The 282,919-nt window shown below is 42.4% G+C and overlaps 1 protein-coding gene across 1 annotated transcript; it reads left to right on the plus strand.

Annotated features, from left to right (window-relative positions):
- The first annotated feature begins 107,655 nt into the window (after nucleotides 1-107,655).
- LOC124794843 (CLIP domain-containing serine protease HP8-like) lies at nucleotides 107,656-243,583 on the plus strand. Its single transcript, XM_047258511.1, has 7 exons — nucleotides 107,656-107,757; nucleotides 206,348-206,496; nucleotides 222,559-222,796; nucleotides 227,920-228,028; nucleotides 228,105-228,298; nucleotides 239,373-239,468; nucleotides 242,928-243,583. Exons 1-7 carry the CDS (start codon nucleotides 107,703-107,705, stop codon nucleotides 243,242-243,244), a joined length of 1,158 nt encoding a protein of 385 aa, XP_047114467.1. The 5' UTR covers nucleotides 107,656-107,702; the 3' UTR covers nucleotides 243,245-243,583.
- The last annotated feature ends 39,336 nt before the right edge of the window (nucleotides 243,584-282,919 follow it).

A 282,919-nucleotide genomic window follows, 5' to 3' on the forward strand; every position in this document is an offset into this window, starting at 1 on the left:
TACCATTCTTTCCTGTTCTCAACGCCTGAAGTACTTCACTTTCTAAAATCTGGATCTCATCATCTTCATGTCCATTTTCTTCCTCTGTTCCTTCTTCTAGATATTCTTCTCTGTCCTCATTTCATAATTTTTGGAAATACTCTTCCCAATCCTTTTTTGTTATCAGCTGGAGATGGGTTTGCTTTTTGTATCCTGTCGAAGCCCTTTTAATACTGACCATGCTTCTTTTGCCCTCCCAAATTCTAATTTGATATTAACCTTGGCATATGTTCTTTCCCATGCTTCATTTCTTGCCATCCTTACTTTTTTCATCACTTCATTCTTCTCTTCCTTGTGTATTGATCTTGTTTCTTCTGATTTATCATTCAACCACTGAAGAAACACATTTCGTTTTTCTCTAACGAGGACCTTTATTTCCTCTGAGCACCACTCTACTTCACGGTTGCAGTTGCTATCTTTTTTACCCAACGACTCTGTTGCTATGATTTTCACATTAGTTTTTATATAGTCATATATTTCCTCTGCACTTCCTTCAGATGATTCAACCAGTTTCCTTTCCATCCTGGCCGCAAAGAGTGTTCTCATATTTTCGTATTGTAGGCTGTCAATATTAAAAGGTAAATTTTCATCTTTCTCAGTCTGGTTCGTTTTATTTATGTTACTTGTATCATTTCTTGCATTCTTCCATGGCCAGAAAGACTTCATTTTAACTAGATAGTGGTCTGATCCACAATGGGCTCCTCTGTAAGATCTGACGTCTACTGCCTTGAAACTATTTGTTTACCTAATGATAATATAATCTATTATAGAACGAAGTTCTTTAGTATTCTGTTGCCAAGTATATTTTTAAATGTCCTTGTGTTTGAAGAATGTGTTGGTAATTTTTAGATCAAATTGTTCACAAATTGCAATCAATCGTTCCCCATTGTCATTATATTCTTTCTCTCCATATTTCCCTATTCTATATGATTCTCTAATTCCTACTCTACCATTCATGTCTCTCATGATAATCAGTTCCTTTCTTCTTGGGATTTTTTTCAATAGTCTCTCTGAGTGTGGCCCAGAATGTATCTTTCTCCTTGTCTGTTGTCTCTTTCGTGAGTGCATATACGTCAATAATTACAACTTCCCTAGAAAATAATGTCATTTCAACAGTTATAATACGTTGATTGATGAATGTCCAATTTTTTATTCTTTTTTCCATGATTTCTTTATCATAATGGAGACTCCTGCTTTGGATCTTACTGCTTTTGATACCCCACTCCAGATATGTACACAATGATCCAGTCCTTCTTCTCCTTGGTCTTTCTTCTTTGTTTCAGAGAGTACGACAACATCCATGTTGAACATGTCAAGTTCTGCAGGTAGTAAATTTATTTTTGTGGAAATACGTTGCACATTCCAGCATCCAAACATCATTTTCCGTTTCTCGTCGCCAATTCGTCGCCCAAAGTTCCAATTTTTCCGAGGCATATTATCAGGTTTTTTAGCAGTTTTAGGTTTTTATGTGAGTGAGGAGCTAGCCCACTGCACAACCCCCAACCCGGAGGACCAGGTAATTTTTGCTCAAGGTTTTCTTCCTTTAGCCTTTGCTAAGCCAATATCATACCACAAAGCAGTAGTTGCTAGTTTTGGTCCCCCCCTCCCCCCCCCCGGGCATTTTATTTGCCCGGTACCCACCATATCTGGTGAGCATTCCCCTATCCGCCACCTAGGGGGGGGCGCCCGATGGGAGACCAGCAAACTCCACATAGGAAAGACTTTTTATAATTTTATGAAAAGACATGATGTCATAAGGCCGAGGACAACTGGATCAGCAAGTTCGCAGAGAGCAGCAGCTTTCATCAACGAACAAGTTGGCAGATTCTTTGACAAACTATGTGAACTGATTTACAAGTACAATTTTATATTCATTTTCGATTCAATTGAAACGTTTTAGCAACAAAAATGACCTTTTGTACATAAAATTTCATGTCTAATATAGCACCCCAAAAATTTAAACAATCAAAATATGAAGGGTTGAAAAAATTGTAAAAATCAAGGAACTTGTATTCGTGTTACATGCTGTGTTATCTTCTTATTTTTCTTGTGACTTTATCTCGCATCTGCGTAGGGTCGGTGTGGTTATTAACGGATTTGAGGTAGTTAATTTAAGTGGTGGCCGGATGCTCTTCCTGTCGCCACCCTGTTACCCCCCTGCCGAAATGTGTGAACCCCATCTGCCAGCGTGTAGCGTGATTCATTAGTGTGAAACTTTTCGAAATGTTTACGAATGTGTAAGTGAGGCAGGACTTGGGTACGAGCCCCGTATTCACCTAGTCGGAAGTGTAAACTGCCTAAAAACCACAGACAGGCTGAACGTCACACAATTTTTGCTTTCAGCTTTGTGGATTTTGAAAACAAAAATTTTCGATTGGGAATTATAAGAAGGAAAGGAGCATGAACAGAAGGGAAAAAAGAACATGTAGAACAACACCCACGGAACCTGTGAGCAGGACTTTAAATTATTACTGCGTCATAGAAAAGTTAAGCGCCGAAACTGTTTATAGCCTACATATATAACATTCTAAACGTAAACTAAAGAATAAAACAAAAATTTGAACACATTCCAGGCCACTGAGGATGCCTTGGAAAAAATAACGGCGAGATGCGTATGGCACAAAAAACTATGTTTCATTCAGTTGTGATCAGACCGTCCAAAAGTAAAAATTATCAGTATACCACAACCTGCTACCGGAGTTAATGTTCTGCTTTTGTTTGGATCTCCCCTATTCTTCTGTGAATCCCATGTGGCATGCACCACAGACTGACAATATTCAACGAGGTTATTTTAAGCTACCACCTTCGTTGATGGATACACTTCATCCAATGAAACTAAGTCCCGCACCTCTCTTTCGTACAATTAATTTTATGTGGTCGTTTCACTGTAAATCGCTCCTCTCTAATACTCCCAAATGTTTATCAGATGTGACATTTCAGCAATTTTTCGACAATCGTGCAGTTATACAACAACGAGTCTTTCCGCCTATTTATGCTAAGCACGTTACACTTGCTTATGTTCAAGTTCAAGGTCAACTACCAAACCCTCCACTAAGCGCCTATCCTCTATGGATCTTATTCATTTTGCTACAGTTATGTAGCAACAGCATTATCCGCGAACGCCCTCATGAAACTTCCGACTTTCCGTCGTTTACATTTATTATTGTTAACAGCAACATTTCTATAACACTGCTCTGGGGTACGCCTGAAGTTACTTCGACACCTAAAATTTCTCTCCATTAATAAAGCCTTGCTGTGTTCTATTTTGCTAGGAACTCTTCGGCCTAATCACACTGCTGATCTGATCTTCGGTACGCTCTTTTTTCATCGCTATGTGCTAGTATGGAACCGCATCGTATGCCTTCCGAAAGTCAATGAACACAGAATCAATTTAGGCGCCGGCATGTACTGCCTTCTCGATCTCGTGGACGTTCAGAGAGAGCCGGGTTTCACGCAATCGCTGCTTGCGGAATCCTCGTTGGCCCTTACTAAGGAGATTTTCCGTCTCTAAAAATTTCATAATACGAGTATATGAACATTAAATGTGTTCCAAACTTCTGCAGCTGAACGACACAGGCCTCTAGTTTTGTGCTGCCCTTTGACGATCGCGTTTGAAGACAGGAGTGACCTGTACATTTTCACTATCACTGGGAATGCTCCGCTCCTCCAGTGACTTGCGGTACACTGCTGCTAGAAGAGAAGCAAATTCCTTTGTACACTTTCCATGGAATCGTATACTATCATGTACAATCGTCTGTTCTATGTTAAGCGATTTTAGCTGTTTTCTGTCCCGCGGTCACTATCTGCCACTTTCAAGTTCGTGCGCTGATTTAAAGGAGGAATCCCAGTACTGTACAATGTTTCTCAGTGAAACGATTTTGAACGAAGTAATTTAGTAATTCGGCCTTTTCTCTGTTATTCTACGTTTCGATGTCACTGTGTGTCTGAACAAATGATTTTGATCCGTTTACTGTTTTAACATAAGACCAAAATGTCTAAGAATTTCCCCTCACATTATCGAATAAATGGCTAGACGAGCGAAGGAAATCGCCCAAAAACAAAAACAACACAGTCCCGCTGGTGTAACACAGCAGCGGTGTCTGGTCAGGTACGCGGAGTCAGTCAAGCTGTCCCCTCACCTTAACCCTGACCCTGTCTTGAATGCTACTATACGTGGGACTGAAACTAAAAGTTCCCATTTCGTATTTAAATCAGAAAGTTAGTGACGATCTACGCCCTGATGACGAGTTGCATTTGGCCGTTATTATAAAGTATATCTGACAATGATCTGCAACAACAGCTGAGACTGGAAATCTAAATGAACTTAGAAAGTGACCCAGTCGATGTCTGGATTCCTTCATTATTTTAAAAGTGATCACAGTACCTTCGCCGATCTCGTCTTCAAATTTTTATTATTATTATTTTTTTTGTGGTATAGTTTAACATACCATTATTGGCGAAGTTTATGAAAACTGAGCAACACCTCATGCAGAGAAGAATTAGAAGAAGTCACAACGCCGAGTCACGTAACAACCGGATCATTTCCGATGCGAACACTTGACACCCAGAATGAAAATCATCTATAATAGAACACTGTCAAAACTATTCGTACAATGAATTCACGAAGAGCATTCAGCTTATAGTGCAAGTAACTGACTTCCTGCAGCAGGTTTGCAACGTTTCACAGACGAGCAGAACTCTGGAAAAAAAAGAAAACAAATAATATGCTGCAGTGCCTACGGAGTTCACATGGAAGGCGCCAAGACGGAGCAGGTAGAAGCCTTCAGCGGAGTACCGTTTGAACAGAAGCCGTGTTGGGGGACCACCGGCGAGGGCCGACAAAGCGGCTTGGGTCTGCTGACAGTTATCTCTACCTGAGGGCCCTTGTAGCAGGTCCAGGTTCAACACGAACCGCTTACGCTCCCTGACTGAATAGCGAACAAAAGCACCTTCTTGTAGGTAAGAGCCACCGACACTCGGACCTTGAGCTAGAAGGAGTGGCGACGAGGTCATCGACTGAAGACGAAGTTTCAACTGCAAAATATTACACTGTGCAAGCACAATGTCTAGGAAAACGACAGCATCGTATCATGAAACAAGCTTTATTGCAGTGGTTCTTTCTTGTACACAGTGTAATAATTTACCATCGAGACGTAACCACCACAAACGGAAACGAAAAGAACAGTTGTGGTACCTGGCGCTTCGAAAAGGCAGCTATCAGACAGAATTACCGTAGCAGTCTAGCTAAACAATCAAGGCAGTTGGCAAACCGCCGGATGAAAGTATGCAAGCTCTTATCAAGGCTGACCACCATACATAACAGAATGTGGAAACAAGTAATAACGGAACCAAATGATATTGGCATAATAGTTGTGAAATATTACTTTAAATTATCCACTCTTAGTGGTTTACCATGGTTAATTATTATCAGAACTTTATGTGTAAGACATTCAGCACACTTATAAAGTTGTTTAGAATTGTTTGCCACATTTATGTTTTATTCATTTTGCACAACGCATTTCGAAGATTTTGACCTCATCGCCACCTGGAGGTTGCTAGTATAATTTACGCTCACTGCGCTCAACGTTAGCTCCCTCCTTAAAGAAGCACACTGCTTGCTTCAAAGGTAGCGATGGGAAAAACCGACTGGCTGAAAACGATACCGGTATTTCAGCTCTGAATAATTGGTATTTTTCGTGTTTGTTTGTCTCGGTTATAACAGGTGGCTTTTTTATTTTTAACTAATAACCGGGTAAAAATACCGAAATACGAAGCAGCCATGGCAGCGGTGCAAAAATTTTTCGTTTTTAAATAAACCTTTTTTCTAAAACAAGGTGTAATTTTTATTTTTAAGATTTGGATTGATTTAAAATATTTCGTTATTACAGAAAATGGCAAAAACGACCATTACTGTTTTAATAACAGTGGCGACAGAAACGAGCAACAAACACATGGCATAAGAATTGGCGCAGCATTGCTGAGACAATAATGTCCGTTTTGCCGTGTGTCGTGGTTTACGGTACGCGCGTACATGCTGTGTGCAAAACTTGCACCGTGAATGAAGCTGCCGAGAAAGAATGCTACAACGGTACCATTCGCAACCCTGTAGCACGAGGTAAGAACAGTCGTGGAAAAATTCTAAGCAACAGAAACGTCTTGTCATGACGATCGGTTTCAAAGCCGAAAAGAATTCCTGCTGTCAGTGAATACAGGTCCATTTCAATCAGTTTCCTAGCGAATATTGCGAAAGGAACTAGTTGCATGAGGTGGACATTTGGAGCCGAGTACCTCGCAAAAACCATTGCCCACTACCGCACCTCAAGCTTCTCGCTTACGGTGTGCCCAGTAACACAGGAACTGGACAGCAACTGACTGCAGGCGTGTAGCATGGACCAACGAATCGTCCGTCACTTTGCTTCTACATCTACATCCATCCGCAAGCCACCTGACGGTGTGTGGCGGAGGGTACTTTGAGTACCTCTATCGGTTCTCCCTTCTATTCCAGTCTCGTACCGTTCGTGGAAAGAAAGATTGTCGGTATGCCTCTGTGTGGGGTCTACTCTCTCTGATTTTATCCTCATGGTCTCTTCGCGAGATATACGTAGGAGGGAGCAATATACTGCTTGACTCCACGGTGAAGATATGTTCTTGAAACTACAACAAAAGCTCTTACCGAGCTACTGATTGTCCCTTTTCCAGAGTCTGCCACCGGAGTTTATCTTCTTTTCAAATGACGCAAGGCTTTTAACCCACAGCGTGCGAAGGGAGAAGTTCGAGGCGGAGGTAGTTCCCTGATGTTTTGAGGATTTTTTCGTATCGTAATTCAGATTACTGTGAACATGAACTAGGAAGTCTATTTCAACATTCTCGGTGACCAAATGTTGCTCTTTCTTCTATGTCTTTGTTACAAGTAAGCTGTGAACACTCCCCTCTTCCATGATGACAACAGCGGCGTTCACAAGCTTGCATGCGGTATGATGAACCTGCCTGTTAAAACACTCGATATTAATCCCACAGAGAAAATCTGGGACTATTTGGAGCAGCAGGTGAAACGTTGCAGTCAAAATCTCTATTTCGTGGCCCTGAGGAACGTAACCAAGGACGAGCTACATGCCGTGTTACATGTGATTATCTTGATGTCCTAGGCGGTTGGGTGACAAATTTCTTGTTTATCATCCTTATTAGTTCTGCGATGGAGTAATGTGCTTAGGTGAATATTATAAGAGGTTAGAGACATAATACGAGTGAACTGCTCTGAACTCTTCGTAGAGCAGAATTCAGTTTTTAATGAAATTTTGTCCATTAACACTTATTATAAACGTCGTAATGAAAGGTCCGTCACTCACGAGCATAGTAAGGATGTATTCGTGGTAGACATTTGAAAACAAACCAAAGAACTTATTGCACACAAACTAAATATATCAAAACTCTCTAAGATGTGCAGTAGGCCTATACACATAAACAACCATCATTCTAACTTTGCACTGAAGAAATTGTTTTCTCTCTAGAGACGCTAACTGCTGCAAATAATTGTTATGGAGCCAGTCAAAAATATTTCATGGAAATTGTGGAATAGTTGTATATGTGCCTTCGTTCCTTGAGTTCAAGTGTCATTTTGTATACGTATTTTTCCTGTTACTCTTGACTACGTTGTTAGGATTAGGTAGACTACAAAAGGTTTCCTAATCCTTAAATGTATGGCAAATGCTAACTGTTGTCACTTGGCAAGACAGCCAAGCCACTAGGAGAGGAAGCCGAAAGGCACGCGTTTAAGCTCACGCAGGCTGGCGTGAGGTCTGGAACAGGTAAGGGAATTTATAGTACCAAAGAACGTAAGTAACTACTGGAATACTTAACTTTAATTTATAATTGGTGAACATCGGTCTGACGGTACATGCATCACAAGATAAATAGCAAATGATAATGGCGCCTTGCTAGGTCGTAGCAAATGACGTAGCTGAAGGCTATGCTAACTATCGTCTCGGCAAATGAGAGCGTAATTTGTCAGTGAACCATCGCTAGCAAAGTCGGCTGTACAACTGGGGCGAGCGCTAGGACGTCTCTCTAGACCTGCCGTGTGGCGGCGCTCGGTCTGCAATCACTGATAGTGGCAACACGCGGGTCCGACGTATACTACCGGACCGCGGCCGAATTAAAGGCTACCACCTAGCAAGTGTGGTGTCTGGCGGTGACACCACACTAACATATTTCTTTTTCGACATAACTTTCCTTGCTATTGCCAATCTACATTTTACATCCTCTAGTTCCTGCCATTGCCAGTCTATATTTTATATCATCTTTAGTTCCGCCTTCTTCGTTTATTTCACTGGCCAAATAGCTACTCCCAGCGTCTCATTTGCTAATCTAATTCCCTCACCATTACGTATTTTAATTCTATTCTTTAGTCGATTCTCTAGACACCATCCATTCCATTCTACTGACGTTACATGTCTTTACCGTCTCTAAGCGAACTACACGTCAGTGGTAAACCTTAGAGTTCTTATTTTTTTCTTTCTGAACCGTAAACCCCTTTTCATATTTCTCCTTAGTTTCCTTCACTGCTTGCTCAGTGCCCAGAATGAGTAACATGGAGGAAGTGCTACTGTTAGAACGGTGGTGGGGTTTCTGTACAAACAGCAGGTACACATTCGCCCCCTATACTTTAACCCCAACAACTTCAGAATTCCAAAGAGTGCTATATAGCGGTATTTGAGAAACGACTTTATAAGTCATATCTTTGTATATCTTTGTTACCAGTTATCAGTGCAATGAATATCGAAATTACTGCTTCCCTGCTGGCTTGTGTAGGCACAAAATAAATGATAAGTTCACCCAAAACGTCGTTTCCTCGATCGCAAAGGGTGCCGTTTGATTTCGTATCTATGAGGTCTGTAGCGCTGAAGGGAACGCAGAGCAGTGATGTGGAGCCCGCCGTTATGCAGCACGTGAGTCGGGTCAAAAGGCCTGGGTGGGTGCAGCCAGACAAGGGTGGCTTTGTTGGCAGCGGGCAGGCGCCGGCTGGACGCGCCTCTCGCCCCCTGGCGCTACCAACCGCCCCTTTGTCTCGCCGCCAACTGCGGTATGCGTTGCAAAGCTGGCCCGCCGTCCCAGAAGGTACCCTGTCATCACGGAACAAGAATCCGGGTTCTGTCTCGACAGCAAGTAGGACTAGCTGTAGAATTTGCTTACAAGTTGTCGCTTCGTATAAAAACAATGTCTACTTAATTACCTTACTTATTGTGTTGAACATCCGTCATTTTATATTAATCACGTATGATTAACACGTAGAGCCAACAGTCATAACTTTTAAAACTTAGTTCTCAGTCGTGGTATGATATGTTTCGATCACCTACAGCCATCTCCAGATGGCTTTATGGCACGGTGCACAACAACTGCTTGACATCAATGGTTCAAATGGCTCTGAGCACTATGGGACTTAACATCGGAGGTCATAAGTCCCCTACAACTTAGAACCACTTAAGCCTAAGTAACTTAAGGACAGCACACACATCCATGCCCGAGGCAGGATTCGAACCTGCGACCGTAGCGGTCGCGCGGTTCCAGACTGAAGCGCCTAGAACCGCTCGGCCACACCGGCCGCCGCTTGACATCAACTCTGTTCTGTTAGTTACAGGGGGTGGACGAAGATATCGAGACACCAAAACCAGAATACATTACCACGCCTAAAAAGGTATAGGAAAACCATTGGCACTTAAAACAGCTATCAGTCGTCTCGCAATCGTTGAAGTACCGGTCCTGTATGGTTTTCAAGGGAATCTTATACCATTATTCCTGCAAAACAGGGCAAGTTAAGCTAATTTCTGGGATTTTCTAAGTGTGGTCACTTCGCGAGTCGTAGGCTATGTGGAAGGAAGTAATATGTTGTCCGACTCTTCCCGGAAAGTACTCGCTAGAAATTACAGTAGTAAACCCCTGCGTGATGCACAACGCCTCTCTTGTAATGTCTGCAACAGGAGCTTGTTGAGCGTCTCTGTAACGCTCTCACGCCGACTAAACAACCCCGTGACGGAATGCGTCGCTCTTCGTTAGATCTTTTCTACCTCTTCTACCAGTCCTACTCGTTAAGGGTCCCAGATTGGTGAAGAACACCCAAGAATCGGCCGAACAAGCGTCTTATAAGCTACTTCTTTAATGGATTAGTTACATTTCTGTAAGATTCTTCCTATGAATCTCAGTCTGGCATCTGCTTTTACTACTCTTTGTTTAACTGTATGATGTCATTCGATTTATGGTCGCTCTGGATAGTTTCTCCTACATATTTTACGGTAGAACTGTTAACAGCATTTTCTCATCATTAATCTAGTTGTACAGTAGCGGCTTCCTTTTCCTATGTATGTGCAATATGTTACATCAATTTACGTGCAGGATCAACTGTCAGAACCTGCACCATTCATGCATCCTCTTCTATAGATCTTTCTGCAAAGCATTAATGTCTCCTGGCACTGCACCATCTCCGAAGAGCCTTAAAGAGCTTCCGACGAATTCCTCTAAAACATTTGTACACGTTGTAAACAATAACGGTACTGTCACACTTTCTTGGGATACTTCCGAAATTACCTTTACATCTGTCGATTATGTTCTGTTAAGAGCGACTTATTGAGTTCTGTCTCCAACAAAGTGTTGAATCCAGTCGAAAATCTGGTCTGGTGCTCGTTAATCTCGTATTCTTTTTTTTTCATTAAACCGCAGTGTGGGACAGTGTCAAATGCCTTCCTGAAGTCGAGGAATACGGCAGCAACCTGAGCGCCGACGTTTTCAGCGCTATGGATCTCATGGAGGAACAGAGCGAGCTCAGTTTAGCAAGATCTCTGTTTGCAAAATTCGTCTTGATTTTTATAGAGGAGATTTTTGTTCTCCAAAAACGTCACGAAATATACATGAGGGTAAAGCATGTTCCCCAATTCTACAACAGATTGACGTCAACAGTGTAGGTCTATAATTATGTGCATCTCACCAACGGCCCTTCTTGAAAAGGAAAATGACCTGCGTTTTTTTTTTTTTTTTTTCAAGTCGATAGTTACCCATAATTTCTCCAGTGACTTACGATAAACTGCTACTAGAAAGGGAACAAGTTATTTCGTATAAGCTTTGTAGAATCTTACACGTCCAACATTTACACGCAAATTACACAAAGTAATGTAACTATGCCATACACCTCTGGTTAAAATACAGATAATCATACAAAGATCATAATGTGTGATTAGTATAAATAGTAGTGAAACAAGGCACCGCTCTCCTTTTTTGCTCTGCTTGTTTGATCTTTTCTTTTTACCGTCGTGTTTGTCTCTCTCGGTTAGCTTGATTCATGTTAAGCAATTAATTCTGCGGATTCGATGAAAAGATCATTGAAGATGTTTCTTGATCTGTTACTTAATTATTTATACCTGGAACTGTTACTAGAAATCAGAATAGCAAGTGCGTGCATTTGAATGTCGCGCGTTCCATGTAGAGGATCATTCGTTCCAATATTAGGCTATGTGGAATAGTGTAAGTTGACTTTTATTTCTTTAAAATATGCAGTCAAAGTTTGACCATATTTATTTACAAACCTGTCCTTCCTTTACAGATGCATAATTTTGTGTGTTTTCTTAAATACAGAACCATTTCTTTAGCTTATTATAGTTTGCGTGCGCCATTTCACGCGCTGTAATCTTTTGGTTGTGAAATACGATAGAACCTGCAGCCATTTTAATATTACGAAGTCCGATAATCAGTTTAACATCAATTTTCGCAAGGAAACATATTTAAATTTACGGTCAGTAACAAATTTTACCAAAAGACTTGCTCTCGAAACCAAAACTGTGGCCCGTTGCTACTTTCAGAAGAAATTTCATTAATTTTTGTAAAAGTTCATAATTAAGTCTGTCATGTAATGAGAGAGGCCCCTGTTTCGTTTAACGTTGCCGTCATTGTTTTTCATTTTAATATAAAAATAGTTCACAGGCAGTAATTGCCTTCCACATTAATTGCAAGTAAAATAATTAAATCCCAATTAACGGGCGAAGACGTTAAATTGGCGACCTCAGAAGAGGATTGCCACGGAATAAATAATAAATGAAATTTTATTGTGTCTGCAATAGTTACAATTTCGTGGTTGTCTTTATATGTATTTTCTGCTCTTTATATGAGTCACATTAATAATGTCTGCAATTGAGAAACATCAAGAGAGTGAACCAAGAAAAGAAATAACAAAAGCGATAACGCGATAAGAAATGAGAGACCGTGTTAGATCTTCCGCGGGGAAACAGTTTTGCAGGATCGAAGTCAGTACTTCGGCCTTATCTCCGTCATTTTCTGTTTCGTTGCCATTATGGTCACTCAGTGAATTTGTGATTTTGTACCGCTTACTCATTTTACGCAAAACCAAAACCTCATAGGGTTTTTAGTCAGACCGGCTGACAAAATTTTAGTTTCAAGGTCACTGAATGCTTCTCTGGTTGCTTTCCTTACGCTCATTTTCATTTCGTTCTTTTATTTGTTAGCTAGGTTTTGACTTCTCTTGAATCTGTACTGAAGCTCTATTTGTTTACGTAGCAGTTCCTAGCACAGCTATTAAACCACGTGGGTCTTTCTCATTCCGTAAGACCTTCCTCGAAACACACTTGTTCAAGGCATATTGAACGGTGCTTTTGAATTTTTTCCATTTGTGCTCCAAATCTTCGTCCCAACTATGAATATTTAATTTTGACTATTCAGATACTATGCAATTTGCTAAGCAAAAATATTTTCCTGCCTTTCGTGGCATTCCTTGTAATATGCGTAGTCATAGATGCTATCACAGCTTTATGATCACTGATACCCTGCTGTACATTAACTGATTCGAGAAGTCCATGTCTGTTTGTTGCTATGAGATGTGAGACAAGACTCATCCGACCAAGTTACGTTATCCCATTGCTTTGTACTCCTTGTTAAATGGCTTTGGAACCACGTTTTCGTGTTATGGGTATTGAATTGCATCATTATTGTGCGGTTTTGGAATCCTAGCACGTCCTGGAGTCCACTGCTGCTCGAGCTCCTTTCATGTTGCTTTGGTGCTGGCAGGGTTCAGGAGTACGATATTTAGTTCAGCAATGACTTTCGCAGCTGTCGTCGTCTTACTTTTCGTCTCAGTCCTCTTCAATAAGCGCCCATCTCGATCACTTAGCACACACTTTCTTCCGCGTTGTGATTTAGCGGACAATTTATTTATTTATTATTTTTTTTAGACGTCAAGTTCCTTAGGACCAAATTGAGGACCAAACCTCCAGGGACATGGAACATGTCAGTACACGAAATTACAGCATAAAATTAATAACAGATAAAAATAAAATGTTTATGAACCCGAAAAAAGTCAGTACAAAATTTTAAGTAAGCGCAATCAACAATACAATAAGAATCAGCTTACTTTTTCAAGGAACTCCTCGACAGAATAGGTGGAGTCACCCATTAAGAAACTCTTCAGTTTCGATTTGAAAGCACGTGGATTACTGCTAAGATTTTTGAATTCGGGTAGCTTATTGAAAAGGGATGCAGCAGTATACTGCACACCTTTTTGCACCATAGTTGGTTCAAATGGTTCAAATGGTTCTGAGCACTATGCGACTTAACTTCTGAGGTCATCAGTCGCCTAGAACTTAGAACTAATTAAACCTAAGGACATCACACACATCCATGCCCGAGGCAGGATTCGAACCTGTGACCGTAGCGGTCGCTCGGCTCCAGACTGTAGCGCCCAGAACCGCACGGCCACTCCGGCCGGCTGCACCATAGTTAAGGAAGTCCGATCCAAATGCAGGTTTGATTTATGCCGCGTATTAACTGAGTAAAAGCTGATTATTCTTGGGAATAATCTAATATTGTTAACAAGAAATGACAGTAAGGAATGTGTATATTGAGAGGCCAATGTCAAAATACCCAGACTCGTGAACAGGGGTCGACAAGAGGTTCGTGGACTTACACCACTTATTGCCCGAACCGCCCGTTTATGAGCCAAAAATAACCTTTTAGAATGGAAAGAGTTACCCCAAAATATAATACCATATGACATAAGCGAATGAAAATAAGCAAAGTAGACTAATTTTCGTGTGAATGATCACTCACTTCAGATACCGTTCGAATAGTAAAGATTGCAGCATTAAGTCTTTGAACAAGATCCTGAACATGGGCTTTCCACGACAGTTTACTACCTATTTGAACACATAGAAATTTGAACTGATCAATTTCACTAATCATATGCCCATTCTGTGAAATTAAAACGTCAGGTTTTGTTAAATTTTGTGCTAAAAAACTGTAAAAACTGACTCTTACTGTAATTTAGCGTTAGCTTATTTTCTACAAGCCATGAACTTAGGTCATGAACAGCACTATTTGAAACCGAACCAATGTTGCAGACAACATCCTTTACTACCAAGCTAGTGTCATCAGCAAACAGAAATATTTTAGTTACTCGTAATACTAGAGGGCATATGACTTATATAAATAAGGAACAGGGGTGGCCTCAACACTGATCTCTGGGGCAACCCCCACTTTACTATACCCCACTCAGACCTCACATCACAGCCATTCTCAACATTGTGAACGACCGTTTGCCGTCTGTTGCTAAAGTAAGAAGTGAACGAATTGTGAGCTACGCCCCGTATTCCGTAATGGTTCAACTCCTGGAGCAATATTTTGTGATCAACACAATCAAACGCCTTAGTTACATCAATAAATATGCCTAGCATTCGAAACCTTTTGTTTAACCCATTCAGTACCTCACAGAGAGAAGAGAATATAACATTTTCAATTGTTAAGCGAATTCTAAAGCCGAACTGTACATTTGATAGCAAATCGTGTGATATAAAATGATCAATTATCCTTACATACGCAGCCGTTTCAATAACTTTAGCAAACACTGATGGCATATAAATAGGCCTAAAATTGTCTACATTATCCCTTTCTCCATTTTTATAAAGCGGCTTTACTACTGAGCACTTTAATCGTTCAGGAAACTGGCCATTCCTAAAGGAAAAATTACAAATATGGCTAAATATAGGGCTAACATGTGCAGCACAGTACTTTAATATTGTGCTAGGCACTCCATCAAACCATGAGAGTCCTTAGTCTTCAGTGATTTAATTATTGACTCAATCTCCCCCTTGTCTGTATCACAGAGGAGTATTTCAGATACCAACCTCGGAAAGGCATTTGCCAATAAAGTTATATGACTCCCTGTTGAAGCAAAATTTTTATTTAATTCACCAGCAATGCTCAGAAAATGATTGCTAAATACTGCACATATGTCTGATTTATCAGTAACAGAAATATTTCTACTACGAACTAACTGACTTTATATCGTCGACCTTGTGCTGCTGACCAGACACTTCCTTCACAACTGACCATATGGTTTTAATTTCATCCTGTGAATTAGCTATTCTATTTGTACACCACACACTCTTTGCCTTCCTAATAACATTTTAACGTTTTTAATCACCTTACAATACCGAACATTTTGATATAATTCCCGCTCTGTTCTAATGATATCCTTATCCCACTAGTCAGCCACCTGGGCTGCCTATTACTGCTAGTACCCCGTTTTCCCTGTACACTGTATAAATCTTCGATACGGTGCCTCTTGAGAAACACCACAGACTTTGGCTACGTTGGTAACGGAAGCACACACCACCGGGGACCAGCAATTCGCCCAGACCACTATTCACTTTCACCCGACATGACGCACTCACTACTACATAGAACACGGTTCTGACAACGACTGACGCTTTCAATGTACTGAGGACACTGCAGAGATGCCTTTTGCGATCAAACGCAACAGCACTACCTGCAGGCTTGGCTAGCATCTGCATTTATATTCAAGCATGCGTTTCTCGCTATGTTTCCTTATTTTCGTCCAAAGCCGTGCGAAAGGACAAGGCCGATTTGCTTTCCTGTCATCTCCCCGATCGACCGTCTTTAACGACCTTGTCGTCGACGGTACGTTAAACCCTAATTTTGCCTCCTTCTTTCCTACCTTCCTTTGTTAACAAGAAATGACAGTAAGGAATATGTATATTGAGAGGCTAATGTCAAAATACCCAGACTCGCGTAATTAGTATTTTTATCGCTAGAATTGTTGTTAATGCTATTCATATTGGGTTACATAACTTTGTAGACTGTTTTTATTGTGTCTTCAGTCCGTAAACTGGTTTGATGCAGTTCAATTTGTAGACTATTTATTTGTAAATAATACAGTAACAATACGTAATAAATTAATTTGCCTGTTGTGTTTTTAAAAAAATGTATTTATATTTTGATTAAATTATTATTCTCTTGTGAAGATTCAGAAATCTGTTGTGACTTTTGCACCACTTCTTGGCGGGAAGATCAAAGACTTTTCAAAAAACTTAAGTACTGTAAGTGATAGTTTATATTTCACCCGAAATCGTTTGCAGAAGGCGTAGCGTTCTCTAGATTAAGAACAGGGTTCGCATTGCCACTTAATTTATTTGTGTCGTGATCATGTTCGATCATGACCGGATATGAGACATAGCAACTACGAACAGAGAAACCTAAGGGACCAGACAGAGCTGGAAATTTTCTTTGCTATACTACACCACACATTAAAAGAAGTTGGATTTAAATGAAAAACAAGGTAAATAGCAATGCGCCTTCTGCCTTAAGTACGACGTTTCCCGACGTGCAGTCGATCCCTGGTAGCTGTATGAAAATTATAAAAACACCGTTATTTCTGTTGCTATTAATAGGAGATGGATAGCATAGACATACTTTAAGTAATAAGTAGGCACTACAGCATTTGAGAGCACAATAACCAATGTAATTACCTTAGTCAGTATTGCTAACAATAGGCTCCGTACATTTCAATTTTATATCTTACTGGCTGATTCTTTAAATAAAGTCCTTTAACATTTTCGACATTTCATCTTAGCAGCACACATAAATTCTTACATAGCACTGCACAGTAGTAATATTTTATAATAAGTAATTAGTGATTGCGGACCACGCCATATACGCGTCCGCCGTCTGTAAAAGATATCACGACTGTGGTAACAGAAGAGGATTACAATTCTTCAGCTGTCAAAAAATAAGAAACACAAAATATCTCTATCGATACAATTTATGAACAATTCAGATTCTGCACCGTGGCGTGTACGATATTCTTTGAAATATCAGATGGTCGCTGCTCAGCGACGATCTAAGAAATTTTTACACAAATTGTATCGAATGTAAGTTTATTTAAGCTATCGAAACAGATACTAATATCACACCGTTTATTTGGCTCTATCTTCTTGATTTACGCAAGCATTCTTGTGTTAGTTTTCATGCATTAAGGTTGGTCTACTCTAGCGGATGGCGCTAGGACACCTCATAAAACGTATAGGTAAGTTGTAAAGCCTCCGTAGCCGAGATCGCTAACGCACACGTGTTTGGTGGCGCTCTACTCGGAGCTAAGGTGATTCGAATCACTGCCAGTATTTGACCGGCGACGGGAGGAGAACTGATGACGTAAAGTAAGGGTCCTGAATTAAATTAAAAACCTCTCCGCAATGTCTCATGCAGTGAGGACTTGTCACAATGTTCTACATCTACATCTACATTTATACTCCGCAAGCCACCCAACGGTGTGTGGCGGAGGGCACTTTACTTGCCACTGTCATTGCCTCCATTTCCTATTCCAGTCGCGTATGGTTCGCGGGAAGAACGAGCGCCGAAAAGCCTCCATGCGCGCTCGAATCTCTCTAATTTTACATTCGTGATCTCCTCTGGAGGTATAAGTAGGGGGAAGCAATATATTCGATACCTCATCCAGAAACGTACCCTCTCGAAATGTTAATGGTGATCCGTCCGTCTGGGGGACGTTAAAGCTCTGCGGCCCCTGCGGTACTATTCGAGAGGAGTAAACTAGTGCAGGCACCAGATTTCACCCTCTCCCACATCTCGTCAGTATCACGCAACACGACAGTATCCTAAATATACATCCATTACACTCATTTACACTCTACTAATACACGTACGACATAACTCTCATTTAGTCTCAAGGGAAGCGGCCAATGTGCGCGATGGAAGAACATTCTTTCCCACTGGCAGCTAAGTCCACCCTACGGGATATCCCAGCTAACAGTACCGTACGATATCTACATTTTTAAAGCAACAAAATTAGATAAAAATATTACTTGTAAGACTTAACAGTTTTGCATAAATAACTAAAGATTAACAAAGTAATTTTCGGACACCTATTATATGTGAAGATAGTAGACTATGTGTGTTATTTTTGTATAGGTTAGGACAAGTAACGCCAGTACTAGATGCCATTTCTCCGGACATCAATACAGTATATATGGTATTGTGTCATGTTATTTATTATAGTATCTGTAAGGTAAAAGTGAATACCAGTCTTCTTGCATACTGCTTAAAGCGGCACTATGTCTTAAAGATGTGGATCTCAAGCCGTCTCGAGAACGTGCTGAATTTGGTCTGGGATTCACATCCGAGATACAGAGCTGGCAGCGTCACATGATATTTTTGTTCGCTATTGAAGATACACTTCAGTTAGACCATAACTGTGTGGTCGAGCATTGTCATCCTGTAGGAAAAAATCATCACCTTCTGCACTAATACTGTACAGAAGTATAAAATATGTCATCTCTACGGAATTGCACGCCCTAGATACCGTTTGGAAAGACGAAGTGTTTTGTCTATGTACGCAAGTATTAACCACTGCAAAGGTCAACTCAGCTTGGCCCGAGGACATAGACCAACCTTTCAGGGAAATTTACTAGATAACGATGGGTGACGGGTACTCGTCATAAGTTGTAAGTTAAATGGAAGTCACACATAGGCTGCAGCTGAGTACAGACTAGTTTGTCTGCTGCAAACGCTCTCACGTGTGACGTACGTTGATAGCCTCGAACATGGCTTGTGGCGACACGAACACAACACTTCCGTAAGTCATTCTGCACACGGTATTCATATTCAGGAAAAACGGGGTTCAAATCCCTGTCAGGTCATCTAGATTTATTAACTAATAGACACTTACCACCGCTTCGTACGGGTAGCGCTACCTGTGATCGGAGGACTTGTCTAGCCTTGAAACTTCTTGGCAGATTAATACTGTGTGCCGGACCGAGACTCGAACTCGGAACCTTTGCCTTACGCGGGAAGTGCTCTACCGTCTGAACTACCCAAGCACTTCTCACACCCCGTCCTCACAGCTTTTCTGCTGCCAGTAAGCTGTGAGGAAGGAACCTGAGTCGTGCTTGGGTAGCTCAGACGGTAGAACACTTGCCCGCGAAGGTCCCGAGTTTGAGTCTCGGTCCGGCACACAGTTTTAATCTGCCAGGAAGTTTCATATCAGCGCACACTCCGCTGCAGAGTGAAAATATTATTCTTGTCTGGCTTTGTTATTGTGGTCTTCAGTCCGAAGACTGGTTTGATGCAGCTCTCCACGCTACTGTATCCTGCGCAAGCCTCCTCATCCCCAAATAACTACTGCAACCCATATCCCTCTGTATCTGCTTACTGTACACGTCTCATGGTCTCCCTCTATTATTCCCGCCCACACTCATCCCTCCAACACTAAACTGGTGATCCCTTCATGTCTCAGAATTTGTCCTATGTATCGATTCCCTCTTTGCAGCTTGTGCCATAGATTTCTTGTCCCCTAATTCCATTCAATACCTCCACATTAGTTAAGTGATCTACCCACCTAATCCTCAGCGTTCTCTTTTAGCACCACATTTCGAAACCGTCTATTCTCTTCTTGTCTGAACCGATTATTGTCCAAGTTTTACTTCCATACAAGGCTACGCTACAAATACCTTCAGAAAAGCCCTCCTAACACCTAAATCTGCATTCGATGTTAAAAATTTCTCTTTTTCATAAACACTTTTATGCCACTGTCATTCTACATTTTATATCCCCTCTACTTTGGCCATCACAGATTATTTTGCGACCAAATAGTAAAACTCATCTATTATTTTTGATGTTTCATTTCTTAATCTAAGTCCCTCAGCATCGACTGATATAATTCTACTACATTCCAATAACTTTGTTTAGCTTTTGTTAATGTACATCTTATGTTATTCTTTCAAAACACTGTCTACTGCGTTCAACTGCACTTCCATGTCATTTACTGACTCTGACAGAATTGCAATGTCGTCGGCAAACTTCAAAGTTTTTATTTCTTCTCCTTGAATTTTAATTCCCTTTACAAATTTATCCTAGTGTTCGTTCACAGTTTGCTCAATGTAGAGACTGAATTACGTTTGGGTGTATCTGTCTCACTCCACTCTCAGCTATGCTTCCCTTTCATGGCATCTGATTCTTTTAACCTCCGTCTGCTTTTTGTAAGACTTGTAAGTAACCTTTCGATTTCTCTATTTTACCCTTGCTACCTTCAGAAATTTAAAGAGTGTATTCCAGTCAAGCTTGTCAAGGGCTTTCTCCAAATCTACGAATTCTATAAAAGTAGGTTTGCTTTTCCTTAACGCATCTTCTAAGAGAAGTCGTAGGGCCAGTATTGCTTCGCATGTTCCAGTATTTCTCTGGAATCGAGACTGATCTTCCCCGAGGTCGGATTCTATAATTTTTTCAATTTTTCTCTAAATAACTCGTATCAATATTTTTTATTAATCTGTTAGTTCGGTGATATTCATACCTGTCGACGCCTACAGTCTTTGGAATTGGAATTATTTCATTCTTCTTGAAGTCTGAGGGTATTTCCTCTGTCTCATATCTTGCTCACCAGACTGGCTGGCTCAGTAGTTCTGTGGGAAGGTCGTCTACTCCAGGTGCCTTATTTCAGCCCAGGTCTTTTAGCGCTCTGTCAAATTCTTCTTGCAATACCATATCTCGTATCTCATATTTATGAACTTAGTCCTTCATTTCTGTAATACTGTCTTCAAGTACATTTCCCCTTCTGTACCCCCTCTGTACATTTCTTTCCTCTTTCAGCTTTCTCTTCTTCCCGTAGTACTGGCTTCCCGTCCGAGCTCTTGCTATTCACAGAGCTGTTTGACTTTTCTCCTAGAGCGTCTTTAATTTTCCTGTAGTGGTATCTATCTTTCCCCCAGTTATGCATGCTTCTAGCCACTCTTGATTAGCCATTTTGTATGAACACAAACTTTTCTCGTGAATCAGTCTCTTAGTGAAACCCGTATCAAAATCCGTACAGTAGTTCTGAGGTTAGCCTCACATACCGACAGAAAAACACGGCAGGAGACTTTAAGTAATATGTATAGATGTGTTTTTCCATAAATCTCTCGTGGTAACCCTCATGGTGATTCTTCTGAAGGGACGTTAAGCCCTGAAGTTCCTTCTTTTCTCTCTTTCACAACACTGAATACTTCCCGTCTCTGATGCATGAACTTGAGCGTGACATGCAAGTGATGCAAGAGGATTGCAACAACGTTTCCATCTGGGAAGATCTAGTCAACTATCTGCAAATTTTGATTGCACTAATCGTATCAAAGTCCACGTCTGAGTTTTCTGTCAACTTTTCTTGGTCGTTTTGATTGCCGAAGGGTCCGCCGTCAGTGCTGCTGCATACTGTGAAACACTAGAGAAGGAGAGAAAAAAAAATCAAAGACAAAAAGAGGGAAATGATGACTCGAGTTGTGTCACTCGTTCTCGACAAGCTGCGGGTATTTCTTTGGGAGCATAGCTCATCCCGACATCGATGTGCGCAGCTTATTTCGCTTGGGTTATTTTCTGTGTCCTGTACTCTTATCTTTCGTGACGAGATGGGGAGGGAGGTTCACAATGCTCTATCTATCTCTACCACGCCGACATAACTCATCTCTGCCGGCATCTCTCTCCTACTTTCCACACCTTGCTGGACTAGACCTCTTGGCAGAAATGATATTGTGGGCAGATAGCTCTGCCACAGCGTAAAGGTTATTAGAGCTGTGTGTACTTGGAAAGATTATTCTGCAAGACCACTGTCCTCGAAATGCAAGTTCTGCTTTTAATCCCAGTACGGCACCCAGTTTCAATATCCCGTGATGTTTCAAAACAGCGCAGATTCCTCTGGAACATCCCAAAAATCGCTTATAGATCGATGATCCCACTCATTACTGTGTGTCTGACTGTCTAGAAACTATTCATCTGGTCACAATTTTATTTACTCCGGGAGCCATAAGTACTGTTTGATCCTTTGTGATGAGTTTTTCGTGGCAAGCTTGTGGCTCTCACCACTGTGGACGGCGGTCAGTACCATATTAGACTTTTACAGTTAATATCACAGTGTTCAAATTATTCAGAAGCGACTTCTGCCCTAAACTGTTTGCAAAGGTTCAAAATAATGAAATGTTCAATTTCTACTATTTTGCATTTTAAAAATTTACAGACTTTTCTCTTTCGATTGATTTATAATTTATTCAGTTCAGAAGACGACAACTATTTCTAAAACATTTTTGAAATATGTTCTGCATGGGAGTGACCCACTGTGGCGCTTTTATACTGCTGTCAAATGTTGTACTCATGAATCTACATGCTTATCATGTACATTTTAGTGATATGAGAGAAAATAAGTGTTACGAAATAAGTGTTGTGGCTAATGCGTGATAGTTCGATATTTATCGCTCGCTCGATTGTAGTGTTTTTCATGTTTATTTACTCTTTTGTAACCCAGAAAATATTCGTAGTAGATTCTGTTCATTGAAGTCTCGGTTTTATTGATGGAAAATCACGGGTAAATGCAATGCGACCAGAAATCTTCTGATGGCTTTTCAGGAAAGGAGAAATGTTGGAAAGCTAAAGGTAGGTGTTATTACTGTAACCAATGAAAACGATAACCATGTATGTGAACCAAACCTTGCTGGTGCCCCGACTCGTTGCAATGAAAGTGAGAAAGAAAGTACTTCACAAAGGAAGCTAGGTTTAGCTAGTGAAAAGTATGAATGTCTTACGGGAGAATCGGATGTGAATAAAATATTTGATATGCCAGTTCTCAACGGAATTTTTGCAGACTGTGTAAGATGTATTCAGTGTAGTGAAGTCTGCCTGGAACTCTCTATAAAAAAATTACAAAGGACTTGCCAGTGAAATCGAACAGAACTGTGGTAAGTGTTCATACATGACCACCTTTTGGAACAGTGTCGCAGTAACTCAAAATGAAGAAAACGGTAGCAAAATCTATGAACACAACATTAGATTTGTTTATGCCTTGCGTAGAGTTGGTAAGGGTGGTACTGCAGGTGCAGTTTTCTATGGCATGATGAACCTTCCAAATCCCCCAACCAAGTTTGCGAAATATAGTAGATTTATAGGGCGTAACGTAGAAGATGTCTGTATAGAATCTATGAAGAAAGCTGTGGAAGAGGCAGTGATAGAAAACAGTGTTAATAGAGATTTGACTGCAGCTTTCGATGGTACCTGGCACAAATAGGGACACACGCCTCTTCATGGTGTAGTATCTGCCACCAGCATGTATAAGAGGAAAGTTTTAGATATAGCACTAATTTCTACATATTGTAGGCGTCAACAAAAAAAAAGGGTATACATAAAAATAATTACACAGCTAACTATAGTGGCAGTAGCGAAAGAATGGAAGTGCCTAGTGCTGCTAGTATATTGCTACGTTTTCAAACATATTCAAGAACTGAAGCACCACAGTGATGATGTTGTAGTGCAGAAACTTGAGTGTACGAATAGGATCAAGACTTTGTCGACTGAAAGCTTCTACAAAAAACAAAAACTCTGTGATGGTAAAGGGTTGGATGAGAAGGGAAGGTTAACTGACAATATAATTCACAAAATACGGAACTATTATGGAATAGCTATTAGGCAAAACGACTTAGCAGCACCTGAACTGTTGAAAAAGTGTATTCATGGAAAACTCAAAACCCCAATGAAAGTGTAAAAAGTGTTATATGGTCAGAATCCGCAAGACTGACTTTGTTGGAATAGAAACACTTTGAAACGTCCCCTTGGAAAAATTATACATGACTGTGCTTAAACTGATACACAATACTTTTAGCGCAACGCAGTCTGACTTTTAATAATCCCTACAAAAGAATGGCCCTGACTAACATTAAACTATACCTTTCACAAATCACTTACCTCACAAAAATCTTCGTTACTCGAATTACTGCAATACAGCGAGCGCCACTACTGCCAGCTAAATAAAAGATTCAAACTACTGAAGGCACTAACTACTGATAGGCATAGTTAGCAAATGAAAGATTTTGATAGAGAACAAACAATGTATTTACCTTAATAGTGTTCAAAAGTCATAATATACATAGCAGTTCATGAGACCCAGTCTTACAAATGTACTGTCTCTGATGGACACACGTCCAGATCATCCGCTCTCAAAATTGCGCCATTTCTCTCCTCACATCCACCACTGCTGGCGGCTCACCTCCAACTGCGCAACGCTACGCGCTGTTAACATCCAGCTGCCCAACACTACAATAGCCAACAACAATGCAAACCAGTCACAGACTGCACGCAGCACAGCCAGTGATTTTCATACAGAGCGCTACGTGGCAGTGGCGTTACCAATATAAGAACCTAAACAGCCTACTTACAACTTCACTTTGGTATGTAAGATGCTGCTGCTACTTTCAGTGATGGCAACGTTGTAAGGTGCAAAGTATTTCGAAATATGGGAATGAAGATATGTTTCAACATGGTACGAACGAGGCTTGCTTTAGACAAGGAACGACTTCGGGTAGCTGACAGCGCTGTAAGTAGCCTAAATAGAAGCCAGAGTTAAACAGGAGGTACACAAAGATGAATCTCGAGGAGGAGTTTGCAGAAGATGAAGATAATCTATCCTGTGGACCTGGAATGTACTAAAAAGGTAATGCAAATTTTGTCGCTCTTTTCCCAAAAGTTTTGTTTTTTCATACAAATTACATGTTTTCTCAGGATCTATCAAATTAATTTACTTCAAAATTTCAGGAAAGTTTCTGCGTAACTTAACACAGCCTTTTTCCAAAAACCTGTATATTGTTGAATTTATAAACAAAACATGGCACAAAAAGTAGTGAATTTTCATTACAATAGAAAAAATTAAACTCTAACAACTGAATTCAAATTTTTAAAAATCCCTGCGTTAACTCGTAACCAATATTCCAATAAATAACCCGTAAAAATTTCAACTTCCTATCTCAAATACTTTCTGAGGAAACATTTAATTTACACTCCTGGAAATGGAAAAAAGAACACATTGACACCGGTGTGTCAGACCCACCATACTTGCTCCAGACACTGCGAGAGGGCTGTACAAGCAATGATCACACGCACGGCACAGCGGACACACCAGGAACCGCGGTGTTGGCCGTCGAATGGCGCTAGCTGCGCAGCATTTGTGCACCGCCGCCGTCAGTGTCAGCCAGTTTGCCGTGGCATACGGCGCTCCATCGCAGTCTTTAACACTGGTAGCATGCCGCGACAGCGTGGACGTGAACCGTATGTGCAGTTGACGGACTTTGAGCGAGGGCGTATAGTGGGCATGCGGGAGGCCGGGTGGACGTACCACCGAATTGCTCAACACGTGGGGCGTGAGGTCTCCACAGTACATCGATGTTGTCGCCAGTGGTCGGCGGAAGGTGCCCGTGCCCGTCGATCTGGGACCGGACCGCAGCGACGCACGGATGCACGCCAAGACCGTAGGATCCTACGCAGTGCCGTAGGGGACCGCACCGCCACTTCCCAGCAAATTAGGGACACTGTTGCTCCTGGGGTATCGGCGAGGACCATTCGCAACCGTCTCCATGAAGCTGGGCTACGGTCCCGTACACCGTTAGGCCGTCTTCCGCTCACGCCCCAACATCGTGCAGCCCGCCTCCAGTGGTGTCGCGATAGGCGTGAATGGAGGGACGAATGGAGATGTGTCGTCTTCAGCGATGAGAGTCGCTTCTGCCTTGGTGCCAATGATGGTCGTATGCGTGTTTGGCGCCGTGCAGGTGAGCGCCACAATCAGGACTGCATACGACCGAGGCACACAGGGCCAACACCCGGCATCATGGTGTGGGGAGCGATCTCCTACACTGGCCGTACACCACTGGTGATCGTCGAGGGGACACTGAATAGTGCACGGTACATCCAAACCGTCATCGAACCCATCGTTCTACCATTCCTAGACCGGCAAGGGAACTTGCTGTTCCAACAGGACAATGCACGTCCGCATGTATCCCGTGCCACCCAACGTGCTCTAGAAGGTGTAAGTCAACTACCCTGGCCAGCAAGATCTCCGGATCTGTCCCCCATTGAGCATGTTTGGGACTGGATGAAGCGTCGTCTCACGCGGTCTGCACGTCCAGCACGAACGCTGGTCCAACTGAGGCGCCAGGTGGAAATGGCATGGCAAGCCGTTCCACAGGACTACATCCAGCATCTCTGTGATCGTCTCCATGGGAGAATAGCAGCCTGCATTGCTGCGAAAGGTGGATATACACTGTACTAGTGCCGACATTGTGCATGCTCTGTTGCCTGTGTCTATGTGCCTGTGGTTCTGTCAGTGTGATCATGTGATGTATCTGACCCCAGGAATGTGTCAATAAAGTTTCCCCTTCCTGGGACAATGAATTCACGGTGTTCTTATTTCAATTTCCAGGAGTGTATAATCGCTATTTTAACGTTGGAAAGATAGGCCTTTGCGGAGCCTTTAAAGCATATTCATTTGATACAATTTAGGAAGAATGCAAAGAGTCCGGCCCATATTTCACTGGCAAATCTTACTCTAGTATATGAGATTTCTCCTATTTGTCTGTATGATACTGAACTAGCAATGATCGAGGAAATCGCTTTCGAGCTCGACTAAATCGTCCGTTTATCCTCTTTTCCATTTCCATAGAAAATACCGCGCCTCCTGGTGGCTCTTCACGTACCCGTCCTTTTCGACGTTCATCCCATGTCACGGGAAGGCCTCCATCAAACTGCACTATAAGGGCTGGATTGTGTTAAGTCTCGCCTATTCCTGAAGCTGTGTAAAACGTACGTGTTCATGTAAAGCTCTTCCCGGTGTCTGAATGCTCCTGGATGGGCGGATATTGGCAGCTGTTTCACACGCGCCCTCACTTTCTGTCTCCGCGTTTACTTAATTACTGCACCCCCTCTCGCCCGTTCCTGTGTACTTGGGACTGTTTTTCTGTAAAATTTCAAATCGCGCTTTATTGCGATTTTATTCGCCTTTCTGTGGATTACGATCGTTGTTTTCATTTCGTAGTTTCGTGGGCAACTGCATTTTCCAACTACACAGCCTGTCTCAAACCGAGATCGCACCTGTCTCTCACCACCGTCTCGCAGATGTGTTCAACATTATTGTCGGAGTGAGCTTCGAACTTGCGGTTCAACGACTATCGATACTATTCGAATTTGTCCACTTAGTCCTCACAATCTTTGTTTACTATTGCTCATGATCTTCTAGGATCTCCATCGTCTCTTCATATTTTTTCCATTTTTTACTTTGTGTGTCAATAAAAACTGCTGCACCATCTACATTTCCTTCAGATTTACATACAAAATCCCCCTCTGCTCTCCTGATATCCACTCCATCCTTCCTTTACTCCTTCCCTGTCGTTTAGCAGCACTACCAAGTAGTCTTCCCCTTATCATACCCTAATCCTGTTCGATTCTTTGCCTACCAGAGAATGTAGAATCCATAATTTTCCGAAGGTGTGGACTGTGCAACCTCAATCAGACACAACAACATCAACCAACTGAGCCAGAAAATGACTATGATCCTTTGTCTCATACACAAGCAATAGTTAGCACATCAAAGTTCAACACAGTTTTACACTGACGTAATCTTCTTTAATACTAAGAAGTAAAACATTTACCAAAGTTCTGCAAAATTATATTCATTTGGCCACGAACCGGATTTCGGCTTCAGGGCGATCTTCGGGTAACAATTGAATGTCGCAAATGTAGATCAAAATGATGTGCGACTTACAAAGATATTATTTGTACAGAAGATACAACAATAAATTGTTTATATAGGAAAACATTACAAAGATTACATTAACTAAAAATGGGTAAACAAAGTTTGTATGTAGAGATACATTTCACAAATGACGATCAACAATATGAATTTACAGTCTGACTCTAGTATTTCTAACGAAAACTTAATTTAATAAAGGAGAAAATGGAAATTGAGTCTGATCATTTAATACTATGCTGGCATTTTGCGTCATGTTTGTGATTTTCAGTGTTTTCAGTAGGGCGATCTTTCTGTTTTTCTGGACAGAATGTAAAACTTTACATTCTGCATCATGCAAATGGTTTTCTACTAAAAGATGATCGGCAAAGATCGAATCTTTCTTCCTGAATCACCAGCTTCTCTCATGATCACGTAGCCTAGTTGTACAACTCTGTCTAATTGACCAATATACATTTTTGACACTACTTGCAAGTAATTTTACATACATCACTATGCGGCAAGGATTGTAAATTAGTCTTCACTTTTCAATAAAAAATTTTGTATGTTACTGGTATTACAGCACTTCTGTACGCTAGCCAACAGCAGTCACTCAGCAGATACAAATCCTGGTACAAAATACCAGATATTGGTAACATTTCAGACAATCTTGCAAAAAAAATAAAAGTCTCGCAACTACAGATCAGCATTTTATAATACCACTAACGTATCAAAATTTTTATTCAATAGTTAAGACAAATTCCACTCCTTGGCACAGGTTGGTGTATATAAAATCACTTTCAAGAAATGTGAAAAAGTGTATATTGGTCATTCAGGCAGAGATGTGACAATTAGGCTACGTGAACATGCGAGAAGCTTGCAGTTAAGGAAAAACGAGTCTACATTTGCTGGTTATCTTTTAGTACAAAACGATTGAAATGATGTATGGGCTGAAGTTTTACAGTGTGTCAAGAAAAGCAGGAAGATGACCCTTATGGAAACACTGAAAATCAGCAAAGATATTACACAAACTGCCAGCTTAGTATTAAATGTTCAGACTCCGTTTCTATTTTCTCCATTATTAAAATAAGTTTTCGTTGTAAATTCATCTTGTTTATCATATTTGTGAAATGCATCTGTCCTCTTTTTAGTTAATATAATTATTGTAATGTTTTGCTATGCAAACACTTCGTCATTTTTTATCTTCTACAAATAATATTTGTGTAAGTAGTGTATCATTTTTATCTGTGTTTCCAACATTCATTGCGCACTTGAAGATCGCCTGAGAAGCCCTTTATCTGGTTAATGACAAAGTAAATATAACTTTGCAGAACATTAGGAAATGTTTTCTTTTTCAGTATTATTATCATGTTCTGTCAAGCACTGATGGAAAATTCAGTTAATGTTATAATGTCTTCTTTATTAGTTTCATGGTGCCTCCTGCAGACCACTATGGATTTCCAGATCTGCAGCTGCAAGTACTTCACTCCTAATCAACTAGTAGGTAATACTTATTGGTGCTGCACTACTACATTTGGACTATCAGCAGTCCAACATATTGAAATTAATAAAAATCATTGAATTATGAAGTAAACAATAGTTTTGTATTGTCACATTTTGTTCGGCTTTTTTAACTACAATATTCATTGCGAATCCCAAAAAATTGTTATCTAGGTAGAAGTACAAGCATTATGGAAGGCAAATGGAAGATTTATATTTGATGGGAGTAGTAAGTTAATGGATCTCTGAGCACACTTTTGATATGAAACTGATGTGTAAATTAATTAAACTTATCAATAATTTACTCCAAACCTACCCCCCAGATGACATCAAGGGTTTTCCGCAGCCGACACGTGGGTCACTGCCCCCTCCCCTTTCCCCGAGCCCTCCCCTCCTGTCCCCCTTTACATCTCCTTCCTACCCCATCGGCGGGAATTTCGAATTTCGGTTGAAAATTTTAAAAAAATAGTGGGAATTTCAAAAATGGTAGGAATTTCTTTGTCCCAAGGCTGTGCTGACATCCGATCCCCACTTCCTCCCACAGAAATTGGCGTGAAGTTCAGATGAGGAGGAATATTTTTTTTCTCTGCTCACATGACCAAAACTGGTGGGAGAGGTTCAGTCTATGCTGAGCTGTCGTTGTGAAAGCATCACAATGTGTTCGATAAACAAGGTGAATGTGAAGGATAAAGCAGCTTTCAATGGCTGTATTACATGTATTCATTTGATGGAGGACTGCAGCCGCAGATCACTACACGGAGGATGGAAGACTGTCACAATGCAAGAGCATGGTAGAAAGAAGTAGAAGTATTCAGTTCAGTAGATTGTGGAAATGCAGGGAGATGGAGCCAAGAGTCGTGTAGCAACTGATATGCACTCATGTGCACCCAAAAACTGCAGAAATATTCCACATGAAGCATTCACTCTTCCAGGGTGGACAATTAATACTAAATCTCATCAGTGGAAGTATATTTATATATGTAATATAAACCATTGAAGAGCATCAATTGCTCATCGCCATCCACTTCCCCCTCCACAAACCTATAACCTATCATCTGATCCCAACATCACTCGTATGTCACTCTCGATGCTGTGCAGAACGTGTTCTGTCGAAGTGCTGTTGGTGTCTGATTGGAGGAGTTTAACAGCCATGTTGCCTGTTAGCATACAGCTGAGGACTGCAGCCATAGTCTCCTAAGTGCAAAATGGAACAGATTGTATTGGATGAATGGCTGAAGAAGAAGAGGAATACTTCCCAGCATAGAATGGCTATGCAGAAAATGGTATCAAGAATCATTGTGCATGTCATGCAGACTGATGCTGTTGTTATAACTGACCCCATTTTTTAAATTTACAGTCAGTTTTCCACCTCACAAGAGACGTCTGCCTCTGTTCCAGAGGATCAATCAACAGGTCTAGTTCACAATTATGCCATTAGAGGTTTCCAAAATTGGCAGTAGCCAATAGGAAAACAGCATCCCATCAGACTGGGGATTTAAGGTGGGCCCAGCAGCTCTGCAGCCTCAGTTGTACTCAGCAGCATGAAGTGCCAGCAGAGATCGTCCAGCCCTGCCTAGCCACAGCAGCAAAATATGAATAAGCCACGGAAGAGTAAGTACACTTTGCTTAATACCTGTGTTTACTGTCGTTGTGAGAAAATGAAGTCTTTGTGGTGCTATTATAGCTTGTAATTTTTCTTCTTTACTAATCAGTGGAAGCAGTGTCATTCAGCATGTCAGGACCTGCAGCAGCGACATGTCCCAGCCCGTCACGACCTGCAGCAGTGGCACCAGCCAGCGTGTCGGCACTCACAGTGGCTGTGGCAGTGGCAGGACAATGAGCTGTTATTGTCAGTTCAAGACACGCAGCCAGCCCCTGGCTCACAAGAGTGCACCAGGGTTCCTAGCCAGAATAAAGCAGGTCGGTAGTGGACCCCATCATACCCGTCATTGCAGAATATTCCAGTGATAATGCATGGACAAAATGAGGATACAGTGGATGAGAAGATACCAATTACGGCCTGTGCACTACAGCTGCTCGCTTCAGTGTATAATTTAACGGCTAGTGGTTCGAAGCGTTTAGCATATTGGTGTAGAAGCATCTGCAGACAAAGACCGCCTTGTTGTGATAGAGATCGAGAAGCAGCTAAAAGCGCAATTTATGGAGGTGGAATGGAATGAGCTGTGTCATGCAAAAGCCTTCGTGAAGCAGCAGTTGACCGCCGAGTATCATCCGAGCTGTCTTCCTCCAGACATTTACTGTGCTGCTCTAATTCCATCCATTACAACAATGTATCATGACTCAGAAGTCCGTCTAAAATCGGGCAACACATTCATTTATCTACAGCACTTCACAGTGGCAAACTTGTTCGGTCTACAGATAGTGCTATCCACTGTGTTGGAAAGACAGTGTGTTAAAGTTGTGTATAAGGACATTGCAGAGTATCTCCATATGAACAGTGTGCCCATAGACGACTTTAAACAATGGGTCAATATGGCGACAACAGAAACTAATGTACTGCCACTAAGTTTGACAGAAATATATGCAGAATTTCTGTGCTTAGAAGAAGGCTTTAATTTTCATAGTCTGCACTAGTGTTAAGATAAGGAAAGAAACTGTTGATGTAGTGCACCCTATGTATGATTACAGATTAAAAATGTATACAACCATGTATGTGTATTGTTTCTTACCTCTCATTATATGGCAAGTACTGATGCTATTGAAAGAGTATTTTCACTGCAGTCACGCAACAGCAGAGAATTATGTCATTTAACTACATTCTCTGTCAAACCCCACTGCATGACATAGTCGGTATCATGGCGAAGCGTAGTGTTCATTATTTTCTATAAAGGCTCACTGCTCACCAGTGCTGACATAGTCAGTATCATGCCAGAGTGAGTGAAGCATCAAGACTTTGAAACTTCCTGGCAGATTAAAACTGTGTGCACCGACCGAGACTCGAACTCGCGACCTTTGCCTTTCGCGGGCAAGTGCTCTACCATCTGAGCTACCGAAGCACGACTGACGCCCGGCCCTCACAGCTTTACTTCTGCCAGTATCTCGTCTCCTACCTTCCAAACTTTACAGAAGCTCTCCTGCGAACCTTGCAGAACTAGCACTCATGAAAGAAAGGATACTGCGGAGACATGGCTTAGCCACAGCCTGGGGGATGTTTCCAGAATGAGATTTTCACTCTGCAGCGGAGTGTGCGCTGATATGAAGCTTCCTGGCAGATTAAAACTGTGTGCACCGACCGAGACTCGAACTCGGGACCTTTGCCTTTCGCGGGCAAGTGCTCTACCATCTGAGGGAGTTCGAGTCTCGGTCGGTGCACACAGTTTTAATCTGCCAGGAAGTTTCATATCAGCGCACACTCCGCTGCAGAGTGAAAATCTCATTCTGGAAACATCAAGACTTTGTTGTAACCGACTGGAGCTGTGACAGCATGCAAGAAGACCAGAAGCTGATTGGCATACTCCTTCCCGACAACATAGGTTCAACAATTGTAGGTCCATCCAACTGCGGCAAGGGAGAAGTTCTCATGTCGCTGCTAACACACCTAGCTTTGCGCATATACGTGCGTTTCCAGAAATACTGTTTCTGCCCAAATACCAACTATTAAAGAAGATATAGAAGGGTGGAGATGGTGTGACATACACGACGTTCAGTGAGAGCAGTGGTATACCTCCATCACAAAAAGTAAAGCCAGTGTTCATATTTGGCGACGTTGCTGTGGAAAGCGATATTTCTGGTTTGGTTGCCATAAGGCTGTTGATGTATTTTATATGAGTCAGACATATTCCAGAATCCCAAAACAGCTGGTGAAGGACAATGCAAACCTAATTATAGCATTCAAACAGGACAATACGAATGTAAAGCACATTTACCAGGCTCATGCAGGAACCAATATGTCGTTCAATGATTTTGTAAAGATATGTGCAGATTGCTGGGATCACTCACAGTATGGGTTTCTCGTTTTGGTAAAACAAAAAAACTTAATGCTTGCAAGTATAGACAGAACTTCCAGGAGTTCCTATACATATATCGTCACGGCAAGATATGAGTATATCAGTACACGCATCACCGTGGATAAATTCTCACGAATTCCAGAAGGTCAGTCTGATAGGATAGGTGTGCATAGACAAAACGTTCGCTTGTACATGGACGCAAAGATTCACTCTCGAACATAAAGTTGGAGGCGTGCACAGAGGGAAAGCCTTACACCAGCTGCTGAATTTCTCGATGAACTCTCAGTGAAATTAAACTATGATGATGACGCTATTGTCAAGTTCATTAACCGTCACAGCGACACTAGGACAGATAAAACGTTCAGTGTCAGCAGAGTAAAACCATACATACTGGGCACGCAGCCTGTATGTTTAACTGAGAACACAATACACATCGATGATAGACAGTTTCAGAGAACACCTGGTTGCTGAACTTTATTTTCTTAAGACCCGCATAAACTGTAAATTACTCGCCTAAATATGTATCGTGAAATATTGCATTTGACTGATCTCCGTAAGAATGCGAAAAGGCAAAGCAATGTGAAATACAAAGCCATTATTAAACCTATATTGAGTGGTGAAAAAAATAGCAGCGGTGATGGTATTGGCATTCATCATAAAAGAGTAAGCAACTGCTCCCGCAGTATATATAGGGTAATTATAATTAAAGTTTCAAAATGCTGTAGATATAACACCACTGGTCAGAATGATGTCAAATTGCAACTGAATATTATCGGAGAAGGGGGAAAACGTATGGCAGAAGAAAAAAAATAGTGCGAAAACTGATCAATAGATAGCGCTGTATGTGTCAGAATAGTACATCAAAACACCTGTGATGCTCACGCCCCTTTGAAATTGGTATTAACACGCCGGGTACGCGGCTTTTCCTCCTTTCGCGTCTGCGACATTCACCATGTCTGTCTCAATGCAGGATCGCGCTCTGCGTGTAAATCTGTATTAAAAGAATAATGACTGTGCACACGTCGCTCTGCAGAAATTCCGGACACTGAAGTGTTTGAAAAAAGGAGTTGGTCCGATGACTGCCGTGGGTCTGGAGAAAATGATTCGGAAATTCAGAAAGATCTGTTCTTTTGGTGTGCAACCTGATAGAGGGAGGAAACGAACTGATTCGACGTCAGTGGAAGCAGTGGCCATGGCAGTGCAGGAGGCGAGTGATGGTGTGCAAACGTGCAGTGCACGGAGAATTGCTCGAACATTGGACATACCCGTGAGCACGGTGCGTAAAATTTTACGAAACATCCTTCATTGCTTTCCATTCAAAATTACCCATGTTGACTTGCCAGCAAGAGTGACCTTTGCTTTAGACTTTCTTGCTCTCATGGAAGTGGACAAGGATTGGCTGTGGAAGATTTCGTGGAGAGACGAAGCCCACTTCCATCTGACAGGATATGTCAATACACAGAATTGTCAAGTACGGGCAACGGAAAATCCAAACGCAAATCAAACAGTACCATTTCATCCTGAAAAGGTCACTGTGTGGTGCAGGTTTATCAAATCATTTATCACAGGGCCATATTTTTTCGAAGAGACAGGTCTTCTGATCCTATTACCTTACAGTCACTGGCAAGCGCTATGAGTCTTTTGTGCAACCACGTCATTCCAGCTCTCCAACGGCGTGGATGTATGAATAGGATCATTTTTATGCAAGACGGCGCATCTTCGCACATTCTAAATCCAGTTAAGCAGCTGCTGAAGCGCCATTTCGGAAATGCTAGAATTATCAGCCGCCATTTCCCTACAGCCTGGCCGTCCCGATCATCTGATCTTAATCCGTGTGACTTTTGGCTGTGGGGCTATCTGAAAGATGTGTTCAGTGTTCCGATTGCAAACTTAGCTGCACCAAAGGCACGTATTGTGCAACACATTCTGAACATGACACCAGAAACACTTCAATCAGTTATGAAACATGCTGTTTCTCGATTTCAGATTGTTGCAGAAGACGGTGGACAGCATATTGAACACATTTTCCGCCAGTCACACGGAAATTAATAATTCGATTTATTTTGACTGATGCTTTTTATGCGGTTTTTGGCCTCAAGACTGTTAAAAACCGACGTGATTGATGCTTTTTATACGGTTTTTGGCCTCAGGACAATTAAAAACCGATGTGAGTGATGCTTTTTATGCTGTTTTGGCCTCAGGACACTTAAAAACCGATTTTTCCCATCTGATGTGATATGACCTTGCCGTGGTGGATGGGCTTACGTAACTATCAGTATCACAACTGTACACCCATGCACACTGAGTTATACAGTCTGTTTAACGTCAAACGTACACCTTAGGCATTGTTGTGTCATTCATTTCTCATTTGTAGCCGAGCAATATTAAATTATAATGCTTAACGTCAAACGTACGCCTTAGGCATTGTTGCGTGCTTTATTTCTCATTTGTAGCCGAGCAATATTAAATTATAATGCTTATAGCGCCATCTATTGCTACATTTTTCTTCTGCCACACGTTTTTCCCCGTCTCCGATAATATTCCGTTGCAAAATGACGTCATTCCGACCAGTGGTGTTAATTCTACAGCGGTTTGAAAGTTAAACTTTAATTATAACCACCCTGTATTTACGATGACGCCAGTGAGCAAATAGATCGACTACGACTGCTCATTGCATCAGCTGCCCCTTGTAATACACACTGGTGTACAAAATTAAAGCAACAAAAGGAAATTTTGCAAGATTGTGTTTATTTTACCTCAAAACACTATAAAGTGGTGATAGTAAAGTAGAAAACATTGTAAATAATACAGAACGTAAACAACTGCAACATGCATAATGGTAGGCAAAAATGTTCTTCGTTTTTTCCATCTTAACGGATTTGCACACACATTCCAACACCTGGTTAATGTGCACAGTACGGGGTGTGACCACCTCTGGCAGCAATACAGGCCTGACAACGATAGGGCATGCTGTGACTGATGTCATGAATCTCTCGTTGAGGCAATAACGCCCCTTTTTTCTGCAGACCTGCTTGCAAATCATGAAGAGTGGTTGGTGGATGCTGACGTGATACAACCTATTCCTTAGTGCATCCTAGACATGTTCTATGTGATTCAAATCGAGAGAGCGTGCAGGCTCCGCTTTGTGTGGAAAATGTTCCGTTTCCAAGGAAATATCGACCATCTGTGCTCTTTGAGCTCGAGCATTATCGCCCGTCAGTATGATGTCTGTATCCAAAGCACCTCGCAACAACTGCACATGAGGTCCCAAGATCTCATCACGCTACCTGACCGCAGCTAAACCTTGCCAGTTCACCCATACAATTTAATGAAGAGGTGCCGAGCGCTCAACATAATCTGTACCCACACCATTAGGGATCCTCCTCGATACAGGCCTCTTTCCATAATGTTTGGGTCCCGAAGTAGTGTACCACGTTCCCTCCAGATGCGAATCCGTCCAGAATCACCTTCCAGACCAAATCAGGATTCATCTATGAAAAGAACATTGGCTCACTGTTCGACTGTCCAGGAGGCATATTGACGACTCCACTCTAGACGTCCCCTTCTGTGGAGACGTGCCAGAGGTGTACATAAAGTGGGTCTCTAATAATAATGGCAGCTCTGCCGAAGCCTTCTGTACACCCTTTGCCTCGGTACAACACATCCAGTGGATGTTGCGAGCCAGTTGCTGTGCAGTACTAAGGCCGTACCGTCGGTCCTTACAGCAAATTAACGGTCTTCTCTTTCTGGTGTCACACGTAGTCGGCCCTGACCTGGTCTTCAGGGTACAGTTTCAATCCTTATAAACTTCTGCCACATTCAAGAAACAACAGAAAGATTCACATTAAGCCATTTGGCCTCATCAGTTTGCGACTCTTCTTCTTCCATTCTTCCTACGGCCCTCCACCACAGAGAGTCTGACAGGCTCTGCTCTGTGCCATACTCCACCATCTGTGTCTGTATACACAGCGATTGTGGATGTGAGACTAGTTGGCAGACACTACCCCATTTGATACGTGCCCTGACGTCAGCATTGGTGTGTTTGTCCATGGACCAGAATGCCATCTTCCATGCAGAACAGATTATATGATTGCATCTTGAATTAAACACAGGATGCGGAGACAACGGTTTGTAGCTTCAATTTAGGCCGCCATTGCATTTCATACAAATAAAGTTGTTTCAATCATTCTTGAGCTTAGAGAGAGAGGTCTCATCAAATAAGTAGGGGGACTATTGTTCAATAACTACACAAACGAGTATTCAGAACATACCCTCATAGATATGTTATGATAAGAGGCCTGGCTGACCTGTGGCTTGGGGATCTTGTTGACATCAGGGAATATTCACGTGTGAATAATGGCTTCAAACATATTTTAATGGTCTTTGATACTTACTCTAAACTTGCTTCTGCGTTTTCGTGAAAGCAAAAAGAGGGAAGGATGTCGCACGTGTGGTTGAGTGATTGCTCCAGATGGGAATAAACTGAAGCCTAGACAACCTACAAATCTATCATGGCAGTGAGTTTTACAATAGATATTACAAGACTGATGGAGCGGTATGGAATACATCACTAGTCGACGCTCATCCATCTGAAGGCGCAAGCCCAAATATGTATGTATCTCAATCTTCGTGGCTCACACAAATGAACCGATACCATCCTGCAAAGAATTCCACACTATAACCGAACCAAATATCACACAATAAAAATGAGACCAATCGATGTACATGATAATAGACTTCTAGATACAGTATACAATCGTATTAAAATGCTAGATCATTGCAAACAACAATTTAATATATGTGATTTGGTACGTATTTCAAAATACAAGACAGCATTTGAGAAGTCATACATGTCAAACTGATCAACCGAGATATTCAGTTTCCAAAATGCAGAGAAGAAATCCTAGGACCCACCTCTTAAAGGACTACAGTGGTATTGAATCTGCAGGATGCTTTTACACAGGAGAGTTACAGAAGAGCTCAGAAGCACATGTGTGCCGGCCGGGGTGGCCGCGCGGTTCTAGCCGCTACAGTCTGGAACCACGCGACCGCTACGATCGCAGGTTCGAATCCTACTTCGGGCATGGATGTGTGTGATGTCCTTAGGTTAGTTAGGTTTCAGTAGTTCTAAGATCTAGGGGACTGATGACCTCAGTAGTTAAGTCCCATAGTGCTCAGAGCCATTTGAACCCCCCCCCCTTTTTTTTTTTTTACCACATGTGTATCTTGTAGAGAGGGTCATGCGGCGTCGAAGGAATAGAGCGTCATTTAAATGGCTTTGTTTTCCTGCATCAAAAAACAGCTGGATCGACGTTGGCGATTTGCTGTATTACAGGTTGCGCAGACGACAACCACCTCAGACCTCAGTAGCATAAAATGCGTGACAGGGGATGCATTAGAGGAGGGGGTGGTATTCTCGACAAACTACCAATCAAACTACAGACTACACATTCCTGGACATAACTACTGTGGACCTGGAACAGAACTTCAAAAACGACTGGCAAGCGATGATAATGGGATAAATCTGCTCGGAGAAGCATGTATGGAACACAACACAGCATACGTGGCAAATGAAGATCGTCATATTGCTGATCGAATTTTATCTGGTAAGGCTAAGGCAATACATGCGAGAAGGGTATTGCTATAGGTCAATGCATTGCATCATTTGCTGTTAAAAAAACCATGTGTGATAAAGTGAAGTTGTGCTTGGGTGTGAAGTTCAGCCAAGTTATGAGAGGTGCATGACGGGCTCTTAGGAATAAGATGACAACCAAAGGGTGCATGAAAAACTGCTTCCTGACAGCAATGTATGCACCTAAAAGGGCCCTGAAGCAGAAAGGAGCGAGAAATAGAAGATCGATTAAACCACCCACGGTTCTACCTATACCCTCATTCCTGCCCTAGCTGGTCTCTCGCAGGGAAGGAAGAGGGATCCAGAGACAAGAGAAGAGATTGAACTTAAAGCAGACCTGTTAACTATGAATGATGGCAGCAGGTTTCCTGTTAAGCGACGATAAATCGGGAGACAGGATAGTAGTTTTTTGTGGAAGAGCTGGGAGAGAGGCTCTAAGAAGTAAACGAGACTTTTTTATGGATGGTACGTTCAAGTGCAGTAGCAAACAGTTTTCACAGATATATACAATTCGTGCAGATATTGGAAGTAATAAAAATGAGACTAATATCTACCCAGTTGCATTTGCATTATTACCAAAGAAAAGGAAAGACATACATCTGACTTTTCAGAAATAAGCTGGAAAATATTCCAGAATGAAACCCTGCAAGTGTGACTGTAGATTTTGAGTCAGCAGAGATTTCTGCAATTATACATATGTTACCAACTTCATCCGTACATGGATGCTACTTCCACGTGAGAAAGTCTCTCTGGAGGAAAGTACAGGATCTTGGACTCACTCGCGAATGTAAAGAAAATGATGAAGTGATACAACAAATTCGCATGTCTGCTGCGCTGGCGTTTCTACGGCCTGAAGATGTATGTGATGGCTGGATGGAGATACATTCACAGGCACCGGATGCTCCTAGCCTTTCTGACTTTTTCGACTATTTTGTAGAGGGATGATTGGAAAATGAAGAAAACCCTATCAGCCTTTGGAGCTGCTACAAACTGCTCCATCGAACAACTAACTCCTTAGAGGGCTGGCGTAACAAAATTAATAATATGCTTTCCAAACCAAATCCTAAAATTGGTGATGTAATTACTTGCATGAAAACAGAAGCATAAAATTCAGAGTGCGCGTTAATGAGAACAGAGCTGAGTATGGAAGGTAAAAGAAAGAAATCAGTGTACATGAAACGGGATGAAAGGCTGGAAAAAATATTGAAAAAGTATGAGGAGAATGGTGAGATAAGGGCTTGCTTGAAGGCTATCTTCTACCTTCAAAAACTAGACTAAATAAGAAACTTTCTGGCAGATTCTGGATTCATCTCATTCTAGACTAAATAATGTATCAGAATATGTATATAATTAAAAAAACTTGTGTTGTAAATAGCAATCTTTAAAAAAAATAAAAAAATAAGACAGATAAAAAAATTGATAAAGCTTATAAGCTGATTTCAAACACACCTAAATGGCAATAAAATTACTTTTGCCATTTAGCCAGTCCAAATTGGCCTGGATAAAGTGCGATGGGAATCAGATTATTTTTAAAAGTGTAGGAATGTGATTTCTAACGCATCTAAATCCAAAGAACCACTAGTCCCCTGCCTCAGTAGTGTTTACAAATTAACAGTTAAAATTAAGCTACACTACACATGTGTGAACATAATGCCACTTAATATTTCCGTGTATTTAATAAGTGCACCTTTATTAAAATACATCTATTGAAAATGACTGCTGTCTGGTGCTGCAAAAGAACCGAATCTTCTTTATGTACTGAAATATCCTAAAGTCCCTGCGAAGTCTTATTGTGTTCTATCTACTGTCTGTTTGTTGTTTATCGTACCAAGGGAGGTTAGCGCAGTGGCTAACCAGGGGCCAATCATCTGGCCGTCCGTAGTCTACTGTATTTAGCTTTCATTGTTTAAGCAAACACTGTGAAGGTTCCTTAAAGAGGTCATGGTTTCTTCCTCCGCCACCCCCCCCCCCCCCTCCCCTCACCGCCACCTCTCCCGTAACCAACAATCCGAGCGAAATCTTAATCTCTAAAGACCACAACTGTGGACGTGACGTGAAACTCCAAACGCAAAATTGGCTTTCTCTAGGTTGTAATGATGAATGATCATATACTGCGCTAAAATTAAGGATATCTTTATAATGTAAACTTGCTTTTTGTGAGTTCCCATTCACTTTAGAAAGACGCGCTCTAACGATGCAAATATGAGACTCCTGAGCTAATTAAATATTAAGTTATTGATTGACTTGGCGATATTTGCCGTGATCAATTTCGAGTTCACACAGATCTGTATTAATTTCCTATTTTGTTACCTACACGTCGCATATTTTGTTCTACTTCAGACTGACGTTTATGCAGTGGTTTAGCTATGTATTTTGGAACCCAACGCGGACTTCTGTCGTCCTCACCAATTACCATCCTCACAAAATCATTTATTTATTTACTAATTCCGATAGGACCATTCTCCCGTTTGAGGTGCTGTCTGGGTATTTCTATTTACAGTTAGACTTGTTCCTAAGGTTTTAAGGTTTAAAAATTCAACTACGCTTGAAAACTTTTAACAAATTTATATGCGTTGTTCAAACTAGTGGCTGTGGTAAAGAGACTACAACAAGAATAGTACAAACTGTGATTTTTAGTTGAATGTGCCATCCAAGTTCTAAAAACATTCTCACGCTGTGGCTGATATAGAAGGAATCAGACGTTAACTGTTAGTTAACGCTTTTTTTTTATCTCATTGTCTGTTAAACAAAAACGAATAAGTAGTGTTTGTTTTTAAATTTTTTGTGACTTACTATTTTGATGATTCAACTGTTAGATTTCCAAGACAGTCAAAGTTCACTAACAGATGTCAGGAGAGAAAATATTACTACTACTTTCATTGGATTCTCCTTCATTTGCTCTTTCTTCCAATAATACACTGTCTTCTTTTGCATGCCAGTTATATGCAAGATTTTCTAAGTTTTCTTTAAGTCCTTCAGTTTTATCAAGAACCACCCCCTTAATAGGTTCTTAATTTTTGTTAGTCTCGTCAATTTTTTGACCATGTACAAATGCACTCTTGAACTATAATACTTTTGCGCCTTCTTTCATGTCCTTTAGGTCGAGTGCCTCTCTGACGTAAGTTTGACAAATTTCAACATTGAACCAGCCAACAAATGGCCCTTCAAAAACCTGACCGCAATTTACCTGTTTATTTATTTATTTACTTATTTTGTGCTTCACTTTTGCAACGTCGCTGTGTATGTGTTCTAAACCAAATTTCTGTTACATTAATAGAATCATTTTTTTTTACATTTAATCAGTATGAACTCTCTACATAAAAATATATACATATCAGAACTAATAATACTGAAGTTGTTACATGCAACATGTAGTATGGCTAGTACCGTACGGCTTGAGCATGATAGATCGCGTCTCCAGGGGATTAGTGGGCCCTTCCTCGACCTTTTCTGGGCGGAAATTTAACACGGTGGAAAATTCACAGGGCGGAGAATACACGACACCGTACCAGACAGGGCGCTTCAGTTTGTTAAGAAGAAATTCAACATTCCGAGATCCGAGGCGTGTTTATGCGGAATACTTTACCGTAAACGATGTGGAAATCAAGAGTATGCGGAATTGTGAATCTAGATGCAGCAAGAGGACCTGGGACTCTCTGGGTAGCGTATGTTAAAAAAAGAAATACAAATAACGTCTACTATTTCGACTCGTTTGGCGACCTGCAAACAAACTGAAAACAAGCACAATTCAGGACAAATCAAATACAGCAATAATGACATGGTTATTAATTCAGATTTGTGGTTGATTTCTGTTGGCAGCTACAGTGCACACGTAATGTAAAAGAAACACAGTAAAAGGGAAAAAACCACTGAGGATGCCCCAACTGTGTTGAAACATGTTTGCGGATTAAGCAAAACATAAATTGTTTTCTCGAAAGAAAGCGGACACGCTTTGATTTTATATTATTCTGTTCTTTGCCGAGGTGAAACTTCACTCTGTTTCGATCTGAGAACGCCGGGGCGTAGGAGCGTCTGCGTTCCTGAATGCCTTGAAGCACTGCGACTGACGGCGACCGCAGGCGAACAGAAGTCGTTAATGGTGGCAGTTAGCGCCTGCTCGCTCCAAACACGTTATCGATCCACTTGCTAGGTTGCGGAAAGATCGTCCACTTTACGCCATCTCCGACTTAACAGTTTTCTAATGATAATTATAACCTTTTGTAGACATCGTCCTGCAAGAACTCTACAAATAGGAAAATCCTTGTGGTAGGTTATTTCCATAGCCGGAAAAGCTCAAACATTTACCTAAGTCGACGAGACGCGTCTTCCAAACATTAATTTCTTGTACGTTTTCTCATGTGTCTTTCATTCGTCTACATCTACATGGATACTCCGCAAATCACATCTAAGTGTCTGGCACAGGGTTCATCGAACCACCATCATCATATTTCTCGATTATTCAAATCTCGGACTGCAAGCTGATAAAACGAACTTCTATATATTTGCGTGCGAGTTCTGATTCCCTTATTTTATTATGATGGTCGTTTTTCCCTATGTAGGTATGTAGGTCGCCGCCAACAAAATATTTTCGCATTCGGAGGAGAAAGTTAGTGATTGAAATTTCATGAGAAGATTCCGCCTCAACGAAAAGCACCTTTTTTTTTTTTTTTAATGATGTCCACCACGAATCCTGTAGCATATCAGTGACATTCTCTCCCCAATTTCGTGATAACGCAAAACGTGCTGCTCTTCTTTGAACTTTCTCGATGTACTCCATTAATCCTATCTGGTAACGATCTCAGACCGCGCAGCAGTACTCCAAAACAGGACGGACAAGCGTAGTGTAGGCAGTCTCTTTAGGAGATCTGTTACATTTCTTAAGTGTTCTACCAATATAATCCAGTCTTTGGTTTGCCTTCCCCACAATATTTTCTGTGTGTTCTTTCCAATTTAGATTGTTGGTAATTGTAATTCCTAGGTATTTAGTTGAATTTACGGCCTTTAGATGTGACTGATTCATCGTGTAACCGAAGTTTAGCGGATTGCTTTTAGAACTCTCACGGATGACCTCACACTTTTCATTATGTAGGGTCATTTGCCAATTTTCGCACCATAGAGATACCTTTTCTAAACCGTTTTGCAATTTATTCTGAACTTCTGACGACTTTACTAGACGATAAACGACAGGATCATATGCAAAGAACCTAAGACGACTGCTCAGATTGTCTCCTAAATCGTTTATATAGATAAGGAACAGCAGAGGCCCTATAACACTAACGTCTGTTTCACTCGATGTCTCCATGACTTTCCGTCAATTACTACGAATTGTGATCTCCCTGACAGGAAATCACGGATCCAGACACATAACTGAGACGATATTCCACAAGCACGCAGTTGCGCTACAAGCCACTTCTGTGGTAGAGTGTCAAAAGCGTTCTGAAAATCTAGAAATACGGGATCAATTGGACTCAACACTTCGCGTGTGTAAAGAGCTAGTTGAGTTTCACAAGAACGATGTTTTCTAAATCCGTGCTGACTATGTGTCAATAGACCGTTCTCTTCGAGATAATTCATAATGTCCGAACATAATATACGCTCCAGAATCCTGCTACATATCGACGTTCATGATATGGGTCTGTAATTTAGTGGATTATTCCTGCTACCTATCTTGAATATTGGTGTGACTTGTGCAACTTTCAGTATGTGGGTACGGATCTTTCGTCGAGCGAGCATTTGTATATGATTGATAAGTATGAAGCTGTTGCATCAGCATGCTCTGAAAGGAACCTAATTGGTGTACAGTCTGAACCGAAAGATTTGCATGTATTAAGTGATTTAAGTTGCTTCACTACCCCGAGGATATCTACTTCTACGTTACTCATGTTGGCAGCTGTTCTTGATTCGAATACTGGAATGTTTATTTCGTCTTCTTTGCAGAAGGAATTTCGGAAGGCTGTGTTTAGTAACTCTGCTTTGGCAGCACTGTCGGCGCTGTTGTACATGGTCCAGTATTTATATACTGCATTCCTCTGCTTCTGCTGGTGTAATCCGCACTTCGGCTTCGATCGTCAGTCGTCCTACATAACATGGTAACAATCTCAAGTATTGGGATCAAAGAAGTACAAAGAACATAATTTATTAGTACATAATGATAAAAACATTAGAAACTAAATAAAGGACTGTAAAAGAAAACGAATAGTATAGAAGCAAGAACATGGAATGTGTGAGCTTGGTTAGTTAGCTACTTTTATCTTCCACAGACCATTCGTACAAATAACCGAAATAATGGGGAATGAGGTATGTTACATTCATATTACACATTCTTAAATAAATATGTCTGCGTGATGACCATTAACAAGGATTTTTTTTAAACAGATGTGAATTAGTTAATTCCTACTCACTGCCTTTTATGTACAACACAACAGAAATTTTTCTACTGAACAGAATCAGTTGTCAAAAGAAACTTTTTCTAGTGGTTTCCAAATTGAGCTTTGCTGTCTGTCAGACATTTTATATAATTCGGTAAGCAAGAACTTTACTGGCAGCATAACGCCTCCCTTTTTATGCCAAAGACAAACTTAATATGGAACAACGAATGTTTTTTTTTTTTTTTATCGGTTCTGTAATTAGGTGCATCATTGCCCCTTTTCAACAGTAGTGGGTTGTTTATAAAAGACTTCATGAGGGCATAAATACACTGTTTATTAGTAGTCGAAATCCCTCATTCCTGTAATAGATATCTACAAAATGATTGTGAGCTCGTCGTACTATTCTTACTTCACGTTTTTGAGCAATGAAAACTTTCTTTATTAAAAGTGAGTTACTCCAGAATATTATTCCACTGAATGAAAATATGTCAAACAAGTTAACTTAGTGATTTCTCTCTCCTCAACATGTGAAGTATCGAAATGCAAATGTCGTTGAACTGAGTTATTGTAGGAGTTCAATAACGTGTTTTCTCCAGTTTGAATTCTCATCAATACAGACACCCATAAATTTTGAAGTCTTCGCCCTACTTATTATTTCCTCAGCACATATTACAGTTGGCACTGGTGCAATACTTCTAGATGTGCAGAAGTAAATATTTTGTGTCTTGTCGAAACTGAGAAACCATTTGCAGAAAAACCCTGAATAATACTTTTAAGAATATTATTTACCATTTCTCCTTTCGCTGCATGTATATTTATATTGAACATACTAATAGTGCCACCTGCAAAACAAAAGCTAATTCTGCTTATTTTGTATTAGACAGAAACTGTAGCGGACTGAGGACTGAACCTTGTGGAACCCCATGCATAATTTCTCCCCAACCAGAAACATCTCCCCAGTTTACAGTATTTGAATTATTAAGTATATTTTTCTGCATGTTTTTTTGTTAGATACGGTATTATGAGTTGGCTATACCAACAATTTGTTTCTTTTAACAGCGTAATATGCGAGATTTGTACATGAGTGTGACCCAAAATGGTTGGCATAATGTAGAACCAACGGAATATAGTAACCTTCAAAATGTGACACTACAAACATCAGTCTTCATGGTTACGTCCTGAATACAGAATTTCTTTTTTTTTCTGCTTTGCAAATACTTAAGTAAAAAAAGACAGTACAGCAAACTGCACAAGGTGAGTTTGCTAAACAGGAAAAAACTACAGGTAACGATCCCTGAGACGATAAGCAAAAAACGTCTTACAGTCACTTGCCTGGAAATATGTCAAGTATAGAGGTGTGGGGTGAACAGTGGCAGGGTTGAGTTGATATAGTGGGATGACACCAGAATGTTGTCTGATTGTGGCCCAGAAAACATTAATAATAGTCAAACATTTTATTAGATGTTATAAAACTAGCTACAGCATCCATATCGTCGAAGCAAAGCCCTCTCGACACGTGCTGACAGCACAAAGCTGGTGGCGGTGAGGCAACAGGTGGCCATTGGTGTGCTAGTGGATGGGCCAGAATGCTGACGTGGGATTCTTACAGTAGCTCATACACCGTCCTGTCACGACTCTGCATCTCAGAACAGATGCACCTGAAGTCATGATTCTTACAGAGAAATATAGCCCTCAGAGACGTGTGTGGCCTTGCAAGAGGGGGCATAAAATTTAAAATTTAAAATTTAATGCACAGCAAAATTAACTTCAAGCACAAACCGAAATCATTATATTTGCTTGACAACCACTTCTACTCTATAGACTTTTTAAAAATGTCTATAAGGTGTGTGTGTCGATGGGTCTGACTGTAGTTAAGTGTAATCACTGCGCATAAAGAAGAATTACTGGTAGAAAAGACTAATGAAAAGACTATCGTAAAAATGGTCATTAAGTTGTCATATTTTTCGCGGTTAACGGGGATTTTGAGTGTAAACCAACTAGTTCGACATTACATTGAGAGACCGCGTTTGTAAGTCATCGAAAAGCAAACAATTAACCATCATCTGCGAATAACTCCAAAGAATGGTGACCGATAACATCGAAAACCACCGATATCCCGACAACTAACCATGTAGTGGCAGATTGCAAACATCTCTCATCCCATCATCTGGTGTGGACTTCCCCTCATAGCTGATGCTGACGGACTATGATTCTTTTGGCTAACAATGGTGAGTTTTACACCGGCCAGTACCTACACCGTTTTGAACCGCGCACCAAGGTGGTGGCCAGAAGTGGCAACTGGCCTGCTGTTGCCGTGGTTAGCCTGCATTGCTGCTATGTCATCCGTACTGTGAGCACTGGCCCCTGGCCTGCTATTTGGAAACAGATATTGCAGTATTTGATGCAACAATGTTTTGGCTCGCTCTACAATTACTGGTGTCCGTGGCCCATTACAGCTCGCGTCACGTGACGGCGCTTCTGCGTATAGAGGCGGAGCAGCGAAGGGGTGAGAACTGCACATGCGCGGCAGCAGAGAGAGGGCAAACAAAGTCCACGTTGCCGAACTGTGTTGCTGCGGACAACCGTCAGGCTCATTTGCCTACGGTACATCATATTGCACGTTCAAATCTATGAGGGGAGTAGTAAATATTAAAACCAATATCTATCAGTCGTCATGAGAGAAATATTAATTCACGTCTTGACAATGCTGCACAGATTTACTTCGCGTGACATCGGCAGGCGAGAACAGCTGACACAGCTTTCTGAAGACGTGAAGTGCAATTTATCTGAACATGACAATTGTCTAACGACAAGATCACTGAAACTGCTGGCAATAATTATCATTTATTGCGATTGGAATTGCATTATAAGTAGAAATTTGATGCACAGCAAAATTAACTTCAAGCACAAACCGAAATCATTATATTTGCTTGACAACTACTTCTACTCTATAGAATTTTTAAAAATGTTTATAAGGTGTGTGTGTTGATGGGTTTGACTGTAGTTACGTGTAATCACTGCGCATAAAGAAGAATTAGTGGTAGAAAAGACTAATGAAAAGACTATCGTAAAAATGGTCAGTAAATTGTCATATTTTTCGCGGTTAACGGTGATTATGAGTGTAAACTAACTAGTTCGACATTACATTGAGAGACCGCGTTTGTAAGTCATCGAAAAGCAAACAATTAACCATCATCTGCGAATAACTCCAAAGAATGGTGACCGATAACATTGAAAACCATCGATATCCCGACAACTAACAGTTACTGTCATTTTAGGGCCTTATTCAATTCGTGCCTTGAAAATGGTTGGGGTTTACATGTGGAAATATCGGATTTCTGACGAATTTATCCAGCTGCATTCTCACGTGCTATTAGAGCATGCTGCATGGTGGGAGAAGCTTAACTTCTTCTTGGGCAATATGTTGAACATTATAGCCTGCATAATTCAAAGATACAAAGCCCTAATCAAAAAGGCTAGGAAGTTCTCATTATTATGCACGCAACTGATATGTTGACAAACACATTTTTTAAACCACGAGTCTTTGAAACTAAGAAACATTATTGCTTTGTTCCAAAGTCTACATCGCAATACCACCATCACTTTTGTTCGAATCGGTTTCCGAACAACCTGATTGTAACTTTACAATGATAGGTTCAAGGCTCATATCCATCATGACATCCCTGTCAAATTATTCTTTCTGAAGCTATTCAGCATGCCGCACAGACTGTGCCCACGCTACAGGTGGGGTGTTGTCTATTGCCCCAAGCACAAACGATTCAGTGAATGTCACCTTGAATGTTTTTTTTCTTCTCCCACATAGCCTTATCCTTTGGCCAAATTAATTCCATAGGGCTACATTGACAGTGACACGTGGGTAAACGCAAAACTGTGTGACTCCATTCACGTGCAAGGAAGTCACGTTTGTACGTTCTGTCACGTGACTTGCATAAATGAACGAGCTGCAGGAGATCGGCACCAGTCTGGTTTATACTGTGCTTAATATTTTTATTATTAAGCCAGGGAAAAATGTCCGCTTTTCTGGTGATTATACTTGGTGTTTCCTCTGTAACAGCTGAATTATAACTGACAATGGCTGACTTCGAAGCAAGGTATGACAAGAATTGTGAATCATGTCACGAAACTGACACGGTTCATTTCCGAATGGTAGTCACTGCTGTTTTTCTTACACGTAAATACAAGTTTACTCTCATCAGAAACAAAACCAGAATAAGAGTCAGCATGTAGAACAATTATCTGAGAATCTATTCCTATGAAAACTTTAAAACCGCTAGTTCCATCATTCATTTTCCAGCAGATCTTCCTGGAATGGTTCTAATTGATCCCTGTTTCATCAAGGTAACTCACTGTTGAATTACCTCCTTCTCTTGTATCGTGAATCTTTGTATGGGATGTAGTTCGTGCTGCATCTATGTCCCTTCTTTGAACTAAAAACTCTCTTCTAAGCATATCGGGAACCAATGTCTTTTAAAATTCTTTACACTGATGAAGCGCTTACCATTGAAGCTAATTTTCTCCCACATAACTGTAACACGGTTTTGTGATAACGGGTATTCATCGTTCACATGGAGCACTGAAAAACATCGTTGTTAAAACCATCCATTTGTGTTGCAGGTCCCTTGCGACTTCGATGCTTTCCAGTGGACAGAAACCATCTTTTTCTACGGTTCCTACAGTTCTGACACTTTCGTTTGCAATTCTCTTTACAGTTCTCTTGCCGACACCACGTGGTTCTGGAGTCCGTTCTTGTGTCTTCAGATGTCAACAATAGGACACCAGCTTTCAAATTCACGTTTGACAAAGCTATAAATGCGGTAAATAACCCCCCTCGCCTGCTTGTGAAGCACTTCACATTTATTGCCGTCACCTGGCTCTTTTTTTAAACGCACTTAAACATGTGCAGATACACATTCACACCTATACTGTTACACGAATGAGAGGAATACAAAAAAAAAAGAAAACTGATAGCTGAAAGAATAATTCGGTTGTCGCGAAGTACGACAACAATGCAGGAGCAAGATTCTCGACGTCTAGCTGTAACTCGCTGCTAGCCGCTCGGAAAGAATGAATATTATTGCCGCGCGGAGTGGCCGCACGGTTTGAGGCACCATGCACAGACTGCACAGCCCCTCCGGCCGGAGGTTCGAGACCTCCCTTTGGTATGGGTGTGTGTGTTGTTCTTAGCATAAGTTAGTTTAAGGGGACCACACCCTGCCTATCAAACACATGTGAATTTGGGCAAGTATTTGACCCATTTCTGAAAAAACTATTTGATGCAGGAGCTTAATATTTTTCCTGTATATTACATGATGCTAATAGAGTCAAGTGTACTAAAATCTACTTTATCCAATGTATAGTTTTTAAGAAGTATTTTTTTAAATTTATTAACAAAAAATATTAAGTTTTTTCTGCAGAAAATACTTTTTGTGAGCTTCCTAATGGGGGAATATTAATGAATGTAGTACAAGACGTGAATTTTTATACTATGCATAGTCTCTGAAAATTTCATTCATTTATCTATGATAGTTTCTGATATAATGGGGCATATTACTGAAAATTTTAGTTTGCGGGAAATTAACTTTAAAGTACAAAACTTTTGAAATTTGTTATAGTTAATTAAAACTATCCTGCTGCATATTATAGCCCTTCTTTGGCCTCTAGCAGGTCTTCCACCTTCTTTTTCACCTTCCTGGATGTCTGTCTTGTTTTCTTGGCCTTATTAGATGCAGACCTGTCTGCATTGGCTATCCTCATTTTATCACAATGTTGCAGCTCACTGATCATATTTTCACCAAGATTAATTCCCAGCTTCTTCAGTACCCAACACTTCCCAATATTACCACAATTGAATGTAATAACAGCATCATGAACTGCTAGTTTCAGTGTATGCATGCCTAGAAATACAGTTTTAGGAAGGCGGTTCCAAATTATACTGTTGAAACATTCATTTGGGTTCTGTGTTTCCCCATGCAGACATTTGCTTAGAAGGTCAGGGTGAGCCAAGTCTCTGAAAATAGGTTTAATTGCTGTAACAACAGCAGCAGGAAGAGAATGCTGGTGAGAATAAGATTCTCCAGTTGCCTGAGCCCTATTGTATTTGCATCACGAATTTTCTCCTGATGGACACAATCCATGACATAGCTTACCATCAGCAGAAGACTTATGGAAAAATATGGCCCAAACATCTCTCTTAATTGCCTTCAGATTTTTTTTTATTTCTCCTAATTTCCTGCCCATAGTATACCTGCAAGTTTTCTATTTCAGTTTGAAAGGGTACAGTACCGCCCGACATTGAAAATAGGTACAACATACTTCATTATTTTTGTCAGAGCAACACATTCTTTTTGTAAAATAACTCAATTTCAATTAATACAGCGAAGCCGGATACCAGTGTGGGAAAGAATGACAATTTATTCATTTAATTGATCACATGTGCACTCCCACAAAGTAAATCCCTACATCCAGTTTGGAGAGATCTGTGAAATGAATGAATGTATGGTCGTCTGCTAACTGCAGATAGTGAATGTGAATATATGATCATCTTTGAGAAGATCCTTTGGCCACCTTTGGTGGGACCAAAGAGATGAAATTTACCAGAGCTTTGAGCGCCTGAAATGTGGCTGACCAATACGATAGCAAGGTGCTTCCCCCACCTCGACAGAGATGGGAGAGGACCTCGAGAACGGCCATGTTTCAGCACTCTGCCGCTGGATCTTGTGCTGTTAAGACCTGTTTTAGTTGTGCTCCGTAATGACGAAAGAGTGGAGACATGGTATGTATGTGGAATATTTAAGAGTAGTTTGAAATATTAATTTCTCTATTTCAGGAACTTTTGTGGGGAGAATTAAATGTCAGGCAGATAATATTAAAGGGATTGTAGTAATCTTCGGAAGTGACCAACGGTCACAATGAAACCACGTGTAGCAATAAGTTGAAATACTTCCGTGTGCTTAAGTTAAGCTGAATTACTAGCATGTGTACAATAAGTTGAAATATTTAAGAAATAGCGTGTGTACCATAAGTTGAAATATTTAAGAAATGGCGTGTGCAGGACTTGAAATTAGAGACGAGTACTTCCACATGGTGAGTACTGTGTGAGTCTCAATCTGTGTATGAGACAAAGGATAAAGAGAAATACTCGTCCATCGTATCAGTTGAGGACTCGCGTGTGTGATGTTCTTAATATTACTTTGCGTGATATGATTCCGTGTGACGCTTGATTCAAACTCTGAGAGAGAAGCAAGGTGAGTCGGCCGTCGATCCAGCAACGCCACTTGGCTTGCATTGCACAGGAAGACGTGCAAATATCTCCAGAGTTCATAGTAGGAAAGTAGAATTACAAAGTGGGGCAGTGTCGTGTGAAACTGGGATAAATATTAATTGAAGTGGGAAAGCTGAAAGTGATAGTGTTGTGACTATTTAGTGTTTTATATTTCTTATTGCAGTGTGATGTATGTCATGTAATTTGGGTATGTGTGGTTTGCATGGGAGAGTAGCAAGGTAGTTTCAAAAGATTAGTGGGTTATGCTTGTTCCTTCTGTACCGCTCGGTCTGGAGGAAAGTTTAGTGATGATGATTGTGAGAGTCGAAGTGTGAGGTACAATAAAAGATCCACCATCCTATCCAGAAAGTGCACTGTAGCGGTAAAAATAATTACGAGACCATAATATAGAGATTCACCATTGTAAAGCCAGGCCCACTGGGCGGAATTTCTTATGTGTTATTGTTGTAGGTTGTAGAATTTGTGTGATTAGGTTAGAGAATTTATCGGAATAAATAAGATAGTGAAAAGAAAAAGATTGGTGGACTTTTACTTCGAATTGTATGTTGTCATAATGTCCCGAATTTATAATGTGTGCGGTGGCCACGTGTTGACAAAAGCCGTTAAATAAAAGACAAAAAAGAAAATGTGGTATTGCCAGTGCGTAGTGAACAGTCAGAGTTCTGTAAATCACTGATAGTCAGATATGCGCTTCCGTTGCGTATTAATTATATAGGAGGATAATTTGTAACTAAATTGTGAGTACGAGAGTTCATGTTACTCGATAAATTAAGAACGAATCCACTCGCTTGGCAGACCACTCATCTTGCAGGCCTGACTGCTTGATGCCACAGTATGAGCAAGGCATGTGGGTGCCTCTCAAGTTTTAGTTAACCGACCCTGTCCGGTCAACAATTTTCCATCTTCTAATTTTTTTCCTCTCATATCAACAGTTAGTTTTCTCAGCCTTGTTCCCAAACGTTTTTGAACATGGCCTACACATTCTATTTTGCTAATAATGGCATCTCCATATTGCTTAGAGTTCACCACATTGTTATATGCCTTATTGTCACCATCGCCCAAATATTTGGTGTACTGTACGCCTCTTGTTTCTACGGAGCGATGAAATATTTTGTTGTACTCCATGAACTTCCATACCACCACTTGTTCCTCTAAAATTGGCCACACAGCTGTGTTCTTTATGTTCATTGACTTTACAACATTTGCAATATTTAGACATTATCTCCACATCTAACACCTTATCGGTGTCTACACTCGTGGCAGCCACTACTCCATTCAGAGAAGTATGTTCTCCTTTCTGTCAACTTCCATCAAGTGCAAGTGCAATATCCGAACATCCATCATTTTCTTCCACTGCTTCCCTAGCAGCCAGTTTCATGCTTTCCTCACTGACCTCACGTACAGCTTCCTCTAATACTGCAGTAAGTTTTTCAAATTTATTCGGTGGTTGATGTAAGTTCATCACTGAACAAAATGTTCTCCCTGCAGCCATGCCCTTACCGGTGGATCGTAAGGCATAAACTAATCTAGTTTTGATTTCATGAGGGCCACTTGCATCTGGTTTTGAAGAACTCATAAATGAAATCACAGCTGAGCATTTAGTGCAAATTAAATCCAAAGCAGTTGCTAGGCCTTTTCTCCCACTGGCACTCTCACAAATTTTCAGACTCTGACTCACAACACTGTCTACATTGTACAAATTTAGAAATTACATCTGATAATATACTCAAATTTATAATAATGTTACTGCACCCCTTGTCACTTACAGTACATTCGTTGTAACTCTCTTGAAATGGTGAGAGCTTCTTTGATGATGCACTTGTTGAAGAATTACAATTAGAAACATCGTTGCCAGGCGACATACCCTCTTTTACAGAAAGGTTTCTAAACTTGTTTCCTCTAAATTGTTGTTTCTTGAAAATGCCTTTACCTTTCCTTATCTTCAATAAACACAACAAAACACACGTAAACAAGCACTGCAAACGTAAGTATAACAATTACTCGCAACCACACTTGAACAAAACTAATTGCGTGTTTGAAAGCGTGTTGTTTACAAACAGCAGAAACAAAAGAATACCGACCGTTGCACTCCAAGGAAAGGCAACACACTCGGGAGTAAAAAACAAATCCCTAACGTGCAATGTAGGGGATATAAAGACCTAAAATGCATGCATAAAAGTGGGTGACAGAAAAGTGGGCGTGGCACATAAACACACGTGGTAGGAAAATGCTCTTTAAATGTTCGAAAAAAAATTTTTTGGGCAAAATCCTTTTCATATTACTTAAATAAAACCATAATCTATCGAAATATGATGAAAACCGAAAATCGATTTTTTTCGACGTGAACCACAGTGTGGTCCCCTTAAGTTAGTTTAAGTAGTGAGTAAGCCTAGGAACCGATGACCTCAGCAGTTTGGTCCCTTAAGAATTTACACACATTTGAATATTTGAACATTACTGGCTGCCAGTGGCTAGTGGAAGGGGATGCGCAGAACGGCTGAAAACTGGGCCGTCTTCCGACGTGACGTGGACTTTAGTAACACCTGAGGCAGTGCTACTGACTAACGCCGAAAAAAAGCGGCAGTGCTACAATATCTCCCTCCTCTGATAGACGGAGTCCCGGATCTCAGCTCAACGTAATTCTAAAAAGACTCTGCATTTATTTTGAGTGTACAGTACATTTTCCTTAGTCCACTCAGTTTGAACCACAACATTCATTTACTGCATACTAAACCTAAGACATTAGACCACCAGATTTTAATTTAAACCATGATATGCTATTTCCTTAAGAGACTATTTATCAAGCAACACGGCAGTGCTGCCCGCATCTCGTGGTCGTGCGGTAGCGTTCTCGCTTCCCGCGCCCGGGTTCCCGGGTTCGATTCCTGGCGGGGTCAGTGATTTTCTCTGCCTCGTGATGGCTGGGTGTTGTGTGTTGTCCTTAGGTTAGTTAGGTTTAAGTAGTTCTAAGTTCTATGGGACTGATGACCATAGATGTTAAGTCCCATAGTGCTCAGAGCCATTTGAACCATGACAGTGCTCCCGAATTTTTCTCTTCTGTTGGATATCCCTTAACAGTAAAGTTGCCTGACAGGTTCCCTACAGTTTTACACAAATCACAATACAAAAGTTTCACTGACTCCTAACAATCCACACACCACTGGCAACTCCTCGATATGTCATAAACTGTTTGCATCTCTCATTAATTATTACACAAAAATCATTTAGAGCAGTACATCATTAAGACTGTAGGTGTATTTTAGTACAATAAAGGAGTCTGCAATGTCATTGAGTGAATAATTTTAATCATGTATCCACACATCCATATCATTCGTCATAATAAATTTAGAACAAACTAAAAGTAATGCTGTTACCCTTTTTGTCTCTTTCAAATTCCTGTAACACATCGTTTCTCGGTTTATCGTATTCTGCACCCAACAAATGCTGCAATGCGCTGTTCTATACCAATATCCTTTCTTGCACGTATCCTCATGGCTTCGTCAGCTAAAATTTTATCTGTAGTGTGACGTTCTGGGAGATCTTTCTGTTTTGCGTATGCGATGTCGTGTTCCAAACACGACTCGTGAAGCAGGTTAATTCCCTATCACCACCACTAGTATCTTGTGTACTGGGGTGTCACATATGTGGGTAGCTCTTAACCTAAGATAGATGAAGGCAGCACAGAACAGAGTCAGAGCTATTATGGTGCCGGATATCATGATGACTGTGGTCGCGAGCCTATGACGTTGGTTACTCTGGTATTGCTGTATGTACTGGAGCATCTGTTCTGCTGAAATACGTCCTTCCTGGGTTGCTATGAGGTGGTTCAAGGTAAGATGAGGTTAAGTTCCAGGTCACTATTGAGATGGGTCAAATTCCAGGCTCAGTGTACCCCTAACTGTTTATCCATTCAGTATAACAGTGGTTGAGTTGTGTTCAACCTGGTGATACCTTTAACAGTGGTTGTTGAATGGAATGTTTGTCCCACTATGTCACAAGTTGTCCCATTGACGAGCAACCTACTGCCATGCAGTTCCGATCACATCACCCCTCTAAGTCTCCCTTTATTACTGCTACTATGGCATCCTACATGGAGTAGATCCAATGTAGCACAGTTGTTAGAAACAGGGTTTATCTTGAGAGTGTCACCTTAAGCATCCCTGGTCACCCATCTCACTTAAGAGCAATTGAATCTTGCATGTGCCTTTGCCAGTGTGGATCACCTGGGTTGGGCATATGGCCACTCATTCCCTCTGACAGTTACAGAATGAACGCATTGACATTACTGCATCTCTTCGCCCATCCTGTGAGATTAATATTATCTCCTCAGTCTTTACTTCCCTTAGGTTTCCACATATCTCTGAGTAAGGGTGGATGGTAGAAGGCTTATACCAGGTGTGATCAGCTGCAACTGGCTTCCAAACCAGCACACAAAGTCATGTTTCTCCAACCTGACTTCTACAGTTGCTACATTACAGTATGACAGCAGATTTTTAGCTTTTGTGTCCCTTTTAAGACACCGCTGACAGCCATCCTCTGATGCGCAGCAACCTGGGGAAAGAAAGCCGTCATTACACCCGTTTCCCCTTTTGAAAGACCCAATATCCCCTCAGCCAACTCCTCTTGTCATTAAATAACACAAATACTAATATAAAGTGATAGCAATTCCAGTGGTTCAAATGGCTCTGAGCACTATGAGACTTAACTTCAGAGGTCATCAGTCCCCTAGAACTTATAACTACTTAAACCTAACTAAACTAAGGACATCACACACATCCATGCCCGAGGCAGGATTCGAACCTGCGACCGTAGCGGTCGCGCGGTTCCAGACTGTAGCGCCTAGAACCGCTCGGCCACTCTGGCCGGCAGCGATTCCAGTAACAACAAGTATTTCACCGTTGTTTTCTGTCAAAAAAGTTACACTACACAGCATTTACACGCTAGCTGTCTTACCTCTTCGAAAAGACTACCTTAGTTGTTACAACCCTCCAAAATAATCCTTCATGCTACATACACTAAAGAAAATTTCATGGTAGTACGCATCCTCCTTTCCTACGTCTGGAATCTCAAGACATATGGTATCTTGGATATAGGTGGTACAAGGCCCTTTTTGGTCTTCATTCTCCCTATCGTTCCTTGCTCTTTCCTTAATGGTCATTGCTAACACTTGTGGCGATGAATCCAGAACACCTTGAAATGATGGTAGGTGTCCAACATAAAATATTGTCATTCGAGTTGGCAACTGCAGCTTTACCTTCAGTGGTGACGTCATTTCAATCATTTGGTAGGACCCCTTGTGTTGGATAGTAAACTTCTTGGTCTTACCCTTTGGAATGTATGGGCTTGATAACCTCACCAATTGTCCTAATCAATACTGTGTTTATTTTCCTTCATGTTTCCCTACAATATCCTGATGCTCCAGCACCCTAGTGATTGCTCTCAGCAGATGTTTCTAAATTTCCCATAACACTGTGGAACATTATGGTGGCTGTTGACATAATAGGTAAACATCCTGCAAATAATATGAGATATGTATTCAGTATTACCATTATCTTATGGCTGTACTGGTCTAGTTCTTAGTTTTTGAAACTGTAATAAGTGACATAACAGTTTCATTAAGTCCAACATAATTACCATTTCAATGACACCAAACTTAAACAAACAATTATTCATCAAGGCCTATGCCAGTCCAGTTGCTTGCTGGTTTGGAATGGCAATCACTGCAATATATCATGAGAAATGATCAGTGATAATCAGAACATAGTGATTTTCTACTGGAACCAGGTTAAAAGGTTCTAAAATAGCCATTCCTATCATTTCAAAAGTTCAGTTTCTCTGGGAACCTTTGTTGTAATACTTGCTGATGGCTCAGATCTGCTCACTGTGCACATGGTACACAATTCTTTATATACTGATCTTAATTTCTTTTCCTTGTTCTCCATCAGTAACGCTCTGTCGTTGAGCTGTTGCCCTATGACCCCCACACCCATATGTGTTGCCACGTGCCTCCTTTAATACTTCTTCCTTTATCTTAACAGGTACTACTGTGTGTGGTCCCAGTCTTGTTGACATACATAACAACCCATTGTGCACAAAGAACTGCGACTGTGTTGTAAACAGCCTGCAGTCAACATCAGCAGCCTGTGCTGTCTACCACTTTGCATGGTTGTGACTCAGTGCCTGTCTGCTCTAACCTTCCTGCTCAGTCTGTCGATGTTTCCAAGCTTGCTGCCTGGTTTACGGACTACCTAAATATCAAACTCACCTAGTCTCAATGCCCAGCTCATGAGTCTCATTCAGAGATCTTTCAACCCCAACAACTAGTTAAACCCTGAAGCAGGTGCGCCTATGCATAAAGAATGCCAACCACAAATAAAGATGTTTTGCATTGTCCCACTGTTGTTTCACAATTGCAAGCACATACCTATACCTTCAGTATTACTTCAGCTAATATAGTGATAAATTGCGTTGTCATGTGTTCGAGTGAGCAGCAGTAATATAAAATAAACTGCAAGGTAGGTGATAAAACATTTACGGTCAGTGCAAGGAAATGACACATTTACGAGCTACCAGCACAATCTCACAATGAGGCTATTGTCTACAAGATAATCAGTAATCAAGTAAGACATTGGCTGTAATCTGATGCAGCTGCACTGTTTAATGCTTTGAGTGAGTCATTGCTGTGAGGTAACAATTGTCCATGGTAACAGAGTAATATAATGAAAGATGATTTCATTATTGTTTAGTTAAACAATGCTTTGACTCATATAATGTAAGTTTCATCTATCGTTGTTTCATTAAACTGAGAATAAACTGTCATTTTGCTCATACATGTTTACCTTGGTAACATAATGAAGCTACTCCTTGCACATGTACAAGGTATGCCATGTGCCCACTTGTCATGAAAAATGGTGCACCCACTGGAGCATTAACATTGCATGAATGGTTACCATTTTGAATTTTTGGCTATATAAATAACATCTAAATATGGAATCCCATATATGAGGCTTAACATCTACTTCCCTGTTGAGGAGTAATTCCTTTCAGCTTTGATCAACTGCCAAGAGGCTTAAGCCACAGGTTGTTCCTCACCGAGCATCACTTGACTCAGACTGCACCACAGTGCTTGGCTGGAAGTGTCACATGATAGTACAAACTGGGAAAGTCAATACCAGACTCAGCATTAACGCCTCCTTTAGCTTTTCAGATGTGGATACTCCATAGACCACTGAAATTTTACACCCTTTTTTAGAAATTGCGAAAGCGGCTGTGCAGTATCTGCAAATCATTTCACGAAGTTTTTGTGTTAATTGGACAAGCCCAAAAATGATTGTAACTCCTTACATGTCTGAGGAACAGGAAAATCCCTAACTGCATGCACCAACTTTCGGTCTGTTTTTACGCCTTCCCGATTAATCCTATCTCCAATTCCTTCAGCTTCATAATTACTTCTCTTAAGTTATGATGACAATAATGCCTAGAACCATTTCTCTGCACACGTAAGTAGGAGAAGAAAGAGCAGTTTGCCCACTCATCGTGCTGGAACTCTCGATGCTAATTGCTGTGGCTGCTACGTGATGCAGGGTCTGGCTGCAGGTGTTCATTCAGAGGTGCTTCTGACACCAAAATGTAGAAGGTAGAGGAGGGTGGCCTGTAGAATAGCAGGGTTCACATCGGATGGCAGTGGGTTGACATCGGGGTTTGCCTGATGGTGATTCGAGAAAACATCATTAACATACGCACATTTTATTACAAAACAGTTACAGCATCTATAGCATCGTCCCGTAGTAGCAATGCCTACCCAGCACATTATGAGAACGTGAGGCCAGTGGCACTGAAGCAACAGGTGGAAAGCACCTGGCTGGCAGCTGGGCCAGTATACTGACATGGGGTGCCTGCAGCAGCATGTGCACTAACCCATGATGACACCATAACTCAGGGCAGGGCACACCTGCAGACGTGGAAACTTGTCGCAATTCTTGGATATGAAGGCAGACCCCAATGGTGGTGTCCATTCTTGCAAGCAGAGGTGTAAATTGTCAATCTTCCGGCACAAGTACGGGCAGGTGGACCGTTGCACTGCCCTGGTCACAAATGACAACGTTCAAAGACAGGAATCCAGTTGTAGCTGAAGTGAGCCCGAAGGTAGTCTGCCGAGTGGAAGGTGACAAGTCCACTTGCAGAGACAAAGTCTTGTGGTGGCAGCCTGCAAACCCATGTCGCCGTGGTGGACCTCCTCTGATAACTGGTGCTGCTGGACTGCAATCCTCTTCATTAAAAGTGATAGGTATTTATACAGGTCCAGGGTCTATTTGTTATACCGATGCCCCCTTTGAGCCAGGTACTTCAAAAGAAAGTTTGATTCAGAAAGTGTGGCAACTGGCCTGTCAATGTCATGTTTGGCCCGCTGCATCTTCGATACTGAGAGCACTGGCCCCTGTCTCGCAATGTGGAAATGGGCTGGTGGTATTGCTGCGTGTGATGCAACGATGTTTTGACCCCATCTGTGCCTGTTGGCGACTACAGGCCGTTTGCGACACTTGCAGCAATGCTACTATTTTACTTTGTAGCGCCGAAAAACAGTGGCTGCGCTGTGGAATGGAGGTGCACGCACTTGAAAGTAGAACTTGAGATTGGAACGCTAGAGCTCTGTGATCACGAGCTCACGTCGAACAATTTTGTATCCGTTTCTTTACTAAAAGCGTCATTCTTCCGAAGTCAATATATCAAGCATTGGGCTTGAAGTTAGATATGTCGTATCCACAATTACAGAACCAATTCTCATCATCAAAGTTTGGCCGTAAATACGGTCAGTCAGGAAAGTGGAAATATTCTGTCTGTATTAGCCTTTTAGCTCCACACTCTATTGGGCAGTAATGTTGTCCATAACAGTGGCGTGCTCACACATCACTATGAGGAGGGGCTGGAGGGTTTACTTTGTCGTTTTAAGGAAGTCTCCTTCATTCACTTGTTATGTATTTCTTTGTTTTTCCAGTTTAAGGGGCTGAAAACCTGATTCCTGAGAATAATTTTGCGAAGACAGAATCTCCTTTCCTGACTCCAACTTCAAATCTAAGTATCTGACAATCTAGTTGACGAAAGCTGTACCACGGATAATCACATGGGCTGAATCAGTGCACTGTTTATCCACAGCTGTTGGTCCAGACTACTTTGAAATCGTTTTAAAAACTGTCCTGAAATATATGAATCTCAGATAAAATGGTAATTCATGATCTATGAAACAGAAAGCGTAACGTTAAACGAACGATAAGATGCGCACAGAGTGCATATTGCAACACTCGCAGAGATATACGTAAATAATAGATAACCAAAGAAAAAAATTGGACATCTAATAAATTAAAGAGAGCGGTGAACAACCTAAGAAACAGCAGTCAGTCTGTGTATGGAACTATTGATAGTAGTTGAAGGATTTTCTCTTTCGTCTATCTCATTTCATAAGACTGCTAGGCGAATATTCTACGAGTCTACGTGTACTGCAATATCAATTTGCTATTGCCTCATTTTCACAAATCACAGTTTTATTAACTTTTTTTTTTAACTGCGAACAATAAAGATACGAGTACATTTATACTTGGGAATAGAACGCTAGAGCTCTTTGATACAAGCTCACGTCAAGCAATTTTGTATCCATTTCTTCACAAAAAGCGCCATTCTTCCGAAATCAATACATCAAGCATTGGGCTTGAAGTTGGATTTGTCGTATCCACAATTACAGAGCCAATTCTCATCGTCAAAGTTTGGCCGTAAATACAATTTCTGCCCTCAGAATGTTGTAAGCGGCCCTTACCTACTGGCTGCGTGCTTGAGGAGACGTCGAACCTAGGTACTATTATGGCGTAATAATAGTTCATTGTGTCAAAATCGCCTAATTACTACAAATATTAACATTACTGGTTTCACAAAATTATTTCAATCTTCAGATAATATAATTCATAAACAGGTTTATCCTGATGTGTAAACTCTAGTTATATCAAGAAAATGGTGTGGTTCGTGATGTTCAATATCATTTAACTAGAGTTTATGACGAAAATGTTTGTGGGTTAATTATCACAGCTGAAGGTGGGAAATATTCGTTGGAACCGGTAATATTGGTGTAATTAGGCGATCTAGACATCATAAATTATTATATGAACATTTATAATGTCTCAGGTTTCCGTTTGAGAATATGTCAGTTCTTAAAAACAACTACGGCGACAGGTGCAGGTTTGTGCTCGTTAGCTCTGTTGTGCGCTCACAGCCTGCACGGTGTTACGCTTTGTCTTTCAGGAGTTCCACTACTCTTTCAGTACAAAACAATTGCAGCGGCACTATGAGACGCAATGACATACGATGGACATTTCGAAAAGAAGCGCGATAAAAACAGGTTGACGTGAGGCAAGGTAATCGGCATTTGTCAGGGACCTCGTGCAGCAGAGAAAGCCGATTTTTCTCCTGTAATTTACGGAGCTCACTGTGAATGGAACCACATGGGAGAACCAAAGAGAAGAAGGAAGGCAGCTACGTTTTCGCAGAATCGCTTTTGTGTAGCCTGTCCTGACCTTCAGACTTTCACCTTCAGCGTCTCCTTGTTTTGCTAAGAGGACACAGCATAGCTACTTGCGTCAAGAAGTAAAGACGAATCTTGTTTCAGCTGATACGAAACCAATACTTTGAGGATATAAGATTGTTATTAATTAGAAAGATCACACCCACCGATGAAACGGTCTGCGCAATTTTGTGTAATGGACTTCCACTTTTTAATTAAATTCCAGCTATGATCGATGTGGTTTCAGGAGGAACCAGTAACCGACCGTCTCCGTTCTTTAAAGACTCAGACTTTCATGGACGAAACTGCTTCAAACGTCTGATTACAAATGAGTTAATTGTTAAATATTCGAAGATTAAGCATGCAAAATCTTTTATGTTGAAGATGCAAAACCTCAGTCATGTTGGTTTTACTAGTTCTAGTTTCGTATTATTCACACGTAGTCACCGTGGTGTAGTGGATATGATACTAGACTTTCGCATGGAGGGTCTTGAGTTCAAAACTCACCTCAACTGAGAAATTTTGTGTTCATTAGAAAATGCTAGGCTGTTAATGGAAGAGGCCATACCTTTGCAACTTGATACAATTGAAATCTCACCCACTTCTCCCTCTGAAATTAGGAAAATAATAAACTTGCTTAAAAGCAAAAACTCACATGGAACTGATGGCATTTCCAGCAAAATACTAAAAGCTTGTTCTCAACAGATAAGTAAGATTCTCAGCCACCTGTGTAATAGCTTTCTGGAACAGGGCATTTTCCCTGATAGACTGAAATATGCTATTGTTATACTTTTGCATAAAAAGGGGGATAGATCTGATGTCAACAATTACCGTCCAATCTCCCTTCTAACAGCTTTATCCAAAATTTTTGAGAAAGTAATGTATTCAAGAGTAGCTTCACATATCTGTAAAAATGAAGTACTAACAAAATGTCAGTTTGGTTTCCAGAAAGGTTTTTCAACAGAAAATGCCATATATGCTTTCACCAATCAAATTTTTAATGATCTGAATAACCGAACACCACCCATTGGGATTTTTTGTGATATCTCAAAGGCTTTTGATTGCGTAAATCATGAAATTCTGCTAGACAAGTTCAAGTATTGTGGCATGAGTGGGACAGTGCACAAATGGTTTAATTCGTACCTAACTGGAAGAGTGCAGAAAGTTGAAATAAGCAGTTCTCATAATATGCAAAGATCAGCACATTCCTCAAACTGGGGAACTATCAAGAATGGGGTTCCACAAGTGTCAGTCTTGGGTCCTTTGTTGTTCTTAATATATATTAATGACTTGCCATTCTATATTCATGAAGAGGAAAGAGAACTAACTTTGCCTCAAATCGTTTATTTTAGGTTTGGTCGTAACAAACTTTTTCCACATGAGCAACGAACATTCAATACTTGTCACTGGTTTAATATCCGATGCTGCTCGCCACGAATTCCTCTCCTATGCTGCTCGCCACGAATTCCTCTCCTGTGTCAAACTCTTCATCTCACAGTAACACTTGCGCCATTGATATTCAATTGTTTTGGATGTATTCCACGTATTTCAGTCTCTCTGTCTTCCGGTACAGTTTTTACCTTCTACAAAAAAAAAAAAAATGGCTCTGAGCAGTATGGGACTTAACTTCTGAGGTCATCAGTCCCCTAGAACTTAGAACTACTTACACCTAACAAACCTAAGAACATCACACACATCTACGCCCGATGCAGGATTCGAACCTGCGACCGAAGTGGTCGCGCGGTTCCAGACTGTAGCGCCTAGAACCGCTCGGCCACTCCGGCCGGCTTACCTTCTACAGCTACCTCTATCATTCCCTCATATCTCACCCCATGTCCCACCATCCTGTCGCTTCTTCTTGTCAGTGTTTTCCATACGTTCCTTTCCTCCCCGATCCTCGAAGAACCTCCTAATTCCTTATCTCATCAGTCCACCTAATTTTCGACTTTCTTCTTTATCAGCAAATCTTAAAGGCTTCGATTCTCTTTTGTTCCGATTTCCCCACAGTCGATGATGTACTACCACACAATGCACGTTCCAAACGTACATTCTCAGAAATTTCTTCCTCAAATTAATGTCTGATACTAGCAGATTTCTTTTGGCCAAGAATTCCACCTTCGTCTGTGCTAGTCTGCTTTTTACGTTCTCCTTGCTTCGTCCGTCATGGATTATTTTGCTTCCAAAGTAGCAGAATTCCTTAACTTCGTCTGCTTCCTACCCACCAGTTTTCATGTCACGCTTTTCACTGTTTTAATTTCTACTACCTTTACTTTCGTCTTTCTTCGGCTTACTCTCAATCAGTATTCTGTACTCATTAGACTGTCAATTCCATTCAACACATCTTGTAATTCTCTTTTATCTCAACTGAAGATAGCAATGTCAGCAGCGAATCTTATCATTGATACCCTTTCACCCTCAATTTTAATAACACTGTCGTTGAGTATAGTCTGGGTCACTTGCGCTCCATTTCAAGGAAAAACTAGTTTTCCACGAATGTCAGTGTTCATGACGTCGTATCTTCTGAACCATAGGTCGCACAATGATATATTTTTGCAGGTCCTTTCAGTGGTATATGTGGATACTGTATGCAGCAATGTGTTGCGAATAGAATCTTCAGTAAAGAACTAATCAATTAAAACGAAACGCCTGCTGCTAAAGTTTTACTGCATGAACAGCGAAAATGTAGTAAGCGATACTTGTTTTTGCTGTTAATAACTTGTGGAGGGCGTCAGCGAGAAAAAGTTTCGAAAAGGCTTGAAATTATGTGTGAAGGTTGTTGGAAGTCGCTAAGCGCTCTCATTATGAAATACTGTATGAATATAGTCTGGTTATATTGCGTGCAGTGAGTCAACACTCTCTCGAGACATACACTGAGGTGACAAAAGTCAGCGATAGCGATATGCACATAGACTGGTGGTGGCTACAGTATCCGCACGACGAGAATTAACATACTTTGAACGCGGAATGGTAGGTGGAGCTAGGCGCCTGTGACATTCCATTTCGGATATCGTTAGGAAATCCAGTATTCCGAGATCCAGATTGTCAAGAGTGCGCCGAGAATACCAAATTTCAGGCATTAGTCCTAACTCACTACGGACGACACAGTAGTCGACGGCCTCCGCTACGGCGTTTGCGTAGATTTGTCAGTGCTAACAGAGACGTAACACTGCGTGAAGTAACCGTACATTGGTGGGACGTACGACGAACGTATCCGTTAGGACAGCGCAACAAAAACTGTCGTCTTTGGGCTATGATACCAAACGAACGAGGCGAGTCCCTTTGCTTACAGCACGACATCGCCTGCAGCGCCTCTCCTGGGCTGGTGACCATAACAGTTGGACTAAGTCGACTGGAAAACCGTAGCCTGGTCAGATGACTCCCGATCTCAGTTGGTATGAGCCGATACTAGAATCTGAGTTAGGTGCAGACCACGCAGACCTATAGTCTCACTCTGGTCCAGCCGAACCGATCACTGACTGGAAATGGTAGTGTTCAGGCTACTTGGAGACCATTTGCAGCCATTCATAGACTTCACGTTCCCAAACAACGGTGGAATTTTTACGGATGACAATGCGCCACAATTGTTCGCTACTGCTTTGAAGAACATTCTGGACAATTCAAGCGAATGATTCGGCTACCCATCGAAAATTTATTGGACACAATCGAGAGATCTGCTCGTGCACAAAATTCTGCACCGGCAACACTTTCGCAATTACGGACGACTGTAGAGGCAGTGCGGCTCAATATTTTTGCAGGGACTTCTAACGACATGCTGCACTATGCCGGGGAGAAGCAAGCCCGACTCGATTTTAGAAGGTAGCCCATGACTTTTGTCATCTCAGTATCCACACTGTTTATAACTTCAATACATGACTTATAGCGTTTAAACTGTTAACGTAAGATTATACTCTTAATGAGTGGATTATGACAGTCTTGTAATTTTTTTAAATGCAGTCTGTGATTATACGAAATATTGGAAATCAAATTTTCGTTGTTTTTGGAAGGCGTTAGATAGGCAGCGTGTAACTGGAAACTGGTGACCGTTTCAGCCTTTGTGTATTAGACACTGGACGGTGTAGTCTGGTGATCATCAGCAAGGCATTCGTCGCCGGTCACCGCTGCCCGCCAGGTGCGTGCAGCTGCTTCTTTGGGCGCCGTCCTCTCTGAAGGCGACCTTGGCGCCGACCATGAGCAAGGCGCCGCACAGAACGGCACTCCGCCCCACTCCGTTTTCATTATCTACTCCGCCTCTCCGCCCGGTACCATTTCATTCAGCAGTGCTACCAAGGAGGTTCGAATAAAGGGAGATGGCGTTAACGATTCTGAGAAGAGGCGTTGTTTGAAGCCAGGATGTAGGGCAGTCCGTCATCCAGTTGAGACCAAAACAAGTGCTTCTCCCCTACATTCGTATGTGACATTTACTGTTTCTACTGCAAAATGAATTCACAGTCTATCAGAGTGTGTACGTAGATACGACATACTTTCGTGGAGGAATACACATGATCAGACGGCTGAGAATTTAATTTTTTGATGCGAAAATTCATTTGTTAGGTATTGACTAAATCGCGGCAAAACAGCCGATCGTTTTAATTTAAATCGAACTATCAACTGTAACAGTTAACAATACGATAGGCCCATGTTCTTTTCGATCATTTCTTTACCAAAATGTACGGTTTTTTGAATGTAAGTTCTGAAATGGCGCTTTTTAATCTTAGGAACGCAACGACATTGTATGAAAATTATTGACTGAGCTTAGGTGCCATTAAGCATTGCCACTAAAACCAAACGCTTACCATGAATGCCAGTTAAAGCTAATTTTGTCTTTCCTAAACATTTTTCCCCTTACAAGAATATTTTCGTCGTTCTACAAGCAATCAATTTCGTTTGACAATATTGCACGGTCGGGATATGTATTTATAATGATTTTAACTTATTATTACAATCGATAATGGACATATATTCAGTTAAAAAGTCTGTAAAACGGAATTTAATAACAAATCGGTTATGCATTTACGTGATTTTATATGCAAGAAACAATACTCCAGTGCTTGGGGAAATTAAATTTTTATTTCACTTTCACAAACAAAATAAACTTGCAGCTTCTTAACCAGTGTACTTTATCACAAATCTAGTTTATTATCTTTAGAAGATAATGAGATTATTGTATTTGTTTTCACTTTTATTTTGTGAGAAAAATTCTTTTAGTACTCTCACTGCGTGAGCCATACTAGGCTGTAATAACAAGTGATCATCAAGTGACCATTGATGTTTCATGTGGACTCGCAACACTTACTCATTATTTCAGCAATCATTAAATAAATGGAATTCTGTGGACATATACATTGCATCACTTATGAAACCAGATGCGCCACTTTGCTACCACTGATTATTCCAGTATGTGCCAAATAATTATCAAACATAACAGTGAAATTGTTATATGACCTTATAGAATGAAAAGTTAAGCGCTGAGGCAAAGGCCTAAAAGCTCGGCCTCAGTCTGAAGGCCGATAAAACCTGTTTTCTTGGCAGACTGACATGACAACTCTTCATTTACAGTGGATACACTGTTATGACAACGCTTCACAGTTTAGACAAGAAGAGAACAGAGGCTTTTGAAATGTGATTCTGCAGAAGAGTGCTGAAAATTAGACGGGTGGATCACGTAAGTAACTGAGAGGTACTGAACAGTACTGGGGCGAAACGAAATTTGTAGCACAATTTGACTAAAAGAAGGGATCGATTGATAGGACACATGTGAGACATTAAAGGATCACCAGTTTAGTGCTGGAGAGAAGTGTGGGGGTGAAAATCGCACAGGGAACCAAGAGATAAACACAGTAAGCAAATTCAGAAGGATGTGGACTGCAGCAGTAATTTGGAGATGAAAAGGCTTGCACAGGATGAGCATCATGGAGAGGTGCAACAAAGCAGTCTTCGTACTGAAGACTAACAACAACACATCACTGTTAAGCACTGAAATACTCTTCACATTTGTATTTCTCACAGAAGGAGACGCTTATCACATGATTCAAATGACCATTTCACTGCTTGAGGCGGCAGCCTAGTTGCTGAAGAATGGTGATTTGTTTCTGTTTCGCATGTTTACTCCACACACCAGCGTACACCTTTTTATTGATGCAAACGACAATTTCATGTGGTGGTGTATCTTCCAGGAAAATGTCTTTTGGCAACAACAGAAAACAAATAGATGCATAAAATGAGCTTTATATGACAAATTTTTTGATGCACATAAATTATTATTACTTTTTGGAGCAGCAGTTCCCAAAATAAAGGAAACTACCAACGTAACATTTAGCACAGAGCAGAATAACCGTGTATGCACAAAAAAGAATTAATATGACGAAAGTTTCAAAAGAATAATTTATTGCCTACTTACACACGTTCACTCACTGGATTATCTCAGATATAAACACTTAAGTAAATTACACAACGAATACACAGCTGCTGTGACACCAGCTGCCTACAGCGAAGGAAAACAAGTTCAATATAAAATTCTGTCAAATAAATGGGTGTCGTATTCTGAAACATTACAATCATTTATGACAATTCTAGTCCCAGTTACGTTCTGCACGTATGAGAGAAACGATGAAAACATGCTAGGCTCTGCTGTGGATACGCGACTTTGAAATTCGATCAAATTGAGCTTCGTGGGAACGTTTTAGACGTACTATGCTGCACATGACTGATGTGCTACATTTCATCTCAAAGCCTTTACCCACAAGCTTTTACTTGCACTGTCGTTTGTGAATCTGCCTATTGTAAACTTAAAACATAGTGAGTGAAAACGTCGAAAGGAATAATTCATCCAGAATGAGATTTTCACTGTGCAGGCGGAGTGTGCGCTGATATGAAACTTCCTGGTAGATTAAAACTGTGTGCCCGACCGAGACTCGAACTCGGGACCTTTGCCTTTCGCGGGCAAGTGCTCTACCATCTGAGCCACCGAAGCACGACTCACGCCCGGTACTCACAGCTTTACTTCTACCAGTATCTCGTCTCCTACCTTCCAAGCTATCCTGCGAACCTTGCAGAACTAGCACTCCTGAAAGAAAGGATACTGCGGAGACATGGCTTAGCCACAGCCTGGGGGATGTTTCCAGAATGATATTTTCACTCTGCAGCGGAGTTTGCGCTGATATGAAACTTCCTGGTAGATTAAAACTGTGTGCCCGACCGAGACTCGAACTCGGGACCTTTGCCTTCCGCGGGCAAGTGCTCTACCATCTGAGTTACCGAAGCACGACTCACGCCCGGTACTCACAGCTTTACTTCTGCCAGTATCTCGTCTCCTACCTTCCAAACTTTACAGAAGCTCCCCTGCGAACCTTGCAGAATAAAGTAACGGTATTATTTTAGCTAATGCATTCAGCTGCAGAATTCAGAAGCAGACTTTCCACTTCCGTTTTTGCGTCTGTAGGTCACACGAGTAACCATTTTCACACAAATTAACTTTGGTATTCCGACGAATATCATTATAATAACACATACGAAACTCACAATATTTTTTGTCAAACACATGTTAGAGTGCATAAGTCGCTGGCTTCACTCTTATGGCGTTAGGACATCTCCACAGATAGAGAGCCACCATAAAGATCCCAACATGCATTAACAATGTATATGCTTCCATCAGTGCCTGCTCACGTTGATAACTTCCTGTCATCTCACGAAAGTGATGTCTAGAGTGTAATAACAACTTTAAAGAGTAGCCTTGAATATGAAAATAAGTGAGAGAGTGACTTGTCCTCTCTCAGAACAAAGAACCGATCTGCCCATCTGTGAGTCATTCAGCTTGGGAATATGGCACGTATTCCACCATTCCAGGATAGTACTGCTGGGAACACCTCGTGGGCTGTTCTCCATGTCATTGTTTGGTCTTCTGCCTACACACCATCATGGCAAATGTCAAAAGGGCCATGCAGATTTCTGGGGCCATGCCTAAGTACAGCTGCACTCAATGAAAATGCTGAGGGTCCGACAGATGTCCACAGCTAAGCCAGGCTGCAGAGATACGCCGCTGTCACATTCTGCTAGGGTAGTACCGCGGCACTGACCTCAGACAGTGCCAGTAGCAGATTGCAGCCATATCTGCACATCAGGATCTATCATTAGGTAATGCAGGGAGTAAACAATTTTGGTTTTCCTGCTTACTTTTTTATTTGATTTTGGGGCTATGTTGTGTTGGAAGGTTCTGCAAAGAAACCTGAAAGAGACTTTATTTAGAGCAGCAAAACCTCCAGACCTATCACCGTTGCTGGTTAACTGTAGGGCAGTGTAGTTATGGCCAAATAGGTGACAGTTTATAATTTATCAGGCCACAAATGATCATGTACTGAGGCAGTGCCAGTAACGTTTGAAACTTGTAGAACGCTGGGCCATGATACCTGTAATTGTTTTCGCTTATTGATACTGTGTCAGTATACTACATTACCACTTATTCTGCACTATATAATTAAAAATTGAAGTTGCATAACCACCAAAAACGCGCGGAGCAACGTTAAATGAAGCTACTGAAGTTTTGAAGAGTCAGGTATCCTGTTTACTCCAGGGTAAAGTAAAAAAACCAGGGAGGGGAAAACAAGATCTTAGTGAACGTATCTGTCCTATCCATTGATCTTCCGGCAGCTAATCTCATTATGCCTTTTTGTGGGAAATCATCTAAGGATGTATCAGCCTTTCTGGGTGACTTGAGAGAGGCAGATCAATCAGGGCATTGGTCTGATCCGACATGTCTGTCTATGGCTAAATTCTGGATAATGGATGATGCTAAATCGTACTTCACATGCTACGAACCCTTTAGTAATACACAGACATTTGACCAGCTGGCTAAAGGGCTGTTGTAAGCAAAGTAGTGTCAGATTTTTCAGGGAAAAGCTCGTGGGATTAACACAGAGGTACAATGAGTCAGTAGAAGCATTCTCTGAGAGATTCGTACCATGAACTAGCAGTCTTATGAGTTGACATACAATGCAGAGATGGATAGAATCCTCTTGCAGGAAGCAGAGACTAGAGCGCTGGACGTTTTCGTAAGGCATAGTACAGCGGATATGTCGCGATTGGTGAGGATGGAAAACACTAGTGATTTGTCCTCAGCTATCAGGATAGCCATGCAATTCGAAGAGATAGGTACTACGATTCAGAAACGGAGTGGCATTGGTTCTACTCCTCTGACATCATATGTTACAGATGTGGATAAGGGAGCCACGTGAAGAATCGAAGTGTGCTTTGAAAGTGAAATGTGGCATACGGCGTGTGACTGAAAAAGTATAAAGCAGGATAAGGGCAATTAAAGGAACCATTCATTAAAACTGAATGGGGATGCTTTAACTAGCACAATTGATTCCCAGTAAAGAAGTATACTGCAAGGACTTATGCAGAGACAGACTGTTTCTTTCTTGGTACAGGGAATAATAAAGAAAATAAATTCTTGGTAGACATGGATGCACGTGTGACAGTTGGTGGCCTGGACGTCTTAGGTAGGAAGAGATTTCAGTCTTTACAGTACAGGTTACGTGGAGTGGGTAGCAAAGAAGTGGAATAATTGGGGACGATACTGCTCAGCTATACCATTGTGGCTGAAAGGTTTAAGAAGCATATGGGGATATTCCCATATGTTGGTGAGAAAATGTGTCCAATTCTCAGACTCGATTTGCTGTATAAACATCACACTATAATTGATCTTTTACAGTGTATGATCGAAGTTGATGGAGCTTTGTTTCCACAAGGGGACAGAGCTGCTAGTTGAACAATGTCACAAGGTGCACTTGTTATGAAGGTCAGCTCAAATGTTTACACATACACTGAAGGTTAATTTATGGGACAATGCACCGGCAGGTACAGGAAAATTCGTCTGTGTTAGAGTAGGTATGGACTTAGCAAGGTAATCGTTGTGCACAGTAGAATCATTGACCTGCAATGAAGAATTGGATAAGTCACACTGTATAGCGCAAAGGAGTGTAGTAAGCACTACAGAATACATGAACAATTTATGGTTCCTCTGAGTTTGAAAAATTTTGGCATGGACAAGATTAGCCTGCCAAAGGGCCGAATGATTGCCAGTTTGAGTGTCTCAGAGAAAGACATTATCGATAGGTTGGGTGACAACCACAGCCACAAGCCCGTGTTACCATTTCTGCAATAAGCAATGAAGCTAAACACATGCAAGGAAAAGGAAGAAAAGACATGGAAGCGTAATCGCTTCGGTTCACAGATTTGTTCAATCCAGCGGGTCCATTACCAGCAATACCTATAACACAGCATGGGATACCAACAGGAAGCAACACTCACAAGTATAAGAAGCCACACTGGGTCCCAAAGCATTTATATTGATGAAGGAATTTACTGACCAGCAGCTGGCTGATGGAATCATAAAGGATAGTGACAGCCCCTGGACTGCAAACATTGTTATTTCGCCCAAAAAGCCGTCGGATGGTATCAGGAAATACAGGTCATGTTGCACTTATCACTACCTAAACTGACGCGTATCCCATCCCAAACATTACGGGAACATTGGATAAGATGGGTCTTCTTGATCATGGATTCGAAGAGTGGCTACCACCAGCTTAAAATAGTTCCAGAAGACCGGCTGGAGACAGGTTTTTCCACACCAGAGGGACATTACCAGTACTGTAGGATGAAGTTTGGACTCAAAAATGCAATACCTATATTTCAGACTCTTGGGTAGAGTGTTTCAGGGACTGGAACCTAAAAAATGCATGGTTTATCTTGATGACATAATATCATTTTCAAAACAATATGAAAGAACACATGAAATGATTGGAAGACTTTTAAATGACTACATGCAGCATGTCTAATACCCTGTGCCACGAAACTTCCTAGCAGATCCAAATTTGGCGCCGGACCGAGACTCGAACTCGGGACCTTTGCCTTTCGCGGGAAAGTGCTCTACCATCTCAACTACCCAAGCACGACTCACGACGCTGATATGAAACTTGCTGGCAGTCGTGCTTGGGTAGCTCAGGTAGTAGAGCACTTGCCTGCGAAAGGCAAAGGTCCCGAGTTCGAGTCTCGGTCTGGCACACAGTTTTGATCTGCCAGGAAGTTTCATATCAGCGCACACTCCGCTGCAGAGCGAAAATTTCATTCTGGAAACATCCCCCAGGCTGTGACTAAGCCATGTCTCCGCAATGTCCTTTCTTTCGGGAGTGCTAGTTCTGCAAGGTCTGCAGGAGAGCTTCTGTTAAGCGTAGGCTTCCGCGGCCGTTGTCTTCTTCAATAAAATTCTTCAGGGTATCAGACCGCATCGTCATAATTTAAAATGCGCCAACGTTTCGGCCAACGTTGCAGCTAGCCTTCATCAGGGCCTTACGTTAACTGCTAAATGAACACACTTGGTTCCTTAAATAGCTGCACGAGAAAACCGTGTCGTTACTTGATTGGCTGTAAAAGGAGGAGGAGGAGGGGTGAAAGGTATGCTTTATTGGTGTTTCCTTTATTATCTGTCATTGGCTGAGATAGCTGTTTTCTATTGGTCTTTATATTAATCCACCCCATTGTAGGAGACGGACGAATAGCGAACAGGTGATGGCTGTGACGTCACACTGTTTCCATGCTGTCCAGAAACCGGCTGCAGCGTGCCATTGCTTTGTGTGTTCGCGACCACTACTGCGCACCATTACGCCCAAATTGTTGGCTTCGCTATGTCGATGATACTTTCGTCATCTGGCCCCACGGAGAAGAGGAGTTACAGAACTTCCACAAGCACCTTAACCAACAGCATAGGAAAATTCAGTTTACAATGGAAACAGAGAAGAATGGGGTGCTGCCTTTTCTCGACGTGGAAGTTTACCGAAAACCTGATGGTAAACTTGGCCACAAAGTGTACAGGAAACCAACCAATACGGACAGGTACCTTCACGCCTCCTCCCACCATCACCCCACGCAGAAGAAGTCCGCCCTGCACACGCTAACGAAGAGAGCGTACAGGATAAGCGACGAAGAACATCTGAAGACAGAACTTGAACGCCTCAGGTCCATCTTCGGAACTAATGGCTATGGGAAGCAGATGATAGACAGCACCACGTCGACAAGGGAGAAGACTAATAGGGAAGAGGAGAAGGAGGCACAGAGCATTGCTGTGTTACCATATGTACAAGGGGTCACCGAGCGTATTGGCAAAATTCTACGAAAAGCCGACAACAAACCAATTTTCCGAAGCATACCTTTCACCCCTCCTCCTCCTCCTTTTACAGCCAATCAAGTAACGACACGGTTTTCTCGTGCAGCTATTTAAGGAACCAAGTGTGTTCATTTAGCAGTTAACGTAAGGCCCTGATGAAGGCTAGCTGCAACGCTGGCCGAAACGTTGGCGCATTTTAAATTATGACGATGCGGTCTGATACCCTGAAGAATTTTATTGAAGGAGCTTCTGTTAAGTTTGGAAGGTAGGAGACGAGGTACTGGTGGAATTAAAGCTGTTAGGACGGATCTTGAGTCGTGCTTGGGTAGCTCAGATGGTAGAGCACTTGCCCACGAAAGGCAAAGGTCCTGAGTTCAAGTCTCGGTCCGGCACACAGTTTTGATCTCCCAGGAAGTTTCATATCAGCGCATACTCCGCTGCTTCGTTAAAATTTCATTCTGGAAACACCCTGTGCCATTTTGCTCAAACATAAGTAAACTATCAGGGGCACGTAATTAGTCAGGAAGAAGAGAAACCCGATCAATGGCTAAACTTACTGGTTCATCGTTTTTATCACTGTAGACTACAAAGCAGTTACTGTCGTTTTTAGGCCTATGTAATTATTATAGGGAGTTTGTGAGGGATTTTGCACACACTGCCAAGCCCTTGAATCATCTATTAAGAGAAGGAGTGAAATTTGAATGGTCAGCAGAGCATCAAGCTCCACATGAGAAATTAAAACATGATTTGGTATTGAGTCCTGTGTTGTATTTCCTAACTTTGATCAGGAGTTCATCCTACTGTGTGATGCAAGTGATAGAGCAGTTGGTGAGGAATAGGTAACATCCCGTCGCTTATGTATCAATGCAATTGAACAAGGCAGAATGCAACTAAATGTTAGCTGTTATTTAAGGTATAACCTACTTTCTTCGTTATTTATTTGAAGTGGTTACTAATCACGCTTCTCTTGAGTGGCAATTGGAATTGAAAGACTCTTTCAAAGACTCTTTCAGTAAATTGACATAATGGGCAAGAAAAGTGTCAAAGCAGAATTCCTTGACTCTTTTCATTCCAGCGATACGTTATTATGCAAACTGACCACATTTTATATGCAAATTAGAGTCAATTTGACATAAAAATCAATTATATTTAAAATTAAATCCAGTTGCAATCAGGGAGACTGCAGAAACGCACCTTTATTTTCAACTGTAATACAACAACAGTGATTTCGTCGGCGATTTCTTTCTTTTTCTTCCGTCTAGATACTTCTAGATATTCCATCGCATGTACTAGGTATAGACTAAGGCGATTTCTGCGGGCTGCGCCAGCCAAGAACAGCAAGGGCAGTCCAACAGAAGATCCATTTCAGCCCCTACTGGTCTGCATCAGCTCTGGTGCGAGACTCAGCAAGGGGGAGGAGGGGAAGGCAGATGCTACAGATAGCCATACATTAGAGAGACTTTGTCGGCCAAGGACACTCTGCACGTTTTTCCGCTAAGAATTTTCACGCAAATTTCCACTTGCGGAAAAAGGATTGGGTATATCACATGGACAATGTTTTGAACCACTTTCTAGGGGAGATACTAATCTCTAAAACTTTCTAACGGACAGAGGCAGACCCTGGGAATGAGGACCACATCCTTCTGCCATCTGTTTGACATCTAGACTAACATTTTTCAGTTTATTTTCTTTTTCTATGTTTATATGTTCCCACGGTAGAAAACAGCATGCAAAAGGCGCCAAAAGGCTTGCTGAAGTATCGTGATGTAAAATTTTTAGATACAAGTTTCTGAAAGAGGGGTTTTAGTACACTTCATTGGAATAGCTACATTTTTTCTATGGTAATGGGAGTAAAGCGGCGTCTTTTTTATTTTTTCTCCGGTGGAACAAAAGTATTACTTTCTGACTGGCAATTGCTGCTTGATGTGTCGGAAATGCCCATAGAAATGGCTCGCTCTGTGCTTTTAATTTCACTTTGGATTTTGCTGTAAGTAGAGCGATTTCAGGCTCTACTTGCAAAAGGCATACTATGGCCTCTGTTTGCAGCAGAGTCATTTCATGTCTTGCACTTGGGAGAGACACTTTTGGTTCCACACACAGCTGGGAGACTCTGCAGTCACAATGCTCTAAGCGGAGACTTCACCAGCAAGCAGGGTCAGACCTCATCTGAGGGTGATGCAGCAACGGCACTGACACAGCCATGTTTAGCGAGCCACCGGCACCTCCCATAGCCAGCACATCCACACTCCAACAACGATGAGATTCACAGGCAGTGCCAGTAGTATTGGTCATGATGTATTTAATAACCGTCAAGAATTTCACAGTTACGTTCTATCTGGCCACTGGGGCTGAAACAGTTGCAGAACAATATTTCCCAAGTAATCACTATTGCCAAGCTGTGTATTTGACTCAGTAAAAATTTAATATGTTAGAGAGCTGAAATTAACATCACATGCATCCATTTCTGAAATTTGCGAACCAAAAGTCACTTCAGTTTTATCTTGTTTTGTGTTTATCATTATTGTCGTTGGATCTGTAGCAGCTTTGTAACTAGTCATCTCTGTTCATAACGAAGGAAACCATGTGATTACCCTCAACCATTGATCCATTGCTGGACCGAAAATCAGTTTTCATGCACTCTGTTGTTCACAGTTTAATTAACATGGTCCATTGGGGGAGACGAAAAAAATGGTCAAATGGCTCTGAGCCCTATGGGACTTAACATCTGAGGTCATCAGTCCCCTAGAACTTAGAACTACTTGAACCTAACTAACCTAAGAACATGACACACATCCATGCCCGAGGCAGGATTCGAACCTGCGACCGTAGCGGTCGCGCGGTTCCAGACTGAAGCGCCTAGAACCGCTCGGCCGGCTTGGGGGAGACATCAAGATGGATAAATAATTAGCATTATTTCTAACTCTCTTTAATAGGGAGGAGGTTTTTGCAGGCATTGAAGCTAAGCAGTTTTAATTATGAAGTGGTTTATAAACCAGGGAATAAGCACACCGCCGGCCGGAGTGGCCGTGCGGTTCTAGGCGCTACAGTCTGGAACCGAGCGACCACTATGGTCGCAGGTTCGAATCCTGCCTCGGGCATGGATGTGTGTGATGATCTTAGGTTAGTTAGTTTTAATTAGTTCTAAGTTCTAGGCGACTGATGACCTCAGAAGTCAAGTCGCATAGTGCTCAGAGCCATTTGAACCATTTAGCCAACAAGCACACCAACAGTCATGGTAAGCAGGAAAATTGGAGCTCTGCAAGCACTAGGCAAAAGCTTGTCAGAGTGGCAAAAGGCACAACCAGCACACAAACTGTCTGGCTTCCAGTTCACAACCACGGTTTGTGACACACGACAACTTGCTGTGCAGAAATATGAAGTGCAGAACACGCATAGTAGTTCACATATCATTCAAAAGCAAAGTATTGCAACAGGTACATACCATATGTTGATGGCCCATGAGGGACATAAAATGACAGACACGAGAGTAACCAAAAAGTTTTGGTGCAGAAACAAAAAGCAAGACGTTGAACAGTATGTGTACCTTGTACACGAAGAGCAGTCCTTACGCTATTACAAAGATTGCCTGAAGCAGCAAAATCCATTGAAATGCTTGGTTTAGATATTCTAGAACCATTTAATAAGAGGACATCTGGCAGCAGGTATATTCTGATGGCAAAAGACTACATTTCCTGGTTCATAGCAATGACAGGGATTCCTGACCAGCAAGCAGGCAGTCACAAACACGAGGTTGATAATTGAATACTAACATTTAGTATGCCTGGTACTACAATTACATACAAATTCAATGGCAGACCTCTTGAAGCAGTTGTGTCACCTGCTACGTATGAAAACTTTGCAACAGTCATTTCCACCCACAACCAGATGAACATTCTGAGAGGGTTCATCACACAGTTACGAAAATGTTGAGTGACTATCTAACTGTCAGCATGATAACAGGGACATGTATCGTCTCAGCATATAATTCTAAAGTACACCCTAGTACTGGTCTTTCACCATACGAGGTGGTATATAGTAGAAAGATGCCATCTTCTTTCGAAGTTATGAAACCTAAAATAGGTGCTAATGAGGAGGCCCCTTAAAAAATGGTTCAAATGGCTCTGAGCACTATGCGACTTAACTTCTGAGGTCATCAGTCCCCTAGAACTTAGAACTACTTAAACCTAACTAACCAAAGGACATCAGACACATCCATGCCCGAGGCAGTATTCGAACCTGCGAGCGTAGTGGTCGCGCGTTTCGCCCCTTAAAAGTTCATGAAACAGTTAAGAGAAGTTTGGCAGTAGGTCAAAGGAGCGAATACAAAGAACTGGAACATTAGGAACAAATGAGATAACGTACAGGGAAGTTGCCACAATTTTGAATAGGTAATTGGGCTTTGGTAACAAACCCTTATTTAGCAAAAGGAAGAACAAAGGATTTTTAACTAAGTGCAATGGTTCATACCAAGTGATACAGATGTCATCATCAGTAAATATGCAGCTTCCAACAGCAGTGTCGATTATTCATGTAATCTGAGTCAAACCCTTTCGTGGAGCAGGGAACAATTTTCTACATGTTCCAACACAGCAGGTGATACGGAATGAAAACCTATGAAGTGTTAAGTCTTGCCCAAACGTCGCTTATAGGGTGCCTAAAGGATGCTACATACTCGGACGGCTATACAACAATTCAAATAAATAACATTATTAGTTTTATTTCAAGTAAGCAGATTGACAATACTTTGAGATTTACAAGTAGTAGTCACAAATATAATTTAGAGTCCTTGGCTATTTGTAATGTTCGTGGACTTTGACATACGTCACTAACACTGCTCGGCGAATTCTGTCCACTATTGTCTGCATACGGGGGTGATCTGAGCGACCGAGGTTGACAGAAACAGCGCTTATATTCACTTCATGCAGGGGGTGCTCCTGGCGCGGCTCGATCATTGTCAGAGGCTACTGGCTGACATTTCCTCAACGCCTTCTCTGGTTTTCCGTTCCTCGTTTCCGTTCTAGCGCTTGTGGTTACGCCAGAACATGCCTCTCTCTCCCTCCCCCCCCCCCCCCCCAAAGCGACGAATTGTCGTCCTGTTTGGAGTGCGACCACTGCGGGCGGGGTATGCAGGAGTTGGGCACCTCGACGGGCCGGAAGCTGTGGCTGCAGGGGATGTCGAGCTTCCGGCCGTTCCCAGCCATCCGGCCTGTGCTCTGACAGAAACGTCCCCAGCAAAACGACCAGAAGGGTACGCGTCCACCTCCTGCTGCCATGAACCAGATGAAGAAGGCGGCGATTGCTGCGGTGTGGGCGGGTCCAGCTCCATCGGGAGGACGAGAGGAGGAGGCGGAGGAGGCGAAGGTTCAGTCTCCGTCGGGCTGTCCCGCGGCGTCGTGTTGACACTCTCTAGACTCTCTGGCGGCTGCTGTGGCCGCGCTGTCCTCCGGACCCGTGAATCTGGGGGGAAGAGAGACTGAAAGATCATCGTGTACATGACAGAGGCGAAGCTCATTTTTGATGGCGGCGCTGCAAGCTATCTGGACCTGAAAGAAAATACTTGCAAGCGCCATGTCGACGGACGATCTCTCCTCGCTCCCATCGTCTGCTGCCGTTAAAATCCAGTAAAAGATAATATCACGCGGCGCGAAGCGATACTTGCGGCCTTTCTTCAGCGCCGGATGCTGAGGAGGGTGGAGCAGGATGCGATGGCGGCGGCCGTGAAGCAATTCCGCCGGCGATGGTCCATCTCGTGGGTGCGAACGATGTGAGGCGAGAAACGGTTGCAATGCTTGATCCCTGGTGTGTGTGGAGCGAAGTTTGCCCATCTGCTACTTGAATGTTCTGACGAAACGTTCCGCTTCGCCGTTTAAATGTGGATGGAACGGTGCACTAGTCCAATGCTGTATGCCATTGCGTTCACAGAATGGTTCAAATTCATCTGAGGCGAACTGAGATCCGTTGTCTGACACAAGTACTTCAGAAAAACCTTAAAGGCAAAAAATAGATGACAACACCTTAATTGTGCTACGTGACTTCGTCGAGCTCATTGACACAGCAAAAGGGAACCTGCTATACGAGACAACCACAATCAACCAAAGGGTGCTCCAAAAAGATCCTGCAGATTCTATGTCCACCCGCTGCCACGGCGATTGCGACTTAGGTCAAGCAGAGAACTGTTGCAGTGGAGCGGAATGATTTTCCGTACAAGCGTGACACTGTGACGTCATCTGTTGTATTTGGGCATCCATACTCTGCCAAGTACAGTGTCGATGAGCTAACTGTTTCGTACGAACAATCCCCCCGCGTCCTCGGTGAAATAACTGCAACACTTCTTTTTGCAAAGCTTTAGGGATCAACACACGTGACTGCCCAGCGTCATCACACCTTTCTGTACAGCGAGGCTATGCCGATGTGCCAAGTATCGGCGTACTACAGAGTTCTTTATGCTATGCAAGGAACGAGGCCAAAATATGCTTCTGTACGTTAGCAAAATGTTCTAATCCGGATCAGCTTCCGTAGCCTGTGCATTTTTCCTATAGTTCAACGGAAAAGGCTGAAGCGTTTTAGAATCCTGAGCATCAATGTTGAAAAACGATGTAGCAGAAGCGTCAAAGTCGGTATCGGGTCCAGTCGGAAGACGTGAAAGAGCCTCCGCATTACCACGTTGAGCTGTCGGACGATAAACAATCTCGTACTGGTTTTGAGACAACAACAAAGCCCATCTTTGCAATTTTTGGGCAGTTCCTACAGGAACCAGTTTCGTCGAATGAAACAAGGACCACAAAGGCTTGTGATCCATTACTAAGTAGAATTTTCTGCCATACAAATAATGGTGGAATTTGGTGACACCATACGCAATAGTCAAAGTCTCTTTTTCAAAATGTGAATAGTTACATCGAGCTTTGGACAACACTTTTGATACGAAGGAAATAGGTCTGCCTTTATCGCTAATTCTGTGCGAAAGCACTGAAGCGATTCTGTAAGAGGAAGCGTCAACTTGCAATATAACTAGTTTTTCAGGATCAAAGTGAACTAAGCATCGATCACTGGTCAATGCATCTTTAAGTTTTTGAAAACCTACTTGGCACTCATCTGTCCAAATAAAGAGGATATTCTTGCGACGCAAGCGTTAAACGGAGCTACGATTTGTGCAGCATTTGGTATGAATGTAATATAATAGTTCATTTTCCATAAAACTAATTGCAAATCTGTGATATTGCGAGAAACTGGCAAACCACATATGGCTAACAAATGCAACTGAAGAGGATGGGTACCTTCACTGTTTATGATATAACCAAGATACTGCAACCTACGTTTAAAAAAATCACACTTGTCCAGTCTAAACTTTAGTCCTTCATCAGATAACACACGAAACAAAGCACGTAAATTTGAAATATGTTCTTCAGATGTACGACTGCTACGACAATGTCGTCCAAATAGTTTAAACAGTTTGGCACTTGTGTAGTCAGCTGTTCCAAATACCATTGTAAAATGGCGGGTGCGGAAACACTGCCAAAAGTCAAACGTAAATATTTAAACAAGCCCAAGCGAGTATTTACTACAGACACTTTTTGAGACTCTTCATCGAGCAGTAGTTCTAGTCGCTTCAGTCTGGAACCGCACTGCTGCTGTGATCTCAGGTTCGAATTCTGTCTCGGGCATGGATGTGTGTGGTGACCTTAGGTTAGTTAGGTTGAAAGGGTACAGTACCGCCCGACATTGAAAATAGGTACAACATACTTCATTATTTTTGTCAGAACAACATATTTTCTTTGTAAAGCTAACTCAATTTCTATTAATACAGCGAAGCCAGATACCAGTGTGGGAAAGAATGACAATTTATTTATTTAATTGATCACATGTGCACTCCCACAAAGTAAATCCCTACATCCAGTTTGGTGAGATCTGTGAAATGAATGAATGTATGGTCGTCTGCTAACCGCAGATAGTGAATGTGAATATATGATCATCTTTGAGTCGATCCTTTGGCCACCTTTGGTGGGACCAAAGAGATGAAATTTACCAGAGCTTTGAGCGCCTGAAATGTGGCTGACCAATACGATAGCAAGGTGCTTCCCCCACCTCGACAGAGATGGGAGAGAACCTCAAGAACGGCCATGCTTCAGCACTCTGCCGCTGGATCTTGTGCTGTTAAGACCTGTTTAGTTGTGCTCCGTAATGACGAAAGAGTGGAGACATGGTATGCATGTGGAATATTTAAGAGTAGTTTGAAATATTAATCTCTCTATTTCAGGAACTTTTGTGGGGAGAATTAAATGTCAGGCAGGTAATATTAATGGGATTGTAGGAATGTTCGGAAGTGACCAACGGTCACAATGAAACCACGTGTAGCATTAAGTTGAAATACTCCCGTGTGCTTAAGTTAAGCTGAATTACTAGCGTGTGTACAATAAGTTGAAATATTTAAGAAATAGTGTGTGTACCATAAGTTGAAATATTTAAGAAATGGCGTGTGCAGGACTTGAAATTAGAGACGAGTACTTCCACGTGGTGAGTACTGTGTGAGTCTCAATCTGTGTATGAGACAAAGGATAAAGAGAAGTACTCGTCCATGGTATCAGTTGAGGACTCGCGTGTGTGATGTTCTTAATATTACTTTGCGTGATATGATTCCGTGTGACGCTTGATTCAAACTCTGAGAGAGAAACAAGGTGAGTCGGCCGTCTATCCAGCAACGCCACTTGGCTTGCATTGCACAGGAAGACGTGCAAATATCTCCAGAGTGCATAGTAGGAAAGTAGAATTATGAAGTGGGGCAGTGTCGTGTGAAACTGGGATAAATATTAATTGAAGTGGGAAAGCTGAAAGTGATAATGTTGTGACCATTCCCTGTGTAGTATTTCATGTTGTAGTGTGGTGTATGTCATGTAATTTGGGTATGTGTGGTTTGCATGGGAGAGTAGCGAGGTAGTTTCAAAAGATTAGTGGGTTATGCTTGTTCCTTCGGTACCGCTCGGTCTGGAGGAAAGTTTAATGATGATGATTGTGAGAGTCGAAGCGTGAGGTATAATAAAAGATCCACCATCCTATCCAGAAAGTGCACTGTAGCGATAAAAGTAATTACGAGACCATAATATAGAGATTCACCATTGTAAAGCCATGCCCACTGGGCGGAATTTCTTATGTGTTATTGTTGTAGGTTGTAGAATTTATTGGAATAAATAAGATAGTGAAAAGAAAAAGATTGGTAGACTATTCCTTCGAATTGTGTGTTGTCATAATGTCCCGAATTTATAATGTGTGCGCCATTCATATTCAGTGCGGTGGCCACGTGTTGACAAAAGCCGTTAAATAAAAGACAAAAAGAAAATGTGGTATTGCCAGTGCGTAGTGTACAGTCAGAGTTCTGTAAATTATTGACAATCAGATGCGTGTTTCCGTTGCGTATTAATCATATAGGAGGATAACTTGTAACTTTAATTGTGAGTACGAGAGTTCATGTTACTCGATAAATTAAGAATGAATCCACTCGCTTGGCAGACCACTCATCTTGCAGGCCTGACTGCTTGATGCCACAGTATGAGCAAGGCATGTGGGTGCCTCTCAAGGTTTACGTAGCTCTAAGTCTAGGGGGCTGATGACCTCAGATGTTATGTCCCATAGTGCTTAGAGCCATTTGAGCCATTTTTGATATGTGTCGCACAAATCAGTTTTTGCAAAGTAGCATCCAGAGCCTAATTTGTCCTTGAGATCCTCTGGGCGTGGCAATGGATAAGTATCAACGACAGTTTGTGGGTTGACTGCAGACTTAACGTGACTTGCAAGTGAACAGCTGCAAAAACAGTAAGAATTTTCATAAAGTTTATGGGGGTCTTAACTACATAATTTGAACTCTGAATACAAAGAAATTTAAGGACCATGAAAGTGTTTTAACGATGAAGATTTTGGTATAAGAATAATCAGAATAGCTCTGATATAAACTTTATTACAAAAACATTTATGTCAGTCAGTAATTTTAAATTTTTCCTGCCAGTCTGTGTTTGAGGTCTATAGACTTATGTACTACTTTTCTTGGATGCTTAAAGCTTTGTGTACACATTTATGACATTGTTATCTAAAAAGTAGAATACACTCAAATGATTTCAATCAATAGTTTTTATACTATAAATACATAAATTAGACAATCAAAATTAAGGTAATTCTTTTATAATTAATAAGGGTATATTTTTCCTCCTGGTGATAGTAAGCTGGTGTCTGTAGTCAACGTATCTTCAAATAGTAGCCTGAAATATCACAAAAAATTTCAGACCTCTGGCTCAAATAGTATTTATTTTTACATAAAATAAACATGTCAGAAAATTTGATTCTTGGAAAATTCAGTTTAAAGGTACATTTCATCTGTTACTCACCTCTGTTGTTCTTAAAACCCTCCAGTTGCATAATATTCTTGGTTTGTGTGTTCCTCATCTTCTCTCTTCCTTTTCTTGCTCCTCTTTGCTATTCTGGCCTCTTTAGTTTCCTCAAGAGCCCATTTTTCGCATTCGGCCACTCTCAAGGAATCAATTGTCATCAGTGCTTGTCTCATATTGAAACCAGGAGTTAGTCCCAATAACTCTTAAACATCACATTTGCTAACTGCTCCATCACTAAAGCAAATAACTGCATCTAATACACCCAATGTCATGGCATTGAAACCAACAAACACAGTTTTAGGTAGGTGTTCCCATATCAGATGGTTGAAACATTCATTAACATTTTGTGTCTTTCCATGTAAGCACCATGACAATAATTTAGCGTCACTTAGGTCCCTGTATATGGGCTTAATTGTTTCCAATACCTCAAATGGCAGGGAGTGATGGTGTGCATAAGTCTCACCATTTGCTATTGCTTTTTTGTATCCACACCATGTGCCTACACCACTGTTGCAGAGAGCATGCTGTGTATGGTCATACGTAGAAGTTTTATGGAAAAAGGTAGCCCATACTGCTTTCTTCATAGCCTCAATATTGTCTCGATTCCCTCTTATGGCTAAACCACAACGGAGCTGCAGTTTGCCCACCTCTTCCTTAGTAAGACGACCCTGACCACCAATTGATTTGCCATCACTCAGCTTTTTCCCCTTCATATCTTTTATTAGCTTACGTAAATGTGTGCCCATCCTCTTTTGGACATGACCAACAAACTCTAACTTTTCAGTTTTTACAGTTCTTCCATAAGGCATATCTTCCAACACATTTGCAAACCCTTTGGAGTCTCCATCTCCAAGGTACTTCACATACCGCACACCATAATTCTCTTCTGACCTTTGAAATATTCTGAGAACTCCCTCTGATTCCATTCCACCACTCTACCCAGAAAAATTCTGAACACAAGCATAATCCTGGTTATTTCCTTTTCAACCATGGCAGTACTTTGTCATACATTCTATGTCAATCACCTTTCCATTTTCTAGGGATGTTGCGGTGACAGCACCATTCAATCATAGGTGACCACACTTCTGCCATGTCCCATCAAAGGCTGCAGCTATATCAGTGTCACCTTCATTGGATAACACAGTTTCTTCTACTGCTTTCTTCATTGGCACATCACTCACTTGACTAAGACTTTCAAGAAGTACTTCTCAAATCTTGTAGGTAGGGGCAAATTCATCATAGCACAAAATATTTGAGCTGCCTTTCTACCCTTCCCTCATTCCATACGCAAGTGTTATAAACTCTTCCTTTGCACAATCCAGAAGAATACCCAGTTTTAGTTACCCCACAGAAATCACTAAACACTTGTAACTTACTAGCCACACCTTTCCAGCCTTCAAAATCTACGAAGATTTTAATACCACCTTTTCCACAAACCACAAACACAGCAGCATTCTTTAGAAGCGAACATAAAGCACACAATTCAGCAATTACGAAAACACATTCCGATACAGTGTTTTAATCATATTTTATAGAAATGTCAATCTGGGTACTCAAATATTTTAGCTTCTGTCTTGAGGCACTAACATCCAGTTAGTTTGTGGATGTAATTACACAGTCTCTACTTTCCAACGAAGTAAACCGATTATCATAAAACTTACGTTTTCCCATTCCAAAACACTATTTTGGAGGCATAGCTACTTCCAAGAATAACACAACACCAACAACTCAACAACGTACAGAAGTTTAAACACAAGCAACTCTCGAAAACCATAGCTATACAAAGGAAAACAAAGGAGCATCGAGAAGCGTGTGTGCTAACAGGGCTGCCAACTCAAAAAACGATTATGCAGTGTATCTTTTCGAAGTGGCAAAATAATAATGACGCCATTTGACGTCCGACCGCAGCGGAAACACGGTCGTTCCCGCATACCGACATATATTTAAAATTGTTTTTCAAGATGTTCCCGATGCCCGAATCGATTCATTTGATTACCATTTTGTTCACAAAACTCTAAATATTGATTTAAGAAGGAAAAAAATTCGAGTTTTTGAGGCAGATTCACTAGCAAGTGACCTAAAGTCAACACAGAGTCGAATGCGACGTGAAGGTTTGGAGAGCAAACCAGTGGACTTGCCCATTGACTAGCTGACATGGGCGCAATACCTCCGTTATCTTGCAATTCTTTAAGTTCAGCAGCGACTTTTTCCCGTAATGCAATGGGATCAGTTCTGGCTCAGCAGAACTGTTACAGCGCCATCTATCACAAAGCGAAAAAAGTAGTCCAACAAAAACATTACTATTTCTTTACGTTTTACACGAATATGTAATAAAAATGGGGGTTCCTATTAAAAAAAAAAGCAGTTGATATCCGTTTGACCTATGGCAGCGCCATCTAGCGGGCCAACCATAGCGCCATTTGGTTTCCCCCTTCAAGATAGACAAGTTTCATTCTTTGTAGTTTTTTCGTTTGATGCTAATTTCGTGAGATATTTGGCCCGATCACTAGCAATGGACCACCCCTATATATATATATATATATATATATATATGTGTGTGTGTGTGTGTGTGTGTGTGTGTGTGTGTGTCTTCTACATCATTATCAGTATTTCTCTTTTCTCAAAAAATACTATAAAGCTGTGAAGTTTTAATTTATCATTAGATCCTAAAATAATCTCCAAGAACTCTTTAAGTGGCAAATGTTAGTACAGAAAAGGTCAGATACGCATGTATTCAGCAAGCTACCAGAGCACGTTAACGCCATGTGATGTTGTGGAATTTACAACTGAGTTAGAGAACTTTCATTTAGATGACTTCTTTTATCATACTTTACAGAAGAATATTTTCACAGAAACTCTCAAATATAATATTTTAAGTAAGTTTATAATTATAATTAGCACTTTTACATTAGTGTATTACGTCATTTCACTGTATTGCACCTAAACTAAATTAAATGTACGTCTTTGTCTTCTTTCCCCAGCCCAGAGACTGATTTCGATGGAATATGACAAATGTAATGTAAGCATGTAATAACAGCAGGGGAATCTCGTGAGCTTCAAGCAAACAGGTACTGACAGACGTGGTTTTCATAGCATTCAAGCACATCAGGTGCAGGTCTAGGATCTGGTTCTCATGGAATGAAGGAGGAAGGGGGGGGGGGGGAGGGGGGGGAGGGTCACAGTTTGTTATGTACTGTCACTCTCACCTTCAATTAGCAGTATATTATTATCACTGTTTTGAAAAAGTAATGTAATTTGTTCACATAAGTGCTTAGTGCATTGCTTTAGCACATCTTCAACGAAATTGCAGTTAAGATAAATACATTTGTCCAAAAATTTGACAAGTTCCTATGCCATGCAGCTATCTCAAGAACTGGAACGAACTTCCACAAGTTCAATAACTTTATAATTTACACGAGATAAAATCGAAATTTGCGCTCACCATGATCAGTGTTTCACTTACCTATAAGACCGCTGAACATAGATGTGCAGACTATGGCTATACAAGCATATAAACCGGGGGTGGGGAATGCCTTATATTTCCATTGTTTCCTCCTATGTTTGGGTACCTCAGTCATTCTGTTATTTTTCTCAGTGGAACCTACTTCCCCTTCTGTGTTGCCTTCCCTGTAAACTATTGGTTTGCCTGTACCGCCAGTGGATTCACGAGACGTGTCAGATGACAGCAAGTGCGGTTGTTCTGTGAGTAGCTTTCTGCAAGCAGTCAGGTTTCGAACCAGTTCGAGTGGGTAAGTCCTCAGGAACGCAACTAAAACAGTATTCTGTGCTAGACGAAGCTTAAATTTTTTTTCTAGAATATCTCGTCATTTTTGGGACTCTTACTTTTCAAATGAAAAGAAATCTAGAAGTTCGAATCCATAGAAATGTAAATGTGTTAAAAGTATGATGTCTTCAAGAAGATAAAGAGCATTATGCGAGAGTTCAAACTGCACACATGGGTGACAGAAGATGAACACATTTTTACTCGTAACAATAAAGAAGCAATAGTTAGGTGGAAACGAAGGAAACAACACCGAGAATACGTCAAGTATCTGTGTGAAATCTTATGGGACTTAACTGCTATGGTCATCAGTCCCTAAGCTTACACACTACTTAACCTAAATTATCCTAAGGATAAAAACACACACACCCATGCCCGAGGGAGGACTCGAACCTCTGCCGGGACCAGCCGCACAGTCCATGACTGCAGCGCTTCAGACCGCTCGGCTAATCCTGCGCGGCCGTCAAGTATCTGCGAAACAACAAAGCCGCTGGCGCAGGTGGTATGTCCAAAGAAATACTAACTACTATGAGAGAGAAAGGCATGTGGGGCTTTACATTTAATACGTAATTTGGTGTGGAAAGCTGATGAATGGTCTAAACCCTGGACTGCATCTGTTCTAGCTCCTACTCACAAAAACGAATCAGCTAGGGACTGCTCCAATAAGCAGCCTGCAGCATTAATACCACATGCTAGAAAAGTCCTCCTTACATAGTGAATCAATGCCTGAGGAAATTCCTGCTGTTTCAGATTTCTGAAGAACAAGTATTCTTTGCGACAGGTGAAAGTATTCGAGAACTAATCATGATTTCTTTTGTTCAGGATAAAACATGAAGCAGTGAATTAAAATTTGTGCATGACTGGGACTTTCACAGAAGTCTCCTGTTTATTATGCGGATGTGCTAACCACTACGACAGCACAGCACTGTAGCTAACACAGGTGTTAATACTACCCTGGTGCAATGCTCTCTCTAACACAAACTTTAATTCATATCTTCAGCCCGTGTTCCACTTCTTAAATAGTCGGAGAGCCTCGACATTACTGATGATTTAAGAAGCGGAAAAATAGGCTGACGGTGTGAAATGAAGTTTCCGTTAGGGAGGACACTGGAATAAGGTAGTCTCTGCAGGTATGGTAGCCACAATGCTACGATGGTGTAGTGGTTGACAAATTTGCCTAGTAAGGAAGAGGACTGGGTTCAACACCTGCCTGTAGCACAAATTTTAATTTTAAAATGTAATTCCATCAAGTCATGAGTTTGAAATAGATCCTGAAAAATGCTGTGAGTTCTGCGTACCTGCCTTCATTTGTTTACTAGATTATAAAAAGGCCTTTGTATGTGTCATGTGGGATACCGGTAAGTTGTGACGTGTGCTCGGTAAGCTTTCCATTCTACAACACCTAGTACCATTAGTAAAAGGTCTTATAACAGTCATACTACAGCCACGAAGATGGATGGTGAATGTTGTTCATGTTGTGGTCTTCAGTCTGAGGACTGGTTTGATGCCACTCCCCATGTTACGCTAACCTGTGCAAGCCTCTTCGTTTCCGAATAACTACTGCAACTTAAATTCTTCTGATTCTACTTACTATACTCATCTCTTGGTCTCCCTCTAAAGTTTTAAGCCCCAAACTTCCCTCCCATACTAAATTGATGATTCTTTGATGTTTCAGAATGCATCCTATCTATCGATCACTTTTTCTAGTCAGGTTGTTTTATAAATTTCTTTTCTCCTTTGCCCGTCTAATCCTCAGCATTTATTATACATGACTACACACTATATAAATACCTTCAGAAATGGCTTCCTAGCACTTACATCTGTATTAGATGTTACCAAATTGCTGATGTTCAGAAATGCTTTTCTAGCCATTTCCATCTACATTTTATATCTTCTCTGCTTCGTCCATCATACGTTATTTTGCTGCCCAAATAGCAAAACTCATCTACTACTTCAAGTTTCTTATTTGATAATCTAATTCCATCCGTTATCGGCGTTATTCTGTCGCTGATATTCATCTTATGTCCTCCTTGCAAGACTCTGCCCATTCCGTTCAAATGCTCTTCCAATTATTTACTAGATGTATTCATATCTCTGTCTTCCTCTACAGTTCTCTCTAGTACCATGGAAGTTATTCCCTGGTGTCTTAACAGATATCCTATCATACTGTCCCTGTCAGTGTTTTCCACATAGTCCTTTCCTCTCGGATTCTGCGCAGAACCTCTTCACACTTTTCTTTATCAGTCCACCTATTTTCAACATCCGTCTGTAGCAACACATCTCAAATGCTTCGATTCTCTTCTGTTCCGGTTTTACCACAGTCCATGTTTCACTACCACACAATGCTGTGCTCCAGACGTACATTCTCAGGAATCTCTTTCTCAAATTAAGGCCTATATTTGATACTAGTAGACTTATCTTGGCCAGGAATGCCCTTTCTGCCGATGCTAGTCTGCTTTTGATGCCCTTCTCGCTCCGCCCATCATTGTCTGTTTTCACGCCTAGGCAGCAGAATTCCATAACTTCATGTACTTTGTGACCATCAGTCCTGATGTTAAGTTTTTCGCTGTTCTCATTTCTGCTACTTCTCATTACTTTCATCCATCTTCGATTTACTTTTCAATATATAATCTGTCCTCATTATTCATTTCGGTCAGCAGATCATGTATTTCTTCTTCACTTTTATTGAGGATAGCAATTTCATCAGCGAATCTAATCACTGATATCCTTTCACCATGAATTTTAATTCCACTCCTGAACCTTTCTTTCATTTGCATCATTACTTCTTCGACGTATAGATTGAACAGTAAGGGCGAAAGACTGAATCCCTGTCTTACACCCTTTTTAATCCGAGAACTTCGTTCTTGGTCTTCCGCTCTTGGTTCTTCTACATGTTGTACGTTACCCGTCTCCCTATAACTTAGCCTTATTTTCCTCAGAATTTCGAACATCATGCACCATCTGGCATGGTCAACTACTTTTTCCATGTGGACAAATCCTACGAACGTGTCTTGACTTTTCTTTAGTTTTGCTTCCTTATCAACCGCAACGTCAGAATTGCCTCCCTGGTGCCTATACCATTCCTGTAGGCAAACGGATCGTCATTCAACATATTCCCAATTTTCTTTTCCATTCTTCTGTATATTATTCTTGTCAGCAGCTTAGATGAATGAGCTATTAAGGTGATTGTGCGATAATGCTCGCACTTGTCGGCTCTTGGAGTCTTCGGAATTGTGTGGACAATATTTTTCCGAAAGTCAGATGGTATATCGTCAGACTCACGCATTCTACATACCAACGTGAATAGTCGTTTCGTTGCCACTTCCCCAATGATTTTAGAAATTAAGATGGAATGTTGTCCATCCCTTTTGCCTTATTTGATCTAGATTCTAATACTGAATCCCCTTCTAAATCGATTTCTGTTTCTTCTTCTGTCACATCAGACGAATCTGCCCCCTCACAGAGGTCTTCAGTGTACTTTTCCAACCAACCTGCTCTTTCCTTCGCATTTAACAGTGGACTTCAAGTTGCACTCTAAGTATTACCTACCAACCTTCTTTTTAATTTCACAGAACGTTGTTTTGACTTTCCTATATGTAGAATCAGTCCTTCGGACAATCATTTCTTTTTCAATTTCTTCACATATTTCATGCAGTCGTTTCGTCTTCCAAACCGCTCCTGTAGTGGTTGGGAAACCAAATTGAAAAAGCTGCTTGAGAGTTAGAGAAGAGTTGTTGGGGAAAATAAATTGGTCTGTAAACATAACTATACATTTTTAATGAGGTCAATTCTTGGAGTAGTACATAATCAAAAAAGAAAAGAAAATTCAAGTTTAAAAGTAATTCTTGAAATAAAGTGTTGTTTATAGTAAGTAGGTAGCCTGTATGTGTTTTTTTTACTTATACTATGCTGCTGCAAAAAAATTAAGTAAAAAGTTTATCCTAATGATTTTAATTAGGGATGAGTCATGTGCCGATTCCTATCTCACGAGTTCAAGAATCGTCGATCCTCGGGGAATCGACTAATATCGAAATCGAACGATTCCAGCATCTTGGGCATCGATTCTTCGTTGTTGAATCTGTTTGATGTTAGTGTTCTCATTTTATCTTCGCAGCAGTACAATCATACGAAAGTAGATATAATAGGAGCAGAACAGAAAACTATAGTCTATCTCAAATGTCGCTACATTTGACAATAAACCTATTTTTTTCATTGAAAATAGTTAAACACTTAAGAATACATTTATTATCAAGAAACACATACCAGCTGTTTGAAACATTCAATAATAATTTTGTTATCAATAATTATTCTTCAGTAATGTTCAGAGATTTGACGCGGATTATAAAGTGTGTTACATTACAATGCGATGACATAAGGACAATATAATTTTTATACCGGCTTATCACTACACAGCTGTTCAACACGGTGTGTGTGTGGAGTGGGGGGTGGGAGGGGTGGAGGAGCGCATGTGAATGAAGAGTAGAACTGGTAAAACTAAAAAGGACATAGTATATGACAAGCAACTGTCAGTAACACGTGCCCTTCCTTGGTACAGCAAGTTCAATTACTAGTACAAAAAAAAGAGCTTCTCTCTTCTTTCCTTTCGTTCTTAGTAATAAAGGAAATGAACGACATACTATTTTTTAAATATAACATTTACTAGCTTTTAACATCGCGAGTATCGTCCCGACCCTTATTTTAATTGGTAAATTATTCATTCTAGCGGTAAAAACTTTAAAAAGGTACTTTTGTTTTATAAATGCCCAGGTTTATGGCATTTAAAACTGCTTTGGGCAAATTCTTGGGCAAACCCAATTGTAAATGTCCTGCCCACTGTGCATTTGCCCGACCCACGTCGCTATCCCGGTCTTTTCCAAGTACATCTCAAGTCTAGAACACAGTATTTGCTATTACTAGCTGAAATTTATTACAAAACTCAATTAGTTTTTCTCCTCTCTCATTCCTAGAACCAAGCCCATTCTTCCCATAACCCTTTCTTCTGCTCCTTCCCCTCCAACCGCATTCCAGTCCCCCATGACTATTAGATTTTCGTCTACGTACTGCATTACCCATTCAGTATCCTCATATACTTTCCCTGTCTCTTCATCTTCAGCTTGCGACGTCGGCATGTATACCTGCATATCGTTGTCGGTTTGGCTTCCTGTCGATTCTGATGAGAACAACCTTCTCATTGAACCGTTCACAGTATCACACTCTCTGCCCCACCTTCCTATTCTGAACGAATCCTACTCCCATTATACCATTTGTTGCTGCTGTTGATATTGCCCTGTACTTATTTGGCCAGAAATCCTTGTCTTCTTTCAATTTCACTTCATTGACCTCCACTATTATCTAGGTTGAGCCTTTGCATTTCCCTTTTCACATTTTCTAACTTCCTTAACACATTCAAACTTTTCACATTCCATGCCCAAACTCGTAGAACATAATCCTTTCGTTGGTTATTAAATATTTTTGTCGTGGTCACATCGCCCTTGACAGCCCCTCCCAGAGAACAGAGTAGGGGACTATTCCGGAATCTTTTGTCAATGGAGTTACAGGCCACATGTCCTGTGGATACACATTATGTGCCTTTAATGCAGTGGTTTCCATTGCTTTCTGCCTCCTCATGCCTTTGGTCATTGCTGATTCTTTCGCCTTTAGGGGCAGCTTCCCACCCCAAGGGCAAGAGAGTGAACGTCTGCCCTCTCCTATGCCCTCTTTGACAAGGCCGCTGGCGAATGAGGGTGACTTCTTATGCCGGAAGTCTTCGGCCGCCAAGCTGATTTTTATTCAAAATTTAAGCGATGGAGAGGTTCGAACCCGGGACTGAGGATGGTTTGATTCCTAATGAAAGACGCTACCCCTTTTTTAATCTCATTTTGTCCGTTATAGCTCGTTGCATTTGTTCGGGGTGGGCGACCCATGACACCCGTTCAAGTTCTTCGTTGAGTCATTTATTTTCCTTACTCATTTAGTTTCCTTACTCTGACCGAACACGCTGAGCTACCGTGCCGGCAACTCCTAGCCCACTGCTGACGGTCCGATGTTATCAGCAGACTTGAAAGATTTTATTTATTTTCCCTATACTTTAATTCCTAATCCAATTTTTTTCTTTGGTTTCCTTCACTGCTACAAATTGAATACGCCGGGGACAGGCTACAGCCCTGTCTGACTCCCTTCAAAACGACTGCTTTACGATCATACCCGTCGACTCTTATAACTGCCGCCTGGTTTCTGTAAGAGTTGCAAATAACCTTTTGCTAAATGTATCTTACCTCTCCTACCTTCAAAATTTCAAAAGGAATATTCCAGTCAATATTGTCAAAAGCTTTCTCTAGGTCTACAAATGGTATACACGTAGATTTGTCTTTCCTTAAACTATCTTCTAAGAGAAGTCGTAGTATCAATATTCCCTCTCGTGTTCCCACATTTCTCCAGAATCCAAGCGCACCGTGCCTGAGATTTTCATTCTTTTGTAAGGAATTCGTGCTAATATTTTGCAACCACGACTTATTAAATTGATAGTTCTGTAATATTCATATATGTCAGCATCTGCTTCCTTTGGAATTGGAATTATTTCGTTCTTCTTGAAGTGTAGGATGAAATGCCCTATTTTTTGAGCCGGTTTAAAAATAGTACATCTTTCTTTGTTCCAGGTCTGACTTGTCCGTTTCATGCAGAAAGATGGAAAGTTGCTGTCTAGTTTGGTGCGTCTTCATTGTTTCCTTGTTGTTTGTCTAAGCGAAAATGGTGTCAGTTCAGGAGAAGGTACAGGCTTGGTTTCGTACGCAGAGTTTAAATCCATTGTCATGGTACAAAGGCATTTTCGTTGTGTCTACAGGAAATTAGCACCACTCGCCAAGAGGAATAAAGAGCGGCACAGGCAGCTTCTGGACACTGGCAGTGTGCTGGAGCAGCATGCAGGGTGTCGGCCCTATCTTCGAAGAACAAGTTGAGAACGTCTGCCAGGTGTTCCCACGAAGTGCACGCAGATGTGTTTGCCAGGCTTCCGTGGAACTTCAGATACCACGTGCAACTATTCATAACGTCCACAAAAAGCGGTTGCATCAGCATTCGCACGAGGTGCACATACTGCAGGCTGTAAAGCCTGATGGCGAGCAACGACGACATGAATTTGGGTGTGAAATGCTTAAACCGAATCGACCAGAAGGCTGCTTTCTTGTCAATTGTAATGTTTCCTAACGAGGCCACATTTCCTGTCTGCAGATCTGTGAATAACTATACAGTTTGCATTTGGGGGTCGCAGAATTCACACATTATCAGGAAAAAGGTACAAGATAGCGCGAAAGAGAACGTTTGGTGTGGCCTCATGTGCGACAAGATAATTGGGCCTTTTTTTTGCTGAGGAGACTGTCACGGGAACGACGTACTTAGGCATGTTTGAGATGTTTGCTTTTCCCAAGGTTGAGGATCTGCAACCGAACCTTTGGTTTCAATAAGATCCAATAAGATCGTCGTCGGATGGGAAAACTCTGAATCGAACATTTCCAGGAAGTGGCCATGACGGACCCGTAAATTGGTCTCTACGTTCTCCTGAAGTCACGCCATTGGTCTTTTTTCTCTGAGGCTGTGTGAAGGACAAGATGTTGTCCTCTGTAAACTGGGTCTTCAAGAAGTCCGTACTCGGACTGTGGAAGCTATTAATACCAAGTCTCCCTACGTACTGCAGCGGTCCTGGATGGAAATCGAATACAGACTAGACATTCTTCCAGTGTAGGAGTTCGTATAAAAGTGTTTCGATTTAATGTATCTTTTTTTAAAAAAAAACTTAACTTGACATGCAACTTACAGTAAGGCTAAAAAATTTCATGTATAGCTTTTAAAAAAATAAGTTCGTGACACGTGCAAAGAAGAACATACAAAATCTGAAGAGCCAATCCTGTGGAAAATACCTCAATAAATCATTTTTTTTGAAAAACAACGAATAAAATATATTCATCGCAATAACGAGATTAACAAAATTGAAAATTTATATAAAACCTACTCCTTGAAGTATTCCTCCTCCGTCTGAATACGCCTAAAATTCATGTCCAGGGACGAAACTTTAAGGCTGACTCGCAGGGCAGTCTAGCATCAACCGCAGGTTGCAACATCGGCTAACTAGAAGAAAAGTTATTTTACGGTTGCATAATTAGTGCACATCCGCTTGCGAGATTGAGAAAGTAGTCGGCACATCTATATCGACGGTTCAGTCGATAACAGTTCGCTTTTGGGTATCGAAACATCGAACAACCAGCCACGGACTGGTCACCTTCACTTACTGACGGATGCAGATATGAGTTTTATCGTGAAGAAAACCAAGAAAAATCCGAAGATCAGTCCTCCTACGTAGGGTGGGAGTTGGAGTCGAGGAGCAAGAAGGTATGTGCAAGTACAGTCCTAAATACCTGCAATAAGCACGAAAATAATTGCCAGGTAACTCGCAAGAAATGTTGGGTCAGTGAACGGAATCAGAAGAAACGTCTTTATTTTGCCCAGTAACACAGATCGAAGAGGGAAGACTTCTGCAATTGAGTTATATTTCATGTCGAAAGTGAATATAACATATTCGGGTCATATTCGGGTCGGATAGTAGGCGAATGGTGTGGCGTAAAAAAAACACTGAGATATTGCTGCAGAACATTGTCGGGTTCCCTGCCGGTGTCGGCATGTTGGGAAACTACTGCACTTTTTACAGAGAGTACTATTGATCACAAAATGTATGTTAATATATTAAAGGAGAATCTGAATGCCAGTGCCGAAAAATTATGTCTCCAGGGAAATTACTTCTTTCAACAGGACAACGACCTGAAGAATACGGCTAGAAATGCGACGATGTGCTTGTGCAATAATATTGTAGTTAGGAATGTTTGCGATAAAGACACTGCTGCTGTGATAATTGCTCTATCTTGCTGCAAGCAGAAAAAAAGGGAATGAAAAATTGGGCAAAGGAGCGTCAAACATCATTTATGAAAACTTGTTGATCGAATTGTGGTTGACTTTTTGCGTGTTGATGATCCAACATCTAATACATTACTGGGCATGGTTGTCAACATACATATCACCACCAAACCTCTCGTTTAGCCAAGCATCACGTGACTGGTCGCAGTGAGACAATTATCTGGAGGGAACAATTGCTGTATAATTGTTTGTTTGTTGTTTTAAATACGTAATCGAAGTAATGTACGTGTAACAAATATGGAGTGATTATCAGTTCTCTGAGATACCATGTTTTTTGTGTCACCTATAAAAGTCAGGCGTGGTATGTCTCAAAATTGACCAGTTCATTTATATTAAAAATACAGATTTTAGTGTGTTGCACTCCTCCCCCCCCCCCCCCCCACCCACCCTGGTTAAACTTCTGTGGACTCTCAAATCCCCATGATCAAAGAAACCAAATTCTACAATGAGAGGTGTAATTCAGCAAAGTCAGTGTTTACATATTGTGCTACATTACCTTGCAACTGGCAGTTGTTTCTAATATTTGACATTACAAGTGCAGTTTCATCTTAAAAGTATTTAATATATACACTCCTGGAAATGGAAAAAGGAACACATTGACACCGGTGTGTCAGACCCACCATACTTGCTCCGGACACTGCGAGAGGGCTGTACAAGCAATGATCACACGCACGGCACAGCGGACACACCAGGAACCGTGGTGTTGGCCGTCGAATGGCGCTAGCTGCGCAGCATTTGTGCACCGTCGCCGTCAGTGTCAGCCAGTTTGCCGTGGCATACGGAGCTCCATCGCAGTCTTTAACACTGGTAGCATGCCACAACAGTGTGGACGTGAACCGTATGTGCAGTTGACGGACTTTGAGCGAGGGCATATAGTGGGCATGCGGGAGGCCGGGTGGACGTACCGCCGAATTGCTCAACACGTGGGGCGTGAGGTCCCCACAGTACATCGATGTTGTCGCCAGTGGTCGGCGGAAGGTGCACGTGCCCGTCGACCTGGGACCGGACCGCAGCGACGCACGGATGCACGCCAAGACCGTAGGATCCTACGCAGTGCCGTAGGGGACCGCACCGCCACTTCCCAGCAAATTAGGGACACTGTTGCTCCTGGGGTATCGGCGAGGACCATTCGCAACCGTCTCCATGAAGCTGGGCTACGGTCCCGCACACCGTTAGGCCGTCTTCCGCTCACGCCCCAACATCGTGCAGCCCGCCTCCAGTGGTGTCGCGACAGACGTGAATGGAGGGACGAATGGAGACGTGTCGTCTTCAGCGATGAGAGTCGCTTCTGCCTTGGTGCCAATGATGGTCGTATGCGTGTTTGGCGCCGTGCAGGTGAGCGCCACAATCAGGACTGCATACGACCGAGGCACACAGGGCCAACACCCGGCATCATGGTGTGGGGAGCGATCTCCTACACTGGCCGTACACCACTGGTGATCGTCGAGGGGACACTGAATAGTGCACGGTACATCCAAACCGTCATCGAACCCATCGTTCTACCATTCCTAGACCGGCAAGGGAACTTGCTGTTCCAACAGGACAATGCACGTCCGCATGTATCCCGTGCCACCCAACGTGCTCTGGAAGGTGTAAGTCAACTACCCTGGCCAGCAAGATCTCCGGATCTGTCCCCCATTGAGCATGTTTGGGACTGGATGAAGCGTCGTCTCACGCAGTCTGCACGTCCAGCACGAACGCTAGTCCAACTGAGGCGCCAAGTGGAAATGGCATGGCAAGCCGTTCCACAGGACTACATCCAGCATCTCTACGATCGTCTCCATGGGAGAATAGCAGCCTGCATTGCTGCGAAAGGTGGATATACACTGTACTAGTGCCGACATTGTGCATGCTCTGTTGCCTGTGTCTATGTGCCTGTGGTTCTGTCAGTGTGATCATGTGATGTATCTGACCCCAGGAATGTGTCAATAAAGTTTCCCCTTCCTGGGACAATGAATTCACGGTGTTCTTATTTCAATTTCCAGGAGTGTAGTTATGAAAACGTGTTATTCAATAATATGAGCACTAAACGATTATATTCCGCCAGGTAACGTATATACACACATAGATACCCATATATACTTTTATTCATAATTCTGCATTAACTGTTTTTTTAAAAAAAAGTCATTCACCGTGGACTTTCCCCGAATTTGCTGAGCAATTCTTAGTATTTCAGGTTTTGTATTCATCTGACCTAATATCCCACTATGCCGGCAATTATTTATATATTTCGGTGCACCGCCCTAACGATAATGCTCTGTCGTCTTGTGGAGAACACGGTACTGTGTAGCTAATCTAACCTGTCACAGCGTCTGATGTAGGGATGGCGGTTACAGCTGGAACAACCGGTCTTGGTTGTATTGGTGTTATTCCACGCCTGTTTAATCTGACTGTTAAAACAGCACAGAATAACCGGATTCTGAAATAACCGTTTTTCGGTTTTTATTGCCATTATTTGCTATAATATACGTAGAAATCAAACAAAGATTTTTTGGAGTTTCCCGATTTCAAGATAAGTGGAATCAAACTATTAAATTAAATACGCAAATAAAAGAAAACTTAGTCTTTGCACCGTTCGCTGCTTTTCCCGAAAAGTGATAAGTGGGCGAATACTGCAAAAAGTCTCCTACGTCCTATTGATCCTAATTTTTTGAAACTGAGCTCAAAAATCATGTAATTGGGAATCGTACCACTATTTGGACATTACATATAGTTCGTTCTAAAGGGTGAAAACTGAGGTTGAAGAACTCTGTGTTTCGTGGCAGTTTGTGCATTTTCAAGGGCTACAAGAAGATAAAACCACATTATGTAGACACGGGCAGCAGGTTAGCTACCTTCCATTGTCATTGTATACTTTCAGTGAAACTGAAGAAGAATTACAGGATCTGTTGAATGGAATGAGCAGTCTAATGACTAAAGAATATGTATTGAGAGTAAATCGAAGAAAGACAAAAGGAGTGAGAAGTAGCAGAAATGAGAACAGTGACAAACTTAACATCGTAACTGGTGATCGCGATGTAGATAAAGTTAAGTAATTCTTCTACCTAGGCAGCAAAATAACTCATGACAGACGGAGCAAGGAGTACACAAAAAGCAGAGTAGCACTGGCACAAAGGGCTTTCGGGGCCAGGAGAAGTCTACTAGATTCAAAAATAGGTCTTCATTTCAGAAAGAAATTTGTGAGAATGCACGTTTGGAGTACAGCATTGTACGGCAGTGGGACAGGGACTACAAGAAAACCAGGAAAGAAGAGAACAGAAGTATTTGCGATGTGGTGCTGCAGAAGACTGTTGAAAATTAGGCAGACTGATAAGATAAGGAATAAAGAAGTTCTCCGCGGTATCGGCGTGAAAGTAATGTATGGAAGACACTGACAAGAGGAAAGGACAGGACGATAGGATATATGTTAAGACATATGAGAATAACCTTCATGGTACCAAAGGAAGCTGTAGAGGGTGGCTTCGTGATGGCCGCATCAAGTTAATCAGAAGAACGATGACTAAAAAAAAGTTTTTAATTTTTTACTGTACCTTAATTTCCTACCTCTTTCATTATTTCATATAAAAGGCGAACAAATCTTTAATCTTTTAAAGCAAATAAAGCATTGTACTTCATTGCTACATCGCATGATAAAAATATTTCCAAACTAAAGTTGATGCCATTCTGCAACACGATGGACGCCCGTCGACGACAGCGAGAAACTACCGCATAGACCAGGTGGCGGAAAACCTTGCATATTGCACTTAGGGCGTACCTTAAACCACGTCACACGGCGACTGTGACATCCGATCTGCTGATGACACCGTGCTTTCAGCCAGCAGCAAAGACGAACTTCCTGGGCTGTTAACAAAAGTAAAGGGCATTGGTGTTTCATATTGACTGTACCTCAATTTCAGGAAGTCCCGGCTGGTCCCGGCGGAGGTTCGAGTCCTCCCTCGCGCATGGGTGTGTGTGTGTTTGTCCTTAGGATAATTTAGGTTAAGTAATGTGTAAGCTTAGGGACTGATGACCTTAGCAGTTAAGTCCCATAAGATTTCACACACATTTGAATATTTCAGGAAGTCTAAACCCGTGATAATTGATCGAGGAATCAATTCACAGGTCGATTACAGCAACTGGAAGTCGTGCATTCTTTCACCTGTTTTGGCTCAACCATCTGTGACATAGGAAGCTATGAAGATAAGAAGACGGATTACGCTAGGGCGAGTGGCTATGAAGAAGCTCACCAGGATGTGGCAGCACAGAGCAATAACAAACTCCACAAAATTCCATCTTCGTTTATGGTTACGGAACCTGGACCCTTAAAGCCGGAGACAAACAGCGCATCGATGGATTTGAGCTTTGTTACTGGCACAGGATGCTGTGCATAAAATGGACAGAAAGAAGAAGAAATGTGTCCATTATTGAGCATGGAGCCGCGCTGCTGCTACGGTCGCAGGTTCGAATCCTGCCTCGGGCATGGGTGTGTGTGATGTCCTTAGGTTAGTTAGGTTTAAGTAGTTCTAAGTTCTAGGGGACTGATGACCACAGTAGTTGAGTCCCATAGTGCTCAGAGCCATTTGAACCATTTGAACCATTATTGAGCAGCTCACTATCTCCACGCGCTTTTCTTCTCGTGTCAGCTAAAAAATTCTCCAGTTCTTTGGCCATATTGTGAGAAAGGGCGGAGAAAATCTGTAGAAAATAACCATGGAAGGGAAGATGGAGGGTAAGAGATTGAGAGGAAGAGCAGAGGACAGGTGGACTCATCAAATCAAAAAGATCGTGGGACTACCTCTTCGGTAGGTTCTAAGAGAAGCTGGTAAACCGTCCAGGATGGAGACTCTTGGATCATGGGCTCACGACACTCAGCAATGTGCACAACGCTTTTGAAGATCATGAATGCCATACCAATTCTTATGCCATATATTTGTTGCTTGTTTCTGTCGGCATTGTTACTGAAATAGTAGTGATCGCTTTTGTTTTTTGCTATAATTACGTAATATTTCAAACCAATCCAAATTTCACGAACAAAAATTACTCCTCTTTTTAGAAAAAAGGTGTATTTAAAAAAGAAAAATTTTAGCGCTGCTCCTACGGCTAACTGATATTTCAGCTTCTTACTCTACGAAAGTTTCCTTTACTAATTTAATTTCGTTTGTTTTGTCTTCGTACTGGCTTGATTGGTTGTTGTAACTTTCCTTTTGTTTAGCATTGGGTGACTCAGTGCATATGCGAGAGAAACCAAATATATCTGCCTGCGAGAATGCAATATGAATTTGGCCTGTGGAAACTGATCAAATACTGAACTTTACTACTAATCTCTGTAGTTAAACAAAGTGGTCCCTGTGCGTTAATGATCCGCCTAATAATGCTGTGCGTTGAGTAATTTTCGTAGCAAACAGATCCTGAACTGAAAAATCTTACCTCGTAAAGTAATTGCTTGGAAACGCGGCGCTTGCTGCTCTCTGTTCGCGAGTTGCAAATTTCTAACTGCAGTAGCTGATAGCTTAGTGCGATGCCCCGGACAAGAAGTAAACTATATACACCACTTCAAATAAAAAAGGACTTGGATCGAATATGCGAACAATGCTCTTTGGTGAAATATTCCTTTAACGAACTGTTTCTAAATTATATGATATATTATTACTTGTACGCAATTCATATTACAAAACTCACTAACGTTGGCAAAGGGCAACGTTGGCAATAAATTCTTACTCTCACTAATGTTGGACAAATCGTTAAAAAACATGAAAAAATACCTTGCAGTGAAAATTACTCAATCTTTAATGAAAATTGTAAAGTTCACTGATAAGGATGTCTTATTCAACAATGAGTCGTAACTACGCGACTGCATTGCCAATAAATAAAAAATATTACCCTCATTCCTCTTCATACTGTTTTAATTCTGAATCACTCATCAAATCCTTCTCGTCTGGTTCACAATATTCAAATACAAATCATTCTACTTAAACACAGATGCTTACATCTGCAATCCCACGAGTCTGCTCTGCGTCCATCTCTCTACCGCTCTAACGATAGAACTCTGGCGCTCCTCGCTGCCCAGAGCACCGATGACAAAAACAATCACGTCTTCCAGCGACGCAGCTATTCTGACCAACAGCCCCGGATCTACGGTATTTCCGAACCGGGGCGTCCCCCCCACCACCACCGCCACCCGACGCGAGTTTGAAATTGGGCGCCAAAAACTTTTCAAAAAATGATATTTCAAAAATATGTTCATAGCTTATATCATTCCGAAGAGTTTAATGTATAAAACATATATGTTCGAGGAAGTGTAAGACATTTTATTCGGTGTTAAGTCTGTTAAAGCGCAGTGCTACGCCTCTTCACACAGCATTCTTCTACCGCACGTCTCTGTATTTCGGTCTGTGGAATTCAAACGTGTATATTTTGTAATGGAAGCCATCAAACCTATATTCAGGACAGTGGAAATCAAAGTCTCTTGTAGTGCCCCTCCTGGTCCCAGTCGGCCGGTTTGCCATTCCGCTTAAAAAAGGACTCACAATTAATAGTGAGAGGAATTATCTGTGAAAAAATGATTAAGAACTCTTCAGAAAATTTGCACTCTTTATTGCCTAGTAGCTAATTAAATATAGAAAACATAAAACCACTAAAGATAAGAGACAAGCAAGAGGATGCATATTTCTTCAATCTTTAGGCCCCAACATTTTTTTCTCTCTAGTCTTGCTACAGTTTTACACGGCGTGATTTGCTTTCTGCGAAATTATCTATTACCTCGACGTTCGTCAAACATTTAGCTACAAGAAAAATCAAAATGTCGTTGCCTAGTGCTGAAAACGCTGTTAATACGAATAGTACCCAAGACTGGTGTGGCTTCTCGATTTGATTACGTCTATTTTGTCACTATCACCTAGATAAAATGAGATAGGCCTTTCTAATATTGCAGCAATTGTAACACACGCCAAATAAGCGAGACTGTTTCGGCACAAATGGTCATTTTTATGTAACTCATTCACATAAATAACACGACAGAACATAATTCGCAAAATACCAATATCAAACGCCTATTAGGGCTACTACAAGCAGAAACTTTTATGTTAGGAAATAGTTTCAAATTTCATTCACACTCTACAGTTTCTCAAGCATGAGATCGAAAAGTAGTAATACGAAATTTTTATATAAATTTGGAATCGTCTTATTCTTCCATATAATTTGTGTGATGTCCCCGTTTCTTCTCCTTCCTCGTTCTAACAAACAATCTTTGTCATCACTAATTCTGTAACTATTCCCGGCACTGTCAAAACTGATTCTCCAGGTAACTTCACTAAACGTGCCAGAATCAGGTTGAGTTATCCCGCGTTTATTCTCCGGTTAGGCGTTCTTACGTGTTCATACTACGCATCTTCCGCGCTGTTCCTAGGGTAGAATTTAAAGCGGCTGCTAACCTGAGACTGTACAACTGGTAGTGTAGCGACATGGCAAAAATTTTCTGTCAAAATTTCAAGAAGGGAATATGTAATATTTCTTACTCGTTATTCCTGCCAGTCGTTTATTTCCACTGTGGTAATCTAAATCTATGGGTTCCGCTGGTATTTATAACAACCCTGATCATTCGCTCATCTAGTGAACTACATAAACAAACAGCAATTGGCAAGCAGCTGTTACGGTTTATTCGGCTCAGCTCCTATAGCCCCGTCCCTTTTGTCCGCGGGCAAGCTCTTTACTTCTAGATGCGACGGGGATTCCCCTGGCAGAGAAATCACGTACACTATGCACGCATCCAAAAATCATCTTACGATTCGGTCAGAAATCAACTTAGAATGTGTTCAAAATGTTCATAAACCAACTGGGATGCGTGACGAAATTATATGAATAATCGATGGAGCAATGTGCGCTGCATGATACGCGCTTTCTAAATCAAGGCCTTTTTTTTCTTCAAGAAAATGAATTTGGCACTCCCCGAAATTGCCGCCCGGGGCAGATACTACGGTTCGCCCCCCCCCCCCCCCCACCCCTCTCTCCTCCTCACCCATATCCGAGCCTGCTGACCAAAGACTGCGCGCGAATAATAAGAAATTCAGAAATTGTTGCCTAGAGCCTGAGACATCCATAGAACGTATAAATTCCAGAAATGCAAATAACAAACTCCCAATAGACCTGTTTCATCGGTTATTCGTAAAAAAATAAAAAATATGTTATAACCGAGACCAAACAAATGCTGAAAAATGTTGATGGTGTTACGACAGCAACCAGCCACAAATTTAATTTCAGTTCCTTTATTCAAAGGAAACCGTTACTGGTTTCGAATCATTGTGATTCATCCTCAGACGGTTTACATGCTTTCTTCATGACATTTAGTGTGTTTTTACAGATTAATTGTCGTGAAACGTCTGTTTCGAGTGTTTGTTTTCATAACATTCGTCCAACAGATGTAAATGCATTCCCACTGCATCCTCGTTGTTGCACACGTAAATTGTTCGCACTGTACACTTTAGATTTGACGCAGAGATCATATCAACCACGCACCACATGTTTTGATACATACAAAGAGCTTACAAACATATGTATGTATTAAAACATGTGGTGCGTGGTTGAAATGATCTCAGCGACAAATCTAAAGTGTACAGTGAGAACTATTTACGTGTGCAACAACGAGGATGCAGTGGGAATGCATTTACATCTGTTGGACGAATGTTATGAAAACAAACACTCGAAACAGACGTTTCACGACAATTAATCTATAAAAACACACTAAATGTCATGAAGAAAGCATGTAAACTGTCTGAGGATGAATCACAACGATTCGAAACCAGTAACGGTTTCCTTTGTATAAAGGAACTGAAATTAAATTTGTGGCTGGTTGCTGTCCTAACACCATCAACATTTGTCTTCAAACAACAGCCACGGTCTCCATCAAGTCATCATATGATAAAATTGCATTAATACTGAAAAATACCGGTCATTCAGAACTGAAATACCGGTATCGGTTTCAACCGGTCGGTTTTTCCCATCCCTAGACTCCGATGTTGGAAAACGCGACAGCCATAACCTAGCCTCAATCACGTGCCTGCCGAGGTCGGAGCAACCTGCCGTGCAGCTGCGGAGCTTTGGGAGAGCAGTCGTGTGCGGCGCTGTGCTGTTAACCCGTGCCACCTGTTTGGCTCAGCAGGGGCGCGCGGCGCGCCTTGGTGGGAGGTCGGTGGGGCCCAGCCGCTCTCGCCCGCCGCCGCCAGTCAGCCACAGCCTGCCCCATGGCGCACTCGCTGCTACCTGTCCTGCTGCTGCTGCCTCTGCTGGTCGCCGCGCGTAAGTACTGCTGCCGCTGCAGGCAAGCATCTCGCTCGCGTAACGTAGCTGCGCGTTCCTCTCCTTTGTGTGTGTGTGTGTGTGTGTGTGTGTGTGTGTGTGTGTGTGTGTGTGTTTTCAAGCTGAATGTTCACCGCTGAACATGCCAGCGTTGTTTCGAAGTGAAGTGAAACTAACGAACGTGCACCCCAAGTCCAGCCGTGTTACGGATACAAAATTTACCTCTGCGTCTTATGTGCAACAGTTAAGAAGCTTGGTAACTTACGTAAACGATATCGATGATTTCTACAGCAGTTTGTATGTTACGTCATACGAAGCGTTTGTGACAGCCGCGGTAAACAAATACTTCTACCGCAACTTTCATTCTCATCAAAAATGGTTGAAATGGCTCTGAGCACTATGGGACTTAACTTCTGAGGTCATCAGTCCCCTAGAACTTAGAACTACTTAAACCTAACTAACCTAAGGACATCACAAACATCCACGCCCGAGGCAGGATTCGAACCTGCGACCGTAGCGGTCTTGCGGTTCCAGACTGCAGCGCCTTTAACCGCACGGCCACTTCGGCCGGCTTTCATTCTCGTCGAAACACTTTGGTCTGTGATAGTGCGTCTAGTAAATAATACAGTAAATTTGCTTGAAGCAGGCATTTTTCAGTTTGGCCTAATGTCACCGTGTAACGACAACAAAATGGTTTAAATGGCTCTGAGCACTATGGGACTCAACTGCTGAGGTCATAAGTCCCCTAGAACTTAGAACTAGTTAAACCTAACTAACCTAAGGACATCACAAACATCCATGCCCGAGGCAGGATTCGAACCTGCGACCGTAGCGGTCACGCGGTTCCAGACTGTATCGCCTTTAACCGCACGGCGTAACAACAGCTTCTGTTGTGTAACTAGTAGCAATCTTCGTGCAACGCTTTTCGCGTCTTTAATAACTCGTTTTTAGGTATGTGCCTTATTTTTTAATTTTTTCTTTTCACAGTTTCATTTTATCTTAGGTTTTTACTGGACTACGGTACTGTTTGGTTGACGAAACCGTACGTGAGCAGAAACAGTCTCGCCTGTCCGTTGTCATTTCATTGTCAGCTGTATACTTATTAAATTTCAAATGAAATGCCATAGTCACTGCGATAGATTTTACTTGATGCATATTTCGTAAAGAACACACCAAACATTACTGAAGCACCTAAGTCATGTATCATAATAATATGATGCGCCATCCAATCTCGAAACAGTGTATGAGGATCTCTCATTCAATTGTGAGTGGCCAAGGTGTTCATTTTGTCGTCTAAGATAATTTTCTTACATATTGACGCTAACTGTCCACAACACTTAAGCTGATCAAACTTGATGTGGAATCTGACTCGGGATGACTGCAGGACTGTGCCATGTTGTGCTTTGGAAACAAAGAATGACACCATCCGCGTGTTTGGAATAAATAAGAAATGGAATACTAAGAACTGTTATTCTCCCTCTCGGCTGAGAATATAAAATGAAACATGTCTCCAGCATTTCCAAATAGTGGCCTTCTCTTCACCTCGATTGTTCGCTTTATCTGGTTGCAACTGCATATGAGTATAGCTAGTGGTACATGCAAACAGCACCTCCTTTCCGAACAATGACACTGTTTATACAGTAGTGCACATCAGTAGGGCAATTGCACTTGCATCACTCTTTTAGAGGAGCCAAGAGTGCGTAGTTCATCGGAATTTCACGGGTGGTTAGCACACTGGACGCTCATTCGGAAGGACGACGTTCAAACTCGTGTCCGGCCATCCTGATTTAGATTTTTCTTGATTTCCCAAAATCGCTTCAGGAAAATTCCAAGATGGTTCCTTTGAAAGGGCACGGCCGATTTCCTTCTCCATCCTTCCTAATCCGAGCACGTGCTCCGTCTCTAATGGTCTCGTTGTCGACGGAACGTTAAATACCTATCTCCTACTCATTTGATTGGTACCGATTCTTCTCACGTAGAGCTGCTGCTGCTATCGTCTTCCGCAGTACTAGGAGAGATTCACGAAAAATTGAAGGTATCTTAAGCGAGCACGGAGAAAACTAGTTATAGCGTCCACCGTCACGCCAGACAGGATACGAAGAAGTAAGCCCAAAGGCAGGCGAACCGGAGAAACTTGCACTTCTGATGTCCTCGGCGAGCTGCGACCAGATAAATAAAAAGAGTGCAGCTGGCGTCCTGGGGCCGCCTCAGAAACACACTCAGTTGGTCGGCAGCTGCAGTACTTTCCTGAATTTGTAGGGTAAAGCTAAACAGTACGACTAAAAGGAAACTCATTTAGCAGTCATGATTTCTTTTCGAACGTTTTTCCTGCTTGATCTGCATGATTCCTGTAGAGCCCGCCCACCTCGGTGTGTTATACAGGAACGTCTTTGGTGTTTGATCTACGTAATTCGCAATCTAATATACACTGTACTGGAGGACGCTACTTCACATCATTCCTTTCCTGTTGGGTTTGCAAATTGAGGAAGGGAAAAACCATTGCCTGTGTGCCACTGTATGAGCCCTAATTTCCCCTATTTTCTCCTTACGGTCCTCATGCTGGATAAACGTTGGAGGTAATAAAAGCGTTCTGCAGCCTGTCAGAAAGGCAGGTTCTTAGACTTCAACATATTTTCACGAAAAGATAGTCCTCTTACCTCCGAATTCCAAGGATATCCATAAAGAACTCATATACAAACATCATTGAAAAGTGATTGCAAAAATGGTTACCTTAAAACAAAAAGTAGGAGCTTACGGGGAAGTAAATTTTAAATACTGTTTCATGAGATTCGAACCAAAAAGGGAGAACATGGCCAAAAAAATTTACAAAGTTGCAAAAATCTGTCTTAAGTAAAATGCTGTAGCTCCGGTCGAAAATTGTTAAATGAAAAAGTTGTAGAGCATAAAAAGATCTGTCGATTGCTTTTTTTAATAAGTATCGATTGCTTTCTTACATTTCGAGATACACCGGAAAATTGGTTAAAAGTTGGGTTCTCTGGCACTCGTAAACATTCGCGTTCCCTTGCCCGCATCTACCGTAAGTGTAACCAACAGTAAATAAATTGAGTACTTGTATGAAAAATTGAAAAATATTCATTATTTTGCGAGATACAACGTTCCTTTTTTTTTAAAAAAAAGCGCTCTCAACAATTGGCTGGATCTTCTCAATGGATGGCCCTACAACAACGGTTTTAGGTTTATTTCCTTCACAAAGTGTTGTGCTACCATCCTATTAAACAATTTTTACGATTTAATTGTAAGGATCAAAAAATTACTTCGGAAAACTTGCTCTTTCGTTGGGCGTGATTTTTTTTTAATGTAGTAGTTGCAATTACCGTTTCACAGCGATGCCCTTAATAGAGGTTACTAGTGAAAACTTGTATTTCTAATAACATTTTTCGATTGGATCTATAGCTTTTTACTTATTTAAGAACAACAGTTTTGTGCAACTTTGAGGACTTTTTTTGGCACATTCGCTGTCTTCGATTGAGTTTCATGAAAAAGAAATTCTATCAAAAATACAGTTTCTTACACGCTCATTTTTTTCAGGTAATAATTTTTGCAAATTTAGCATTAGGCCACCACAGAATGCTTGGACTAGCACAGATGATCGAACTGACCGATAAGAGATCTAGCAGCACTTCTTTGAATTGTTTCGACGACATAAAACGAATTATAATGAGAGATGCGATTGACTATTTAACAGTAATTTTTTACGTGCAGTATGATAAATTTTTCTCCGGCATCATAACATCGATCACTTCGCCCGTGATTGCTCGCAGTTACCTTTTATTCGTCGAAAGGAGTTTTGTCGTTCTTTCGAAATGTGGAACAGATCTAGAGTGTGACAGTGTTGTCCCTGGAATGTTGGTTGTGGGGTAGACTGAACTTCAGCGTAGGTTAGACTGTAAAGTGACGGTTGGCTTTGGAACGGCGAAACCAAGGAATATGAATGCGAAATAAAGGCTATGGTAACAGAATGGTGCGTAGTGCAGCCTGATATCTACGTTCGCGCCATATTTAACGTACTTCTCGTTACAAAACAAACTGCGTAATAACTTCATAATGCCTATATTAGACAATGGAGCAGTCTGCGAAGAACACTTTGCATATGGAGCAGTCTGCGAAGAACACTTTGCATATATCGTACATGAGTTACGAAAAATGGAAGGGAAGAGGGGAGTCCATTACGCAGTTTTTACCCAAAACTGATGTTCTCTAAAAATCGTGCAAAGAAAAAGATGGTAAATGAGACGACGGCCCTTAAAAATGGCACGAATGACAATATTTCCTGGGAGGAGTCAGTACCAGGTGAGAGAAGTAACATTTTCAAGATTTTCGTTTCCACGTTAGCCGCACGCCGCGTGCAGAGTCTCGAACGACGGCAGCTGAGGTTTGCTTGTCAGTGCTAATGTGTGTGTGCGTAAAAGCGCTGTGCTCGAGGGCCCGCGATCACAGGGAAGTGTTTGCCGCCAGAGCAGTGGTGGGGGGAGGGGGGTCAAGGACAGCAGCCGTAAACACTGCCGGCTCTGCGTGGATTGACGACTGTCTGTCCCCTCCCCACCTCCATTCTGAGCACGGGCTGTACACAACAAGCAAATTATAACAACCTTTATCATCAGCCTCTACAATCCACTGCCATTTTATTTTCGTTGCATCTATTTCTTTCTCCAAAGCATTATTACACACGCTTCAACGTTGGAAACTACCTGCGTTTACATACATGTTCCGTAATCGGCTGTACATGGCACTGTGCTTCGTACCATTATCACTCACACCCTTTCGTGCCCCGTCTGCATACCGCGCGATGGAGTGACGTAATAACTGTCTCATCTGCTTTTTAAGTTGGTAAATTTCTGCGAAGTACCTGAAAATTGCGTTAAACGGTAGGGCTGTTGGCGAGAGTGATTCCCACAAGTTTCTTCAAACATATAATAGACATCTATACTCCGTAAGCCAGCGTATGGTGTATGCCGGAGAGAATTTTGTGTATCGCTGCCAATTCCTGCCTGTGCAGTTCCAGTCGCCAATGATGCGTGGGAAAAACTGTCGTTAATAACTCTCCATCTGAGCTGGAATCTCTCTTATTTTACGAAATAGCAATGTCTGTGTTATTAAGAAGTACCAACGTTGCATCGTACTTCATAATGACACAGACACTGTATTTCGTATTTGTTCGCAAATACCAGGCCCTCGACTCTCAATAAATATGCCCTTCCTGGATGGGAATACACGTAACGTACGAGTGCAGGTCGTGATACATGGACGACGACTTAAGGAAGTTTGCGTCTGGCCGCGATTCCTGCTCGGATGGCCGAAGTGGTTAAAGCGACTGCTCACGTAAAGCGGGAAATCTGGGTTGGAGTACTTGTCCACCACAAATTTTCATTGTCTTGCTTCCAACATGCAGCCGGAGGTGGTTCATACTCGCAACTGCGAATACGTTTCCTGTATCTCTTATGTTGCCTCCACGGTCTTTCCGCGAATTTACAGGAGAAAGTAATACACTGATCAGCCAAAACATTATGATCACCAACCTGCTGTAAACCCGTCCAGGGGAGGAATGACTGCTAGTCACACACGCACGGTGCATGTAGTACCAGTGAGCGAGCTGTCCATTTGTAGAAGGGGGAACGCACGCGAACTATCAGAGTTTGACCTGAGGCAGGTTGTGATGGCCAGGAGGCTCGGCGCAAGTATTTCGTAACCTGCTCGACCTGGTTGTTCGAGGAGCGATGTGGTGTCTTCAACACGTGGCGAAACCAAGGTGAAAGCACGTCCAGTAGAGATGGGCAAACTCGTTCATCCTTGGGAACTAGTTCACTGCTGATAGTTCTTTTTTGGGAACCGTTCATTTTTACTCGTTCACCGTTCATTTGTGCTTCGTATATGGTTCTTATGAAAAACTGTAAACTTGTAGTGTAGGTGACTGAAGGATGGAGGGCACCAAGAGGGGGCATTTGCCTCCCCCCTGGAGTATAGAGTTTTTATTCATTACAGAATTATTACACACTTTTAGAAGTAATTTCTGTGATTTTGCAGAACCTCTCGTTTAGCCAACTGTAGCGTTCTGCGGCTGATCACAGGGAAATAATATAGGGTGGCGCACGGAAAACCGGCCCCGAGTACAGACTGCTCGCCAATTACGGACGATGTGTTGCCCGTAACGAGCAGATACAACAAACAGACAAACATGTAATAATTAGGCAGTGAAGAAATAACAAGCTAATGCAAGCAACAATGGCGAAACAATCGATGACGATGTGTAGAGAGCTGGAGAAGAGAACATGAAAATCTCACTCGACGCGCATGGGCTATAGCACATGTAGTCTTGTAAACCTGTTGGTGGCTGTTTCCCAACTTAATAGACCACAAGTGTCTTGTATAAAATTCTTCGTTTCGATTTCCACTACATAGCTATGCTACGTTGTAAACAATCGTTTACACCCTATATATGCTTCACGTTGTCTCTGAGTTCGTAGGCGACGTAGACTTTATGGAAGCATAAAATAAAATGTGGTTTTCTCATCATACTTGCGTCACATGCTTAGTAAAAATTAGGTTTTTATGTCGCATTATTAAAGTTAATGCAGCAATAATAAAAATTATGTTCGCAGTAATAAAGTTTTTGGTTTGAAAGCTCCTTCTGAACAAATGTTTTTGAGATAATAAGTAAATACGATTTTATGGCAATCTATGTCTTTTCAAATGGAGAGGCACCGCTTTTCCTACTGAGCCAAAATGACCCACAACCCACCTTTTTTTTTTTTTTTTTCAAAGAAATCAAACTAGCAGGTAATGCAAATTAGAAACAACCAAACTTAAAAATAATTAGAGCCTTCCTAAATGTAATGTTTTGTATATGAAAGATACACGAAAATCGTTTTATATGAATTTTCTTACACTAAAAATTAAGCAAATTATTGAAAGTTAGTTGCTAAATCAAGTCGATGAAACCAAAAAACATATGAATAACAAAAAACTTGCCTTGTTATAAGTATGTCTTCTGCTGTTCATCGATATAATGAAGTGAGCTGATATGCCCTTTTGTTACCTGAAAAGACGTACCTATTACATACCAATGTAATTTACATAACTATAAAATACTTTTTGATTACCGGTCGTGGACGCTGAATAGCCAGACCCAAGTGCAAGAACAGTTTGAAACACATGTAAAATGGTCGAGCGCAGTGAACGAAACGAACAACTGGATACTGAACTAACTAGGAGGAGCAGTCGGCAGTGGAACTGAGACAGGTGGTCGTGCGAAGGACGACGAGTGCGGCCGAGGGAGACCGAGACTGACGCGAGCACGCGACCGAGGCTGCAACGAGAACTGCCGAAGTGACCGCCGCGACCAAAGTGAACTAGTGAACTATGAACCGATCGTTCCTCGTTCCCGGGAACTATTAGTAGACCGCCGTGACCGAAGTGAACTATGAACCGATCGTTCCTTGGAATTCGTTCCTCGGTCCTGTCGTTAATCTTGGTGAACCGTTCCTTTGCACCCGTTCGTTCGCGAACTACCCATCTCTAACGTCCAGACGTCGTGGGGTTGGGCGGCCAGCCCCATTACAAATGCCGGACTTCGTAGGCTGGGTAGACAGGAAAGGCGGCGAATTGTGGTGGAACTAACATCACACTTTAATGCTAGGCAGAGTAAAAGTGTGTCTGAACACACAGTGCACCGAATACTCCTAGCGATGTGCCTCCGTAGCCGACGATGCATGCATGTGCCAATGTTAACACAACGACATCAGCAATTAAGACTGAAATAGGCACGTGACCGTTGGCACTGGACGTTGGCGCAGTGGCAGAGCGTTGCGTGGTCTGATGAATCGAGGTACCTTCTTCACCGTGTTGGTGGGAGAGCGCGAAATCTGTCGTCCTCTAGCTAGGAAAGCAGCTCATTGACACGTGTACTGCGGGACAGAGACAAGCTGGTGGCAATTAGCTTATGCTCTTGGGAAATACATGGGTCCAGTAGAGCTGGTGTAAGGCACCATGACGGCCAAGGAGTACCATACGACGGTTGCAGACCCCGTACACTCCATGACGATCACGTTTCCTGACGGCAGTGGCATTTTCAACACGATAATGTCCTATGTCATAAGGACAAGAGTGTGATGGAGTGGTTAGATGACCGCAGTAGCAAGTTGCGGTTGATTTTCTGCCCCCCTCCCCTCTCCCCCCCAACTCGCAAGATCTCTGAACGCGATCGAACACATCTGGGATGAGACTGAACGTGGCGACAGAGCTCATCGCCCCCCTACCCTGGAATTTACGGGAATCAAGTGGTGTGTGTGTGTGTGTGTGTGTGTGTGTGTGTGTGTGTGTGTGTGTGTGTGTATACAGATGTGGTGCCAAATCCCCCCAGCAACCTACCAAGGCCTCATTGCTTCCATGCCACGACGCGTTGCCGCTGTTATTCGTGTCAGAGGTGGACATTCCGGCGGTTAGACAGGTAGTCATAATGTACTGGCTGATCAATAAGTTGACTCTTTAAGGTACTCACGAAATTTTTACAATAAACCACATTGTGATGCTCAACATCTCTGTTGTAGCTAATGCCTTTGGCGTTGGGTGAGCGTCTTACTAAATGAGCCCGTGACAAAACGTGCTGCTCTTCTTCGAATCTTCTCTGTTTCCTCTATCAGTCCTACTCTGTAATGGTACCAGACTGAAGATCAACACTCAGGTGTCTGTCGAACGAGTGCTTTGCTGGGTATCTTCTTCGTGGGAGCATCACCTGAGGATTCTTCAACTGAGTCTGTCTGGCACCTGCTGCTCCTGCGATTACACTATATGATAGTGGCACTCCCGGTCGCATACTCGCCGATATTTATTGGATGTGACTGCTTCCAGTAATTGTCAAGCAATCGTGTAATCATGCAATAACGAGTCTTTCCACATTTGCGGTGCACTGTGTATGGTAATGTGTGTTTCGTACCATTTCATGTTCTATTCGCAAAGCCACGTTCGGTTAACGCAGTCAGCTCCTTAACTGTTATTTAAGTGGATGTATTGATACCTCTTGCGAATCTCTACAAAATATGGGAAATTTTAGTAAGCAATAGAGCTGTTGGGAAGCGTGATTCTGGTAACAGGTTTCTTCGAACATACTTATATTCCATTGTCTGTTCATAGGCATCCTAAGAGAGCTTTAATAAGTTTTATAAAAGTGGGCAGAGACGAGCAGCACGTAGTAATAAAACTGTTTTCAGGTAGACTGTTCCCCAAACTGTTGAGGGAAGTTCCAGGCTTTTGCATGAGCAATCAGTACCTTGGATAACTTTAGGCTATAAATGAAGAAGTGTTCTAGAAATTTCGCTGAGCCGCGATGCAAGATCGTGGCTTTAAGATTTGAGAGATTACAAGTGTAGGGATTCAATATGAATAGCTATATGTTATCCTGAATGTACTTCTGAACAGAAAAAACGTATACATAATTGATGTCTGACAAACTCTCGACGAAGGAAGGATTCTTCAAAATATTTGCGAACGTTGAAGTATAATTCGAAGGACTTCGAACTTTTAAGTGAATAGGTGAAACATGTATGCTCCGTTGCGCTTCGAAGACGAAGCTGAAGTCAAAGTAATAGTTTAGCAAAGGTAGAAGTGCACCAAAAATGGTGCAATTACTTTCGTCGTCAGAAAGAGTAGTGACGACTGTCTGTGGCATCACAGGGTACCATCGATATTGGAAAAGGGTAAGACAATAGCTGCCTCTGTTTTCTAGCTTTATTGAGCAGCTTTATGTAGTGTGCGTAAGCAGAACAACAACGGGCACTAAGCACTTTTGCGCCATCGCTGTTTACCTGTCCATCAAATTCGGCTTTTTTTGAATATTCAGTTCAATAACTAAAAAAAGCAGTAAAAGAAGAAATTTTTGTTATGTTAAGAGTATGTCTGAGGTGTAAAAGTTTTACGTAGAACCGGAAAAATTAATTTCCTGAGAGAATAAAATTGGCATCTCGCAGCACCAAAGATATTGAACTAACTGGAGAGCGAAGATTGTCAATAACTTTTTGGCACGAAAAGTTGTTTTCTATTTTTTGTGAAAATTGACGTATCGTTATAGAAAGTGTATCATTGAATCAGTAACACGTTTCGAAGTCCAAGCTACTGCTCGTCGAAATAATCCAGAAGAACTTCGCAAGAATGTCTTTCTCCGAACGGTTCCCACATTTAAGTCCCTCGATTATCTCTGTACCATGAAGTGCACTGGTTTTTTCTTTTGGTTTTTCTTTTGTTTTTTCTGGAACAGATTTGTTTTTAACATTTGACTGCGCCGTTTTTCATTTTCAGAGTATCATTGTTGTTTTACCTCGTGCTGAGAACTAACCAGCAACTGCAGTTAATGGGGCTGCCCTTCCAAATAAAGGAAGGCTCTTACTGATGTTTCTTCTTTTCCTATTTCATAACTGCGTCTCTCAGTGGTGATAATCTTAAAATACCCATCATATTTAGTCTGATTTTTCACGTGCTGCTCCAGCCATTCTGTTCTGTGTAAATATGGAGAAGCATAGGAAGGTACAAATTTAAAATCTCGGGGCTCAGGCTGACAATGCTTGTGGAAAATAACTCTTTACTCATTTAGCGACTCCGTAGAACATGTATACAGGGTGGGTGGATGGATACTTGAACCATGCATCTCCTGCTTAGAACATACCCCGTTTTTTTTAGTGACAAGCCTGGAATTCATAACTGAATTTATACAAGTGAAACACAATATCAATACGTGTAGTTAACGGTGTATCCAGTTTGGAAGCGCAGCATGTCATGGGCACCGGACGGCTTGTGCATGGTTTAAAGTTCTAACGCGTGTTGAGAAAGCGCTCTTGCTCTGGAATGTGATGGCAACGAACGAGAGGGGGAGAGGGGATGGGAGGAGGAGGAGGAGGAGGAGGAGGAGGAGGAGGAGGAAAGGAACGGCACTGCTTGTATCCAGTGCCAACTGTTGCTGTTGAACGGAAGCTGACTGAGACACATCTAAGATGTAATGAAACATGTGAACGAGGTACGTTTGTTTGTGTGTGTGTGTGTGTGTGTGTGTGTGTGTGTGTGTGTGTTACCAGTGAGACTGAGCAGTGTATCAGTTCAGTTAGGTCCCCCCAGGGGATCCACAACTCTTTTGTGGATACGTGCGTAGCGAGCACGGGACCCCGAGCTAATGTGGCCTTCCTTCCTTTCCGGGCTGCATACCTTCCCTTTCCGCATCCTTCCCCATCCCCCATCTTCGCGCCCCCCCCCCCCCTCATCTCTGGCTCTTTCCTTCCCTTTCTCCCCCTCTGGGAGTATGGTTTGTGCCTACGTCCAGAGACGGACACTTGTAAATGTACCGCATTCTTCGCCTTCCTTGCTTGTATGTCTTCATCCTTCCATTGTCCTTCTCTTTTCCTTACCTCTTCTCTTTACCCTTTTCTCCGCTGCGGCGTTTGAGACCTCTCTTCTTTCCTTTCCCTTTCTCTTTCTTCCTCCCTGTGCGTGTCTGAAGGCCGACCCACGCACTTCCATGCGTAGCCGGTGACGGGGTAACGCGTAATTCCCCGCCCCAGGTAGACAGGTAGGACACATACGTACCCCCTGGTAACGGCCAGGCCCAGGGAGGGGTGATTACCCGAGCTGATACGTTCCGAAAGTGCCGATTGGTCCCTCCGTCCATTTGTTGGGAGGTGTGACCTGAGGTGTGAACAATCACCTAAGGCGGGAGTGCCCTCAGAGAGGGCCCCAACAAGGGAGGAGCGCGCCATCGGAGACGCCGGTAATCATGGGGGATTCTTCCGCAATGGTTTCCTCACCTTCCACTATGTCTGCTCACAAGCGTAAGTTCACTGAGTCTCAGCCACAGACAGTTCTTCCATCGTTGCCACAGTTCCTTGTTGTTTCTCGGTCTGACGAAGGTCACGACTTCTCCACGGTCAACCCTTTCATTATTCAGAAAGGTGTCGACGCAATTGCAGGTCCTGTAAAGTCTTGTTCCAGATTACGGAATGGCACCCTGTTGTTAGAAGCAGTCAGTGCCCTCCAGGCACAAAACTTGCTGCGTACCTCACTACTACACACCTTCCCTGTCCGGGTGGAACTGCACCGTACTTTAAATTCCTCGCATGGAGTCGTTTATACACGCTCCCTCGATGGATTGTCTGACGAAGAACTTCAGCACTACCTGTCTGGCCAGGGCGTAACGGCTGTTCATAGGGTTATGAAAAGGGTTGACACGAACATCATTCCAACCCGCACTGTCTTCTTGACATTTGATAAAGTTCAACTCCCATCGAAAATCAAAGCAGGCTGTGAGATAATTTCCGTTCGCCCTTACGTCCCAAACCCTACGCGTTGCTATCGGTGTCAGCGGTTCAATCACACCAGCCAGTCCTGTTCCAATCTGGCCAAATGTGTTACGTGTGGCAAGGATGCCCATGAGGGTGCTTTTCCACCTCCATCCCCTCGCTGCATCAACTGTATGGGTGACCACGCTGCTTCCTCTCGAGATTGTCCCGATTTTAAGGACGAAAAGCTCATCCAGGAAATTAGAATAAAGGAAAAGGTGTCGACCTTTGCTGCTCGAAAATTATTCGCCAGTCGACAGCCCACCGTGCCTCAGAAAGGAAAATACAACACTGTCCTTGCTTCTCCTCGGCCAACAAAGGAGGCGGCCACGCAGACTTGCGACCTCACCTTTAGTGCCACGGTCGTCAGATCGGCCAGCGCAAAGATCGCCCGTTCAACCTCACCACTTTCGCCTGCCCACTCTCTGGCTCACCCTTCGTCGGGTTCTGCAAAATCTAGAGCCCAAAAGTCAGACACCAAGACTTCGAAAAAAGAGCATACTCGTGAAGAGTTTCTACGTACGGCAACTTCCCAACCATCGGTTCCTCCTTTCTCTAAACATCATACTTCCAAGAAGGCTACAAAGAAACCCAGTTCCTCTCCTTCTCCGCCAAGGCGTGTCCCATCTACAGCACCACCTGGCGGAAATCGCCCTCGGCCGTCCTCTGTGTCGCCGAGGCGCACTGCTGCCGGCCGATCAACCGGCCGATCGGTGGTGGCAGGAGCTGCTCCTGACCAACCTATGGATCAGGATCTTCTGCCTTCGGCTGAATGCCATTCCATGCTGTCGGTCGCAAGCTCAGAGCAGTCGTTGAGTTGACAGCGACCTTGGTCACATTCCTCCATTTTCTGTTCACCCTATGTCCATTATCCACTGGAATATCCGCGGTATTCGAGCCAGTCGGGATGAATTGTCGATCCTCTTACGATCCTACTCGCCGGTCATCTTCTGTCTTCAGGAAACAAAGCTGCGTCTCCATGACCACTTTGTTCTCCCTCATTTTCAGTCCGTCCGATATGATCTCCCCTCTTGAAAGCACTCCAGCACATGGAGGACTCATGATTCTTCTCCATGAAACTCCCCATTATCACCAAATCCATTTAAACACTTCCTTCCAAGCTGTCGCCGTCCGTCTTTCCCTTTCCGGATACGCGTTCTCTCTTTGTACTGTATACATTCCATCGTCCACACCAATGGCACGAGCTGATCTCCTTCATCTTCTTGGTCAGCTTCCACCCCCCTATTTGCTGGTTGGGGACTTCAATGCCCACCACCCGCTTTGAGGATCTCCACATCCTTGTCCACGTGGCTCACTATTGCTAGACGTATTCCACCAAGCAGATCTAGTTTGCCTCAACACTGGGGTCCCTACATTTTTGTCTGCCTCCACGACAAATTTATCTCATTTGGACCTTGCGGTCGGTACTGTTCCGCTAGCTCGGCGCTTCGAATGGTTCGCCCTTGATGATACACACTCGAGTGACCACTTTCCATGTGTCCTTAGACTGCAGCTTCAACTGCCCTACATGCGCCCGCGACGCTGGAAGTTTGCCCAAGCCGATTGGACACTTTTTTCGTCTCTAGCGACATTCGATGACCGTCGCTTTCCCAGCGTCGACGATGAGGTCACACATATTACCTCCTTCGCCTTTATAATCGAATTTGGACCGACAGTACTTTTCCCAGACGATGGCGGGAAGCTATCGTCGTTCCTGTTCCGAAACCTGGAAAGGACAAACATCTCCCCTCTAGATATCGCCCCATTTCTCTCACGAGTAGTGTCTGTAAGGTTTTAGAGCGTATGGTGAATTACCGTTTAGCGTGGTGGCTGGAATCCCGCAGTCTTTTAACACCTGCCCAATGCGGATTCCGAAAGCATCGTTCTGCAGTTGACCGTCTTGTTGTTCTCTCCACTTATATCATGAACAATTTTCTCCGGAAACACCAAACAGTAGCAATATTTTTTGATCTGGAGAGAGCACACGATACCTGTTGGAGGACAGGCATCCTCCGCACACTGTTCTCTTGGGGATTTCGAGGTCGGCTGCCCCTTTTCCTTCGCGAATTTATGGCAGAGCGCGCATTTAGAGTGCGGGTGAATACTACTCTCTCCCGTACTTTCTCCCAAGAAAACGGGGTACCCCAGGGCTCCGTGCTGAGTGTTGTACTGTTTGCCATTGCCATCAATCCAATTATGGATTGTCTCCTTTCTGATGCCTCGGGCTCCCTCTTTGTGGACGATTTTGCGATCTACTACAGCTCTCAACGGACCAGCCTTCTTGAACGACGTCTTCAAGGATGTCTCGATCGCCTCCACTCTTGGAGCATCGAAACCGGCTTCCGTTTTTCACCCAGTAAGACCATTTGTTTTAATTTTTGGCGACGTAAGGAGTTTCTTCTGCCCTCCTTACATCTAGGTCCTGTCAACCTTCCGTTTTCAAACGTCGCTAAATTCTTGGGTCTTACGTTTGACAGAAAACTGTGCTGGTCCTCCCACGTTTCCTATCTTTCGGCTCGCTGTCTGCGATCCCTCAACACCCTCCGTGTCCTGAATGGTACCTCCTGGGGAGCGGACCGAGTGGTCCTTCTCCGCCTCTATAGCGCCTTAGTGCGCTAGAAATTGGACTATGGAAGCATAGATTACTCCTCTGCTCGCCCGTCTATTCTTCGGCGTCTCGACTCTATCCACCACCATGGATTACGTTTAGTGTCTGGAGCTTTATACATCATCCCTGTGGAAAGCGTTTATGCTGAGACTGCTGAACCTCCGCTGTCCAATCGGCGAGCAGTCCTTCTGAGTCGTTATGCTAGCCATCTGTCTTCCCTGCCTGCTAATCCAGCCCATGACATTTTTTTCGACGCCTCCTTTGATGTAGGGTATGCAGGCCGCCCCTCCTCCCTACTACCACGGGGAGTCCGCTTCCGTCAACTGCTCCATTCTCTTTCCTTCCGCTTTCCTAAAACCTTCTTGACAACTTGGGGTACAGCACCGCCTTGGCTCTGTCCCCGGATCTGCCTGCTCCGTGACCTTTGTCGATTTCCCAAGGATGGTACCCCTTCACTTGTTTATCGTCGGGCATTTGCTGCTCTATGTGCACAAATGACGGACGCCACATTTATTTACACCGACGGCTCGAAAACATCGTTAGGAGTAGGGAGTGCCTATATCGTTGGCGACACCCCAAATCACTTTCGGCTTCCCGACCAGTGTTCGGTTTATACTGCGGAGCTTTACGCTGTTCTCCAGGCTGTCCACTACATCCGCCGCCATCAGCGGATACAATACGTTATCTGCTCAGATTCTCTCAGCTCTCTCCTCAGTCTACAAGCTCTTTATCCTGTGCACGCTCTGGTCCACCGGATTCAGGACTGTCTGCGCTTGCTCCACCTGGGGGGCGTCTCGGTGGCGTTCCTTTGGCTCCCGGGACACGTTGGTATCTGTGGAAATGAGGCGGCCGATATTGCAGCCAAGGCTGCAGTCTCTCTTCCTCGGCCAGCTATTCAATCGATTCCCTTCGCCGATCTACGGAGCGTTCTATGTCGACGTGTTGTTCATTTATGGCACACGCATTGGTCGACACCCATAATAATTTGCGGGACATAAAAGCTCTTCCTTATGCTTGGACCTCTTCCTCCCGAATGCGTCGTCGGGAGGAGGTAAATTTTAACTAGACTCCGGATAGGGCACTGTCTTTTTAGCCATCGACATCTTTTAAGCGGCGATCCTCCCCCACTCTGTCCCCACTGCTCTCAGCTGTGGACGGTAAGACATTTTTTAATTGAGTGCCCTTATTTTAATCCGTTACGCTCCCATCTACAGCTATCGCCTGATATATCGTCGATTTTAGCAGATGACACGCGCTCAGCCGACCGCGTTCTCAAGTTTATTAGTGCCAGTGAAATGACGTCAGTCATTTGAAGCTTTTTTTGGCGACAACCAACCCCTTTCTGATTTTAGTTCTCCAATTTTATGACTTTCGTTCCCATTGCTGCTGGTTTTCAATTTCGGTTTTTTACTGTTTCCTAAGTCACGGACCGGGCGCTAATGACCATAGAAGTTTTGCGCCCTAAAACCAAAACAAAAAAAAACTTCAGTTAGTTACAGATATAATTGACAGAGCCACTGCAGGTTATTACAATAGTTCTATTACTCATCAGGCGTGACAGAGCTGCTCAGCAATTTTATTTCCAATGTCACGGACAGCCGGCCGTTGTGGCCGAGCGGTTCTAGGCGCTTCAGTTTGGAACCGCGCTGCTGCTACGGTCGTAGGTTCGAATCCTGCCTCGGGCACGGGTGTGTGTGTTTAAGGTTTAAGAAGTTCTCGGTCTAGGGGACTGATGACCTCAGATGTTAAGTCCCATAGTGCTTAGAGCCACTTGATTTTTTATCGCGGACACAGGTGGTCACCAGACACTTGTTCTTTAGGTTGACTGAACCTGCCGATACCAAACATCGGCTTTGACTCGTGATTCATTGTTGCTGTCGTTGTCCATATGACATAAGAAGTGTACAGTACTTGATTTGTTACGGTATGCGCCAGTATTCCATACCGATACCTCCGACGAAAGAAACAACAGAACCGCAGATTTTGAGTGGGGTACGATAGAACTTACTTTTTAGCAGCATAAATGTTTTGTACTTTTAAATTGCACACAAAAGTGTTAAAATAACGTTTTATGAAGTTCCTAAAGGTCACAGTACTGTATGTGATGTTAAGAGAGTAACTAAAATTCTTGCTATGGTACGTATTTTACTCTTATTGGAATTAGACGGATTTTCACGCCATTCTGATAATTTCATGCGCCATGCAGACGATAAATTCAATATTTACGTAATTTCATAAGACACTGCAGGCTGGGGTGTCTTCTAGACAATTTTCTGCGTAAATAGAATTCTCGTTTTATTCGCAACTATTAGCACATTTCCATTTTAAACAGTTGCCTTAAGTGTAATTTTTTTTATATAGGTACCTGTACGAAGTAGTATCATTACGATGGGAAAGCGAAGGAGGACGCAACGCGAGTTAGTGACCATTAGCTATACGGCCAGGTAGCACAGGTGTAGGACAATAAGCTGCGGTTGTGGCAGGCACAGCTGCGAACTTGGATCACTGTGCAGTATATGAGTTATTAACTATGGCTGCTGGACGGCAGGGTACATACACCGTGACTGTCGAAACTATGGACTGTAGGCTTCTCAGCACAAGGTATGCGGAGATTCGATGGAACCGATACTTTAAGGTTCTATCTATTTTTTAAACATGTTAGGGAAAATACAAGCGGTACTATCATTCAGCAGACTGATAGATTGTACAAAACTATTCGGCGTGAATGAATCGCAGTTTGGGTTCAGAAAGATAAAGTAATAGGTCGCTGAATCTGACCAAACACAAACGGGGTATCCTGGTCAATAACGCCATAAGCCATTTTATTTCATTTCATATCTGAATCAGGCCCGAAAACTGATAAAAACTGCTGACGAAAAGTACACAAATGGGGTAACAATAGACCAATCGAAACATTTTGTAGCCGTAGAAAAAGTGTTTTATGTTCCAAAAAGAGGCAGATGGGATCCATACACGTGTATATTTGAAACTATGGTAGAGAAAGGAAGACCAACCACTATTTGAGAGGGTCCCCCGATGATCGTAGGACACTTTGTGGAAATATTTGTAAAGACATGCGGAAAAGACATAACGAATAAACCATTGAAAGAAACACATTTCCACTTGAGGGGGTAACGTTTGTAATTGTATACTATGTTTACGTTCCACGTTACCAACGATGCTCAATGTGACGCTCATCTGCATCAACGACAGCCTAGAACCGCGTTCGAGATACCTATTCACAATTGTTCGCAGCACTTTCAGAAAGGTAGACCATGAAATGTTCAGTGGCCGTGACACAACACGTGCACATTGCGTCCAACATTCTCAGCCATGGCAACTAACTTGTTCAATATTTGTGGCACAGTCTGTCCTCGGCCTATCCCAGGAGAAATTCCCAAACCGCCAGTTCATTCGAACTTCCGAATCATGTTCTGCAGTCCCGATTTGTAAAGAAGACCTCTCCGTATTACTTTAAGCGTCGATACTCGCGTAGAGAAAGCAGTACTACTGCTGCTGTTTTGATAAAACAGCTTTACGAGTAAAGCTATGCTCATCTTGTCCAGACCCGTGTTGACTGTCGGCAACTGTAACGCTTACTGATGCTTCTGTTTCACCCTACGTCGCCGTACTAGAGTCGGCGCCAAACGACAAGTCATGACACTGACACTACTGGCAACGCGAATCCTGCAGCACCTCGTTAGAAAATCATTCGTATGAACTTGGGTACCCATACGCTAAATATTTTCCGTATACACTGGCTCAAGTAGCGAAAGTTTAATTATAAACACACTGTAATTAACTAGAGGATGTCCACGACAGACTAGAACCGCATTCGAGATACCTATTCACAACTGTTCGCAGCACTTTCAGAAAGATAGCCCATGAAATGTTCAGTGGCCGTGACACAAATCATGCACATTGCGTCCAGCATTCTGTCATGGCAACTAACTTCTTCAAAATTTGTGGCGCAGTGGGTCAAAGTCCAGAGTTATTGGCTTGGAAACACTTTTACAGAAAATAGGGACACTAACCCACACAAAAGGATGCATCGGATATATATTTGGGATGATGTGGTAGCGATTAGCGTGATGGTCAGAGAGAACTGTTATGGTTAAGGAACTTGAATATAAGAAAAAACTAGTAGTGCAATTAACTGACATGCGCCACAACAAATTAGTTACTGAAAATTGACAAAATTCTAAATTGTATGCAAACGAGTTCTATCTCATGAAGGAAACTGCAACAGTTGGCCAAGAGAAGTTTTTCACTTCTAGACGAATCTAGACTGTGTCACAAAACTACGTACACTTGCTTAGTAAGTTAGCTGTCAGATTGTTGGCATGCAGTCCAAGATTAGTTAAACGTAAACAAGCCGTGTGGGTAATGCATGGAATTGCATTACTGAAACTTACGGATGCATACAGGATCTCTTCTGTGAAAACTGTTTTCGAAATTTTAGGAATGCGCCACGCACATCTTTACAAAGAAGGAAGTGTAATGGTGGTTACGAAGAGGACACTAGCTCTTAGGCCGGCTGAGGTGATGGCATAGCAGAAGATGTGTTTGAGTATTTCCAGTGTGTGTGTGTGTGTGTGTGTGTGTGTGTGTGGGGGGGGGGGGGGGGGGGAAGAAGAGAACATATGAATCAGTGTCCATGTATCAACGAAGTAACTACGAATGTTTACGCGATGGAGATGGATACATTTTCAAAGGAAGAGAGAGAGGAGGAAGGAAACACCATAGACAATTAAATGTTTTTATTTACACGGTATATATATATATATATATATATATATATATATATATATATATAAAAGGCTCACCGGCCACTTGACCATCTTCTTCTGTGCGAATGCACAAACAGTGCCCGAACTCTTACGGGAATCGGCAACGCTCCGCGAGTAAAGAGTATAATGGGCTGGGTTCAAAATGGTTCAAATGGCTCTGAGCACTATGGGACTCAACTGCAGAGGTCATAAGTCCCCTAGAACTTAGAACTACTTAAACCTAACTAACCTAAGGACAACACACACATCCATGACCGAGGCAGGATGCGAACCTGCGACCGTAGCGGTCGCGCGGTTCCAGACTGTAGCGCCAGAACCGCTCGACCACCAGCGGCCGGCTAATGGGCTAGGGCACTACGAATGTAGTGCGGGGCAATACGTTGAGAATGTGGGTTTCGCGGGAGGCGTGCCAGAGATAAATCCCTGCAGTCGCGCTATCCTCTGTGTTATTTCACTGGATTCCTTCAATTAATCTCACTGAATATTTTAACATAATTTCTTCCGCTCCGGCTATCAGACATTGTGCTGTGAAAAAATATTTTTAAATGTACCGCGTAATGGCGGCTAATTGTTAACAATCAGAGATCACTGTTACTCGCTCCGCAGCAGCTGGAAACATGCTAAATAATTTTCATTAAATATTCTTTTCATAAGATAAATGTGGCGTGGCGTAGGTTCTTGAAATAACACACGGAGATCACTTTACACTAATATATTCTTACTAGGACACAGTTTACACCATTAAATATTTGCAATTACGTTACGACAGAAACAAATGCTAGCGCAGCACAATAGCTTGCGTACCTTATTCCAGCTAACACCAGAACGAGCAGAACAAAACAGACTAGACAGAAGAATGAGCATTGCATTGTATTTTATACTCTTACAAATATAATCACATTATAATCTCATACAATAAAAATGTCTTTTCTACATTTATCGATCTATATTGTACTATTTTTACAGTTAGTGTTATTACCTTTCGCAGATAAATCAATGTTTGTAATTCATTTTGAGTCACATACAGTCATTTTTATTTATGTTTCACCTCGATAAGGGTGAATATTGCAAAAGGTACACTACATGGCCCCCTGGGCTACAAGGAACACACTACTTAATGTTTGGTCCTTGTAGACCACGAGTGTCACTTTTCTTTCGTTCGTTGGTCACTTTCAGTTCACTTTACCGTGTATTAGATCATGGGTACACATTCATTTTCAGTCTTTTTACATAACATGGCTGGGGACAGTTGCAATATAACAAGCTCTTCCATTTGGACGAGGGCCGCAGGGAAACCCCAGAAAAACCTCGGCAGAGCTAATAGATTTAACCCTTTGTGTTACTTACATAAGTTGGTTCTACATGTTTCGGTATTACAAGTATTTACATCAAATATAAAATTTTCTGAAAAAGAAACAAACATGTAGTTTTTATATGAAAGTGTTCATCAAATTTTTTTATATTGTGTTGGTAATATTTTAGTTTTTTATTTTTGTCGGCGCTTTTCTCGTCGTGTGGTGTGGATGATGCTGTACGTCGCTACCGCGATGCCTCGTGCCGGTTGCCATGGAGCGTCGGCTGGAAACTGTCTTCTTTCTTGTCCGCAGCCGGCGGTCAGGATGTGGAGTACGGAACGACGATATTTTGTCTGCGTGGCGCGTCTGCATTGTTGCGCACCGCTCGTTAAAGTTTTCAGCACGGGAGAGGTTGTTGACTCGTGCAAATCATGAAACAAATGCACATATGTTATAGAACGGATTTTGTAAGATGTTATGGCTGTGGGTAAGAATTGATTAGGCAACATTATTGCATCATCGAGGCACAGGCTCCGTTACTTGGTATTTTCGTGTTCGTTTGCACGTACTGGTGCTGAATGATGCAGGAGATATGATGCTGAAGTAAGCACTGCACATCCCTGTTGTCATCACTTCGTATGGAATATTTATGTTTCACTATTTTTGTTTGACGGCGTTCCATGGTAGTTGCCGTTGCAGTAACGACATACTACGTGGTCCGTGGCGTTATATTAATTGTTGGCGCACAGGAAGTAGCGTCCAAACTAAAAATTTTGTCTGTACAGTTTCGAACACACACTGATCACAGTTTTGTGTTTTCGGTCACTGCACACAGATATGTTTAGTTAATGTTTGTACCTCGCGTTTTTTCAGTTGTACATCACATAAGTGTTCACTGTCCAAGTTGATCATTAATACGGTTCTCAAAGCTCACACTTCCTCCGCGAATGCCAACACACTATTATAGTTCCTGTTAGTATTGCTTACAGCATGACTTTGATACAATTGTATTACATGATTACTGGTTTTTTTTTTATATCACATAGTGACACAGAGGTCTGTTCGTTTACACAATATGTTACAATGAAATTTCACAGATCAAAAGCACTTTTGTTCTGTTATTGCATACAATTAAGTGTTACATCATACATGCAACGGATTCTGGCCTGACTTGCAATACTTTTATATTTGAGCATTAATAAATTTGTCATAGGGTATATTCATTTGGGGATTAGGACCGCTGCGCATGTGCTTGCTCCATAAACTGGCTGTTAGCGTAATCGCGTATCCTATAAAAGGTTTGCAACTGTCAAAAACAGGCTCTAAAGTGGAGTTCTCATTTAATCTCAAGTATTGTGGCTTGATGCTTATACTTTCTCTTTTAAGGTCAAAGCACAGCATCACAGATGTCACATGGTATGTGCATAGTCTTTTGCATACACCATTCTGTTCATTTTTCATGTGACAGATTAGAATATTTAGTGCATTCTTTAAATAAACATTTATCACACAGCATAATAAAATTTATAGTTACTAACTCTAGTAACCACTGAAAAACATCTTACATTTACTGATTATGTTTCTAAACAAATACTGTCATTGGACTGATGGTCCTTTAGCTTCTTTTTACTCATTTTTGAAGGCTGATGTGTAATTCATTCCTTGACATAAAGACAAAACATCTTACATACTAAGCACAAACAAAACATCAAATTCTTACAACTACACAAAAATATATATTGAAGTCTGTGCAAAACCTACATATTACACAAAAATACGGTAAACCATTCATGTCCTATTGTCAGTTACCACAAATTTCTTTAAGTCCTTATAGGGATACAATCCTTTGATCTTAGTCTTGCAGCTGTCCTACATTCTTGCACAGGTGCAAATATTCGCGACGGTATGGTTGCGACATCATTAATAAAACTTTATATTCTGACGCTCGCTCGATCATTTCACCTAGCTGTGACATGCCTACTGGTAGACGTTATAAAGCGTCCGCAATGACATTATCTTTCCCTTTTATGTACATAATTTTTAAATTGTATTCCTGTAGTACTAATGCCCAACGGGCTAGTCTGGCATGTAATAGTTTGCAGGTTAATAGGGAGCTTAAGGCTTGGTGATCACAGAACAATTTAATTGATTTGCCATAAACACAATGAAATTTTTGCAGAGCCCTTACAACACTGAGTGCTTTCATTTCGGTCCCCGAATATGCTCTTTCACATTGAGTAAGCACTCGGCTGGCAAAAGCTGTAACTCTTATTTCCCTGTTCCCACTGGTTTCTTCTACTTGAAACAGACATGCTCCTAAACCATAGGATGAAGAGTCAGTGGCTATACAAAAATCCCGGGTCATATCCGGATGGTAGAGCATTTGTGCATTCACTAAGGCTCCTTTGATCTCTTCATAAACTTACTGACACTCTGCGGACCAGTTCCATGTGACATTTTTTCGCAGTAAGGTGAGCAAGGCTTCATTGTTGAGGAGCTGATTCGGCACAAAACGTCGGAAAAAGGAGACTAGTCCGATAAATGATTTTAACTGTTTTTTGTTTGTGGGCTGTGGGAATTCTTTGATCGCTTGTATCTTCTTGGTATCAGGCATTATTCCGGAAGGTGATATGATGTGTCCAAGGAATTTAAGCTGATCCCTCCCAAATTTTGATTTTTCAAGATTTGCAGTTATTCCTGCTTCTGCGAGATTATTTAACACTCTATCCAGGATTTCTATACGTTCTTCCCATGTGCTTGTGGCCACTAGAAGGTCATCCACGTAAAGAGTAACTTTTTCTAGCAAGTCTGCGCCTAGCGCTTGGTCCAATGCCGTAATGAATACGCCTGTGCTTACGTAGAGTCCAAAAGGTAACACTTTGAATTGATAACTCCTTCCATTGAAAATGAAGGCGGTGAATTTTCTAGATTCCTTGGTTAGCGGGATTTTCCAGTAACTACTTCGCATATCTATCGAGGTGAGATATTTGACTTCATAGAATTTCTGTATTTGTTCTTCTAAATTCACCGGTCTCGTCCTAACGGGTACTATAACTTTATTAATGCTCCTGGCGTCTAGGACAAGTCTGATTTTTCCATCTGGCTTGGCTACAACTACCAGCCGACTGCTGTACGGCGAAAGGGATGGTTCTATTATACCCCATTGCAGCATTTTTTGTATTTCTTTGTTAACTGCCTCCCTTTTCGTCCACGGTACTGAATATGATGCTTGGCAGAATATCGCATGGGGAAACACATGGGTTAAGTATCAAAGGTGGGTCAGATATGATAGTCGGATGCTTCTATAGACCACCTGCATCAGCAACCTTAGTAGTTGAGCGCCTCAGAGAGAACCTGCAGAACGTCGTGAAGAAGTTTCGTGATCATACTATTGTAATAGGGGGAGACTTCAATCTACCAGGTATAGAATGGGATAGTCACACAATCAGAACTGGAGCCAGGGACAGAGACTCTTGTGACATTATCCTGACTGCCTTGTCCGAGAATTACTTCGAGCAGATAGTTAGAGAACCAACTCGTGAAGCTAACGTTTTAGACCTCATAGCAACAAATAGACGGGAACTTTTCGACTCCGTGAATGTAGAAGAGGGTATCAGTGATCATAAGTCAGTGGTTGCATCAATGACAAGTGTAATAAGAAATGCCAAGAAAGGAAGGAAAATATATTTGCTTAACAAGAGTGATAGGGCACAAATCGCAGAATATCTGAGTGATCACCATCAAACGTTCATTTCTGAGGAAGAGGATGTGGAACAAAAATGGAAAAAATTCAGAAACATCGTCCAGTACGCCTTAGATAAGTTCGTACCGACTAAGGTCCAAAGCGAGGGGAAAGATCCACCGTGGTATAACAATCATGTACGAAAGGTACTACGGAAACAAAGAAAGCTTCATCATAGGTTTAAGAGTAGTCGAATCATAGCTGATAAGGAAAAGCTGAACGAAGCGAAAAAGAGCGTAAAGAGAGCAATGAGAGAAGCATTCAACGAATTCGAACATAAAACATTGGCAAACAATCTAAACAAGAACCCTAAAAAGTTTTGGTCATATGTAAAATCGGTAAGCGGATCTAAATCCCCTATTCAGTCACTCGTTGACCACGATGGCACCGAAACAGAGGACGACCGAAGAAAGGCAGAAATGCTGAATTCAGTGTTCCGAAACTGTTTCACTGCGGAAAATCGTAACACGGTCCCTGACTTCAGCCGTCGCACGGACGCCAAAATGGAAAATATTGAAATAAACGATATCGGAATTGAAAAACAACTGCTATCACTTAGTAGCGGAAAAGCATCCGGACCAGACGAGATACCCTTAAGATTCTACAGTGATTATGCTAAAGAACTTGCCCCCTTTCTATCAGCAATTTATCGTAGATCGCTGGAAGAACGTGAAGTACCTAGCGACTGGAAGAAAGCGCAGGTCGTTCCCATTTTCAAGAAGGGTCATAAATCAGATGCGAATAATTATAGGCCTATTTCGCTTACGTCAATCTGTTGTAGAATAATGGAACATGTTTTGTGTTCTCGTATTATGACGTTCTTAGATAATACAAATCTCCTTCATCATAAACAACATGGATTCCGCAAACAGAGATCATGTGAAACTCAGCTCGCCCTATTTGCCCAAGAAATTCACAGTGCCGTAGACACTGGCGAGCAGATTGATGCCGTATTCCTGGACTTCAGGAAGGCATTTGATACGGTTCCGCACTTACGTTTAGTGAAAAAAATACGAGCTTACGGAATATCGGACCAGGTTTGTGATTGGATTCAGGATTTCCTAGAAGAAAGAACACATGATGTCATTCTTAACGGTTCAAAATCTGCAGATGTAGAGGTAATTTCGGGAGTACCGCAGGGAAGCGTGATAGGACCTTTATTGTTTACAATATACATAAATGACTTAGTTGACAACATCGGTAGCTCCGTGAGGCTATTTGCAGATGACACGGTTGTCTACAAGAAAGTAGCAACATTAGAAGACTCGTACGTACTCCAGGAGGACCTGCAGAGGATTAATGCATGGTGCGACAGCTGGCAGCTTTCCCTACACGTAGATAAATGTAATATAATGCGCATACATAGGGGCAGAAATCCATTCCAGTAAGATTATGCCATAGGTGGTAAATCATTGGAAGCGGTAACGACCGTAAAATACTTAGGAGTTACTATCCGGAGCGATCTGAAGTGGAATGATCACATAAAACAAATAGTGGGAAAAGCAGGCGCCAGGTTGAGATTCATAGGAAGAATTCTAAGAAAATGTGACTCATCGACGAAAGAAGTAGCTTACAAAACGCTTGTTCGTCCGATTCTTGAGTATTGCTCATCAGTATGGGACCCTTACCAGGTTGGATTAATAGAAGAGATAGACATGATCCAGCGAAAAGCAGCGCGATTCGTCATGGGGACATTTAGTCAGCGCGAGAGCGTTACGGAGATGCTGAACAAGCTCCAGTGGCGGACACTTCAAGAAAGGCGTTACGCAATACGGAGAGGTTTATTATCGAAATTACGAGAGCACATTCCGGGAAGAGATGGGCAACATATTACTACCGCCCACATATATCTCGCGTAATGATCACAACGAAAAGATCCGAGAAATTAGAGCAAATACGGAGACTTACAAGCAGTCGTTCTTCCCACGCACAATTCGTGAATGGAACAGGGAAGGGGGGATCAGATAGTGGTACAATAAGTACCCTCCGCCACACACCGTAAGGTGGCTCGCGGAGTATAGATGTAGATGTAGGTTATACATATACCCTTTGATGATTCCAGGTTTTTCAGAGAAAATATCACTGTAGTTATTCAATGACTGTGCGAGCTGCTTTCGTTGGGATTCAGTTAGATAACATGATTCTTGTGCTTTGTTTTTAAGGGTTTCGGTCCAGCGAAGCGTTTCGTTGTGAGCTACGCCCGAATAATATTCTCGCTGCCCCCTTAAATTGCTGCTTAATTGAAATATGGGCATCTCTTCGATTTTTACTCGTACGCTCGGGTAATCTTTACCGAGTGTACTTACTGTTCGTGTTAAATCCAGTACAATCTGCTTATTTTCATTCAGTAGGGAGATCTTCCCGCTGGAGAAATCAATTTTTGCTTTCTTCTCGCTCAGGAAACCTCCCCCCAGGATGCAGGTTACTCTCAATCCTTTGACTACGAGAAAGATGCATTTTACGATATCTTCTCCTAGGCATAAATCTACCAGCACCTGATACTGAACGTTTTGTGCTTGTGCTCCCATGGCTCCAATGACACAGCAGTTTTGTACAGGTTATGTCGGTAAGTTGCGGTTTTGGCTCAAGGTTTTGAATAGATCATAGCTCATAACATTAGTAGTGGCACCTGTATATATGTATATTTCTACTGGCAATTCATTAATTCTAGCTTTTATGATGGTTTGTACTTCAGTTATTTCTTTTTTTTTACATTGGTTTGATTCCATAAGTAAATCATGTTGTGTACTGTTTCCATCTTGGTATCTCAGTAATAATATATTATCTTGTGTATTGTTTCTAGGTGTGCCCCCTGTTTTTTCGCCGACCATCAATTGGGAGATTATTGTGGCCGTTGTTCGTTTGACGGTCTTGAACTATGGTGGTTCCCGTCAGTGGGCATTTCTACTATCCTTACGCTGCTATTCGAGTTGTCCATGTTTGTGGTATTGCGTTAGTATTCTGCATAGAATTCCTATTGTCACACTGGTACTGGTTACCGTTAGGAGGCGGTGGTGGCATAGAAGTTTGCATCCACTGCACCGGGTAAGTGCGGTTGTTGGCACTACTGCTTTGTTGTGGCTATTAACCATCATTTCGACGTTTGTTATTGTAATTATTATTACTGTTACTGTAGCCGGAATGTCCTCTATCGTCCCACCTACGTTTTTGATTGTAAGATGGTTGACCGTTTCCGTTCTTCCTGTTTTGTTCTGCGGATTGATCTTCCTTTCCATTCCCGTGGCTTCCAAAATTGGAATTGTTGTTGCCATTTTTAAACTTGCGTGGTGAACCATTACTGTTCTCCCGGTCTTTATTTATCCTATTTTCTTCCTGGGAGAGATCGATTTCGTCCAGGTCATTTTCGGGTACATTTATTAATTTGTCTCGTATATAACCGGGCAATCGTAATTTTAAGATTCTGATCGCATCACGGGCTGATATAGGGTCATCCCAATACCTAGTTTGGTTGATATATTTTTCAAAATATTTACGGAGTGTACTCTGTTTGTGATTATACATTTGCGGGCTGTATACTTCAGTCCTCAGGCGTTCTTGAATAGCCTTAGACCAGTATCTGTCTAGAAAAGATTTTTCAAATTGTGCCAGGCTATGGCAATTTTCTATGACTTCATTTGCCCATAAGGCAGCGTCGTCTTGTATATGTGCGATTATGAACTGAATTTTTTGGCGTTCATACCAGGCACTCGGTAATACATTTCGGAATCCTTTTATGAAGATTACCGGATGCACTGTCTTCTTTTCCGCGTTAAATACTTGGAATTGTCTGCGTTTTATTAAGCTTTCATCAATGTTATTGCTTGTGGAAGTGGAAGCTGCCCCCACGGGGTTATCAAAACAATGCTTCCTGTAAATTGTATGTTTTCTCTTTCCGAATCGCTTTTTTGTTGGTATGAAGTGTACGTAATGTTCTCATTACCGTTAGACGTTCCTAACAGGCGTGCCACCGTTAGCATTTGCTAATTTGCACGTTCAAGTTCAGCAATTCTTTGTACCATTATCCTACCGCGACAGCGGTACTGGCAATTTGTATCTCACTTCGCTTTTTTCACCTGCGAGTGGTAGCGTGTCTACTGTGAGTTGTTTACATACAGCTGCTCCGTTAGTTAATTTTTGCAGAGCAGACTGTATTTTTCTTTCTACACGTTCTGTGATCTGGCTTTCTTTTTCAGTGAGCCAGTCATGGAACTCTTTTTCTACTTTCTGGGCTTGATCATTTAACTGTGTTTCTATGGTTTCTTTTTCTGTCATTTCTAAATTGTCCATTCGGTTCGCAAGCTGTTCTACTTCGTCCCGGATGACTGTGTGTGCCGTCTGAAGCGTTTGCACATCTTGTGCTATGTTACTTACAATGTTCGGCAGTTCGGCATGGGCTTTCTTTATTTCTGTCATTTCTGAATATATCTTTTCGAACATTGTACCTGTACTTTCTATTAAGACCTTTTTTTTTTCTTCTTTTCTCTTATGTGCTGTTGATTCCTCTCTTCCCTCAATCTCTCTCTTCGTTTTGTTCCCTTAATCTGATTGACTAGCTGTTCGTTCTTTTTCTCTAATTTCCGTAAAAATTCAGCAAATGGATCCGGTATTGGTGAGCATACCGGTGTGGTAGTTCTTCTAATCATTGGAAAATTATCACTAGCCCTACTAGTAGCACCTATCGGTTTTACTGTTTTCGTCTGCTGGCTACTTCCTGACATATCACCGGACACTACATTGTTTACATTTTCTCCCCCCCATCACTATTAATATTTAGTAAGTCAGTGTCACTATCCATATCGCTCCATAATTGCACATTATTTGTAACATTGGACACATTATCTGGTTGCAAATCTAACACACGTCCAACTTTTCCCATAATGACGATAACTTCCACTGGGCTAACTACAAAAATTGTTTCAAACTACAAATGCGGACTAAGTTCACAAGTCAAACTGCTTATTGTTTCCAAAATCACACAATATTAATATCTACACCACTGTACACCATGTACCATCTATGATACTATACTTTGATGATACGGGCCTATGTAGCAAGCTTTTATGCATAGTGGTCCTTACCTTGATTTCTTTTTTCTTTTCTTTTCTTTCCTTTTCTTTTCTTTTCTTTTCTTTTCTTTTCTTTTTGCTATCTCGTCCTCTCAGGGTCTATACAGTTCTTCTCCGCTTTCCTCGTTCAAGTTTATACATGAAATGAAATTTGATAGACATTAGAATACATACAATACATTTTAACAATTACACACAAACCCTAAAAAAATATTTTATCTATTCGGGCCCCACGTTGGGCGCCATTTATTATATCTCTTAAAAGAAATAATGTAACTATTTATTTAGAGGAAACTCTCCTAGTAAATTTGTTTGTCCTTTGACTTATCGTGATCTGTTGCTGATTTTTAGTGAAGTTAGTTTTTACGTTTAGCTTTCAAAAAAATACAAAAGAGATATAATAAACAAAATAATGAATTTCGTAGGTTGCCAATTACGTATTGTATCTGGTTTTACCGAGCGCCAGGCTCCCTACAAATTACTGTAAATGCAATAGCGTAGTATTACTCAGCTCTGAAATTATTACTATCACAGAAAATAGACAAGTTTTAATAAAATTATTTCACTGGATTCCTTCAATTAATCTCACTGAATATTTTAACATAATTTCTTCCGCTCCGGCTATCAGACATTGTGCTGTGAAAAAATATTTTTAAATGTACCGCGTAATGGCGGCTAATTGTTAACAATCAGAGATCACTGTTACTCGCTCCGCAGCAGCTGGAAACATGCTAAATAATTTTCATTAAATATTCTTTTCATAAGATAAATGTGGCGTGGCGTAGGTTCTTGAAATAACACACGGAGATCACTTTACACTAATATATTCTTACTAGGACACAGTTTACACCATTAAATATTTGCAATTACGTTACGACAGAAACAAATGCTAGCGCAGCACAATAGCTTGCGTACCTTATTCCAGCTAACACCAGAACGAGCAGAACAAAACAGACTAGACAGAAGAATGAGCATTGCATTGTATTTTATACTCTTACAAATATAATCACATTATAATCTCATACAATAAAAATGTCTTTTCTGCATTTATCGATCTATATTGTACTATTTTTACAGTTAGTGTTATTACCTTTCGCAGATAAATCAATGTTTGTAATTCATTTTGAGTCACATACAGTCATTTTTATTTATGTTTCACCTCGATAAGGGTGAATATTGCAAAAGGGACACTACATATGGCAAAGTAGGGTTTAAACACAACCACCAGTAAATCTGTTATATGAAACCAACAGCAATAGTGCTGCTGCTCTTCGCAATTCTTCTGTCCACACCGGGGTTGAAGAACATGATTGGGAAGTTCGAATTAACTGGCGATTTGAGAATTGCCTCTGGGAGTGGCTGACAGCCTATACCGCCGCAAATTGTTGAACAAGTAACTGTTGCTATGGAGAATGCTGGACGCAATGTGCTCTCTTCAAGCAGTGCACGAGCTCCGTCACGCAGCTGAATCTGGATCGCAAAACTGGTGCGCAAATACCAAAAGTTACTTTCTCATGTGGAAATTGTTTCTTTCAATGGTTTATTCGTTATTTCTCTTCCGCGCGTCCTTACAAATGTTTCCACAAAGTTTCCTTGTTCTGTGATCACTCCTTTGTCATGGGGGTTCTTTCTAATACAGAAAGTTTAATTATAACCACCATATAATTTTTAAAAATTTGTCTATTTTACATTAAAGGTAACTAACAAGTATTCCTATTAAGGAGATGATTAGTAAATAAAAGACTGTTGTTATGATGAAGTAGGTTCGACAGCTTCACTTGTTGTCATGGTGTTGAAGGAGGCGCATATACTCAAATAGAGAGACTCATAGGAAGCACCTCAGAGACGGTGTCTGCTTTGATAAGGACACCAGTCAAAATATTCGTTACCCTCAGGAGGCATCATGGTGGTAATACAAACGCCGTCTCTGACCTTCAGGTGTGCCATGTCCAGCTGAAGCCACTCATTGATCATCAGATCCCATTGAATTACCAAACTGTGGTGATGTCTATTACTACGTTTCACCCGCTGTTCCAAATGGTCGCAGAGACTTTCTATGGGAGTAAGATTGGATGATTTAGCGAACCTGTCGATGTGCAGTAGGGTGGCTGCTCAGTTCAAGCAATCAGGATCACGTGCGTGCAGTTCTTGAACGCTGCTGTCGTTATCTTGAAAGATACGAGTGTCAACAGGATTCTTACCATGAAGATTTAGCAGAAGATAGCACCGAGAATTTTGAAGCACATGTCCTGGTTCGCGTTCTCGGAAAAGTGAATGGGTGGGCCCAATTCATTGTATAAATGCAGTTTCCTTTACTACAAAATGATTGAGATGTACCTGCTTTCGCTGACAACAGCAATTCCTGTCGGGTTTGAAACCGGCTGTAGTTCGCAAGGCATGTCTATTAGGATCTTTCCTCGGCTACATCTGCATCCACATGAACATACGTACTCCGCAAGCTGCCATATGCAGAGGGAGAAACGACTGTCTATATTCCTCCGTACGATCCCTAATGTCTCTAATCTTATCTTCGTGTTCCTTACGCGAAATATACTTTGGCGGTAGTAGAATCGTTCTGTAGTCAGTCCCAAATACCTGTTCCTAAAACCTTCTCAATAGTGAACCTCGAAAAGAACGTCGCCTTTCCGCCAGCGATTCCGATTTTAGTTCCCGAAGCATCCCTGTAATACCTGCATGTTGTTCGAACCAACGGTAACCAGTCTAGCAGCCCGCCTCTGAATTGTTTCGATGTCTTCCTTTAATCTGACTTGGTGCGGATCCCAAACACTCGAGTAGTACTCACCAGTACGTGGCACTATCGTCTTACATGTGTCTCCTTTACAGATGAACCGCACTTTCCAATAATTCTCCTAGTAAACCAAAGTCGACGATTCGCCATCCCTACTACAGTCCTTATCTTATCCTCATTCCATTTCATATGCTTGTATCAAGCAGCATGCTTTACTCGAACATTATAGGTTGTTCTTCCTACTCATCCGCATTAATTTAAATTTTTATACATTTAGAGCTAGATACTATTCATCATCAACTAGAAATTTTGTGTAAGTCATTCATCTTGCACTCTCCTAAAGTTATGCAACGACGACGCCTTCCAATATACACAGAATCGTCAGCAAACAGCCTCAGACTGCTGCTTACCCTGTCCGCCAGATCATTTATGTTTGTGGAAAATAACACTTGCCCGTGGCACTCCTGACGATACCCTTGTCCCTGATGAACACTCGCCGTCAAAGACAACATACTGGGTTCTACTACTTAAGAAGACTTCTATTCGTATGCTCGCACCTTCGTTAACAATCAGCATTGTGGCACCGTGTCAAATTATCGAGGAATATGAAAACCACCTATTGCCCTTCATCCACGCATAGTCTCATGTGAGAAAAGTGCAAGCTGAATTTCCCATGAGCAATGCTTTCTATGTTGATTTGTGGACAAAAGCTTTTCCCCCTCAGGGAAATTTATTATATTCGAGCTGAGAATATGTTCAAGGAGCTTGCAGTAAACCGATGTTAAAGATATTGGCTCGGTTCTATTACCCTTCTTACAGCTGTTCTTTCACCATGTTACATTGCTGCGAATGGTATATCGTTCCTTGTGGTCACATTGAGCAGCCAGTATTGATACAGTAATAAATCTTCAACTTAATGCATGGTGCGGTCATGAGCACATTCAAACATTACAGCTAATTACAGCTACTCTGCAACGTCTCCATGTAGATCCATCGTTGCGTCGGTTCCGGCTGCCGATTGCCGGTACCGGCGCAGGATCCCATGACACCCAGTAACAGTACCATGACGGTCGTTCAATAACTAATGCAACACTTTTTTTCTCGGTCAGTTTTGGTTGAAGAAAGCAGGATTTGTTTTGCGACATCGTGGAATATTCCCGCTATCATTAAGTTACGATAGGTGGCAGCCTTTATAATAGGGGCTGTAACGGAGCTGCGTTCCAAGCAGAGAGCTGTCGTTGAGTTTCTTTCGGTGGAAAACCAGAGCTTCGCAGATATTCATATGCGTTTGAAGAATGTCTACCGAGACCTGGCAGTGAGTCGTTGGGGAAGGCATCTGTCATCATTCCAACAAGGTCATGCAAACCTATCCGATCTCCCGCATGCCGGCTGACCGCACAATGCTGCGACTCCAGTGTTGGAGCGTACAGACGTTCTCATTCCAGCTGATCGACAAATCACAATATAACACCTCACTGCACAACTGGACGTCCGTTGGTAGTGCTAACACACGCGTCCACCAGTTGGGTACTCAAAGGCGTGTGGCCGCTGCGTTCCACGCCGCCTAACATAATAAGACATGAAGAGCAACAAGTTTGGCCCAATGGCGGATGCATTCCGCGGAAGTAGTACGTGGACTATGGGGAGGCTATTGATGCAGCAAGACGATGGCTCTGACGTCAACCAGCAGAGTGGTGCCATGTGGGCACGCAGGCCCTGACAGTAAGTCTGGCGCAAGACTGTTGCATTGAACGGCGATTATGCTGAAAATAGGGCTTTGTAGCCAAAAGCGTGGTTATAATAAGGTGATGGGAATCCTGAATAAAACCAACTTGTTTTCAGAAAAAATGTCTTGTATTACTTATTGAACACCGTCTACAGTGCTCCAAAGCAACCAGTGTGATGTTTAAAGGGATGGCGTTTCTTCTTGGTGAGATTAGTTATGTCACAAAGAAATGCTCTCAGGTCTGGTACTCGTGACTCGTTAATCGTATGTATCGTCTTGGTGGCCACTGCAACGTGCGATACCGCTGTAAAGCGGCCTACAGACGATCTGATTCAGTCAGGTGATCGGGCAGGTTTGGTCAGGTCAGACGCATTGCCAGGTCGTGTGTGCGTAGCTGTGTCGGCTGACAATTTCTTGTCGGATGGTTATTAGGTGGCCAGCCCACGCGATCACCAAACTGCCTAACTACGTCAGAATGTCTGTAGCGCTGACGTATGATAACGCTCGTCAGGTATGCTTTGGACTTAACCGCGAGAAGGTCGTGCGTACGTGCACCATAATGGTCGCTGTTGATATTAAGCGACAAGCCATTACGGAGTTCTTAGAACTCTAGAGGGACTTTAAATGTGTGTAGGGAAACTTCTAACAAGCGGTATTGCAACAAGGATTCCAGAAATCAGGCGCTACAAATGGTTGCAGGGATACAGAACAGTTGCTGGTATATGAAACACAGGTGAAGGAAACACGCTGCGTTACATGCAAAAGACGTGCAATAGAAAACCATAAGAAAACAGAAAGGGTTAATCGATATGGCACCTTCATTACTTTCAGCTGAGGAAAGAAAAAAAACTGAGACATATGGGAGTGCTGTCGACCTACAGCTACGATAATATGCGATATTTTTATGTAAAATTAGGGAAGCTCATCATACAGTCATCGATTGCGAATTTATGTGATACCATCCCGTGCCCTCACTGTAGCCTTCGTCGTCGTCATTGGGCAAGCACAGATTCAGTTGTACTAGCTGTACGTGCAACTTTGCAGTTTCCCCGAATTATTCCAAATATACGCAATTGTGCTGCCCAACATGAAATAGAAGAACAAGAGTGCGAAAACCGGAAACAGTGCTTTCACTGTGAACGAGTTCTGTATATTTGAGAACACTGGTGCACAATTAAAACGTCTTTCCACATCAAATAAATTATCAGTTATTTACATCCTCAAAAAGTGATTTCTTTACATCCTCAAAAAGTGATTTCTTTACGTTTATGTAGTTCCTCGGAATTCTGCATACTGATTCGCACCTTTCAGTGATTAATTCTGAAAGTAAGTGTTGAGAGATTGCAGTAATGTGTGTAAGATCTGCATAGTCTCTTGCAGCAGCCGAAAATCTTAAAGGTGGCAACCAGCTTTCTTGAGCATGACATAGTTCTGCTTCAGAATCAATGGAGTCATCAAGCGCAGCAGTGTAATGAAACGGCCTTAGTTCAATCTCAGATAATTGCGAAACTCGTCACTATCCAGCGTCACATGACTAAAATATTTTCGTTTCAGTAACTATTTTTTGGTCCACATCGCTCGTTCTTACGCGAGGAGTTTCTAGCAACGCCACCAAAGCAAAGCCAACTTCGTTTTGTTTCGATAGAACAAGAGGCATGGCGCGCGCACTTGTATTCTCGACAGAAGCCAAGAACCGACTACGCTAAGTCAGGTCGTGTGGATGCCGCACCTGACCTCGCCCGTTCCGCTGCCATGCCGACAGGTCAGGTCGCCTGTAGCCGATTCCATTTCATTAGTCTGTCTCGTTGACGTCGCGGCCATTTGAGAATCAGCAATGACTCGAGTAGAAGGACCAAACTACTTTAAATCAGTGTTAGGCAACGTCTTTACTAACAGCACAGAGTTTCTCATACGCCAAATGGTTTAGAGGCTAGGAAAATGTCTTCCAATTCTCCTGCAGGTGGCATGAACGATGCTGGTACTGTTGAAATGGGAATTCAGAGAGACACGCCGTCTGAGCGCACTTGCTCGAACTGACGTTAAATCGTTAATGGCGGCGCCGTGAAAATATGGTAAAGAGGAAATTCCTTGCAACTTACTGTTTCTGTGTGTGGGTATGTGGGTGCGTGAAAAGAGCAGTCATTACAGGAACTGAATTATCTCTACTCAGGCTGCCATTGGTTACGGATATGTCTTCTTCTGTCCGAAACATAGGCTATAAGAAAGATTCGCCTTTTTCTGTTGGTTTTAGACCAGATACACGGGGCGTTCGCGGGCATTTCTGTCAAAATTAATTGTCTAGTCCGCACCATGTTGATTACTTCCGTGCTCCTCGCTTATCCTCACCTAGCCACAACCCAACAACGCAAACGTAGGATAAATCATTTTCCATGCCTCCCCCTGCGGGTTCGGGGTAAGAATAGGCCCGAGGTATTCCTGCCTGTCGTACGAGGCGACTAAAAGGAGTTTCAACCGTTTCGGCCTTCCATGTGATGGTCCCCCTTGGGGTTTGGCCTCCATTTTTCAAAATTCTACAGAAGTACGAGCCTTTTGGGGAAGGACACCTTACGTGGTGTACCACTGGTCCTAAGTGCACTAAGACCTTGGCACTCAGCATTGCACCGGCGTTGTAACCATACCCACAATTCCTCAAATTGGGCCTAAACGCCTGATGGGATGTCCAAGTTACGCCCATAGTGCATCTCCATCTGCACCAGCGATCATGATGGACTTTCCATGGCACCAGAAATCCAGCACGGTAGCCAGCCCGTTGTGGTGGGGTCGTCATGTACCCTCTAGGTTGTAGCCCCCTGACAACACAGGGATCGTACTGCCGATACCTGAGCTGCACCCTCCCCATGTCGGCCAAGGAGTAGATGCCCGTCTCCTTGGGGCATCAGGACTCCCGGCAATGGTCATCCAGCCAGGTGGCCCTTGCTGCGGCTGGGTGGCGCCCGTGGAGAGAGCCCCTGGTCGGAGTGGGTGGTATCGGGGCGGACGTTTCGCAGATGAAACGTCAACACGCATCAGGTCGCTCTGCGGCCGAGTCTTTCAAAAGAAAAGGTACCGTTTCTAGTTCTGGTTCTCCTGCCCTTCCCCTCTTGGCCACTCCATGGGAGGAGGGACAGGCCCGCCGGCTTGGGGCGAAGCACTTCCCCTGCTATTTGGTCTGTTCTCGAACCGATGGGGGGACATTCGCCACCTCCAAGCCCATGTTCTTTGTTCAGCACATTGAGGATATCTTCGGGGAAATCGAGGCTCTCAGCAAGATGCGTTCAGGGTCCGTGCTTATCAAGACCACCTCCGCCACACAGTCGGCGGCGCTCCAGGCGTGCGACCGCCTAGGGGACATCCCAGTATCCATTGTCCCACATCTGGCACTAAATAGGACGCAGGGGGTTATTTTTCATCGTGACCTCCTGCTACAATCTGATGAGGAGCTCAGGGCCAACCTGGAGCGCCGAGGCGTGCATTTCGTCCGGCGAGTCCAGCGCGGCTTCAAAGACCGTCGCATCGACACCGGGGCCTTTATCCTCGCCTTCGAGGGGGACGTTCTCCCGGAGAAGGTAAAGGTGATGTGCTACCGGTGTGACGTGCGACCTTACGTCCCGCCTCCTATGCGCTGTTTTAGGTGTTTGCGCTTTGGGCACACGTCGTCACGGTGTGAGGCTGAGACCCTTTGTGGCGATTGTGGACGTTCTCTTCGTGAGGAACAAACATGCACCCCACCACCTCGGTGCATTAATTGTCCTGGCGTTCACTCGCCTAGATCCTCAGACTGCCCCGCATATCAGGAGGAGAAGAAGATACAAGAAATAAAAACTTTGGATCGGCTCTCTTATTCTGAGGCCAGGAAGAAATATGACCGCCTCCATCCCGTGCCATTGACCACTTCGTTTGCCTCAGTTGTGTCCACTCCTTCCGCGGTATCCTCATCCCTATCCTGTCCCCCCTCTGCCTCCTCCGCCCATCAGGGGGCTCTGCCTCCTCCTCCCAAATCCCTCCCTTCCAAATCCTCCTCCCCCGTGGCCCCCACCCCCTCTGCCCCAGGGGCCACCCTTCCTCCTCCTCCTCCCCCCCACGCCACCTGAGAAGCGATCCTCTTCTCAGGCATCCATCGGGGAAACGTTCCGGACCCCAGCTTCCGAGGTCCGGCGTTCCAAAACAGACCCCGCGCGTGAGGACCTGCTTCGGGTCCAGCCCACCATCCCTGTGCCTCCTCGGCCTTCCAAGAAGGCCTCCAAGAAGAAGTCTCTATCCCCCTCTCCTCCCCGGCGCGTTTCGTTTGACGCTCCATCCGTGAGTCGCTGCTCCCGGCCGTCCTCAGTTTCGCCGGGACGCTCTGCTGCCAGGCACTCAGCTGGCCTTTCGTCGGCGAATGATGCTGCCCCTCCTACACAACCAGGGACAGCGGCCGCAGCTGGCGACGAGTCGATGGAACCGGATCCGCCTCCCGTCGGTTGTAGCGTTGTTCCCTCACAACCTGGCCCTCCGCGGCTGTCGAGGTGACCAGCTCTTCCCCCATCTCGTTCCCCCAACTTTTTGACTAGCGATGGCGTTGTTTCATTGGAACATAAGAGGTATTCGATCTAATCGGGAGGAATTACAACTGCTCCTCCGCCTACACTGTCCGATCGTCCTTGGTCTCCAGGAAACCAAGTTGCACCCGACTGATCGTATTGCCTTCACCCACTATACCTCGGAGCGGTATGACCTCACCCCTGTGGACGGTATCCCAGCTCATGGTGGGGTCATGTTGCTCGTTCGGGACGATGTCTATTACCATCCCATCCCATTGACCACCCCACTCCGAGCAATAGCTGTCCGCATTACTCTTTCTGCTTTTAATTTTTCAATTTGTACCATCTACACTCCACCGTCATCTGCTGTTAGTTGGGCTGACATGATGCACCTGATCGTTCAGCTTCACCCGCCGTTTTTATTGTTTGGCGACTTCAATGCCCATCATCCCCTTTGGGGCTCTCCTGCATCCTGTCAAAGAGGCTCACTCTTGGCGGATGTCTTCAACCATCTCAATCTTGTCTGCCTCAATACCGGCGCCCCGACTTTCCTCTCGGACTCTACTCATACCTACTCCCACTTGGACCTCTCGATCTGTTCTACCACTCTTGCCCGTCGGTTCGAGTGGTATGTCCTTTCTGACACCTATTCGAGCGGCCACTTCCCCTGTGTCGTTCGTCTCCTGCACCACACCCCATCCCCACGTCCTTCGAGCTGGAACATACTGAAAGCTGACTGGGGACTTTACTCCTCCCTGGCGACCTTTCCGGACCACGATTTTCCCAGTTGTGACAGTCAGGTCGAATACCTCACGGCTGTTATCATCAATGCTGCCGAACGTTCCATTCCTCGTACTACTTCTTCTTCACGTCGCGTTTCCGTCCCCAGGTGGAACGAGGCTAGTAGGGACGCTATCCGTGCTCGACGACGTGCTTTACGCACCTTTCGCCGCCATCCTACGTTGGCGAATTGTATTGAATACAAACGACTCCGAGCGCAATGCCGTAGAGTCATCAAAGACAGCAAAAAAGCTTGTTGGGCCTCTTTCACCAGCTCCTTTAACAGTTTTACTCCCTCTTCCGTCGTTTGGGGTAGCCTGCGCCGGCTGTCGGGCGTTAAGGCCCACTCCTCGGTACCTGGCCTGACCTCAGGTAATGAGGTCCTTGTTGATCCTGTGGCTGTCTCCAACGCCTTTGGCCGCTTTTTCGCGGAGGTTTCAAGCTCCGCCCATTACCATCCTGCCTTCCTTCCCAGGAAAGAGGCAGAAGCGGCTCGGCGACCTTCCTTCCACTCGCTGAATCTGGAAACTTATAATGCCCCCTTTACTATGCGGGAACTCGAACGTGCGCTTGCACTGTCCCGGTCCTCTGCTCCGGGGCCAGATGCCATTCACGTTCAGATGCTGGCACACCTTTCTCCGGCGGGCAAAAGCTTCCTTCCTCGTACCTACAATCGCGTCTGGACCGAAGGTCAAGTTCCCATGCGTTGGCGTGACGCCGTTGTTGTTCCTATACCCAAACCCGGGAAGGATAGACACCTTCCTTCTAGTTACCGCCCATTTCTCTTACAAGCTGTGTCTGTAAGGTGATGGAGGGCATGGTTAATGCTCGGTTAGTCTGGATTCTTGAATCTCGACGGCTACTTACTAATGTCCAATGCGGCTTTCGTCGCCGCCGCTCCGCTGTTGACCACCTTGTGACCTTGTCGACATTCATCATGAACAACTTTTTTCGAAGGCGCCAAACGGTAGCCGTGTTCTTCGACTTGGAGAAGGCTTATGATACCTGTTGGAGAGAAGGTATCCTCCGCACTATGCACAGGTGGGGCCTACGCGGTCGCCTGTCCCTTTTTATTGATTCCTTTTTAACGGATCGAAAGTTTAGGGTACGTGTGGGTTCCGTATTGTCCGACGTCTTCCTCCAGGAGAACGGAGTGCCTCAGGGCTCCGTCTTGAGCGTAGCCCTTTTTGCCATCGCGATCAATCCAATTATGGATTGCATTCCACCTAATGTCTCAGGCTCTCTCTTTGTCGATGACTTCGCGATCTACTGCAGTGCCCAGAGAACATGCCTCCTGGAGCGCTGCCTTCAGCGTTGTCTAGACAGCCTCTACTCATGGAGCGTGGCAAATGGCTTTCGGTTCTCTGAAGAGAAGACGGTTTGTATCAACTTTTGGCGATATAAAGCGTTCCTTCCGCCATCCTTACATCTCGGTCCCGTTGTTCTCCCATTCGTGGACACAACTAAGTTTCTAGGGCTCACGTTGGACAGGAAACTGTGTTGGTCTCCACATCTCTTATTTGGCGGCCCGTTGTACACGTTCCCTTAATGTCCTCAGAGTTCTTAGCGGTTCATCTTGGGGAGCGGATCGCACTGTCCTGCTTCGCTTGTATCGGTCCATAGACCGATCGAAGCTGGATTATGGGAGCTTCGTCTACTCGTCCGCTCGGCCATCCCTCTTACGCCGGCTCAACTCCATCCACCATCGGGGGATACGTCTTGCGACCGGAGCCTTCTACACTAGTCCTGTCGAGAGCCTTTATGCTGAAGCTGCCGAGTTACCATTGACCTACCGGCGCGACGTACTGCTGTGTCGGTATGCGTGCCGGCTGTTGTCTATGCCCGACCACCCCTCTTACAAGTCCTTCTTCGCCGATTCTCTCGACCGTCAGTACGGGTTGTATGTGTCTGCCCTGCTGCCCCCCGGAATCCGCTTCCGTCGCCTGCTTCAACAATTGGATTTTGCCCTCCCTACCACCTTCAGAGAGGGTGAGAGCCCGACACCACCTTGGCTCCAGGCTCCGGTTCATATTTATCTCGACCTCAGCTCACTCCCGAAGGAGGGTACTCCGGCTGCAGTGTATTGCTCACGGTTTGTCGAACTTCGTGCTCGACTTGCCGGTCACACCTTTATTTACACCGATGGCTCCAAAACTGACGATGGTGTCGGCTGTGCCTTTGTCGTCGGGGCCGCCACCTTTAAATACCGGCTCCTCGACCAATGTTCCAGCTTTACGGCCGAGCTTTTTGCTCTCCATCAGGCCGTTCAGTATGCCCGCCGCCACCGCCATTCATCGTATGTACTCTGCTCTGACTCACTCAGTGCTCTTCAGAGCCTTGGAGCTCCCTATCCGGTCCATCCCTTGATTCAACGGATACAGCAGTCCCTCCATTCTTTCGCTGATAATGGTGGTTCTGTTAGCTTTCTGTGGGTTCCCGGACATGTAGGAGTGCCTGGGAATGAGGCTGCGGATGCTGCAGTGAAGGCTGCAGTCCTCCTGCCTCGGCCAGCCTCCCATTGTGTCCCGTCATCTGACGTTCGTGGGGATGTATGTAAGAGGCTTGTGTCGTTGTGGTGGGATGCTTGGTCATACCTCCAAGGAAACAAGCTCCGGGCAGTAAAACCGCTCCCAACTGCTTGGACAACATCCTCCCGACCATCTCGGCGCGAGGAGGTCCTTCTGACCAGGTTGCGGATTGGGCATTGCCGGTTTAGCCACCGCTACCTGCTCTCCGGTGACCCAGCCCCGCAGTGCCCTTGTGGTCAGGCATTAACAGTGCGCCATGTTTTATTGTCGTGTCCCCGTTTTAGTCAATTTCGTGTTGTCCTGTCCCTGCCATCTACTTTACCGGATGTTTTAGCTGATGACGCTCGAGCAGCTGCTCGTATTCTGCGTTTTATAACTTTAACTGGCTTGTCCAAAGACATTTAACCTTTTTACTTATTTTATCTGCATCTTTGTCAGGTCCTTCTGGTGTCCGCTCCCCCCCATCCCCTTGAGTTTTACCAGATTCCATGTGCTCTACCAACAGTGAGTGGGCGCTAATGACCTCAGCAGTTGAGCGCCCTTAAACCCAACCAAAAAAAAAAAAAATTCCATGCCGGATATTTAACTTCTCTCCCCCTTTCTTTTAGGTAAATCGCAAATGTATATTAACAGTGCACAGAGACGTTTAACAATAATATTAATACCATAATAATTGTGTAATACCGTCGAGAATAAGCTGTTGTGAGTTAATCGTTTTTAAGAAAAACCATTAACATAAAAAATCTTACTAAGTCTGTAAACACAGAAACGATCACATGAGTTTAAAAATATATGGGGCTTGTAGTGACACTTACGCAGTGTGTACAGCATTTAAACGCGGCAGAAGGATAAGCGAAGCACGACTGCAGACAAATATGTTTATGTTATAGCTTACAAAATAATTGAAATATGCGATATCAATGTATCAGGTTTGCCACAGGACGAGTGCCGCCATATGTAGAGTGTGATTATCCTTTGCAAGAATACAGCGATGTTGGCGAAGATGTGTATGAGCACCATACGAACTGAATATCAACCCAGTACAACCCCACTGCATATGCGCCCTTAGCAGGGCTGTGGTTTGGAGAGCACTGCGACTAAAAACACGCCTCACAATAATACTCTGAAGAGACAAGTCATGGGATAGTGAAATGCAGATGGCAGTAGAATCGCGCACACAAGACATAAAAAAAGGGCAGTGCAGTTGCACAGCCGTCATTCGTACTCAGGTGACTCAGATGAAAAAGTTTACGACGTGACTATCGCCCCCCCCCCCCCCCCCCCGGCGGGAATTAACATACTCCCGCCACGCGGAATAGTAACAGGAGCTAGATGCATGGGACATTCTGTATTGGAAATCGTTAGGGAATTCAATATTCCAAGCTCCACCGTGTCAGGAGTATCCCGAGAATACCAAATTTAAACGTTACCTCTCACCACAAGCAACGCAGTAGTCGACGGCTTTCACTTGGTGACTGAGAGCACCGGCGTTTGCACAGAGTTGTCAGCGCTAATAGATAAGCAACTTTGCGTGAAAAAACCGCAGAAATCAATGTGGGACGTAGGACGAACGTATACGTTATGACAGTACGGCGAAATTAAGCGTTAATGGGCTATGGTACCAAATCACCGATGAGCGTGCCTTCGCTAAGAGCACGACACTGCCTGCAGCGGCTTTGCCCAGCTCGTGACTATATCGGTTAGAACTGTGGCCTGGTCAGACGAGTCTCGATAAAGCTGGTAAGAGCTGATGGTTGGATTCGAGTCTGGCGCAGACCCCACGAAGCCATGGATCCAAGCTGTCAACAAGACACTGTGCAAGCTGGTGGTGGCTCCATGAAGGTGTGGGCTGTGTTTACATGGAATGGACAGGGTCGTCTGGTCCACGTTCGGCTACTTGTAGACCATTTGCAGCCATTCATGAACTTCATGTTCCCAAACATCGATGGAATTTTTATGAATGACAATGCGCCTATCACCGGGCCACCATTGTTTGCGATTGGTTTGATTCTGGACAGTTCGAGCGGACGATCTGGCCACCCAACGAACATTTTTGGTACGTAACTAAGAGGTCAGTTCTTTCACAAATTCTTCTACCGGCAACACTTCGCAATTATGGACGGCTACAGATGCAGCATGGCTCAATATTTTTGCAGGGACTCCCAACTACTTGTGAGGCCCATGCCGCGTCGAGTTGCTGCACTACGCTAGGCAAAAAGAAGTCTGATACGATATTAGGAGTTACCTCGTGACCTTTGTCACCTCAAGTATTTCACATGTGTTGTACGATATTGAGGTCAGGAGACTGAGGTGGAAACTTCATGCGCTGGACTGTTTGCTGTTGAAGTAGGAGCTCTCGCGAAAACCTGTCGGATAAATTTAGATATTCAGAGAAGACGGTGCGACAACTCTGCTGTCGCCATGTTATACGTCGCCTAGGATCACGTTAACAAGAAAAGAGAGATTAGGGCGCGGACACAAGCATATTTTAGACTGTCATTTTTCTCTCAACCAGTACGCTAATAAATAAGGACAGAACACAGGTAATACTGGTGCGCAGTACATTCCACTATCACCTGTACTGTGGATTGCGGGGAACCTACACTTATGAAGCAAAACACTATGACTACGTGCTTAACGGTGTGTTGGTCCACGTTTGGAACGCAATATAGCAGCGATTGTGCGTGGAACCGAATCGACAACTCCTTATGCGGCACCAGATATCTGCGCGCAGGCTTCGCATTTTCCTAAAATAACGGGCCAGTGGTTTGTGGCGTTGAGCCGGCGCCCGAAAGCGTCTAAAACGTGTTCCATCGGGTTCAGATCAGGCGAATTTGATGGCCAAGACATCAGCGTAAGTTCACTATCATGTTCCTCACGTCATTGTAGCGTGATTCTGGCCTTGTGAAATGGACATTTATCCTGCCAGAAGCTGCTATCAAAGAGTGGAGGGTGCAGGTGTTTCACAGTAATGTTCACGTAGTCCATGGCGGTCATGATGGTTTAGATTAACACCGCAGGTCCCGTGGAAGCACACGTGAATGTCCCGCTTAGCGAAATGCTGCCCGCACCAGTCTGCTGTCCGTGGTGTGGTGCATGTCTCGTGCAGGCATATGTCTGAATGACGGTAGATAGGGACACGATCGTTGACCTAGGATAACAAGAAACGTCGTTCATCCGACCAGCCGACAAGTCTACATTGATCCACGGTCCAATCTAGATGATCCCGTGTCCACTGCATTTACAATTGAATGTAGAGTGTGTCCGGAAAGTAAGTTGAATGATTTTTTTTTTTTTCCTGCCAACCTAGAAGGTTGCAGTGTTGTGACTGGTGGAGGAAAATTTGGAGAAGGTGACGGGAAAGCAATGCGTTTCTCGCTAGTTGCTTGCTGGTCATTGCCCAGTGTAGATTGTGCCTATGTTCCAGTGACTCGTCGGGAGACCAAAATGCCATGATTTACTGAATAGTGGCATGCCATCAAATCAAAACGACAATGAGTAGAGTGGCACACGAAGGCCTTCCCGAAGGCAAAAAAGGCAAGAATGACGAAGTACTGGGTGAAGCAGATGCTCATCGTCTTTTTTTATTACAAATGCATTGTCCGCTCGGAGTCTGTGCCACAGGGACAAAATGTCATCAGCAAGTTTCGCTTAAAAGTCCTTGAAAGGCTCCAAAACCGGTTGTTTCGCATCACGAAGATCTGTAGAAACTGGCGATTCCATCACGAAAACGCGCCGCCCCATACTGCCTCCATTGTTAGGGAGTTCCTGGCCAGAAACGGTGTGGCAACGCTGCCGCAGGCACCAGCGGACTTCTTTCTCTTTCCTCGAATAAAAAGAAACTTAAAGGGCCATCATTTTGGGACGGTCGATCCCGTGAAAGCCGCTGAGAGGAGATGCCTGAAGGAGGATCCTGTCAATGTGGTCCAGGAAGCCAAGCAAACTTGGAAGAATCGCTGGAAAAAGTTTAATGACGTCCAAGTGTGCTATATCGAAGAATACTAAACATTTGTATTTTATTGTCGAGTTTATTCAACTTATTTTTAAGACACAAACTGTACATGGGAACACGTAGGTGTTGTCTGCTTTGGAATCCTATTTTCAACAATGTTCCCTGAACGATGTGCTCTGTAACATTTACACCTGCACCCGCACTGTACTCTCTCGTCAGTATGTGCCACAGATCGCCGCTTCTCCTGCTTTGCAGAGCGGGCGACCCTCCGATCTCCATGTTCTGTGGTGAGGCGTGGACTCCACATCGTGGTTCCACCGTTCTTCAACCGCTTTCCATACACACACACACGGTACTAGCACACGAACAGCAAACCATATTTGCCGTTTCCGAGTTGCTCGTTCCCATGCGTTTCGTCATAACACTCTGGCTTTTGTCAAAATCTGTTACTCAGTATATTTCCCTCGCTTGGGGCTCGTGTCATCAATGAAATGATTCCCCATTTGTCTCTGTTCCCCTTACATAATTTCCTTACCACGTCACTTACCCACAACCCTACGAGGCAGTATTTAGCTTTGCAGTGGTCAGAGCTCATTGGTTTTTGGTCGTCGTGTATGTAGATATGTGGATGCAGAAAATGTTGGTACAGGAGAAAGCCTCGTACAACTAAGCAATGCCATCTCATAGGGTGAAGTCATCCGCTATTGCACTCTAGGACTACATAAATATCAGCAAAACTACATACCTAAGCGTGCACAACTCACATGAAAGGTTATTGGGCTCTGCGCGTATATGTGAAAGTATATCCACTTCGTTCGAATAACTTACGGGAATGCATCTGGGTGACGTCGTCGACAACCGCCGTTATGTCGACAAGTGATTACGAAGTGATTTTCAAAGCAAAACTTCAGCAAGTAAGCACCGTTCAATTGCGTTTAAAACTTCGATTTGCAGTGCAATTCAGGAAAAATAGCACACATACATTCGGCTATAAACGTTAGCGCCACCACACAACGAAAGATGACCGACGCCAAAAGTTATCGATCGTCAAAATTAGTAAAGGACGGGTGAAGTGGCATTAACTTTGTCCGTCTGTTTTTGACAAGGGAGAGAGAGCAACATTCCACGCAGAATCTACGCAAAAATCTCCATCTGTATTTACAAGGTTACTTGCTAATTTGATTTCAGCAGCTTCCTTAATAACACAGTCCCAATAGCAAGAAGCGCGTGCCATGCTGCTATATGCTATAGGGTAACCGATGCCAAGACAATGTTCTGCAGGAGCCGATTTGCTCGGCTGTTGGAAGCGTGTGTAACGCTTTTGCTCAGTACAAAGGTCGTCTACGGTCCTGATAGCCAGACTAATGACACGCCACAACAGCAAGGAATGCGGTAGGTACCCACGTTACGCAAACCAAGATCATCCTTAACGGAATCTAAAAGGACCCTAATCTTGGTTGGAGGTCACAAAACACGTTTCACATCATATTTCCGCAAAATACGACGAATCTTATTGGAAATGCTTCCTGCGTAAGACCGGTATATATTATAAACGTCACCCGATGTACGGATGGTCAGTACCAAAACGCACGTTTAATTCGTCTTTCAGTACATTCATTCTAATGAAAGGTGACCGCAAGATGGGTTAACTCAGCTGACAAACTCTCAGGGTCTGAAATGACGTGGGCCCTGTGAACCAAGATACGAAGTACTCCTTCACGCTGAGCCGCATGAGGACAAGTATCAGCCTGTAGATACGACTCTGTGTAGGTTTCCTATAAACAGCATATCCCAGCGTACCATCAACCTTTCTCCTGACCAGTACATCAACGAAGGGAAGGCAGCCACCTTTCCCATCTCCATCGTGAAACGAATATTGGGGTGGATTGAATTCAAGTGTTATAAAAAGTCGTTCAAATTCTCACAGTCATGAGACCAAACGACACAAGTATGGTCTACATAACTGCAAAAAAGACCCAAGTTTCAAAGCTGCCGATTCCAAGGCACGTGCCTCGAAGTATTCCAGAAATAAACTTGCAGTAACAGATAACAGGCTTCCCATCGTAACTCCGTCTGTCTGCCCATAACAGCGGTCATTGAATAATCAGTAAGTGGATGTCAACACATGTCGAAATAGGATCGTTACTTCAACACCAAACCTAAATTCAAACAGAGGAACACTCCGGAGAGAGAGACCACATCGAAACTTACTGGAATATCAGAGTAACTCCAACGCATTCCCTTTGATCGACGTGACTTAGGAATCCGCCAAGTTCTTAATGTGGTGTTGTTTGGAAAGCCGTATAACCTAGTCTCCTGCGACAAGTAACTTTTCTTCAGGAGGCTGTTGGTCTTTGTCGCAACATTTTTGTAGGGTCAGCACCGGTCTTGTGACATTCTGAATCTGACAGTAAACACGGCACCTTGTGAACGTAATCCTGCTTGTGCAGAACAGCTGTAGCAATGCCCTTGTCTGTACTTAAAATAACAATATCTGGATCAACTCTTAAGTGAACGTAAAACAGCTCTCTCTGTTGCTGCTATATTACTCTTGGGTGACCGTATTCCAGTTAGTACACGACGTGACTCCCTCCTAGCCACCTCTGCAGCCTCAGGAGGTAGTTTAAAACAGCCTGTTCAACAGAACTAAAATTAACCTTTTCCCTAGTACGGATAAATCTCTTTCGACTATGTTTAATGACTGCTTCAAAAATGCCCGCTTTTTCTTGGGATTGGCTGCACGATGCTTCATGCTTGCAGCCTTAATGTAAATATTCTGTGACTACCCGGCATTTAGAATGTTTCCGCGACTCGTAGTCTAACTCTACATCTCGCTTGGCGTACTGTGCTAAATCTCACGGAGAAAGCATGTGACGACGCAGCTAGGGAAACGTGCTAAAGAAAGATGTTAGGGAAATGTTTAAATTTTGCGAAGACACCCAAGCGTTTGCTAGTGGTAGATTTTATTTGTTCTCTTGAACAGGCTGTTTTTAATTACCTTTTGCGGCTGTGGAGAAGACTAGGACGGAGGCATGTCGTGTGCTGACTGGGGACGTCCACCCAAGACTAATATAACAGCAGCAGAGAGGGCTATTTTATGTTCACTTAGAATAGATCCGGATATTGTTATTTCACCTGCGGACAAGGGCGATGTTGCAGTTGTTCTGGACAAGTATGATTACGTTCAGAACGTGCAGAGTTTCCTGTCTGATCCAGCGTATCACGGGATCGGTGCTGGCCGCTCAAAAGAGTTGAGACAAGGACTAACAGCCTCCTGAAGAAAAGTTCCTTGTCGCAGGAGACTATCGAGAGAAGTAATACTTATTGTGCTGTTCCGCCTAGGTTATATGGCCTTCAAAGTATCCACAAAGAAGAGGTTCCTCTTCGTCAGATTGCAACACTGGTGCTCCGACGTCTCGTGTAGCAGAAACCATGTTACTCTGTTGAGCCCACTAATTGGTCAGTGTGAGCGTGGCATTAAGACCTCGGCGGATTTCTTCCTCGATTAGAGGAAATGCGTTGGAGTTACTCCGATATTCTAGTAAGTTGTCTCTTTACAGTGTTCCTCTGTTTGAATTAGGTTTGGTATTGAATTAACGACTTGTGTTGACTTCCACTTATCGTTTATTCAATGACCGCTGCTATGAGCAGACAGATGCAGTTACGATGGGAAGCCCGTTATCATGTGCTACTGCAAATTTGCTTCTGGAACATTTCGAGGCACGTGCCTTGGAGTCGGCGGCTACGAAACCTACTTTTTTTTCAGCTAGGTAGACGATACTTGGGTTGTAGGATGTGAGGTCCGCCAGTTATGCAAAAGACCGTTTTTTTTTTTTTTTTTTTTTTTCTCAAAGTACCCAAACATGTTTCAGCACCACTGTGCCATCATCAGTGGGTTTCCGTTTTATTAAATGTGTAATGTGAACATTTTTACTAAATGATTACAAAATTATGTGGATATTTAGTTCAAACAATAGTTAGTTTCTTTTTGTTAATATCTTTACACTTGTCGTGCATGATTTTTCAGGACGACTTGTGTGTTATTTGTTACAGGTAGCTTGCCATCTGCAACCGAACGATGTTGATGAAAGTTTGTTGAGAGTTAACCTATCATCTAAAAGTAATTTAGTTTGTCGCGATACTTGTGTCGTTTAACGTCATGGCAGTAAGAAGTTTGAACAACTGAATTCAGTCCACCCGAATATTCGTTACACGATGGAAGTCGAGAAGAACTGTTGCTTTCCCTTTCTTGGTGTGTTGGTCTGGAGGAAGGTAGATGCAACGTTTATAGGAAGCATATGGAAAGTGACTCGTATCTACAGACTGATAGCTGTCACTATCCGACTCAGCGTGAAGGAGTACTTCATACCTTGGTTCACAGGGCCCACCGTCATTTCAGAAACTGAGACTTTGTCAGCTAACACATCTTGAGTTCACCATTCGTCAGAACGGCTATAGTAGAAGATCAGAAGTGCATTGTGCTATGGATCACCCGTGCATCGGGTGAGTGATGCTAATGCCGAGTTGGCGCCAAAGTCTTCAGCCTTTCGCAGGAAGCATTTCTAATACGGTTGATCATATTTTGCAGAAATATTAATGGGAAACGTGTTCTCTGACCTCCATATAAGGTTAGAGTCGTTTTAGGTTTCGTTAAATTTGGTTTGCATAAAGGCGGATGTCTATCGTATTCCTTGCAATTGTGGCTGGCTAGCAGGACCGTGGAGGACAGGTGTTTTGAGTATGAGGCACACAGGGAAATACTGGCATGCAATTGTAGCTATTACGGTAGTTGTCGAAATTAAATTAACAAATGACCTTGTAAATAGAGATGGAGGTTTTTGCTTAAATTCTGCGTTTAATCCTGCTCCTTCCCTTGTCAGAAAAGAGAGGGACAGAATTAATCCTACCTCACCCGTTGTTTAGTAGTTTTCAATATCGATAGATTCTAACGTGGGTCATCTTTTATGTGGGGGCGCTGCAGTTTGAGCGCGCGCCCGTGTGTGTGTGTGTGTGTGTGTGTGTGTGTGTGTGTGTGAGAGAGAGAGAGAGAGAGAGAGAGAGAGAGAGAGAGAGAGAGAGTTATCTTTCCGGAATTGCTCTGCTATCCGTTGTCGAAATATTGGCGGTTGGCGGCAACAGTACCCGGATGCCTTTCCGTAAGTTATTTGAAGACTGTATATGCCGGGAGAAACGTAGGTCTCATATATCAACCTCGTTCGAAGAAAACACTGTCGCAAATGTTTTTAGATAACAACGTAAACCTGCTTTGAAAACTTCGGTCTTTTTTTTCCAAACTAAATCCCGATCTGCTTAGCTACGTCTTGGGCGTCCAACGCAGACGCCTGCAGTGGAGACCGGCGAGCGGTACACGTGTAGCGGGTAAAGTCGTTAACCACCAACACGAAGACAGTGACTATCATTGATGAAATTAGAGGATTTAAAGGGCAGAGTGTCAATAACAAGGAAAGTATTTCTGAAAAATGAGAATTTTTTTAACATCGAATACAAATTTAAGTATTTGGAAGTCTTTTCTGAAGACATTGGCCCGAATGCAGGCAAGTACAGAAGCGAAACGTGGACGGTAATCATTTCAGATGCGGCGCTATAGAAGAATGCTGAAGATTAGATGGCCAGAGCGCACAACTAATGATGTACTGAATTGAATCCAGGAGCAAAGAAATTCGTGGGACAAGTTGACTAAAAGAAGGGAATGAATGATGGCAGACATTCTGAGGTAGTTCATACCGAAACTGGCGATTTGCTATCGGAGAGAAGCGTGGGGTATAATAATTGTTGAGGGAGACCAAGACATTTGAATACATTAAGCAGGATCTACATCTACACAGATACCCCGCAAGCCACCATACGGTTCGTGGCGAAAAATACCCTGTACCGCTACTAGCCATTTCCTTTCCTGTTCCACTTGCAAATAGAACGAGGGAAAAACGACAGTTATATGCCTCCGCATGACCCCTTATTTCTCGTGGTTCTTACGCGCAATATATGTTGGCGGCAGTAGAATTGTTCGGCACTTTGCTTCAAACACCGGTTCTCTAAAGTTTCTCAACAGTGTTTCTCGAAAAGAACGTCGCCTTCCCTCCAGGGATTTCAATTTGAGTTCCTGAAGCATCTCCGTAACACTTACGTGTTGTTCGAAACTACCTGTAACAAATAAACCAGCGCGCCTCTGAATTGCTTAGATTTCTTCCTTCAACCCGACTTGGTACGGATCCCAAACACTCGAGCAGTACTCAAATGCAGTCTCCTTTACAAGATGACCACTCTTTCCCAAAATACTCCCAATAAACCGAACGTTGACCATTTGCTTTCCCTACCATAGTTCTCACATGCTTGTTCCATCTCATATCGCTTTGCAGTGGTACGCCCAAATATTTAAACGACTTTACTATGTCAAGCAGAACACTAGTAATACTGTATCCGAAAATTACAGGTTTATTCTTCCTACTCATCCATATTAACTTACATTTTTCCACATTTAGGGTAAGCTGTCAGTCATCACAACAACTGGACATTTTGTCTAAGTCGTCTTGTATCTTCCAACAGTCACTCAACTTCTACAGCTTACCGTACACCAGAGCATCATCAGCAAACACTGTCCTCCAAATCATTTACATATACAGAGAACAGCAGCAGTCCTACCGCACCTCCCTGGGTCGTTCCTGACGATACCTTGTCTCTGATGAACGATTATGCACACCGCCGTCGAGGACAACGTACTGAGTTCTATTATTTAAGAAGTCTTCGAGCCATTCGCATATCTGTGAACTCATTCAATTTGCTCGTATCTTCCTTAAAATTCTGCAATGGGGTCTCGGGTCAAATGCGTTCCGGAAGTCTAGAAATATAGAATCTGTCTGTTGCCCTTCATCCATAGTTCGCAGTATGTCATGTGACAAAAGGACAAGCTGAGTTTTGCACGAGCGATGCTTTCTAAAATCATGCTGCTTCGTGGACATAAGCTTCTCACTCTCAAGAAAGTTCGTTGTATTCGAATGAGGAACATGTTCAAGGTTCAAATGGCTCTGAGCACTATGCGACTAAACTTCTGAGGTCATCAGTCGCCTAGAACTTAGAACTAATTAAACCTAACTAACCTAAGGACATCACACACATCCATGCCCGAGGCAGGATTCGAACCTGCGACCGTAGCGGTCACGCGGTTCCAGACTGAAGCGCCTTTAACCGCACGGCCACACCGACCGGCCATGTTTAAGGATTCTGCAGCAAACAGAAGTTAGGGATTTTGGTCTGTAATTTTGCGGGTCCGTTCCTTTACCCTTCTTAAATACTGGACTCACCTGCGCCTTTTTCCATTCGCTTGGGAATTTGCACTGCCGCGCGGGGTAGCCGTGTGGTGTGAGGCGCCTTGTCACGGTTCATTCGGCTCCCCCCGTCGGAGGTTAGAGTCCTCTCTCGGGCATGGGAGTGTGTTGTCCTTAGCGTAAGCTAGCTTAACTTAGATTAAGTAGTGTGTAAGCTTAGGGACCGAAGACCTCAGCAGTCTGATCCCATAAGATCTTACCACAAATTTCCAAAACTTTGCGCAGGGCGAGAGATTCGCAACAAATACAAGCTAGGTAAGTGGCCAGTGCCGTGGAGTACTCTTTGTAATGTCGAACTGGGATTCCATTTGGACCTGGTGATTTATTTGCTTTCAGATTTTTCCGTAGCTTCTCTGCGCCAGGGATGCTTATTAGTATGTCTCTGCTATTGTCAAATGAGGGCATGTTTGTACGATTCTCCTGTGTGAACGATTTCTTGAACGTGAAATTTAAAGCTTCGGCTTTCATTTTGCTATTTGAACTGCCACACCAGACTGGTCAACAAGAGAGTGAAAGTAAGACAAAAATTTCCTCCGGTTCTCTGCCAGATCTTTTGCTAAGGTGTGACGGTGGTAGTTGGTGTGCGCTTCGCGTATAGATCTTTTCGCAGACGCCCTAATCTGTACTAATTTTCGCTTGTCATTTGTGCGTACCCTTTAGAACCGAGAGTGCGAAAGCCTCTGTGCTTCCTCAGCATCCTCCAACATTCGTTATTAAACAGTGGTGAGTCTTTTCAATCCTTTATCGACATACTAGGCACATAAATCTCCATACCACGATTTACTATCCCCTTAAACTTCGCCCATAATTAAAAATTGGTAAGGCTTTCGTGGCCAGTTGTTGACAAACTGCCTATTTGCTTATGTCTCGGGTTCTTCGGCCGACGTTCGTCTGATGATTTTACTGACGTTTCGCCAGCACGAGTGGCTGGCATTGTCAAAGCTTTACCCTCCATTGCCGGTGGTGAACTGGAACCGAGCTCGCGGCCGCAGACTATATGTACCTGGCGCGCCAACGTCCGAGGGCTTCTCCGCTGTCGTTTCCGGTGCGGTTCTCCTCTTGCTACCTGCGACGGTCGTTCGCTGCAATACGAGAAGCCAGGATCCGTTTACCTTAAGGCTTTCGTCTTTCTTGTTGAAGCTGTTCCCGTGTTTGTGTATTTCTACAGCTTCTCTAAACAAGCGAGTGTGATAGTGCTTCTCTACAGCCAGAACTTCCGTGTTGGGGAATTTTATTACATGGTCGGTCTCACTCAGCGCGTGCTCTGCCACGGCCGATTTTTCCACCTGCCCCAACCTGCAATGTCCCTTTTGTTCTTTGATCCTGGTGTTGATTGATCGTCCAGTCATTCCGACGTAAACTTTTCCGCATGTGCGTGGTAAGCGGTATATTCCCGACATTGCAGGTGGGTTCCTTTTTCCTTTGCCGATCTAATAATTCCCATAATTCCTCTACATCCATCTTACTGGAACTAAGTGGTGCCAATTCACTGTCTAAATGAGATGCTAATAACTGCTTATATGCTCAGTCTAGTAGAAATAGGCTACCGAAGTTCTCTCCCCGACCGGAGAAAACCTCCAACTCGGCCGGGAACCGGACAATCAAAAAAATATTGTTTTTTAAATTTGATTTTTCATCTGTATTTAAAGTCTAAGACGCAGGCCAAGTTTAAAGTTGCCAACCGCACTTGAAGTTCCTTAAGATTTGAACTGTGCTGCAGCGGTGTGAAGCGCGGCGTCACTACCATGGCCATATGAGAAACTGGAGGCGACTGAGGAGACGAGGGTGAGGCTTCGGGTACGCGGCCCACATTCGGCTCCAGCTTTCGCAGCAGAGTTCCGGAATGACGGCTGTGCGTGCTCTCACCTACGTGAACCTGGAAACGCGGACTCGGCCGCGCGTTAGTCCCAGAGGAGGTCACGCCCGTTTCCTGCTCGCCGCTAAATGCCTAATAAATATCTGTTCTTTCGGACACGCCCGAAAGAACAAGATTCCATTGGTGATCTTGCACCTCTCGAAGAATGAAATTACAATGAAATCCACACCTTTAGCTGCTTACAGGCGTTGATAAATATCAACGGGGACAGTTGAAAAATGTGTGCCCCAACCGGGGCTCGAACCCGGGATCTCCTGCTTACATGTCAGACGCTCTATCCGTCTGAGCCACCGAGGACACAGAGGATAGTGCAACTGCAAGGGACTTACCTCTGGCACGCTCCCCGTGACACCCACATTTCCAACTTACTGTCCACACACTACATTTATAGTGCCCCTGCCCACTATACTCATTACTTGCGGCAGATAATCTACCGATTCCCGTAAGAGTTCCGGCAATGTGAGTGCATCCGCAGTGAAGATCGTTGGCCGGTAAGCCTTATGTATATGAAGATGGTATCTGTGCGGATGCACTCATATTGCCCGAACTCTTACGGGAATCGGTAGGCTGACTGCCGCGATTAATGAGTATAGTGGACAGGGTCGTAACAAATGTAGTGTGTGGACAGTAAGTTGGAAATGTGGGTCTCACGGGGAGCGTGCCAGAGATAAGTCCCTGCAGTTGCACTATCCTCTGTGTCCTCGGTGGTTCAGACTGATAGAGCGTCTGCCATGTAAGCAGGAGATCCCGGGTTCGAGTCCGGGTCGGGGCACATATTTTTCAACTGTCCCCGTTGATATTTATCAACGCCTGTAAGCAGCTATAGGTCTAGATTACATTGTAATGTCATTCAAATATCTAATCTGTCGTTGGAAGTGGTAGGTGCAGAGTGTCGTAATAACAAACGTACCGTGTCCCCGCATACATCACGTCTGTACTGTCAGTTTGTGGCACTGGAAACGTGTAGGGAAGATCGTGTAGCTCGTAATCGGTAGATTTAATTGCATCGATGTGTAATCAGAAATATGAGATAGTTGGTCTAGATTCTCTGCCATCAGTGAATTGAAAAATGAGAATATTTAATTTTATTTTCATTCTTGCCAATTTTACTTTTGTCATCCAAACATGGAACATACTCAAATCTGTCGGTAGGTGATTACTTAGGATCTAAGATGCTATGCGCTTTCATGAGCTAATGTTCGTGTGCACACTTTTCTAAAAATGGTATTTTTTTCCATTGTTACACGGAGGCCCGTAAAGTCCATTAAAAGATCTTTGTCAGTGTACTGCGGTATTTTATCATTTTTTTTGTAAAACTTAGTGTTCTCTTAGTTTTTTTATAAACAGTTTGTTAAAAAGCGTGGACTTTGTAATATTGACCTTTGCACTGCGAAACGCGTAGAAGTGAATCATCGCTTTATCTGACGTTAAAAAATCGTATTTTGGTTGGTACTTGCTTCGCTGTACGAGATGGAGTCAGAAAGTTTTAATTATCACTTCAATAAACTACGAACCGCGACTGTGAAAATTGATGGTGTTACCATTCTCTACGTTTTCACCCTTCAACATGACACATTTTTCCAGACGATGGATGACGTAGTGAAGACCTTGGTTGTAGAAATCTGCATTTTGGCTGTTTGGGAAAAGTCACACCTCGAAAAATCACCTCTTCGCCATTCTGAAAATGCCTGTCACCCAACTGTTTCCCGCTCCCCCGGCGAAAGAGTAAGTGGTAATTGCGTGCTTTGTCAGGAATTTCGGATGGGCGAGAGGCAGGAGGTAAGATCGGACGACTCAAAGAAATATCACGTGTAACTGTCATGTGTAGAATGACTTGCGGCGTTGTGGTGGCGCAAAACCGTTTACACAGCTTCCGCTAAACTTCATCTTGACGGCCCTCCTTAATTTCGCCTGGTTTTGGTACTTACAGTGGTATGCTACTGTTCCTTTAGTATGGGCGTAGCTTTTTAGCACTATACCCTGGCAATCTAAAAAAGATATTGTAACACTGCCCTGGCCGATGTTGGTTGGGTCTCCGACTTATCCGGCCTTGATGAACCCACATGCTTCCAATGCGTATTTTGCTCCCATGCCGCAGGGTCATAGTACATATCCAGCACTTGTCCAAGATGATGACAGTGATTAAGCGGTTTGAGACATTACCTGGATTGGCCTGAGAATGCCACAACATTCCTTCTGTTATCTCAATTTCGCTGGTTTTTTGAATAGGTGTGAGCGGTCGCGGAATCCGGAGGACGATGACATTTGCCATGTTCAAAATGTCGTGCAACAGGCTGAGAAGTGATGCACGACTGATTTTCATTTTTTACACAGTCGTCTCGATGGAGATCCGTAGGTCTTTGAGCGCAAGGCTTTCATTTCTCTTAGGATCCCTGTTCTTCGTAGTTAGTCTGTCGTATCGAACTTTTCCATTCAGACTTCTTTGGCCACACTGGAAGTTTCTGCCGCGCTGTCGTATGTTGTGAAAAAATAAAACACCTACAGCCGTCCGTATCATATATATATATATATCACATCAGTTGCCAGCATAACTGGATACGCAGATAATGTGTCAGCGCTCCAACAATCAACTTCGCAGTTGATGGTTGGAGTGCTGACACATTATCTGCGTATCCAGTTATGCTGGCAACTGATGTGATATATATAGGGATCATATCAACCCATACCGCATCAACAACAGCCTGAAGATGGCGCAATGAAGCGTTGAAACTGGTCGCAACAAAATAAAATAAAATCATAAGGACGGCTGTAGGTGTTTCATTTTGCCACAATAGGAAACGGGCGTCGTCGCAAAGACCTCCTGCCAAAAGGATGGACATACAAAAAGTAATTTGTTGTGCTTTGTTGCCATACACTTTCACCATTTCGGCATGGATTGTTGAGGTGTTGTTTCCCTCAAAATGCGTTTACAAATGTGCTGCGCAGTGTTATTTTCGCTCTTCTTGCGGCGTGCTACGCCAATGCGACGCGGGTATTTTAGTGTGCACCACTGCTTCAGACGTGTAGCTGGAAAAAGTACTTCAGTTTATTTTATCGAGATGATAATTAAAACTTTGTGGCCACCCTTCGTACCTCTTAATATAAGTTTGCAATTTTCACTTCGTCCACCGATAAGGCCGTCATCCAGTTGAAACGACTTAGTGGTCAAATGCACACAAGATGATCGTTCTTAATATTTCATTATTTTTTGTGCATATGTTTTTCCATATCCACACATTACCAGTTCGTATACTTTCGTCTTACGCCATAGCTGTCTTCACTGCCGCAATCTTTGGTTGTCTACTGTTCCTTTTGTCCCAGACATAGAGATTACTCGTTCATGGAGTGGGACAAACAAATAGTATAGCTCATGAAACCTTACATGGTAAGCCGTTCACTCTTTGGTTTGATAACAAGTGTAATATGCAGGGTGTATCAAAAAGTGTCAGCCCATTTAGCACGTTTACATTTCTGAAAGTAATAAACATATACAATTAATTTTGTTTTTTGATGAATGGGAAACTCAGTTTTTTTTTCATACCTTATCATAGGTGTTCAATATGCCCTCGTGAGAACACGGTATTCAAATTGTTCAAGGTCTTGAGTTACAGCTTTCGCAGCTGCTGTTACGCGATATCTCAGTACATTCATTGTTGTTGGTAACTGAGGCACATACACAGACTCCTTTATAAATCCACACAAGAAATAATCACATCGAGTCGGGTCCGGGGACTTTGGAGGCTAGTGATGTACGGCTGAATCATTCGATCAAGTGCGACCGATACATCGTTCGGTAATCCTTTGATTTAAACATTCCAGCACTTTCAGATTCCAGTGTGGCTGTTTCCCATCCTGTTGATAAACGAAGTCGTTCGAATCAGTCTCCAACTCTGGGAAAAGAGAGCTCTGAAGCATATCGAAGTATGTGCTTCCTGTAACAGTGTTCTCGGCAAAGAAAAATGGACCGTACACCTTTTCCTGTGAAATTGGACAAAACACATTAAATTTTGGAGAGTCCCTCTCATGTTGTACAATTTCATGTTTTTCTTCCATACCCCATATTCTCACATTATGACGCTTCACCTTTCCATTTAAATAGAATGCTGCCTCGTCACTAAGTACAAAGTGTGGAAGAAGACTGCCATCCTTCATCTTGCCAAGAACGAAATTACAGAACACCACACGGTATTGTTTGTCACCTTCACGAAGAGCTTGCAGTAGCTGAATTCTGTATGGTTTCACGTGTAAACGTCGACGGAACGCATGCCAGACGGACATCGGGAGCATGTTGAGCTGTCGAACAACACGGCGAACGGATTTCTGGGACGGTCCGGCGATTTGCCTTTACTCAAACAATCTGTTTCTCGGAATTGTACATGCCATCGTCTAATGCTCTTTGCTGTACGAGGATCGGAGCTTATGGGGCTTATGGGCTGTACGAGGATCCACACCATACTTAGTACGAAAGTCACGCTGGAAAGTTATTACTGACCCGCATTGCGCAAGAAGTAAAACACAAAACACTTTGTGTTGTTCCGACACCATTTTTACTAGAAGTGAAGTGGACGCACATTGTAAAACTCGAGGGTTTTCTCTTTCCACCAATACGTCGTTCGCGCGTCTCAAATAACATAATAGCTATGATTTTCTTAGAAATCGGATGACCCTGTATCACCTAAAACTTGCACCACAAATATTGCGGAAACGGAAAGGGCTATTGATGTGCGGTTTTCACAAAATGGGTTCGTAGTCATGGGCTCGTATTGTTAGCCAATCAGCAGACTATAATAATACACAGAAAGTGCATTTTTTGTGCATACTTTTTAAATGGAACAATGCCTATTGACATCAACAAACTAAAAGTGGGGTAAATTAGAATGTCAGTGGTTTACCATTCTCTACGTTTTCACCTTTAGTTGCAGGATTCTAGTGCGAGTCGTTTACAAGATATGGTATTTTGAAAAGTTTCCCAGACACTTTTTCAATACCTTTGGTAGCACACAAAAAAACAACACAAATGCATACACTAGATTTGTGGATTCTGGCCAGTAACGAGACAGATGACCATCACAGGTTGTGTTCAAAATGACCACTGGCAGCGGCAATACACGCTTCCAGTCTGGTATGGAACGACTGCTGCACACGTGCTAGCATTTCAGCGGAGATGTCCGAACAGGCTGCAGTAATACGTTGATTCATATCAGCGGATGTAGCTCGTATGTCCTTTTAGACAACATCTTTTAGTTTTCCCCACAGGATAAAGTCTACTGGCGTCAAATCCTGGGAACAGGCTGTCCATGGGAAAGAGGTCCTCTGCGTGCAATCCAACGATTTGGAAACAATATCTGAAGACGTGCTGCAGTACTTCGTGCACTATGGCTGGACAGCAAACATGCTGGTAGCACAGGTTCCTAGAGTGCAGAGGAACGTCTTCTAGAATCCGTGGAAGACACTTGGCGTTTAGTGTTCTGTCTATAAAGGCGGGCTTATGAGGTAATGGTCCACTATCCCACACCACACGTTTACACCTCATGGGCGCCGACGTTCCACCTAATGAAACCAATGGGGATTGTCAACAGACCAACAATGCATGTTTCGGCGATGACTGGTAAATATGGCTTCATCTCTAAACAAGATACGTGATTAATCTGAAGTATCCTGACTTAATGACCATGTACAGAAGCTAATACACTTCTCAGAATAGTTTCCATGCAGCTTTTGATGGAGAGAGATGTGATAGGGAAGGAACCTGTATCGATGGAGAATGGCGTGGGACACTTGGGTGTCTCACGGCACTTCCTTGTGCGATTGCGCGGGAGCTGACTTGCGGATCAGTTGCAGCAGCAGCAGCAAGAACGTTAATTTTCCCGTCTTCAGTTGTCACGTGTTTCCTTCTGTTACGTTGTCTAGATGTTACACTACTACTTTAACGTTTTTAAGAGGTCGACATTTGAGAAACTTCCCCCAAAAGGTCACAGTACTTTTTATTTTTTGTTTGTTTTGCAAATCACGTTAATGCTATCCATCAGCTAATTCTGACAAAATTTTCCTAGTGCCTGTATCTGTTTGTTGTTTCTCATAGAACTTAAATTAACATATGTTCAAAACTCGTATGACTGCACGATTGTAGTGCGAGTGGGCTTTAAATAGTTATTCATTATTATGACAGGCGAAGTAACTTTTGTTGAATGCTGCACTACACTTCACAGTGACACAGATTCAACAAATTGAGAAAATCTAGTAATCAATGGTTACATTGTACCAGTCATTCAATTCCTTGTCGATGGGAATGCGCTCCCTGGCCACAGAGCATTTCCAGAACAGCTGCGTGGAGGTCCTCATCGTTGGAAAATCTGCGATTACTGCGAATCAGCTCCTCGGCAGCCTGGACAACCCCGTCTGTGGTCGATATCGATGGCCTCCCTTCCCAATCAGCGCCACTCACGCCTGTGCGGCCTCGGTCAAGTGTTGCCTACACGAGACATTGCATTTTGTCCGTATACCGCCAGGATTTCACGGTGACTCTGTGAGAGATTTAGACGTTTTGTCCACAAGAGTCGTTCTGTTCTACGTACTTCAGATTTGGAGAACGACTCCTATTGCCCAGCCATTTCACTCCCACACTTTCATGCACCTATTTTCCATACCGCAGTAGAACTGTGACTGCAGGAACCCCGGAACATGTATTCTCTTCTGATATTGTGCCGCTCTTGTTGCGCCGTTGTCTTAGTGCGGAACGATATGTGTAACTTACTCTTTGAAGAGTACTATTGCGTTAACGCTCGGGTTATCAGGGAGAAAACATTATGAGGGAGTATCAGTAGGTGTCGATTACAAGGTGAGGCGACAGGCTGCGACTAGGTTAGGCGTGCTACAACTCGGTCATAATAACAAAATTAAGACATTCGATCTTGGGAGGGGGGCGATGTTGTCGCTTCACGTTTGTCTGTTCACACAATATGTCTGCGGTAGCAGCAACTGAATACATTTACACGCTGCCCCTTAACATGCAGTGCTGGATTGGCTTAGCATCGTGGTTACAGTCTTTATGCGCACTTCCGCAGTTACTTTTGAGTAAAATAAACACGCCGTATACAGAAGCATTGCAGACATCTGCAACTGACTGGCAACTGGCATCTGAGGAAGGAGAACGATATGACAGACAGAATAGAACTTTCATTGATTGTTGCAATGGTAACTGTCCTGTAAATGAATAGCTGCCAATCTCTTTGTTAGTCTGATCCTGGTCACAATAGGGGGGCCATTCGAAAGCAACTCCTTTGGAAGGGTTTCCGCTTTCTAAAATAACTGAGGTCAAGGGTCATGACACAGAACCTGTCTCGGACCATGTTAGGTTGTTAGAACAATCGAAAATAATGAAATTTTACCAGTACACACAAAGCCCAGAACGAAATAGATTCCTAGAAATCTAAGAATGAGCTATTTCGTGAAAACGTTAGGAATTACAGTGCAGCACAGAATTTTAACAAGAACACTTCCAGTCCATTTGATACAATTGCAGTCATCCGCAAAGTGCTCCTGACAGCAGAGATGGCACTCGTTTTCTATCAGACAGAGTGACAGAGCCAAGCCAAATAGTTTGTTTGTTGATACCAAATGAATCAGCTGGAAGCCTAGTCAATCTTGACAGTGCACGTTAGATATTAAGTGGATGGGACATTGTAGACGTCCACACCGGTTGACTGACAATTTGTTTAGATCTTTGGTAATGTAACCTGGCGCAGAGAAACGTCTTCTGGACGTCCAACAAACTTATTCACTGCTGATGCTGCTACCGTGTACTTAATTGACTAGTAACTTACAATAGCTGAAGCTAACAGATAACGATTCTCAAAAACATTGCAGTGCAAATTTACGATCAGTTCATCTCTGATAGTAATTTGGCACCGAGAGGAAGAAATGACGAAAACAGTTTAGATAACGTGCGACTTTACACGGCTGGTACTTCTCAAATAACACTGCAAGAATCAAATAACAACCTGGATTAAGAATTGCGTACCATAGAGTCGGTTTTGACCTTAAAATTACGATACAAGATCAAAACATTCGGCTGTTACGTCATTCCGTTAAATATTGGATAGCGCGCTGGAATTAGGCGGAACAGGAAATCCTGTGGCTCACCACAACGTCCATACCTCGCTCGCACTTCTAGGTTTATTTGCTTCCTTTGCGTCCACGAAAATAACTGTACTTCACTCTGGTCTACGAACATACATTAACATCTTTGTAAATTACAATAAGGATGTTTGTGAATGAAGCGTACTTTGCATCACAGATTGGGTGCATGGCAGCACCCAAATGATTAGGCTTGAGGAACTGTAACTGATCTACGATTTTGAGAAATCATAATTTGAGAACTCCCACATATTCCAGTCGGCTCTGAAACGTCTGACGTAGGAACTTGAAGATATTCCTAAGGCATTATTCCCCCTCCCTCCAGTTGGTATGTGTTTCCATGAAGTGTCAGCAGCAGTTACTACTGTGTAAGCACAAGTTTCCTAAAGTTGGCCAGAGATGTTTCATGGAAGACATGTCAGGCAAACGTCAGATCAGGGAAGCAGTGGTGCATGTCAACCTTTAGAGAAGTCTTGCTCATTGCTCACCACATGTGACCGAGCATTCGCCTCCTGACAAGTGGAAAACTGAGTTACGTGAATTAGTGTTGATATCTAGGGCCCCAAAAACTCCGATGTTGAAGTTGCTCGCAAAGATAGGATTAGAGATCGCATATCGTATTCATTGGCGCCCCATAACCACACTGTTCTGTTTTGTCAGCTATGTCGTTCAACAACGCAGTCCTCCAGTTTGCAACGCCTAGATGCAGTGGGGCGCGCGCAACACCTGCCCAGCAGCAGCAGGGGGCGCCGAACCGTCGACGCAGAGAGCTGCACTCCCACTGCAGTGCTCCACTGTCAAGCCCGCACTATCGATGAAGCAGTAGGCGCCTTACAGACGTTACACATAACTCATTACGAAAGAAACCTGCATAGGACTCCGGGCAACCGTTTACTGGCCAGGTAACCGTTGCTGTGGCTGGGTGGTGCCCAGGGGGAGAGCCTCCGTTCAGAGTGGATGGTACTGTGGTAGAAGATTCCACATGAAGCGAATTATACTTTCTACAGCTGGCAGCCACAAGGCCCCAGCAGCCTCTTTAGATGCAAAAGATTACCGTAATGCAGAGAGATACGATGTTTCCTTCCCTGGTTACGCCAAATTTGGGGAATTTGAATCTCTGGGGAAAATTCGAAGTGGTTCGTTATTAATTAAAACTTCCTCTGCTACCCAATCTACAGATCTTCAAGCATGTGATGATCTAGATAAACATATTTGTAACCATTGCCCGACACAAAAAAAAAGACCACGGATAATTACACGGCTACATGCGGCTTTGTCTTGAAGGGAATGTCTTCCCAGAGAACTCCCTCAGGGGGCTCAGCATTCGTTTGCTGGGTACGGGCTTGGCGAACCCGGGGTTCTCGAGCTGTGGATTGGTGTGCGCCGCCAGTCTGCTGATACCGTAAGCTCTGGGCATGCTTCAACGACGACCGTGTGGCGCAACGGTGGAACGTTGCATGTCGTAGGGACCGGGGATCTTGGCTTGATTGCCTGGATCGCGAGGACGTTACATACCTCTATAAAAAAACCTTCAATCTTAAGGTGTGCTGCGCGCCGATAAGATGCGTGGCTGTTGAGGTGGAACAGTCGCTAACGGGCAACCTCTGGGGAACCTGCCGCACCTCAGTTGTACAAGGCTTATCCAGGCATGCGGGGCTCTGTCTAGATGGACATAAGTTTCCCTAGCTGCTCGTGGGACGACCATGGATACCACGAATTCTTCCTCTTTTCCTCCTCCTAATTTTTCGCTGGCCAGTGGGATGGGTGGACCGCTGGTAGGCACTACCGCCCAATCCAACAAGAGGGTTAGGTTAGCCAGTCCTCCTGACTTAGGCGTCAGCAAACGTACAGCAGTTCAGAGTAACAGAGCACATACTGACAACCAGAATGTGTTTTTAATAACAAAAAGGAAAGAGGGTTCCTTTGAAAAGGTTTCGCCGTTCTATATCCAAAAGGGTCTAGAAGGAGTAGCTGGAACTTTAAAATCAGTGAAGCGTTTACGGAATGGGACACTGCTTGTTGAAACATAAACTTCTCAGCAAGCAGTTAACCTTCAAACAGCTAAAAGCTTGGGGGAATACACAATCGATACAGAGCTTCACAGCACCCTGAACTCCAGTAAGGGTGTTATTACCTGTAGGGATCTCGTTGACATTCCGGTAGAAGAATTAAAGAGTGAGTGGGCTCAGGAGGGAATTGTTGACGTTCAGAACATCATGAAAGGGTGGATGGGAACCTGGTGAAATCTGGCTCCTTCATTCTTACTTTCAATACCCCCAAACTCCCAGTACACGTCAAGGCCGGATTTCTTCGCCTAAACGTACGGTCGTATGTCCCAAACCCGATGCGCTGTTTTAAGTGCCAGCGTTTTGGGCATACAACTCTAGGGTGTAAAGGAGAAGCGATGTGTGGCAACTGTAGTAAGGCTGCCCATGACGGAATTGACTGTTCGTCGCCTGTCAGATGTATAAACTGTTCTGAAAGCCACCCTGTTTGGAGTAGGGACTGTAGAATCTTCCTAGAGGAACGTAAAATACAAGAAATAAAAACAATTAAGCGTATCCCCTACAGTGAAGCCAAAAAGATGTTTAAGGCCATGCAGCCCCCCACATTCGTTACGTATTTTGCTTCCATTGTTCAGAAGCCGCCTCCAAAAGTCGATGTATCTACACAGACGGAGGTTGTTAGTGTTGGCACAAACACCTGCACATGTCAGTGCACTTGCAAGGCAGCAAGTGTATCAGAGCCCATAGCCCCTCCTCGAACAGCAGAGAAAGGTACAGTAGCTAACATTGAAGAGCCCCAGGCATCTCCGATTGCTGAGGCTGTTCCAAAGCCCAGCATGGTCATAAACACCCCAGCTCCAGTTCCAGCAAAGCCCCCTAAACAAAGGAAAGCACACGTCAAGCAGCACCAACAGATTCCCCCCAGGGGATCCACAACTCTTTTGTGGATACGTGCGTAGCGAGCACGGGGCCCCAAACTAATGTGGCCTTCCTTCCTTTCCGGGCTGCATACCTTCCATTTCCGCATCCTTCCCCATCCCCTGTCTTCGCCCCCCCCCCCTCACCACTGGCTCTTTCCTTCCCTTTCTCCCCCTCTGGGAGTATGGTTTGTGCCTACGTCCGGAGACGGACGCTTGTAAATGTACCGCATTCTTCGCCTTCCTTGCTTGTATGTCTTCTTCCTTCCTTTGTCCTTCTCTTTTCCTTACCTCTTCTCTTTACCCTTTTCTCCGCTGCGGCGTTTGAGACCCCCTCTTCTTTCCTTTCCCTTTCTCTTTCTTCCTCCCTGTGCGTGTCTGAAGGCCGACCCACGCACTTCCATGCGTAGCCGGTGACGGGGTAACGCGTAATTCCCCGCCCCGGGTAGACGGGTAGGACACGTACGTACCCCCTGGTAACGGCCAGGCCCAGGGAGGGGTGATTACCCGAGCTGATACGTTCCGAAAGTGCCGATTGGTCCCTCCGTCCATTTGTTGGGAGGTGTGACCTGAGGTGTGAACAATCACCTAAGGCGGGAGTGCCCTCAGAGAGGGCCCCCACAAGGGAGGAGCGCGCCATCGGAGACGCCGGTAATCATGGGGGATTCTTCCGCAATGGTTTCCTCACCTTCCACTTTGTCTGCTCACAAACGTAAGTTCACTGAGTCTCAGCCACAGTCAGTTCTTCCATCGTTGCCACAGTTCCTTGTTGTTTCTCGGTCTGACGAAGGTCACGACTTCTCCACGGTCAACCCTTTCATTATTCAAAAAGGTGTCGACGCAATTGCAGGTCCTGTAAATTCTTGTTCCAGATTACGGAATGGCACCCTGTTGTTAGAAACAGTCAGTGCCCTCCAGGCACAAAAATTGCTGCGTACCTCACTACTACACACCTTCCCTGTCCGGGTGGAACCGCACCGTACTTTAAATTCCTCGCGTGGAGTCGTTTATACACGCTCCCTTGATGGATTGTCTGACGAAGAACTTCAGCACTACCTGTCTGACCAGGGCGTAACGGCTGTTCGTAGGGTTATGAAGAGGGTTGACACAAACATCATTCCAACCCGCACTGTCTTCTTGACATTTGACAAAGTTCAACTCCCATCAAAAATCAAAGCAGGCTATGAGATAATTTCCGTTCGCCCTTACGTCCCAAACCCTACGCGTTGCTATCGGCGTCAGCGGTTCAATCACACCAGCCAGTCCTGTTCCAATCCGGCCAAATGTGTTACGTGTGGCAAGGATGCCCATGAGGGTGCTTGTCCACCTCCATCCCCTCGCTGCATCAACTGTATGGGTGACCACGCTGCTCCCTCTCGAGATTGTCCCGATTTTAAGGACGAAAAGCTCATCCAGGAAATTAGAGTAAAGGAAAAGGTGTCGACCTTTGCTGCTCGAAAATTATTCGCCAGTCGACAGCCCACCGTGCCTCAGAAAGGAAAATACAGCACTGTCCTTGCTTCTCCTCGGCCAACAAAGGAGGCGGCCACGCAGACTTGCGACCTCACTTTTAGTGCCACGGTCGTCAGATCGGCCAGCGCAAAGATCGCCCGTTCAACCTCCCCACAAGTCAGACACGAAGTCTTCGAAAACAGAGCATACTCGTGAAGAGTTTTTACGTACCGCAACTTCACAACCATCGGTTCCTCTTTCATCTAAACATCATACTTCCAAGAAGGCTACAAAGAAACCCAGTTCCTCTCCTTCTCCGCCAAGGTGTGTCCCATCTACAGCACCACCTGGCGGAAATCGCCCTCGGCCGTCCTCTGTGTCGCCGAGGCGCACTGCTGGTGGCCGGTCAACCGGCCGATCGCTGGTGGCAGGAGCTGCTCCTGACCAACCTATGGATCAGGATCTTCTGCCTTCGGCTGAATGACATTCCATGCTGTCGGTCGCAAGCTCTGAGCAGTCGTTGAGTTGACAGCCACCTTGGTCACGGTCCTCAATTTTCTGTTCACCCTATGTCCATTATCCACTGGAATATCCGCGGCATTCGAGCCAATCGGGATGAATTGTCGATCCTCTTACGATCCTACTCGCCAGTCATCTTCTGTCTTCAGGAAACAAAGCTGCGTCCCCATGACCGCTTTGTTCTCCCTCATTTTCAGTCCGTCCGATATGACCTCCCCTCTGTTGAAGGCACCCCAGCACATGGAGGAATCATGATTCTTCTCCATGAAACTCTCCATTATCACCCAATCCCCTTAAACAGTTCCTTCCAAGCTGTCGCCGTCCGTCTTTCTCTTTCTGGATGCACGTTCTCTCTTTGTACTGTATACATTCCATCGTCCACACCAATGGCACGAGCTGATCTCCTTCATCTTCTTGGTCAGCTTCCACCCCCCTATTTGCTGGTTGGGGACTTCAATGCCCACCACCCGCTTTGGGGATCTCCACATCCTTGTCCACGTGGCTCCCTATTGCTAGACGTCTTCCACCAAGCGGATCTAGTTTGCCTCAACACTGGGGTCCCCCACATTTTTGTCTGCCTCCACGACACATTTATCTCATTTGGACCTTGCGGTCGGTACTTTTCCGCTAGCTCGGCGCTTCGAATGGTTCGCCCTTGATGATACACACTCGAGTGACCACTTTCCATGTGTCCTTAGACTGCAGCCTCAACTGCCATATATGCGCCCGCGACGCTGGAAGTTTGCCCAAGCCGATTGGACACTTTTTTCGTCTCTAGCGACATTCGATGACCGTCGCTTTCCCAGCGTCGACGATGAGGTCACACATATTACCGCTGTTATTCTTACAGCTGCGGAACGTTCAATACCACGCACCTCCGAATTGCCCCGGCGCCCCCCAGTTCCTTGGTGGAACGAGGCATGCCGTGACGCAATACGTGAGCGGCGACGTGCTCTTCGCATTTTCCGTCACCATCCTACTTTGGCCAACTGTATCCGCTGTAAGCAGCTCCGTGTGCGATGCCGTCGCGTCATCCGCGATAGCAAGAAGGCAAGCTGGAAATTCTTTATTAGCTCATTTAACACCTTCACTCCCTCCTCGGAAGTTTGGAGTCGGCTTCGACGATTCTCAGGCGCGCCTAGTTTCTCCCCGGTCTCTGGGCTCACTGTCGCGCATGATACCTTAGTGGACCCCGTCGCAATTTCTAACTCATTGGGTCAGCACTTTGCTGAGATTTCGAGCTCTTCCAATTACCCGCCAGCATTTCTCCCGAAGAAACGTGCAGCGGAAGTGCGACATCTTGCTTTCTCCTCTCAAAATCACGAAAGCTACAATACTGTTTTCTCCATGCGGGAACTCCAACATGCCCTCTCTTCTTCTCGCTCCTCCGCCCCAGGACCGGATGGTATCCATGTCTAAATGTTACTGCATTTATCAACCCATAGTCTGCGTTACTTCCTTCGCCTTTATAATCGAATTTGGACCGACAGTACTTTTCCCAGACGATGGCGGGAAGCTATCGTCGTTCCCGTTCCGAAACCTGGAAAGGACAAACATCTCCCCTCTAGATATCGCCCCATTTCTCTCACGAGTAGTGTCTGTAAGGTTTTAGAGCGTATGGTGAATTACCGTTTAGCGTGGTGGCTGGAATCCCGCAGTCTTTTAACACCTGCCCAATGCGGATTCCGAAAGCATCGTTCTGCAGTTGACCATCTTGTTGCTCTCTCCACTTATATCATGAACAATTTTCTCCGGAAACGCCAAACGGTAGCAATATTTTTTGATCTGGAGAGAGCATACGATACCTGTTGGAGGACAGGCATCCTCCGCACACTGTTCTCTTGGGGCTTTCGAGGCCGGCTGCCCCTTTTTCTTCGCGAATTTATGGCAGAGCGCACATTTAGGGTGCGGGTGAACACTACTCTCTCCCGTACTTTCTCCCAAGAAAACGGGGTACCCCAGGGCTCCGTGCTAAGTGTTGTACTTTTTGCCATCGCCATAAATCCAATTATGGATTGTCTCCTTCCTGATGTCTCGGGCTCCATCTTTGTGGACGATTTTGCGATCTACTACAGCTCTCAACGGACAAGCCTTATTGAACGACGTCTTCAAGGATGTCTCGATCGCCTCCACTCGTGGAGCATCGAAACCGGCTTCCGTTTCTCACCCAGTAAGACCGTTTGTGCTAATTTTTGGCGACGTAAGGAGTTTCTTTCGCCCTCCTTACATCTAGGTCCTGTCAACCTTCCGTTTTCCGACGTCGCTAAATTCTTGGGTCTTATGTTTGACAGAAAAAAGTGCTGGTCCTCCCACGTTTCCTATCTTTCGGCTCGCTGTCTGCGTTCCCTTAACACCCTCCGTGTCCTGGGGAGCGGACCGAGTGGTCCTTCTCCGCCTCTATCGCGCCTTGGATTATGGAAGCATAGTCTACTCCACTGCTCGGCCGTCTATTCTTCGGCGTCTCGACTCTATCCACCACCGTGGATTACGTTTAGTGTCTGGAGCTTTTTACACCAGCCCTGTGGAAAGCCTTTATGCTGAGACTGCTGAACCTCCGCTGCCCAATCGGCGGGCAGTCCTTCTGAGTCGTTATGCTAGCCATCTGTCTTCCATGCCTGCTAATCCAGCCCATGACCTTTTTTTCGACGCCTCCTTTGATGTAGGGTGTGCAGGCCGCTCCTCCTCCCTACTACCCCCGGGAGTCCGCTGCCGTCAACTGCTCCATTCTCTTTCCTTCCGCTTTCCTAAAACCTTCTTGACAACTTGGGGTACAGCACCGCCTTGGCTCCGTCCCCGGATCTAGTTGCTCCGTGACCTATGTCAATTTCCCAAGGATGGTACCCCTACACTTGTTTACCGTCGGGCATTTGCTGCTCTATGTGCACAAATGACTGACGCCACATTTATTTACACCGACGGCTCGAAAACATCGTTAGGTGTAGGGAGTGCCTATATTGTTGGCGACACCCCAAATCACTTTCGGCTTCCCGACCAGTATTCGGTTTATACTGCGGAGCTTTACGCTGTTCTCCAGGCTGTCCACTACATCCGCCGCCATCAGCGGATACAATACGTTATCTGCTCAGATTCTCTCAGCTCTCTCCTCAGTCTCCAAGCTCTTTATCCTGTGCACGCTCTGGTCCACCGGATTCAGGACTGTCTGCGCTTGCTCCACCTGGGGGGCGTCTCGGTGGCGTTCCTTTGGCTCCCGGGACACGTTGGTATCTGTGGAAATGAGGCGGCCGATATTGCAGCCAAGGCTGCAGTCTCTCTTCCTCGGCCAGCTATTCAATCGATTCCCTTCGCCGATCTACGGAGCGTTCTATGTCGACGTGTTGTTCATTTATGGCACACGCATTGGTCGACACCCATAATAATTTGCGGGACATAAAAGCTCTTCCTTATGCTTGGACCTCTTCCTCCCGAATGCGTCGTCGGGAGGAGATAAATTTTAACTAGACTCCGGATAGGGCACTGTCTTTTTAGCCATCGACATCTTTTAAGCGGCGATCCTCCCCCACTCTGTCCCCACTGCTCTCAGCTGTGGACGGCAAGACATTTTTTAATTGAGTGCCCCTATTTTAATCCGTTACGCTCCCATCTACAGCTATCGCCTGATATATCGTCGATTTTAGCAGATGACACGCGCTCAGCCGACCGCGTTCTCCAGTTTATTAGTGACAGTGAAATGACTTCAGTCATTTGAAGCTTTTTTTGGGGACAACCAACCCCTTTCTGTAGTGGATTTTTAAGCATTCCTTCTGCTTTTAGTTTCTCAAATTTTATGACTTTGTTCCCATTGCTGCTGGTTTTAAATTTCGGTTTTTTCCTGTTTCCTAAGTCACGGGCTGGGCGCTAATGACCATAGAAGTTTTGCGCCCTAAAACCACAAACAAAAAAAAAAGCACCAACAGATTAAATCGGCTGGTAAACCCTCGGATCATGTTAATGTGGTCCCACTAGACGCTTCATCAGACTCTTCTCCAGAGCTGATGGAGTCTGAGAATATGGGGCAATCATCTCGCCCCAAGACTGAGCCTACACCCGCTGCAGTCTCCCCACCTCGGCGGAAAGAGAGGCAGAAAATACAACCACCGTGATGGCTCCCATATTACAATGGAACCTGCAAGGGTTCAGGACACATGTGGAGGAACTACGTCTATTGATTGAGGATAGACCTGTGTGTGTATGTCTGCAAGAGACAAATTTCGGTGAAACATACACCCCTGAGCGACGTGGTTATGTCCTCCACAAAAAGGACGACCTGAGTGGACAGAGAGCTCGAGGAGAAATAGGTATCTTCGTCAACACCGACTACCACTCCTCGCCTCTCTCCCTCACGACGAATTTACAGCCAGTTGCAATATTAGTACATGTGCGTCATATGCTAACAGTATGTTCGCTTTACCTGCCCCCATACGATGTGCTCGACGAAGAGACTCTCAGTGATCTTCTTACACAGCTCCCCCACCCCTTCATCCTCTGTGATAATTTTAATGCACACAATATGCTTTGGGGCTCTGTGAGTACTTGCCCCAGGGGTAGAGCAATCGAGAGGCTTCTTCTGTCTTCCAGTGTCTACTCGTATTTGCTAAATACAGGTCAAAGCACGTATTTTTGCATTGCAACTGGGTCGTTCTCTGCCATTGATCTACCGCTTTGCTCTCCAGCCATCGCCCACACTGCTGCATGGGAAGTGGTTGATGATTTACACAGCAGCGATCACTTCCCCATCTGGATTCACCTGCCACATGCGGTGGAACCGGAAAGGAAACCACCTCGATGGGTGCTCGGTAGAGCCAACTGGGCACTATATAGTCAACTAGCCCAGTTTAAACATCGGGTCAGTGTCCAGGAATGGGTGGATCATATTACTGAAGTGATCCACCGCGCCAGTGAAGCGTCCATCCCACAGTCCATGGGACAACCGAAGCGGCAGCCTGTCCCTTGGTGGAGCGACGAATGCCGCTCTGCAGTCAGGGCTAGGTGGGCAGCTCTGCGTAGGTTCAAATGCTGGCCAACTGTAGAGAAGCTTGCAGCCTTTCGGGTGGCGAGGGCAAAGTGTCGTCGGATTATACGAGAGAGCAAGAAGAGGTCGTGGCAGTAGTTCCTGAACACCATTAATCGTTCTACTCGAAGTTCCATTGTATTGGAGACCATAAGGAGGATTTCTGGGAGAGGTGGGAGGTGCCCTATGGCTGCTATAATGTGGAATGGTACTCTCCAAACGACCCCAAAAGATATTGCCCAGTCTATGGTGGCTCATTTTGCAGCTATTACTGCAACCGCCAGTCAGAATCCAGCTTTCCAGTCCCACAGAGTGGCTGCTGAGAGGAGCAGTTTTGACTTCCGCTCACCCAATACAGAAGAGTACAACTGCCCATTTTCCATGTGGGAACTGGATTCTGCATTGTGTGGGGCTCGTGATACATCCCCTGGTCAGGATAGAATCCACTATAGCATGCTGCGGCACCTCACAGGGAGAAATAAAGAAATCCTCTTCCGACTTTTTAATCTAGTTTGGATGTCCGGTCACTTCCCCGACTCGTGGCGTGAAGCAATTTTAATTCCTCTTTTAAAACCTGGGAAAGACCGCACGTGCCCGGGTGAGAAAGACCTTGGAGTGGATGGTCAACCGCCGCCTTGTCTGGATGTTAGAATCCAGACAACTCCTTAGTCGCTTTCAGTGTGGGTTCAGGAGGTATCGCTCCACCTTTGATAACCTGGCCCTCCTGGAGGCGGCTATACAACAGGCTTTCCTGCGCCAGCATCACCTGTTGGGAATATTTTTTGACATTGAAAAGGCATACGACACTACTTGGAGGCATCTTATCATCAGGCAGCTCCACGAATGGGGTTTTCGTGGATGTCTTCCCAATTTTATTCGGTCCTTCCTGTCGCCACGTTATTTTCGGTAGCGAGTCGGAGACGTACTGTCTAGTCGCTTTGAACAAGAGAACGGTGTCCCTCAAGGTAGTGTTTTAAGTGTGACGGTCTTTGCTATTGCTATTAATAGTATTACGTCTGTTGTGAAAAGTCCTGTGCAGTGTTCCTTGTTTGTGGACGATTTCTCTGTATTTTGCTCTTCTTCAAGCCTTGCAACGACGACTCGTCAGTTGCAACTCACTCTGCGACGTTTGGATGAATGGGCACAGAAGAGTGGTTTTAAGTTTTCAACTCATAAGTCGGTGTGTGTTCTTTTTAACCGTTCTCGTTACATTTTTGACTTGCCTGAGTTGAGGATGAGGGACACCGTTCTGAATTTTAAAGACACGGTGAAGTTTCTGGGCCTCACTTTTGATTCTAAGCTTACGTGGCTGCCACACATTAAGGAACTGAAAAAACGGTCTCTTAAGGCGCTGTCTATTTTAAAATGTCTTAGTCACCACACATGGGGAGCAGACAGGACTTGTCTGTTCCGGTTTTACAGAGCCTTCGTGCGGTCCCAGCTTGATTATGGATGCACGGTGTATGGGTCTGCAAGACCCACTTATTTGAAGCTGTTGGATGTGGTGCACCATGAGGGGATTCGGTTGGCCACTGGGGCGTTCAGAACGAGCCCCATACCGAGCCTCTGTGCAGAGGCAGGTGAACCGCCACTTCAACTCCGGCGGTGTCTACTAATGGTGCGCCAGGCCTATCAAACATTATCCACACCATACACACCTGCATACCACACTGTTGCTCAGCCTCCACTGGAAAGGCTTTTTCGCAACCGGCAGCGAGCAACAAGGCCCTATGGGATTCGTGCAAAGGATTTCATTTTAGAGATGGGTGTGGCCGGTTTTAATGTTTCACGTCGAGGTTGGAGCAGATATCCACCTTGGCTCCTCCAGAGGCCCAGACTGATTTTAGATTTGGCAAATTTTAAGAAAGACAGTACATCAGATTTTACTTTCAAATCTTTGTTTTTTAACATTTTAGATAGGCATCATGATTTTACAGTAGTCTACACTGATGGATCCCAACAGGGGGATTTTCTTGGATGCTCAGTAGTGTTCCCCGAACGTGTCATCAAGATTCGCATTCCCCAGGAATACACTGTTTTTTCCGCAGAACTTCACGCGATCCTGAAGGCATTGGAGCAGATACGGTGTACTCAGGGCAAACACTTCCTAATTTGCTCTGACTCACTGCAGAACCTGTACCCAGCGGAGAAGTTGGAACAGCTGATTTACGACCAACTGTACATCCTCCAACGACAGGGCAAGCAAGTGTCCTTTTGCTGGGTGCCAGGGCATGTGGGCATACGGGGAAATGAACAAGCTGATAGAGCTGCCAAGGACGCCTGCAGATTACCGGAGGTGACACAATGTTCTATTCCTTTGCAAGGTGTCGTTTCTGTGCTGTGGCGGAAGTATATGCAATTGTGGGAGGAGGAATGGCTGGCGGTGAGGGAAAATAATGTTCCTCCTGCCGGTCAGCTAGGCGTGACGAAGTGACCCTTACACGCCTCCGCATAGGGCACTGTCCTCTTACGCATGCCTTCTTACTACGGCGAGAGGAACCCCCGCTGTGTGATGCTTGTGGCGTACGAATCACTGTACGCCACATTTTAGTTGAGTGGATTTATATCGTTCTGTCAGGGTGGAAGTTAATATTAGTGGGGATCTGCCCTCGATTTTAGCCGATGACGAGGCGAGTGTCAAGAAAGTTCTAAGGTACTGTCATGTTTCTGGGCTTAAGCCTAAAATTTTAGGTTGGAATTTTTAGTGTGTTGCCGTGTGGCTGACCACTCCTTTTTCTTCTTGTAATAGGCCGGTTCCAAACATGTGCTATGTGTTTCATTTTAACCCCTTCCCCTACGTTCTCTTGCAGTTCTTCTCTTTATGTGCTGCTTTCCACTTGGCTACTGTTGACGTGCACACTGCCTATGTAGACTGTCACCTTTAATTTTAGTCCTATTTTTGCACTTGCTGCATTTTAGTGACACTCGTCCGTTGTTGTTTCCGTTCGGGCGCTAAAGACTACACTGTTGAGCGCCCATAACACCACATCCATCCATCCATCCATCTTCCCAGAGAACATTAAGGTCATTGTGTACAGGTTTGATGTGAAACCATATGTCCCACCGCCTATGGGATGCTTCAATTTTTTACAATTTGGTCGTATGTCACCCCAATGCACGGCAGATCCCAAATGCAGCAACTGTGTATGATCACTCAACGAAGGTAGTCCTTGTGAACACCCAGCTTGTGGGTCAACAGGCAGAACATCACCCTCCATGTTCGTCAGTTTGCCCAGTTTTTGAGAACGAACAGAAGATACAAAAATACAGACCTATTGACTACTATCTGTCATATGCTGAGGCACGGAAGAACTATGATTCGCCAGTTTGCTCAGTTTTTAAGAACCAACAGAAGATACAAAAATACAGATCTGTTGACTACTATCTGTAATATGCTGAGGCACGGAAGAATTATGAGTGTCTACATCCTATGGATATCACTCAGTTATGCTAACATCATGACGATCCCCCTCCCCCCTTCATCAACGTTCCTCAAACCAGATGTCTGCCGTGGTTCCTGCTGCACCTTCCCACACCTAGCACGAGAAGCGTCCCGCTTCTCAGCGTCCACTGGTGACAGGACTTCCTCTCGGGATTGCTCTCCTGTGGGTCCCAGAACTTTCCACACTTCATCTGTCCCTGCACTCCGCACTCCATGCGGATAGCCCCTTAAACGAACCTTGCTCACCAAGAAGAGAAAGACGAAGAAGATTGTACCCTGTAGACAATATCAGTGGTTTATCAGGTGGACACTTGATAGAAATACAGATTTATGTAAGCTTAATGTAAAGCCCGAAACAAAAAGGTGATCAGACTTCGTTACTGTGCACCGTGAGTGGTGTACAATCGGATCAATTAATCGTTTATGCTCCGCCTCTGCTTGCTTATCGTCCAGGTTATTCACCAACTTAGGTATAAAGTCTGATCGCCCCGGACTTTTTAACCAAGATGATCAAACTCTTACCACACATTATGTTGCCAACTCAACATGAACAAAGGCAGTAATTTCCACTTAAGGTACCCGAATCGGCTAAGCTGGAATCGCCCACGAATACCGATCCCTAAGTTCGGAAGTGCGCCCACATTGAAAATAGAATTGTACGTATTACAATATAAAAGAAATAGTATCGACAGTTTCACATGTAATGGATGTATATACTCTACTTTTTATACAGATACGCAGACGTTATCACGCGCCCCTTACAGTTCAAATTACTAATATCTTATTCTCTAGCATTTGTTTTCAGCAAGGTCGTAGTTCCTGCAAAATGACTGATTACTGATAACAATATGTTTTTCAAAAAATAAAAACGAAACATAAATGTCGTCTTTAACTCTTGTGTCTCCGATGTTTTGACTCTGGGAAAAATAGTTTCAATCTGTAAAACATACCAGTTTGTAGTAAGCTGTCAACATAAGGTAATAGATAACCAAACTGGAGTACCATTTAGACTGACGAGGTTATATACATTTAGGTGAAATAGAGGATGGGGACGTAAAGGGAAAGGATGTGTTGGAAATTGTGACTTCCAGCCGCACAGGGCATTGTGTTAATGCAAACGCGAAAGTTGAAAATTTGTACCTTACCGAGACTCGATGGCGGATGTTTTGCTTCTGTAGAACGGTTGCCTTAGCGTCTCGGCCATCCGGACACACTGTTCGTCAAATTTCTGAACTTACCGCAAGCTGCAGCGCAGCGTCCCTCGTCCATTAACCCGCTACTCGTAGATTATTGACTCCCGTAAGAGTTCGGACGATACTAATGCATCCGCACTGAAACAAATGTTTCCTGAAAGTTTGGCCGTACCTTTTTGTAACACCCTATATATATATATATATATATATATATATATATATATATATATATATATATAGGGTGTTACAAAAAGGTGCGGCCAAACTCTCAGGAAACATTCCTCACACACACACAAATAAAGAAAAGATGTTATGTGGAGATGTGTCCGGAAACGCTTAATTTCCATGTTAGAGCTGATATTAGTTCCGTCAGTATGTACTGTACTTCCTCGATTCACCGCCAGTTGGCCCAATTGAAGGAAGGTAATGTTGACTTCGGTGCTTGTGTTGATATGCGACTTATTGCTCTACAGTACTAGCATCAAGCACATCAGTACGTAGCATCAACACGTTAGTGTTCATCACGAACGTGGTTTTGCAGTCAGTGCAATGTTTACAAATGCGGAGTTGGCAGATTCCCATTTGATGTATGGATTAGCACGGGGCAATAGCCGTGGCGCGGTACGTTTGTATCGAGACAGATTTCCAGAGCGAAGGTGTCCCGACAGGAAGACGTTCGAAGCAATTGATCGGCGTCTTAGGGAGCACGGAACATTCCAGCCTATGGTTCGCGACTGGGGAAGACCTAGAACGACGAGGACACCTGCAATGGACGAGGCAATTCCTCGTGCAGTTGAAGATAGCCTTAATGTCAGCGTCAGAGAAGTTGCTGCTGTACAAGGTAAAGTTGACCACGTCACTGTATGGAGAGTGCTACGGGAGAACCAGTTGTTTCCGTACCATGAGCAGCGTGTGCAGGCACTATCAGCAGCTGATTGGCCTCCACGGGTACACTTCTGCGAATGGTTCATCCAACAATGTGTCAATCCTCATTTCAGTGCAAATGTTCTCTTTACGGGTGAGGCTTCATTCCAACGTGATCAAATTGTAAATTTTCACAATCAACATGTGTGGGGCGACGCGAATCCGCACGCTATAATGCAATCACGTCATCAACACAGATTTTCTGTGAACGTTTGGGCAGGCATTGTTGGTGATGTCTTGATTGGGCCCCACGTTCTTCCACCTACGCTCAATGGAGCACGTTATCGTGATTTCATACGGGATACTCTACCTGTGCTGCTAGAACATATGCCTTTACAAGTACGACACAACATGTGGTTCATGCACGATGGAGCTCCAGCACATTTCAGTCGAATTGTTCGTACGCTTCTCAACAACAGATTCGGTGACCGATGGATTGGTAGAGGTGGACCAATTTCATGGCCTCCACGCTCTCCTGACCTCAACCCTCTTGACTTTCATTTATGGGGGCATTTGAAAGCTCTTGTCAACGGAACCCCGGTATCAAATGTAGAGATTCTTCGTGCTCGTATTGTGGACGACTGTGATACAATACGCCATTCTCCAGGGCTGCATCAGCGCATCAGGGATTCCATGCGACGGAGGGTGGACGCATGTATCCTCGCTAACGGAGGACATTTTGAACATTTCCTGTAACAAAGTGTTTGAAGTCACGCTGGTACGTTCTGTTGCTGTGTGTTTCCATTCCATGATTAATGTGATTTGAAGAGAAGTAATAAAATGAGCTCTAACACGGAAAGTAAGCGTTTCCGGACACATGTCCACATAACATATTTTCTTTCTTTGTGAGTGAGGAATGTTTCCTGAAAGTTTGGCCGTACCTTTTTGTAACACCCTGTATATATACCGATCCTAGCACCTGCGCTTCGTTCCTCCAGTAATGCTGTTCATACTTATCCCATAGGAGGACGTCTGGTTTGGAAATCACAGGCGGGAACGTCGGTGACCATGAGAATTGAAGTCACACCAGGAGGCGTGCTGAGAAAGCCAAATTGTCGAGAAAAGGGTCCCGATCTACCATAAACTTCATTACACCCAACATACAGGGAGGGAGTAGTGTAGTATTCTAATTACCAATTCGGATTAATAAAGTTACGGAACTAGATACGTAATTTTTTTTTCGAGGTTATAAATAAAACTTAATGACTGCCCCTCACACTTAACGCAATTTTTTGTCATATGATATTTGAGATCAAAACAACAGTAAAAGCTGTAAAACACAAAAGACAGATATTTAAAGAGAGAAGTCTTGTCGATATAGAATTGCTTAAAATTTGTTATCGATTAAGTCAATGACAGGGCACTACGTAAACGTTTAAGAGAAACAAACAGCTGTGCACATGATTGGATTTAGACCGAAATGAGTGAAGACTGTTTCGAGGCTGATTAGATACAAACGAGAAGAAACATGTAAGTGAATCTCAACGCAGCAGTAACAGACTGAGTCAGAATAGCGTCTGTAGATGTTAGCAGCTGTGACGTAGCAGACGGCGCACGTGGCGGCCATCTGCGTGACGCAAGCGGGAAGCACAGTCGCCCGGGGTCATTGCAGCCGCTTCGTAGACGACGAGAGCGGAGAGAGGCTACATGTTGGCTCGTATCAGGAAGTTTCCCACCGGCATCCGTACGAGGCCTTCAGTACGTTTGCCCTGTCCTTATTGTTGTCGCCTTCCGGACATCTACTCTCTCTCTCTCTCTCTCTCTCTCTCTCTCTCTCTCTCTCTGACGTTTCAGACATAGAGCTCAAAGAATACCCATAGCTATTTTATTCAAAAACTTTTAATCGTATAACCTATGTTATTATAATTGATACAAACTGACAGTTTCAGACTTGGTACACGAACCTGCTAAGAATGACATCCCATGAAATGGGCAATACGTTAACCAGGTACAACTGAAGTATTACGCAAGAGTACATTTTTTCCCCCTGCTCTACACCAGGCAGACCACTGTGACGTGCATGGCACAGACTACGTGGTGTACCTAAAAAGTTCGGTGAAAGCTATCAGAGAATAAACAAAAGAAAAGATACAAACAGATGTTGTTTATTGACCTTCAAAATTGTCGCCACCCGCTACAACACACTTTTGACAGCGTTACTACAACGTCTGGAAACTATCAGCAAAGGCCTCCTGCGGAAGCAATCGCAGGACGGCTGTCACACGATCTTTGAAGACATTCACGTCCGCAAAATGTTCACCATTCGTGGCCGCCTTCAAGCAGGGAAACGGGAAGAAAACCGCAGGTGCCAGATCAGGGGAGTACGAAGGGTGTTGAAGAACAGTTAGCACCTTCTGCGGCAGGAATTGGCTCACACGGATCGCACAGCGTGCAGGGGCATTGGCATGGAGCAGCATCCATCTTCCAGTCCTGTGCAACTCGGGCCGAACACGCCGGATACGTTGTGGCAATCGGTTCAAAATGCAGCATTAATGGTTTGACCTGCAAGAACAAATTCCTTGTGGATGATCCCGTTGTTGTCGAAGAATGCGATCAACAGTGTTTTCACCTCGGATTTTTGCAGACGGATTCTTTTTTTCTTGTCGCGGGGAAGACTGTGAACACCGTTACATCCATTGCCGTTTTGATCCCGGATCGAACTGCTGGCACCACGTCTCATCTCCCGTGACGATGGTGAGAAGCAATGGATCCTGGTCACACATGGAAATGAAATCACCAGCAGTTTACATCCGTTGTGCTTTCTGCTCGTCTGTGAGCTTGTGCGACGCAAATCGGGAGCAGATCTTCCGCGTACCCAGATCATCGCGGACGATGGTGTGCACCGTGTCCTTGCTAATGCCCAATTCCTCCGTAATCAATCTGAGAGTCCGCAGCCGATCTTGTGCCAGTATTTGTTGCACTTTCTCAATCTTCTCTGGGGTTCTGCTTGTCGATGACCGACCTGAACGTGGCTCATCCTCGGTTGTTTTCTTCCCTTCACGGAAGCGTTTAAACCATTCATAAACACATTTTCTGCTCACGGCTTCCTTCCCGTACACCTGCACCAACATTCCATGTGTCTCCATTCCAGTCTTTCCCAATTTGTAGCAGAACATGATGTTAACACGTTGCTCGATTGCGTTATGACACTTCCTCTCACACTACGTTCAACTGGTCGCAGTCTGTTTACACAGCCAGTTACGTGCAGTGCATGCCGTGCACAGACTCTCCTCTAGTATCTGAAGACCTATACGCATGCACGCAAACATGCGATAAGTTGCTGTTCAGGTATGACACCACTCACCGAACTTTTTAGACACACCACGTATTTTCCATTGCATCACATATTAGGTTTCTTCACTTTCCGTTCAAATATTGAGTGCGGGAAGAATAATTGCTTCAATCTGCCTTTGCCCACAGTGATTACTCCAGAATTGTCTTTACAGGCCACCAGCTATACGTTGGAGGCTATAGTATATTCCCAGATTCTTCATTTAATATTGGTTATCGAACCTTTGTAAGTAGGCTTGTGCGAGATGATTGGCATTTGTCTTCAAGCTCTGGTAGTTTGGGTTTTTTCAGAATCTCCATGGCCATCCATTCATGCTCCATAGATCCCATCATGATTGAGGACCCTTAGAGGTGTGGAACAAGTGGAAGTTTACACTAAGGGAAGACAAATCACTGAAACTTAATCATGAAGTGTGAAAAAGACGTTATTTCATTATGTGTTGTGAAGTTATCACTGAGTCCTGGCTATTCGCTGACCTCATATCTTTTCTTTTAATGTTCTTGTCACGGGGGTTAAACTTCGAGTAACACCACCTGGGCTGAAGTCTAGACCAGGGCCATAATTTAAATTCTTCCATATTTATTTTTATTTCGTAGTGAACAAAAGCAGGTTATATTTAATTTTGTTTCTGATTACGATTTCTTGCGTATATTTCACTCTTTGAATTGCATTGTAAATATGTTGCTCGTATTCTGCTTTATTTCTGCTTACATCAGTAGTGTTGGGTGGCGTCAATGATTCTATGTTTGTTTTGTGGTTAAAGTGCACTTAAATGGTTTCGTTGACTCTTCCTGCGTGCTGCTGTCGGCAGTTCGTTTCTCTCGCTCGTAGCCAATCGGATGATAGCATAGAACAGCCAGTGAGATTCTCTGGATCTAATGACTTGTTTCAGCAGAAAATACCGAGATCGACGATTATTGATCTGGCTACTGTGGATCATCAAGCTAGTTGCTGGTTTTCGTATGTATTTCTTGTATTCTTGTTTCTGTGTATATGACAGGACGTCTTCGGATACTGTTCCATATTTCAGTGTTAAAGTTTGGTTGTGAGTTGGCTGAGCCAATGAATGTGACTGGACAAAAACCGGTATTACTGATGAGTGGGATACAACCCGTCGGCTTTGATCAATGACGTCAGAAGGTACCAGAGATGATGCGTTGCACAGATTTAACAGCAAAGACGAAAGTTGAGAAACAAAGGAACGCAGGACAGAGAAAACAGATAGTAGACATATAGCACGTACATTTAGATTTCGAACATAATGTTAAATGTATCGTTTCTTTGAGTCCTAATACCCTATTCCTCAGCAGACATATATAGCTCAACAGAAGAATGGGATACTGCTATAAAATCCCTCTGCGGGTGCAGGGGTTGGAATAGGCCCGAGGTATCCCTGCCTGTCGGGCGACTAAAAGGAGTCTCACACTTTTCGGACATGCAAGTTCAGGTCCCATTTTATGCTTTGACCTGCCACTTTTCAAATTCTACAGAAGTGGGGGCCATATGGGGAAAGACACCTTACGTGGTGCACGAGTTATCCATAGTGCCCTTAGATTCGATCTCCTGAACCTCTTCTCATGGCTTTGCATCTCCACCTGCAATTCAACTGTTTGGGCGAGGACACTTTTTCGGGGTATGTCATCTTCTTCCATTGTCTCCTGTCCTCTTTCACCCCAATGATAGTATTTGATTTCTCTGCGCCCAATATCCAGCACAGTAGCAAGTCGGTTGCGGTGGGGCCGTCATGTACCTATTTGGTGATAGGCCCCTGACAACACACGGATCGCACTGCTGATGCCTGAGCTGTAAACTCCCCACGTATGCCAAGGAGTAGATGGCTGTCTTCCTGGGGCATCAGGACTCCCGGCAACAGCCATCATGCCAGGTGGCCTATGCTCTGGCTGGATGGCGCCCGTGGGGAGAGCCCCTGATTGGAGTGGGGGGCATCAGGGCAGATGACCCACAATGAAGCAGACTAAGTCGTCTCTTGCTGGTGACCGTACGGCGCCAGCAGTCTCTAAGAAAGGCAAGATCGAGTACAGTGCTGACAGATACGACGCTAAATCGTTTCCCTCCCTCTCGCTATACCGTGGGAGGAACGTAGGGCTACAGAAAGAAGAGAGCCATATTCGCCTCACTATTTAGTCTGGAGCGGAATGGGTGGGGACTCCTTTCTACCTATGAAGCCTCAATTTTTTGTTGAACAGCTTGAGGATAAGTTTGGGGAAGTGACAGTGCTCTCCAAGATGAGAAGCGGTGCAGTCTTGAATCGGACAGCATCGCCAGCCCAATCCCGGGCGTTACTCGCTTGCAACTGGCTGGGTGATATTCCTGTTTCCGCCACTCTCCATAAAAGCCTCAATATTGTACAGGGTATTATTTTTCATCGCGACCTCGTCTTGCAGTCTGACGACGAGCTCCACACTAACCTAGAACGGCGGGGCGTTCATTTCAACCAGCGCGTTTACAGGGGACCGAAAGACAACAGGGTTGCTACAGGTACCTTCATCTTGGCCTCTGAGGGTGATTCATTACCTGAAAAGGTCAAGGTGATGGTTTACTGCTGTGATGTTAAACCATACGTCCTTCCCCCTATGCTTTAAGTGCTGGAAATTTGGGTGCATGTCTTCCTGCTGCATATACAACGCCACATGTCGAGACTGTGGACATCCACTGCATCCAGGTACTCCTTGTGCACCTCCTCCAACTTGTATCAAATGCAGAGAGCAGCACTCCTCCTGTTCACCAGACTGCGCAGTACTCCAAAAGGAGCAGAAAATCATGGAGTACAAAACCCTGGACCGATTGACTTACCAAGAGGCTAAACATAAATTGGAACGATAACCCCCCCTTCGGTTGACGTCCACATATGCTGCAACTACAGTACCACTGCCATCACAAGTACCAGTCGTACCACACTCTGTGCCACAAACAGTGGGCCCTCTGGGCCTTCAGAATAAATCTGCCCCCATGGTGGTAGGGGGAAAATCTCCTTCCATTGCTCCCAAAGTACCTACTTCGGGAGAGCTGGAGAAGCAACAGCCTCCTCCAGCTCCTCTCTCCCAAGGTCTCCACTAATGCCACAGAGGACACTCGCCAGTGGCTAAAGGAGCCAAAAGCTGCTGGACAAAGAGCTTCACGGTGTTCCTCTGTGCCTGAGGCTATTTCAGAGAAGATCTTTTAGCAAGCCCCTAAAGAGAAGTCTGCTAAGAAAAGGACCCTCTGGTGGTCCCAACACTCCCCCCCCCCCCCCATACCATTTCTGCACCTGCACATGAGATGGAGATCTCAGCTCTCCCTGAGGACCTGGGTCTCACTGATGCCTCATCCACCATAGGAATGGATACAAATACACAATCGGTGGCAGCAGGTGACCCTGAGGCATAACTTGCCTCCTTGCATGCTTCATGCCTTCCGAGCTTCATGCCTGGCTGAGCTATGGCAACTGTTAAGCTTTACACCTGTTTTCTGCATTGCCCTCCAGGAAACCTGTTTCCCGGCAATGCAGACCCCTGCCCTTCGCGTCGATAGGGGATGTTACAAGAACTGTAGCAACTATAATAGTGTGTCAGGTGAAGTTTGTGTGTGGCCTGAACTCAGTATGCAGTGAACCTGTGCCCCTTCAAACCCCTTTTGAAGCTGTGGCCGTCAGGATAAGGACAACGCAGGAAATAATTGTCTGCAACGTATATCTTCCTCCAGATGGTGCAGTACCCCTGAATGCATTTTCTGCACTGATTCATCCACTCCCTAAACCTTTCCCACTTGGGAGATTTTAGCGCTCATAACCCCATGTGGAGTAGCACTGTGATTACTGGCCGATGTAGAGATGTCCAAACTTTCCTGTCTCAACTCGAACTCTGCTTCTTAAATACTGTGGGCCCCACAAATTTCAGTGTGGCTCTTGGCAGTTACTCAGGCACTTATTTATCCCTCTGCAGCCCAGGACTTCTCCCATCTGTCCACTGGAGAGCCCACGATGATTGGTGTAGTAGTGGCCACTTTCCCGTCTTCCTGTCACTCCCCCAGCGCTATTCCCCCGAATGCCTACCAAGATGGGCTTTAAACAAGGCAGACTGGGTGGGAAGCTTTCACCTCTGCTGTCACCGTTGAATCTCCCCCACACGGTGCCATCGATGTGCTAGTTGAGCAGGTCACTAGAACGATATTTTCTGCGGCGGAAAACACGATCCCTTGTTCTTTACGGTGCCCCCAGCGAAAGTCAGTACCTTGGTGGTCACCGGAAGTCGCTGAGGCCCTTAAAGAGCGTCGGCGAACTCTACAGCGACATAAACGGCACCCTTCCCTAGAGCACCTAATAGCTTTTAAACGGCTCAGTGCCCGTGTTCGTCAGCTTATAAAACGACGGAAACAAGTGTGTTGTGAGAGGTACGTCTCGACCATTGGGTGCCATAAGTCATCTCCCAAGTCTGGACAAAGATCAGGCGTGTTTGTGCGTACCAGACATTCACAGGTGTTCCTGGCATTAACATCAATGGCGTGCTATCTACCGACGCAAATACAGTTGCCGAACACTTTGCTGAGCACTACACTCGAGCCTCTGCGTCAGAGAATTATCCCCCAGCATTTCACACCCTCAAATGGCAGATGAAAAGGAAAGACCTCTCGTTCACTGAACGTCGCAGTGAACCCTATAATGCTCCATTTACAGAGTGGGAGCTCCTCGGCGTTCTTGCACATTGCCCCGACACAGCTCCTGGGCCAGATTGGATCCAGTCAGATAATCAAACATCTCTCGTCCGACTACAAGTGACATCTCCTCATCATCTTCAACCGGATCTGGTGCGATGGCGTGTTTCCATTGCAATGGCGGGAGAGCACCATCATTCCAGTGCTCAAACCCGGTAAACACACGCTTGATGTGGATAGCTATCGGCCTCACCAATGTTCTTTGTACGCTGTTAGAATGTATGGTAAGTCAGCGGTTGTGTTGGGTCCTGGAGTTACGTGGCCTACTGGCTCCATGCCAGGGCGGTTTCCACCAGGGTCACTCTACCATTGATAATCTAGTTTCCCTCGAGTCTGCCACCTGAACAGCCTTTTCCAAATGCCAACACCTGGTTGCCGTCTTTTCTTTTTATTTACAAAAAGCTTAAGACACGACCTGGCGACATCATATCCTAGCCACATTATATGTGTGGGGTCTCCGGAACCTGCTCCCGATTTTTATCCAAAATTTCCTATCGCTTAGTACTTTCTGTGTCCACGTTGGCGCCTCCCATAGTTACCCCATATCCAGGAGAATGGCGTCCCGCAGGGCTCTGTATTGAGTGTATATTTTTAGTGACCATTAACGGTCTAGCAGCAGCTGTTGAGCCGTCAGTCTCACCTTCTCTGTATGCAAACGACTTCTGCATGTCGTTCTGCTCCTCCAGTACTGGAGCGGCGCCTACAGGAGCCATCCACAAGGCGCTGCCGTGGGCTCTAGTCCACGGCTTCCAGTTTTCAGCCATGAGGTCGTGTGTCGTGCACTTCTGTTGGTGATGTACCGTTCATCGAGAACCAGAAATTTATCTCAGTGATGATCCACTCACTGTATTGGAGACATGTTGATTCTTAGGACTGGTGTTTGACGCCCGGTTGACTTGGCTTCCTCACCTTCGTCAGCTTAAGCGGAAGTGCTGGCAGCAGCTCAATGCTCTCCACAGCCTGATCAACACTAACTGGGGTGCGGATCGCTCTATGCTGCTGCAGCTCTACAGCGCACTTGTTCAATCTCGCCTTGACTATGAGAGTCTGGTTTATGGTTCGGCGGTGCCCTCAGCATTGCGTTTACTTGACCCACTGCAGCACTGTGATGTTTGCCCTGTGACAGTAGCTTTTTAGGACGAGTCTGGTGACCAGCGTCCTTGGTGGAGGCCAGAGTCCCTCCATTACAGGTTAGACATGCACAACTGCTGGCCAGTTATGTTGTACACATTCATAGCTCTTCTGAGCATCTGAATTACCATCTCCTTTTCCCATCCACAGCAGTTCATCTCCCGCATTGGAGGCCCAGGTCAGCGCTTAGGATTGCAGTTCCCATCCGATCTTTTCTGTCTGATGTGGACTCTTTGCCTTTACCGCCTATACTCAAGGTCCATTCACGTACACATCCATGGTGTTCACCCAGGCCGAAGCTTTGCCTGGACCTTTCACATGATCCTAAGGACTCTTTGAAATGTTCGAAACACATTTTGGAACAACTCAAATAAAACAGAATTTTGGAGCAAGATAGAATGTACCGGTTCTTCTGTTAGATGTTTAGCAGTAAAACGAAGACAAATAGTACATGAAAACATTTATATAAAACTTACTTGCAGTGTGGACCAGACAGTTTTGCTGGCACAACTAATCCTTTAGAGGTTATGTATTCCAGTCCCAGTGATCTAGCTCCCTTCCAACTTCGTTTGTCATAGGCTTCTACATTTCTTACACCTTTTCTTCTCCCATGCACTTTTTCAATTTCAGAGTCACTTTCACTCATTATGCTACGAGTCTACGAACGGCAACTTACGTAAACACACTGACAATGTGCGACAGTAAAATTGAAACAATGTTTTTAAATACCGCTTAGGGGCAATGTTGTAATATTCTTTGCCTCACATCTGGTGATGCTCCTTGCACTAGCGAGTGGAAAACAGAAGAATATCCGGACATTCTTCTCTACTCCACTAATTACAAACTTTAAAATGCTGTACTTTCCCTGTTATTACTGGTTTTTTCTTCCTGTTTCCACTCTTTGATGAGTGGAAAGCTCCAAAATTATATTTATATCTCAGCTTATTTTCGAAAAAAAAAGTACTTTCTTCCTTTTTCCAATCAGTGATTCAATTAATGTCTTATAATTTGTAATTAGCTTCTAAAAACGAGCAGTTTATGTACTGGACAACTTTTTTATGCACGTAATGTGAACTGTCCAATGCCATTTTTTGCCTTTACCATATGTTGAAATAGTGTCAATGAGAAATTATCCGTTCTGATAGAGAGCATGTTGATGGAAAAGTAATGATAAAAAATGTAGGTCAAATTTGCATGAAGAACATGGTTAGCGACAGCATGAAGGTGTGCACCATCTCATCAGTTATCATCTCGTTAAACAAGCGTTTTATTTTACTGCGCTGTGTACAATGATGTATCAATAGCAAGTATAATTTTCTCCAGCATGCTAAGCAAGTAGTTAACTCAGAACAGTAATAATAGGAAACAAAAGAACAAGAGATAGTTGCATACCTCTTTTCAAAAAATATAAGATTCTAACGTTCTACAGCTTGTATATATGTAAAATTCTGCTCCTTGCTTGGTATCATAAAAATAAATTCAACAAAAGTGAAGATGTACACAACCATCAACACCAGAAATACCAAGAAATTAAGAATTCCGCAGCATAAAACAGCTCAATATGAGAGAAACAGTGGTTACATGGCAGTAACGTTGTACAACTCTTTACCAACTAACATCACTAAGCCAAATCGAAGGATAAGTTTAAACAGTCTATCAAACAACTGCTATTAGAATTCCCTTTATATTCAATCAGAGAGTTTCTTTCAAACGAAAATAACTGAGACAAACAGGCATAGTACACTAAAAGAAAAATGTCCACAGGTATAGAGAAAAAGAAAAATGTGTTAACTTCTTAACAGCAGTGTTTTATCTAAAGAATTTGTTTTTCTACAGCATTATTGCTGTTAAATTCTTTTAATAAATGTAAACAAAACGGGATTTAGAATATGTATGTGCTATGTGGCTGTATGATACCGTATATATAAAATGATGGACCCATAGCATAGAATTATTGCAATTAAATGTTCTGTAATTTAGGTATATAGATTATGTATGCCTCATAAAATCCGTTCAGTTTACTGTATCTAAAATTTTCTATGATGTCAATTTTCAGAAATATTGTGGCTAAAATTTATTACCAAAACTATAGTCAGAATCAGTAAAAGTAATATATTTTATTGGAAAACTGACAGAGCAAATATCGTCGCTAGGCAATGAAAACCTCGTAACTCAAATTGGTCAAATTTTACAGGAGAAACAAAAAACTAATTATAGAAATCACATGAGGACCTGATTAGTTAAATGTAGTGGTTTCTGCTACACCATATGGATCCGGTCATTGGTACATAAGACTTTATTATGCACTTCAAATTGTCTGCTGGTTTTTGGAGTTACGAGGTTTTCGCAGTTATTTTTTTGGTAGTGATGGAGATAAGAGGCATGTAACGAGTGCACGGTTAAGAATTGAAATGACCTTGTTTTAAAAAAAACTTACTTAAATTTTACATTATTTGTGTATTATGAAACGTCTGTAACGATACATTGTTACAGATATAAAGTGAAATGAATAATTTCACTTTGATCAAAATATTGGAATCTGGATGTTAATAAATTGCAGTGTTTAAAAAACATAGAAACAATGTTGTTAGCTTTAATTAACCTTTTCTTACTGTAAACATTTGTGCAGTTTATTAACATTTATTATTGTTACTATTGCTACTACACTGACAGTCGTAGGTGGCTGTAAACAAGTTTAATTTCGGCTGCATTTTTTTATGCACGGACATGTTCTCTCATTACAAATGTGAGGCAGTGTGTCATAAAATGAATGCACGTCCTTAGGAAGGACCAGCTTTAGTTGTTGCAAATGCGTAAACTTTTCTGCGCTGATCTTTAGTGGTGAACTGTAGAGAGGGGGCACTGTGAGTGAGTTGGGTATGTTTGACATCCTTCTTGGAAGTGGTTCCCATGTATCGCTGAATTTCAATTTATATTCCATTTTTCCGGAGGGATCATCCTTGAGACACCGGATATCAGTCACTGTTGGATCCCCAATTTTGGATCCTGGCCGAATAGATGAATACAACGAGAGTTTATCATAGGACTTGAAAAACGTGTGGTCCAAATAATTGACAACATAAGGTCTAGGACTTTGTCTTGCGGTAGCACAAACTTCTACATAGCCAGCAGGAGTATAAATGTGTCTGTTTTTTAATTTCCTTTCTATGGTGGAGTGCATAGAATCACACTCCATTTGAGTGTGACCTTTCTCCAGAAATTTTTGCACTATTGTAATGCCTTTCTGATTGGCGAGATAAGCCAGTGCATTACTCATGACTGAGTTTCGATTCTGGTACGTGCATCTGTCGCTATAGAAAATAGCTTCTGAATCATTTTGGACGTACGTTTCTATAAAATGCACGAGTATACTGGCAAATTCCGAAGCTGTTAGTCCACCTTCACTCTCTTGCCAAAGGTAACAATAGCCATCGTTACTTTTTAAATCATAGATGGTAAAGTTGTGGACCTTCAGTTTGCTTTTATAGTACAGTGCAGATGCTTTTAGTCTGGGAAAAAGGAGAAGTGCTTGAAGGTCCATTGTAAACACTCTAGCTGATCCTAATTTATCACTGTTTTTTCGCTTCCCTTGCCTCAGTTTTTCGGGCCATATGCAAAGAGTATTCATTGTCTGAGAGATTGCCTGTCTGGTGAGAACAACAAAGATCGCACTGGTCCTTTTTAGGCGAAAATAAGTTAAGATTATTTTCATCGAATACCTCGCAGAACTGTTCGTAAGCAGCTGGGATTTGTCCTCTTTTCTTGCAAAATTGTATATATTCCCTATGTAGTTCTGATTTACTCTGCCAGTTAGGTTCCAAGTAGAGTTTTGTGGAAGAACGACGGCAGTAATGCGATTCCAGTTTCGGCAACTCTGCAAAAAATTCTGATGCTGATTGTCGTCCACCTGAAACTTTCGTTGGTCTCTCCTGCATTTGAGGCCCTTCTGCAAGCGTTCTTCCTGATGCACTAGATGCCCATGTTCTGACACTCCATTCGCCTAAGTACAAAGTATTCAGAAACATAGTCTTGCAGACAGTTTTTCTCTGTCCTTCTACTACAAAATTGTAATATAGTGTGTTAGAACGGTGAGATTTATTAGATTCTGAATTATTTCTGCGTCTTTTAACTGGAACGTAGTAGACATGGCTTCTAACAAAAAATTTTCTTTCACCCCAAGACATATCCTGCCAGAAATGATTAAATATTCGCTGTCTCTGCTCTTCTGTAATATCCTTGCAATTCCTGTTCCGATTTAAGGAAGAATGTTCACAAGTACATCGTGGTTTCATTTCCCTCCTGCTCCTGCTCATTGTTGGTCTCTTTTTGCCAAACTCATCTTTTTGCATTCCTAAATAATCCTGTCCCCTCATACGTTTTTCTTTCTGCAAACTTTGAAGTGATTGATTGCTTTTCCTTTTACGGCGCTGCTTAGTACTCTTCACTCCCACATCAACTTCGTCATCGTCGTCTTCCTTGCTCTTGTTACTGCTATGGTCATTTTCGTTTTTATCTGGATCGTACGCATCACTACTGCCACTGGAGATATCGTCCTCGCTGCTGTGTTCGAAAAGACTTTCAAACTCAGAAGTGGAATTCGCCTCTGTATTGGCTTCTTTTTCCGCATTATCTGTAGTGTAAACCATAACGTCATCAATAACATTTAAATAATTTAATCACCCCAACTTCCAAACAAGGATCTTACTTCCAGTTACAACAATATAAACTACGGTTTACCTTCATTTTGTAGGTCTACCCTTTCTTTTGGTGTAGGACAAGGAGGAACCTGACTAGAATCTTCTTCCGGTGATTTTATACGATATGATCCGTCGGCTTGTTTCACAAGGTGAAGAGGGAATTTACTCTTTTTACCCATAGCTGAAAACAAAGTAGTTACTGTAGAATGTATAGGATTCTGTTCAGTTCTAAAATTAGAACCTCCTATGTACCGAGCGCATCCTGCTTTACGCGCGATGAAAAACTCGTAAGTCAACATTGTATTTAACGAGGCCATTATTAATTCTGTATATTAAAATACAATACATAAATACCTAGAAATACTAACACGTACCTGTAGCAATAAAGCAGTGTTGGGTCTGTCAGTCAAAAAACGTTAATATCACGTCAAAAAACGTTTAAATCTCGGAGTATGTGTTCGCCCTGCACACTAACAATGGCGATTATCGGAAATACGAGGTTTACAGCACAAACTACATATCGCTGGAGATGTGAGGTTTTCATTATTGCCGCTAGATGGCAACACCGTTCAACTCGAAGATGGACGGTTTCAACAGCCTATGTGGCATTTGGTAATGCAGTTACGTGGATTTCATTGTCAGGTGGAGTTACGAGGTTTTCATTGCCTAGCGACGATATGTACTTGGACTTACTCCATAGACGTACATCATAAGCTGCTAAATAAAGAAATAAAAAGTCGACAATTCGTTGCAGCGCTCCCCAGTCTCCACTGAAACGGCCATTGCTAAAGCCGCAAATAACTTTTTAGTACTGTAATGTCTTGCCGTCATTTTTTTCAAAACATTTAATTCTTCCTTCAGGCGCTGCATTAAAGAAAAAAAGGAAAATTTAAGGGAAACAATCACAAAAGAATCGAAAGAAATACCGAAGCATCGTTCTAGAGCTGACACAGACAGCGAACCGGTATACACAAGCACGTTGCAATACTTTGATTCCACGTTGTTTTTAAAAGGTATTTTAACAAAGCGAAGAATAGAACATTCAGCAGAGAGCAAGTCTTCTTATTTTTCTGGACTCTAAATGTTCTACTCTGGGCGACGGATTTGATGTGGGGGGGGACCCAGAAAAATGGCATTGAAAGAGCTACTGTCCGTGTCAGTTACGAGACTCACTGGCACCAGTGTTTGTCAACGACGGACCTTACCTTATGGCTTCTGACGTTGAACAACCAGAGCAGGCCTTGCTGCTGATTTCCCGAGTAACGGGAAAACCCAGAAGGGTAGCCTCCCTTCAGGCTTGATAAAACCAACAGTTGCATCGAAGCTGAAACGTAAACAAAAGGTCGACTACATGCTTTCTCGAATTAGAGATACAGAAGATTAAAATTATGCGCCAGGATCACAAGATAACAATGACAAAAACCTCCTTTGGTCGAAGTACATATTGTGATTTATGAAGCAGTTCCAGTCATTAAATACATAACATTTTGGAACGCAGATGCAGGAGTTATTAAGGAGATATCGATCGCCTCCAAGTGCCACTACTTGATCATTCACATCTTAATAAACATTGAGAGAGGTGAAAGAGTAATTGCATATATTGTTATGGGTGTAAAGAAATAAAAGAGCTGGTTTTTCTTTACTCGTTTTCTTACCCCGGCCACCACCAACCTTTCTTCAACCAAAAGAGGTCACTGGAAGTAAGTGAATTCACTTGCAGAACAGGTTTTATAGCGTCCATAACACAATCAAACATTGAAGGTAGCTTCGACGATACTTCTTGAACAGCAGAAGTTGGCATTTAAGTTTTTCATACAAATGGTAAAATTCTCCATGAATCTCCTTTCACGAATATATTCACTGAGGTGACAAAAGTCATGGGATAGCGATATGAACACACAGAGATGGAAATGGTATCACAAACACAATGTATAAAAGCACAGTACATTGTCAGAGCTGTCATTTGTTCTCAGGTCACTCACGTGAAATGGTTTCCAACATGATTATGCCTGCATGACGAGAATTAACAGACTTTGAATGCAGAAAGTTAGTTTGAACTAGACGCATGATTGTATCTGCCCTCCTTATTCTGCTATATTCACTTAACTGGCTATTAACTGTTGTCAGTTCCTTACTATATGCTCTTGTAAAAGAGAGTTTATTGCAACATGTCTTACAAGCTAATGAAAATACTTGTCTCACTTCCTTTGGATTTCTGCCACAGCCCCTCTCCTGCTGAATGCTTATCCTCATTTGACAGACAGTGTTATAATGTGTCGACGACCTGACCCATTTGCGACATACTGGGTTGTTTGCTGCTTCCGCCCCTGTCTCTGGCATTAACTTTTCATGTGATGTTATGAATGAGTTTTAATAAAATTTTTGAATTTCTACCATTACTACTGTTGCTGTAACAATGTATAAAACGAACAGCAACAATCCCTATACACTTCCCTGAGGCATGCCTGAAGTTACTTCCGACTCTCCATCCAATACAATAGATGCGTTCTCTCTATCAAAAAATCCTCAGTCCAGTCAAAACATTGGACTTTTATTACTAAATTTTGGTGTGGTACTGAATCAAATGGTTTTTGGGAGTCAAGAAATACTGCTCCTATCTGATTACCTCGATCTATGGCTTTCAGGATGTCATGTAAGAAATTTCTTAACTACTGATGTAGCACGTACATTTTGTAACAGGGGATTAATGGAACTACAGATAAATGATTCTTCTTAAAAGTCACATTATTAGCAGACATTATTTGTAGAAACCTGCCATATATTGTGTCTAAAAGCAGTTGGAAACATGCCAAAAACTAGCATTACTCTGTAGATCAGAAACTATAAAGTGTGTTTGGGTGCACACAACTATTTTACATAAAGCATTATTGCAGTTCACCCTCTTTTTTTCTCTCATGTCTTTACCATTTTCAAATGTGAGTAAATGTCGTAAAACTTTGGTCAATATACAACCGATGTCTGAAAAGTTTGGTGAACAGTCTCGGAAAATAAATGAAATGAATTACAAATAAAATGTTGTCATTGGCTTTCAAAGTAATCACCATTAGCTACAACATGCTTCTGACATTTGGTGTAAAGCTGTTGAAATCTGTTAGAAGTGTTTTTCTTGTGGGATCATTTGAAGCACGTGGGCATGTGTTTTTGGATATCTGCAGCACGTGCCTTCTGAACTTTCTCACTAAACACAAGGTAACTGTTTTCCAGCACCCTCCTTATTCTCCAGATTTGATATCACAAACTTCTTTTTGTGATCCCACAAGAAGCTACTAATGTCTTTATATCCAATGTCAGAAGTGTATGGTTGCTAATGATGATTACTTTAAAGCCTAGTAAAAATATTTTGTCAGCATTTCTTGTTTCCTTTATTTTTTAATATCATTCACCAAACTTTTCAGGCTTCTATACTATATTTCCTGTTACCAGACTGAACTGAAATTTTATAAGTATGAAACTAATAACAGTGAAATTTTGCACTATCTGTATGACATACATTTAGGGGGAACTCATTTTTATGAGAAATTCACTTGGTTACCACAGCTAAAGCATCTGTAGCTAGGTTAGAGCAAATTTCTTACCTATGGTAGTTGTCAGTGAGGCTTAGACTGTTTTTACAATGGTATCTGAACCATAATGCCTCCGAACTTTTCATATAAAAACTCTTAAAAGCTTTTTAAATGAAACAGTGTAATTAACAGTTTACATCTTATTCTTCACCTTTACATATTTATTTCACAATGTTGTCACACTGGCGACTAGCACATTTCTCCCGACAAGAGACAACTTTGCTGATACCATCAGTGTGTATTGTTTGCCCTTCATGACGAATCCGCAGTGTCGTCTCTGCTTACAGTGCTTCATTACTATCAGAGTAAAGTCCTTGAAGATGTTCTTTAAATTTTAAAAACAGAGGAAAATCAGATGGGGCCAAGTTGGGACTATATGGAGGATGATCGAAGACAGTGATCCGAATGCATTGGATGGTTGCAGACATAACAGCACTTGTGTGTGGTCTGGCATTGTCATGCTGAAGGAGAGAGTGCCCGTGAAGCATAGACAAACTCTTCCAATTGAGATCTCGATTACAGCATGCTATTCCTCACTTGCCAGCACAGTTATGTTACACACCAGCGTGTTACATGTTACATGCTACAGTGTGGCAGAGGGACGGACATATGTAGAAATTAAGAATAGAGATGTAGAATGGTAACAACATTTGTTTCATATGAAAATCTTTGAGTTTTCACATAAAAAATTTGGAGCAATTACTTTTCAGCATGGCCTGTAAATTTAACAAAGTCAAAACCTTTTTACTCTATATTTTGTCTTTAAACAAATACTTCATACTTTTTAAATAATCATTGGTGTGTCTAAATGAGAAGGTGTCAGCAACTAAGCACTCTTCCCTTACAATTGGTGTAGGACGGGGCTCCCAAGTGAAAATACAGTATGTGATGTAGAACTCTGTGATCCTTAGAGCGAGCATTGCAGCAGACAACATGCTGCAAATCGTGTAATGTACCAATTTTCTTCGATTTGCGTAAATGTATTTCAGAGTATTAAGTTATCATGTAGGTGTACGTAACAGTCAAAATGCATCGAACATCAAACATCCGTTACATACTGATATGTCAAGGTAATAATGTGTAATTCTTCTGGAGATGAGCTCACTGACACAGCAGCAAGGAAAAGAAAGCGTATTCTGAAACCAATTTGCCCTATCCCCTTGGGTGCTGTTGTATCTCTTTGTTGACTTGAAAAATCTTCGATAATGTTGGAAGCTGAAGAAGTGAATTAACATTTGTACTGCGGCTGGGACTCAAACCTGGGTTACTAGGCAGATATGCTGACCGTTACATCACCACAGCATTAGGGTCAACATAGCTGCATGAACTACCCAAGTCAAATACCTTCCCCAACACAAACTCCAATTCACATTTCCCCTTATATTGTCACTAACACCAGGGCTCTCCGACATTGGAATAGCACCCCAGCATTCGATGTAATGGGGAAACCCTGTACTATATGTGATTGTATAGATCTTAAATTAAATTTTCCTTGAGACATTCAAGTCACTAATTTATCTATGATAACGTTGGAAGCTGAAGAAGTTAATTAAAATTTGTGCTGCAGCCATGACTCGAACCCGGGTCGTCTTGCTTACTAGGCAGATATGCTGACCATTATACCACCATAGCATTATGGTCAACATAGTTGCACGAACTACCCAAGTCAAATACACTCCCCAACCTGGAAATAAGAGGAGGAGACTGAAGATACGAAATAATAAGCTACTGCAGATTATGCCAACCATGACAGACATCACTTCTGTTTGAAAATGGAAATAACACCTGAAATTCAAACAGATACATTGACCTGAATCATAGTTTTATAATTTTGACTATTTAAATGTTGTTCTTTTTAAGTATTAGCAAAGATACAAGTTACTTACACAACCCATGTGCTGAACTGCAGATTGTTTTAAACTGACTGCTTTTTTCCTACTTTTTCAAAAGTATTTTGTTTCAACTATCCTCATCACATATTAATATAAGTAAGACCATTAAGGACAATTTTGTTGTGTGCCCTAAACATATAACATCCATCCACAATCTAATATTTGCTACCTGATTTTACATAAAGCTGACATTCTGTTAATTGTTATTTGAAATGATTACAAATATTCTTTTTGAAAATGTTAAAACAAGTTTTCTTTATCCTTTTAATTGGACTAATGTTTTAAAAATTTTATGAATTGGAGAAAAACTAGGAAGTAACATGTATATAAAACACAAATAAATGTTTAACATTCTTTTATCTTAATTGCATTGTCTGCAGAATCCGATGGTGACGACTGCTTGTTTGTTGATGGGCGAGATGGCACTTGCAAGCCACTGCCACGCTGCACAGAGCTATTTCAGCTGCTGCAGGCATCACCCTCACGACAGACCATAGAACTGCTTTCACGCTCGAACTGTGGATACCAGGTACGTCTCACATGTGTAAACTTGGCAAATGCAAGCTACTCACTTAATTTTTATTTGAGTCTTATGAAAGAGGTAACATTTGTTAGATATTGTTTTTAGATACTGCCACAGTCCTGTATATCATAGGCCATCTGCACACAATATATCATAGGCAATCTGTACATGTATCATTATGAACAGTAAAAATTGCAAAAATCAAGGGTCATGAAAAAGTTTCAGTATTTGGTTTTGCAGATTACTGCATCAATTCTTGTTACAGTAGTACTAAAAATTATCCCAAAATAGGCAACAAAAGAGAGAGATTTTCTAGCAAAGCCAGACTCAAAAACTGAAATGGCCTAATGAAATTAATGGTCGCCTATTATTCTCTAATATTACCTACATGGTAGGAACTAACACTAAACAATCAAATGTAGCAACATTAGAATACAGTAGAGACTCTATACACAACCAACAAACATTTGAAACTTCCTGCCAGATCAATTAAATTTCAGCACACATCTTACTGCAGAGTTCAATTCATTCTTCAACAAGCATCTCTTTCAAACTTACAGCTAGTTCACTGAAAATGAATAATTTTTTTAGAAATGATATATTGTGACACATGAAGCTGCTGTATAATTTATTTTTAATTCCACGACCAGTCTGTCAGAGCAATTTTTCAGTTCCTCTTGCACAATGTTATAAATAATGGACAGTTTACATGCAAAAAGGATACCTGAACAGTGTAGTAAAATATACATAATACTTACAAATGTTTGTTAAAAGCAGGTGTTAAATATATATCATAAAACAAATTTCAAAATATAACATTTGTAAATGATACCTGGTGTTGCAAAATTAATGTTAGTGTTTAAGGCTTTGTGGCATGTACTACAATCGGCTTACAAATACAAATTAACAGTATATGAAAGAGGAAATCAAACAGTTTTCTCGCAAGTGTTCAATGTGAGCACCATTCAGGGTGCTTTTCTTTCAAGAAACTTATTTAAGTCAGTATTATGTGGGTTTTTAACACAGTCAGAACTGGAATATTTTTGTGGATAGTTAAGTCACCATTCATCTTCTAAAATGTTAAAAGCACTCCATACCCCAGGTCTAGCCCCTCCCCCTCAAACCATCATATGGATGCCCTTGCATATATATGATCCTTTATGAAACCACCAGGGTAAAAACTACATGGCTTGAGATCAAGTGAGATTAGAGGCCATGTGAAACAAGTTCTGTCATCCAGCCTTTTGCAGCCAATGCAGCAGTCAGCTGCAACATTGAGTAATCAGCCACATACTGAGTTATGCCAGTGAGACAGCACATCATCTTGCTGTCAAACAAAAGTTCTTTGGTTCAGCTCCTTCCAATTGAGGAAAGAGCCTTAGTTGTAGTGCACAAGATAAGAAATCCCAGTTACAGTTGATTCACCAAAAAAGAAAGGACCATAAACTTTCTGCCGCTATACGTTATGAAAAACATTAAATTTAGTGGAGTCTATTGCAACAATACCACAGTGATTTGGTGATCCCCAGATGGACATGTGTTTCACATTTCCACTTGGGTGAAATGTTGATAAGTTACTGAAGACAAAACTATCCAGAAAATCATCACGGTCATATAGCAACATTTTGTTAGCAAAGTAGTCTATAGGCTTTACAGCTCGTAACAACTTCAAATGGGGTAGGATGTAGTTGTAAGCATCTCTACACAGATATCACTGGAACTGCTACTTCAAACCCAGCCTTATGGACTGATTTCTTGGTGCTATGCATGGAAAAACTTTCACTTGTTCAACACTTTCTTCACTCGATCTTGGTCCTCCCATACTTTACCCTTTATAAAGACAGCTGGTATCTTCAAATTGATGATTCCATCAGTCAGTGTTATAATCACTTGCAGGATTACAATGGAACCTAATACAGAACATGTGTTGCACTGTAAAAACAGTTTTAGTCCTTGCAAACTGTTAAACACAAACTTTCTTTTCTAATATCATTTTTTTTTTCCTACTGGAAGATGCAGGAATCACTGCATGCACACAGGTATACAAACAAAACAGATTTATTTTCTCTTTCATATGATGTATTGAATATAATTTATGCTACACACTCTTAAAATCCTGATACTAATTTTGAAACTCTTGATATTTTGTTACATGACGGTAGAAGTGTGAAGGTCAATTACACAACTATCCAAAGAATATAAGCAATGTAATGGCAAAGAACTGGTATTAAGACCAATATTGTCCTTCTAATAAAGTATCATGAGAATTTCCAATAAAGTTCTTGCTTTTCAATTCAAGTTACCCATTCCACAGGAATTTTGGATCTTCAACATAATCTGAAAAAAATTCTCTCTTGCATGAGATTCATTTATCTACCTTTCTCTGCTTTGTGTAGAATAGTAACACTGTTTTCATTATTTTCTTACATGCTTAGTGTTCCTTAAATGTATAACCAATGTTGATAAGTTGCTTTTGTTAGTGTTACAATGGTACTTATATCTTGTACATTTTTTTCTACCTGTTTGTCCAATGTAAAACTTACTGCAATCATTGCACTTTATCTCATATACTTACCTGGTATGGTAATGGTGTACTGGATCAGATTTGCATTCAAGTGCCAAAGAAACTGGTATAGGCAAGGATATTCAAATACAGAGATTTGTAAACAGGTAGAATATGGCACTGCAGTCAGCAACGCCTATATAAGACAAGTGTCTGGCGCAGTTGTTAGATCGGTTACTACTGCTACAATGGCAGCGATTTAAGTGAATCTGAATGTCATGTTACAGTTGGCAAACAAGTGATGGGATGCAGCATCTGCAAGGTAGGGATGAAATGGGGATTTTCCTGTACGAACATTTCACGAGGGTACCATAAATATCAGGAATCTGGTAAAACTACAAACCTCGCACATCATAGTGGCCAGAAAAAGATACTGGAAGAATGGGACCAATGACAACTGGAGACTGTCGCTCAATGTGTGACAGAAGTGCAACTCTTCCACACAAATTGCTGCAGATTTCAGTGCTGGGCCATCAACAGGTGTTAGAGTGCAAACCATTTGAGGAAACATCAACATGGGCTTTTGGAGCTGAAGGCCCACTTGTTTATCTTTGGTGACTGCGTTTGGTGAATGCACAACACAAAACTATATGCCTCACCTGAGCCCATCAACACCAACACTGGGCTGTTGATGACTGGAAACATGTTTCCTGGTCTGGCAGGTCTCATGTCAAATTTTATTGAGCAGATGGATGTTTGTGGGTATGGAGACAACCTTGTGAATCCATGGACACTGCATGTCAGCAGGGAACTGTTCAAGCTAGTGGAGGCTCTGTAATGGTGTGAGGCAGATGCAGTTGGAATGATATGGGACCTCTGATACATCTAGATAAGACTCTGACAGGTGACATGTACGTAAGCAATCTATCTGATTGTCTGAATCCATTCATGTCCAATGTGCATTCTGATGGACTTGGAAAGTTCCACCAGGACAATGTGAGACCCCACACGTCCAGAATTGCCACAGAGTGGCTCCAGGAACACTCTTCTGAGTTTAAACACTTCTGCTGGCCACCAAATACCCCAGACATCAACATTATTGAGCATATGTGGGATGCCATGCAACATGCTGTTCAGAAGAGTCCACCACCTCATCCTCTTACGGATTTATGGAGAGCTCTGCAAGACTCCCTCCAGCACTGCTTCAGACATTAGTCAAGCCGGTGCCACAACGTGTTGCGGCACTTCTTCATGCTCGTGGGGGGCCCTACACAATATTAGGCAACTGTACTAGGTTCTTTGGCTCTTCATTGTATATCCTATATTGAAATACATTGTATTATCAGTTTTAAAATCAATTTTTATTCCTGTTTTACAAAATGTGTAGCTAATTTTGCAAGACATTTGTCTGCTATGTGGTAAGACTGTGTATTTTGGTGTTTTATGTCTTTTCATTTATTATGGTTATTCTTCTTTTACTTATAGTTTTTATCTACATAGATTTTATTCACTAAATCAGGATTGTATCCATTTTCTGTGCCTGTCTCTCTCAATAGATATAGCTTTGTTTTAGCGTTCTTATCAGGCAGTGGTAAATGGATTATTCTGTCTACCATGGCGTGTAAAAATGCTTTTCTACCTGTAGTCAGATGACACGAGATGTTGTGATTATCCCATCAGAAGCGTTTCATTTTCAGAAAACATTAAATGTATGAGTTCCATTTTCATTGTTCTTCTCATTTTCATATTCAGTGGTACAGTGTGTGGTTTTGTGGAATTCATTGAATTTCTGATAAACTATGGGTGTCTCTTTATTTGTTCCACTGAACATAATAATAGTGTCCTTAACATGACATCAGTTTGTCAACTGGGATTGCTTGCTCTTCAAAGAGCTTATTTTCCGTATGATTGGTCTAATGTTCCTGCCAGGTTACAATGAATAGCAAAGCCTCTATTTTGCATGAAGGTTTCACTTTTAAAATGAAGTAGTTGTAGCAAAGATTAGTTGTCAAAGTTCAGCAAGCTCAACAATTTCTGCCTGGCTAAGTTTCCCATATTTCAGATTTTTTTTTTAAGAATATTAACTGTTTCATCTACAGGGACATTAGTATATAATTCCAACACATCTAATGAAAGAAATTTACTCCCTGGTGGAATGTTAATACTTTTAATCTCATAAATTGATTCAGAGGAGTTCTTCAAAAAATATGAATTATAAAAAAGTAATTCTTTTATTTTTGACTCCACAGATAAGAAGGGCTTCCTCTGTAGTTTATGATTGGTCTTACAGTGACGCTTCCCTTATGTGGATTTGGGTGTGCTCTTAATGTAGGATCTCTTAGATTCACATATTTTCTCTAAGAAGAAATGGTTATTATTAAGTGCATTTTTAAGCAAGTTGTCATTTTTCTGCAGTGTCTTTATCCGAGTAATATTATCACCTTGAAAATAGTTTAATAAATATTTCAATGTGTAGCCAGAATTATATATGACAGTTGAATTACTTTAAAAGTCAGCTGTAACTGTTACAGCATTGTGAGCTGTTAATTTGTTTTAAATTTTCATTACAAATGCCTTTCAGATGAACTCATTTCATATACACTCCTGGAAATTGAAATAAGAACACCGTGAATTCATTGTCCCAGGAAGGGGAAACTTTATTGACACATTCCTGGGGTCAGATACATCACATGATCACACTGACAGAACCACAGGCACATAGACACAGGCAACAGAGCATGCACAATGTCGGCACTAGTACAGTGTATATCCACCTTTCGCAGCAATGCAGGCTGCTATTCTCCCATGGAGACGATCGTAGAGATGCTGGATGTAGTCCTGTGGAACGGCTTGCCATGCCATTTCCACCTGGCGCCTCAGTTGGACCAGCGTTCGTGCTGGACGTGCAGACCGCGTGAGACGACGCTTCATCCAGTCCCAAACATGCTCAATGGGGGACAGATCCGGAGATCTTGCTGGCCAGGGTAGTTGACTTACACCTTCTAGAGCACGTTGGGTGGCACGGGATACATGCGGACGTGCATTGTCCTGTTGGAACAGCAAGTTCCCTTGCCGGTCTAGGAATGGTAGAACGACGGGTTCGATGACGGTTTGGCTGTACCGTGCACTATTCAGTGTCCCCTCGACGATCACCAGTGGTGTACGGCCAGTGTAGGAGATCGCTCCCCACACCATGATGCCTGGTGTTGGCCCTGTGTGCTTCGGTCGTATGCAGTCCTGATTGTGGCGCTCACCTGCACGGCGCCAAACACGCATACGACCATCATTGGCACCAAGGCAGAAGCGACTCTCAACGCTGAAGACGACACGTCTCCATTCGTCCCTCCATTCACGCCCCCCCAGGGGGTCCACAACTCTTTCGTGGATACGTGCGTGGCGAGCATGGGGCCCCGAGCCATTGCAGCCTTCTTTCTCTCCCGGGCTGCATTTCCTTTCCCTTCCCCTCCTTTCCCCTCCATACCCCTTTCCCCTCGCCCTCTCCTCTCCCTCTATTGGTGTCCTTGCTTATGTTGGCCCCCGCTATCCTCCTGGTTCTGTTGGTTTTACACTCTGGCTTTGTTGCGTAATCATCTCCTCCTTTTGGCATTCCTTGGTCCCCCTCTGGGGTTTGACCTCCATTCCAAAATTTCTCTTCCGTAGTGTGAGCCATTTGGGGAAGAGCACCTTACCTAGTGTCTCCGACGTGTGCCCTCCTAGTATATTCCACCTTTTCTTCTACGTCGTTGTCTGATGCTAGGGTGCATAGCCAGCACGGTAGCCAGCCCGTGTGGTGGGGTCGCTATGTACCCTTTTGGTTGAGCCCCCTGAACACACAGGGATCACACTTCTGATACCTGAGCTGTGACCTCCTCATGCATGCCTTGGAGTGGTTGCTCGTCATCCTGGAGCATCGGAACTCCCGGCAATGGCCGCCGTGCCAGACGGCACTTGCTGTGGCTGGGTGGCGCCCGTGAGGAGAGCCCCTGATCGGAGTGGGTGGTATCAGGGCGGACGCTATGCAGATGAAACGCATAAGGGTCCAAACCTCTGGCCGCTCTTCTGCGGCCGTCTCTCTGCGTGGTACTGATTCCTCAAGTGCTGCTTCTCTTGCCCCTTCGGCCTTCCCTTCCGTGGCTACCCCCTGGGAGGAGGGTCAGGCCCGTCGTCTAGGGGCAAAACCTTTCCCCCGTTATCTAGTTTGCACCAGGACTGATGGAGATACTTTCACCAGTGTCAAACCTTTATTCTTTGTGGAACACATTGAAGACAAGTTCGGCGAAGTGGATTCCCTGAGCAAGATGCGGTCGGGTTCGTTACTGATAAAAACTGCTTCGGCTGCCCAATCTGCGGCCCTTCGTGCCTGTACCCATCTTGGCACAATTCCCGTGTCCATTACCCCTCACCAGTCTCTAAATATGGTACAAGGTGTGATTTTTCACAGAGACCTCATCCTTCAAACTGATGAGGAACTTCGGGACAATCTCGGACGGCGGGGTGTTCACTTTGTTCGGCGTGTTCAGAAGGGTCCTAAAGATAATCGTATTGATACTGGTGCCTTTATCCTGGCCTTTGAAGGGGATACCCTTCCTGAGAAAGTTAAGATTATGGTCTATCGCTGTGATGTGAAGCCGTACATCCCACCTCCTATGCGGTGTTTTAAGTGCTTGCGTTTTGGCCACATGTCTTCTCGCTGTACCCAGGACCCTCTCTGTGGTGACTGTGGACGTCCACTCCATGAGGGGAGTCCCTGTGTTCCCCCTCCTGTATGTGTAAATTGTCATGGTAGTCATTCTCCACGTTCAGCAGATTGCCCAGTCTATAAGAAAGAAAAAAAGATACAGGAGTATAAGTCTCTTGATCGTTTAAGCTACACAGAGGCCCATAAGAAATATGCACGATTGCACCCTGTGTCCATGACATCTAGTTACGCCTTGGTTACATCTTCATCCCTTCCTCCCCCTTCCTTACCCCCGTCCCGGACCCCTCTCCTTCCCCCCTCCCCTGCGGCTCCCACACCTTCTCCTCTGGGCGCCGCTCCCCCTCCCCAGCCGGAGAAGTGTCCCACTCCTTCGGCGTCTGCCGGTCAAGGGCGCCTCTCAAGGGATGCCCCTTCCCGGCACCTTCCAGGTCAAAGGTCTGCTGCAGCGCGGCGACCGCGAGAGCCGCGGTCTATCGGCCCCCAGGTCGCCCGGTCTCTTTCTGTTCCTGATCTTGCTGCAGCTGGCTCCATTATGCCACACAGCCCTCCTCGATCTCAGCCTGAAAAGAAGAAGAAACATAAGTCCCGGGACAAAGAGCCTCTGGTGTCACCGGAGGTCCCTTCCCCGGCTTCACAACCGGATTCTGACCTGTCGTTTATGGATGTCGCCCCCTCCTTGTCGGTGACGGGTGGGGACCCGGCGGTATGACTGGATTTAGCGTGTTCAGCCCTCATTTAAACCATCGTTCTGTGGTTCTCCAATGGAATTGTAATGGCTACTATCGTCACCTTCCGGAATTGAAATCCCTTCTTTCGTCCTACTCAGCAGCTTGTGTGGTTCTCCAGGAATCTCATTTTACTGATGCTCACTCACCGACCCTCCGTGGGTTCCGTGTTTTCTGTCGAAATCGGGTCGGACCCTTGCGGGCTTCTGGTGGCGTTTGTACGTTGGTCCGTACAGACATTGCTAGCACGTGGATTCCTCTCCAAACTACATTGGAAGCAGTTGCTGTTAGGGTCCACTTAGACTCTGCAGTCACAGTATGCAATCTTTATCTCCCTCCTGACAGGACTCTAACACCTGCTGCCTTAACCACCCTTCTTCAGCAACTTCCTCCTCCCTTCCTCCTCCTTGGGGATTTTAATGCACATCATCCTTTGTGGGGCAGTGCCTTTCCATCTAGACGAGGTCTTCTTATCGACCAATTTATTGCAGACCACGACCTGTGCCTTCTTAATGATGGCTCCCCTACTCATTTCAGTGCTGGTCATGGTACCTTTTCTGCCATTGATCTTTCTCTTTCTTCTCCCTCTCTCCTCCCTTCATTACACTGGTCGCCACACGACCACCTTTGTGATAGTGACCATTTCCCGTTGATTATCACGCTCCCTTCCCGCTCCCCGATGGAGAGGTTACCTCGTTGGTCTTTCCACCGCGCCGATTGGCCTCTATATACTGCACAGGTCGAGTTTTCTCCCTCTTTGTCGGGTTGTATTGATGACGTCCTACGTGACGTGTCTGACGCGATTGTTCGCGCTGCTAACCTTGCTGTCCCGCGCTCATCTGGACAATTTCGTCGTCGGCAAGTCCCGTGGTGGAGTACGGCCATTGCCATTGCCATCCGTGATCGCCGTTGAGCTTTGCAACACTTTAAGAGGCACCCATCTGTAGCCAGCCTTTCTACCTTTAAGCGCCTTCGCGCTAAAGCCCGTTATTTAATCAAACAGAGCAAGCGGATATGTTGGGAACGATTCGTTTCTTCCCTTGGTTCCACTGTCCCTCTGTCACGGGTATGGGCTACACTTCGCTCTCTCCAAGGTTGCCATCGGCAGTCCACCCTCCCAGGCCTTCACCTCCCAGATGGCATTTGTACGGACCCATTAGTTCTTGCAGAACATCTTGCGACCCATTTTGCAGTGGCATCAGCGTCGGCCTCCTATCCAGCTGCTTTCCTTCATCAAAAACAGCAGGCTGAAGCTGTCACCTTATGTTTCACCACTTGTGAGTCAGAATCTTACAACGAACCTTTCACTGAATGGGAATTTCTTTCTGCTCTATCTGCTTCTCATGATACGGCTCCTGGCCCAGATTCCATTCATAACCAGCTGCTTCAACATCTCAGTGCTCCACAACGGCACCATCTTCTTCGGGTGTTTAACCGTATCTGGCTCCAGGGTGACTTCCCTTCTCAGTGGAGGGATAGCATTGTGGTTCCTGTCCTTAAGCCTGGTCAGAACCCCCTATCTGTTGACAGCTATCGGCCAATTAGTTTGACCAATGTTGGTTGTAAGTTACTTGAACGGCTGGTAGCCCGTCGGCTCACTTGGGTCCTCGAATCTCGGGATCTATTGTCCCCTTACCAGTGTGGCTTTCGAGAGGGACGATCTCCAATCGATCATTTGCTTCGCTTGGAATCCGCAGTTCGGCAGGCTTTTTCCCAGCGCCGCCATTTGGTTGCAGTGTTTTTTGACCTTCGCAAGGCCTATGACACGGCCTGGCGCCATCACATCTTACTAACCCTTCATCAGTGGGGTCTTCGGGGCCCACTCCCGATTTTTATCCGCCAGTTCCTGATCCATCGGTCATTCAGAGTTCGAGTTGGTACTGCTTTTAGTTCTCCACGGACCCAGGAGACGGGCATCCCACAGGGTTCTGTCTTGAGTGTCCTTCTTTTCCTCATTGCTATCGATGGACTTGTGGCCTCTGTCGGTCCCTTGGTCGCCCCTGCCCTGTATGTGGATAATTTCTGCATTTGGGTTAGTTCCTCCTCGATGCCATCTGCAGAACGGCAGCTCCAGGTGGCTATACGGCGTGCCTCTGCATGGACGCTCTCCCACGGGTTTCAATTCTCTCCTTTAAAATCGCGGGTGGTCCACTTCTGTCGCCGTACTACGGTCCACCCTGATCCAGAGCTCTATCTCGCTGCACAAAGATTGCCTGTGGTTCCACAGTTTCGTTTCCTAGGTCTTCTTTTCGACAACAAGCTCACTTGGCTGCCCCATATCAGACTCCTGAAGGTAGGATGTTTCCGTAAACTCAATGTCCTTCGCTTCCTTGCCCACTCCTCCTGGGGTGCGGACCGTTCCCTCCTCCTCCGTCTTTATCGTGCTCTAGTTCTGTCACGTTTGGACTATGGTTGTCAAGTTTATGGTTCAGCTGCTCCTTCCACGCTGCACGTGCTGGATCCAGTCCACCATCGTTGTATCCGTTTGGCCACCGGTGCCTTCCCTACTAGCCCTGTTGATAGTCTCCTGGTTGAAGCTGGGATCCCCCCCCTTTCTGTTCGGCGGTCCCAGCTTCTGGTGTCTTATGCCCTTACTATCCGTTCTTCTCCCGCTCATCCTTCCTATTCTATCCTATTCCCAGACCATGGACGTCGCCCGCCTGACTCCCGCCCTCGGGCGGGTTTACCGGTTGGGCTGCGCCTTGCGTCTCTTACCCGTGATTTTCGGCTTCCTTCTTTGTCCTGTCTTCCTCGCTCCCTCCCCTCCACCCCTCCTTGGTTAGTTCCTCGGCCTCGACTTCGGATGGATCTCCGCCGCGGTCCGAAAGATTCCATCCCCCCGGTGGTGTTCCGTTCCTTTTTCCGCCAAATTTTATGGGAGTTTCGGGATGCTGTTGTTTTTTACACTGATGGCTCTAATTCTGCTGATCATGTTGGGTATGCCTTCACGTCCTTCGTTGGAACGGAAAATCATCTACTGCCACCCTCATGTGGGGTGTTTACTGCGGAATTGATGGCAATTTCCCGGGCCCTTACCTTTATTAAACAATCCCAACACAACCGCGTTTTGTTATGTACGGACTCGATGAGTGGCCTTCTTGCTATTGACCGGTGTTTTTCGCGCCATCCCTTGGTCTCTGCCATCCATGACCATCTCGCTGATCTTCACCGTGCTGCTTGTTCCATTGACTTCTTATGGGTCCCGGGCCATGTGGGTATCCCGGGTAATGAGCTCGCTGATCGTTTGGCTGGGGGAGCAGTTACTTACCCCCCATTTTCTGTAACCCCTCCTGCAGCGGATTTACGGCTTCACATCAAATCCCACTTTGCACAGTCATGGGCCAATTCTTGGGAGGCTACTCCACTGTCTAATAAACTTCGTGCCATTAAGGTGAATACAGGCCCATGGCGTTCTTCCTTTAGCCTCTCCCGCAAGGACTCGACCACACTGTGTCGTCTCCGCATTGGCCATAACAGGCTGACCCATGGTTTCCTTTTGCGTGATGAGCCACCCCCGCTATGTGGTTGTGGAGCCTTCCAGTCAGTGGCCCACATTTTGGTTGAATGCCCCCTTCTTTTGGCTCTGCGTGCTAAGTACAGACTCCCCCATACTTTACCTTTGATGTTGGCTGACGATTCCCGGATGGTCTCTCTGGTTCTAGGTTTCCTCCGGGAGAGTGGTTTTTATTCTCAGTTTTAAAGTTTTTAATCTCCCTCTGATGTTGGGGCAGGGCGGTGAGTGTTTGGGTGTCTCCCACTGTAGGCAGTGTTCAGAGATTCCCGATTCACCTCCCTGACCAGAATCCTCTTTTCTTTCCCTTTTACTCTGTTTTTACCCCTTCTTTTTAAGGCTTGGTTAGTTTTTCTATTCCCATACGTACTTTCTGCATTATAGCAGTTGTACCTTTTAAGTCACAGGTGGTCTTGCCTATGCTGTTTCAGCATAGTGTTGGGTTCGTTCTCTTGCCAACTTCCCTCATTTGTTTTTACTAATGACAACGTGACTGCCCTTTTACGTTTCCCCTTTATCCGTTTTATTTTTCTGACTATACTGAGATGTCCCGTTAGCAGAATGGAGTCTATTTGAAACAAGGGACTGATGACCTTGCTGTTTGGTCCCTTTAACCTCAAACAACCAACCAACCATCCATTCACGCCTGTCGCGAGACCACTGGAGGCGGGCTGCAGAATATTGGGGCGTGAGCGGAAGACGGCCTAACGGTGTGCGGGACCGTAACCCAGCTTCATGGAGATGGTTGCGAATGGTCCTCGCCGATACCCCAGGAGCAACAGTGTCCCTAATTTGCTGGGAAGTGGCGGTGCGGTCCCCTACGGCACTGCGTAGGATCCTACGGTCTTGGCGTGCATCCGTGCGTCGCTGCGGTCCGGTCCCAGGTCGACGGGCACGTGCACCTTCTGCCGACCACTGGCGACAACATCGATGTACTGTGGAGACCTCACGCCCCACGTGTTGAGCAATTCGGTGGTACGTCCACCCGGCCTCCCGCATGCCCACTATACGCCCTCGCTCAAAGTCCGTCAACTGCACATACGGTTCACGTCCACGCTGTCGCGGCATGCTACCAGTGTTAAAGACTGCGATGGAGCTCCGTATGCCACGGCAAACTGGCTGACACTGACGGCGGCGGTGCACAAATGCTGCGCAGCTAGCGCCATTTGACGGCCAACACCGCGGTTCCTGGTGTGTCCGCTGTGCCGTGCGTGTGATCATTGCTTGTACAGCCCTCTCGCAGTGTCCGGAGCAAGTATGGTGGGTCTGACACACCGGTGTCAATGTGTTCTTTTTTCCATTTCCAGGAGTGTATTTGTTGAGTATTAATTGCTTTATTCATGATATTTGCAATTTTTCTTGTCATGATATTCTGTTCAAGATTGTTAATTTTTGCTACATTGATTGCACTTTTAACATGAGCAATTACAGATTACTTGGTAGAGGAACTAAGTTTAGTTGTGTGTTAAGCCTTCACTCAACAAACCTGTCTCCCTATCCTCACATGTGTTGTGTATCAGGTTGTTTACATCATCATAAAATTTATGTTTTAATACAATCAGTTCATTCTTTTTGCTATGAAAATAATTAAAAAAGAGAGCAGCTTGTTTCTTGACATGGCACTGTCTAATAGTTGAGGTTTCCTTATTAATGCAGTTGTTAATTAAATCAAACATCCACTAAAAAACTTACCCACAAAGTTTCTTTCCAAAATTAAAGTGTGCTGTATACATTTGTTTCTTTAAACAAGTATTAAGTTTAATGTTTCTTATGAAGTTCTTCAGTGACCCACATTTTCTCACACTTCAGCTTCACGTGTTTTGCTGCTTAAGTATTTGTCATGATGCTGATTTTGGCAAATGTCACTGTTAACTTCTCAGCTAGGCACTGCTTGCTGAATTTTATGCTTTCTTGACATTTTAATAACTTGTATTTCAATTTTTCGTACTTCAGGATAACACTTTGTGCCTCAGATTCCAAAATAATTTTCATTGGTTGTGTTTCATGGTTCTCATAAATCAAAGAAATGATATAAAATGTGAGGCTGCTGTATAATTTGTTTTTAATTGTTCAGCCGGTTTGGATAAGCTCATTTTCCAGTACCTGTTATGTAATGTTATGGATGCAGTACAATATCCATGCAAAATGGATATTCCAAAATTGTAGAAAATATATAGTAGTAAAACCTGATCAAAATTGTAAGTATTGTGTGTGTTTTACTACAGGTTTCAACTTCTCTAGTTACAGTGGTGTTTCTGGCACAGTCTTAAAATTCTGTAGACTTATGACTCGCCACCTTTTTCAAACAAAATATGTTTAATTCAGTTAATTACTAAAGGCATACTTCCTGACAGATTTAAACGTGCAGTAATGACCATAGGCAAAGGGAACAAAGTAAAGCAAATGATCTGTCTTCATAGTCCACTCATTTCAGCCTTTTCAAAAATGTTTCAGAATGTAGCCTACAGTCAAACACTTGTCCACATTTCCGAGGAGACTTTGAGCCTCTGGTTGATTTTCTAGTAGAATTTTCAACTAAAAAAGACAAATTTAGCCTCGCTAGTGTAATCACAGCAGTGGTAAATAGTAATTGTTCTGGTAGCACTTCATTGTTTCTGACATGGCAAATGCTTGTGTAAACCAGAAGACATTGTTTGAGAAAGTAAAATACTGTGATTAATGGCATACCCCTTGCATGAATGTGGAATCCTTCCATCCTTTATAATAGAAAACAGAGTATTTCATTGATAAATTGGACCAGAAAATCAAATTAAACTCTGAAATGGAAAACACACAGTATGATGTCCTGTGTGGTTTATTAATGAGCATTCATATATGAGAGACAAATTGTATGCTAAAGACATTAATGACTTCTTCAAAAATCTGTAATGTTTGATGGTGATAAAACAAAATATTAATCAAGGGTTCAGACCAATTCATACCGGGATAATACTGTATAGGTTGGCACCTAGCCCACAGCAAACTTAATAGTTCTTTTCTGAGAGAAATTCACATTATGCAATTGTAAAAGAAAGAAAATAAGTGTTACTTACAGATACAATAAACATACATGATAGTCCAGGGCTAAAGAAAACACTATGTGTAAAATGTATTGGTGTTCAGAGAAGTAACCAGCTGAAACAGATATTATAGTGGGAAGTTCATTAGTTTTTATTTAAGTTTCTACAGGTGAAATGCGGACAAAACTACAAACTCTATTTGCATATTTCCATCCATGATGTTTCAAGAATATTTTCTGTTAAATATTGCTGTTCAGTACAAAGTATTTGTTCTGGAAGAGTGAGCAGTATGAATATTTTCTAACTTCAGTAACAACAGATCTTGTAAAGATACTGATGTTCTTACTTTCACTCCTCTGTACATTCCCTCTTCATTGTATTAGGGATTAAAAATAACATTTAAATCTTTCGATATGCCATTTACAGTGATATATCAATGTCAACGAATTTAAAGACTGGAAAAGGCAATTATAGGCAAGGTAACAGTGACCATTATAAATGCATCTCTGTTCCTGTAGTGTTAGCTGTTATCCACTGACAGTTATTAGAATAATTATGGATAGTAATTAAGCAGAAGTAGATTATTCATAGCTGCTCATTGTAACTCAGAAGATGACAGCTTTTTCAAACTATTTTGCTATTTGTATTTAGTACATCTTTTGGCCTTTCTCAGACAAAGTGGAGTACAGCACATAACTGTTATCTGTTAATATAGTATACAAACTAGTTATTTCTCTCTGTTATTGAATAACTAAACTTGACATTACTGAAGTTTCTCATTTGCAATGAGATGTACAAATAAGGAATCGGAGCACTCTTATTGATTCAACTCTCGTTCTTAACTTGAAAAGATCCTCAGATGCAGTGAAGAAAATGTACTTGTTGTATTTAAATTTTGGCCTTAAGGACACTAAAACTGTGCACATATGAAATATAAGTGAACAAGAGGGTGTAATAAAATAAAATTTCATTATGTAACAATTTCATATTATTTAATTTATGTTATATTGCGCAATTTTAACTTTTCGTGTAGCTAGAAGTCAAATTTTCGATATATGTGCTCTGTTGTTTCCTCAGACAATGTTTTGTCACTGTTAACATAAAATGCAAGTAATTTACCTCCTTACTGTTCCCATTTGGTGTTGTGCTGCTGGTTTGTGAAAAATTTTGGTATCCACTTTGTGAGGGCAGGAGAGCAAGATAATCCCATCTCGTTTGAGGTGGGAAATCTTTCTGCTATCCACTTCAGACAAGGTCAGACAGTCTTAATGTGCGTTCCCTTGTGAAATAAATGTGCTTTTATCGAAATAAATAATTCAAATTAAAAATGACGTTTTTCAGAACCAAAGGCACCACCAGAAAAACGTTTGCTTCAAATAAAAAATTAAAAAAAATAGAAATAAAGAAACGAAAAAGAAAAAAGTTATAAATCTGTTCAAAGATTGTTCTTCTTGAAGAACCAGATCCTGTAACTTTGCCCTAACTTTAGATGATTTTTATATCTTTTGTGTTTTTAAATATGTCTCCTTGCCTCTCTTTTTCATAATGGATAACTAGAAAATGTACCCAAGACTAATTATCAGAGAAAATTATTTACATCTTTACTTCAGGGCAAGGTTCCAGTAGTCTGCTGCCCACAGCAAAAAATCCAACCAAGTGGCTTTTCTTCCACTGATGGTCTTCCTGCTCCTATCTCAGAGCAGCCCAACGATGTGAGTCTACATCCAAGAGTGGGTCTTTTACCATTCAGTGAATGTGGGCATGCAGAGAGTGATCGAATTATAGGTGGAAATGAAACAGGATTATTTGAATTCCCATGGATGGCTCTCTTAGGCTACAAGACACGTGGTTGGTATCATTTACTTACTTACTTACTTACTTACTTATTTGCTGTCTACATAATAATCATTTCTCAGACACTATCATAGCTTTAATTTACATATATGGTGCAGTAAAAGATTGTACTGACTCTACTTCTCTTACCAGTAAAAGGTAAATGCATATTGTAATATAACAGACTGAGATTTACGTATTGTTGTATATGATACTCTGATTAATAAACATCATGATACACTGTAGTTTTTATTACATGGTTATACATTTATAGTCATGTCTTGATATTCAACTTATATTTTACTGTTTAATGACATCTGAGAAATGTAAAAAATACATCAGTAGAATTTTTGTTCAAGCCTTATAAAATATGTAAACAAATATTCATGAAGTAAACACATTATTTACTGGTTTTCAATGCAAGATGTGATGGTGTATTTTGTATAGAATAATTAGGACTGATGAATATAATTATGGTGCCTCTATAGTAAACAATCAAAATATCAGTCCAATTCTAATAAAAATATACACATAATATTTAACACTCCGTATTTTACAAAACTAACATATAAAAAATATGTTTCAGTTTTCTGCTAAGTGTGATGCCACATTTAAATAATCTTGTAAAAGCTTTTTTAATTGTAAGTTTTATATAATATTAATTATAACACTGTAAATACCAAGCATTGTCAAGATGTTATTTAGTATGAATGAACAAGTTACCTGTACTGCAAAAAGGGGAAACTCCAGCATTGGTTGCATAAATTTGAAACCATTTTTTTTTGTTAATATCGCATATTGATTTTAGTCACAGAGTGATCATCTTCAGTTCTAAAATAAAAATTAAAACACACAGTCAAACCTAAATGTTCAATGTACAAACATATGCATCATTTTACAATAGGCGACATTGAGCTTTACAAGGTAAAATACATACCAAGACTAAGTCCAGTGGACTCATAAAAATCATGCACAAAATATAGGTGTTTGTCACGAAGAACATGCCAACTAGCAGGTAAGATTCAAACTGAGCCAGCTGCTTACAAAAACCTATGCAGCTAAGCTCCATGTTTGTGGTGGACATCATCAGAACCCTCTTTGTTGAATACATTTATGATACAGATTATTTGTTTGTAGAGAAGAAAACAATAGGTTCTACAGAGATTTATATAGAAATAGAAGACAGAATTATAAAGTTAAAAATATTGCCATAAACGCATAGTGCAAGTACTATGTTCTTGTGGCAATATTTTTAATTTATAAAATTCTGTATTCTGTTTCCTCATAAATCTCTGTGTGACCTATTGTTTCCTCATGTAAAAACACTTACTCCACATCCGAAATGTACTCAATGAAGAGGCCACTGTTCTGTATTGTAAAATGGCACATACATTGTACATTCATTGTTCAGGTTTGACTCTGTGTGTTTTTATTTTTATTTTAGCACTGGAGATCTCTCTGTGATTGAAATCAGTATGCCATAATTTAAAAAAAGTTTCAAATTTATGCAACCAGTGCTGCCAGTGCTGGAGTTTCCCTTGTTTGTGATAGTTATTGTGTGGTCATGGTACAAAAACTTTATAACAGAATCCAATCTCAACTTATCTATTATGTGGTGTTGGACTTTTTGTTAAAAAATGCTACCTGCAACAAATTGTAAGTTAAGTGTCAGCATTGCCAGTAGTAAAAAACACAAGATACTTTGTAGTAAACAGATATGAACAACAATACATTCCAACAAATAATTCTGCCAGTTAAATAAGGACACAGAATGTGACATTTACAGTTGTAAGAATACCTGAATTGCAATATTGTACGTGTTCGGATTTAAGTTTTTTTTTTTTTTTTTTTTTTTTTTTTTTTTTGTTTTTTGTTTTTTTTGTTGTTTTTTTTTTTTTTCCCCCCCCCCATGAGAATAGGTCTGTATTACATTCAAATAAGAACTGCAGATCATAAATTATCAGTTTCTGTTACAAAAGCTTAAGACTGTGTACACTAAAATTTTTATTAAGGGGCATTACAATTTGAAACCTTCTGTTGAATTAACAGCACTTGTTTATTAATAAATGCTTCATTATTTTCTTTAATGTATTGACATTTTAAAGTTAGATGGTTGTCTGTTGTGAAAAATTGCCCACATTTTATGTGGACGGCAGCCTGGAGCTTATTATCATGCTTGCAAATAATTCTGTGAAAGTTTCGGCTTCTCCATCTATTGTTGTTGTGTAAGTTACTTTTCATTGAATTATGTTTTAGATTTAGTTTCACAAACGTAATTGCCTCGAGAATGTACACATGTTAGCTAGTAAGAATTTTATGCTTCCTGAAAACTTATTTACAAGGCTTTCTCTTGTTAATGTTAGCTGTCATGCTTACTGCTTTCCCCCCCCCCCCCCCTTTTTTTTTTTAAAAAAAAGTCTAAAATGTCGGTGTGTATAAACCGCTGGTACATCCCCATCCCCCACCCCACCTTGCCCTGTGTGACATTCGCCTGCTTTATTTCATTGTTTGTTGTTCTCGGTGTCAACATACTGCATTGCTACACTGGCTGAAAAATGGGGCTTGGAAGTTCAACACTAACAACTTTAAATGATGTAGCCGACAAATGCACATTAGCATTTCGAAGTTCTTTACTTTCACTGTTCACAACCTCCACCCCACAATAATACACAGTTATATGGCCAGTTATCTTTCAATAAGCCTCATTAATAGTTTGCAACTAATGACCTCAGCAGTTGAGTCCCATAGTGCTCAGAGCCATTTGAACCATTTGAATAGTTTGCAGGCAAACATCCACATACTGCTACAATAGTTTACTGTTGAACATCTATGAGCAGTAAAAAACATAACCACATAGTTCACAATTCTTTCAGAATAGTCAGGTACATATGGAACAGACACTGTCATTGTTTTAACATGGCCTAATTGTGTTACACTTATTTCAGAGTTAAAATTATGCATTGTTGCTGATCTAACCAATAAAGGTTCCTCGTCTGAATCTCGGCCGTGAACTGACTGTCTCGGGCCCAAAAATCGAGCCTTCATATATCCTCACAATAATAGGTACAGAAACTATACATTGTTCGAAGTTAAAGTAACAGAAATTGCAATTAAAACATCACCCATTAAAGTAAATGAATACGTCGAAAAATTTATTCTTTTTAACAGTTTCTTCTGCTACAAGGGTTAGGCCGAATTATTTGCTTAATGAACAGATATCATTACGCATATACCCTTTAAGAATACTATTGGTGGTTCCTCTAAATGTTTACAATTAGTACAGAATTTATCTTAGTATATAAGTCGACGATAGAATCTAAGTTATGAAACAATTACTGATTCCACCCTATAACAAAATATATTAACTAGGAGTAGTTGAAATAAATTAGAAAATCAATTACATACATAAAACTAAGCATAAAATTAGATCTTGTGTTAAATCCTTTAAAACTGAGGGCCATCTTTCCCTTTTATGGCAATGCAGATTATATTCACATACGTTAACGGCAATTAGTCAAAAATGAAAAATGAATTTTAAGAAGGCAGATTGCAAAACAAGATGGGAAGTAAAAATATCCCAGCTTGCTTTGTCACACCCAGCCACCCCCTCTCCCAGATTTTGATACCATACGTATCAATCCAAAATCTGCATCTGTGTCCGTCTGCCGTAATTGAAAATGGCCTTGGTGGCTGACACAAGTCGTGGTGTTAAAAAAACTTATGCTACAGTTTATATCCAATTAATTCAAAACATATTTTCTGTAAGGTATCATGGTTCAAGTAGGCTGACACCCATGTTATTAAATACTTTTCTGTACTGTTTTCCTTACAATATGATACATATAATTTAGTACTACTTCATGTTGTGTATGTGACAGTTCAAGAAAGAGGTGGAAAACTTAAATGCAGTTACTTGGACACTATCTGGTTCAGTCTTAAGTCTGTAGCCAAAAGAATTTAAAAATGTAAATAAAAGATAAATAAGAATAAATAAATACAAATAAATTAACAGATAAAAATACAAGATTAATTAAAAATAAATAAATAGATGAAAATAAAATGATAAATGAAACTAAATAAAAAAACTTATGGGTCATTGTGTTTGACTTCAGCTTTGTATCGCATAAACTCCAGTTACACAACACTCATTTCCATTTCTGAATATGGCATTAAATTTTCCAGTTTTATTTATGAATTTCTTCATTTTGATTATTATATTATGTGCGACTCATTTTCAAATGGAAAATCCAGGATGGAATAATAATATGAAATAAGATTGATTGGCATGTCAACATAAACCTAAATGTACAGTGAACTGTTAGACAGCAAATACACAGCCATGAATTCCCCAATGTGATAAGTCAAATTCTACAAGTATTTACTAGTTAGTAAAATAAGGATAGGGAAGTTTAGTGACAGGAAACTGGAAGGTTAATTGGAGGAACTGGTGGGGAACAACAAGTGCACTCTATTTCAAAACATGGTGACACTATTCGTTGTGTTGTGGAAAGAGTCAAGATAGACATTCACAAATTGAAAGTTCTGCTAAGTATCAGTGAATACATTGTATGTTTGCAAGTTATTAGTACAAATATATTACTTAATAATAATCCTCCTAGCTGAACACTGAACACAGTTTTGAATTTGCAGTAAAATAATAACTATATTGTGAACAGTCATTCTTGTATGCTTAACAGTCACTGTCCATGGTAATAATTTGTCAGACTTGATTTGAACTAGACAATTAAAATACATGGTTCTTAACTTCATATTTTGCTGTTATTTGTGTAATTACCGTTGTTTCCCTTCCATTCACTTATTTTATTTTTCCTTGGCTGGAATTACAGTGCCCTTAACTCTATGTTGATTTTGTTATCTAGAAAAAACTTACTGTTGCTTCATTTTCCACTGCAGATTCTGGTTAGGAAATTAAGATTCTAAGGCACTGATCCAACATTTACTTTCTTCCCTCCTTATGTAATTCAGGTGAAAATTTGTTTCTTTCTAATCTGTCCAGTATAATGCAGATATCAGATACTTACGATAGATGTAACTTAAGTTTGAATTGGTTATTTGAAATAAATTGATTAATATTAAAGGAACCCTATCTGGCTTTAATTAATGTAAATTGTTTGCAGATAATAAGTTTTATGGATTCCGTTGTGGAGGATCACTTATTAATGGGAAGTACGTCTTAACTGCTGCCCATTGCATACCAAATCCACATGACCCTTCTGGATTAAAACTGTAAGTTCAACTAAGCTACTCATAGTTTATCCCATCAATACAATCTCACTTATTGTGACCATTTTCAATTACACAGATCCACGATAAGACTGGGAGAGCATGACCTCAGAAGCCCAAGAGACTGTGAAGACAATGGGCTAGTTTGTGCACCAGAACCACAGGACTTTGAAATTGAATATGCAATTGCACATCCATCATTCACGAAAGACAAACTTCAAAATGATGTTGGTCTTGTGCGTATTCGAGGAGAAGCTCAATTCACAGAGACAGGTAAAAATAATCATTCATGAACATTTTGAATGGCTAGGAAAAAGCAGATTTAGTATTATCATCTATGAGGAAAATGGTTGTAGTACATATCCAGTAGCTTTAATGGAAAAAATCTTAAGTTGCGGTTTTTGGAAGTACAAGTTTGTTATTCTGCCAAAGAGAGGATAGAGTTGGAGGAAATGGACTGATCAGGCAAGCCACATAGTGGCATAGTTCTTATGAAAAAGGGGGAGACAAAGGAACAGAGTAAGTGTGAAATCAGTGACCCTGATGAGGGTGAATTTGTTATTTTACTGTCTAGATGTAGTGTATGTTAAATACTGACTAAAGAAATATTAATTCCACGTACATTTCTGCACTACACTACCGTTTATATTCACATGGTAGATTAGGTGATGGCATTCGGAAAAAAATACGTACTTGTGCTCTTGAACATGGCAGCAGTCAGCAACTGTAGAATTTGGATCCAGTCAGAATCATGCAGCCAAGCAATTGCACACGAAAAGTTTATTCAAACCTTTACCAAGGTTTAGACAGATATAAACCTGTCTTCCTTAAAAGAAGTAACAACACCTAAAAATATATATATTACAACAAGTACAAGTAAGTCATATGTACAGCAAAAAGAAACATAAAAAGTTACATACAGTGGAAATATAACATAAACTTATGGGTTACATATTGTGTGGAAAGAGAAAAGTAGTCATAAGGCTTAGTAAACAATGAAATGATCCATATAAATGCTATGGCATAACCATAAGGCTTAGTCAACAGTACAAATTATCCATATAAAATCTAAGACAATCATACATCATACGTACAAATAGACTTCAGAATCTTTCATAAGCAAACTTTTTCAGATAGCACTATTCTGGCTGATTCAGCTCACCCTCAAGCTCACAGATTGGCCTTTTTCCATTCTCACACTTTGGTTACTCCATTATCCCTACAGAATTTTTGGGAAGAGATGAGTTTGATTGAAACTGTAGCCAGTAATAATGGCTCTGAACCGTCATTAGGCATTATCAGATCGAATATTGGCTAATAAAACTGCTAAAAAATAAAATATGGAAATATAAGGTAAAAAGGACGGTAATTTTTTTTCTGTACCATTTCCAGATAAGCTGCCTTCTACTACGAAATATAGCTGTAAATTTTGGTTCTCGGCAAACAAAAATCTTGGAAAAAATTTAATTCATGCCTTAAAGTGTAATGAGAACTATTTCCTCATTCTAGATGTGTAAAATAAAGTGTAATGGTTGTCACTTTTTCTATATAGTGCAGACAGAAGGAGCAGTCAAAGTTAGATTCAAATCACATTATTGGGTAAAGGAGGCTATAACATTCATGGCTCTATTTTTGCCGAGCATCACATACAGTGTGCACACTCTTCTATTAAATTCAAAGACATAATTATTTTGCATAGGGAGGAGAAGGGTTTTAGATTGCACTTGCTGGAGGAATTTCAAAACTTTAAGCACAATTTCAATTATAGGGGCTTTATTCTTAATGATCACTTACAGCTTAAAAACAGATTTATTTTCGGTGGCTTTCAGCTTATTCTTAATCTCACATAGCAGCTGTATCAGGTTTTCTGCACTGTTTCAAAGTGTTATTTTTCTCAAAGACAAAATCTGTGACTATCTTACTTTAATGTGCATCATAGTTTTGTTCACCGTTTGCATAGATTTATATGATTTTTATAATAGTTTTTGTTATGTTGCTGTTTCCATAAATACTATTTTAATGTAACTTCAATAACGTATCAGCTGTCTTTTGTGGTTGGCACCACTTGTCATTTGAGCATCTCTGGGGCTAAGTATCCTGCAGGGATGTCCCTTCTGCCCTGTTTTCTGTTAGTCTGTATGATGCCCATCTGCCTTAGATTTTATGTGGATCATTTTTACTATTGACTAAACCTTATGACTTCATTCCTCTTTTCACACAATACATAACATATAAGTTTATTTTATATTGCCACTGTAAGTAATTTTTTATGTTTCTTTTTGCTGCACATATGACTTCCATGTACAGGTCGTACTACACCAGATTTTTAGGTGTTACTGCTTCCTTTGAGGAAGACAGGTTTATATCTGTCAAAACCTAGGTACATGTTCGAATAAATTTTTGGCATGCTTGGCTGTGTGATTCCACTGTATCCAAATATTTACACTATTATTTTCCGTTAAATTCATTTAACTGAATTTTATATGTATGGCTTAGTATTGTTAATAGCTAGAAACTGTGTAAGTGTGAATTTGATGGGGGTCTGTTTCCCCTCCACAATACAAAAGTGCTGTTTCTTCAGGTAATTATTTACTTTATAAATCAGAAAAAAAAGTTTTTATAATCTCAGTTCATGTGATATGGAAAAGTCCTAGGTGGAGTATAAAAAAATGGAAGGAGAATGGGTGACACTGTTGAGTGGTAAATCTAATAGCTCTGAGTGCCAAAAACATAAATTTTTTCAATAAAGTGAAGAATTTGTGTGGTGGTAAGAATATTAACAAGTTCTTTATTTATTCTTTTGTTAATTCCTTGTAATGATTCACATTTTCCAGTACTGCTACCAATTTTGACAAAACCAGGTCTAACAGATTTTTACAATTTTTAAAGGCATATAAAGATTTAAATGTATGTTGAGTCATAGAATGTGACCTAAATATAACTCTTAATTAAGTTGTTAAGGGTTTAGCACAAGTTAAAAAAATCCTTATTTTCTTTACTAAAAATTCAAATGCAGCACAAATTTCTTTTTTCCTGCATTTCAGTCTAGGGTACATCAAAAGTAGAGCCCAAAAATTCTGCTGATATCACATAACAAACTCTTCATTTCAGAATCAGCTGCATGTCACACTGAAGGACATCTCTATAGCATTTCTTCTGGTACTCGGCCTTGAGCTGTAGTTAATAGCAACTCTTGAGATGTCTATTTGTTTTTCCTAAGGCAATGTCAAAATTTAAAAATCATTTTTCTTTCCATTTTTTAATACTTCACAGCATCACCTTAATAGCGACCTCCTTTTTTTTATTGAAATGTGGTCAAAAATACCAATTGTAATGGAGGCTATCCTTGTTTATTGGCACTTGTTTTCCTCTCTTCTCTCTTATTGTTGGTTTTTCAAGTATTTTAGGACTTCCCACTGACTCCTAAGTAATGTTTCTCTTTCCTGTAACCTGACACGAACTGAGAGCCTGGACATAACTTTCAAAAAATACACAAATTTCAATAGAACAATCAATTGAAAGAGCACTAAACTACATTATAGTGAGTCATATGTTTTATCGACAAGTTGGCAGTAATGCTGCAGCACTTGGAACTCTTTCATACGACAGTTAGTTCTCCCTGAACTTAGCAGCAGCTCTACTTGAATCTTGCTTTGAAACTGGTATGTAGATTGCTATGAAAAAAATAAAAATAAAAGCACTAACAGCTCAGTTTTGGCACTCACATCAGTTAGCTTTCCCATTCACCAACTAGTTGTGTAGTTGAGTCCTTGATAAACTTTCAGACTTCTTTCTGCCTTGTCCAATTTTTTTTTTTAATATTTTATGTTCATATTCCTTCATAGCAAACTAGTAGACAATACACAATCATCATTGTCCCAGTTGACTACATTAGAAGGGAATGAAGCTGCAATTGAACTAGCAAGTAAAGCAGTCATCAATCTGAAGACTATTTTGAACACAACAGTGCTTTATGAGGCATGGTTCTGTAGGAGGTGGTATGCGGTGCCTTCCTCCAACCTTTGAACTGAATCAACCAGCCAATTATAGGGGAACCTACAGTGTGATGTGGATTCTGAACCATATACAAGTAAGCATTTTTATATCAACAAACATTGCCAGATGTGGAGGAAGTGATAAGTGACACAAAAATCCTAAGATTGGACGAGAATAGAACCTGAGACCTTTGTCTTTGTAGCCTGGCACATTACCACTGGGCCAACAGAGCTATTGCACGGATACAATGTATTAATTTGAGATAATTTGTATGGAATACACATACATCTTCATGGCTACGTCTACTACAGAATAGAACAAACATGAAACATAAAGAATTGTGAGCAAGGCAGAAACAAAATGAAATTCTCTTAAAAATAAGAATGAGAATCATCTTTGTCAATCTTAGGTAACTTAGATGTTAGTTTTTATTACTAGGTGTTACTCTAAATCTGGTAACCCATCAGTTGTTATACTATGTATTTAACTGCGTGTTCATTTATTTATTCACTGAGATCAAGAATGCCGTAAATACTTTTCTATTTCAGGAGTAATAAGTTTTTCTTTGACTTGCAAGGTTTTTAAGAAATTATAAACAATGAAGGAAAAGATGTATTACTTCTCATCAGAGAAGAGACATGAAGAGCTTAAAGATTTGTCCCTTGATATTTAAGATGTAGCATTAGTGCATTCAGTTGATAATGAAATTTAAGGGAGAACACAACAGTAAAATGAACTGTCCATGGTATTTTCCCATCTGCAAGGAGTTCATTGGACTCTGAATGTGGATATTACTGATGGCCATTTCATCCATTGTTTCACCAGAACTTGGTAGGCATGGAGTTGACAAAGCAGAGACACAACTGCTGACCATCAGAATTGAGTATCCATAATGTCTTGTGAAAAGAAGGCTGATGCATATATAAGAGTGTAGGTTTTCATGGCTGGACTCCATTTTAATAAAATTTTTCAATGTGTGTGTCCATGCCATGATGTGATAAGACAACTGATTTCAGTTATTATTGGAGGCATCATGATAACCCCAAGATGGCTCCATTAACCCACTGATTGTATTTCTCCTTTTTAGGTATGCTGTGGTCTGTCACCACCTCTTTGCCTTAATTTTCCACACTCACCCATAATAATGAAAATTAACACCACTGCATCAACCGTTCCATCGAAATACAACACGTCTACATGACTATGTCGATTGTTGTTGCACCATCTCATGTCCCATATTATTCTCACCAATATAATTAATCCTAGATTTTCAAATAGATCACTCTTCCTGCATCACTGTCACTTGTTTTTGCATGTTACTTTTCATATATATTTCTCTGCCACACAGACTTGTAGCTCATTCTACCAACCTTTCCCCAACCCCTCCCCTTCTTTTTCCTCTCTTTTTCCAGATTGCACACACTAACTTCATCTAGTCTGGTCACAGCTGCTGTACCCCTCTTCATACGTATCCACCCACCAACCAGAACCCATACTATAGTCTTTTCATTTATTTTTGTCTTTGATCCATTGTTACTTGACACCAGCTTCAGTTGTTTTTGCCTTTCACTGTCAGCGTACTTCCTGAGGTTTCATCGTGTATCCCCATAATTCATCTTTGATTTTTACAATGTATTCTGCTGCTGTGCAGCTCATATTCCTGCATCCTATCTTACACATAAGCTCTTGCTTTCCAAGAACTAGAGCAGCATGCATGACACCACCTCAAGAAACTCTCCAACCAGTTTTGTCTCCTACTCCTGCCTTCGACTACCACTGTCCACTACCTCTAAAGCAGCCTTCAAACCTTACCTACATCCACTCACAGCTGACAATCCCTGCCTCATGATCTTCTACATTTACCTCACCCTCAAAAACTCCCTCCCACCAGCACACAGAATACAGCGATTAAACAGATCTGAAACACAGTCATGGACATTTCCTCCAAAATTGTTACTCCCACAGAAGTATCAGTCCTTCCCAAAGGCCCTTAGCTTTTGCCCCACTCCCAAATTAAGTCATGGTGCACTTGTTAAAGAAAATCTCTCCTTCTCACATTCCCTACAGTGGAAACACATTTTCGCCATCAACCCTACCAGACTCAAACAACACCTAATGTTGAACCCTCTTCTGACACAGTTTCTATTTTCATTCAACCATAATCCATAGTTCGCTGCCCCCAAATCCCCCCCTCCCACCCATTAACTTTCCACACTTTTTGAACTTTGTGCCTTGCATCACCATCATTCCCCAAATCACTCAATATTTAAACTAACCTTATATCTGCAGAAAGAACTGAAATCCACCACCTAAAAACTGATCCAAACTTTATACTCAAATCTGTTTACAAAGGCTCTACCACTGGAGTTCTGAACAACAAAGATTACCTGCAGAGGGACTCCACCAGCTGTAAAATTCATCCACCTACAAAAACTGCCACACCACTCCCATTTCAGAAATCCAGCATGATCTCCAGTCTCTATCAAAAAGTCTTTGGCCCATCCTACAATGTCTCCCCAGAGTCCATCTCTTACCTCACCCCTAACACTCCCCACACTCCCACCTTCTATATCCTTCCTAAAGTCCATAAACTCAACCACCCAGTACACCCCGTTGTGACCAGTTACTGTGCTGCCACTGACAGAATATCTGTTCTCATAGACCCAACACCTTCAGCCTGTTACCTGCAACCTACCTTCCTGTATAAAAGACACCAACCGTTTCCTTCACTGATTCTTCAGCTCATGTTCCTTCACCACACAGCACTCTGCTTATCACTGTTGATGCCACCTTCCTTTATACGAACATCCCTAATACCTATGGGTTTGCCACTACTGAAAACTAAGTTTCCCAGTGCCCAATGGATTCCAAACCTACAACCTCCTTCCTGTTGACCATGACCAACTATATCATCACCTGCAATTACTTTGTCTTTCAAGGCATCACCACCACCTAAAAACAAATCAATGTTACAGATATTACAGACCCATGACCCCATCAAATACCAACCTATTCATGGATCATGTAAATGAATCCTTCCTAAACATCCCAGAGCCTGATTCAGATTCATTGATGACATCTTTGTGATCTGAATTTAGGATGAGGACACCTTATCCATGTTCCTCCAGATCTCAGCACCTTCTCCCCCATTTGCTTCGCCTGGTCCTCCTCGACCCAGCAAGCCACCTTCCTCAATGTTAACCTCCATCTACTTCAGTACCTCCATTCATATCAAACCTATCAACCACTAGCAATACATCCACTTTGACAGCTGCCACCCATGCCATACCAAGAAGTCCCTTCCATACCTAGCCACCCATGGCCATCACATCTGTAGTGACAAGCAGTACCCCTCAAAATATATCAAGCATCCCAGTAAGGCCTCCATAGACCATAATGTCTCTCCTAACCTCATACAGGAACATATCTCCCGTGCCTTCTCTCTCCAGTCACTCACCACCTCTCAAAGTCCTACTGTCTGCCCACAGAGGAGCATTTCCTTCATAACTCAGTACCACACAGGACCGAACCAACTGAATCACATTCTCTGCCAGGGTTTTGATTACATCTCATTGGGCCCTAAATTGAGTAATACCCTCTGCCCTTTCCATCCTTCCCACATGGTATTCCACCACTCACCGAACTTACATAATATCCTCATTCATCCCTACTGAACCCCTGCTTATAACCCTTTGCCTCATGGTTCATATGCCCATGATAGCCCTATATGCAAGACCTGTCCCACAAATCCTCCCATCACCACCTACTCCAGGTCCAGTCAAAAGCATCCCATGTCCCATCAACGGCAGGGCTACCTTTGAAACCAGTCATATGATCTACATGCAACCACTGTTTTGTGTTGTATGTGGGCTTGACAACCAACAAGCTGTCTATCCACATGAATGGCCACCAATGAACTGTGATACAATAGCTCCATATTTAGCAATTATATACAATTGCTCACTCACAGAAAGATCCATACCTAAAGACTGGAAAATTGCTCAAGTCACACCAGTACCCAAAAAGGGAAGTAGGAGTCATCCGTTGAATTACAGGCCCATATCACTAACATTGATTGCAGTAGGGTTTTGGAGCGTATACTGTATTTGAACATTGTAAGTACCTCAAAGGTAATGAGATTTATTGACGCATAGTCAGTATGGATTCAGAAAATATCATTCTTGCGAAACACAACTAGCTCTTTATACTCATGAAGTAATGAGTGCTATCGACAGGGAATGTCAAATTGATTCCATATTTTTAGATTTCCAGAAAGCTTTTGACACCATTCCCCACATGCATCTTCTAACCAAACTGTGTGCCTATGGAATATTGCCTCAGTTGTGTGACTGGACTCGTGATTTCCGGTCAGAAAGATCAGTTTGTAATAGTAGACGGAAAGTAATTGAGTAAAATAGAAGTAATATCTGGTGTTCCCCAAGGGTGTTATAGGCCCTCTATTGTTCCTGATATATATTAACAATGTAGGAGACAATCTTAGTAGCCATCTTAGATTGTTTGCAGATGATGCTGTCATTTACCATCTTGTAAAGTCATCAGATGACCGAAATGAATTGCAAAATGATTTAGATAAGGTATCTGTAGGGTGCGAAAAGTGGCAATTGACCCTGAATAAAGAAAAGTGTGAAGTTATTCAAATGAGTATTAAAAGAAATCCATTAAATATTGATTACGCGATAATTCGCACAAATCTGAAGGCTGTAAATTCAACAAAATACTTAGGGATTACAATTACAAATAACCTAAATTGGGATAATCACATAGATAATGTTGTGGGTAGAGCAAACCAAAGAGTCCAATTCATTGGCAGAACACTTAAAAGGTAAATGGAAATGCCGTGTGGCTAGGGCCTCCCGTCGGGTAGACCATTCGCCTGGTGCAAGTCTTTCGAGTTGACGCCACTTTGGTGACATGCATGTCAATGGGGATGAAATGATGATGAAAGACACAACACTCAGTCATCATCAGGCAGAGAAAATCCCTCGCCCCACCGGGAATAAAATCCGGGACCCCATGCGCGGGAAGCGAGAACGCTACTGCAAGACCACGAGTTGCGGACACTTAAAAGGTGCAACAGGTCTATTAAAGAGACTGCTTACACAATGCTTGTCTGCCCTGTTCTAGAGTATTACCGTGCTGTGTGGGATCTGCATTAGGTGGGACTGACGGATGACATGGAAAAAGTACAAAGAAGGGTGGCTTGTTTTGTATTACTGCAAAATAGGGGAGATAGTGCCATAGACATGATACGTGAATTGGAGTGGCAATCATTGGAACAAAGGCGTTTTTCATTGTGACAGGATCTTCTCATGAAATTTCAATCACCAGATTTCTCCTCCAATTGCGAAAACATTCTGTTGGCACCTATCTACACAGGGAGAAATGATCGTCATGATAAAAGAGAAATCAGGATTGGCACAGAAAAATTTAAATGCTCGTTTTTCTCATGTGCCTTTTGAGAGTAGGATGGTAGAGAGACAGCTTGAGGGTGGTTCATTGAACCCTCTGCCAGGCACTTTATTGTGAATAGCAGAGTAATCATGTAGATGTAGAAATATATCCTACATTTTATTAATGAACCACAGTGCCCTTTATTAGTGCTACATCTGCAGATTTTTAATTTGTATCAGTTAGACTGCACCCTAGCCAGGCAATATGAATGAACATGATAGTGTTATACCAGGGTGATACAAAAAGATGGTCACAGTTTAAATTGCCTATATTTCCTGCACTGTATGTTGCATTTTAATTCTGTAAATTACATTTGATTATACATATGTGGAAGGTGAGAAATGTGCAATACATCCTCCTCTGGCTGCATGGATAACATCTAGACAGTAACTGAATTCCTGCCACGCTCTGTGACAAATGTCTTGCATGACTAGGTCCATTGCAGACGTGATACATTTACTTAGGTCTTTCAAATGGGAAAACCATTCAGATCTGTGAGAAGAGATGGTACATAAACTGCACATTTCACAAACTCTCACAGGAAAAAAATTGCAGAATGTGAAATCAGGTGACCTCAGTGGCCCAAAGTGAAGTGCTAAGTCTTCATTCTCAATGCAACTTATCCATCACTGAGGTAGACATTCATTCAGAAACATCAAACATTCAGATGCCAATGGGGTGGAGCTCCATCCTGCTGAAAAAGTGTGAATCTTGGATCTTCATTCATTTGAGGAACAAGCAAGTTTTGCATCATTCTGAGATATGTTATTCCAGTAACCATACTGTTATCAAAAGAGAAAGGTTCATAAACCTTTGTCATCAATGCATTGCGAAATAAATTAACTTTGGGGCTGTCCAGTTCAGGTTCCAGTGTTACGTGGGCATTTTGTAGTCCCCAGATCCAAATGACGTTCCTGTTGACTTCCCATTTAAGTGAATCATAGCTCCATCACTAAAAACTACACAAATCAGAAACAATTCATCTTTTTTCTCTGTTTCAGAGCACTTGGTCACAAAATTCTCCATGCTTCATCTTATCATTTGCCTGAAGAGTCTGTTCCAGTCATAGATAATATTGTTTGTACACTAACTAGTGTCTCACCTCATTGGAGTTCCAATGATAAACTTAGGCTTAAATGCATGCTGCACCACAGCTGCAGTCTCACTTAACAGAGTGAATGAATGTAAAATGTGTTGGTTTGCATAGCAGCCAGCTCACTTCCAACTGATGCAGTACACACTACACTTATTGTAGTGCCAGAGCACTCTAACAGTAGTATTCGAAACTTTACAACATCTGCATTCAAATATATTTAATTCAAGTACAATAATAGTGCAGAAAATATAGACAACTGAAATTGTGCACATCTTTCTGAATCATCCGGTATGCAAGCATTTCTTTAAAGACATCAAATACATTCTCTATGGTTGAAGAAAAATGAACCTGGCATTCCTGTTCAGTTAAGTTTACTTAGATTTCTTAATGAGAAACAGTACATTCACTTTCATTGAGCTCTCTTCACAAATGTCAATTTGTTAATCTGTCAGGAAAATAAGGTGTAAAAATTGGCTATATGTCATATCAGCAATCTTTCAAATGGTTTGGAGACAAAAAAATGGTAGGACAGAAAAGTTTTAAAAACATTCTTTGTATTTTGATTTTTTTCTAGTGAGACGAAATAAAGTTTATTCGGAAAGCTGGTTTTCTTAATATATTATACTCACAAGGCTCATGGTATCAACCTAATTTTTCTTCCAAAATGTACTATCAATCAAGTTGATAAACTACCTTAAAACAACACCGATTCTCTTGTTACAATACAGCTAAGGCAGTAAAGTGCTACACTTTCATGGACTTTTTTATGTAATTTTATTTCAGTGAAGCCAATCTGTTTACCAGTTGGAGAAGAGCAACAGTATATGAACCCTAACAAGAAGAGGATGATTGTTGCTGGCTGGGGAGTTACTGAAACAGGTAAATATTTCATTTAAAAATAGGTTTAATTTCTATTATTTAAATACAACTGTCAAAACTGCAGACTAAAATACAAGGAGACAAAGAACATCACCTTCTTTCTAATGGTGAAACTCAAATTAACTACAAGATGGTGAATCTAAAGCTTCCAAAACTGGGATTTCTTAAATAGAAATAAATTTTCTACACAATGGTGTATTGTTAAATTTTATTGGTACTACACCAATGAAACTTGTTGGATTTACTCACTTACTCACTCACCCACTCACCCACTCACACACCCACTCACCCACCCACCCACTCACTCACACACACTCTCACACACACACACACACACACACACACACACACACACACCTCTCTCTCACCCCCCTCTCCCCACCACCCATTTCCTTCCCCTGCTCTGTCCACCCAACCCCAACCCCTCTGCCTCCACCCCCCCCACCCCCCCTCCCTACTAGGAAGTCTTCAGCACTTGGATTTTTACATATGCATGAGGTTCTGGACCCAGAATAGATTAAGAACTGTCTTGAATCGTTTACACATCTGCTCCCTAGGTGGAGATTGTCACAACACAATACTTTCCTTCACTTTATTGATGGCATCAAGAAATAGGGAGTCTTTTACCTTAGCGTACTGTTGGGACAAGGCAAGATCACTGAATTTTTAGGATACTGTGACAGTAATACAGTAACACATTCAGCCAATATGGATACAGTGACAGATACAATGGGCTGAGTTCATGTAACATTTTTGAGTTTTCACAGAAATATGCCCTACAAGCTCACCACCTTCACAAGGTGCAGGCATTAGGGACTCTTTGTGGATGATAAAAGTGCTGTAATCCAATCTGATGTAGATGCTACAATATTATAAATGGTAAACAAAACTTTCTTGAAAATTATTAACTGATTATTGCATACGGACAGGTACTGAAGTGGTATAATGCATAGGAAGTAACCATGTGTACTGCATTAGGCCTGATGACACTCCTCTTTCCCCCTCAAAATAATACTTAAGTGAAAATCAATAAATGAAACAGAAATTACGTAGCTTGAGTGTTTGCATTGTTAAATGCTGATAATTCCTTTGGAACTTCTGTAGTCATTGAGGAAAGTGGCAACCACGTGACTATTTAAGTTGGTGTGTAAGATCAGAATCTGGAGGCGTACCATCAGATGTTCAAAAATATATCCGCCACACAACGCTGAAGACATAAAGGGCATATAAGTGTGACAACTATTGTAAAATCAGTGTTGATTACAATTCCAGAAAATTTGGACAATTTATTCAAGAGGAAAAGCTTCACAAATTGAGAAGTCAATAATGTGCTGGTCCTTCTCTGGCCTTTGCACAAGCTGTTATTAGGCTTGGCATTGATTGAAAAGTTGTTGGATATCCTGAGTGATAAAGTGCCTAAGTCTGTCAAACTGGTGCCTTAGATCATCAAAATCCTGAGCTGCTTGGAGGGCCCTGCCTATAATGCCTCAAATGTTCTCTATTGGGGGGAGATCTGGTGACCTTGCTGGTCAAAGTAGGATTTGGCAAGCACAAAGACAAGGAGTAGAAACTTGCAACAAGTGCGGGTGGGCATTGTCATTTTGAAATGTAAGCCCAAGATGGCTCGCCATGAAGGGAACAAAAAGGGGCATAGCATATTGTCAATCCAACCTGTGCTGTAAGGGTGGTCCTGCTATGAAATGAAATGGCACCCCAAACCACCTCTCCTGGTTGTCTGGCCATGTGGCAGGCAAACCCTCAGGTTGGTATTTCACCATTATTAGAGGCTTCTCCAGATACATTTTCAGCATGGACCCTCACCAACACCACATTGTTTATCAGTTTATATATTATGACAGACACACAATAGGCATAAGTTGGTAACCAGGAAAAGATCTTGAATCACAACAATTAAAGAAAAATCCCTCTCTTTTACATCCAATAAACAGTCAGTACCCCATGCTATGACCAGCATGGAGAACATCCAATAATCAAACAAATAATATTGAGGATGTATGGTTACAAGTGCTATTCTGAGATGGAGAGGTTGGTACAAAACAAGAATTTCTGGTTGGCCATGCTGAACCAGTCAGAAGACTAATGACTCACACCCCCCCCCCCCCCCCCCCCCCCCGCAAAAAAAAGTCAAATATTATTGATCCACTTAAACACTGGAACTTAGTCTTTTGCATTGTGTGTAAGAGCAGAGTTTTGAAGATGCTGTCAAAAAGTAGACAAACTGCTTTTATTTTCACTCATACAGAGACGTATTCTGCCAACCCTTCACTGGTGAAGAAAGTGCTCATTGTACAGGAGTGTGTAATAAGAGTAATATGTGAAGTCCACTACAGACAGTTTGGCTTACTGCCCACAACCATACAATAAATTTGCTGCCCTTTCTTCTTCTTCTTCTTCTTCTTCTTCTTCTTCTTCTTGTGTTATGGCGTCTATAGACAGTCTGGCTTACTGCTCACAAACATACAGTAAATTTACTGCCCTTTGAAAATTGTTGTAAACTATTGCTCACTGATCGAAAACAATGGTAACATTCATAAATATAATACTATAAAGAGTGATGCCTTAGGATCAGGTGTTCAAAAAATGTAACAACTAATAAATTTACTCACTGAAATTGTCAAAAGAAGACATTAGCTGTTTTCATGTAGTGAAATAGTTATTCCACAAAGATAGTGATGAACCATGTGGTCAAGTAAACAGTAAAGTAAAATAAGTGTGCTTTTTGTATGATGGTATCCTCACAAATATTTCTTGCTAGCAAGTAAACCACAGGAGTTGCAATACTACAATTCCAGACATATCATTTGATTCTTTTTCCTCAATGATATAAATGATAAATGGCAATGGGTCAAATTTAAACCTCTATATAATTGAGATACTTTGTATTAAATCAATCATTGGTTTTAATTCATTCTTAACTGTTTTTCTTCACATACCTTTCTTCTCCAACCCTTGCATCACTTAGAAAATCATTAAATTACATCAAAATTGATAATGTTATCTCCACCACCCTATCCTTTCTTTCCTCATGTTATCTTTCCTCTGTATCATGACATGTGTCAGACCACTTTTTTGTAGTCATCTAGCACAGTCACATCTCATAACACCATTCCTCATACATGTGAAACTGATATTTTCTTCCCATACACAGTGCACAAATGAAAGAAGAAATTTTGATACATAGCATAATGGGAAGTACCTTGAGCTGCACACTTCAGTGGTTTGCAGAGTATGGATGTAGATATAGATGTAGGATTGATGGTATGTTTTTGGGGATAACATTAATAAATTTCATGTGTTGACTCTAATGTTCTGGAATAGCATTTCAATGAAAATTTAGTTTTAAAATCACTGCGCTTCTAAGTGCCTGTGTAAAACTTGTTCCAATAAGAGTATTAATGACAAACAATTAGATGAAGTAAAAGTAAAATACTGTTACAGGAACCAGCAGTTCAAAGCTTCTCAAAGTGACAGTTCCAGTTGTACCTGTACAAAGATGTGCTGCAGCATATAAAAGAACTAGTGCAGTAATTAACATCAAACAGATATGTGCAGGAGGCTCTGAAGGGCGTGATTCATGTGCTGGAGACAGTGGAGGGCCTTTAATGATAAATGAAAACAGTAACAAGGGTCCAGTGATGGTGCAGTATGGAATAGTTTCATTTGGCCCAAAGAAGTGTGCATCTGAGGGCTATCCAGGAGTGTACACAAGAGTGGCATATTACATGGATTGGGTACTTGACAATATGCAGCCGTGAAACTACATTTTGTTTTCATAACGAAAACGAAGACCACAATTGTGATACCTGTTGTATATATGGTACTGTTTCAATAGCAGTGACTGTTTTTATTTATTTTTGGCTGTATTGTGTGATCTTTATCATGCTATAGAGATCATTTACCAAGATCTAGTGAAATATTTTCAGAGTGTATATTCTGTATATATGGTAATTATGCACCTCTAACGAGGTGCTACGAGGTGTGGCTATAAAAAAACCGGACTGATGCTGGAAAAAAACATTTATTTACAATTATTTACAATTTCATGTGATCTCCTTCAATGTACTCTCCTCCTCGGTCTCTACACCGCTCCATACGAATTTTCCACTGTTCATAGCAATGCTGCAGATCATTTTCGGTAAGTCCATACATTACTTCCGTCGCTTTTTCTTTTACTGCTTCAACAGTCTCAAATCTAGTTCCTTTCAAAGCCGACTTGACTTTAGGGAAAAGAAAAAAAGTCACAGGGGGCCAAATCAGGTGAGTAGGGTGGATGATCTAAGATGGGAATGTTGTGTTTTGCCAAAAACGTCTTCACTGACAACGCACTGTGAGCTGGGGCATTGTCTTGGTGAAGGATCCATGACTTTTTTTCTCCACAAATCGTTCCGTTTTCTCCGTACTCGCTCACGTAGGGTAGCCAGGACGCTAATGTAGTAATGCTGATTCACTGTTTGTCCCTCTGGTACCCAATCAATGTGCACAATCCCTTTGATGTCAAAAAAAACAATCGTCATTGCCTTGAATTTCGATTTTGACATTCGTGCTTTTTTTTTGTCGTGGAGAACCAGGAGTTTTCCAATGCATCGATTGGCGTTTAGTTTCGGGATCGTAAGTAAAAAACCACGATTCATCGCAAGTAATAACATTTTGTAAGAAGGTGGGATCACTTTCAATGTTTTCCAGGATGTCAGAACAAATCATTCTTCGGCGTTCCTTCTGTTCAATTGTGAGACACTTTGGAACCATTTTTGAACACACTTTGTTCATGTTGAAACTTTCATGAAGAATCTGCCTAACACTTTCCTTGTCAACTCCTGTTAACTCAGACACTGCTCTGATTGTTAAACGGCGATCTTGTCGAACAAGTTTACCGATTTTTTTCAATGTTTGCATCAGTGTTTGCTGACAATGGTCTGCCAGTGCGAGTGTCATCACTGGTGTCTTCGCGGCCATCTTTAAATCGTTTAAACCACTCAAACACTTGTGTTCGCGATAAACAATCATCGCCGTACACTTGTTGTAACATTGCAAACGTTTCACTTGCAGATTTTCCTAGTTTGAAACAAAATTTGATGTTAACACGCTGTTCTTTCTGTACACTCAACATTTTCCGACGCACAGACAAAACGTCAACTACTTAAAACAGACGCCACGGGCAGACTGAGTGCAGGAGGCAGATGAAACCTGAGCAGTAGGCGGAGCGAGAGTCACGTGACACGCCACGCGACTTTCAGCCTTATTGCATTCGTTTTATTGTTTCACCAGTACTAGTCCAGTTTTTTTCTAGCCACACCTCGTATTTGTGAAGACTACATGTCAGTAATGTGGATGATGCAATACACTAATCAGAATGCTACAGGCATAGAATATGCTACCTTATTTCAGTCTCATTAACATTGATTGTTTGTAACAACAATAAAATGGAAGTTTTTGAAATAAGGTAAGTTGCCTGAAAATTTCTGGCAGAACATGAATTGTGTGATTACAAGAATAAGGTTAAAAGTACCTGGAACACAGCTGCGACAGCTGGTTAAAAGACTGGATAACACCCTAATTTATCATATTATAGTTAAGACATGATGTAAAACTGTTACTTTAGCTGCCTGCTTTTTCAGAGCATTTTAATCTTAAATGCTAATTGAATAGTACACCTTTGTCAGACAAAAAACTGCAGGAGCAGTACTGATGAGCTTTTAATGTTACAAGAAAAATTTTCGATTTATATTACTGTTGATCATTACAGTTTTCTTGCTTATAATGCATGAAAGGAAGAATGTTTCTTCACAAAATATACCTTCAATTTTATTTATATCAAATGCTGTTGATTGTGATACTAACATTATGTGATAAATGTGTGTTGTGATAAATAAAGTTAATGTCTGATCTTCATTATTTTCACTAAAACCACTGTGAACTAAGAAACAAAATTAACTGAATAAGTATTATCTAAATCTATTGTTGTTAGAAATACATACAATGCAAAAAAGAGTGTGGATGTGTCATTCCTCTGTTTACACATTATTTGTACTATTATACCGTCTAGCCAGTGAATCACGTAATTTTGAAAACCTAAAATTGTTGCTCATCAGCTGCTTGTTTAACATTGAGAGAATAAGAGAGAGTTTTTGTTTTTAAATTGTTGTGCTCAGATTTACATCTCAACAGTTGAGGATTTAAACTTGATAATATTGTGTTTACATTGTTATCTAATTGACTCATTTATATTAATATATATTCATGTGACAGAAAAGTATAAATTTTTTTAAGGTGTGAAATTACGAATATTATCACCCGAACTAAGCTTAAACTGTCAACTGTAACAGTATTAGTTAGTTTAAATAATTAACTGGAACTTACCTAAATTCTATCAGTACAGTTTCAGAAAGATAACCAAATGAGAATCTGATAGTAATTCAAGGATCATCTCTTCAGAGTCAAAACCCTACTGGAGCATTACAATATTTGTGCAATATCAGGATGCTAGTTAGAAAAAATCCCTTCAACCAATAAAAAGGATACTCTGCAACAGCATCAGAAAAACAAGTCTTGCCTGGTAAAGAATTTTGAAAATTAGCTGAACTAGTGACAAAAGATAAGACTGGGTGACATTTTAAATTCACACAAACCATTTGGGGGGGGGGGGGGGGGGGGGCCACTAATAATCCCAAGTAAAAGAGACAGTCAACTCAATGCTTAGAGAGCTTTTAATGTTGATTACATTGTGGAGATTAATGATCCAAAACAGCTATAGTTATATTGAAGCTAAAGTTTCTTTATATTCATAACAGCAGGACTACATTTCACAACAGCAGTATAAGGCGTGCTTACTGAAAGGGTTCTGGGTGTGAATATGTATTAAATTCTTGATACGGTTTTTTTCATCAAACTCATATTAATTGATAATACTTTAATATTAATCTTTTCCAAAATGGGAAACGTCTGAAGTAATATGAAATATCTTACATACAGAAATGATGCCCTTACATAGTATTTAAAAAGTGCAACATTTACAATAAAACAGATTACCGACATGCTTTCTCATTTAGAAATGGCCAGAGTACAGAAGACATTGTATGTTTAACACAGACAGGAAAAATCCTGAGTTTAATTCACCTAAATTTTGTACCCTCACATACCAGCTACTTTCAGTAATTGTTTTACTGTCCATAGCATTGATAAAATACAAGATTAATAAACTACTCTTTAGTAGAAAAATGGAACAGGCCTACTCTGTATTATAATTGTAAGTTATTTTAAGACAATGTAGAAGTAGCAGATGAGAAATTGCACTCCATTCGAAAATACCCCAACAGCGTTGTGAAACTGTGTGTTCCCTACGATAAATAGTGGTAAATTTCAACACAAAATAAGACTGATAACACATTTTCAGTTATCTCTTATAATAAGTTTCATAAAAATTTTATATTAGGGTCATTGAACATTAAGTGGGCCAATTGTCTCACCTGGCCACCTATAATGTGAATGACATTTTGCATGGGTGTTCTCTATTGAAGAGTTCTGCAACTGGTGTACCTTCACAAAGTGAAAGGTGTCATGCAAAGTTTTACATATTACTGTAAGAAGATAATTTAATATATGCTGATGCCTGCTATATTTTCATAAGAATTAAACGTAATTTATTTACTATTATTGTTGTTATACTTTACTTACCTTACGTTCATTGTATTCTCGCCTGTACCACTGCACCAGTTATATTGCCAGAGAGAGAGTACTTTGTAACACAACATTTTTTATACATGGCTGGCTGTACATGCATTTCCCTAAAATTCTGGGATTATTAAAAATTCTCCTCCCTTATTAATTTTATTGCATTGTTTGGATATTTGTTCCAGTTTACAGCCACCTTAAACTTTGATATTTTTGTATGCCCCCAAAGGAGTCTAACATTGTCGGACAGTATTTCAGTTCAACAATATTTCATTCCATCCTGGACCTTCCATTGAGTATTTCTGTGTAGTCAGTGCTCTGCGGTCGTGTGAATATTGTGATTGCAACACTAGTATTTTCTGTTAGTGTTATTAAAGTGAAACCACTGAGTCCGGAAAAGAAACAGGAAGTAAGGCAATAAAGTGATAATTATCTATATTATTTTGTGTGTGTGAGTGTGAGTGTGAGTGTGTGTGTGTGTGTGTGTGTGTGTGTGTGTGTGTGTGTGTGTGTGTGAGAGTGTGTGTGTGTGTGTGTGTGTGTGAGAGTGTGTGTGTGTGTGTGTGTGTGTGTGTGTGTGTGTGTGTGTGTGTGTGTGAGAGAGAGAGAGAGAGTGTGTGTGAGAGTGTGTGTGTGTGTGTGTGTGAGAGTGTGTGTGTGTGAGTGTGAGAGTGTGTGTGTGTGAGTGTGAGAGTGTGTGTGTGTGAGTGTGAGAGTGTGTGTGTGTGAGTGTGAGAGTGTGTGTGTGAGAGTGTGAGAGTGTGTGTGTGAGAGTGTGTGTGTGTGAGTGTGAGAGTGTGTGTGTGTGAGTGTGAGAGTGTGTGTGTGTGAGTGTGAGAGTGTGTGTGAGAGTGTGTGTGTGTGTGTGTGTGAGAGAGAGTGTGTGAGAGTATAGTAGAAACATTGTTAATGCCCACATGATAAAAGAGTGGTAAAAATAGTCCTTGGTTCAGAAGCTGCTACTGAAATTTCAAACATCGCTCTCATGACACGAACAGCTGCTAATTTGGTAACATGGGCAACATCAAAGGTATTTTGAAGGACAAAATTAAGAACAGTTATAAGTTCTCACTTCAGTCAATGAATCTACTGATATTGGCAGTTATGCATAACTTCTTTGCTACATAGGATATGTTGATGGGGACATAATTGCAAGTAATTTATTGACTGCATTAGTGTTTATACAGTTGGGGCTGATTATGTGACATGCTGTGTGAAAGGATTCATGGGTTAAGTATGCGAAGTTAATCATAACTGATCATTGTCTTATTCAAATACTAACAAAGAGATAGAGGGGCTGGCCAGTACTTACCTCAGCTCAGTACAGCCGATAGACACACATAAAACAGAACTGAAAATTTACGTTCCTAGCTTTTGGAACAAATGTTCCTTCATTGGGGAGGGGAGAGGGGAAAGAAAGGGAAGAAGGGAAAGGAGATTCAGTTACTCACATCCCAGGTTATGAAGCAACAGGGAAAGGAAAATAGGGAGGGTAGCAAGGATGGAGGCATGGTTGTCAGAGGGAAGCCAAAGATATTCTACTGTAAGTACTGTGCCAGCTTCAAACCAAAGAGGATGCATACAGAAGTAAAGAGCTATATAGTATAAAGATAAACACAACTATGTAGGATGACAAGATACGTGAATGGCTAGAGAGGAAAGGGAAAGAGGAGAAGACTGAAGAGTGAATGGGAGTGAGGTGGTTTAACGTAGGTTCAGTCCAGGGGGATGGCGGGATGAAAGGATGTGTTGGAGTGCAAGTTCCATCTCTGCAGTTCAGAGGGACTGGTGTTGGGTGGGAGAAGCCAAATGGCACATACGGTGTAGCAGGTTCCTAGGTCCCTAGAATTATGCTGGAGGGCATGCTCCGCTACTGGTATTGGGCATCTCCTAGGCGGACAGTTCGTCTGTGTCCGTTCATGCGCTCAGCCGGTTTAGTTGTTGTCATGCCGATGTAAAAGGCTGTGCAGTGCAGGCATGTCAGTTGATAAATGACATGTGTAGTTTCACACATAGCCCTGCCTTGAATTGTGTATGTTTTACCAGTAGCGGGGCTGGAGTAGGTGGTTGTGGGGGGATGCATGGGGCAGGTTTTGCAGCGGGGTCGGTTACAGGGGTAGGAACCGCTGGGTAGAGAAGGTAGTCTGGGAATATTGTAGGGTTTAACAAGGATGTTACAGAGTTAGGGGGGCGACGAAAAGCAACTCTGAGTGGTGTGGGGAGAATTTTGTCAAGGGATGATCTCATTTCAGGGGTTGACTTGAGAAAGTCATATCCCTGGCGGAGTAATTTGTTGATGTTTTCGAGGCCAGGATAACATTGGGTGACAAGGGGGATGCTTCTGTGTGGTCTGGGGGTAGGAACATTGTTGTTGGACGGGGAGGAATGTATTGCTCGGGAAATCTGTTTGTGGACAAGGTCTGCAGGATAGTTGAGTTGCGTTTTATTCCTTTTTATGATTACTATTTCAACTTTAGTTATTTAATTCCCTACCCACCAGTTACCCACTATGTACCCTAATCCTATACCACATTATTTACATTCATTCCGGAAACATGCATTCACCGTAGCCAAACTGCAATCCCACATACTTTTCCTCTTTGGAATTACCCCTAAAGGGCTTACCTTAAAAGTTCCCATCTCTGGGTGCAATTCCTCCTTCCACCAGTCTCTCCTGGACTTCCAGAACCTTCAATCCTTAGCCCTTACCCAACTTGTCCTGAATCTCTACACTACTTCATGTAACCACCACTCCCAACAGCTCCTATCTCTCTTCAAAGTCCTCCACCTCTCAAATCCTTGCTTGGAGAACACACTCAGGATCATCATCCTAGAAGCCAGCTGCAAACTTGAGTTCCATGCCACACACCACCTGAAAAAACTATCCACAGTGCTAGTGCAACACCTAAGAAGTGGGGTCCCTCTCCCTATCCCTCACAAACACCAACCACAACAGAACCTTCAACAAACCCCCCTCATAGCCAACAAACCTAGCCTAGCCACCCTACTCAATCTCCCCATCCGAGCACATACCCCACACAGACCAAATCTCAACTATAACCACAACTATAACCACAGTCAAATGCCACATATCACCAGTCCCAATTCAGTCCTAAACCTCTCATCCAGATCCCTCTCTCCTCCAGAGACATCTGTTCTATCAAAAGGCTTAACCTTTAGCCCCACACCTTAATTCAACCACACTGCCCTGGTTAAAGATCTCCTCTCATTCACCCGGAACCTCAACTGGAAATATCACTTCACTACCCAAACACAGCCCCCAAATACTAGACCCAGTGTTGAACCCTGTCTAGAACAGTTCCGACTGCCTTCTAAAAGGGATCCTCCTCCCCTCCCCCAAAACCATCCCTTGCAGACATTTCAGGAATTCCTCACATCCAGTGTTGCCTCCCAGTCCTTCTTGAAGAACATCCCGACAACCCCCAACATCACCCCAGCTGAATCCCGTGCCATTAAGGAGCTGAAAATAGACCGCTCTATTGTCATCCTCCCGGCGGATAAAGGCTCCACAACTGTCGTACTTGACCGTGTGGAGTATGTGGCAGAAGGACTGCGTCAACTCTCTGACACGTCAACCTACAAAGCTGTTACCCAGGACCCCATTCCCTCCATCCAGACTGAGCTGCAAAAAATCATAAAAATCCAAGGTCCCTCACAAGGCCTCACAACGGCTTCCGTAGACTTACTCACTCCACCTGAGCCACGTACCCCTACCTTCTACCTATTACCCAAAATCCACAAAGAGAACCATCCTGGCCGTCCCATTGTAGCAGGCTTCAAAGCCCCAACCGAACGTATCTCAGCTCTGGCAGACCAGCACCTACAACTTATCACCCGCAGACTCCCATCCTACATCAAAGACACAAACCACTTCCTAGAACGCCTCAAATCCATTCCCACTCCTCTCCCACCTGAAACCTTTCTTGTCACCATAGATGCTACATCCCTCTACACAAACATCCCACATACCCATGGTCTCTCTGCCCTTGAGCACTACCTCTCCCAACGCCCACCCGAAGATCTTCCAAAAACCTCATTCCTTATCACACTTACCAACTTCATCCTCACCCATAATTACTTCACTTTTGAAGGCCAGACCTACAAACAAATCAGGGGAACGGCCATGGGAACCAGGATGGCTCCGTCCTATGCCAACCTCTTCATGGGCCGCATGGAGGAGGCTTTCCTGAAGACCCAACAGCTGCTTCCCCTGGCCTGGTATAGGTTTATAGATGACATCTTTGTGGTCTGGACTCGGTGAAGAAACACTCCTTAATTTCCTCCATAACCTCAACTCCTTTTCGAATCTGAATTTCACCTGGTCCTTCTCCAAAACCCAAGCCACCTTCCTGGATGTTGACCTTCATCTTGTTGAAGCTCACATCCACACCTCTGTCCATATCAAACCGACACACAAACAACAGTACCTTCACTTTGATAGCTGCCATCCTTTCCACATCAAACGCTCCCTTCCCTACAGCCTAGGTATTTGTGGCAAACGTATCTGCTCCAGTGACGAATCCCTCAACAACTACACCAATAACCTGACCAGTGCTTTCCTCTCCCGCAACTATCCTGCAGACCTTGTCCACAAACAGATTTCCCGAGCAATACATTCCTCCCCGTCCAACAACAATGTTCCTACCCCCAGACCACACAGAAGCATCCCCCTTGTCACCCAATATTATCCTGGCCTCGAAAACATCAACAAATTACTCCGCCAGGGATATGACTTTCTCAAGTCAACCCCTGAAATGTGATCATCCCTTGACAAAATTCTCCCCACACCACCCAGAGTTGCTTTTCGTCGCCCCCCTAACCTCCGTAACATCCTTGTTAAACCCTACAATATTCCCAGACTACCTTCTCTACCCAGCGGTTCCTACCCCTGTAACCGACCCCGCTCCAAAACCTGCCCCATGCATCCCCCCACAACCACCTACTCCAGCCCCGCTACTGGTAAAACATACACAATTCAAGGCAGGGCTATGTGTGAAACTACACATGTCATTTATCAACTGACATGCCTGCACTGCACAGCCTTTTACATCGGCATGACAACAACTAAACCGGCTGAGCGCATGAACGGACACAGACGAACTGTCCGCCTAGGAGATGCCCAATACCCAGTAGCGGAGCATGCCCTCCAGCATAATTCTAGGGACCTAGGAACCTGCTACACCGTATGTGCCATTTGGCTTCTCCCACCCAACACCAGTCCCTCTGAACTGCAGAGATGGGAACTTGCACTCCAACACATCCTTTCATCCCGCCATCCCCCTGGACTGAACCTACGTTAAACCACCTCACTCCCATTCACTCTTCAGTCTTCTCCTCTTTCCCTTTCCTCTCTAGCCATTCACGTATCTTTTCATCCTACATAGTTGTGTTTATCTTTATACTATATAGCTCTTTACTTCTGTATGCATCCTCTTTGGTTTGAAGCTGGCACAGTACTTACAGTAGAATATCTTTGGCTTCCCTCTGACAACCATGCCTCCATCCTTGCTACCCTCCCTATTTTCCTTTCCCTGTTGCTTCATAACCTGGGTTGTGAGTAACTGAATCTCCTTTCCCTTCTTCCCTTTCTTTCCCCTCTCCCCTCTCTCCTGCCCGATGAAGGAACATTTGTTCCGAAAGCTAGGAACGTAAATTTTCAGTTCTGTTTTATGTGTATCTATCGGCTGTACTGAGCTGAGGTAAGTACTGGCCAGCCCCTCTATCTCATTGTTATTATTTGTTTCACATCTTTATATGAGATTTTCCATTAATCATTGTCTTAACCAAACAATGGAAAATCCTGGATGGAATGTAACAATACTACGAAAAGGAAAGTCGCTATCTACCATATAGGGGAGATGCTGAGTCACAGGTAGGTGCAACTAAGACTTTCACAATTAAAGCTTTTGGCTGTTGGCAAACAAAAACACACACACACACACACACACACACACACACACACACACTCTCTCTCTCTCTCTCTCTCTCTCTCTCTCTCTCTCTCTCTCTCTCTCTCTCCCCCCCCCCCCCCCCCCCGCCCCCTCTCTCTCTCTCTCTCATGCAAATGCAACTCATACGACTTCAGTCTTAGGCAACTGAAATAACACTGTCCTTTTGTTGTGCCTATCTATGACTTAGCATCTCCGCTATATGGTGAGTAGCAACTTTCCTTCTCATTACATTGTCTTATTCACTGAGAAGTCAATGTTACTAAGTCTTTGCTGTCTCTTCTAAAAATTGTAAAAGACAAAGTAGTAAAAACTGTGGGCTTCATCAAATTGTAGCTCCTAAATATGAAACTTTTTGATGTTTTGTGTCAAGAAATGGGATCACAGCACACTACACTTCTGCTACAGGCAGAAGTATGATAGTTACTTGGAGGTAAAGTGTTAATGCAAATGTGTGAACTCAGAGATGATGTACTTGTCTCTTTTACTACTGAGGGCCAGGAGTATCCAGATTCATTTGCAGATGATGAATGGGTATCTAAGTTAGTATATCTTTCTGATATTTCTGCACAATGATATGGATTAAACAGAAAAATGGCACTAAAATTGTGTTTCATTCAGTTGCTATCAGACGGTCCCTAAAGTAAAAACTACCAATATACTGCAGGAAAAATGGAAGGTGGAAACAAAAGTATTTGGACTAGTTTGGATAATAGTCAAGGAATTATTAATAAGCTAAATTTGTGGATACTGAAGATTGAAAATGGATTGTATGAGATGTTCTTAGCTGTATGGCCTGTGACTTATGATAATATGGTGTTGATACACTTAATTAAAGAATATTTAGTACTCGTGCAGCAGAATTTCAATAATTGAAGATTGTGATTGGGTTCATGATCCATTTGTGGATTCTTTAGGTTTGCAAAAGTAACTGGCAGATTTGAAATTATAATTTTTCAAAGTACCTTTAGATACATTTTGGTTGTCAACAAGCCACAAATACCTGGCTGTCTCTGAGATGCCATTTCAGATGATATTACCATTTTCAACTACGTATTTGTGCGAAATGGGCTTCCTGGCATTGACTGAAATTAAAAATAGAGAGACAGAGACAGAGACAGAGAGTGTCTCTGATTCATAGATGATGAAATGAGGCTTGCTTTGTCAATGATTCCACCATGAATCAGCATCTGTGTGCAGCTAAGTAGACTCAAGTATAACATTGAAGCTATGAGCATAGTTATTTACTTTAAAATTCATACTGGAAATTTCTATTTTCTACAGTGAAGTGGAGTTAATAAGTTTTTAATAAAGGTATGATTTTTTTCTGTTTAATAATAACAACAATAATAAAACAATGGAAAATCCAAGATGGAATTAACAATATTGTAAACAAGACAGTTGCTACTCACCATGTAGTGGAGATGCTGAATCACAGGATAGGCAGAACAAAGAGACTGTCAGAAAGTGATCTTTTGGGTAACAAGGTCTTCGTCAGAAATAGACAACATACACATTCAAACACAACTCACACATCACCACAGTCTCTGGCTCTTGAGGCCAGTCTGTCTTGAAATATTCTGTCCACACCTACAGAAATGGGCAGCCAATGAATAACACTTGCATTCAAATTTTCAAAGGTAATTTTCCTTCCTTAATTGCTCCATACAATTCCTTGTGTGAGACTTGCCTAACTGATGAATGGGAGAACCAGTTGTAGGATTTTCTGATTAGAAAGTATAAATTACTAGGAAGGAATTCTGCAGTAGCATGTCCCAATTGCTATTAATTTTACAAAATTTACACCCCTATCCCTTATACAAGCATTTAAGGCTGAGGTAAGAGCATCAGTGGTGCATTCATTTAGTTGCAGTATATTGAATAATGGTATATAGTGTACAGCTTTGAAAAAATAATGTCAAGTTACTACAAATGCATTGCAAAGACAAATGTTGACAAAGGAACGTGGCACAAAGAAAACAGATAGTGAAAATGTATCACGCATACCCGTATTTCGAATGTAATGTTACATATGTCGCTTTTTTCACAGTAGAAAGTCGTGGTATCCTATTGTTCTGTCAATCTACGTAGGCTAAATGTATGATAGGATACTAGTGTTAGAAGGGAAAAAAATGTGACATACGTAACATTGGTATGGGATACCCCAGTTGATATTTATCGGCTGTAGGTCAACTGAAGTACAAGATACAGATTTATGTATCTCAGTTTTTCCACCTTCACTAGTATCAACTGAAGAATAGGATACTAGTACTAGCAACAAACATAAAATGTGTGTCCTATCCTTCAACTGATCCAAAGCATCATAATCGTAAATAAAAATAAATGAATGTGTTGTTAAGAGGTAGCCATTGTGTACGCTTTTTGTTGCTTGTGGTAGAGTCTGCACAGAATACTGTGGTCGGCAAATGCACAGTCAGCAGGGCATGCGTTGGCAGAGTGGTTAGGCGCTTGTGGGGGAAATGCCAAGTGCTGGAGGGAAACTGCCGCTCTAAGCTGCACTCAGATTTTTTTGTAGATGTTAAGTGGAGCTCCTCCACATCCACACTCGTATGGTGACCACTCAAAAGTATCCGTCACCCCTGTTTTCATTAGTATCTAAAAATAATTCCGCTTAATGCAGCAGTTTATTATCTCTTGGCATGTTAACGATTTGCAACTTTCAGAGAAGCATCGTGAAGGGTGAATTTTGAGTTAACCTACACATTTTTCTGGTTGTCATGTTAAAATTTGCTTCTTTTGCCAAAACACAGCAGAGTTTACACAGTGTTGCCTCTCTAACATATTGCGGCGCAGTTGTAGGAGAATTCTGAAATGGTCATTTATTAAGTTAGGAACTGAAGAAAAGTAAGGTCAGTAGCTTATTAAAAAAAGCACATCCTCTGTTCAGAATAAGCATGTAATATCTTCACTCACGTTGTTCCAAAACCCATAGCATTTCTCGTTTCACCAGCTATCGGTGGCCTCTAAAACTTACATTCTTTCATCAAAAAAGTCTATTGTTAGTGGGATAACATGGTAGATAATGAAGCTTTGTATAATAACTGTATGGTAAAAAAACTCTCTTATTTGTGTACTATCATTTGCCAAAATCTCATTTCGATATTTCAAACAATTTATGAAATGGGAGGGATGTTGTGGATATTTCATTCTGGCTTTATGGCTGGGTCAGCATGATCGCAAATGAATGTGTTACATCAGATCAATTTTCTCAAGATGTGATGGAGAGACCTCCATCTCAGTCTAAAGAAATATTTGATATGTTAGCTAAATTTCACATGCAGAAACATATTGTGTAATTTGCACCAAATGCAAAATCATAGCGACTCCCATTTTTCACTGCAAACATTTTTGAATTTCGTGCAGTGCGTTACTTCCATGTAAATATCATAATAACTGTGACCTTTCATGAAATGATGAACACATCATCATGAACCTGACATATAAATCTATAAATAATGCAATAATCAATTGTTTTACCAACTAGTTTCTGTAAAACCGTTTGAGCAAGATGGCAGGCAAGCGCCTCAATTCTGTCATTGCTGACTGGCTGATAGGTGGCAGACACTGTCTGCCTCCCCATCCAAATAAATGAATGATCTTGCCCAGTTCTTTGGATGAAAACTGGTCACTGCACATTGGCCGCCTTTTCCTCTGCAGATTCTAATTATAAACCATTTGTGTACACATTTTGAACTATGCCATTTTCTGATAGAGAGTCATTCCAATTGTTGTTTCCCCTGCAATTGATTCATATCCTGTCGTGTGTACATCAGCTGAAGAATAGGATACTAGTACTAGCAAAAGCAAAAAAGTGACATCCATAACTCTGGCATCTAGTACTTCAGATGAACTATGAAGGCTATTCTTCAGTTGACCCATATAGGCCAACTGAAGTAGGGGGTACAAGTTTGTTGCTTTTTTTCACCTTCACCTTCACTAGTACTAGTATCCTATTCTTCACTTGACCTACATACTACAGTATATGAATTAATTGCAGTGGAAACCACAATTGGAATGACTCAGTACCAAAGGTATAATTCGAAATGCGTACAAAAATGATTTAAAATTACCACAAGCGACAAAAAGCATACGAAATAGTATCTCTTAATAACACATTCATTCATTCATTCATTCATTTATTTTTGTTTACTTTTAGATGCTTTGCCACAGAACATGTTATCTACTCCTAAAAAATAAACTAATATATGTTACCAATAATAACATCATTGGTCAAAGCTGATGAGTTGTATCCCATTCCTCAGTTCACCCTTCAGTTGTATTACCTGCAAGTAGGTTGCAACAAAGCACTTCTTTCTTTCTTTCTGAACAGTACATGATGGCTAAGCTGTAACACCTGTCATCAATACCCTTTAATAACTGTTCCTCAAAATATCATCCTAAGACATTGCAAATGATAGCAGCACATTTTGCTTTTGTGAATCTTTAGTTAACTGGCACCCCTACTGATATGGTCTTACTCAAGTCTGGATTTATCATTAAGTCGGATTGGAAGTGGCAGGGCTAGACCAAGTTCTGGGGGATCGAGCAAAACAGGCTCCAACAGAGAGCGAGTGGCGCGCCTCAGAGTAGACAACTCTCAACCCAAATACACACCCAAGGTACAGGGTACAAGATCACAGTTGGATGCGGAACATCAGAAACCAATGTTGGTCCTGCAATGATCATAAGTACAGATGTCTCTTGTCTTCCCAAACCATAGAAAAATGTAATCAACCAAGCAACAAGCCCAGAACACTACAGCTTATGGCCGTAAGCTGTCAGGTAAACCTGCTGCGGTTAAGACTATTAAACGTACAGAATTATTTTACCTTTTACAAAGGACTACAACAAGATAATCATTGAAGCAACTAGTAGCAAGTTTATATATATATATATATATATATATATATATATATATATAAAAACAAAGATGAGGTGACTTACCGAACGAAAGCGCTGGCAGGTCGATAGACACACAAACAAACTCAAACATACACACAAAATTCAAGCTTTCGCAACAAACTATTGCCTCATCAGGAAAGAGGGAAGGAGAGGGAAAGACGAAAGGATGTGGGTTTTAAGGGAGAGGGTAAGGAGTCATTCCTATCCCGGGAGCGGAAAGGCTTACCTTAGGGGGGAAAAAAGGAAAAAAGGATGGTTATACACTCGCGCACACACACACATATCCATCCACACATATACAGACACAAGCAGACGTATTTAAAGACCAAAATACGTCTGCTTGTGTCTGTATATATGTGTGTGTGTGTGTGTGTGTGTGTGTGCGCGCGCGAGTGTATACCCATCCTTTTTTCCTTTTTTCCCCCCTAAGGTAAGTCTTTCCGCTCCCGGGATTGGAATGACTCCTTACCCTCTCCCTTAAAACCCACATCCTTTCGTCTTTCCCTCTCCTTCCCTCTTTCCTGATGAGGCAACAGTTTGTTGCGAAAGCTTGAATTTTGTGTGTATGTTTGTCTGCCAGCACTTTCATTTGGTAAGTCACATCATCTTTGTTTTTAGATATATTTTTCCTACGTGGAATGTTTCCCTTTATTATAACCATTTTATATATATATATATATATATATATATATATATATATATATATATATATATATATATATATATATATTTATTCTCTGGGTTTTTTTTTGGCAGGTCGATAGACACACAAACATACACACGAAATTCAAGCTTTCGCAACCAACGGTTGCTTCGTCAGGAAAGAGGGAAGGAGAGGGAAAGACGAAAGGATGTGGGTTTTAAGGGAGAGGGTAAGGAGTCATTCCAATCCCGAGAGCGGAAAGACTTACCTTAGGGGGGAAAAAAAGGACAGGTATCTCTCACACACACACACACACACACACACACACACACACACACACACACACACACACAAAAAAACTCTTTGCCTTTACAAATGTCTGCTTGTGTCTGTGTATGTGCAGGTGTGTGTGTGTGTGTGTGTGTGTGTGTGTGTGTGTGTGTGTGTGTGTGTGTGTGTGAGTGTGAGATACCTGTCCTTTTTTTTCCCACTAAGGTAAGTCTTTCCGCTCCCGGGATTGGAATGACTCCTTACCCTCTCCCTTAAAACAACCCACATCCTTTCGTCTTTCCCTCTCCTTCCCTCTCCTTCCCTCTTTCCTGACAAAGCAACCGCTGGTTGCGAAAGCTTGAATTTTGTTCTAGCTTTCGCAACCAATGGTTGCTTCGTCAGGAAAGAGGGGAAGGAGAGGGAAAGACGAAAGGATGTGGGTTTTAAGGGAGAGGGTAAGGAGTCATTCCAATCTCGGGAGCGAAAAGACTTACCTTAGGGAGAAAAAAGGACAGGTACACACTCGCACGCACACACATATCCATCCGCACATACACAGACACAAGCAGACATTTGTAAAGGCAAAGAGTTTGGGCAGAGATGTCAGTCGAGGCGGAAGTACAGAGGCAAAGATGTTGTTGAAAGACAAGTGAGGTATGAGCCGCGGCAACTTGAAATTAGCGGAGGTTGAGGCCTGGGGGATAACAAGAAGAGAGGATATACTGAAGGGCAAGTTCCCATCTCCGGAGTTCTGACAGGTTGGTGTTAGTGCGAAGTATCCAGATAACCCAGACGGTGTAACACTGTGCCAAGATATGCTGGCTGTGCACCAAGGCATGTTTATCCACAGGGTGATCCTCATTACCAACAAACACTGTCTGCCTGTGTCCATTCATGCGAATGGACAGTTTGTTGCTGGTCATTCCCACATAGAAAGCTTCACAGTGTAGGCAGGTCAGTTGGTAAATCACGTGGGTGCTTTCACACGTGGCTCTGCCTTTGATCGTGTACACCTTCCTTTACAGGACTGGAGTAGGTGGTGGTGGGAGGGTGCATTGGACAGGTTTTACACTGGGGGTGGTTACAAGGGTAGGAGCCAGAGGGTAAGGAAGGTGGTTTGGGGATGAACTAAGAGGTTACGAAGGTTAGTGGCTGTAAAACATTTTGTAATAATAGTATTTTCAACTGTACGCTGACTGAACACTCAATGGCGCTCTGTCGAAAGGCTCTTCTTATGGCTTGCCATTAAACAAATTGTGATTCAACGGTGCACATTAATAATAACAGGAAATATCAACATCAGATTTTATTATTGTCACTTCGATGTCATGGTAAGTGCTAGGGTGGGAATCCCAGAAAAAATTTGGGATATCTGACAGTGATGTATGAAAACAGCAATACGTAGGAAACATTTACTCAATTCTTTTAATTGATATTTGCCCTGCCAACACTGATATTTTGTGGCTCCTAATGAGGAATAAGAAAGTTATATCTAATCACTGTGACAACTGTTTCACATTTCATGTCAAACTAAAACTTACAATTTACTGCCATTCTTTAAAAGACTCCAGAGTAGTTGCTAAAACACTTTTAAAATTGGCAGAAATGAGACATGTCCCAAAACTTAAAATCGGCAGAAATGAGACATGTCACAAAACTTAAAATCTTGTCGCCAAACTGAATTAATAAATGCTAGATCCAGTGACAAAATCGCTTAGTTGGTCACCTTGCTTGTACATGTAAGTTACATCTCTTTTACTTGTATTAATTGCATTGCAATCTGACTTAACACTTTCACTGCGGCTGACTCTTATAAGCATCACAACAAGCCACGAACCAGTGAGGCTGACACTTATAAGCGTCCGCACTCACTGTCGGATTACGCAGTCTAGTTGCAGTGTCTAAGCTAGCATAAAAGCGTGTACACCTTTGTGTGGTCAGTTATTGAACATATATTGTTCGTAATGGAGACTAATGAACAGACACCTGGACCTTCCAACGTGAAAAGGAGCAGGAAAAGTGTTAAACTGACAGAGGAACAGTTACTTAGTGTACTAGACGACAGTGATTTGCTGTGTAGTGAGGATGAGGCATACCACAGAGATTGTCATTTAGAGGCTGCAAAAGAATTTCAGAGTGATGATAGCATGGAAGCACAACTTTAGAATCTGTTTCATGACAGTACCTGCCGTTTCAATGTGTTACCGACCCGCACTTGCACATTGCCGGGCCGCACTGGAGAGTTGCGCACGTGCACCGACACCGCAGCGAAAGTGTTAAACTATAGTGACAGTTACCTATTAAAAAAGTTTTGAATCTGTTGCAAGGTATGTTGGAATTTATTCTTTATAATTACTCAAAATGGCCTGATGGTTATCTAAACTGTCCAAACAACAAATTGTGTTACATGGTAAGCCTGGGTCAACATGTGTATTCATCTGTCCTACACAAAATTATTTTTGTGAGGTACTGTCGAGCCACAACACCTTGAAGTTGTGTAAGTTGTTTGAAAACAAAAAAATTCTGTTGGGTTATAATTAAAAAATGTGAACATACTACCACTCACCTATATATATTGTACAAGTGTTTCTTCAAGCAGCAGACACATTCATAAATACTCATTTCAGGACACATGCTGGTTAACACTGACTGTTTTTGAACTGTTGGTGGCTATAAGTAAGTAGCAGCCTGTTGTTCTTTTCAAATTACTTCCATCCTGGATTTCCATTAACAATACAATTTCTTGGTTATGATCATACATGGCTAAAAAGTAAACATACTGGTATTAACAAATACACAGAATAACAAAAATCTATCTGTAGGAGTTCTGGTTTGGTGCCTTGCAGACTGAAGCTGAAAGTTAACAGGAATTTTATTACTAATAACAGAGCATACAGAAAAATCAAGTGAATGCAAGATAGATGTTCACTGCAAACAGAGGAAGGCTACAATGTCAAAGATATTCCTTCTTACAGGAGAGATAAATATGGCTGCTAAAGAGTTTTATTTATATGATATTTCATGTCATCAATGGCAATGTTCCCAAAGAGCCTCTTCTCCTTCCACTTATTTTGTCCAGGTGATACTGACTAAGGTATGGGGGAGGTCATTCGTTATGGCCATATTGAGATTGCTGGTTGGTGTTGCAGTTTTTGGGTTGTGGCAGCTGAAGGATCATTTGTGACAGTGACAAATAAAGTGGTGCATTGTCAACCATATCTTCTTCTGTGTACACCATATGCAATTGTTTTTTAGCAAGTGTAATAGTAAGAACACGAAGAGATGATAGTTTAGAAGTTACTGTCTCTAGTTCAACTGTCTGAAAATAAAACCATGCTCATTCTGTCTTTTCTTTGTGCTTTTCTTTCAACAACAACAAAGCCATCTACCATTTTTACATTTGTTTCATGTGACTTGAATTGTTGCAGATCAAGGCTCACCTTGAAATCATTTTTAGTATTCTGAATGATGTTCACCTGTGCCTCATTACAACATGTGTGTTGTCTTTTGTCCAAGCAGCACATGTATCAACTGTACTGGGTGTACCTCAGAAAATCCAGGCTGATTTCATATGATATAATCACAGCTGATGACCAGCTTCCCATGTAGTTGTGTGTTGACTGTATTATCTCCCCATTTCAGTACTCATTGAGGTCCAGAATACAGCAGCTGCAGTGCTGGTCTGACTGTACTGTCTTGTAGCACAATGTACTTGCAATCTGCTACTGCCTTGTGAAAGAAATTTTTGGTGAGCCTTGCGATTGGGGCAATGGTGGTCTTATTTATGCAATACACTGTTTCTCTGCCCAGACTAGGGCTGGTAACTCTGCAGTGGCCACTGGTTGTACTAGAGAGATGAAATCTGCCAGTAGGTTGAGTGGTTCTTCAGATAAAATCTCTGCTAATGGAGCTCGAAGATCTTCTTTGAATGTAGAATGAATGCTCAATAGAATCCAGGTTATGGACTTGATCAACATAATTGCTGCCTTGAGTGTTCAATGCCAGCACTCCACAAATATGTTGCTGTGTAGACGGTAGGCTGTGATATGGTAGCACTGGACAGCAAAAAGGTTACATATCTCAAAGAACAATACAGACTCAAATTGGTGGCCCTGTTCAGTAGTGATTGACACTGGACAGCCAAAACATGAGTCAATTATATGAATGCTCCCACTGCCATTTCCACTGTTACACCTGGCATGGATGTCACATCAATCCAGTAAGTGATGCGATCGATCATGGAAAGAATGTACCAGCAAATTTCTGATTCCAGTAAAGGGCTGATCCAATCGATTGGAATATGATGTAACCAACCTTATGTATTCTATATTGCCCAAGCTTTCAATGAGCATGTCACCTGGTCTTTGCAGCACTGGCAAGCCATTCAAGTTTGAGTCCACAGATTGCAATCTTGCTTCATATCAGGTCAGACAAACAAGCTTGATAGTAGGGGAGTCACTGTAAGCTATTGAAGATAAGCTTCCTAATAGTGAGCAAAACTAGTGGACAGAGCTGGTGTTGCAATACTACATCAGGCTTACGTGGAGGAAGCAGGGATAGTGCACAGTTTCAGGTTCAGTACAGTCATAGACCTTGAAGTTCACAGATTTGCAGACCCTGTAGCTCAGCTTTGGTGAGATTGTTGTAGCTGATGTTAACTGACAGTATATTGACTCAAGATAGGTAATCCTCCATGACATTGTCTGCGCCCTTCAGATGCTTGACTTTGGCAGAAAACTGAGCAACATAATCGAGGTGGTGGAACTAATGTGGGAATGGTCTTTTCTGGGATTGCTTATGGAAATCTGCTAGCTGTTGGTGGTCCATGTAAATTGTTAGCAGCCAATCTATCAGTTCTTCTGTGAAGTGGGGCACTGCCTCATGCATGAGCATAAGCCAGCCACTTACATTCGGACATGGTTACCTTCTGCAAAAAGAAAGGTAATGGGTGTTTTTGCTCACAATTATTTGGTGAAAGACTGTGCCACCTGTGGTTTCACTTGCATCAGAGGTAATTGACAAGGTGACAGGATGGGCCAATATTGTGGCTTGTAGTAAGCTGAGTTTAATTTGGTTGTAGGCCTGTTGAATTTTTGGGAGTCCATGGAAGAGTCCGTTTGCCGCATGTTCTTTTTTTTTCCAGCCAATGCATCCATCAGAGGCATGTGACATCTGTAAAAACTAATCATGCCAAGAAAATGTAATAACTTCTGATAGTTTCTTGGCCATGGAAGTTGACGAATATGTTCTGTTCATCGGGTTGTGGGTCAAACCCTGACTCAACTGGGGGAATGTCCTATAAATATTACTTCTGTTTGGTGCAGCTGGCATTTATCTTCATCACTATTCCAAAATGTTCAAGGGTCTCAAAAATAAGTCAAAGGTGTTTATCATGCTCTTGCAGAGGTCCCAGAAAAACTATAATGTCTAAGTATAATAAATAGAATGGAAATTTGAGGAGAATTTTAACAATGAAGCATTGCCACCTTTGGGCTGCATTTTTGAAAACCATGAGGCACCAACAAGAATTTGTAGAGCACAAATGGTGCTATTGTAGTAGTTTTGGGTATGTCCTCACTAGCTATGGGAATTTGCAGGTATGCTTTTTTAAAGTATAGAATACTGAACATGGAAGTGCCTGTTGAGGCTTGAGTATTCTTGGATATTTGTTATGGGGTAACAGTCAAGTACAGTGTGGGCATTCAGGGCCTGCTAATCACCATATCATCTCTGACGGTCTTACTGTGCCTGCCTGCAGATATTCCTTGATAGCAGTTCCATCTGCTCATAATCTAATTGGTAGCATATTATGTTATGTTATGTTAACCGGGGACCTAGAAACAACGGAGAGGCTCCATCCTCGCTGCAGCTGCAGTGGTCCGCAATCCCACAATGACTATAGCAGTCAACTTCACCCCTCCGCCGCCCCACTCTGAACCCAGGGTTATTGGGCAGTTCGGCCTCCGGTGGACCCACCAGGGAATGTCTCACACCAGACGAGTGTGACCCCTATGTTTGCGTGGTAGAGTAATGGTGGTGTACGCATACGTGGAGAACTTGTTTGCACAGCAATCACCGACAGAGTGTGGCTGAGGCAGAATAAGAGGAACCAGCCCGCATTCGCTGAGGCAGATGGAAAACCACCTAAAAACCATCCACAGACTGGCCGGCTCACCGGACCTCGACACAAATCTGCTGGGCGGATTTGTGCCGGGCACCGGCGCTCCTTACCGCCCGGAAAGCCGTGCCGTGCCTTAGACTGCACGGCCAACCGGACGGGGTTAATTGGTAGCATGCTGCACATCTTATGGTAGACCAGTGAGCCTGGTGTGGCATTAATTTTGTGCTCTGTGCTGTAGTTGACACCTCTCTGTTTGTATGCTGCACACATCATGTGGGGGATGCACAGGGCACAAGTAGGAGATGCATGAGCACTATAAGAAACATTCACTACACTGGTCTGTATTTTTGGCACATAGTACACTGACTGTCCATGTGTGTAGTCTGTGGATGTCTCAATGGGTGCTGTCTTGTTCATTCTGGAAATCTGAGTCGGGGAGCTGTTCCCCTTTTAGCTGTCACAGATATGACTGTGTAGTGCCCACTTCCCTACTTAATGAATGTGCTGAAGCTTTATAATTCTCATCGTGTAGCCACAGCCTCTGATTTTTTCCTTCTTCATGACTTTTTGTTGCCACTTGTAGTTTGGATTTCAAACGCCGGCAGGTATTAAGTTATTGTAGACAAATTTCATATGTAGGGTCTGAAGGGGGTTGTGCAGGAAGAGTTTTCTCAGAAGCTGCCTGTGAACATGCTGCCATACTGCCAGTGATACCAGGTTCTGACTCTCCACTGCTGGTTTGCCTGAGAATCCCTCATGTTAGATCAGGGAGAGGCAAAATCAGCTAAGAAATGCCATGCCCAACATCGATTTATGAATGTCTGTGACCACAAATTTCTATGTAAATTTCTCATGCAAACCAGGCTCTACAGTGCACTTGACAGTTCCAAATAGTTTGATATGAGTGTCTGTTGCCCAAATTGTATGACACACATCGTGTGTTCAGTTTGTGCCTGTTCCCCAGGAATGATGCTCAGTTCAGAGCCAGGGTCCATAAGGAGATATTAATTTGATGCAGTGTCTAACACATACAGTCTACCACCATATCTTTCATGTAGGGTAAAACTAGTTTGGCCCATTTCCTTGAGCTTTAGGCAAATTTGTTGTGCATTAAAAGCCAGAGCACCAATTGAAACCGCATCTTGAATTTGGGTGGTTACACAACATGGAGCAATTGTGTACCCAGTCACTGAAATGTGAGTGAAACCTACACAGCCACAGCCATGAGTTGTGTTATTGTCAGCCATGGTTGTGGCAGTCATGGCTGGCTGAAGAACACTGCTTCCAGGGCAGTCGCTCTTGACATCACCCTCATGAGTTTATGTAATCACTTTGGTCTCCGCACTTCCATATAGTTGTGGCTAGTGTCTCATGTCAGGAATAAGCTGGCAATGTTCACTGTTGCACATCATATTCTAGTGTTGTCATTGCTGTGGGACTGCAAAAATTCTGTCAGGCAGCAATAATTTTTTTCCCTTGAATCTTATTTTTGCAACATCATCACTGGCTGTATCTGAAATGATAATTTAATTAACCAGAGCATCAAGAGCTTGCTGTCTTGCATAAGGGATTAAACAGCAAGATCATTGGTCCCTTGATCCAGGGATTGTTCATTCTGAATTAGTGACCTCCATAAAGTATGTGTTTTGATGATGAAAGTACATAGGAGCAGTGAGATTGAGGCATAAGGCAATACCAATGCCAGAGCTGAGAAAGAATTTATGGAGAAGTGTATGGATCAGGCCATAGGCAAGTCAGAGCATATGAGGCATCTACTAGGGCTCATTCAATAGTGAAAAAAGTTTCACCCCACTTTCGACTCCTGCCAGCCCACTGATGGATGAAGACAGTTACAAAGCAAGGCAGCAGATTTAGAATGGTAAGAGTGAGGAGGCTAAAAATTTAATGGACTTCAGTTGTACTGCCAATAATAAAAACAAGATGAGATAAATAGGTACAGCAGTTGGTGGGCATCCACAGGGCTTTGCGTGCGACAGGAGTCTTCCTGCCCACAGCCATATGACCCCTGCTCCATTGTAGTCAAGGTGCTAAACCACACTATTCAACAGAGTGAGAACTCTACAATAGAAAATAAGGTGTGGCAAAAAAGGAGACAAATCATATCCAAAAATAATTAGAACAGAGTATGAGTGGGATGAAAATATGAGCTGGTCAAGGGGATAGCATTGGGCATCCCCAGACCAGCATGCAACGTGAGATACATCAACCCCAACCACATCACACATGTTCCAAAGGTAGCTTAAAACCTTATATTTGAAAACAAAAATTTCTTTCATGGAGAAAACAGAGACCCAGTTCATCCGTCTACAAATTGTGAATATTTGAGGCAAAGGATTCAGAATGCTATGCTTAAAATGGAGGGCCAAAAGAAGGAGGCACTCCACCAGAATATGAGCTATTGTTTGTAAGGCTCCACAACTACAATGTATAGGTGGCTTGTTACATTAAATAAAACTATGGGTTAACCTAGTTTGACCAATGCGGAGAACATGTAGGATGGGGGAATGAGTAAGAATGCCATGCAGACTCCTTGATAATGCAGACTGTATTAGAGTGACTTAGCCAACAAGACATTGTTCCATGTCTGAGTGAGCAAATGGCCCCGTAAACCTGCACAGGAGATTGGCAAAGTGAATGGGGGTTGAGTAATTGCTGCCAAATGGTCTCTCAGTTCCTGCCCTGGGATGTGTTAGATGGTAATGGAATTGTGGAATGGCAATTACATACAAGGCCTAGAGCTGGTACCTTCAGAACTGAATACATAAAGTTCCAGCTTCAGCAAGGGAACTGTGTACAGGACTAGTCTGGAAGGCATCAGTGGCCACACGAACTCCACAATGGCAGTCTGAGTCTAAGGATTTAAAACCTGGTAACCATAGTACAGTCAGAATGACACCAAGACAAGCAAATATGGAAAAGAGTAGCACAATCCTCACCTCAAGAAGAGTGGGCAAGGAAGCAGATAGCACTAAGGTTCCACATGCAATTAATCTTTTGTTGCTGAATATGGGACAGCCAAACCAAGTCAGCTTTTTATCAAAAAGGAGGCCCTAAAAATGAGTCTGTGGAGCAACTACTATATGCTGGGTACCCAACAAGAGCTCTAGGTCAGGATGGACCATGGTATGATGACAAAAATGCATAACCTGCATTTTTGCAGGGGAGAACTGGAAACCATGGCAAAGAGTCCACACAGAAGCATGTCAGATGGTGTTTTGGAGCTGGCATTCAGTCAAGGCGACTAAGATGAGCTACATTAAATGCAAAAGTTGTCAACATAGAGTGTAGGGATGACCAGCAGTGCCACAGAGGTCACTATCCCATTTATGGTCATGAAGAAGAATGTGACACTCTGGACGGAGCCCTGTGGGATGCTGTTCTGCTTGGCCCATGAAGAGATGAGAGAAGTATCAACTGCAACATGGGACAACCAGTGGAGTAAAAACTGATGACATTGAAAGTCCCAGTCATGGTGGGAAAGTAAAATATGATGGTGCCAAGTGGTGTCATATGTCTTTGTAGGTCAAAATAAGACTGCAGTAAGATGCTGATGCTTAGAAAAAGCCTGCTGGATTGCCGTTTCCATCCAGATCAGATGGTCAGTTCAAAATCATCCTTCCTGGAAACTACACTGATAGGGGGACAAAAAGATCCAAGACCCTTTCAAGCAGTTTGAATGGCAAGGTTGGTGAGGGTAATCGGTCAGCAGCTGTTGAGAGATGGGTTTTCACTTGGTTTAAGGATTAGAACAATGATACTGTCTGGCTATTTTGAAGAGAAGACACCTTTGAACCAAATATGGTTGAAGACCCTGAGTAGATGTAGTCTTTGAGTAACATCCAGCTATTGGATCATCTGATTATGATCTGAATCAGGGCTTGGGACTGTATTGTGAGATGAGGCAAGAGTGAAGCAGTTCCCAATCAATGAAAGGTTCATTAATGATACAGCTTGGTAGGGGGTGCAACATAGGGGGTATCTTCAATTTGTCATTTCTATCCACCATGGCACCAACTGGTGTGGAGGGGACATGTAGAAAGGGGAATAGCAGTTTCAGCATTGTGGATGATCATGCTGGAGAAGTATTGCTCAAATTCACTGATGTAAACTGACAGATAGGGGACAAAGATATCAGCAGAGACAGATAACTGCCAGCTTACCCTTTGAAGCACCCATTGTGATGGTCAGTCTGTCTGGCAGTGGCAAGGAAGTGACAGGATCACCAGAAAACTACAGTCCATTATCCTTGACATTGATTTGTTGTAGAATCTGAGAACATATTCTGATCTCAAATATAATGAGATATCTTAAACAGAATGACCTCCTTCATGCCAACCAGCATGGATTTCAAAAACACTGATCATGATAAACCCAACTCGCACTTTTCTCATATGAAATACTGAAAGCTTTGGATCTATGCATCATGCAGATGCAGTATTTCTTCATTTCTGAGAGGCATTTGACTCAGTACCACTTCTATGATTATTGTCAAAAGTATGATAATATGGAATATCAACTGAAACTTGTGACAAGATTAAGAATTTTTTGGTAGGAAGGATGCAGCATGTTATCTGGGATGAAGAGTTATTGTCAAATGCAGATGTAACTTCAGGTGTGCCCCAGAGAAGTGTGTTGGGACCCATGTTGCTCATGTTGTATATTAATGACATTGCAGACAATATCAATAGTAACCTGCAGATGACATAGTTGTCTATAGTGATGTACTGTCTGATGAAAGTCGCATAAATATTCAGTTAGATCTCGAGAAGATTTCAAAGTGGTGCAAAGATTCGCAACTTGCTTCAGATGTTCAGAAATGTAAAATTGTGCACTTCACAAAATGGAAAAAGGAAGTATGCTGTGACTTTGATAGCAATGCATCATTCAGGCATAACATTTTGCAGAGATATGAAATGAAATGAAATGAGATGATCACATACACTCAGTTAGGGTAAAACAGATGGTAGACTTCGGTTCATTGATAGAATACTGGCAAAATCTAGATAGACTATAAGGGAAATTTATTACAAATCACTCATGCAACCTATTCTGAAATATTGCTCAAGTGTGTGGGACCTATACCAAATAGGATTAGCAGATGATATTGAGCATATACAGAGAAGGGCAGCACAAGTTGTCACAAGTTTGTTTCACTCATGGGAGAGTTCACAGAGATGCTGAAGAAGCGAAACTGGCAGGCTATTGAAGATATACCTAAACTATCCCAAGGAAATTTACTGACAATGTTTCAAGAACCAGCTTTAAATGGCGATTCTAGCAATATACTACAATCTCTTACTCACTGCTACATATAGATCATGAGGAAAGATTAGATTAATTACAGCACACACAGATGTGTTCTTCCTGTACTCAGAACATGAATGGAACAAGAAGAACACCTGATAACTGGTACAGTGGGACATATTCTATGCCAAATAATTAACAATGGCCTGCAGATTGTAGATGTAGAAAGTGGACACTGTCACAAATATCATCATGTAATGACCAGTGCGTTGCAGCCATGGCACTAGGGGAAGAAACTGTTAGGTTGACAACTGGAAAAGTGCTATGGGCAGCTACCATCATTAAGAAGATAAAGATCGTAGTCAATAGGAAGCTGATCAAGTTCTGCTAGACAAAGTGGTACCCCTCTACAAGGGGTGCCACACATTCAAATTCTCAAGAAGGAGATGCATGCATTTGTTAGTCAATTCCTGTATCCAGTGTTTTCCTTTTGTATATTACCTTGTTCATACTATCTGTAACTATGTTCACTTGCATATCGTCTGTTGGCATTTTGGTGTTTCCTTGTGAACTGCGCAAGCACACAGAGCTGGGTGGTTTTCTTACAACTGTGAGTGGGGCCACATACTACTGGACTTACTTGTATTCCTATATGTAATGTTCTGGTTGAAAAGTTACTAATGCAATGATTTTGCATGCAAAATTCTGTATATCAGGGTTGACTTGGATATTGGGTTTTCACTCTGTATTCTGGCTTGGTTCATGGCATTGTGTGTGCTATTATGTGTTGACCTCTCCCATTTATTTCGTAGGTCTTGTATATTCAATGCTTTATCTCAATGGTATATGTCATCCAGCTCTTGCACGAGTGTCCACTTTGATGCAGACATTAAGTCTCAGTCCCATTTTATGAGTACACACTGCACATGTTTTTTACAATCACTATGTATCTAACATTTTGTCTGTATTAAGGATTCTTAATCCATTCTTGTGGCTTACCTTAATGCAATTCTCTGAAAGCAGTCATCACATAATACAAGATGTCCATAAAAGCCCCCTTTACAATTTCAAAATTTTATTACAACAGCAGTTGTTGAAATGTTTTAATAAAATTTATTTTATTGTAATCACTGTTTACTAAAGTTCTTATACATACTAAAATTTTGTGTTTCAGATACTCTGTTGACAGAAGGAACTGAACCTCTATAAAATGGCAACTCCTCAAGACAAGGCAAAACAAGTGTCCTGGTTTATTGAGGCAAAATCGGATTTTCAGACCCAACGAAACTTCAGAACAAAGTTTGGAAGAGATCCACCATCACGCCTTTCAATCCATGCATGGCACAAAAAATTTTTGGAGACAGACAGTGTTGGATAAAGGTAGGAGTGGGGAACCAAGAACACCTGAGGAAAACGTCAATCGCATTTTAAATGTCTTCATTTGTTCACCTACGAAGTCCATCTGCACTGCTGCCAGACAGTTGCAACTACCACGTTCAACTGTGCATAAGGTCCTCCACAAGAACTTATGGTTGTATGCTTACAAAGTGCAACAGTTACAGATGCTTGAGTCAAATGACAAGCCAAAACGGACAGAGTTTGCACTCAATGCACTCAACATGCTGGAGAACCTTTCAAAGGATGAAGCATTCCTCAAGTGAGTTTGTTTCGGTGATGAGGCAACTTTTCATGTATCTGGGACATTAAACAGACACAGTGTGAGAATCTGGGGATCTGAACACCCCCATGTGACTAGGAAGCTTCACCGGGATAATCCAAAAGTGAATGTATGCAGTGAAATCATGTGCAACCAAATAATTAGTCCATTTTTCTTCAACGAGTCAACAATTACTTCAGATGTTTACCTCAATCTTTTGACCAAATATGTAGCACCACAACTGATTGACTTACAACCAACTGTCATTTTCCAACAAGATGGTACACCACCACATTGAGGACTGCATGTTCGTCAGTTCCTCAATGAAACATTTCCAAGCAGATTGGGAGGGATGGGCCAATTCCTTGGCCACCATGTTCACCAGATATCGCTACCTTGGACTTTTTTTTTATGGAGGTATGTAAAAATATTGTGTATCAAACACCGATATGGGACATTGCTGACTTAAAGCCAAGGTTTTGTAATGCCATTGCCATCACTGATGATGCAGTGCTACAGTGAACATGGCAAGAAATTGCGTACCATCTTGATGTCCTTCATACAACTAAAGGCGCCCATATAGAGGTCTATTAAACAGTGTCAAAACTTTTTTTGTAAACACTGATTACAATAAAAGAAATGTTGTTAAGATATTTCAACAACTGCCATTGTAATAAAATTTTGAAGTTGTAAAGGGACTTTATGGACACCCTGTATTATTTATTTGCAACCTTGACTATCAACAGATTTTATTAAGAAAAATTTTTAACTTTTTGTAAAATATACAAGAGCACTGCAGTGGATGTCTCCTCCAATTCTGAAGGTGAGTAGTGTGTGTCACAGAAGTTATTGTTGAAACCATTACTGTTTATTCTATAAACAAATAAAATACCTCTATCATTAGAAGTAATTAGTAGTTATTTTTGCATATGATGCGTATGTCTAACATTAATTTTGGTAGTAAGGTGACAGAATCAATAATTGACATACAAGAAATGTAACTACATTTACTTGAGATTCAGGAATACAAGCGAATGTTGGGTACAAACATAATTAATCTACAGGTTCTTTAGTCTTTTGGGAGATTGTGTATGTTTTAATTCATTGTATAATGGAACATTAAATAGTACTCATAAATAAAAATGTAAACATAATTGTAAGTGCAGGCAACATTAGTTGACACTACTCAAACTCAAAATTTTCACTAGTCACATAAAATATTCAGGACCTTTGCATATCACAGTCAATACTGTTTTGGAATTCATAATTCAAATTTTCATTAGTATGAAAACAATGGAGTGCTACTCACCATATAGATGACACATTGAGGTCCAGACAGGTACACTGAAAACACTGTTATGCAATGAGCTGTCAGCCAAAGCCTTCTTCAGAAAGGAAACACACACACATTCGCACATGCAAGCACACCTCATGCACCAATGACCACTACCTCCAGCCGATCCAGCCAGAATGCAGATGCAACAAATGGAAGCAGTAATACAGAGACGGGTGGGGGGAAGGGGAGTATATGAAGGTATGAGTCGGGGGAAAGAAGTGAGTACAGCCTGATGGTGCTTTGTAGGGACTAGACAGTGGTAGGGCCAGGCTGCTAGACACAGTGTCAACAGGTGAAAGGAGAAGAGCAGAGAGGAGGAAAAGACCAGTGAGACATGTTGACAGAGAAAAGTGCACATTGAGGTTGAGGGGACATGAACTGGGAGGAAATGATAGGACAGAGGGGGGCAGAAATTGTTGGGTGGAGGCAGTATGGGGACAGTAGGTCACTACTGTAGGCTGAGGCCTGGATGATTTCAGGAGCAGAGAATGTGTTGTAGAGGTAACCCTCATTTGCACTGTTCAGAAAACCTGGTGGTGGAGACAAGGATCCAGATGGCCTTGGGTTTTGAAGCAAACATTGGAATAAAGCTCATTATGATCAGCTGTCTGTGAAGCCATCTGGTAGAAAGCTGCTCAGTAATGATGCAAATATAAAAAGGTGTGCAATGATTGCACCAGTGCTGCTTTCACAGGTAGCCCGGCCTCTGATGGGGTGGGATAAGCTTGAGTCAGGACTTGAATGGGAAGTGTGGGTGGGCGGAATGGGCAGATCCAGCACCTCAGTCTTCCAGAGGGATATAATGCATGTGATAGGAGGTTGGGGTTGGAAGTGGCATAGGGATGGAGTAGGATGTTTTGGAGGTTGGGTGGGTGATTGACCACCCCTTTAGGAAGGGTGGGAAGGATCTTAGGTATGATGACCCTCATTTCAGGACATCATGATAGATAATGACGGCCCTAAAGAAGGATGTGGTGTAAATGTTCTTGTCAGGGGTGCTACTGGGTGACAAAGGGCATGTCTCTTTGTAGTTGGTTCTTGGGGGAGGATATTGAACAGGACATTTGTTTGCAGACTAGGTCTGGGGGAATTAAATGTGCCTGTCTGTGAATGCCTTTGTGAGACCTTCAGCATAATGGAAAAGAGAGTTCTTGTGAGTGCAGATAGACCATCCCCAGGTGGCTAGGCTGTATGAGAGGGATTTTTTGGTGTAGAAGGGGTGGCAGCTTCCAAAATGCAGGCAGGCTGGCTGGTGGATTTATAGTGGACAGAGGTATAGATGGCACTATAAGGGAAGAGGAGGTAAATTCCCAGGAAGATGGCATGCTGGGGAGGAGGATCAGGTGTAGCAGATGAGAAAGAAGATGTTGAGCTTGTGAAGGAATAAGGATAGGGTGTCTTTGCTCTAAGTCAAGATCATGAAGATGTCATCAGTCAACCTGAACCAGACCAGGGGTATGGAGTTTTTGGAGGCTAGGAAGGTTTCCTTTAGATGGCCCACAAACAAGTTGGCATAGGAAGGGGCCATGTGGCTGCCCATAGCTGTGTCATAGATTTGTTTGTATACCTACCCATTAAATGAGAAGGAGTTGCGTGTTAAGAGAAAGTTAGTAAGGTGTATGAAGAAAGAGGTGGTGGATTTGGAGTCAGAAGGATGTTGCGAGAGGTAGTGCTCAGTAGTGGCAAGACCATGGGCATAAGGGGTGTTGGTGTGTAGGGAAGTGATATCAGCAGCCACCAGTAGTGATCCAGGAAGTAAAGAAGTGGGGATGGTGGATACTTGGTGAAGGAAGTGGTTGCTGTCTCTGACTTGGGAGTCTTGATTTCACAAAATTGATCGGAAATGTTTGTCAATGGGGGCCGAAATTCTTTCAGTGGGTACACACTAACTGGGCACAATGGAGCATCCAGCATTGATGGGTTTGTGGATTTTGGCGAGCCTCTCCACCTAGAAACTCTGCCACAGTGATCCTAACCCAGTCCAACATAGACTCCAATCCCTGTTTAAAGGCTTAGTCTGTTTCCAGAATATCTGTCCTGAATCGATTTCCCTCAACAATCCTATGAAACCCAGCACATGCACACATATACTACATGCTCCACAAATTCACAAAACCAACAATTCTAGATGAAACTTTGTAGCTGGTTATTGTGCTCCCACTAAAAGAATTTTGGTCCTCATCTTGAAATCTAGCCTCCCAAGTCAGAGATACTAACCACATCCTTCACTAACTATCCACCATCCCCATCCCTTTACTTACTGGATCACTACTAGTGACTGCTGATACCACTTCCCTACATACCAACACCCCCCACACAAATGGTCTTGCAGTTGCTGAACACTAGCTCTCCAAATGTCCTTCAGATTCCAAATCCATTGCCTCATTCTTCATGCACTTTACTAACTTTATCCTAACACACAACATCTTCCCCTTTGAATGGAAGGTATAAAACAAATCTGTGGCACATACGTGGACTTACACATGGCACTCTCCTATGCCACCCTGTTTATGGGCCATCTAGAGAAAACCTTCCTAGCCTCCCAAAACCTCAAACCCCTGGTCTCGTTCAGTTTGACTGATAATATCTTCATGACCTGGACTTAGGGCAAAGACACCCCATCGTTATTTCTTCACAACCACAAAATCTTCTTTCCTATCTACTTCAGTTGGTCCTATACCCCAGTGTGCCACCTTTCTGGAGATTGACCTCCACCCACTGTACGGCTCCTTCCACACCTCTGTCCACATTAAACTCACCGACCAGACAAAGTACCTGCATTTTGGCAGCTGCCATCCTTTCCACGCCAAAAAATCCCTGCCTGGCCATTGGGAATAGTATACCTGCAGTCACAAGAACTCTCTTCACCATGGTGCTGTAGGTTTCACAAAAGTTTGTGCAGACAGGCACATTTCATTCCCTCAGACCAAGTCTGCAAACAAATTCCTATGTTATATCTCCCCCTGCCCCAAGAACCAACTACAAAGGAGCATGTCCTTTATCACTAATACCATCCCAGGCAGGAAGAATGGCAGCACATCCTTCTTCAGGCCTGTGATTATCTATCATCACGCCCTGAAATGAGGGACATCCTAAATAAAATCCTTCCTACACTCCCTACTGTGGTGGTCCATCACTCATCCAACCACCACAATGTCCTACTCAATCCCTATGCCACTTCCAACCACGCCCCTCGGTACATGGATCATACCCGTGTGAAGACCTAGGCGATGGACCTACCCAATCCACCTACCCAACACTTCCCATTCAGGCTCTGTCATAAGCTCATCCGACCCCATCAGAGGTGGGGCCATCTGTGATAGCATCCATTTCATATACCACCTCTACTCAATCACTCCACACATTTTTATGTTGGCATGACTACTGAGGATCTGTCCAGCAGGATGAATGGCCACCATGAAATGTGGTCAACAGAAGAGTGAAATGCACTGTGGCATGACGTGCAACTGATCATAACGTGTTTTATTTCAATGATTGACTCACAACCCAAGCCATCTCAATCCAGCCCTCCACCACGAGATTTTCTGAAGTGCGCAGATGGATGTTAGCTGAAGAACACACTCTCTGGTCCTGAAATCATCCTTGCCTCAGCCTAAGATAATCTGCTCTCATACCCTCCACCCAACAGTTTCTGCACCCTCTTATGTATCATCTTGCCCCAATCCATTTCCCCTCACCCCCATTGTGTGCTATTTTCTGCCAATGTACTAGCAGTCTTTTCTCCTTTCTGGTCTTCTCCTCTTCTGCTCCCTGTCTGTCTACCTCTCCCTCCCTTCCCTACAGCCTTCCAACACTACACCTGGCAGCCTTGTTCTGCCACTGTCCTGCCTTGCCCTCTGCGAGGCAGTGCTCACTGCTGCCCCCCCCCCCCCCACCTGTACCCTGCTATCCCTCCCCATCCCCTCCCCCTCTCTGGATTGTTGCTACTTCTGTTTGATGCAACTGCCTTCCTGCCGAAGCGGCAGGAGATAGAAGTCCTGTGTGCATGAAGTGTACTTATCACTACACTAGTTCTTCATGCTTTTTTCTTTTTTTCTCTGTCTTTTTCGGTTATAATTGCTTTTCATCAGCATTTTCTTCTTCCTCATCATGTGTGTGTATCACCATCAACAAATATACTAATGTCATCCATACTGCTGCCTGACTCAATCCATTCCTCCTCATCTTTGAAATCTGAGATCACTGAAATTGTTCTTTTCTTATGCACTTTCAGCTTTCTGCATATCTCTGCTTTAATTTGCTGCCTGAGTTTCTTTGCAGTGTCAGATTGTTCTTTCATTAGTTTTTGTGATTCTGCTCTCTCAGTTTTTAGTCTTTCTATTTCTATCTGGAGCTGTTCCTTCTTCTCATGATATTCCTGCCATTGGTCGGAAGTCAAAACTCTTCAAACTTTTTTATCTTCTTTTCACTATATTTTTTGTATTTTGTGGCCAAAGTAATGTGTGTTTAAATGGTGAAGGAATCAGTTTGTACCCTTGCTTGCTATTAATACTTCCACCTGATCATTACTGGGAAATATCACAAATTTTTACTGAATTCTTCGATGTGAATGTTCTCTTCTCTTTGTTTATTTCAGTTTTCGGTTCGCCATGCATCTTCCACTTTTTTATTTTCAGTTTCTTCATTATTCTGTTTTTCCTCTGGGTTGGCAGTTCTTTCTTCCATTTCTTCACTCTGATATTCCTCAGACTGGTTTGTGTGATCAGTGTCTTCAGCAGACTGGTACACAAAGAATTTTCACAATTGTTTTTAATTTCCTTCCAAAGCAAAAACAAAGACTGGTCATTCATATTTCCCTCTCACATACTATTAGAAGACTCAAGCTAGAAAATGTTAATGAAAGCCAGAAAGTTTATCTTTCTCAAAGTATTTTTCAGGAGATTCTAATCCAACTCTAAAGCTTAATTCTTCAGAGGTGCCAGGTCTGTAGGTGGGAGGCGTAAAATCACCTCTGGATTCCATGGAACAAGTCCAGTTGTCCTGAATCCAGTCTGCAGGATGGAAGGTGTAATGAACTCATCCAAAGTCTGTTCTAATAAGGGTGAAAAATGAATCTGCTTAATCATTGGTTGATAAGAGTGTTGCACTCACCAGTGAAGCACTTTGTCTTCTGTCTTTCCTCTAACACATGGAAGACAGCAATGTCCACAGTCTGAAGAATTTGGAAGCAATGCTGTAAGTATTATACAATAATCACTACAAAACTTGCTAGTGTGTAAGGGAACATGTGGTTCATACCCATCAATAAACACAATGACTAGCAATGGTATTTTCTTTTCTAGGAGATAAGGCTGGAACACATTTGCAATACATTCAAACAACAGTGCGCCCATTATCCAGCCTGTTTAAGATTTACCTATTCACTATATTTTGACTCTCCAAATTTCTGTGGTACTGTGATGTATTTTAACACCACTGATGGAGGTGCTAATTTCTCTGGTAATTTCTGTTGTACTGTGGTGTATTTTAACACTATTGATGGAAGTGATAGTTGCCTTTGTATTACCAGTAACCAAAACCACTAGAATTTTTTTTAATCACTGTTCAGTTACTGGTAGACATTTTTTTGTCCTCTTGGGGCTGACACTTTGTTTCCTTCAGGCTTCAAAAAGAAAATAGTTTCAACTACGGTACATTAAAAAAAGCTTTCAGGACCATTGAGAATTGTCTCAAAATTGTTTTCTATTAAATAGACATCTACCTCAGCATACCATCTCTTTACAGTTTCCTCCTTTACTCCTGCCCTACTTGAAGTATGGTTCTGTGCCATTCTAATGCCAATATTATAATGGCACTTTTAGGTTTTCCCTGGACAGTCACACATAAAGGGATTTTTCCATTTCAGTTGTTCAATGAGGTGCTGCACACTATCCATACGTTCAGGTTTTGTAATGGTAAATCTAGCATTAGCCGTAGTAACAATCCAGTGTACTAGTATGCGCCCTTTTCTTTGGTAAGAACTGTGTCTCGATCCATCTGATGATTTCTATGCATTTTCCTCTGACTTTGTACGTTAAGGTAATTCAAGGAACTGAGAAATTTTTTGCTGCTGTAGCAACAGCCATTCCACTAAATACAGTGTCAATGGTATGCTACATTTGTTCCTCTGGTTAACTGAGCATCTTCCACTTCACTTGAGGCATTGTGATAACCTACATAAGAGAAAAACATGAAGTCACAAATGTACTTCATCTGAGCACTGTGTGACAAAGCAAGCAGGGATCTCTTTACTTCCACTCTTTTTTTTGTCATCTGCCTCCTTAAATCTATTTTTCATTTTTGACTAATTACCAGTAACATACACGAGTATAATCTGCATTGTCATAGAAGAGAAAGGTTGGCCCTCAGTCTTAAGAAATGTAGCACCAGATCTAATTTTGTGCTTAGTTTTGAGTATTAATCAATTTCCTAAATTATTTTGACTATTCCTAGATAATATCCTTCATTATAAGGTGAAATCAGAAATTGTTTCATGACTTAGATTCTACTGTTGACTTACAAACAAATATAAATTCTGCACTAATTACAAACATTTGGAAGAAGAACTGTTAGGATTCTTAACCCTTTCAGACCTGGCGTCCAGTATGTTGGGCACTGAATTTCATACACATTTTATAACAGCAAACGGTTTCATTCACCATTGAAACCCATTTGCCTGTTTACTGGACATCTCTTGTGTTAAGTTCCATGCATCTTGCTACCCTCTGTTGCTGGAATTGTGTACTGCATCGAAAAACAATCAAGATGGCGGACCCATTGCGAAATGCTCCAGGTAGATCATACTTACGTGTTAAATATTGCAATATACACATTTTCTGGTGCTCAAAAAAAATATTTGGTAAGAGCCATATGTAGAGATTGCGTTTAATGTAAGAGATGTGAGATTATGAACATAATTGAGCTATTATGACACTAAATTACGTCGTCCAAAATTCCGGACATCAGGATTCAGCGGTAATATTTTTTCCCTAATAAGCCGCAGTGAAGGCATTGATATAATGGTTGTTTTCAATCTACTATTGACTTATAACATCCTTTCAATTAATGTCGTGTTTCTCTTTAGATTCATAGCATAATATATGAGCCAATAAATTATTTTGTCTGTGGTATCCAGTAATTAGCTTTGTATTTTATGGCGTTTTCATGTGTAACATACATGGTAGTGTGCAAAAACTCGATTTTTGCTTGTAGATCACAGGAAGGTATATGACACAACAAATCCAGATCACATTAAGGTGATCCTGGACCTCTTAGCAGCAGGAAATGTTTCTGATATCGATATTTCAGATGACGAAGGTGATCTTGAAAATATTCCAGGTGCTGTTTCCGCAACTCCAAGCATGGGAAGTGAGAAAATGACAGCGAAAGATGATTTGTTGGCGACACAATTTGAATTCACAGGAGGTGCAGTGGAGGTAGTGTCAGTTCATAATGATCTAGAAGGTGACTAAGAGCCACATGAGCTATCTGTACATGCAGGGACTGTATGTAATAGTGAACCAGAATATGATTATCTCACTAGGAAAGAAGAAATAAAGTATAGGCATCACCCTTGGTCACCTGCTATTCATTTTGAGCATCAAGAAATTGAAGAACCTGTCCGTTACTTTATGAAATATGTAACTGAACAAGAATGGGAAATGTTTTCGAGAAACACAAATATATACACATTACAGTCTTGTTATACAAATTTCAAACCAACTAATCCAGATGAAATAAAAGCACTCATTGGCCTGCATATAGCGATAGGAAACTTGAAATTTACTCAAGTGAGACTTTACTGGGACAAGTTTGTTGGAGTAGGTTTATTCTTAGATTCTATGACTAGAGATAGCGTTTTCAGTTGCGAAATACTCTGCATATTGTAAACAATTTGGAACGCCCTGCAAACTCAAATGACACATTGTATAAAGTTTGACCTCTGTACAGTGCCATGAGAAGAAGATGTTTATAACTCTCGCTTGAAGAATCTTTATGTATTGATGGACAGATGGTTCCATTCAAAGGTCAGCCTTCAATCAAGCAGTATGTGAAAGGCAAGCCGTGTCCTTGGGGAATTAAAATATTTGTTTTTGCTGGAACATCTGGTGTTGCTTATGACTTCCTAATATATCAGGGTAGTGCGACTGAGCTTGTTGAACTGAACAAGAAACTATTTGGTTTAGGTGTGTCTGTTATTCTCCATTTGTGTGACAGAATAAAAAGTGAAGGACAGAAGCTATATTTTGACAATTACTTCTCTTCTTATCATCTTCTTCAGGTACTAAAACACAGAAAAATGTTTGCTACTGGAACAGTTCGTGTAAACAGGTTTTTTTCTCCTACGTTGATAAGTGACAAAGATATCAGAAAGAAGGAGAGAGGATTTTCTGACCAGGTTGTCAGTAGGGGCAATAATGTAGTCCTGACAAAGTAGCTTGATAACAGAACTGTGGTATTGGGTTCAAATTTTGTTGGAATAGGTAAAGAAGACATTGTTGAACAATGGGACAAAACTTCAAGATCATACATAAAAATCAGGTGCCCTGAAGTTGTTAAATTGTATAACGAATCAATGGGTGGAGTAGACTTGTTTCATCAGTTGATTGGATTGTACAGAATCATTATTACATTCAGAAAATGGACTCTAAGAATGCTGATTCATGCTGTTGATTTTGCTTTGGTCAACAGCTGGTTAGAATATCGAAAACACTGTTCAGTGAATAAAATTCAAGGCAACAAAGTACTTGACTTACTGCATTTTCGAACGAGTGTAACTGAAAGTCTTGTGAGAGCAGGACAAACACAAAGAGAAGAAGAGGTAGGTCACGCAGTGAAGAAGCTGGAAAAGAGACTCAACAGAAAAGATTCAGAGCAGAGAGACGACCTCAATCAAATGTACAATGCGATGGTATTAACCATCTCCCAGTGGTACATCAATGCAAAGATGGAGGTAGATGCAAAAACACACCATGTCAAGGGAAATCAAAAATAATCTGTTCAAAATGTGATGTTCACCTTTGCCTAAAAAAAGATGCAAATTGTTTTGTGGTCTTTCATACAAAATGAATGTAAAGAAAACTGTCTTCTGCAAGTTTTCAACTTATTAACTGTTCTATAAATCACAATACCAGTAGTTAAAATTATTAACGTAATGTATAGATTCCTGTATTTTGTAAAAAAAATTCCACTCTTGAAAAGATTTTGCACAATAAATATTGCTGTATAATTTGTAACTACTGACTTTTTATTTCACATTACCAACACCTCTGAGACCCAGTGTCCAATTTATTGGACAACGTTTCATTTTTTAAACCAAGTATGACATATTGAAATTTTGCTCAAATATACAATAAATAGGTCCATATAGACACGATAAAGTGAAAAAAAATTTTTTTTCTATTTTTAAAATAATTCAGGACTGAGGGGTTAAAGTATTAATTTGGCTCGATTCGAAAACATATTGGCAAAGCCATTCCTTAATTAATTCCAAAATAATTATCTGATTTGTCAAAAGTATTGTTTGTGTAACTATATTTGTTAATTTCATTATTTAAACAAATAATTCAGCCTATCTT

The sequence above is a fragment of the Schistocerca piceifrons genome, chromosome 1 (genome assembly GCF_021461385.2).
Source record: "Schistocerca piceifrons isolate TAMUIC-IGC-003096 chromosome 1, iqSchPice1.1, whole genome shotgun sequence".
Classification (NCBI taxonomy): Eukaryota; Metazoa; Arthropoda; class Insecta; order Orthoptera; family Acrididae; genus Schistocerca; species Schistocerca piceifrons.

Bases quoted from the DNA above. Each gene is read 5' to 3' on its own strand.
- LOC124794843 (XM_047258511.1), top strand. From the start codon at position 107,703: ATGGCGCACTCGCTGCTACCTGTCCTGCTGCTGCTGCCTCTGCTGGTC. The intron at 222,797-227,919 runs GTTGGTATCATT...AATTGTTTGCAG, and splicing joins CTTAGGCTACAAGACACGTG to ATAATAAGTTTTATGGATTC. The intron at 228,029-228,104 runs GTAAGTTCAACT...TCAATTACACAG, and splicing joins GACCCTTCTGGATTAAAACT to ATCCACGATAAGACTGGGAG.